We start from the raw sequence: 287,351 nt of genomic DNA, 5'->3' as shown, positions 1-287,351 counted from the left end.
CCAGACTAGAAGAGAGATGCCTCTTCCACTATGACAGGTGAGAGGGAGGATCCAGGACCACTGCTAGACGTAAGCTGTGCGTGTGCAGACGCCGATGTGGGGAGGGGAGGGGACACAACTTAGCAGATTTGAGGATGGGCAGGAAGGAGCCTGCTGCCCCTGCGGCCCCAGCTCCCCCAGGGTCACGCCCTCTCCTCACTCAGGCCTCTGTCCCAGAAGCCTTTGTGACCACCCCTTCTCAGATCACACCCTACCCTCACACAGCAGCCCTCCGACCTGCTGGGTTTTACTGCTCATGTCACCCTGACCTACAGGTTTGGCTGCTGCTGCGCTATCTGCCCACTAGATTGTAAGCCCCGAACGGACAGGGACTTGGTTCTGCTCAGTGGTGAGAGCTCAGGGTCTTGCACAGCACCTGTCACACGATAGCCTCCCCATTTGTTTTTGGAGACGCCAGTGGAAGATGCCGCAGGGCCTCATAGGCTGCAAGGCATGGTTGGGTTAATCCCACACTCCAGGCCTGAGCCGGTGCAGGGATCTGACAAGTCTCCCCGGACTGCTACTGGGGAGAGGGGGGTCGGAGGGGCAGGAGGGGCAATGGGGGGCCTGTGAGGAGGTCACTGCTGCAGCCCAGGTGAGAGAGAGGAACGGGCCGAGCTTAGACTGAATACACAGAGCCAGACTTGCCGTCCGGCCGGAGGGCACATTGGAGCTCCCAGGAAAACACTCTTTCCAGGGGCAGAGCAGGGAGCAGGCAAGGCTCTCTTCTCGCACACACACGTCAGCCCAGGCAGAGCCAGATGTGTCGTGAGAGGGGCTGAGGTGAAACCAAAGAAGCCGGGAGAGGTTCAGAGTGGGGACCCAGAGTCCTGCTCTGAAACACCCAGGTCTGGGGACAGAGGCGGGTGGAGGGAGGGAAGGGAAACTGAGTTCACCCACTCCCAGATGTTTTAAAAGTGACAGGTCTCAAAAAAAAAAAATGTGGCAGGTCTCTGCCTTTTGCTACCGAGCAATCCATGCTTGGTGCCAGGTCATGATTCTTCCCTGTGCCTCCCCATCCTTACATCTGCTTAATCGCATGAAAACTGTTGGATTGTTCCAACTCCTTAAGGCCAGAGGTGAATGATGGGCTATGAGATTTTCCCTTGCCCCCTGCAACTTCGTGGAGGGCTGAGCCTGAAGATGAGGCTCTGCTCCCCTGTCTACCTCTTTTCTAGGTGGGAGTGAACTCAGACAGACCTGGCCCAATCCTGTCTTCACCACCCTTGACCTTGGACAACCTCTTGGAGTCCCCATTCCCTCACCTGCAATGCCACCTGGGGTTCCTGCGAAGACAAACTGAAGCCCTGGGCCAGGCCCAGAGAAAGTGACCAGTAAATGTTAGTTTCTTCTTCCCTTTTCGGTCTGTTTTTAAAAGCTGGGACTGTCTTGTTTCAGGGGAATGCTGCCTGGTCCCTGGTCCTTGGCTCCTGAAATGGAGCTGAACAATGCTGGGTGAATCGAATTGACTCAGGGCATAAATCACCCAGAGGACACCATTTGAGAAATGAGTCCTATTTTGGACTCTTCTGCTTCCCTAATTGTAGGGAAACCAAGATATTGAACTTTGAGGACCCTCTTGTCTTCCCCCAGAGTTGTCAATCGTGCCAACAAGTTCTCAGATAATAAATGTTTTCCCTGTGAAGTTTCAGCTTCCTTTGAACAATAAAGGTGACCCTTTGGCCTCACTTATCGCGTTTCATGATAGAGCCAGGCCTGCTGATGGGCTGGTTTGGAGATCATAGAAACATCTGCTCAAAAGCAGAAGATAATGCACACTCACAACAAGAGCTTCAGACGGGAGCGTTCCGGGCGATGCAAAGCCCTGACTCCACTTGCACCACTGATAAAACTTCCCTAGAAACTCAATTCTGATTTAGGTCCCAAAGGAGAAAATTAAAACCAGAAACCAAGACATGAATACCGTATTCTGTTTTGTTTTGCTTGTTTGGTTTTTGTCTATGCATTTTAAAAGAAAGACATGCAAACAGCTTCCTGTTAGAATTCTTCATTCAACAAGGTTAAACGCATGAGTCATTATTCCCAATAGCAAAAATGTGAATTCTGAGGCTTGGAGCTATTTTACAGAGGTACCTAACGTTTCGATTTTATGAATAGGGAAAGAGAACAGAATTCCCAGCGCAGACACCACCTGTCTTGTCCATCACCGTATCCCCAGCCCTTAACACAGCAGACGCTCACCCAGTATTTGCCTAATAAGTGAATTAAGCCACAATCATAAGTATCATAATCAGTTTGGCAACGATTTTAGGGTCACAATGTACTTTGCTCCCAATGTCAATGGAAAGCCCTAAGCAATTCAAGCCCAGTATATCTGGGCGTCAGAACAGACATGCACTGGAAGGAAAGTACTTGGAGTTGCCCGTCTCCTATGAGAGCCCAAGTCAAATTCTGGCTCCTCCCACATTGAGGCTAAACTTGCCTCCCTATTGTGGGTTAGTTGTCTTCCCATTTCTCATTTGAGGAATGTCACACACACACAGAAGTAGCTGCCTTCAGTTTGTTCTTTGTTGGTTACATGAGGCCTCTCACCTTCAGAAATACTCTGTGAAATACCTAAGGAGATTTCAAAGTCAGGGCTCTATCCATTTCTAGCTGTATATTGGGAAAAGCACAGGACTGGGACCTGCACTGAGAAGAAACTGCTGGAAGGGGAATCAAAACTGAATAATCTTGGAACAACAAAGTGATGGAAAGAGAAAGACAGATAAATGTTGGGGGAGGGAAAGTCAGGAAATTCAGACAGCTGGACACCACATTTTTAAAATAGTATATGAAAACAGCAGAAGAAGGAACTACAGGAAGTTGGAAGAGTTATCTCAACCAAAGCTCCTTGAAAAAGTTCATGGAAACTAACAACATTAAAATGAGCAATCAAAAATTATCTAAGAAAATCTTATACCAAGTTAGCATAAGAAAAAAAAGAATATGGAGAATAATATACCTACAAACCATGAAGCACACAAGAAAGACATGTTCACAAAACAGGTCAAAACTGAAGCCTACTCTTATTTTTAACACCTTTATTGTGGTGGGATTCCTGTACAATGAACTGCACATATTTCAGGTGTACACTTTGATGAATTTTGATAGCTTTATACACCAATGAAACCACCACCACAACCAAGATAGCTAACACTTCCATCACTCCCTGAGAGGGGCAAATTTCACATTCCCAATTTATCCCTTCCCACCCCCTTTCCCCTGATAACCATAAGTTTGTTCTCTATGTCTGTGAACCTGTTTCTGTTTTCTAAAGCCTACTATTAATTTTTTAAAAGCTGAAAGTCCTTAATAATATGGCACAAGCCCAAAATATACAAATTGTATTTCAAATAACTAAAAAAGAAAATGAGGAGACAGAAGTCAAGAATTGGAAATGGCGGTGGGGAGGGTATAGCTCTAGTGGTAGAGCACATGCTTAGCATGTACGAGGTCTTGGGTTCAATCCCCAGTACCGCCTCTAAAAACAAACAAACAAACAAGCAAACAAACCTAATTGCCTTCCTCCGTCTCCCCCCTAAAAGGAAAAGAATTGGAAATAGAAAAAAAAATCATTTCAAAAATAAAGACAAAAATAGAAGGCACAATGACAAACAACAAAATAGAAAATGCGTTAAGACAAATAGAAGATAAAAAGCAGATACATTTTTAAAATAAGAAAAAGAAGAAAGAGACAAAGAAGACTTGATGGGTAGTGACAAATACCGAAAATAGGCAAAGAAAATACAATATATGGATAATGGGAGACCTTACAAAAGGAAACCAAAGCAAGAAAATAGAATACTAAAAAATATAATTCAAGACTACTTTCCTGAAAGAAAAAGATTTAAAGCTTCGTGCTGAAAGATCACACTGTACACCAAAGAACACTGACCAAGAACAACCAGCACCAAGACGCAGTCTATTAAAACCACAGACTTTAAGGAAAAAGTCATTTAAGTCCTGTGGAAGTTTAGACACAAAGAGTAAGTGATTTATAAGGTAAAGAAAATTGGATTACTGCCAAAAAATTTTAATATCAACAATGTATGCCAGAAAATGTAATAACTCAGTTAAGATGCAAGAGGATAAAATGTGAGCCAAAGATGTTATATTCAAGAAAACTGATTTTGACATAGAGAGGGTGTAAGAATGACACAAACTGTCACCAACAGGCAGGAATCAGGAAATACTGTGCCCATGATTCCTTCCTAAGAAATCTACTAGAGGGTGAACTTTAAATGACCAAAGTGGTAGAGAGACATCAGCAGATGGATTGCGGTAAACATTAAATATATACTTATTTGTAGACGTATGGGCCATGTGTTCCGACGATGGAGATACAGTACACCAATAACAACAAAACAATGGGGAGAGAAAAAAGAAGTGTATATAAAAACATTTTCAGCTGTTTTCAATAATCATAATTGGTGGTGATCGTATGAATGTTATTACCATGACTATTGAGTGTAAGAGATAAGGCAAATGAGTAATTATGGGATACTGTAAATCTAACATCCCCTGTGTCCTTGATAAGTAGGGTGTTCAGTGTGGAAGAAAGAAGATAGAGATGTGATAGAGAATGAAAGTCAAACAAAAATATCCAGCTCTGTCCACTGAGACGGCTGAGAAGCAATGCCCACCATCCTGTGCAAGCATTAACTCAGATACAGCCCAGCACAGCTAAACCCAGGAAACTCCTTAAAAAACATCGAAGAAAATCTTTCTGACTTTGAAGCAGGAAAAGATTTCTTAGACAGGATACAGTACAGAAAATGCTAACCATCAAAGAAAAACAGTTGATTAATTGGATTTTGAGAAGTTAAAACCTTCTGTTTTTAAAGACACTACTGGGGCAGGGAGTATAAGGGAAATTTCTGTACCACATGCTCAATTTTGTGGTGAACCTAAAACTGCTCCGAAAAATAAAGTCTGTTTAAAAAAATCTTTTTTGGCTAAAGATGAGGCCAAAGTCTTGCACAATTTTATATAAAAACCTTATTATTACAATTTTCTATTGAAACGATCGTGACATTTTAAGGACTGACACAGAGTGCAGAAATAGTTGTTTGGGAACCATCGGTTAATGAGCTGTTTCATGGCCCCTCTACCTGGCATCTCTTGCTGAAGAGATGGCCACGTTCAATCAAGGCAGGTTTTTGTGTTTTGGCTCACAAAAAGGATATATGGATATTATGTTTTTCCTAAGGTTGTCTAGCTAACATACTCTCTCCTACCACTCAGCTAGTTCTTTTACTATTTTACTATTATTTTACTGTTTGAATGTTCATATTTTTTTGTGCCTAAAATGAACAGCTTCCACATCCATAGTTATTGTAGCACATTTATACAATCACACATGCCTTTTTTTTCTTCAACTGATTGATAGAATTTTGACATAGAAAGCACAAAACAGATCCTCACACCAAGTTGTGTCAAGAAGGTTTGATTCTATTTCAAGATGGATGTTTGGCAATTAATGAGTTGGGCTGTCATGCCTTGTTCATATCACTGCTGTTGTTATGATGATGAGGTATGATTCAGTCTCATGATTGCTGATCACACACAAGTTCAAGGATGCCAGAAAGGATGTTGAAATTGGCATCAACTATCTGACCTTCCGAAAGGACAAGTCAAAGCTGAGACAAGTATCATACTTTGGCCACTGCCAAAATGCTGGAGTTGAACTTTGGTGCACCTCTAAGTTATTCCTGTCTACATTGTTTGAGTTTATTCAAGAATTATACATTTCTTTTATGGTTTTTGATGTTTAAACAAGTATTTCTAATAAAATTACATACTTTTTTAAAAACCTAGCAGCAATCTTCCACTCCCCCAGGAAAAAAAAAAAGTGTGCGTAAGAATATTGTATTTGACCTCTAAATAGTTTCTGGATACTGAAAGGAAAAAAAAAACCCACACCATTAAGTGAATATTTTGGTATGTAAATTATACCTCAATGAAATTGTTAAAAATTTTAAAACAAAAAGAAAATAAAAGAAGTTAGAAGAAAACAGAGTATAACAGAGTTTTCTCCTTAATTGTAAAAATAACCACCACAAAGACCCTATTAAGGGACTGAAAAGGTGATGCACAGACTGGGAGAAAATATTTGCATTCTCTCTACCTGACAAAGGGCTTGAATCCAGACCCCGTAGAGAATTCTTACAACTCAATATAAAGAAACAAACAACCTCACTTTAGAAATGGGCAAAAGACTTGAACAGACATTTCACAAAAGAAGATATGAATGTACAAGAGAGATGACATACCACTGTATGCCCACTAGAAAAGCTAGAGCTTTAAATTCTGAAAATACCACGTGCTGGAAATGGTAGGGAGGCACTGGAACCCGCATGGATGGCTGGGCGTGTACAATGGAGCTACTCTTTTGGAAAAGTGGGGATTTCTTGCAAAGTTAAACATGAACCTACCCTGTGCCTCAGCAATCATGCTCCTAAGTATTTACCCAAGAGCAATGAAAACTTACGACTTCATAAAGACTTCTACAATAGAATAGACTCCTTGGTAAAAAGGAAAGGACACTTGTGAAGGAAGAGGACAGTCCACATGTTTCCAGGCACATGAACTTGCAATACGGGCAAAACTGTTCTGCAGAGATTGAAACTCATTAGAAGCTGCCCCGCTCGGGTGGCTGTGGATGTGTGACTGACATAGGGCGCAGGGGCCCTTTCTGGGATGGTGCAAGTATTCCTTTATAGGGACATAATTTGTCAACATTCATCAGACTGTACACTTTATTGTATATGAAGTTGACTGAAAATAACAAAGTGAAAATACAGCCGTATTTGTATAAACACTGGGGCTTGGGTGAATGTGCTTCCTTTGTCTCTGTGTTCGGAAATAACTGAGAAGCAGATCCAGGAACCAGACAGATGGAGATTTTTTAAAAATCAGCTTTATTACTGAAATGGCCAGATTAAAGAAGGCAGCTCAGCCATGTGACCACAGCTGGGGTCCCTAATACCCTGCCTAAGCTGGCGAAGCAGATACACTCGGAATCATGCTGTACATCCGTCACACCCCAGCACTGGGCACAGAGAGGCGAGATCTGAATTTGGGTTCTCTGAAGGCAGAACCTGAGACGTGGACTTGGGTGGGGGCAGTTTACTCCGGAGGCGATCCAGGGAAGCAGGAGTGAAGTGGTGGTGGGGAGAGTGAGACGGAACAGGGGAGGAGCCAAAGCAAGGAAGCCCTGCCCAGGTTGCTGCGTTAGGTGTGGGGCCCAACTCCAGAGGACCCTCTGGGCGGCATCAGTAGGTAACACCCCACAGAACTCTGCCTGGAGGAAACAAAGCGGCAGCATTCACCCACCGGCTCCCTTCCCCCACACGTGAATCTAGCAGCTGCTGAATTAATCGCGCATCCCTAGACTTTCGGAAGGCGGAGTTGTTCTAGCTGGGATGGCCAATATTTGCAGAGCAAGGAGGGCAAAGCTGGCTCTCACCATCGGACTGGGAGCCCCTCAAGGGCAGAGACCTGGAGCTACTCTCTGTGTCCCCTGACATCTTGCTGGGCACAAAGCAGGCACTCGGCGTCCACTGTATTGTAAGTGTTCAGCAAGTACAGGGGGGAGGGAGGAAGGGGAAAGCTTTACCACTATGGGGGGCTGGTCCTGGGGCAACGTCACAGCCTCGGGGTAACACCAGGTGTCACACAGGACTGGTGAGTGATGGCAGGGGGAAGCCCAGAAGTGGAAGGGTCCTTAGTGTGAGAGAGGACTCCTGTCTGAGGGGGAGAGCACAGGAGGAGTGCGGAAGGAACAATGGGTCTACAGGTCCAGGGGCTCAGTGTGGAACCATAGAGGTCCAGGTGCTGAGGGAGCAGAAACAGGTCACGGCGAGAACCCAGGAGACTAGGAGCCCGGACTCTGTTCTGAGCAGCATGAACAAAGGTCCTGGGGTCAGTGAGATCACAGGAGACTGAGTAAGTGTGGTAGGTGAGCAGAGGCAGTTGGTGCCCCACTGACCCCTCAGCCCCCTGCCCTTCAACATACACATTTAAGGGACTGCAGTCCAGTCCATAATACTAACCTGGAATTTTTTATGAAAAGTAGGCCGGTTCTTCATTCAGTTTGGGGGTTCCCCAAATGGAGAAAGGGCCACGTGCCCCACAGGAGCCTCGGGACCAGCACCCTCTCCCACGGCACTGCCTTCCCTGCCTCAGACGCTAACGACACTCCTGCCATCAGCTGCTCCAAGCGGAGAGTGACCTGAACTGCCAGCGGGTTTTTTAACTTAAATCCCCTTGCAGAATATTAATCCTGCCTGCCTCTTTTTCCTATTCTGGGTCCCAAAGGGGTTGGCAGTAACTAAGGCCCAGCAATTCAATCTCCTCACAGGCGAGCGAGCGCTCCCAAGGTGTGGACAACTTGGAGTGGTTTTTATTTGCATTTTAATGTCTTCAGACTCCAGAGCATTACCCACCCCCAGCCCTGGAGGGGCCTGAGCTCCGTCTGTTCCACCTGCCGCCCTCAGACACAGAGCTCTGCCTGTGTCCCGGGGCCGTGGGGAGGCCGTTACCCCACACCACCTCACCCCCCGGCAGCCACGAAGGCCCAACACGAGGTGGGGATAAAACAGGCCAGGCCAGGCCCTGCCAAGCCAAACACAGAGGAAACCAGATTCCCCTGGAAACCGCTGCTCCTCCGCACGTCTGGAAGGCCGGCTCCAATAAAGCGGCTCCGGAAGGCCTGAAGGACCCCCGCGGCCCTCGTCTTGATGGAGATGCCAATAAAAATCTCAGAACATCCAGCCTGCAGGCCCCGAGCCACTACCCTGGGGCCGTAAACCGGGATATGAGCAGCTGGGGAGCCGGGAGGGAAGAGGCCTGTCCCAAGAAAGCCCACCAGCCAGCCGGCCTGCAGGCCAGAAAGTAATGCAGACGCCGTTAGGGAAGGAGGCCAAGGCCGGCGAGCAGAGGGGAAGCCACCTGCCCTGCCCAGGCCTCGGCTCCAAAACCAGGCCAGAGCCGTAAAATCCACGGGAACTTCAGGAAGGTGTAACGACCGTCCGGCAACTGCAGCTCTTCTCTGAGCAGCTTGGGAGGAACCGGCCTAGGAAGCAACGGCAGACCCGCTGGTTGTAAACTCAACTCTGGTGACACCCCGGGGACCCAACTGTGCTCAGCAACAGAGGGGGATGAAGTGTGTGTGCGCGCGCACGCACATGCACACACGTGCACGTGCATGGCCTGCACATCTGAATCTACGGGCACTGGACATACCTGTCCTACGTACGTGTGAGCACACATTTCTCTGCACGTAGCAAGTGTTGGTGTGTACGGAGTCACACGCACAAATGAGTGTAGTTGTGTGTATATAAGGTTGTCAGATTTAGTAAAGAAATATATAGGATGCCCAGTTACATCTGAAATTTAAATAAATGAATGCCTTTTTAGTATAAGTTTTCCCAAGTATTGCACAGGACAGGCTTAGACTGAAATTGTTCATTGTTTATCTGAAATTCAAATGTAAGTGGACGTCGTGTATTTTACCTGGCAACCCCACTATGCATCTGTTGAATGTCCAAACTTAGAGTAACACAAGACATTTGAGACGGCGGAAGGGGGTCTTTGGAAGTGAGGCAAAATATAATATAATATAATATAATATAATATAATATAATATAATATAATATAATATAATATAATATAATATTATATAGCATGATAGTCCTCAAAAGTTCCCCTAACAAGTGGTTGGTCACTCTTTGTAAGAGGAAGTTTGCTAGCCTTATACAGTGCAGCTGTAACCTAAATGCATTTAACTTGCAAATTCATCTACAGGACTTGCAGAGAAAGGAGTAACACATGTAAATGGTGCAAGTTTTGTGTTTCCTGCAGCTCCACCCAATGAGCGGAGGCCTGAGGCCTCACTTGAATGAGTTCCTGGTTGGGAGACAGAAATCCGTGCTCCCGCCACCATCTCAGCCCCTCCCGATGGGAGCACTGCTGGGGGCACCCTGGGATCCTCTCAGTTTAAATACATCCATGTGTTCTGCCCCCTGACGCTGGAGTACAAGCCAGCTCCTTCCCTGGTGGCTCACCATAGGCGCAGACCCTTGTGTGCCGGGAAATGGGAAAAACTGATTCACACCTTCTGGAGTTCAGAGGGACTGATCATCTAATACAAATTTTTTTCCCTTTGAAAATGGCCTCAGCTTGCCAACTCCCAATCACTGAGCATATCTCCAGATAATACATTCAGCGCCATTGCTACATCCCTGCCCAGTGTAGCAAACATTTCCTGGGCCCTTCCTTGGCCTGGTCCTGAGCGCGGAAATGAAGGCTGGGCGTGCAGGACAAGGGTGACGTTTCACCTGCTGGTGGCTGTCAACCCAGACTGGCCCTCCAAATACTCTGGTGGAAGGGGTCTCACACTGGCAGCCTGTGGGCCAAGTCTGGCTGGTCATCAGTTCACAGGATCTTTTTTCAACTTGAGTAGAGCTGATTTACAATGTTGTGTTAGTTTCAGGTACACAGCAAAGTGACTCAGACATATATTTACATATATATATATATATACACATATTCTTTTTCGGATTCTTTTACATTATAGATTATTACAAGATACTGAGCATAGTCCCTTGTGCTATACAGTACGTCTTTGTTGGTCATAGTATTTTTTAGATACTTGAATTTGAATGCTCGTAGGCAGGGGATGTACCCCCCATTTTTAGCCCATGCCCTCTGCCCTCTAAGATCAGCTGATTCTCACATATATGCTACCTGCCTGCTCCTGCTCCTGTTCAGGACTGACTCCCTGAGAGGACACTGAGTCCCAGAGAGAAGGGGGCCCCCAGCAAGGTCAGGGCTGGACCCCGGATCTCCCAACTCCCAGGCCAGAGCAGGACTCTGTTTCCTTTTCCACCCTGCAGCCCCTGGGCTATGGAGGAATGAGTCCCATGGGCTCAGGGGTGCGCAGATGGGACATGACCCACTGGCCACGCCACCTTGGGAAGCCTCCCCAGCAGGTAGAGACCTGGGACGACACCGCCCTAGACTGTGATCAGGTGGAAATCAAAGGATTATCCTGATCCAGCTGTTTACAGATCTTTATCCAGTTCCTTTACTTAAACTCACTGCTCAGAATTTTTGCTTTGCAACAACGACAAAAACCCTAAGCACCCCAACGTTCAAATCAGCACTATTTACAATAGCCAAGACATAGAAACAACCTAAATGTCCATCAGAGGTGATCAGATAAAGAAGTTGTGAGATATATGTATACACACCCCCACACACAATGGAATGCTACTCAGCCGTAAAAGAGAATGAAGTAAGGCCATTTACTTACTACAACATGGATGGACCTAGAGATGATCACACTAAGTGAAGTAAGTCAGACAAAGGCAAATACTGTATAGTATCACTCACATATATGGAATCTAAAGTATGACATGAATCAACTTATTTATAAAACAGAAAGACTCACAGACACAGAAAACAAATTTGTGTTTACCAAAGGGGAAAGGGGGAAGGAGGGACAAATTAGGAGTTTGGGATTAGCAGATACAAACTATTGTATATAAAATAGATAAACAACAAGGTCCTACTGTATAGCACAGGGAACTACATTCAATATCTTATGATAACCTGTACTGAAAAAGAATATATATATGTGTGTAACTGAATCACTGTGCTGTACACCAGGAACTAACACAACATTGTAAATCAAATGTACTCCAATTAGAAAAAGAACAGATTCCCAGGGAAAAACAAACAAAAAAACTCCTTTATTCCTGTGAGATGGTTTTTGGTATACAGAGATCTCATGAGAGCTCACATTAAATTTTAGGAACTTAGAGACTGTTGAATGCAATAAAAATTAAGTTTATAAGCTTACAGTAATATTAAAATATTGCTAACAAATACTCAAAACACCATTTTCTGCTTGTTTCGCTACACTTTACTGCACTCTTGGTGTTATTTAGTTTGCTGCGTCTGTCTGGTGGGGATATTATATAATGGTGTGCTGCTCCCATCTCTTCCAGCTTCAAGTTCAATAATGTCACTCACATTCTTAGCTTGAAATCATCACCGCAGGAGCATTTACACCATGGAAATCGGCCAGTGCTAAAAATGGAAGTTTGATTTATTGCTTTGTTGATGGTCTAGACTTCAAGAAAGTAATGGAGAGAATGTTAAAAATAGAGATTGTTACAAGATAATTTTCCCAAACAGATACAATCATGACTCTCATGCAGACATAAAAGAAAGAAAAGTCAAATATTTTACCTAACTCCCTAATTAGTGAAAAGCCAGTAAGAAGTTGCAATTACAGATTCAGATGAAGGTTTGCCTTACAGTGGTTTCTATTTCCTAGCTGACAAAATTTATTTCCACGGCCACGGACACAGAACATTCGCATTTCTACCCATTTTCTGCAAGTTAATGTATCTACTATCTGCCGAGTCGTAAAATATGAAGACAAGTGGGGAGGGGATAGCTCAAGTGGTGGAGCACATGCTTAGCATGCGCAGGGGCCTGGGTTCAATCCCCAGTGCCTCCTCTAAAAATAAATAAACCTAATTACCTCCCCGCCAAAATAAAATAATTAAATGATACAGTAATAAATAAATTAAAACATTTTTTAAAATATGAAGACAAGCAAAGGCACATACCTCTGTACAACAAGATAATCCCTGGAGGGTCCAGGGTTCCATTAACAGATGATCCAATCATCTCTTTTACCCATTTCAAAACCTTCCACAATTTTTCCTGACAAAGATTAAATTTGAAAAGGTGTTTCATCTGTAGCTGTCACATTGTGAACAGCACCGAAAACAAAAAAAAAGAGATAATGTTCTTCCAGAATTTGAAAATTATTATCAAAGAAGCAGCTTACATCACTGATGAAGGAGTGAAGTTCTGGCATGCCTTTGTTGGTTTACTTTTGTCTTACTGATTAAGGTGAATGGAAAGATTAACCAGCATTCATGTTGGAACTATACTAACTCATCAATGATGTGAATCACTTCTAGGCTGAATTGGTTGGCAACCCCGCATTTATTTGTGATCTATTTTGTCAAATCACGATTGAAATGCAACCCTTCAGTTGGGTCCAGATACAAAAGTTCAACCAACATTAAAACATTCTGTGGGAATCCATTGGTATATGGAATTTACAATAAAGAATATGAGGTATTTTCTTATTTGTAAATTATGTGCTACACATCCTTCATGTATGTAAAATGTATAATGAACATATATATATAAATGTGTGTTTGGAAGTCAACGGGAATTACAGGCACAGAGAGCGAGCTCTGGGTGATGTTCCAAGGAGCCGTCCTGGTCCGCGCTCTGGCTGGGGCCTCCGGCCCTGTGGGCTCACGGTGTTCCCAGGTGCTCAGGGGCCGGGCAGCCTGCCCTGTGGGTGGTGATAGGAGAAGCACGGGCTTGGGGCGCAGACAGAGCTGGTCTGAATCCTGACTTCATAACTCACCAGCGTTCAACTCAGGACTACCTCTCCCTGAACCTCAGAATCCTCATTATAAAGTGAAGGTAAATGAGCTACTCCCCAAAGACACCGTGAGATTAAATGAGATCATAGCTGGGGGCGGGGAGGCATGCAGGTGACGCTAGCTGCCTTCGGCGCTCCAGCCCCGATGAGGGGCTAAGCACCCCAGTGCAGCCCTCCTCCCCGCACAGAGGGTCATCACAGGTGTGCACAGGACAAGGGACCAGTGGCTTCACCTGCCCTGTGCTGCTGGATTGTGACCCCACCGCATCGTCCAGGAGAGAACAGGTTGTTACTCCCCTTTCCATGTTTGGAAGCTGGTCTCAAGCTGAGGGACAGAGCCGCGGGCCTTCCCCTCTCTGGCTCCAAACCCCAGGCATTCCCGGACACTTCCAGGTGCCGCCCAGGCTCCTATTTCCCAAATATTTTTCTTTAAGTCTACTTGAGGACTTAACTAAAGCTCATCTTCAGAGGAGCCTTTCTTGCCATTGTCACAACAAAGTATCTGATGACAGGAAGCCCAGGTTCTGCAACTCCGGCCTGTCCATGGCTCTGGCCCTGGGCCGGCCTGCTCTGGCCTTTAACCCAGAGGGAGATGAGTGAAGGTCAAATAAGCATTTGAGACAGAGCATCACCGAGCAGAGACTCTCTCCTTGACTCAACCGGAGGTTTGGAAGCAAACTCCAAAGGGAAATAACTTCACGGTGAGGTCTGGTTATTTAAAACAACAGTTCCTGTGCTGTCAGAATCACCTCCAGGCTTCCAGACTCATCCCCCTCCCTGGGACCCGCAGACCGACATGTGCACTTAGAACCCAGGCTGTGGGGCGGCCCTGCCCCGCTGAGCGGCACAGAGAAGCAGCGCCTGCAGTTGGCCTCTGACCACTCGGTCCAGCTAACCCGGCTGCCCACGGGGTCCAGATATGCTCGGGGCGGGAGGCAGGGGGCTTTGCTTGCCCAGGAATTCTGTTTCTGGATGTGGCAGATACAAATGCTCTCTCACAGATCATTCCAGAAGTGGGGCGATGCAGAAGGCTGGTGGTTTAGCAGCGGCCGTCTCCTGTAATGGAGACGCTTCAACCCTCGTGGCTACTAATTTAGACCAGGGTTTTCAACCTTGCATTGTTGGCAATTGAGGTCAGATAATTCCTTATTGCTGGGAGGCTGTCCTGTGCACTGCGGGATGTTTAGCAGCATCGCTGGCCTCTACCCACCGGGTACTAATAACATCCCTCCAACTGTGACAGTATTAAATGCCCCTGGGTGGCAAACACCCCCCCACCCCATTTGAGAATACTGGCTTTTGATTGAATGTATATGGATTTTGGTCCCTGGGGAAAATTCTAAAATTAGAGGTTTTTTAAAAACTTTTTTTGAGAAAGGATGAGAAATCTGCAAGCAATATTTATTACTCTCACCACCTGAAAATAATCTGCCTAAAGACTGATAAGCACTGGGTAGGGGGGAGTCATTTATTATTTATGTCACTTGAGGCAAAATAAAAGCTAACAGACCAGAGGGTAGAAGAGAGAGAAGGGGGGAAACAGGAGGGGAGGAAAGGCACGGATGTGTTTTTTGAGCATCCACTGTGTGCAGGAAGCTTGACACACCTGGCTCCCTTGAACTGTGGCGAGCATCCCACAGGGGAAGGATGAGGAAGGGAGACTGGAAATGTTGGAAGGCGAGGGGGCAGAGCTGGGATCCTCTGGTGCCGGGAAGCCCATGTCCCCTTTCCTGAGTGGAGAGAGGAGGACAACGTCATTCCCAGGACATGGAGGGACTTGGAGCCCAGCTAGCTCAACCTCCCCAAGCTCAGAGCAGTGACGCGGCGTCCTAGAAGCTGTCAGCCGATGTGGTGAGAGCCCAACCTGTCATCAGGAGAGCAGAAGGGACACTTAGTGACTGCTTTACGCCTCCTCGAAGCCTCACACAACCCCATGAGGTGGACCCTCACCCGGTTAAGGGAAGAGGAAGTCATTCTATACACTGAGCTGATCACAGCGCTAGGAGAGGGGCAAAGCAGGCGCCAACCCTGGCGTCCACCTCTTCGTCCTCTACTCTGGACTTGGGCTCACCAGAAAGCCCTTTGCTTTATCTATGCACAGATGGGAGTGATCTGGAACGAGGGCATTCGAAGCCACTGGCTCCTTCATCTTCGCTCCCCGTCTCCTTTCAGCTTAGCAGCCTCACACCTGGAAAACCAGAGATAACATGCAGGTCACTCTTCGGGTCAGCAGAGCCCATCTAAGGATGTTTAGGTGTGCTTGGGTGATAAAGTCCAGCTGCCACAGTGAGGACCACATTTGCTCATTTCATTAAACAGCGTGAGAGGCATCAAGGCTACTTCCCGACTGGCCATCCCGATGTCACAGTCAGTGGACAAGGAACTCCATTACTGCCCTTGCTTTCTGTGGAAATGCCAGGGGACTAGGGAGGGCCATCATTTCTAGTGAAATTCTATCCAGGCGGGCGCTCGCCTTTCTCAAATCTTCTCTGATGCCGGATGCCCAGACTCACATCTGCTCCAGGGCAAGCTTATTAAATATCAGCTGAAAGGGACCTGGAGAAAGATGAACACCACCCTTTTCTGTGATGGAAGAACTCAGCAGAGGAACCTGTTCAGACACCCTGCCGAGTGCCCTTGGAGGTCATGGCTCTGCTACATAGAGCCCGAGAGTCAGTGGGCGTGTTTCCGATGATAGCTCAGCTGATTTGTGCAGATTTCTCTCTACTTTTGTTCCCAGAAAAGAGAGATGCTGGCATGGAGTTAGAGAAACTGGAGAATGAATCCGGTTGAACCAAGAAAGGCAGTCCTTGGCAGGATGTGGCTCCTCCTGCCAACACAAAAGGATTCACCTGGGAAAGGGGCCAGCTCAGGAAGACCTTTGTGAGCGGCTCCTTAGCCGGAAAGATCTGCCAAGCTGGCCAGCGGAGGTACCAGCCAGGCCAGGGTCACTCCTGCCAGGACACCACCAGTGCCAGGGTGGCTGGGTGCCCCTTCCAACTCCGCAGACTGTCCTGTAGGTGGCAATATCCCCTCCACACTGGCAGAGCTCAAACACCGGCCATTCAGGGTACACCCTCCCCCAGGTACTCCCCAGGAGTGGGGGGCCAGTCTCTAGCCCACAGCAGGCTCAGGGAGCTGGTGCTTGCAGGCCACCCAGGCCAGGCCTACCCGGCAGCCATGTGACAACTCCTCTCTGCGTCCTTACGAATGCCAGCAGTAACCATATTACAGCCACAGTTTATTGAGCACCTACTCTGTGCCAGACACTTTAAATGTCTCCTCACCAAAATTTCACAGGAAGTCCCTAGGTTAGGTATAAATATGCCCATTTTACAGATATGAAAGGCAAGGCTAAGAGGCCACACAGTCAGTGAGCATCAGAGCTGGAGTTCTACATATCCCAGGCCCCGGCTCCTCCCACTGCCCCACACAGCCTCATGTCCGGTCATTCCAGCTGGGCTGCCTCCCCTCTGGGATCCAGGTTTCCTTGACTAGCTCATGCAGCTGATGTGCCTTCAACAGAATCCCTAAATGGAGTCATTTAGATTCTGGGCCCCCGTGGGAAGAGACCTGGTTCTAAGTGGCAGCAGAACTTGGGCAAGTCACACCCCATCTCTGACTGAGCTTCAGATTCCTCATCCGCAAAAATCACCTCCAAGGGCTGTTGGAAAGTCAGGGGAGACAGTGTCAGGAAGCACAGAGGGAGGGTTTTAACTTAGCCTGCAGAATCTGGACAGCTTCCTAGAGGGCGTGATCCCTCAACTTGGACTGCAGGACACACGAGGGTCTGGCACAGAGAAGCCACTCAGGTTTCTTGCATGAATACTTAATGAGCTTTTCCAGTCTGAAGATGCCATCCTTGTGACCATGTCACCTGCATGGGCACAGTGAGATGCTGCCCCTCGCTTGTCTGATAGGCAAAGGGTATAACATCGCCTTCTGCTCCAGGGAACTTTTGGCCATGTCAGGGCACATTTTTGCTGTCACCGATGGCAGGGGTAGGGGATGCTACTGGCATCCAGTGGGTGGAGGCCAGGGATGCTGCTCCACCTCCTACAATGCACAGGGCAGGCCCCCACCGCAAACAAGGAGCTGACCTCTGTACTTGGGCTAAAATGTCCATCGGGCTGAAGGTGAGAAGCCCACTCCAGCCCACCTCTTCTGCCTCTTACCATTTTACAGATGGGGGAGCTGAAGCTCAGAGGGGAAGACACCTGACCAGGCTACATTGAGGCCCACATGTGTCACGGTTCTCAGGGTCCCTGGGTGACCTGGGCAACAGCAATGACAAAACCGTAACTGGGCACCCACGTGCCTGGCTCTGTGTATGGGCTTGGCATGTGTTCTCTCATTTAGGCCTCACAACAAGCTTGTGAGGTAGGTACTATTATAAACCAAGCACAGAGAGTTTAGACAACCTGCCTAGAGTCACACAGCTGTAGCACAAACAGCTGGGATTTGAACCAGGGCTCCAAAGCCCATATTCTCTTCATTACCTGGCCCACCTCCACGGAGCTCCCATCAGAAACACAACAACCCTGTCTTCCAAAACAAACAGAAGAATCCTTCTGGAATCTACATCGCCATTGCTCTTAAGGTCATAATCGTTGCACTCCTGTTATCTGGGGACTTTCCAGTCCTTCTCAGGATTAGCTGCCCTCACGTGGCTGCGGCCAAGCGCTCTGGCCTCTCTGAGCCTCAGTTTCCCCACGGGAAAGCAGACTGCAAGACCCGCGCGCGGAGGACCAGGACCGCGCTGTAGAATGAGATGACGCGTGCGCGGTCCCACCCCCAGCAGAGGACGAGCCTCCATCTGCACTCGCTTCCCGGGCCTTCTTCTCTGCAGCTGCAGTTCTGGCCCTGGTTCTGGGGTGACCTGGTGGGGTTTTTTCCACGGCCAGGGTAAGGGAGTCTTTGCATATTTGTGTGGGCGGCTCAGTAGCCGCCCCCACGTTTGCTCCTGAACAAAGACTCCTCATAGCCCTTCCCTCCCCACCCGCCTCCCGGGTCCCCGGAGCCGGCTCAATGGGGCGCTTGTGGCAGCGCGAGCGTGCTTTGTGCTTTGTCTGAGGCCAGGCGCAGCCGCTGGGGACCCCGCGATCAAGGTCATGCCTGGGCAGGCGGTGTGCGCAGAGCTTCGGCAACCCCGTGGGCTTGTCCCAGGGCCTTTCACAAAGAGAGCCTTCCACCAAGAAAGCCTTTCCGGGACCCTCTCTGCCCCTACTAAAGGCACCCATCGCTGGCTGACTGCTCTCAGACCTCGGAGGGTCACCCTGGCCAGCTCAGGCCAAACCCCACATTCCTTAACGGAGCCCTGGACTGAAATGACCTGGAAGCCCAAAGCAGAATGAAACCCCAGCTGAAGCCAAATATTCATTTTGCACTGAACTGGAACACCAGTGGTGTGCTTTCCAAAGCCATTCACTCAGAACGTTTGTGCATTTGTTTACTCATCAAATAAACACTGGCCACTGTCCTGTGGGTCAGATACAGTTCAAGGCACCAGGGACACATATATGGGGAGTAAGACATAACGTCTGCCTCAAGTTGTCACAGTAGCCATGTCCACACTCTTAGTCCAGTGCCTGGTGCGTGGAGTGGCTCAGTGTATTCAGTGGAGAGAGGCAGATGGAGGCAGCTGGGAGGAAAGGAGAGAGGAAGGGAGGTGGGTACCCTAATAGAGTGTGAGCAGGTGCTTAAGGAATGGGAAGGGGAGGCCAGCTCATTCTTCTGGCAACCTCAATCTGAATCAAACCTGGATCTCACCAGCCTGAACTGCAGAAGACTACGTAATATGACAATAATAAGAGATGCAATTGAGTTTTCAAAGGTCCAGAAGGTGTCCTGAGCAGCATGCCAGGTTGTTCATTAATTCATCCAACATTCTTTCATTTGACCAGAATTTATGGAGCTCCTACCATAAACCAAAATCTGCTGAGTCTTAAGCCCAAGCCCTTCCAGTTTTCACAGCCGTGCAAAAGCATCTCCCACGGAGCACTGCGGTCTGCAGACCTGTGTTCAAATCTCACAGCCAGTGCCTGGAATAAGAAATTTAATTTATTTGAGGTTGTCTCCTCATCTGTAATGCCACCTGCCTTACAGCAATATCGGGAGAGGAAGGTATAGAAAGAGCATGGATCTGAAACTTTGAAGTTTGGCCTGACGCTGTTACAAAGCTTCATGGTGATGCCCAGAGACTCCGAGGACTGATATTACCAAAGTGTTGGTTCACATCTGCCATCTGAGACAAACTCAGGCTCAAACACCAAGCATCCGCCACCTACTGGGGGCATGGTAGTGGCCCAGGGATGTTCTAGGAGAACTGCCTGGTGAGACAGATCTTATCCAAAGATGGTCACAGCAGTATCTCCCATCCCATATGTTCTTCTGAAGTGTGACTTTTCCACTCTCCCTTCGGGACGTGGAGTCTAATCCCTGCTCTCTCTGAATCTGGCCTGGCCTGGCCTGACTGACTGACTTGCTCAATAGCGTATGGTCGGGATCGAGGGCCAGGTCATTAGAAGTCATGCAGCATCTGCTGCAGTCGCTAGGACTGAGCTGGGAATGATCTCTCTCAGGGCCCAGCCACCAAGCTGTAAGAAGTCCCTGCAGGGAGAGCCCATTTTGGGGAGCCCTGGCTGCTCTCCCAGCTGACAACCAGCACGTCACCATGCTGTGTAAGCCACCTTACACATCTGCAAGGTGAAGTCTTCAGATAATCACAACCCCAGCCAAATTCTGCTATGCAAACAGCAGGAAAGACCCTAAGCAAGACCCAATCAGCTGAGCCCAGTCAAATCACTGAAACACGAGAGCTAATGATGCGTACGTATTTTAAGCTGCAAAGCCGTGGATGCGTTGTTACTACAGCAGTGGGTAACTGGAACACTTGCGGGTGGCTGGCAAGGCTCTTGGGTTAAAGAGAACCTGGAATGAACTTATTTACAAAATGGAAACAGATTCACAGACATAGAAGACAAACTTACGGTTACTAAAGGAGGAAGGGATGAGGAGGGATAAATTAGGAGTTTAGGATTAGCAGATATAAAGTACTACATATAAAATAGATCAACAACAACGTCCTAATGTATGGTACAGGAAACTATATTCAATAGCTTATAATAACCTATAATGAAAAAGAATATACATGTATAACTGAATCGCTCTGCTGTACACCAGAAACTAACACAACATTGTAAATCAACTGTACTTCAATTAAAAAAAAAAACTGATATAATCTTCAGGGAAACATGCAAAAAACAATTAAGAGAACCGAGGATAAGAAATTAATCAGGGCCCCTCCTCTGGGCTCTTTGAGCCCCCAGTGTGATCACAATCAGAGTATCCTGAACCCACATCATTTGTTGACTTGTGTCTCTGACTAGACAGTGTGATCCTGGAGGGCAGGGAAGATGTTAGGATTATGGGGTTGCCAACAACAGACACGAACATCAGTTTACTGTTGCAGAAACAGAGTTGATCAGGAGAATTTGGGAGAGCGTGGAGAATCCCAATAAAAATCTAAGACAGGGTTCAGAAAGAGGTGAGGGAGCTCTAGGAGGCAGGGGCACATGGAGAGCTTTTTAGGTGCCGGGGCCATAAATGAACAGCAAACCTTTGTCATCTTCTTGTTACTCTGCTCAATATGCAAACTCCAGGGGAAAACTCTTGGGTCACAGAAGCCCCCCAACCCCAGATAACAGCCCCACCAAGGCTGTATCAATTGGATGGGTCTGTTCCCTGAACAAATGAATGGGGAGTGGGTACTGAGCAGGCAACGCTGGGTCAGCCCATTCACCCTAGCAACCCCAGGACCTGGATGGATGTAGGGCACAGAACAGGTGCTCAAGAAATAGTTGTTTACTGAGTGAACAAATAAGTGAATGAATAAATGTGAATAAATGAATGAATGAACAAATAAATGAATGAATGATTAGACAATGGACAGGCAATGTGCATCTTTGCAAACACCTGCCTGGTATTACAGCATTTGAACTCTTCCCCCGCCCAGCCAGGCTTTTCTCTTCTCCAGAGAGTTCCCAAGTCTGGATTCTAGAGTATATAGAATTTTAATCCTTTCATCCTATCAGCTTAAGGGCATTATAGACTTTGAACAGAGTCTGTGATAATTCCCCCAAAGCACTCCATAAGCAGCAACTCCCTAGCCCTGCTTGATTTTAAATTAAACTTTCAGGGGAAGGGCGGTGAAGGAGACAGATGAGAGGAAGAGTCGGCTCTGAGGCCAGAAGCTGGGACGTCTGATGCTTCCTTTGCCAAATCAACCAGCCATTTTGCAGAAGGTAGCTGGACAGCGCTTGGTCTGCTGGAGGCCACACTTCACCCAAGGCACGCATCTGCCCAAAAGTCGCCCATAAAGGACATCAGATGGTGCCTCATCCTTTACAAGATCTCCTAAGAGTAAACGGATGGACTTTGTCAATCCCTAAACAAGACCTTACTACTTCTATTGTTTGGTCCACATTCAGACACTCATCTTAAGCGTATAATACAAAGGAGACACAGGATGAATGTCTGTAATATTGAGTAGAACCTTTTGTGCTTTCACAATTGGTTAGAACACACACAGTGGGAAAAAAAAATTAAGAAGCAAGTTGGCTCAGTATATACTAATACCTAGAAACATCCTAATTTAATTACCTAGAGGTACCTTAAGTTGACAGCTGCTCTCCAGGCAGAAGGAAAAGAGTAAAGGGAGGGAAAGTCATTTGTGCTGAACACCTACTACGCACCAGGGCTGCACAGGGCACTTTCGCTATATTGTGTCCTTTCAACCCTACCGTAATCTGAAGGTTCATGTCAACCTCATTTTCCAGGTGAGGAAACTTGAGTCCAGAGAGGTAATGGATGTTGCCCAAGGTCATGAAACTGCTAAGCGGCAGAGTTAGGGTTTTTACCTAGGTCAGGTCAGAGTCTGTGGCCTGCCTCCATTTCATTACAGCACGCTGCCTCCAAGGAGTAAACAAAAGAGCCTCTTGAGCTGAAACTCAGGGACTTGATTCATAAGTGAGTCTGTCAGAGCCGTTGGTCTTGATTTTACACAGTTCTCACAAATGTGATCATCTGATCTCCTGGTTCACAGACTTTTAAAGACAACAAATAAGAAATAGAGAAGAAGCCTCCAGAAGGCGGCACATTAATGATGACAGCGAAACAGGGCTTCACTTACAGCAAGTGAATCAGCTGAATCTGACTAAACCTTCTGATTTTAACAACTAAAAACTCTGGACAACATTTTTTTAAAAAAAAATCTTTTGCAGGAACTGGAAAGCAGCCAGAAAACTGGAAAGGATACACCTCTTGAAAAAGAAGAAATATACAATTTTATTGATCTTCTCAAAGATTCTCTCTCTGGTTCTCAATTTCACTGATTCCTAATTTTACTTTATTATTTCCTTCCTTCTTCTCACTTTGGGCTTAATTTGCTCTCCTTTTTCTTGTTTCTTCGGATGAAAGCTTAAGTCACTGCTTTGAGAATCTCCCTCTTTCCTAATGGCGATTAGTGCTGTACATTTTCCTCTAAGCACCACTTGAGCTGCATCTTGCAAATGTTGATGCACGTGGCTTTGTTTTCATTCAGTTCAAATTACTTTCCAGTTTCCCTTGTGATTTCTTGTTTGGCCTATGTGTGAGAAGTGTGTTACTTAGTTTGTAATACCATGGGATTTTCCAGGTATGTTTTGGGTATCGGTTTCTAAAACCAGAAGCAACCCAAGTGTCCATCAGTTGGTGACTGGATAAACAAACTGTGCTGTACTCATATAGCAGAATACTACTCAGCAATGAAAAAGAATGCATGTGGACACTTGTGACAGTACAGACGAAGTGCAAAATAATTATGCTCTAAGAGAAGATCCAGAAAGGAAAAAAAAAAGAGAAGGCATGCTGTATAATTCTTAAAAATGCAAACTAATCTATAGTGACAAGAAAGCAGATCAGTATCTGCCTGGGGATGGAGAGTGAGAATGGGTAATAGATTTTAAAGAAGCACAAGGAAAGCTTTGAGGGTGATGGGTAAATCCATTTTCTTAATTGTGATTATTTTTTATGGTTGTTACATATGTCAAATTTCATCAAAGTTTGCACTTTGCAAATTACACTATGTATAATTTACTGTATGTCAGCTATACATCAATAAAGCTATAAAAATTCATTGGATGAGCTTAAAGAAGACTGGACACAGCAGAAGGAATAACCAGTGAACTTAAAGAAAACATATTGCTTCTACTGAAGAAACAATAGAAATTACCCAAAATGAGAAACCAATACTGAAAAACAGTGAAGAGAGTCTAAATGATCAATGGGACAGACTCAGCAGGTTAACATATGTTCAACCAAAGTCCTGTAAGAGGAGAGAGATAAGAGAACAGGAAAAAAAAATACAGGAAGAGATAATGTCCACTTTTTTTAAAAAAATCTTTTGAAGGAACTGGAAAGCAGCCAGAAACTGGAAAGGATACAACTCTTGAAAAAGAGGAAATATACAATTTTATTGATCTTCTCAAATATTTTCTCTCTCTGGTTCTCAATTTCACTGATTTCTAATTTTACTTTATTATTTCCTTCCTTCTTCTCACTTTGGGCTTAATTTACTCTCCTTTTTCAAATTTGCAACAAACTACAGATCCAAAAACGGTCCACAAACCTCAAGCAGGAAAAATATGAAGAAATCCACACTGCAGTTAAATGTCTGAAACTCAAAGATAAAGAGAAAATCTCAACATATATAGAATAAAACAGGATACATTAAGCACAAGGAAACCACAGAGGGAGTGAAAGCTTACACACCCAACCATATACTTACTTTACACAAAAAATAAACACTCCGATTAAAAAGCTGCAGTTGTTAGATTGGATTAAAGAGTAAATGATTAAAAAAAATTGAAGCAAGACTCGACTCTATGCTGTTGACAAGAAAGACCGTTCAATATAATGAAGAGAACAGATGTGAAAGTCAAGTGACAGAAAAAATACATAACATGAAAATATTAAGCATAAAAAAGCTAGTGTGAATATAATAATAGCAAAGTCAAGTACAAGACAAGAGTCAATTTCTCTTTTGCCAGAGAAAAAGAGGAATATCCCATAATATTAAAAGCATCAACTTATAAAAAAACTATAATCCTAACAACCCTAATGTATATGTGTGGATAATAGAGCTTCAAAACTGGTGAAGCAAACATTCAAAGAATTACAGAGAGAAGTAGGTGAATCCACACTCATAGTTGGAGATTTTAACAGTTACTCTACCAATGACTCACAGAACTAGGGCCAGGACTAGGGTAAGGCAAGTGAGGCATTCACCTTGGGTGCAAAATGGAAGGGGCACCGAGAAACTCTGTAATCAAGCTAAATAATATTTTAAGGCAATATTTTTAAAAATTAGAATTGATGCAAAAAATCCGTAAGGGAAAAACCATCAAAATTTTAAACAGTGACAGCGTTAGTATTCCTGATTTTCCCTTTTGCCTCGGGTTACAGTATGGATCAGAATAGCACCATTACTGATCTTCCTTATTTAACATTCTTGTATTTTCGTCTATCCATGAGTCATAGAAGAAGTCACAAAGGGAATTAGAAAATATTTCAAACTGGATGATAATGACAGATAACCTAGTAAGATATGAGGGATGGAGCTAACACACTTCTTATGGGAAAATGTACATCTTTAAATGCTAACAAAAAGAAAAAACTTTTAAAAACATCACTCTGTGCTTTCAGGCTAATAATCTAGGGGGGAAAGAGCAAATTAGACTTTAGCTAACAGCAATTTAATTATAAAAATGAGTCAAAACCAATGAATCAGACAGCAAACAAGCAACAGCAAAAATCAACAAGGTCAAAAGTTGTCTTTGAATTAATAAGACATACACATCCCCCGCTAGGCTGATAAAGAAAAGGGTGAGAGAAAAAATCCAACACAATTTATCAATATCAAGGATGAAAAAGGGAACATTGCTACAGATGGCACAATCATTAAACGGATAATAAAGAATAATTTTATGCCAATAAATTTGACAACATAGATAAAATGGACAATTACTCGAAAAAGCACAACTTACTAAAACTGATCAAGAAGAAATAGAAAATCTGAAATTATTTGGTCCTGCTCTCACACACAGCTCCCTTTCCTCGGACTCCAGGGTTTAGGTAACTTCTCCAGATCCTGCACATCTTATATCTTGGGGTTCCCTGGTACTTAACCCCTCTCCTGGGGGATAGTGTAAATAAATGTTGTTACTGTTGCTATATTTTATTTTATAGATCTATGCCATCTATATTTATTCCCTCATTAATTCAGCAAAAGTTTATTGAATATTCTATAGTCAGGCACGGTGCTGGGTATTAGAGATTAAATAACTAATTACATTAATTAGTGGTTAATTGAGTTTTATCATTTGTTCATTCTTATTAAAAAGTGGGCTTGGATCCTTGGTGAGGCACATAGCCCATCATTATGACATTGCTTCTATGGAGAAGTCAGATTCGGTAGACGTTATTTCAATGCAGTCATTTTGCATTGGAAATGAACTTTATTATAAACTTGAGGGTTGTCTGTATTCTATTGAGACAGTAGAAACACGTGTGATATGATTTAGAAAGCTTTTTAACCAGAAAGACTTAAAAGGTGGTCAAGGTTTTAAAGGCACCGGAAACTATCTGAGAAGTAAGTGTCTGTGGAGGCTGATTCTCACAGAAGATGCGTCTGGATTTTCAGCATCATGTCCCCACCCGCTGTGGTGTCGTCCTTGATACCACAGGTGTGTGGATGCCGTGGATGCTGGAAAAGTGGAGGGTAGAGGAAGGAGCCTGGACCCTACGGTGAGCAAGTCTGAAATCCCAGCTCTGCTACTTAGCAGCTGGTACGTGTCTGAGCAAGGCATTTCGCACGTGACAGCCACCCCTCAGGGTGCTGGAAGATTGGAGATCAGCAGGTCTCAGCGTCAGCACTAAGGTGCATCATTCAGATCTGCCCTGAGTGTGGCTTCTGCTGATCCAGCCACCTTTTCCCACCTGGCCCTGGGGATGAGAACCGCTAGCCAGGGGGTCCCAAGTGTACCTCCCTCCTGTGCTCTGGTCCCACACCGACACCTGGTACAGAATCTATTCATACTGACTTGAGAATGAGCGTAAACTAGTCAGCGAAGGGGGAACTTCAGAACAATATCCACACCTTTACCTGGACATGCACGCTACCACTTGTAAAGCTTCACCTCTTGTTTCGTTTGATCTTCACAACCACTTCCTAAGAACTCAGGGTGATAATCGCATGCCTGTTTCACAGACGGGAAAACTGTTTGTCAGAGAGAAGTAATGACTTGCCCAAGGACCCACAGCAATGGACAGAGCTGGGAGTCCAGACCTGCCCACATCTTTCTCCCCCACACCTTTGGAGGGTACAAGATTCCCCTGCTCACCTCCAGGTGGGAGAGGCTGATGTGCAAAATTGTAGATGCTGGAGCCCTAGCTGGGGCTATTTTTCCCCTGTAGAATGGACCCATGTAAATAACCCTGGAGCCAGGTGGGGCCAGTAAAATGTTAAGCAAATAAGAGCTATCTTTCAGAATCTATAGGACGTTTCCTGGAGTCCGGGCCAAGCAGGCATGCTGGGGGGGCCGGGGTTACCCCTCCTGCTGTAAAGGAACTTAAAGCCGCCTGTGGGGGTGGTGAGCTCCTATGGATGGGCCTTTGGTTTCTTCTCCAAACCTGGGTAAACATCTGAAGGGTGTCCTAAGGCTGGAGCAGTGTTTCTCAGGATGACACAGCTGGACAAAGAGGGTGCTGGAAGGCAACTTGTTCCCTGAGAAGGGGGTGCAGATGAGAAGGGGTGCTGATGAGAAGGGGCGCCGGGCAGCTGCTCTGGGCCGAGGTTTCGCCACCGTGTGCCGTCTCCCCAGCCCCTGTAGATGACAAAGGCCCCAGCCTCCGTTTCCCAGGGGCTCATGTTTCTAGATGTCTTGTCAGTTTCCCTCCTATTTCTCTAAGGCTGCCGGACACGTGGTCGTTGGTTTTTTCTCTGTGCCTGTAGGAAAGGTGGGAGTATTTCCAGAGGCAGAAATCTGGGTGTCTTCCTGCATTATCTCTTCTCTCCAACTCCACTCTGGGGTAAATTTCTGATCGTTTGCGTCTGCTGAATTCTTCCTGGCACCTCCATCCCAAGGGCAGGACCTGAGTACCCAGACCCATCCCAGGACTGTTGCACTGCTCTCGTTCTCACCCAGTGAGAGCCCCAAAGCTAGCTTTGTGGGAGGACTTAACCATCTCTACCCTCGATCCCCACCGGCCTCCTCCCTCCCAAGCCACTTCACATGGACATCAGTCCAGGAGGAAAACAGCCTGCTTGTCACAGGAACAGCTTCAATACAAGCCTCTCATCTCCACCTCCACTCTCAGGGAGACCCATTAGCCGGTCCTAAATGAAATTCTGGAGCTGCCACAAGCCCCCCCACCACTTCTCATCTATCCTCTCAGCACCCTTGTGCCTCAGTGTCCTCATCCGTAAAATAATGACAGGCCCTCCCTCGTTGGACCCCTGGAAGGCTGTAACTGTGCTGTCAAGTGGCAGGGCCTGAAGGCGTAATTTGGAAATGACTCCATCACGCCTTCTACAGCCTCTTTCAAACCTACTCTTGGAGGCTAATTCCTGCCACTAATTCCCTCTCGGGCAGTCCTCATGGCTTATCGGCTCACTCTTGGACAATACCGCAACTGATAACAATCCTATGGTCACAGTGGTCTCCTGGCCTCATTCTGGTAAATATTGTGTTCGTTCAATATAATAATCAAAACTTTTAACTTCATTCAGAGTTAAAGCTTCTCCCTCCCTTGACTAGGGCCCGATGCAGGGACTGAAGGGATGGGAGCGTTGCAGTCCCTGGGGGACACTTCTTCATCCTTTGTCCCATTATCCACACAAGTACCCTTGTGCTGTCCCTTCCTCTGCTGTCAAAGACACTTCAAGCGTCATCTTAAATGCCCTTGAGATTTCTTAAGGGCGAGTCACACACCAGCCCACTGTGTCTCCAAAGCCATAGAAGACACAGGCGCCACCCTCTGAGATCTCAAAGCCCCTCCCAACTAGCAGTAGGCGAGAGAAAAGCACCAGCCACTTCTCCCTGCTTGGAGGCGGGGTTAGGAGTGTGGCGGCGGGAGGGGCTCCACGCCCAGGGACCACTTCGCTGAAGAACTCCTCCAGTCTCCTGGCCTTCCTCCACGCTCTGGGGCGGATGCGCACGCGGAGGGCGCGATATCAGTGGTCGACCGGCCCCTTGGCCAGTTCCACCTGGGTGGTCTGGAATCCACTCTAGAAAGTCGGCGTCTATTCATTGGAGCCCTCATTTCAGGGCCTTGATAAAAACGGAGAATAAAATAGTTCCACTTAAACACTACGGGGTGTGAATTTTCTCTTCGTTTAAAAGGGCCTGGCACACAGCGACCACGCAGTAAGTGTTGCTATTCAACTAAGTGAATAAATGTTAGCTGGTGCTGTTGTTATGGCTAATAATTACTGTCATTACCTGGCCAGGCTCAGCTCTTGCAAGAATTCGCTCCATTTATGGTCTAAACTTTCCAAATGTCTTGTGGTTTCTTGCGTTGGCCTGGGCTGTTCCAGCTACCCTGGATGCCTTCCCGTCCCACTCTCCTTCAGGAGAATTAACCTCTTCCTTCAAGTCCTTGACATCTCACGGCCACATGGCAAACTGTTCACCCTCCCCAGATGAAGCTGACCCCCTCTTACTGGGATGCTCCCTGTGACATCTAATCTGCCTTCATCCTGGAGCTAACTCCACCCACTGAACGGCCTTCACCTGTTGTCATGCCCCCCACGTGTACACACACGCACGCACACACACACACATACACAGAATTTTGAACCATGGCTTATGCATTTGCACAGCTCTAGTGGGCTTATGCTTAGCAAGGGTTGTTGAATGAATGATGAGTGAAGGCAGAAGGAATACATCAAGTGATTAAAAAAATCAATCAGTGTGCTAGGAAAAGAAGTGAAATCCTCCTCAGTGAATCTTGTCCAAAGTTTCCACCCCCACAGAGCATTTTAATAAGGATTTGGTGGCTAAAATGAAGCTTGAGGATTCTCTATGCATAAAAATAAATTTAGATTTCACTACCCCATTCACCTAGAAATATACACCAATGAGTGGAGCAGGAGTGTGTGTGGTTCACTTCAGGTCTTCACAGCAAAGCATCCAAGTGCCCCGAGTCTGGCAAATCCCAAGGTCCTGAGGCCATTGTAGCAGGTGCTTTGAGTGACAATGGTAGTTCCTTCACTTTTCACTGGAGTCACCATCCCCCTGATCCAAGAGGTGCAAGGGACCTCGTCCTTGTGAGGTGCTGGTGACTGTGATTATGAGCTCTGCATCTGACACTGATCCCTGACAGTTTGACAAGGAAATTCGTTTACTCAGTCCTCCACCTTGAAACACTTCCTCCACTCACTTTCTGTGATATCATACTTTTCCTCCTGCACAGCTGGCTGCTTGCTCCAGATTCTGCCTTCCTCTTGTCTTTTCCCTTCCTTTTCTTTCCCTCCCCTCTCCTGCTCTCCCCTCTCTTTTCCCCTCCTCTTCTGTTCACCTCTTGCTAAAACCACTCCCTTAGTAACTTTGTCCATTCTCAAGGCATTAAACATCTTTTTACACTCATGACTCTGAAATATGTGTCTCCAGCCCTGTCCTATCTTCTGAGCTTCAGATTCACAAAGCCAACTGCTTATTTGACAGCTCCCCAACTTAGATGTCTCAAACTTTGGACTCTTGATTCCGACTGCTCACCTGATCCCATTAAGGCTCCCTGGCCTTGCTCATCTCAATAAACGACAGTATCATTCATCCAAATGTTCAAGTTGACCACCTCACATTGTCATTCTCACTTTTTTTCTCCCCCTGATACCCACATTGGCAAATTCTATTGGAAATGTCTTTAAAATATCTCCAGCATCTGACTACTTGTCTCCTCCTACCCTGGTCCAGGTCACTATCATCTCTTGCCTGGATTATTGGAAGAGTTTCCTAACTGGTCCCCTTGCTGCCACAACCTGTCCCATTTGCTCTCCACACAGCAGCCAGAGTGACATTTCAAAACAATAAATTATATCATGTCAGCCTTTGCTCAAAACTCTCAGGGGATGTCCTTGCCAATGCAATAAAGCAAGAAAAAAATATCAAGATTGTAAAAGAAGCTGCAAAACTGTCATGATAGAGTCTGGTTATGAGAAATATAAAGTTACATTTTTGTTGTCATTTCTTTCCAGGCTCCTCTGATTTGAAATGGGTTCTCATTCTTATCTTTCACACATGCAACCCTTCTGTGGGATGACCCTCAACCTGGGCACACCTAATGTGTTCATTGATAGGATATGTTGTATGTTCGGCTTTAGTAAAAACTGCCAAAAAGTTTTCCAGAGTGATTGCATTTAATATGCATTCCCACCAACAGTTGCTGCAAACCCTCTTAAACATTTGATATTTTCTGTCTTGTTTAATTTTAGTCATTCTGAGGGATGTGTGGTATAATATCAGATAATTTGAACTGGCATTTCTCTGGTGACAAATGATGTTGACCACTTTTTCATGTATTCATTGGCCATTTGGAAGTCCTCTTTTGTGAAGATCCTATTCCATAATTTTACTATTTCAAAAATTATGTTCATCTTTTCTTATTGATTTGCATGAGTTTGTTAAATGTTTTCAACTCAAGTCTTTTAATATTGAAAATACAATAGTTTCTAGAAGAAAACAGAATATTTTTATGATCTTTGTGTAGGCAAAATTTTCTTTAAATTAATGTAAAAAGCACTAACCATAAAGGAAAAGATTGATAAATTGAATTACATTAAAGTCAAGAACTTCTGCTCACCAAAAGATATTTTTAAGAGTCTAAAAGCAAGCCATAAAATGGTACAAGATATTTGAAATACATATATCCAGTAATAATATTTTTGGCCATATCTACTAAAGTTGACCACACATATATCCTATTAACTTATATTACACATTCCCAGGTACATATCTAACATAAATGCTTACATATGTGCAGCAAAAAACATGAACAACTATATATAAAATAGATAAACAACAAGGACCTACTGTCTTGCACAGGATACTATATTCAATATCTTATAATAACCTATGATGGAAAAGAATCTGAAAAAGAAAATTTATATATTATTGGAATACTTTGCTTTACACTTGAAACATTGTAAATCAACTATACTTCAATAAAAATTAAAAATTAGAATTACTGGAATCTAAAAAAAATGAACAAAAATACAATCAGCAGGATTATTCCCAAAACCTTCAAACTGTCGAAACTACCCAAATGTCTAGCAACAATAAAAAGGATAAATAAAAGAATTTATAGCTACATAATGAAATAACATATAGTGATGGGGCAAAGGACCTAATTGCTATATGTATGGAAATGGATAAATCTTATAGACAAGGTTGTTCAAAAGAAGATGGGCACAAAGAAATATGGAGTATTTCCGTTTATATAAGGTTTAAAAATAGGCAAAACTACTTTTTCACTTTGTAAAAACTTATCACTGATGTGTACTCTTAACATTTGTATACATCATAGTATGTGATATACTTTGATTAAAATGAAAAGAAAGACAAACAGCCCTCTAGTGGCTTCCCATCTTACTCAGAAGAAGTTCAAATTCTTATCAAGGTCATAGATGAGTGGCCCTGCCCAGGTCACTGACCTCAAGTTCTTCCCTTCTCAACCTCATTCCCTCCACTCCAGCCAGACTGACCCTGAGGCTGACACTCAGACACACAAAGCTGGTTCTCATGTGTGGTAAATAGCATCACTGTTCCCAATTCTTCTCTCTATCCATGCCCTTAGCCAAGTGAATTTGCAGTTGCTTCCACTAGAGACAAAGCATTTTTAGCACATTTCTCTGTCCTATTGATGGTAACCTTGACCATGTGATGCACTTTGGTCAATGGAATATGAGTAGAAGCCATGGTGCCAGTTCCGAACCTAGACTCTAAGAGAATGCATCTCTTGCTGCTTATCCTATTGCTCTCCTACCTCCAAGTTGAGAATGTGCCCTCCTTAGCCTGTTGATCCAAAGGGAAAGAGACACTCAAATGTGCAGCTTGGAGCCAAGTCCAGCTGAGGCCACCTGAGATCAGCCAACTACTAGTTGATCTGCCGAGGGATCATCAAGAGTAAATCATTGTTGTCTTAAGCCACTGAGTTTGGGGATGTTTGTCATGCAGCACCATCATGGCAATAGCTGACTAATCCACCACCTCAGGGTTATTACCTTCTGCTGGAAAAGCTTGCTCCCCAAATACTCATGTGGTTACATCTTTATTCTAGTCTTTGTTCAAATGCTACTTCTTCAAAGAGACTTTTCCTAATTACTCTATGTAAATTAGCCCCACACCATCCCCTCATTCCTCTCCAGCCTCTTGCTCTGCTTCATATTTCTTCACAGTGCTTATTGCTACCTAACATTTTATTACTCACTTATGTATGTGTTCATTCACCCTTCCATAAGAGAATGAATGCTCCATGAGGCCCGGGTCCTCATCCTGCTCATTATTGAATCCCCAGTGCCTGTAACAGTGTCTGGCACTTACTAGGAACTCTACAAAATGTAAAGTGACCAGCCACTAGGTTAGTGGAAGGAAAAAAAAAAAAACAGAAGCAAAAAATCTGCCAATCCACAAGCTGTCACACCAGCCCCTGGGAAAACAGTTCCGCCATGATGGTGATTGAGTGTGAGCTCGTGGGTGCCCACAGAGCACATTTTCTCCTTCCTTCCCCCAGAGCCCTTCCCAGGTCCTCAGTGACAGAGAACATGCCCCAGGCAGGAAACAGCAACCTATCAGCCCGGCACTGGGCATATGCCAAACACCACCCACATTCTCGACTTTTCCAGAGCCCGACCACAGGCCACAAAGGGGAAGGCGTGCCAGCTATGTGTCCGGCTCTGCGCTAGGTTCCTTGTGGGCTTTATGACCTCCGGAGACCTCACCAGGTGAACATCATCATGGTTACTATTTACCAAGGAAGCTGCAGCCAGAGTGGTTAAACAGCTTGTCTAGAGAAATTGGTAGAGCCGAGACTTGAACTCCAATCCGGCAGAGGCGGAAGCCTGTGCAGTTTTCACCACGTTATCCGGTCCCTCTGCACAGAGAGGGCGGGGGTGGATGCTCACACAGCTGACGAGCCTCAGTGCGGGGAATGGACCCCTCGCAGGCTTACTGTCAGCACTTTGATTCTCACCACATGTTCCTGGTCTGGCATTCGATTTTGTGGAAGCGCCACCTTGAACCCGACCTGCTCCCTGTGAATTATTTTTGAGGTCGTAGGTGGGTAAACAGATAATTCACACTTGTAGCTCCAGATCCCAGACTCCTCTTGAAATGCTTAAATAAAGGTGGGGGAATAGCAGCTACATACACCCATAAATGTAGGTGGAGACATAAAGTTGTATAATTGTGAAAAAGAAAGGAGGAAGTGGCTGCAGAATATTTAGAGAGAATTGACAAGAAGGAAGAGAATACAAATTACCTTGGCTCCTACAAGAAACTAGCACAGCAGTTTGCAGAGTTATGTCTGCAGAAGCCTGTGGCAAGAGCAAAAGAAAGATGCAAAAAGTTTCTCGTCAAATAAGTTCCTCAACTGCAGTGCAAAGTTCTCTTGGGTGTATGCCCAGGGCACCTCCACCCGGCAGGCAGCGGTGGGCGCTGCGGCGGGGGAGGGACAGGACAAACCCAGAGAGCAGGAGGTTCAGTGCTCACCTGCCGGGAAGATGAGACCCGGGGGGTCCTGAATCCTGAATCAGCCCTGGAAGAAGGAAATCTGCATGTGACCTCTTTGTGACTCTACAAGCCTCCCAGGTTGGTGGCCCAGTGTAGTGGCTACAAGCTGGTGAGGGTATTTATTGTTGCATATGAAATAATAATAATCCTTGTGCTGATCCCAAAGAGCCTTCTCATTTGTATGTCGTTAATTGTTTGTCTATCCCAGTGGAAGATAAGCTTCAGAATGGTGGGGAGTGAGGATGTTGGGTCCTGGGTGGCGTGCTGAGAACCTGCCAGTGCCAGCACACAGCAGCAGTACTGGGAAGGTTTGGGAGTGCGAGCATATGTACCCTCAGGAGCTGGGTCAGACCCTTTGATGGGATCAGACCTCAGTGGACACTCACCAGTGTGCAGCCTTGAGGGCTCTGCTATCTGTAAGTCACAAACCCCTGTCGGCCCCTTGGATAGATGCAGAGTTCAAAGCTTAGCGCCAATGACATCTCCTCCTGGATGCGTGCCCATCCCCTGATCAGAATGAATCCCCCCTGCCCTGGGTTTCCAAGGCTCGTGCTACAGGCCTTTATCATTCCACTGACGAAGGTTTTCCCCTCTCCCAGATGCCAGGCACTATGTCAGTGAGCTCAGTCTACCCTGGCAGAGTGAGGAGCCACAGGACTGTTGGAACAGACACACTGACATCTGAATTAAGTATTAACAGGATCCAACCAGTTGCTGATCTGAGCCTTGCATGTAGCCGGGGAGCAAGGACAGACACAGGGAGATTAGTCTGGAAGCAACAGCAATAATCTCAGTGCGAGATGATGGAGGCAGTGAAGGTGAGGAGAAAGGGTTGGATAATGGAGGTTTTTCATTTTTGTCTTTTGTTTTTGGTAAAACTGAAAAAATGTCCTAGGCAAGGGTAGGGACCCAAATACTGAGACCGGGAAGACAGCGAGGGGGAGCCAGTTTTGGAGGAAAAAGTCAGTTTGGGACGTGTTGAATTCGAGATGTCTGTTAAGACACCAGGTGGAAATATCAAGCAGGCAGTTGGATCTAGGAGACATAAACGTGGGGGTCATCAGGGAAGAACTGATCTATCACAGCCAGGAGCCTGCCCGAGATCACGAAGAAGTGAGTGTGGTGGAGAAATGGAAACCAAGGAATTGTCCCCCGGGCTTGACCGCACTCAGCTGAGCCCAGCTCTGCGCTAGGAGCTGTGGGAGGGCGTGGATTTGAATGAGACCCAATTTTTATCCTCAAGGAGCTCCACAGCCTGGTGAGGAAGACAGAGCTCGCATCTCACCCGCAGGTCTATGGAGCTGTGCAAGGTGGAAGGAACTCCGGCCCCGAGCCAGGCAGACCTGGGCTGGACCCTCTCCCCTGACCACACTCCCCCCCACCCCAACCCGCCAGCCATGCCCTTTCCCTGCTATACCTGAGCCGCATGCTCCTCCTCTCTAAGATGGGGATAATTCCATGTCCTGGCAGAGAAGATGCTGAGAGATGTAAAGAGGAGGGAGCTGCTTGGCATAAAGAGAGGCCCAGCAACTTGCGCTCTTTGTGACTTGCTAGTACCTCCTGCCCCCAACTGTGGGCTCTGGGGTTCTATCTTTGCACACGATATCAGTTGAGTTTCCAGAGGGCCCAGCCCCCAGGAATGGGCCCCGGGCCTCCCCTTGCCCACTGCCCAGACTTTCTCCATGGCTAAGGCTGCCTCATGCAGGCTGGGGACATCTGGTGGCAAGGTCAAGGCCACGCTGCCCCTTGGAGTAATCGAAGATGACAACAGTATTTTGGGTCTCACGGAGACTGGTAGAGATCAAAGGCTGCACGGAGGAGCTGCTGCGACAGGCAGGAATTCCCTGGCAAATGCCACCAATTACCCCAAATTGGCTGCAGTTACGACTATTACCGTTAAGGGCTGCGTGGCTTGCCCCAAACTGCGCAGAGGCGCGCTTCTGACAGTGTGTGTGAGAGCGGTCAGGCCGGCTTCGGGGGGGCCAAGAGACTCCCCAGGGTCTCCAGCTATCACAGCTCAGACTTCAACACAGATTACTGGCCCAGAGACAAGCAAAGGGGAGTCTGGGAACGTTCTCTGGGCAAACAGGAAGTGGGGGTCCTGGAAAAACATGTAGGGAGAGAACTGAGCCCTAGTGCCCAGCATGGAGAATAACCGTGCTGTCCATCGTGCCTGGGCCGAGAGGCGGGCATCAGCCCTCTGCCCTCCAGGTCCTGACCAGAGGGCGCAGCTATAAATGTCGTGCCAGAGGAAAGCCTCACTTTGGGAGTAAGAACAAAGCAAAGGGGACCTGGACAGGACTCAGGAGCCTGAGCCACGTTGTGGGGCCCTGCTATGTCAGACACCCACTCCCTGCCTTCTGGTCCTGGAAGTGGCTTTGGGGAGAAGGTCCTGAGGAAGATGGGCAGCCAGAGGGTAACCCCTAGAGCAATGTGGGGTGCATACCAGAATTCCCACAAGGACCAGGGACGAGGGAATGGGAAAGGAGGAGCCAATTATCGCTCCTTCAAGGCTGGATGTAGTGGCAAGACTGTCGTCTTTCTAGCCATGAAACATCACGGATCTAATCTCTGCCTCTAAAACTTATAAGCAAGTTACCTAACCTCTCTGAGCCTCGGATTCTACAACCGAAAAGTGAGCAAAATAATACTGGCATCAGAATCATACAAGATGGGACTGTAAAATGAGTCACAAAATTATTATTGGCATTGATGAGAGGTCCGAGGCTCAGTGCTACTTGATGATCTGGGAGGTGGTCTCGGTCTTCAGTGTCTAGACTGCAGTTTCTTGTGCGGTCAATCAGCTGTTCAATGGGGGTCGAACGCATCCTCCTGAGAGTAAAACATACAGCGGCTTTGTGTTAGGATGTTTTGGGCGGCAAGTAGCAAGATGCCTAATGGATAGTGGCTTAAACAGTAAAGATAATTATCTCTGCCAACAGCTAAGGGGGTTGGTTTAAGAGCGCAACAAATCAAGAATCCAGTTCCTGTCTATCCTTAGCCTCTGCCACCTCCAGCCTGCTGTCTCGGCCAGGGCCAGCTACATAGTTTGCGGGGCCCAGTGCAATGAAAATGCAGGGGCTGTTGTTTAAAAAGCAGGAAAAAAAAGTCCTGTAAAGGTACCAAAATATAAAACATGGTCCTCTCTTCTGTAGTCTCTTTTGAGACCTGTCATGGTGTTGTTATTTGCTAGTTAATGCTCTGCTGCCTCATGAGGGCCCACGGGTGCCTGGGGGTCTTGTTCTGTAACTGGGGACCTTGATGCTGGGCTCCCCTCAAGCTGTGGACCACATTCTGTGACCAGCTGGGACCTGGAGCAGCAGGAGGTGGGGAGCAGGCAGCTGAGACCCCTCCTGGGGAGCGGGGGAAGCCATGGGAGAGGGGACCACGTGTGAACCTGTAGCCTCCAGCGCATGCTCCGCTGCCCCATCAGACGTCACTTACAAAACCCAAACTCAAAGATAAAATTACTCAGAATTTTAAGACGGCAACCAGAGAGCATGAAACCCCAAGCAGGGGGCCCTTCAGAGTGACTGCCCTGACCACTGCCCTTGAGCCAGCCCTGACCTGGGCTCTGCTCCTAGCATCTTCACATGACAACGCCCACAGGGAGGAAAAAAGGGGGCTTTACCCAGAGCCTATCACCTTTTTCTGGGGAAATAAACATTTCCCTGAAGCCCCCCAGGGACCAATGAGATGAAAGAGACACTTCTGTCATCTCATTGGTCAAACTGGGTCATGTGGTCACTGATAGCTGCAAAGGAGTCTGGGAAAGAGAGGACCTAGAATTTCCAGCTTCTGGAGGAGGAGGTGGGCAAGAGACAGCTGGCGACAGCTGCTGTGCAGACAGTCAACTGTGGAGGCCACAGGCAGGTATGGGAGTTGTTCTTCAAAGCCAGCTCCTGCGACCTAGATCTGCTTTGGGCTGAAGGGTCATCAGCTGTAAAGAGTTCAGGTCCATTGGCTAAAGGGAGGGGCATGGGGGACTGAATGGTCGCTGAGCAAACGCCACGTGCCAGGTTCCTGGACACAGTGCATCATTCTCACCCCAATTATAGGGCGAGCTGTTAGTCTCACTTTCAGCAGATTAGAAAACTGAGACTCACAGCTTCAAGTAAATTGTCCTGTGTCACACGGGAAGTGAATTAAGTGGAAGGGTGACAATGTGAATGTGAATTTCTCTGACTCTGAAGCCTCTGTCCCAGCCCTCGGCTGGTCCAGTTCATGCCGAGGATGAGAAAGTTGGGGTGATGGGCCTGAGAGATTGGAGGCTGAGCAGGACTCCAAAGCTGGAGAGGGTGTGAGGAAATGCTCCTCAGAATGTCTCAGCTTAGTCCATTTTGCACCATTGTTAAGTAAAATGAGGAAACCTGTCTCAGAAAGGTTTCCACATTTGCTTTAAAAAACATGTGATGGACTGAGGACTTGAAGAGCAAAACAGTTTGCTGATGGGAGCAATAAAGATATCCCATAAAAAAGACAAAAGGGGGTGTGGGGATAGACCATGCGTGGTGACGGGAGCTTTGGGGCTTCCCAAGTCTGCCTCCACCGGATGCCTTCAAAGCCCTGCTCCAGCACGCTGGCCTCTGCTCCAGCCCTGTGCCAGCGAGGCCACGTGTGTGCCAACCTTTGCTGATGCTGTCCCCACCCGCTCAGGAGGCTCTCCCTAAGACCAGCCACGTGCCATGGTGGAAGAGCACCGGCCCGGCCGCCTGGTGAGATGGACCCTTGTCCTGACTCTGCCACTCGTCCTGCAGAGTCACTTCCTGTGTCTGCCAGAGTTTGGGGGAGGCAAGCAACAGAAACCCATCTGTCTGACTTACGCAGAAAAACGCAGGCCCAAGAGGATTTCAGCATAAAAGGAAACTGAAGGACCCGTTTCTAAAGACAGGATAAGGCTGCTCAGGGTGAGATGAAGCTGAGTAGGATTCTAAGGAGCAAGAACCAGCAAGAGGGTCTCCTCAGAACACTACCCCATCCCCCTCCCAGGGCCTATTAGCCTCAGCCATTCTTGGGGCTTTCCTCCCTGTGCCTGGGACAGAAACTCCAGGGACTGAGAGAGAGAGAGCCTCTGCTGGGCTGAGCTGGGCCCTAGACCCACACCTTGCCCAGAGGATGTGGGCGCCTTGATTGGTAATCCCACCAGCCGGCCCATCACAGGGATGAGGCAATTCCTCCCAAAGAAGTCAGGGTATGTCACCAGGAGGAGTGAGAATCGATGTTGGCCAAGAAAAAAAATCAGCACATGTCTATTATACGTCCCCCTGCTAGGGGCTCAGTTTCCTCATCTGTAGAATGGAGACAACGATGCCCATCCAACCGGAAGGTGGTGCTGACTCGGTGTAGCTGAGCCCCCAGCAGCTGTTTATACCACAGCCCACGGGGTGTCGTAAAGTGCCGAGACCATCCCTCCTGTCAGTGACAGCTGGATGGTCATGCACTTGGAGCTGGATAAGGATTAGGTGCTGGTGGCGGCTCGTTTGAACCCAGAAGATGTTTCTTTCCGTGAGGAAAGGGGTGCGTCATACAGATATTCATTCTCCCTTAATCCCGGGGACACCGCGTCCTTCCAGGAGGGCCTCGTATGAAGCTCCTCAGCGAGTTTGAGGCTCCCTGGACCCTACAGATGGTTCTGCTTATCCTCTGAGCGAGTATTACATGGGTTCGCTTGAAGTCATTTTTGGGGTGAACAAGGTGCCAGATGCTGGCACGAGCCCTCCCCCTCATCCTTCCTGAGAGGGATGAAGCTTTAATTTTTGCTTTTCTTAAAAAATAATGGTTCTGGGGGCAGGAGGACACGTAAAATCAAAAGGAAATTATAGGCAACGTGCAGACAATTCTTGGTTTCCAGATGCATGTCAGCTCACCTCAGGAAACGGGCACTCCTCACAGGTAGGAGCTGCCAGAAACCCTTTTCGGCTGCAGGACATCCTGGTGGAAAATTAGCAAGAACTCCTCCGCCTTTCAGCAGGGACCTTTCTCTGTATTTAGTGGCATTTAAGAAACAATCCTCCCTTCACTGCTGATTAAGAGGAACATCAATTTTAACAGAGAGGTGTTACCAAAGTTTGGCCACATGCCCTAGCTGAAAAAGGTCACTTTTTCTCTGAGCGTCTACATTCCTTTCCTTCCCAAATTAGGCCCGGGTGTGTGAGAGGAAGCCAGCCTTTCCTCTTGGGTGGCAACCTTCATCATTTCATGGGACCTGGGGTCCTCCAAGCAAAGATATTTGGTGGCAAGAAGGGTGTACTCATTTGTGCAGGGCTGTGGGTCGGGAGTAGGGTTACAGAGTTTTCTGTTCCTGAGGTCTCAGCTAGAAACTCTGGGAAATATGGTCACCCCACCCCCACGCACAGATGCCTCTGGTGCGCTGTTCTCTCGGGCGCTACTTCATGACTGTATGCATTTTCAGCCATCAAACAAATTTGGGTGCATACAAATTGCAACTTGTAAAACCAAAGAGAAGTTGGACATTTGAATACAGGCCAGCCCTCTTGGGCTGCAAGTTCTCTGCCAGTCTCTTTACCAAAGATTCGTTGAGGCCAAGGGAAGACGTGGATGGGTTCAGCAAGCAAGGAGTGAAGAAAGAGAATGGTCATACAGTGTCCATGAGTCCTGTTTAAGTTCCGCGGAAAGTTTCCTACCTGGGGACCTGATGCGTTGGTTATATTGTTATATTTTATAAATGCAAAAACATAGTATTGATAGGAGCTGTACCTCAGGGGTGCAGCACCAGGGACATAGAGGAGAGAGAAAACAAACCAAAATAAATAAATCACACCAGCTCATGAGAAGCACTAACAGAGAAAGTCCAAGTGTAGTGAGATGCTAAAGGGTTTCCTGCGTGTTAACGCACACGGATGTTGTACGGAGATACGTGTGTGTAGAGCCCAGTTCTCCTGGGGAACTGGGGCGGGAAAAGCTTTCTAAAGGTAAGTACCATTTTTGGAACATCTGTCACGTAGCAGAAGCTATGCCAGGCGTTTGACATGTGTTTTCTCTAACCCGTACAATGACCAGGAGGTGAGCATCATTGTCCTACTTTGTAGACGAGGAAAATTGAGGTTCAGAGAAGTTGGATCACTTGTCCAAGGTCACACAGCAAAATGAGACAAAGTGAGGGAGGACCCCAGGCCAGTCTGCACCAAAGGGCATGGGCTGTCCAGTCTCGCTCTTTCTGCAGAGGTAGTGAGGCCTGAGCCGAGTCTAGAAAAATAAGTAGGTGTTTAGGCAATGGCTGCAGGGGTGGGGAAGGCAGTGGAGGGCGAGTCAGGTGAGCAAAGACGCTGGGTGTGGAAGTGCCTGGTGTGGTCGAGGAACAAGCATGGAAGATGGGAGGTGAGGCGGGAGGCCTGGTAAGAGCAGGAGCCGGTCTTCAGTGCCAGAGCCCCGGAGGGTAAGAAGCCGAGGAGGGACGTTTGTAGGTCTCTTCCAGTCTCAGTCCCCTAAGCCCGCTTTTCCACAGGCCCCCAGTTCCCGGCTGCCAGAAGAGCTACAGGGTGTCACCGGCAGCAGGAAAGCAGACAGCACGGCCAGGGTTCAAATGCCAGCTCCCCGGGTCCCCACTGCGAGGCCTTGGGGAAGGGACCCACTCGCTCTGTGCCTCAACTTCTTCCTTTGTGACACGGGGGCCATAGGGTCACAGTGAGTTGTTGTTTTTAAACAGACTTTATTTTTTTTAGAGCAGTTTCCGATTCACAGCAAAACTGAGCAGAAAGTACAGAGATTTCCCATATAACCCCTGCCCCCCACCACGCACAGCCTCCCCCTTTATCAACGCCCCCCCAGAGTGGTACATGTGTTATAATCAGTGAACCCACATTGACATCTCATCATTATCCAAAGTCCATAATTCACATTAGGGTTGTCTCTCGGTGTTGTACATTCTATGGGTTTGGACAAATGTATGCCATGCATCCATCATTACAGTAACATACGGAGCAGTTTCACTGCCCTCAAAATCCTCTGAGCTCTGCCTATTCATCCCCCACTCTCCCTAACCCCTGGCAATCACAACCTTTTTACTGTCTTCTTAATTCTTTTCCAGAATGTCACGTAGTTGAGATCCTACAGAATATAGCCTTTTCAGATCAGCTTCTTTGACGTAGTAATATGCATTTAAGTTTCTCCATGGCTTTTCATGGAGTGACAGCTCACTTCTCTCTTAGCACTGAATAATCTTCCATTGTCTGGATGGACCACAGTTTATCCACTCACTATGATGAGTTTTCAACAAGGAAACACATGGAAAACTGTTCCTGGCACATCGTAAGCACAGAGCAAGGACCACTGGCTGTCCTTTGGGGGCATCTAATGAGCCCCCTACAGAGCAGAGCGTCCCTGAAACAAATCTGAGCCTCTTTTGAAGGCTGGATCCCAAGGGAAGGCAGAGTCTGAGGTTCCTAGTGGTCTTAGAGTCCCTGTCCAGCTGGTGACGTGGACCCAGTTGAAGCCGTGGCTTGAGCTCCTCTGAAGATATGAGGCCATTGGACTCATAGGATCCTTGAACTTGGTTCCTGCAGAGAGGAAGGGCCTGTGCCTTGTTGATCATCAAACAAATTTCTTGTAGACTGGTAATTTCACCAATGAGACAGTATCTGCAACATCCGTTCCGTTAATTAGCCAAACCCTCTGGCACCAATTCAGTAAACTGTATTTGAGGCTCACTGCTCCTTGGAGTGTGATCCCTGACTGTTATTTGCAAAAGCTTATTATGGAATCGATCCCAGGTGGTGTCCACCTGCCACTCCCATCCCTCCTGTCCCTCCTGCTCCCCTCTCAACGAGTCTCATTCCCCTGCACTGATCACAGCCCCAGCTGCGGGCCTGGGCTGCCCTAACTTGCTGTGAGGCCTTGGAAGTGCCTTCCCCTCTTGAGAATCAGGCTCACCTCTTCTCTAAACACGAGAGCCGTGGCTGCTCGCTGCCCACAGGGCACCGCCCGGGTATGCGCCAGGGCCAGGTCAGTCCAGGACAGCGCCCGGCTAGCCAGGAAAAGGCGACTTCCTCCTTCGTCCCGTTGGCTGCCCTCCACCTGCTGCCACCCAGAGGGCAGGACCCTGTTTCCTCCCACTCCAGCATCCATGACGCCAACCTGCTCACACCACGGTCCCCCAGCTCGGGGTCCCTTGCAGCTCCCACTACCCCCAGAGAATCCACTCCCATCCAGACAGAGGAGGGAGCCTCTTCCTCCGGGGGCATGTGGTCTCACTGTGCTCATCACAGTTTGGGGACTTTGGGCCAGACTGACCTCCACTGAGTCCCAATGCCACCACTTCCTGGCAGGTGACCATGGATGTAGAGCTTCCCTGAGCCCCATGTTCTCATCCATTTAGTGGCAATATTGACACATCCATCCTTGATTTCTCCTGGGGCTGCTGGGGTGTTCAGCTGAGATTGTGAAGGGCCATGTGTTCATGACAATTTTCACAGTGGATGCTGGGGACTTGAGCCATGCAGATATTCAGGAGGGAGGGATGGAGGGGAAGGTTGCTTGGGTTGGGTTGGCAACCTTGAGTTGCCTATTGAAGGAACCAAGGGTTGAGCAAGCAGGAAAGAAGTTGGGAGGGGGGCTGGTGGGAGGAATAGGGTGAGCCCAGATGCAGAGGCAGACCTGAGAAGAGTGAGCCGGATGAATACATAGGGCGCCCAGCCTCCCGGAGATGGTCCAGTCTGTCCTCTGTTAAAGGCTTCCATTTTCCCAAGACATCTTCCCTCCCCTCCTTCCTCCTCCTCCCTCCCTCCCTTTCTTTTCCCTTCTTTTCTTTTTAATTCTTTTTGTAAATATTTATTAGTGCTCATTATGTCCCAGCCACTGTGCTGGGCACGGTGATCACATACCAGCCCCTGCCTGTACAGAGTTACAGGAAGTGGGAGTGGAAGGCCATGAACAACTCACTGTACAAACAGTCAATTACAGGGGGTGAGCGCAACAGAGGGCAAGTTCAGGGAGTGGTGAGTGTAACAGGGAAGCTATTTCCCTGTGGGATGGGGGCAGGGCAGATTGTTTAGGAGACATGGTTATAATGATTCCTCCCATCCAGAGGAATCATCTCTCAAATTTGAACTTGGCCGTGTGACTTGCTTGGCCAATGGACATTAGCAAATGTGACACAAGCAGAGGTTTAGAGGCATTTGTGCATTGAGGCTTGCCCTTTTTTTCAGCCCTTAGCATCCTGAGATCATGATATGATGAGCCCAAGCTAGCCTGCTGACGAGACCACGTAGAGGAGGACTGAGGTGCCCCCACCAAAGTGTCCCAGCTGCCACACACAGGAAGCCATCCTAGGGCATCCAGCCCAGGCAAGGTGCCAGCTCACTGCAGATACGTAAGTGATCCTGAGTGAGACCAGCACAAGACCCACTCAAACTGGCAACTATAGAGTCATGGGCTCATTACTGATTGTTGATTCAAGTCACCACATTTTCAGGTGGTTTGTTACACAGCCAAGACTGACTGATACAGTAGGGAAGGGTTCCCTAATGATAGAAAGTCTGGGCTAGATCTGAAAGACTGATAGGAATTAGCCAGGGAAAGATTAAGAGAGAGTGGAGAATTCCAGCTAGAGCAAGAATGTGTGTAAAAGTGGTTTGGCAGGAGGCAGAGCAACACTTTTCTTTTTTTAACACTTTTTACTGAACATACACCCAGAAAAATGCACAAATTGGTGAAATATCACAGCGTGAATAAACACTTGTATAAACAGACCCACACAAGAAACAAAACATGACCAGCACCCTAATGCCTCCCATCCACTGCCTCCCTCCAAGGCTGTCCACCATCCCAAGAACTATTCTAGAGAGAAATGTTTTTGAACATCTTAGTTTTGAATTTCACAGGTTGTTTCTGAACTTTTTTCAAACTAAAGTATAGATGATTTATATTGTGTTAGTTTTAGGTGTACAGCATAGTGATCTTTTTTTTTGCAAATTATTTTCTATCATAGGTTATTATAAGATACTGGGTATAATTCCCTGTGCTGTACAGTAAATCCTTGTTGCTTATCTATTTTATGTATAGTAATCTATATCTGTTCATCTCATAATCCTAATTTATTGCTCCCCTCAACTTGGTAACCATGCGTTTTCTATGTCTGTGAGTCTGTTTCTGTTTTGTATATAGATTGAGCTGTATGATTTTTTAGATCTCACATATAAGTGATATCATATACTGTTTGTCTTTCTCTATTTCACGAAATGTAATAATCTCTAGGTCCATCCACGTTGCGGCAGCTTTTTACCAGTGGAGCCCTACAGTGTACACCCTCCTGTGCCTGGCTGCTTTCGCCTCTCATTTGAGACTCATCCATGTCGTTCTTTCATTCTCGTTGATGAATTCTATTATTCATCCAGTCTTCTTCTGATGAACATTTGGGTGGTTTTGGCTATGAAGAGTAACACTGCTATGAATACTCTTTAAATATATCTTTTGAGGAATATACATATACCTTTCAGTTCAGTGCAGACTAGCAATGCGGCTGCTGGGTCGTGGGGTTTGCATATAAAGCAACTTTTTTCAGGAACTGAAGGGGACAGGTGGCCTGAATGGGGCATGCGTTGGGGAGGGGTGACACCCTGTAGAGCACTGTGGACATGGGAAGGAGGCTGGTTTTCATGAAAAGTGCGACAGGAAGCCAGGGAGTGACATGCCCTGATGACACTGAAGGTTGCTCTGGGGCTGTGCTGAAAATAGGTTGGGATGTGAGGTTGGGGGCCATCATGGGGAGCAAGGAAACGGGCAGGCGAGGGTGGAGGGAGTCTAAGGGAGGGATGGTGGGGGCCTGGACTAGGACGCCCAGGGAGGAGGAGACGAGAGGATGGGGTTCTGGTTTCTAGTGGGCACAACACAACTTAGTGGCTTAAAATAGCAATGCCTTTTCTCTTCTCCCACGATTTTGGGGTTGACCGGGCCTGCTGGGTAGTTCTCACTTGGGGCCTCTCATTTGGTTACAGTCAGATGGTAGCCGGGGCTGGAGTCAGCCAAGAGCTTGGCTGGGCGAAAGGTGAGCCCCTATTCACGGTGGTTTTTTTCCCCTCCCATGCCTGGTGCCTGGGCTGGGCTGGGCTGGGCTGGGCTGGTTGGAGCAGCTGGAGGTCAGCGAGGCCTCTTTCCCTCTATGCCTCCCCCCTCCCCCCCTCCCCATGACCAGCTTGGCTTCCTCACAGCATGGCAGCTCCAGGTTAAATGGCAGCTGGCTCTCTCTAAGAGGTCAGGACAGAAGCTGAAAGCCTTCTTATGACCCAGCCTCAGAGGTCCCAGAACCTCGCTTCTACTGTATTCTCTTGATTAAGTGAGTCATTAAGTCCATCCTTGGCTTAAGGGAAGGGGAATTAGACTCCTTCCCGCTGAGAGGAGCAGCGCACACATGCAGGGAGGAAAGGGTGGATGGTGCCATCTTTGGACACTGGGTAACAAGAACAGACAAAACTGGCGGGACTTACTGGGGCTTCAAGGCTTTTGCCCTTACTCATTAGGAATCTGTTAAAATCCACTTCAACAGCACAAAGCATATGTACTTTTCTAGCAGAGCCACACTGAGGGGTCTTCACAACAAAAATGCTGCCATTTGAGACGCTCGGGGGGCCAGAAGTGGAAAGGCCTCCCAGCATTTCACACAAACACAAGAAGTCTCCCTGCAGAGGGCAACAGGCAGAGCTTTTCTGTTCCTGACCTAGGAGGGAAAACCTGCCCCGGCGGGGTCTGGTTTTCCGAAGGCCAACAACTGGCTGAACTTATTTCCCAGTGAATCACCGTGAACTGTTCCCCTCGGTTACTCATGCCTGTTAAAAAAAAAAAATGTCAAAAACTGCAGACCCAGAGCGGAAAGATTAGACTTCGTTTCTGCACAATATCTGGGGTCGAGTCTTTTGCTAACCTAAGACCTGTGTGACCTTGGGGACATTACTGAATTTCTTTTGGTCCTTGGTTTCCTCATCAATGAAACCAGGATGATAATGGTACCTCTTTCACAGGGTTGTTGAGAGGATTAAATGAGATAAAGCAAGGACAACAGTCCTCGGTCAATGTCAGCTGCACCGCAGACCCGAGATGCACAATTTGTTGAAATTGATTTGCCTGTGCAGGGACCATCAGCTCCAGAGGGATTTTATTTGCACCAAGTTTTGGCTTTTAAACCACCCTTACTGGGATCATCATCAATGAAGTTTGCTTTAATACCAGAATGTTAAGACAAATTCTACATATTTCTGCACTGCTGTTGCAAACACTGTGTTTATCTGGGTGTTTATTCTGCCCCCACAGTATCCCCGCCTCTTCGCATTGCCAACATCTCACACTTTTCAGGGGAAAAAAGTTTTTATCATTTGCTTTACTGGAAAACGTACACTCCTTAAATAGTGTTCTAATGCTGGCAAAAAAAAAAAAAATTAGCAGAGCTGTCTCCAGGGAAGCAGCCTTTGACTATTCAAACCTGGAAGAAATGAAGGGTTTTATTTGTGGAAATTAGGACATCCGGTGCTGTCTACTTAAGGAAGCAGGATTTTTTTTTAACCACCCATCAACACCTCCACACACCAAAAAGTAATAAAATCCCAGAGAATACATTAATATTTTATATTATGGGTAATATCCCAAACTCAGGGGCAGTTTTTCTTCTGAGTGTAGTTCATTTTATGCCAGAGACATGATCTGAATCTTTCTGAAGAATCTTACTGAAGCATCTCTTCTCGACATGCATACTTTGATCTCACAGCAATTCTGCCAGGTAGGGACTGTGGGCCCCGTTTTACAGATGAAACCTCCAAAGGTCCAGAGAGGTTAAGAACTTGCCCGACATCACACAGTATGAAACCTCACTGTCTGCCTGCTGTCCACTACATCACACGCCCTCCTTCCTTTGGCCTAAACTTGAATTCCTTCTGTTTCTCAGCATCGCTCTCTGCTACCGCCTTGGCATCATGTCCCACAGCATTCCTGGAGGCAGGTAGCAATCAATGGGAGAATTTAGCAGGAGAAAATGAGCAGACAGGCAGACACCTGGCATGCCTAAGACACGGAAGAGACCCTAGCTCTTCTGAGGAGTTCAGGGCTCAAAGTGTGCTTAGAGTTACCAATTGGTGAAATTAAATATAATTTGTTTATTCATACATGCAACTGAATTTTACTGAGAACCTACTATGTGCCCAGCGTGGTACTGAGCTCTGGTGATACAAAGATAAATTAGGCAGCCCTGCTTGGACAGCATTCTTGAGAAGTTTGCAATAAAGCGAGTGTAAGAGACATGCACAAGTCCAGAAGCAGAAACACGCGGACGGGCGCTGCAAACCCTAATCCCTCAGCCAGCCACCAGGCACCGTCAGCCCCACCGTCTGAACAGCTGGAGACTCCGTCTCTGCAGCAGCTGCTCTGATGTGGGCCACTCCCATCTCGCTCCTGTGTCACCAAGACCAACAGGGTCTCCCAAGCTCCTGCCTGCACTTCTGATCCCTTCCCACACGGCAGCTAAAGGGACAATCTGACCCGTTTTCATCCTGCAAAGGTTCCTCTCTGCCCTCATGACAGAGTCCAAACTCCTGAGCTGGGACCCCTTCTTGCAGGCAGATTCTTGGCCTTCTCCACTCTTGGGTGGCAGGCCCAGGTCACGGGTGGGCATTCAACCAATGTTTGCTAAATGAATAAACGAGGCCAGTGGCGGGGGGCAGGATGTCTATACCCCGCAGTGCAGCCTTATGACATCATAATACTGACCCCCTGCTTAGCTGTTCTTGGTCTAGTTGAAAGATAATGATTGGTTAGTCCAGCTAAGATCCACCACAACCTCTTAACTGGACTTAATCTGAAATTCCTAACAGTTTTTCTTCTTTTTTTTTAATTGAAGCATAGTCAATTTACAATGTTGTGTTAATTTCTGGTGTACAGCATAGCGATTCAGTTATATATATATGTATATTCCTTTTCATATTCTTTTCATTATAGGCCACTACAAGGTACTGAGTAGAGTTCTCTGTGCTGTACAGTAGGACTTTATTGTTTATCTATTTTATGTATAGTAGTTACAGTTTTTTTATGCTGATGAGTGCTGTGATTTTAAAGGAGCTAAGACTTTTTAAAATGTTATATAAACATGACAATCCCTAGGTATGTGGGATAGATGCAGGTGGGCGGTGAGGGACACAGGACAAAGTCTGGTTTTTGCCTTACTCTGTGATTTTGGACAGGTTACTAAGCAGTTTCAAGCCTCACCTAAAAAGGATCCCTGCCTAGTTGGCCTAACAAGGTCACGGTGAAGACCAGATTAGCTCTGGCTGAGAAAGGACTGTCCAAATCCTAAAGAGCTGTACACACAAATGGGGTCACGAGAGTAACATGAAATGGAGCCAGCCCCCATCACTCCTCTCCTGGAAGTGGTTGGGAGGGTCCATGGGGATTACCTTTGTTATTCGTATTCTTTCCCAAAGGGAGTCTGGGCTGTTAAGACGCAAGCCCTCTGTCCGGATTCTCTCTCTGAAGTCACCAGTCACCATTAGCAGAGGCAGGAAGATCACTGGGCCAAAGGTTTGAGAAGTCCTTCCGTGGGGAGGATGTTAGGTTTGATGATCTCTGAGGTTCAGACCAGGGATTCTCTGAAATTCTTTTCCTTTCCCTTGGCAGAAGGGAATTTTTAAGTCAGTTTTAAACAATGACAAGAATTTTAGCCAAGCCAGGCGATTTCTAGAAAATCAGTTTCTGGAAACTCCCGGGAAGCCAAGCCCTCCGGCAGAGTGCTTTTCCTTCCCCAAAATAAAAGTGCAAAAGAAAAATGGTACCATTCATTCATGCAAGAAAGTAGATAACCTCACCCTCCTTGGAAGCCATGTGCCCCTCTCTCCCAAACAGATCTCTGGACCTGGGAGGCTGGTCAGGCCGGAGGGAGGAAGGGCCATTTCACAGCGTGGTACCTGCCTGGTGCCCAGCAGCACAAGCTTTGTCCACTGCCAACATGCAAACTTTTTTGGATCTTCTCCCAAGATGTTGACTTGGGCCCAGGACATGGGGGTCAATTGTTTGTCACTGGGTCCCTGCTTTCTGAGTTCAGGCCTATAAGGAGAGTCACGTATTCATCTATCCACCTCTCTCTGGGCCAGGCACTGTGCTAAGTGCTCAGATGGTGAAATTTATGACACAGCCCTCATTCTCCAGCAGTTCTGTTAGTGGGGGGAAACTGTCAAGTAAATGTAATTATAATGCAACATGGAAACAGGATAGCAGGGTTCATGGGATATTATGAGATTGGGCTGAATATTATAGGAATTGCATAAGATGGGTGCTCAGCTCGGCCTAGGGATGTTGGAGAAGGTTCCCCCCAGGTGGACACGATGAAGCTGGAGTGAGCCAGGTAAAGCTGAAAGGCAGGAAGCAGGGGGGCATTTCAAAAGGGGACAGACTGAACAAAGGCCTAGATGTGACAGGGTGTGGCCACGACATGCAGCAGTTAAACATCTCTTGATCAAAAAGTGTAAAACCAGGACTGATGGAGGTGGCACAGGGGCCAATCAGGGAGGTCCAGAGACAGTGAAGGAAAGAGGGGTGATCTTGACACATCATGACAATATTCAAGTCCCTTTTAGAGGCCAGCCTCATGTTCAGTGCTGGCTCAGACTCCTCCTATTCCATTTTGAAAACCACCTACAATTCTCTTTCCACTTTGATGCCAAGAAAGTTCTTTGGGCTGGTGACCCAATACCTAACACATGGTTGGTGCTCCATCAGTGGTAGCCATGGCCCCTCCCTGCCAGGGAGTTGTTCCTGCCTATGCAATGCTCTCCCGAGATGCAGCGTTCCCGTCACAGGAAGAGATATCTTTGTATCGTGAAAAATGGCCCATCCCTACAGCTAACATCCACCCTACTTGTTTAAAGCCTTCTGCTCCCTGAGATTCGTCTCCTGATGGAAAGGAAGGCTGATTCTCTTGGCTCTTTGCTTTGGAAAGAAAATGACTTTTAGCCCAACTTCACCCCACAATTATGAAAAATAAACTTAAGTGTAAAAACAGGAGACGGCCAGAATTTGGGGCAAAATTAGGTGACGCCTGACTTCTAGCACCCTGTCCTGCAGGACACAGAAGCAGACTCCGCTCCCTGGAGGGTGAAATGACCATACATTCTCAGATCAAATCAGGGAGGAAGCAGCACCAGCCTCAGCCCACGAACCCCCAGTGGCACCACTGGGCCTCCACTGGGCTTCCAGACTCACAGATGAGGAGAGCTGGGGCCGGCTGGGAACTCCTGGAAAGGGCGTCGAGAGGTTAAAAAGGAACTTATTGGTTTTCTGTCTGATTGTAAAAACATGTGCTCATGGTGGGAAACTTGGCGAATGGAAGAGAAAGAAAAAACAGGCTTTTTCCACCCTCTGACAGCAGATTCCTTTTCATCCCCTTGATAAACGTCCCCGTTGGAGTGGGAGGGCCCGTGGGCAGCCTGTTCCTGGCTGTGTCAGGGGGCCTGTCTCCACTGAGCCCAGCAGTGGTTCCTCATCCTTCAGGCTCAGCTCCAAGGTCAGTCCTCAGAGACATTCCCTGATCCCTGTTCCCCCCCATCACTTATTCTAAGTCGATTTCCTCCTTGAACTCACTTCCATTTGTAATTGTCTTGTTTCCTTGTTTGTTGGCTGTCCACTGTCTCAAGGGATCTACATGAGGGTAGAGTCACTCACCTTAGGGCCCTGCCTCAAGGGCACAGGGTCTTTCCGGTGTTTCAGTACCACGAACACGGCAATGATGAGCACTGCTCATATGTGAAAATGCTCACTGAGCCCTGGCAATTTTTCTCTCAAGGAATATCTCATATATAAGGCATTCTCCTCTCTCTCTCTCTCTCTCCCTCCCAGTGTGTGATGTGTGTGTGTGTGTGTGTGTGTGTTCTGGAAAGGGTTAGAGTACTGAGCTGGGGGCTGGGACCTCATGTCCTTAATTCATTCCTTAGCCTTCGGCAAATTCCAGGACTCCAAAGCTTCCTTTTCTCCGAGTTTGAAAAACCAATAAAGAACTCTGCCCAAGGTATGAGTTGTGAGCCCCAAACAAGATAAGTCCTGGAACTCTCAAGAGTCAAAGCAGATGGTGAACACACACAGACACACCCATCGCAAAGGCCCATACCCATTTTTTATTTTCAGTAAAGGGTCACTTGGAAATTCAGGGACCCAGGACCCCACCGGGTATATCAGCTGCCGGGTGATTGGCTGCTTCTCCCTCCTCCCCAGAACCTGGGGTCATCTCTGGACCGGATCTCGAGCAAAGGCTCCCAAGATCCAAATCCAGGAAAAAAGTCCTTCTTGCCACAGGTCCCCAATCTGGAAACAGACTAGAGAATTCCCCTAACTCCAACTCCACGCTCTCTGGCCCCCTGCGCAGGCCCTCGCTGCTCCCCATAGGTGTTCCCTGGGCGGCTGGGCCCGACTTGGGCGCCTTCACACGGCAAGGGGCGGCCGAACTGTGTGTGTGTAGGTGGGGAGGACCCTAGGTGGAAGGGTGTGGGTGTCTCTGGGACCGTGGTGGGGGGGTGGGGGAGGTGCTGGGGTGGAGTCAGGGTGGGAGGGGGCGGGTCCTCCGGGACCAGGTACGGGGACCCGCGAGCTCACCCCGGGTTGCGTCACCCGGCCCACCGCCCCCTGAGACATCATAATCCGGGGGCTGGGACCCCGCCCCTCATCACCAACCCGTTTGCAACCAAACAATCCAACCAACAAACACCCCGGAAAAAAACAAAACCGCCGGAGCCCAGCCTCCCTTCCCGCCCCGCCCCTCGCCCCCCGGGGCCCCCGCCCCCGGATGGGGGAGTGAGCGCGAACCCGGCGCCCCGCACCCGCAGCCCGCCCGCGGCGGGGGCGGCCCGACCGCGCGCCCGCCCCGCCCGCGCCCCGCCCGCGCCCGCGCTCCTCGGGCTCCGCGGCGCCCTCGCCGGGTGCGTGCCTCTCGCACGCCCGCCAGCCCGCCTGGCTCCCCGCGCCCGCCCGCCCGCCGCCCGCGCCGGGCCCCGGCGCCCGGGCCCTCCCGCCCGCGCTTCATGGCTGCGCACGAATGGGACTGGTTCCAGCGCGAGGAGCTCATCGGACAGATCAGCGACATCCGAGTCCAGAACCTGCAAGGTAACGCGCCCCGGCCTCCCCGGAGAGGAGCGCAGGTCGGGGGAGCCCCGGAGCCCCGGGAGCCGCTCCCCACCGCCGGGCAACTCCGACCCGCGCCGCCCCCTGCCGGGTCCTGACCCGCTTCCTGTCACTTACTCGGGCTGGGGGTAGGGTCGAGATACCCGCCCCCAAACCCCAGCATTGCCGCCCGGGCCAGATTAACAGTGGCCTCGGGGGTGGGGCGGCACACGTGTGTGTGGGCTCGGGGTTGGGGGGGTACATCCCGCTTGCTTTGGGGGGATGTCTCGACTTCCCTTCCAGCCGCATCTGCGAGTTTGGAGAAGTTTGTACTTGGGCTCTTGGGGACGGTGGCCCAGGTCAGGGAGGGGAGGAGAAAGTGCGATTGCGTGTGTGCGTGTGCGTGTGTGTGTATGTATGTGTGTGTGTGTGTTTGTGTATGTGAGTTCGCACACTTCTAAGTACCTCCGAGGCTCAGGGAATTGAATGGGGGACGGCGCCTCGGGGTGGATGGGGGAGGAGAAGGCCGGAGGCGCAGATCCGTGGGATCAGGCGGCCACTTTGCGCCGGGAGCTGCCCCTGCCCTCGTCCGGGGCTCAGTACCGGGGAGGGCGAGAGGCCCCGCCTGCCCGGCGCCGGACGCCGGACGCTGGGACCTGTATCTACCTTGAGACAAGGTGAAAGGGAAGCTTAAGAGCCAGCAAGTCTGACAAGGGCTAAGAAGGTGGGGGGTGGGGGGAGGGGTTCCCGCCACAGATGAAGTGTATTTATCTTTCAGAGGAGTTTATTCATTGTGGAAACTTAGAAAGCACAAACATATTTAAAGGAAAAATTTCCCCCACAGTTACCCCGCCATCCATGCACCTACCCACCCAAAGAAAGCTGCTTTTCGTGGAGGTGGACGTCCAGCCTCTCTCTCTTCATACGTGGGCTCGCAGAACTGGACAGAGTTCCACTTCTGGCCTCTCTTCACATGTACACCTGGCCAGGGAAGTTTGGTAGCTTCCCCTGCAGGCGTGGGTTTCTAGAGATTCCAAGGTTGGTGGTGGCTCAGGGAGAGCGGGGAGGCCTGGACAGAGAGGTCATGGGGCTCTGGGTCCCCCCTCTCATCCCAAGCAGGTGGCATGCTTTTACTGCTGGGGAGCAGAGAGCCCCAGGGGGCAGGGGGTAGTCTTGGGGGGGTGACCAGATCAGGCAATCAAGTTTAAACATTACACCTGATAGAATGTTTCCCCGGAGCCCACATGGTCTGCTCCACCCCTAGGTTAGGCAAGGACAGTGCAGGCAGAGGTGACCTGAAGTGGGGAGGAGGGGAGCCCAGTGCATGGGACACTGGCAACTGAGTTTGCTCTGGGCTCCCTTGATCTTTTCTGCTGTGATTTGTGTAAAAGGAGGAGGATTGAGCTGGCAATGTTGAAGATGATCTTTTTTGATAAGCCTTGTGTCTGGGTCCTGTTGCCCTAGAACTGACATCTTATCTGAGGGTGGGCATTAGTATCTTTTGCTGAGATGGCATCTGGTTTGGGCTGTCAGGGTGTGTGTGTGTGTGTGTGTGTGTGTGTGTGTGTGTATGTATGTGTGTGTCTTAGGCAATCAGTGGGTGTTTAATAAGCACATACTCACCAATTCTTGGTGCAATAATTTCCTGCACTCCTCAGCTCCCAGTGTAAAAGCAATCAACTTTTGTGACGGAATCTTCAACAATAGGAGCAGTTAGTTACACCTCGAACACTGAAAGAAGGCTTTACTAAAATGGGATAATTTGAAATGGGTCCTGAGGGTTGGGTAGGAGTTCACTGAGTGGGCTTCTCTCTCTCTCAGCTCCCAATGAACTGTCCTCACTTTTAAGCAATTGTCAATTACAATTTGAGCATTGATGGGCTTTGCTGTTTAAAAAATAACTTTATGTATATTATTTATGATTATGTATAATGTATACAAATATGCATTATTCTCAAATGTAAATCCAACAAATTTTTATGTGTGGATACACCTGTGTAACTACCCTCAAGATGTAGAAGTTTTCTAGTACCCTAGGTGGATACTTTGTTTTCCTTCCCACTCACTCCCTCCCAACAAAGCTACTATTTTTACCTTTTTTGCCTCTAGAACTTCATATAAAACTGAATAATACAGTATATCCTCTTTTGAACTGGCCTTTTTTGCTCCACATCATGTTGCTGTGATTCATCTATGCTCTTGCTTTTATCAGTAGTTCCTTTATTTTAAAGACTTTGCATAAAACTATTGAGGTATACTTACATATCGTAAAACTCACGTTTTTTAAGTTTACCATCCAGTAATTTTTAGTAAATCTACTGAGCTGTGCAAACATCACAACAGTGCAGTTTGGGAACACTTTCATCACCTGATAAAGATCCCTAGCGCCCAGGGTCTGTGTCAGTCTCTGCTCTCAGCCCTAAAACCAGGCAGTCCGTAGCTCCTTGTTTTTGCCAAGGACTCTTCCATTGTATGGATATACCGTAACCCTTATGGTGCTCTTCTTTGGTGAGGAACATTCGGGCTGTTTGCAGTTTGGGGCTATTGGGAAGGGTTGGAGCTGTTAGTCCTGGGGGGCACTGGGGAGGTGCTGGCTCGCGCCTCTGCTGCCCTGCCCAGCATTGATAAGAGGCTGTGAGAAGAGATGGGGGCAGGAGTCTGTTTTGTCTCTTTCCCTTCGCATCCTTGTCTCTTGAGGATGCTAAACAGACATTTTCTCTCCTTGTCTCTGTGGTACTCAGGAAGTCCAACTGAAGGACCAGGTCCAGAAGGCAGCCTCACTGTGCTTAAAGCATCTGCTCGAACCAGCTGGTGGGTGTCCGCTGGCCCTGGACATGTTTGGATGACATGCAGGCTGCAAGCGGGGGGCCTTTTCAACTGAGCAGGGGTGGTAGTCAAGGGAGGCAGGAGGAGTCCAGACAGAAGGCACGTTTTTCAGGCCGTGTGCTTCCTTTGAGCACAGGTAGTCGCAGTTGTCGTGGTGATGGGACGCTGGGTACAGTGGGATTTCAAATCCGCAATCATAGGGACAGAGGAGGAGTCCCAGCCTCCATCAAGCTTTTGTCTATGGCCCTGAACTGTGGAATTCTGGAATCCATGCAAATGTAATTGTGATGTCATCAGACCATACCCCACGGAATGTTGGAATGAAGCCTTCCTGACCTGTCTTTGGAGGTGGGGTGAGCTGGGCAGAAAGCACGGCCTCTCCCAGGAGGGCTGGGACAGCTTACTGCATGTGGCACCCTGGAGAATGAAGTCCTCTTGATTCGCTCATGAAAGTGTCTGTTAGTAACAGACTCTCTGGCAGACAGCAGGGATGTCCATCTGGGCACAGCTGCCTGTGCCACCCTCCCAGGGTCCCTCGTGAGGAAATGGGGGCGGCCCAAGTTGTTGACCTTTGCAGAGAAGAGAAAACAGAATTACAGGAGGTTGGCAGCCTCCAGCTGGTGGCCCCCGCTTCCGTGGAGCCATGCTGGGTAGAACTGAGGTTAGAGGCGGCCAGTTAAGGTCTGTGCCTTGGTTCTCTGCCTGGCTGTGGGCAGAGCGCCCTTCCGATGACAGAGCTGCTTTGGCCGCCCCCTTCTCCCTCTTTGGTGCTGCCTCAGGGTCCAGCTGAAGTTCTGGAGTCCTTGACTGCTGGTCGATGTCGGGTGTCGGGCCAGGATTTGGAAGATGCTCCCATTTATGTAGGGAGCTTCCTCCCCCACCCTAAGATTCACAGCCTTTTTCTGTTCAGTTTAGCAAACATGTGCCAAGCATGCAGCATCGTGCAGACATCAGGGAATGCAAAGTCGATCCTTGTCCCTGCCTTTAAGGCACAGGAAGCCATCACGGCACCCAGCCAGACTGGGGCTTGAATTTTTGATTCTGGCAGCACGGACGTCCCTGCTGTTCAGGGCTGTCTCCCGTAGCTCTGACGCCTAATACTGTGAACCCTGACCTTGTTTTTCCGGGGCGACTTGGCTAAGACCTGCACCCAGAGTTGGAGGTGGCTGGAGTTAGGTGGAGCTGAGCAGACAGAAGGCTTTCTCACTGCATCTCTAGGGGAGCAGGCCAGGGGTGCCCAGCGCTGGGTCTCCCTGAGCGGCACCCGCCTCCGCCTCCTTCTCCTTGTCTCCCTCAGCCCGAATTTGTCGGGAAGCAGTACCACCAAGGGTTAGCAAACAAGCAGTGATGCAGGGCGTTTGGAATAGACTGCCAACCAAAGGTAGAAACAGTTAACCCGACTTAGAGCAGCCTGCGTGCCAGGCACAGCAAACGGCTTCCTTTAATGCTTTCCATGAGCCTGTGAGGCTGTTTCAGAAGTGGAGAGAGGGAATGACTTGCCCAAAGTCATGGACTTGTAAGCAGAGCTGGAATTTGAACCCAGGTCAGGCTAAACCACACGTCCCATCTCTGGCTCTGTAAATCTTGTGCAGTGGCCGCACTGGTGAAGGAGCTGGGAGCTTCAGGGCTGGGACCTGGGAGGGCCTCTCAGAGCTGGGGCACTGGAACCAGACCTTGAGAGCAGAGGAGAAATTTGACAGCATGAATTCTGTGATTGCACAACTTGGAAGGCAGGAAAGATGTTGGGATCGCCTGAAGGCAGGCTCAGGGGCAGGACTGTGCCTGCCTGGTCGTCTTTGTCTGGTTATCCGCGTCCTCCTTTCCTTCCATTGGCTCGTGCCCAGGCCTAGACCTTCCTCATGCTTGCCTGGACTCCACAGTGACCTCTTTATGGCTCTGGACCTTGCATCACATCCTCTAAGCCACCCCATCACCTGGTCATCCATCACACATCTCTGCTAATGCCTTCAGCGGGTCTCCACGGCCAAACTGTGGGCTCAAGGCAGCTCCCATCTACCCTAGGACTAATGGCATCATTGTCCACAGACCGTGGGATGTGGAAAAGGTTGGGCTGCCCTGGCTTTACAGGGTTAAGTCCAAGCCCTTCCACCTGGCAGGCGAGGCCCTCTGCGGTCTGCCTTGGGATGCAGCACCAGCCTCCTCTGCCACTCCCTGCTCCCAGCACCCTCCCTTCCCAATTCCTAGGCTCTTACCTCCATATCTTTAGACCTCGTTTGCAGACTGAGGTGGGATCAGGGCTGTTATCCAGCACCCAGAGGAAAGATGGAGCCGGGGTGGGGGGCTGTCTTTCTAGCTTCTGCCTCCCTCGGCTCTTGGCGGGCACAGCAGGTTTGTTGCAGGTTTCTGTATAAAAGCCAAAGAAAACCAAACTCAGAGGTTCCACCTCCTCCAGGAACTTGCTGCCCGTCAGGGCCCTGCCTGGGGCTGTGTGCTTGGCTCTGGAGGATGAGTCATCATGGAGAACATTTCTTTCAGCCCCCCAGCTGGAGTCAAGCCGCTGGCTTTGAGTTGCCTCTGGATTTTGCCCACAAAAGACTGTGTTCCGGCCCCAGCACCATCCCTGCCTCAGGGTGTGGATTCTTCTGGAATGGCCTCTCAAGGTGGAGCATATTGTGCAGCTGGGGAAGCCACAGCCAGGACGGGGTGGCTGAGGGCCTGGGTCTGGCGCCTGGCTTTTGCAGCTAGCTTGCTGGGGGTCTTGGGAGATCTCTTCCCTTGCCTGTGCTTCACTTGGCTCATTTGCAAAAGGAGAAGGTTGGACTCTCAGGGGCTCCAATTGGTACCCACTAAGAGGTCAGGTAAGGAGAGGCAGGGCCTGTGCAGAGCATCCCCAGGTGAGGCCTTCCGCGTTCCAGTCCCTGGCACACGTGGGTGGGCGGCGGGTGTGTGGCTCTGGGCCACGCTGAGCACAGCTGGCTGCATTCCTGAATCCTCCTTACTGGCAGGTGCTGGAGACTCACTCCCACACAGGGTCCTGTGTAGAAAAGGCCGTAGTTCATGAGCTCTGTTATGAAAGTACTTAGGGGTAAATGATGTGCATTCTGGGGTTATTCTTGGCTGATTCTTTATGGTTTCTATGAAGAGCCCAGGGAAGGTCTGGGACACCCTATCTGAACTAGTGGGGCAGAGTTGAAGGTGCCCCCAGGGAGCTCGAGTGACTCAGATATGGTCGTGGCAGACTGAGGGAGAGGGCTGCTGCTTTCGTCCATGCACACTTGTCCCCGGGAACAAGTGTTCAAGGCCAGGTAAAACAGAAGCCCATCACCAGAAGTTTGTCAGCAGTGAGAGGGAAGCCCTCCATCCAGTTGGAGGCTGACCCACGCACAGAATCCCTTGTTAGCGGCCGTGGTCGTGGTTGGCCTTGACTCCATCAGAGCAGGAGGAGGTGGGGCTTCTGACCAGATCCAGCGCTCTGGGAAGCAGCCCTTTGCCCAAAAGGCCCAGCTTACAGGAATTGCCCTCCTGGACCCGGGGAACACTCTGGCATTTAATTTTTGACTGGAACAGCAGAGGCACTGGGCAGAGTCCTGCCCGACAAGCCGTAGGTCACGCCTGCCTGGCTTCAGAGGAGAAGAGAGAAAAATAAAGTAATTGTCTCTTTAGTGGTTGAACCATTAAAAGTAAACTCCCTGTTGCCATGGAAACCATTTCTTATTTCCCCCGCCCCCTCCCCGCACCTCTTATTTTTTTAAACAGTGGAGGATTGTGTTGGTTACAGAAGAACTTAGAGGCAGCATCGAAAATCTCAAGTGTGGCTTTAAAGAATCTTTCACAGTTCCCCCCCCCCCACTGATCTGTCTGCTTTTCTTTTATTATTTTTTTCCCCTATCAGAGCAGGGATTGGGGAACTATGGTCTGCAGGCCAAATCCTGCAAGCTGCCTGTTTTTGAGAATAAAGTTTTATTGGAACACAGCCGTGCTCATTCCTTTGCATAGTGGCCAAGGCTGCTTTTGGACCACAATGGCAACTGAGTAGTTGTGACAGAGCAGTACCTACAAAACCAAAAATATTTACTCTTTGGCCCTATCGGAATGTGGGAATTCAGAGAGCTTCCTACAGGATGGCAGGGACCTTACTTGATTTTCTAAATCCTCACTCAGGGAACATGACAAGGAGGAGATGTTGGTCAATGGCTGTGGCATGCGTAGCGGCCTAGCCTTATTTGCAGCCTGCTTTAGAATGGACTTCCCCACCGGAAGCCTGGCTCTTCAGGCACATAGTCCTTATGGAGTCCTCCTGAAGTGCTGGGAGGATGAATGGGACACTCGGGGAGTCCCCAGCACACAGAGGACATTAGCATCATGAGGCTGAGTAAGCATTTTAGGACCAGGGATGCTAAGGTGGGTGCTGCCAGCAGTATGGGGGGAGGGTGGGGAGGCCCAATCCAGCCTTTAGGGCGGGGCCCAGGGAAAGTCTATAATCTCAAAGGCAGGCAGTGGGAAACCAGGAGGTAGGGGAGTGTGGTCAGGGTTTGGGGTGGGCTCTCTGGTGGGATTGCGGCCAGGGTTGGGGGCGGCCAGTGTAGGGAGGTGGGTCCCCGAGGTAGCCCACGCAGCTGCTGCGTTCTCTTTGCCCTTTCTGAGTCCGTGATCCACTGCTTCTTAGAGATTATAGTCCGAAACCCCAAGGAGGAGGAAGAGCCAGGGAGGACTTGGGGAATTTGCAGAGGCCCTGAAATCTTCCTGGTGTCAACCAGCGGGACCTTCAGCCCCTGCAGAACTGGGGGTCTGGTTGGAAGGCTTTAGGGCACTGATGCCATCATGACCCACCCCCGCTTCCCCCTCCTGGGGGGCTCTCCATGGAGGCAGGAGCCTGTGCGATATTTATATCCCTTTTTATATTTGTTTTAAACTATTTTTAATCTTCTATGGTATGACATACTTAAAAAGCAGCGTTGTAAGGCCTTCTAGCTGGGAACTGGGGCGGGGTGCGGGACGGGGAGGGGGCACGGAGCTGACCCGACAATTTGGTGCTGAAATAACTTAACCTTCAGATGGGCTCCTCCCCGCCCCGGCCCCTCCGGCGCCTCCCGCCTCTGGCAGTCCTGGCCCTCAAGCATCTTTCTCATCTTCACCTTGCCTTTCGTGCTTGTTTTTGTGAACACCTTCCTGTCAGGTACCAGGGCCACTGTTTCCTGCCTCCTGCTCCTCCAGTCCCACTTGCGCCCTGCAGTCCAGAGAGCTTTGTCTCGCCAAGTCCACCCTCTACCTAGACTCCTCTTTGCCCTCAGAAAGAAACCCTGCTGTGTGCTCTGGGCCCCCTCACTTCTGTCCTTTCTGGAATGAACCAGCTGCACCAGGAAATCTTCCTGTTTCTCCCACAAGCCACTCCTTTCCCTGTACCTTTGTCTGCACGGCTCCTTCTGCAGAGAAGGACCGTGGCCGCGCCTAGAGCAGCCTCCCCGCGCCCCGCCTGCTCCCGCCTCGGGGCAGTTCCCAGCCTCCGCCTCTGGACTCCCTGCCGCCCAGCCCAGCGTCGGTCCCCAGAGGAGCACGTTTGTTTTCTCTGTCCCACCAGCCCCTGACACGGAGTAGGTCTGCAGAACTGTTTGCCCAACTGTTGTCAGCTGAATGATGGCCCCCAAACATGTCCACATCCTAATCCCCAGAACCTGGGAACCTGTTACCTTAGTTGGTAAAAGAGACTTTGCAGATGCGATTAAGTGCAGGATCTTGAGATGATCCTGGATTATCCAGGTGGGTGCAGTTAATCACAAGCATCCTTATAAGAGGGAGGTAGGAGGGCTGGGGAGGAGATGTGATGGTGGAAGCAGAGGTCATAGTGATGCTGTTGCTGGAAGGGCCGTGAGCTGCGGGGTGCAGGCAGCTTCTGGGAGCAGAAGAGAAGAAAATGGGCTCTCCCCAGAAGGCGCACAGTCCCGCCGACAACTTTGATTTTAGGCTGTCAGCCCCATTGTGAACCCCTGTCCTCCAGAACTGTAAGGTAATAAGTTTGTGTTGTGTTAAACCTCTACATGTGTAGGAATTTGTCACAGCAGCAACAGGAAACTGATACACAACTGCATTACAAGTGGCTGTCAAACCTTCTCCTCTCTCCTAGAGGAGACACATCTGGGGGACATATGCACACCGGGAATACCCTTTAGGTCCTGTCGGAGTTTGATGGACACCTGGGTGGCCCGAGCCAGGAGTGCAGGGACCTGGGCTCTGGTCACAGGGCTGCCACCGCTTGGCTGTGGAGCCTGAGGAGGCTGCCTGACAAAGGACAGCAGGGCAGGACTTGAGGGGACAGCAGAGGGGGCCTGCCCGGGCCCACAGAGACTCTGCCCAGGAGTCCAAACGCCGTGGTGGTGTGATCTGAGATACACGCAGGGCTGTGAATAACCGGGAAACGATGCCATGGGCCGGCCTGCTCTGCCCTGTGGCCCTGGCGGTGTGGACGGTGCAGCCCAAAGAGGGAGGGTGACGTCCCCGCACACCCTGCTGTGTGGATTCCAGGGTTCCACGAGCCTGGCAGCGGTAATGTCTCTGTTCTAATCCGTCGGTCTGTTCTTGCAAAGTTGAGATACACAAGCCCTGGACATGCTGATAGCCCCGAGTGAGTCAAGTGTCGGATACTGAATAAACAGTCTTCTATTTCGTGTGAAAGATCAAAATTTATTTAGAAAACAAGGGAACATCATCAGAGTATTGGCTTCCATGCAGTTCCTGGTTTGGGGCTACATCACATCAAGAGTTAAACGTCCAAGCCTAGATATACAATTATGAGGAACTTAAATTCCCAGAGAATGAAAGAAAACTCCTAATGTCGCCTCACTGTTTAAACATGGTTGAGTGACATCATACTGTACTTCTATCATTTCATCTATTTTCCCGAACTTCCCCCCCCTGCTTAGTTGAAGGTCAGCCCATAACCCCCATGGCATCATCATCACGGTGTTAAGTTCATGAAACCAACAGTGATCATTAGTAAGGACACTTTCATTTTCTCTGTTTCTATTTCTTTTTATAAAAGAAGGATGAGTTGCAGTTAGATGTTCCAGTAGTTTCTCAAACGTGCGATACACTGAAGACGGCAGCATGGTGAAAAGCCCTCCCTGGGCTGGGGCTTGTCCTCCTCATTGTCAGGCTGGCTGAGCCAAGGCCCAGCTTGAGTGACAGAAGGTCATTCAGGGTGTCGTTGTAGGATGTGTAATATAGAGTACAGATTGGATACAAACCAGACGAGTCAGGGCTTGTCTTCGTTGGTTGGAGGGCAAGGATCTTGTGATTATGGGGAGTGTGAGGGTTGGGGTGTTGACTGCTTGCCTGGCTCTGAACCACATCTTCCAAATAACCCCTGTGGTGGGCGTCATTATCTGTCCCTGCAAAACTAAGGCTGAGCAAGGGTGTCACAAACGCCACGTGCTGAGCTAGTAAGTGGTGGGACCAGGAATCAGAACCAGGTCTGGGAAGACTGAGTGAGTTGTGGGGAGGGGGTGTTGAGGGGAGACTGATGGGACTGGGACTTGGGGAGGGGGAGAGACTTGGTGAGCCCCGGCTCAGAGCACCCTGGCAGTGGAGAGGACAATTGATTTGGAACCCAGGTAGAAAGCGAGACTGGCTAAAGGCTGTTTGGCACAGTCACCCAGCCTTGGGGTATTGCTTCTTCTCAGAGTGGACTCAATGACTCAGCTGTTCATAGCCACGCACCTGCCAGGCTCCTCGTGCTGTGACAAAATAAAGTCTAAATTCCTAACTGATGATTCCTACGAAGAGTGGGGACAAGGATCCCCTTTTCAGAGACTGACAAGATGAAATGCCTGCAATCTTGAATTCAGCAGAAGGGACCAGAGGCAGCTGAGGGGTCATCCTGTCATCCTCATCCTGGGGTGTCTCGTGGCCCCAGCAGCTTATAAAGCACGGGCACCTCCATTACCTCATTTAAGTCTGCCGGAGCCCTCTCAGGTTGGTGATGTAGTCCCAGTCTACAGATGCAGACACTGAGGCTCAGGAGAGTTCAGCAGCTTTGCCCCATCCCACCCACAGTGAGCAGCAGTCTGAGATTTCCTTCCAGAACAGTCAGAAATTTCCTTCTACTCTCCAGTGTCTGAGACTTGTCCTGGCCCTCTGGCACTTGCTGAGGCCAGTCTGTGCAAGGTATTCACTTTCCCTTCATGTATGCAAGGAACTGTGTGTGTGTGTCTGTGTGTGTGTGTAGCTCTCCCCTGGGGAGCTGGTCTGGCCTTTGAGCTTGACTCTGATCTAAAACAAAACAAAATGTGATACCTTTCAAATCAAAGCCGAGGGCCTTGGACCTGGGTGGCAGGGTGCTGGCAGGCCTGGGTGATGGCCTGTCGAGTTCCCAGAAGTGTTGTGGGCAAGTGCCAGGTAGTGGCATGTGATGACTCACCTGTTGGGGGTTGGGGGGAACAAGGCACCACTATTCCCTGGAATTGATGATGGGCTGGCAGAGGGGGAGGCCAGGAGTCAGACAAGTGTTACCCTGGCTAGATTGTGATTGCACAGGGTGGGCACTGCTGCACTTGGTTTTGTTAGTGGTGGTGACTTGCTGACTGTCAGTTTGCCCTGGTAGACCAGAAAGCTCATTTGGGTTGGCCCTGTCATGTCCATCAGTGTGTCCCAGGACCTAGCCTCTTGTCCCAGGCTTGATATGTGTCCAGTTCACATTTGTTGAATACATGAATGGAGACTCAAAAAGAAAGTGTAGCTTCTGGGGTCGGGCAGAACTAGGTTTTACATCTTGGTCTCTTTTTAGTACTGACTAGCTGTGGATAGCTGAGCCTGACAGTGTCTTTTTGGTGAAAAGGGGATCATCCCAACTTCTCTGAGTTATTAGGACATTCAGTGATGTCACATGTCTTCATCAATGTCTGCTTCTCTTTCTCTTGCCTTTTCCAAGTCATAGGAAACCATAGTTCTCCAAGGTTTATATGAAAAACAGTGGTTTCCCCCTCGTTGCCCCCTTTCCCGGAGACAATCGCTTGCAAGTTCTTCCAGCCGATGATTTTGGCATTTTTCCTGTATGCCTGTATATAACACGCACATACTCCTTTGTCTTGATTTTTTGATTCTAGGCTCAGATTTCCTATTCTGGGAAGTAAGGATGTAGGTCTCCTCTTTACCACTTTTAACCTCGAAACTTTCCTATCCTCCCAACTTAGCAGTATATTTTCATCAGACTTTTGGTAAGATGGGTCACTGTGGGTCATTATGGTCCTCTTTCCTTGCCTGCTCTGCTTTCTGATTTCCTCGGAGTTAAGGGTTGGCTGTTGTTGTTGGTGTGTGTGCTTGCTAATTCTTCCTGCAAGTCTCTGTCAGTGTTTAGATAGCCCCTCTTGTTTGGGGGCATCGGGTAAGTTCTCTCTCGGGTTCCTCTTCTTGAGCACTTCAGGGTCCTCTGACTTGTCTCCAGTCTGGACTCATCACCTTCCACACCTGGGACCTGGCTGTCCCCTTGGGCTCTCTGTCACCATCACCTGTGGTTCCCCTCACCTCTGTCCTGAGTCAGATCTGCCATTTCTTGTGTTCTTATGGCTTCTTCCCCTGAATACAGGAGCACACCCTTCCTGAGAAAGAGTGCCTGTGTGGGGGGTTTTCTGAGAACTTGCACGTGGGAAAATGAGTTTATTCTCCTCTAATTCTTTTTTTTTTAATTTAAAAAATTGACCAATAGTCAGTTTACAATGTTGTGTCAATTTCTGGTGTACAGCATAATGTTTCAGTCATACATATACATACATGTATTCATTTTCACGTTCTTTTTTCATTGTAGGTTACTGCAAGATATTGTATATAGTTCCCTGTGCTGTACAGTAGAAACTCGTTGTAGATCTATTTTATGTATAAGTAGTTAGTATCTGTAAATCTTGAACTCCTAATTTATCCCTTCCCACCCCCTATCCTCCCGGAAGCCATAAGTTTGTTTTCTGTGTCTGTGAGTCTGTTTCTGTTTTGTAAATAAGTTCATTTGTGTCTTTTTTTTCCCCAAGATTTCACATATAAGTTATATCATATGGTATTTTTCTTTCTCTTTCTGGCTTACTTCACTTCAATTGACGATCTCCAGGTCCATCCATAGTGCTGCAAATGGCATTATTCTTTTTTATGGCCGAATAGTATTCCATTGTAGTAATATACCACATCTTCTTTATCCAGTCACCTGTTGGTGGACATTTAGATTGCTTCCATGTCTTGGCTATTGTGAACAGTGCTTCCATGAACATTGGGGTGCATGTATCTTCTCGAATTAGAGTTCCCTCTGGATATATGCTCAGGAATGGGATTGCTAGATCATATGGTAAGTCTAGTTTTAGTTTTTTGAGGAATCTGCATACTGTCCTCCATAATGACTGCACCAAACTACATTCCCACCAACAGTGTAGGAGGGTTCCCTTTTCTCCACACCCTCTCTGGTGTTTATCATTTGTGGACTTTTTAGTGATGGCCATTCTGACTGGTATGAAGTGATATTTCATTGTAGTTTTGATTTGCATTTCTCTGATAATTAGTAACTGAGCATTTTTTTTCACATGCTTTCCCCTACTTCTTGATCTGGGCATCAAACTCAAGGATGGAAATCATTTTTCTTCTGAGTATTGAAAGCCTTGCCCCGCTGCCTTCTAGCCTCCCTTCTAACCCCTCCAGGGTTGCCGTTGAGAAGCGTAAAGTCACTCTCAGTTCTTTGCATGACCTGTTTTTTTCTCTCTAGAAGCTTGAAGAGTCCTTTTTGTCCCCAGTGCCTCAGACATCAGGGTGACCCATCTTGGGGTTGGCCTCTTTTTCATCTGTCACTCTGAGCTCTTAGTGAGACCCTTCCATCTGGAACTATGTGTTTCAGTTCTGGGAAGCTTTCTTGGGTCATTCATCGTGATTTCTGCCCCTTGGTTTTCTCTAATCCAGAACTCCTTTTATTTGGCTGTTGGTCCTCCTGGACTAATCCTCCAGTTTTCTTATCTTTTTCTATTTTCCATCCCTTTTGCTTTTTGCTCAACGTTCTGGGGGATTTCACCAATTTTATGCTCCATATTTTAATCTACCACATTTTTAATTTTCAAGTGCTCTTAAGAGAAGCCTAAATTCGTTTCAGGGCTGCGGTATCTTCTCTTGCACACTGAGAATAGCAGTGATGGATGGTAGTGGCCGGGGTGGTGCTTTGAAAGGCACTGGTTGAGAGCATGGAGCCACACGGCCTGGTATGAATTTCACCTCTGCCACTTCCTGGCTTTGTGACTTATTTAATCTCATTACTCTTCAAATGCCTCATCTTTAGAATGAGAATAATAATGTTGAGGTCTGCCTCAAGAGCTCCGATGATTACATGATTGACTAGCGGTGGAGGGTACACTTTGGATGTGCTGAATATGCGTGTTCCTTCTGCCCCTCCCTTTGCTTACTGTGTTTGTTTATTTGGAGCTTTCATGTTAGAAAGTTCTTTCTTTAGCTGGCCCATTCATAGTCCTTGATTGGTTTCTTATATTTAAGAATTGGAGACTATAAAGTGTCCTGCAGGCTTTGAGCACGGGGGGTAGGGCTTCTTGATCAGAGCTTCTCTGATGGGTGCCCTGTGGGTTGTGTCACGGGGAACCGCAAGGTCACTACTTTTAGGTCTTTCCTGCTGGCTGGGCAGCCTCCCTATGGAAGAATCTTAGTCTCCAGTCTGGAGGGTCAAGGCCAGGCTGCGGGGGGAGAGGGGTGGGGGGTCTGGGAACTGGAAGAAGGAAGAAGGCTTGGGGCAGGGAGGTCCTCTGCATCCAATGTGCGGAAAATCACCAAATCTGCCTGTTTTGAGTACAGTTCGCACTGAGATCTTCTGTTTTACCCTCCTGAGAATAAACTTCTAGTCTTGCGCCCGCCCGAGGAGGGACAATCACCCAGCTAGGAGACGTGCGGGGAGGGATGCCTGACCCATCTGGTTCCTTCCTATAATCCTCTTACTGCATCCCCGCCCCAAGCCAGCTTCCAGAGATCCCTGTCCCGACTCATTCCTGAACCTCTGGGACTTCCTGATGTTACATTGGACTGGTCTTCGTCCTTTCTTGCTGCCACTTGGACATAAATTTCTTGAGTTCGGTAGATCAGTTACCAAAGGTGGGATTCCTCTCCACCCTGCAGAATTCATTGCTGTGCTCCCTTCTCCCGTCCTTTCCCTCCTGGAGGGTCTCTGTTCTGTACACACAATGCATACAGTGAACGAGACCCCTTTACTCCAGGTTTTAGTAGCATTTCCAGGTGGACTGGAATTAGAAGCCCACGTTTGGTCTGCCCTCTTCTCCAAAAAGTCACTCCCTCGCCTTTCCAAGTGTCTCGGGACAGCCCCGGAGGAAGCTGGCAGGCGGGTCCTGCGTTCGCCTGTGCCTGGAAGATTCTAAGTTTGAAGATTCTTGCTTGGCCGTGTGCCCTTCCCTTTTGACTGCCTTCCCAAGACTGCTGCTGAATATCCTTTACCAGGAGACACTGGGGACATCGCAGAGGGGTTTCAGTCACCTGGCGCCTGTTTTCCCAGCCACACGCTGCAGCTGTCTGGGGCTGGCCTGAGGCCTGGGGGTCAGGGGGTCTGGGTGTGGGGTCAACGCAACTGTAGAGGCGGAAGGACTTCCTCCGACAAACTTGCCACCAAGATCCTCCTGAGCCTCAAAACCCCGATCAGTGGACTACACGCACCTCTGAGCTTGGCTGCTGGGGTTTTAATTGGATGCCCGGTGCTAACCTTTCTACACTTGTTTTGCTGTCCTTGTTTCAAAGCTGCAGCCTCTGCTGCCCATGGATCGCACTGGCTCCTCGGGAGAGAAAAACCAAACTGCTGAAGGAATGAGTTGTTTTGGTTTCTCCGTTGATGTTGGACCCCTGCCTGCTTTTAGAAACCCTTCCGAAGCCCAGAGCCACAGACTACCTGGGGGCAGGGGGGACTGGCTGGTGCCTAGATTTGAAAGCTAAGCTATTCTTCGTGGCAGGATTTAAAGGTGATCCTGGCTGAGCCTCCAGGGGACAGTGCCAGGCTGACTTGACTTGATCGTCTCGATTTTTGAGTGGATAGGATGACCCGGGAGGAAACGCCCTTTGGAGAGTCTGCTAAAGACCGAACCAAGACGTGGCCCTCCAGGACCCGTGGAAGGGTGCCTTTTTATCCCGTGGCCCTTCCAAGTGCCCATAGTTGATCGATCAGAGCAAAACCAAAGAAAGAAGAGCCTCCCTGGTCTGCCACTTAATGAGGGGTGTTTGAAGCCAGGTGCGAACTTGAATTTTAGCTCCTTCACTCTGTAGCTGTGGAACGGGAGCCAGATTACGGGTCCCTGTGGAATTCGGATCCCTTCTACCTGGAATGGGACTTTAATCATTGTAACACCCTCCCGCAGTGGTTTGGAGGATGTAGTGAAGTTGTGAGTGCTGAGTGCCCAGTATCAATCAGGACCTCCTGAATTCATGTTTCTTTGTTTAAAGTAAAAGAGGAATGGTTTTGGTATGGCGGTTGATGTTTTGGTAGGGGTTCGGCTGAGTGGCGTGAGTGAATCGATCCCTTAGTCATCATCTTGAGGTCAGATGTGGTGTCTGTGGTCAGGGATCATGCCATGGAGACCACAGGGCAGTAGCTGGCAAGCACTAACTGAGCGGTCTAGCTGGAGGCCTGGAATCCTGTGGAGATGGGCGACATGATGGGGGCTGAGCATCCAGCAAGGTGCCATGTAGCAGGACCTTGTGTTGGGTGGCGATTGAGGGTGCTTAAGTGGAGGTTGACAGAAGCGGCCCCCCAGGTGAGTGAGGAGGTAGGTATGAGCCAAGGTGCAGAGGCAGGAACGGTCTGGAGTGTTCAGAGGTGACTGGTCCAGCCTGGGTGAGAAAAGGGCACAAAGGGGGCTGTGTTAGTGGGTCTTCATTAATAATGAAGTGCTACTGGTTTTTGAGCAGGATGGTCCTCTGGCGGTGAGATGTTCCAGGCGCCGCAGGAGGTTTAGCATCCTTGACTGAGCTGACAAAATGCTAATCACGGGAAGATCAGAATCTGCCCCCACATTTCTGCTTGGCGGGGAGTGGCACCACCCAGCTGAAAACTCAGGGCAGCACGTGTGCAAATGAAAGGGGAAGCTGTGCTTTTCCAAAGAGCCATCTCCACTCTCGTACGCAGAGGAGCTGTGGTAGCTACGTGTGCCCCTCGCTCAAAAGACTCTTTGATACGAAGCTCCAGCTTTGAGGCTCTTGGAAAATCAGTAGGTGATGTCATAGTTGTTCTGTGAATTATGTCCGTTCTAACAGAGAACTCTCCAGTTGTTGGAAGAATCCAGCAAAGTGACGCAATAATTTGTGACCCTTTGGACTGTTTCACGGAAAATTACTTAATGCATCAGGTGCAGATGCTGCAGCTTTTATCTGTTTTCCAAAATATTGCTTCTTTTCTCTCCACATCAGACCAACCAGAGCCCTTCTGGTTCCTGAGTTACTTCATGCAACAGCTCCTGGCAGTGGGTATTTAATGAGTGTCTGCTTGGCACCAGGTGCTCTCGCAGGCACCAGGGAGATGCAGCTCTCGTCTCTGGTCCATGGCAGGGAGTCAGTCCCCACAGTCTGCCAGGATATAATGATGCCTGTGATGGAGGAGCATTGTTAGCATGTCTAGCAAGGGGACCCTGCATCAGGTGCCATGCAGGACCTTCAGACAAGGTGACATTTGAAGTTGAAATGAGAAGAATAAATGTGAATTAGCCACATGGAAGGGGGAGAGGAAACTTCCATGCAGAGGGGACAGCTCACCCAGAGGCTGAGGTGGGCAAGAGCATGCCTCACGGACACGGCTTTACTAGCTGGAGGGGACAAAGGTTGCACGGGGGGCTGTATTAGATCTGGAGCATCTGGTGTGCAGAGCCCTTGAGCCCCGCCCTGGGTGAAGAAGAGCATGTCTTTGGAGTTGGAGGTAGAGCTTCTGGATTTTTTTCCATTCATTGAAGCAATAGATTGGCCATTATCAGAGGGATCAAAGGTCCGAGATTCTCTTCCTTTCAAATGGGCTCAGCTCTGAAGAGGCACGTCCCAGTGCTGACAGGACGCGGGCTGGCTCTGACGCTGGCCCCCGGAGCTGGGGGCTTTTATGTTACTCCTCTGCGTGCTTTGGCTGCAGCTGGTGCTGTGGTTCTGGTGCCCTGTGGGTGTGTCCTCTCCTCTCCCCACCTCCGTCTCACTTTTTCTGCCCTTTCCCAGTCCAGGCAGATCTGCCCCCAAGACAGGAGAGGCTGCCCCCTTGACACATCATTTTTCTGGCTTGGGGATGATTAAAACGTGGACGATGAAGCAGATGATGATGGCAGTGTATTCTTCGCCCTATCACCGCCATGTCCCCATATTGAGTTCCTCTTCTGTGCCAAGAACTCTGTTGGGTATTTTATATTTAATTCTCACCACAACTGTGTAAGTAGGAGAATTATCTCATTTTTCATGTGGAGGATTGAGGATCAGAGAGGTTGAGTACAAGGTTCATGGTCACACAGCTGGTTAGTGACCGGAGAATTTGGCTTTGGATATTTCTTGCTCAAAAACTTGTTCTCTTTCCACTGAAGTCACACTCAGCCCCCACCAGAAAGAACTGAGTTGGGTATTGTGATTAACAAGCACGTGGCTCTGGCCTCACTCAGTTGCCTCTTCGGACCTCAGTATCCAGTGCAGACTGCGGGGTGAGATTTGTGCTGTCCGGGATGGGAGCCACCAGTCACCTGTGCCTGATGAGGACCTGTGTCCAGTCCAGACTGAGATGTGCTGTTTGTATAAAATGGACACAAAATTTGTAGACTGACTATGGAAAAAAAGAATATAAAACACCTCATCAGTAGTTTTAAAATATTTTGCTTATGTGTTGACATGAAAATACTTTGGAGAGAGCAGGTTAAATAAGATGTATTATTAAAATGAATCCCCCCTATCTCGTTCGACTTTCTACAGTATGGCTGCCAAAAAATGTAACATCACATGTGTGGCTCGAAACATATTTTGACTCAGCGGGAGTAGGGTAGACTGTGATTCCTGGGGACCTTTTAATGCTAAAATCTGCAGACTCCATGCTTGCGTCTCTCTTCCTGTGCACTGTCTTCGAGCCCCAAGTCCCCTTTGACTTACTTGCCCCAGGTTTGCCCCTGAGGCTCTCCAGGGGGGGGCTCCTGCCCTTGACTTCCGCCTGGCTTCTGACTCCAGAGGAGGAAAGAAAACTCGCCTGTTCCAGCGTCGCCTGCCACCCTGGACGAGTTCCTCTGCCTTTCTGAGTTTCAGATGCCTCATCTCTCAAAGGCAGGTGAATCTGGCCCCCTCAAGGGGTTGCTCGGATGAAAGGATGTCCATAGAGCCCCACAGCTGGCAGCAGCTCTGCAGGCATCCAGCCCCTACGCAGCGTTCTGTAGTTTGCTCTTGTCATCCTCGCAGCAGACAGCAGTTGTGGTCGGCGTGGCCCCTGCCGTCGGGGATGCGCATTTCTGTGGCGGGCTTGTTGGTGGTGGGATGCTGCCGAGGCCAGTGAGCCGCCCCTGCTGGTCTGCTGGCCCTGAGTCAGAGAGGGTGGTACCGCCCTGCCCTGCGCCCTGGGGGCGGAGATGTGGGCTGGAGTCCAGATTTGACTCTGCACCTGGTGCAGGGAACTCAGCGGCCTCTGAGCAAATGGGTCGAGGACGCACCTGGAATCCTCTCTCCGGTGGCTGTAGGTCCCACACTGGTCCATCTGGGCTTCGGGGACCCAGATCTGGAAGCCCTGGGGTTACAGAGTTGTAATGGTATCTAGGGTGTGGGTGGGGCTGTTCTGGCAGGTGGTGACGATGAGGGGGCTGGGGCAGGACGGTGGGCAGGAGAGAGGGGAGGGTCAGCCCTGCTCTTGGGGAGCATGCTGTCTGACACAGAGCCCCCAGGCACCCCAAAAGCCATGGGCTCGGGGGCAAGCACCACCCTCCCTGCCCCACCTCCCTGGCCCTATTTCCCAATGTTCTTAGAGGAAACCATTCTGGCCTCATTAATAATGTAGGCGAGCACTTGGCGCAGGTTGCGGTGTGTATCCGCTGGGTTAATCGTCTGTGGCAATCACTGTTTTTGTTTTCATGTGGTTATAAAAGTCAAGAAGCACGTTTTGGGGCCACCACCTGAACACAACGGCCGCTGTTACTCTGGTGTTGTCCCTTCTGGTCTGTTTTGTGTGAGTTCGTGTGTTCCACACTTGTCCTCATTCCCCGCCTGGGGTCCTGCTTTCTCCTTTCCGATCTAGCAGCTGATTCAGCGCCTTCTTCCGTGCTGCTGGGTAGCCTCCCTGGCGCCCCGTGCTGGGTGAGGTCCCCTCTGTTCTTGGCAAAGAGTCTCGGCTCTTGTCCCTTCATTGTCACTCTGCTGTGACTTGTCCCCTCCTCCATCAGATGTAAGCCCATTGCCGGGGGGTCCGGTCTGAGCTGCCTCCGTCGGGTGGTCCAGCAGTGCCCATGGGTTGGGTGCACCGTGTCCCACCGAGCATCCAGACTGGAATGTTCTTAACCAGCTCTCTCCTGGGCGGTGTGAGGTTACTTGCCAAGTGGAGTCTCCTTCTTGAGCCTCTTGACTCTGCACAACTCTGTGCAGCCATCTCCCCTTTGGGATGACATCGTCTCAGGATAGGGCCACTGAACAACACCGGCGGGGTCGGTCAAACATTGTCTGGCTCTTAATCAACATTCCTGGTGAGCTTCAAGCTTGAGGGCCGCCCCAGCCCTTCTTTTCAAGAGTGGGGTTTCGGGTCCCCCAGACTCCCTTCACTTGGCACTTACACAGAAAAAAGTGAACCGTTAAGCCGGCTCTCTCGGGAGAGGGTCAAGTGAAGAAGGTAAATGAGGCAGAGCCGTCCAACCAAAGCTTGGGTTTCTCTCCCCTCCCCTGCTGGCCCGGGCCCTGGGGAGCTGGTTGACGGCTGCCCCCGGGGAGCCAGGCAGGAAAGCAGAGGCGGCCCCCAGGGCTAAGTGGACGCAGCCATGTGGGTCAGCTCCCTGCGGAAGGGGCCCAGATGGGCAAGGGTCGCGTGGTGAGGAGAGAGAAGGAAGGGACAGGGGCAGGAGTGGCCGGGGGTGGGATGGGATGGAGATCATGCAGCTCAGAACCGTACCTTGAGGCCTTGGAACCTGTTTCCTCATCGATTAAAGGTGCTGATGTAAGGAGTGAGGTCTGGCACCCAGCTGGTTACTCCACCAGTGGGGGAGGGTACTGTTCCTCAAGACACTTCCCCTGGGAGCATCTTGAGGGAGGGAGTCAGCCTTGTGCCCTGTGGAACAGAGGTTCTCAAACTTTCGGTCAGTGGTTCTCAACCCAGGGCAATTTGGCCCCCAGGGAACGTTGAGTGACGTCTGGAGACATTTCTGGTCGCAGCTTCAAGGATGCCCTTGGCTTCTGCTGGGTGGAGTTCGGGGATGCTGCTTGACATCCCACAACACACAGGACAGCCCTCACCACAGAGAATGACGCAGCCAGAGCGTCCCCGCTGCTGAGGCCGCGGAGCCCTGTCTTAGAGCATCACCGTCCTCTGCCCGACTTGTTGAACCACAGCTGTTGGGCTCCATCCCCAGATGAAGAAACTGAGGCTCAAAGAATAGGATTGAAACTAAGTGCCTAGATGACTAACACCCGAGATGGGGCTGAGCTCTCCCTTGGAAAGGGCCTGCCCTTAGCCCTCCGCCGTCTGCCCAGCTGCGCCCTCCTGGCCCGGCAGCTGCCAGGAGATGAGATCACACGCTCCTCCTCTGTCTCTTCCCAGTTCTGCTTATCAGCCTCGCAGAGGGCTGGTGGGAAGGGATCCCTGCGCTTTGGTCCCAGGCCCTGGAGGAGAACGGACGAGGGGGCCAGGAGGGCACGGGAGGAGGCTGCCAGAGCGCCAGCTCTGGGGGCCTTTGTTCTCTTGTCCACATGGCTGGGCAGGACCTCTCGACCCGGTCCTGCCCGGGTGCTTCCAGGGGCCCCTCATTCCCTTTTATGTCCTCAGGGTTTGGTGCTGGGAGCTGAGGTCAGAGGGGACACTGGGGTTTGGATGGCAGTGTCGGTTTTGGGCAGTAACACCCAAAAGCTGGGGCTTGGATCTTGGTGTCTCCTGTGACTTTGCATAAGTAACTTTGTCACGGGAAATGGGGAGAAATTCTCCTACCTCCCTCAGAACTGGAGTGGAATTAACTGATGCCCACCATCTGTGTAACTCAGACCCAGTGCAGAGCAGCCCCTCCAGAATCAGCAGCCAGTGGTCCTAAGCTGCCGAGAAGCCCTGTGACCAGACCAGCCTCCCTGGCCCAGGCTCCCCACCTGGGAAGGAGGTCTGCAGTGGCTGGCCCGGCTTCCTCACGGAGTGGTAGAGAGCAGCCAGTACAGTCTGGGTGAGAAATGCCCCTCTCTCCATTTGCCACCTGTCTTCCTTTGCCACTCACCACTTACAGGCAGCCTTCCTTGATTCCCCCTACCCTTCTTCCGGTGCCCCAGCATTTAGCTCTCTGTCCCCTCGCGGGCATTGACAGCTCTTCCCTCCGTGGTGTGAGTCCTCCTGGGCAGGGGCCCCACTGTGGGCCTCCTGTGGCCCCAGTGCCTGGCACAGGATGGGTGCTCAGCAAACACTGGAATGCATGCGTGGAATGGGAAGATGAGGGACCTGGTGCCCAGGGAGCACTCTTGCTCCTACTTTCAGAGCATCTCCCCTTTTGATGTGGGTCCCAGTGGAGGCTAGGCACTGAGGAGCCCAGAATGTTCTCTGTGGGCTCTGAATTTCCACAGGTGCTCCCTCCTGACTTGCACAAGCCTCCTTCGGTTAGGAGAGGGACTGAGGGAGCCATAGGAGGACACTGGGCAGCCCAGCTCCCCGCCCCCACCTGTTGGCGCATTAGACGAAAGTGCCACAAGGGCAGGACCTTTGTCTGATTTCCTCGCTGACGTGTCCCTAGTGTCTGGAACAGTGTCCGGTATGTGGGGACACTTGGTAAACATCTGCATGAATGAATGAATGCTCGACAGCGCTGAAAGTGGCTTTCTATTGGGCACCAAAATACGTGGAACCTGATGGTAGTGCAGGAGCTTTTAAAGTAAGTTTTCTTCCGAAGATACCTCGGAGTCAGGAAAACCCGATGGAATGGCATCCCAGCCACGCTGGCTGTGTGACTCCGGCAGGTCACGGCACATCTCTGAGCTCACGTTCCTCTTCTGTAAAGTGAGGATGAAATGCCCACACCCCCGGGGGGTTAGGGCAGACGTGCGCGTTGACGTGCAGCCGTCTCCGTCTTCCGCTTGCCGCCAGCTCTGCGCCCCTCCTTCGCAGGCGTACATGTGCCCTTTGAGCAGAGGTGCAGGCTCAGCTGTTGTGGGCCCTGCTGGTTTACACTTGGGCCGGCGTTTAAGCCCAAGGTTTCCCTAGTCGGGGCCGAAAGCGTCTTCCTTCTTCATGCAGATTGTTGGCGGGGGGGGGGGGGTCGGCGCTGAGAAGTGTAGAGTCCCATCCCTGTCCCCAAGGTTTCCATCTTTGCAGGACTGATCCCCTCCTCTCCAGGGCCCCATGGGCTGGCGACCGTGTGGCCCCTTGAACGATCTCTGTTTTGCTTGCCCCACTTTGTCTCCAGGGGTGGCAGATGGGACTGGAGAGGGCTGCGGTGGCTGAAGGGGGCGCCCTTCTGAGGCAGCAGTGGGCGACCTGCAACAGGCTGACCGGCATCAGTCAGCTCACCCTCAGGAGGCCTTTCCAGCCCGAATGACAAGAGAGAACACAGGCTCCTCTTTGTGCTTTGTGGTTAACTGGGGCACAAGACTCATTGTGGGGAAAGTGGGAGAGGAGCGCGCGCCGCGGGCAGGAACCAGCGGGGAATCAGGTGCGACGGTGGTGGCCTGGCGGGCTGGGTCGGGGCGGTCCTTGGCATGAGAGCGAGGATTGTCTGGAAGGCCGTGCCTTGCCTGCCGTCCTCTGCAAGGGCCGGGCAAGGCCTCGGAGCGGCTGGAACCCTGCAGGCGGGAATGCAGGATGGCCCAGCCGCCTCGGCCCAGCTTGGGCATTTCTTATAAAGGAAAGTGTACACTACCTTTCGACCCGGCAGCTCCACTCCTGGTATTTACTAAGAGAAATGGAAACACGTCCACACGCACAGCTGTATGGGAATATGTGTAGCAGCTTTATGCACAAGATCCAAAAACTGGAAGCGATGCAGATGCCCCTCAGCTGGTGAATGGATGTGGTGATGGTCCCTGCAGATAGCGGAACGTTGCTCAGCAAAGAGGACGAGCTGGTACACGCAACACGCCTGAATCTCCAAAACCTGCTCAGTGAAAGAAAACAGATTCCAATGGCTCTACGTGTGATTCCATTTATATGACATTTTGGAAAAGGCAAAAATTATCAGAATTTTAAAATGGACCTTTAAAATGGGGTCAAGAACTGGGGAAGAGGATTGACTACAGTGGGGCAGAGTGGAACTTCTGGGGGTGATAGCATATTCTGTGTCTTGAATGTGGTGGTTACATGATTTTATTCGTCAAAACTCACAGTGGGGGTGAATTCTACTACATCTAAATTTTACGTCAATAAATCTAACTTTAAAAAGAGATAGAGGGAGTGAGAGACCACTGACAAGCTGAAAATCTCCTTATCACAGTTTTTTTCACGATGCTAACATGTCCATTTAAACAGGACGACACAAAAGTGACCTGTTTTGGTTCTGTGACCACTGATGTAAGCAAGCACTTTTGAGACTGATCTTTGAAAATCTCTTCCTCATAACAACCACAGGAACCCCACTGAGTGCCGGGCATAGATTTACTTTGTAAATGAGACTTTACAGACTTCTTTCAAGCCTAGTAAAGTGAGACCTTCAGAAAGGGCCACAGGTAGGAATCTGACAGCCACCCTCCCGCTCTGGGCCCCACAGGCACCAAGCCTAGAACCCTCCCAGGGAACTGCCTACCTTTGCTTTCTGTGCCTCAGAAAGAGACAGACCTGGGGGTGACTCTGGATCAGGCTTGATTATGTTTGACTGTGATTTCAGAAAAGCCCAAATAACAATGTTGTAAACAGATATGCATTTCTGTGTGAGCAGTCCAAAGGTGGTATAGCAACTGTGGGCAACAAAGCCTCAGGGACCCAGGCTCCCTCTAGCTCGTGGCCCTGCCATCCTCCAGTGTAGCTCTCGACCTCATAGTCCAAGATGGCTGCTAAAGCTCCAGCCATTACATTAGTGTTTCAGGCTGCAAGATGTAGGGAGGGACAATAAAGAAGGATCAAGGGGTGAATTCTAGCTCTCTGTTAATGGAAGTTTCAACAAACTGCCTCTTGGCATTTCTGCTTACATCCCATTGCCCAGCATTTGGTCACATAGTTGTAATTAACTGCCAGAGAGGCTGGAAAATAGAGTCTGTGGTGCCCACCTAAGAACAGGGGGTCTATATTTGTGGAAGAAAGAGAGAAGGGATATTTGGGGTTGGGGGCAGTGAGTTATTCTCTCCACAACTCCCAGTCTTGCTATGTCTTTGCTGTGGGATCTTGGACCAATCTCTAACCGCTTTCGGTCTTAGTTTTCCCATCTGTAGAATGAGCACAATAACTCCTTCCTCACTTGCTTGTTTGGGAAATTTTAAAAGATAATGTATATGTAATCCCTGGGGCACCACTTCCCCATGGTGACCATTTTTATTACTCCCACTGTGTTTTCTGTAAATGGTTTCTGGTTGTTAACATCTGGGCTGAGCAGACACTGTGGAGAGCGTCATTAAGAGAGGACGCTTTGCAGACACCCAGTATCCAGCCATCCAGCCATGTTTACTCAACAGTTAACTCTGATAGGCTCACAGGACCGGGCTACTAGTATCCTGGTATCACCACCAGCTGTGCTCTGTGCAGGCGCTGTCTATGCGTGCGGTCATGCTCCTGCCGTCCCTGTTTGGCAGAGAGGGAGCCTGAAGCACTGAGAGACTTAGGGACTTGTCTAAAGTACCTGGCCAGTGGCAGGCGGAGGGAGTTGAGCGCAGGCGTGTGGGACGCAGTCTGGGTTCCCTCGGTGTGCTGCAGGTGCCCACGGCTTTGTGCAGGGATGGGCTGTGCACAGCAGGGAGGGACAGCAGGGCACGGTGGGCAGGCGCGTTACATGGGGCCAAGGGAGCCCCAAGGTCGATGTCACCTTGAAAGAAAGGCAGCCGGGTGGAGAGGCGGGGTGGGTGGAGGGATGGGGCGGGTGGAGGACGGAGGGCGCACCAGGCTGACGGAGAAGACGGCGATGATGCTGCGCCCCATGGTGGGGGGGTGCGGTGCTAGGTGAAGTCCTGGCTGTTCACCCCTTTTCCCATTGGCCTGCTGGTCTCCAGAATAACTGTTGCACGTAGGGAGTGTCATTGCCCATGCATTTACCAGGGGATGGGACTCCCAGCCCGGCGCCTTGCCCGCTGTGTGACCTCTCTGAGCTTCTGTTCTGTTTCTTCCCCATGTGGTGGGTCTAACACCAGGCCTGGTTGAGAGGCCTGGGCACATCCACTCAGGAGGCACCTGGTACCTCCTGGCTGCATCCTGTCCTCCCCTGGACCCATCCTGGCCGTGGCCCTCACAGGCACCCAGGCTGGGGGTCTGCTCTGCAGACCAGCCCCCTTATATGTCAGGATCCTCAGCGCCCTTTCCCTTGGGTCCAGAGCAAGACCCTCATCCTGCCTCTGGTCAGCCAGGTCCTCGGGCTGGGAGGCCTTAGGCCGAGCCCCCTCACTGCCCCATCGGTGACAGTCACATTGCCATTAGTGCCTTTTCTCTGCAGTTGCTCGCTCATGAAGGGGGGCAGGAGCAGTTTGCTGCATTTAAAAGCCCCAAAATGGACCCCAGGCTGTTGACAGCGGCCCCTGCATGTGGTAGACGTGTGGGTGTCCACTAGTTTCCTCTTTTCACTTCAGCATGTTTCCTAATTTTTCTACCAACAATGTGTTGAGTTCTTACTAATAAGTAAAACAATGTTTTGGAAAAAGGAGCCTCCAGCATTCTGCTTGGTGCGTGGGAGACACTACGTTCTTCCGAGCCCTGCCTTCCCACAGACACAGCCACCCAACGAGTGTTTCTGTCTCCATTTTAACTCACTAGGTGGAAATGGAACGTATTATAACTCATGAATAATTCACATTCTAAAGGGAGTGTTGGCTTTACAGCAGTCTGCTTTCAGAGTGCATTGTTTGACAAAGGCTGCCTGGAAAACCTAGAAAGTTTGCCACCGGGAGGGTGGAGCTACCCACTCCGTGCATTTGTCTGCAGGTCATTCTCTCCTGGGCCTGTTTCTTCACCCAAAAAATGAAGAGTTGGATTCTGCTGCCTATTCTGGTCGATTGGCTGTGCCTGCCTAGGTGAGGCATGGGGCCAAGTCTGGGCTGGGTGGAATGGTGTGCTGGGTTTGATTAGCAATGTCTGCCGTGATGCTAGAGTGGGAGTATTTAACTGTCCCAGGACTAGATTATCTCAGAAATCTCTTTGACAGTCTGTGTATCTGTGAACTGTACCCAGGGCCTGCCACCTCATTGGTGGAGTCCAGTGCAAAACAAAAATTGGGCTCTAGCTGTAAGTGGGGATATCAGGAGCTCGCTGCCCCAGGCCCGCAGACAGGGGTTCCCTCAAGCCCCGGAGGGGCCCAGGTCCTGCTCTGTGCTGGCCTGGGGCTACTCCTTCTGTGTCTACAGGCGCCCAGGCTCCCAGCATCCCAGCCCCAGACTTGGGATGCCTCTCCCCCAATTCTCCTTCTGCTGCTGGGCCGGGTACCATCCTGTCTTTGGCTCCTGCCCTCTGTACCCACCTGGGTCCAGTCCAGGCTCACTCGTCCCTCCTTAGACCCTGGCTCTGAACCTGGGCTGCTGGCTTCTCCCTCTGCCCATGACCTCTGACTGTGAACCCTCCTCTGGTCACCCAGCCACTGTTCCAGTACCGTGAACTTGGCAGCTCCATAAGGAGGCTGGACTCAGTGCCTGTGACCTGCCCGAGGCAAGAGTCAGGCAGGATTCAGTCTTTTGGAAACTTACCTTCCAGGGGCGGGGAACAGGGTGGGAGGCCTGCCATCCTCCCGCCCCCGGTGCATATTTATTGAGCATCTGCAGTGTGCCAGACCCTGCTCAAGGTCTTGGGAACCCAAGGTGGGCATGACAGACAAGAGCCCTCTCCCCTGGAGCTGCACATCCTGGTGGGGCAGATAAGCTGTGAACAAGTGCACAGGTAATCAAAATCTGGATGGTAGAAGTGTCGGAGGAAGATAAGGAAGGAGGTGTAAAAGGAAGGAGGGTGATGGTTGAGGAAGAAGGGAGTGTGGAAGCCAACATACTGGCCCCCAGAGAGGTCCACATTCTACTCCCTGGAACCTGCAAATATGTACATGACAGAAGGGCCTTTGCAGATGTGATTAAGCGAAGATTCTTGAGATGGGAGCTTTTCCGGGATTATCTGGGCAGGTCCAGTGAAATCACAGGGGCCCTTCTAAGTCAAAGAGGGAGGCGAGAGGTCACAGTCAGAATGATGTGGCTTGAGAAGGATTTGACCAGCTGTTGCTGGCTTTGTAGACTGAAGGAGACCATAAGCCAAGGGATGTGGGTGGCCTGTAAGAGCTGGAAAAAGAAAATGAATTTTTCCCTAGAACCTCTGGAAAAATAGAGCCTTGACTTTGGCCTAGTGAGACTTATACATTTGTGTTAGTAGTGATTTGTTACAGCAGCCAGGGGAGGTTCATACAGGAAGCTATTTAGGGTCAGGGAAGCTTCTGGGGAGATGAGCAATGAGAAGAAGCCACTTTGCAAAGATCTGAGTGAAAGGTACTTTTGGCAGAGGAAGCAGCAAGTGCGAAGGTCCTGGGGTAGGCTTTGTTTGTGGGTCGTTCTTCTGTCATGGCCCGCTATTACTTTAGGTGACCAGGTCCTTTGGTCAACATGAGAAACCTTGCCGCACCAGGCTTCTCCTGTCTCCTTGTCTTTGCTTATGTTTTCCCTCTGCCCTGAGTGCTCTTTCGGACAACAAACTCCAACACATCCAAAGAGGCCCAACCCTATGTCTTCTGAGAAGCCGCTCCTGACACCACCTCTGTGCAGACTAACAGTTTCCCCCTTGCGGTCCTCAGCTCCTGTCATACTTACTCCTTGTGCACAGTTACTTGTCTCTACATCTGTCCCTCTGCTGGGCTGTCCCCTGGGAGGAAAGGCTGTCTCTTATTCACCTATCTTTAGCACCTAGTACAAGCCTGGTATGCAGGAGGTGAAATGTTTGAGTGCATGATTGCTCTGACCTCTGAACTGATTTTTCTGAAGCCTCCGGCTCACCCTTTCCAGCTCTGAGCCTCTGGGATTAGCCTGAACCAGCCTGCTTGTGGGCATTGCAGCCTGAACACATTTTCCCCGGGGACCATGTCCTCCACCCTGTAATCAGGACCAGAATACCTTCAGCTTATCACGGGGCCTTATCAGCCAGGAGCCCAGCAGAAAACTCGCAGGGGAGAGTCTGCAGGGTTTGGTGAAGGGCCGTTTACAGAGATGGCAGGAGAAAGGCCCCAGCAAGGGAGGGGCAGCACCTAAGGACTCACAGCAGCAGGGAGCTGTTAGAGGCAAAAAGGGTGGTGTCGTGGGAACCCCCAGAAGCCACAGCCTGGCGAGGGGTTCCCAGCAGGAGATATGGATGGAAGTGGATGAAGGCGCCTTGGCTGAAACCATAGCTGGGGAGACGAGGGTGAGAGCAGGGGATGCATCCTTGGACCCCTCTCCACCCCCTGCCTTGTCCTGCCAGCATCTCCCGGGGCTCAGGTCCAACAGATGGCCAGAGGACAGGGGTTCCCAGTGCTGCAGCCTGTGGAGGGGTCAGCCTCCCAGATGGGGCATGAATTGGCAGGAGGGGGCTGGGCAGATGGAGACTAAACAGCCCAGGGACTTACATCCTCATCCTCAACCCAGCACTTTAAAATAAGTGTCCTTTTCTGCGTGTTGTTATAGACTCAGATTAACTTGCCCAAGATCACACTGCTAGGAAGGGGCAGGCGAGGGAGGGAGCTGGACTGTGGATGCAGGTCTGTCTCCTGGGTCTTTCTGCCCTGCCTGATCCTTCTACCCAGATGCCAGTGGGCCTGAGTACCTGGGCACCGACTGTGTGCAAGGTGTGTGCCGGACGAGCACCCCAGCCCCTCTCCTCCCAGAGGCGTCCTGGGTCTCCTAGAGCCTAGCTTTCTGCGTCACTGCAACAGAGTTTGTGAGTCTACGGTTGGTTTTGTTTTCCTGATGAGCGCCTGCTTCCCCATGGCAAGCAGGGCCATCTTGCTCATCACCGTCGCCTTGTCCAGTGCCTGGCACATAGTAGATGCTTAGCAAATGCTTCTGCAGATAAGGACGAATCCAGCCCATTCATTGTAGGTTCTTGGCAGGCCGACCCTGCTGTCCTGCCTGCTTGGGGTTGGGGCGGGTGCGTTGCCTGGGGAGGTGGGGCAGCTCTTCCTGGCCAGACTTCTTGCCTCCTCGCCCTCCTCCTCCTCAGCCTCTCATTGGTCTCCTCTCAGAGAGGGTGTGGCCAACACCTGCATCCTCGTTACACACCCCCAACCAGACGTGGGACTGGTGCCCAAGCTTTGGCTGGAGTGCTAGGTGAGAGGCTAGGTGGGAGTGACGGGAGATTTCCTTTTCCCTCTTCCTTTTTTTCTGCTGCCTCCTTCCTTACCATTTGGAAATCCAGGCTTGGTTTCTAGAGACCACAGGTTGTCTGCTGGCCCTGAGGAGGGAGGGAAGGATCCTGGATCCCCTTCTCAACCTGTCAGACACCATTCAACCCAGGGATGTGTCACTGCTGTGGGTTTCTTTTTCCATTTCACAAACCAGGGAGGGCTGCGTGGGGGCAGCGCACCAGCCTGGCTCTGCCCTTCTGGTCTGGCAGGAGGGTTTGTGAGGCTCCCTGCTGCCCGCCTGCAGGGCCAGACACGCAGAGCCAGTTGGAAACCGCTCCTGGCCGTGGCCCAGAGGGAACGGTGGAAACCAGAGCCTGGCAGACTTCCCAGGAGGGCTTCAAAAATATGTGTGTTTAGTTTATTCAATTAAAAAAAATAAGAGAAAGCTTAGAAAGTAGAGGGGAAAGAAAAGTAGCTTCAAGCCCATTCACTCTGATACAATTATTATCATTTTGATGTTTTTTCATTTCTAATCATCTCCCAAATCCACTTTTTATTTTTTCTCATGGCCATGGAAGGCTCTGTGCAAAACTGCATTCTGCTCTGTCACTACTTTTTCCTGTTACCTGACTGCCTCCTTCCGATCGCGTCTGATGGCTGGTCACGTGTGCTGGGATTGCACAGACTCGGCGCCTCCTGTCCCCACATCCCCCGGGCGTCCAGCGCTCTCATAGACCTGACCTCTCTGAGCCTTATCTTGCCCTCCCGAGCTTGGCTCTGTTAATCCCTGATGATTTTTCTCCAGCTCCCAGCAAATCCTGGCTCCTGGGAAAGCAGGTGTTTTTAGCGGGGTGGGGATGGGGGCATGAGTGCGGACACCCCCACCCACCCTGCCCCCGGCCTGGGAACCTGCTCTGCCCGCTGAGTGTGCAGAAGGGGAGAGCTGTTCTCAGGCTTTTGACCTGAAGCTATTTCAAGTCAAGGGCATCACCTCCTGGGAAGGCAAATCAATGTGTAAGGCAGGAAGGCTTTTGCCCGCACCGAGCCGGGGGCAGGGGGCATCCTGGGAGGGCAGAGCTCTCATGACTGGCCTTCGTTTGTGGCGTTGTTATTTAAACCATTCCACAGGAGGTTATGAAATCTCTGGAGGTTCTTTAAAATAGCACCGTTCCCGGTTTTAAAGGTAGCACATGTCCACTGTATAAAATTTGGAAAATACCCGAAATAGAAAGAAGAAAATAAAAACCATTTCAAATAGCACCAGCCAGAAATGACTACCATGGACGTTTTTTGTTTCTCAGACTTTTTTCCTATAAAGGCATCAGTGGTTTTGACATAAATGGCATAACACACAGTCACTTGGACCTGCATCCTGGTCTCAGTGTCGCCGCTCGCAGGCCGAGTAATAATTGGACTAAAGACTGATTCTCTCCCTGCCTCGATCCCTTCATCTAGGAAATGGGCCTAAATTGGGATATCCCTCCCTGGGTGGCAGCAAGTCTTAAGGACATCACGGGAGTACGTGTGAAGACCCCGCACAGCGCCAGGCACACAGCAAGCGCTCACTACTTGTCATCGTTCTTAGCGATTTCAGTCAATTGTATTTGCAATTTTGGACGCTGCTCTTTTTCATTTTGTATTACAATCTCAGAATTTCCCCATGTCTTAGGAGTTGGATAAACATCGTTTCTGCGGCTGCGTGAGAGTTCTCCCCATGACTTATTTAGCCACTGTTTACCATTCAGGGCCTCTCCAGCTTCCCCCTGTTTCTGGTGCATCCTGCTGCGAGGAAGTTCCTTGTGCGTACATTCTCCGAGTTTGTGATGACTCTAGGACAAATACCAGCAGACACACACTGGGTCGCAGGCTGTGGGAGTTTATTTCTGGGGCTCTGGATGACACAAGACCAGGTTACTTCTCAGGAGGGTGATACCGCTCCCCTAGTCTCACCCTCCCCTCCCCAGCATCCTGGTGGGGTTGATGTTTGCAAAAGCGACGATCCCCAGCCAAGCCTGTAACCGGGAGCCTCCGGCAATGAGAGGCGGCTGCTCCGGCCACTGACCTTTCCAGGGAGGATGCGGATTTCTGGGGGTTTTTGTTTTGGGCATCAGCAGTAGGCTGTCTCAGTTATTAGCTCCAAGAAGGACAGAGCTGTGAGAGAGCTTAGACTGGCGTGGGCGGGAGGAGGAATCTGTTTACAGAGCCATCACTAGGCAGCTTGGCTCCCATTTCACACGGGGCCTGCCACAGGTAGTTTCCTGGATGGCCAGCCAAGTCCCAGACAGTCAGGAAGCACCACGCCTCCCGCTCAGTCAGCGAATGTTGTCATCAGTAACCAGGGACACACAGTCACAGCCCCAGTTCCGCTCCAGCCAGCTAAAGCCTTTGCCAAGGTGGTTTCTTTTTCAGTTGTTCCTGTCCTTTTGGAAATTAAGAATTTGACCCAAGAGCTCGGTCAGGTCGGAGCCTAGTGGAGAGCTAGGAGGAGATTAATCGCAGTGACAGCTGCAGCTCGTACTTCGGAGCTGCACTGCTGTTTGCAAGCAGGCTTTGCCGTGCGCTCTCCTGCAGCTGTGCGGGCTGCACGCCCTGGCAGTTGCAGTTTCTGTGCATTGTTGTTCCTGGGCTGCGAAGCCTTATTGGCCCGGTGCTGCACACACCCTGCTCCGCCGTGGGCTCTTGGGATCTGAGCGATACAGACAAAACAAAACAAATACAGACTAAAAACAGTGCCCGTGTTGCAGATCAGAACAGCGATGCTCGGGGAGGTCAGCTGGTTTGAGCTTGCCCCGTGGAGGAATGGAATGGAATCAGGCAGCGTGCATTCTTTGTGTACCTGTGTCTTGGCTTCTTTTGCCAGATATTATGTCTGTGGGAATCGTTCAGGTTGTGGGGAGGGGGCATTCATTCTTTCTCATTGCTGTATTTCTTTCTGTGAAAGTACCCCAATTTTTCTGCTTTTCTGTGACGTACAATTAGGTTGTTTCCAGTGCAGGGCTCTTAGAAAGAGTGCTTTTGAAAACATTCTTGGGCAAGTCTTTTGATGGATGTAAGAACTTGTTTCTTTTGGGTCGTACTCAGAGATGGACTTGCTAACTCAAAGGATTGGCCTGTTTCATTTTTGTAGATGTGTCCAAATAGCTTTCCAAAGCAGTCCCAAGTTACCCTCCTGCCAACAATGGGAAAGATCAGCTCAGACTCCATCGCCTCATAAGACCCTTGAGTGCAGAATCTGCCTCTCTCCTCGGCCTCATCCTTTGCCGCCTGGCAGACCCGAGGCTCCAGCTGCTCTAGTTTCAGTTGTTCACGAATGCCTACTCTCTCTTGCCTCTTAGCCTTTGCAGCTGCTGTTCCCTCTGCCTAGAACACTGTTCCCTCTCTAGCCCCACCATCTCACCCTGGCTAACTCCTCCTCTTCCAAATTTCCGTTAGTTTCATCTCTTTCAAGAAGCCTCCTCTGATCCCAGAACTTCATTTGGTACCCTCCATGGGCTCCTCTGCCCCCTGGACTAGTTGGGTCGTAGCTGTGGCTGCTCTGGGTTGCAGCTACCCACGTAAGCCGTCTCAGAGTGGGGACCTTGTGTGAATGAGGCCCCTGCCTTAGGATACAGGGCTTCTGCTGGGGATGTGCTATGGTGGCGTTGAAATCCTATGGGGCTTAGAGGCAGAAGCCTGGATCCTCTTCCAGGCCCTGCGGTTCTTGAGCTGTGAGATCTTCGACAAGTCACTGCCTTCCAGAGGCTGCTTTCTCTTCTACAGAATTGACACCAAACCTACCCTGAGTCACAGTAATTGAAAGGACCTGTGACCTAGCGGACAGGGAACGCTTTGAATGGCAGGCAGTATTTAAGTGTGCCCTGGGAGTCCTCGTGCTCACTGACTGTGGGTAGATTGAGAAGGGGAAGTGCCGAGAGCTGGCTAGGAGCCCCTCTGTCCTCCCAAAACTCAAGAGGATGTGGAGAGAGGAAAGAGTGGGAGATTTGGGTCACGGACTGCGAGTTACAGGACCCTGTGAAAGACCCAGAATCCCAGGATTTCTCGGGCGCTCGAGTGTTGTTGGAGCTTTATGCAAATCTCATGATGCTAAGCGATTGAAGCCGTGGTTCTCAGAAGTGTGGTTCCAGGGCAACAGCTTCAGCATCACCTAACTCGTTGGAAATGCAGGTCGTCAGACCCCACCCCAGACTGCCGCATCAGGAGCTCTGCTGCGGGGCCTGGCAACCCGTGTGACTAGCCTCCCGCCAATTCCGACGCACACTCAAGGTGGGCACCCCTGCACTGCCGGACTCTCCTCTCTCCTTCTCTGAGTCATTGAAAAACATGGATCCGGCTGCTGGCAGTGGATGCCTGGCACCCAAGAGATACCGGGGCTGCAGGCCTGCACCGAGGAGGGCAAGCAGGCGGAGGCAGGCCCGGCGCACCTGGCCCTCTGGTTTGTGTGATGCCCCGGGCTTTGGTGGAGGCTGCCCGCGGGGCTGGGCTGGGAGGTTGCTGATACACTGCCTATCAGACGGAGGGTTTGTGGGCACGGAGGGCCAGCGTGGACAGACGGGTTTTTATATATTTATATAGATGCAGACATGATGCTCAAACCACAGGGGTTTCCTGCTTTGCAAAGTCAGCCCATCAGAATCGCCACTCATCGCTTCTGCAGATTCACAGGACAGGAGTGTCAGAGGGGAGGGGCGAGGAGCTGGGTTAGGCTGGACTGGGATTCCTCCGGGAAGGGTGATGGAAGCCACATGCTGTCGCCCTGGGGGACGTGACCCGGGAGGCGGCTGAAGCATGGCCACTAGTCTTTTTTTGCTGGTGGCTCAGTCTTCCTCCTAAATTACAGATGCGCCTTTTATGTTGCATGTCTGTCTGCAAAGTTCTTGTGCAAACTTTCTGTGGGGTGACAGGGCCAGCGGAGGCTGGTACCTGATGGGCGACAAGTGAGATCCCAGTGGTCCCCAGTGATCTGCCATGAGATCTGGGCTTTTGAACTTGCTGTTCCCTCTGCCCGGAGGAAAGGAGGCCCCCCTCAGACTCTGTCTGCACATGTTTAACTTCTGGGCATTTTATTTTATTATTATTTTTTATTTGGAGATGCAGCATTTTATTTTGGAGAATAACATTTTTTATTATACCAAAGGGCATAAAATTAACCATTCTAAAGTGTACAATTTGGTGGCATTTAGTACGTTCTCAATGCTGTCCAATATCACCTCTATCTGGTTTCAGAACATCTTCATTACCCTAAAAAGAGACCCCACATCCGTTAGTGATGACCCCCGATTCCTCTCTTCTCAGCTCCTGGCACCCACGAATCTACTTTCTGTCTGTCTGGATGTGTCTGTTTTGGACGTTTCATATGAACGGAATCATGCTGTGTGTGGACTTTTGTGTCTGGCTTCCTTCACTTTGACCAACGCTGTCTAGGTTTTCCCCGGCTGGCGTGTGTACCGGTCCTCTGGTCGTTACGCTGCGTGAGTGATATTCTGTGGTGTGGATGTTACTACCTCTGCCCTCCCCACTCCCCCACCGCCCTCCCTGGGATTTACTATTTTAAAGTAAATTTCAGCCATGGTGCCATTTTATCCATAAGTATTTTAGTATGTTTGTTTAAAAGATAAACACTCTTTAAAAAGTATGGCCACCATATCATGGTCACACCTAAAACAATTCGTGCTAGCTTCATATCATCAGGTGACCAGAGGGACATTTTTCAGCCTGGCATTTGGCACCCAAACCTGCTTCATCTTCCCTCCTCCTTCCTCCACATCTCACATAGACTTTATCATGTGCCCCACTTGTAAAAGTTGTCAGTGGCTGCCTGACTGCTCAAGGCAGAAGGATTTTGAGGTCAAGTCTGGGATCGGTGGGTACAGGGACCCTATACCTTAGCCCCATATCCCAGAGAGTCACTCTGCCTTTATTCCAGGAAATCAGTCACCTGTACTGTCTCCCTGACATTCCACCCACCCTCCCACCCACCCAAGATCTTGCCCTGTGTCATACCCAGCTCAGAGCCTACTCTTCTGAAAGACCTTCCCAGGTCCTCCAGTCAGAATTAATCTGTAACTCTGTTGGACTTCGTGGGTCCTGTCGTCTGTCTCCAGAGGACCGAGGAGGAAGGCGTCTTGCACAAGTTGCTCCGTCTTTACCAAGCACAGTGTCAGCAGCACAGAGGGAGCTATGCGGCTGCCCAGAAGCCCCAGCGTGCAGATGTGGTCCCTGCCTCCCTGGGCTCAGATTCATTCTCATTCTCTCTCTTTCACACACATGCACACACGCACACACACACAGTCACACACTTGAATTTCAAACTCTTGCGTGGTTTAGGTTTAATTTTTTATCCTGTTCAAAATCAAACTCTGAAAGCCATGGCATCATACAGCAGAAAACAGCTCTGGATCTGAAGCTCCAAGAATTGCTCCCGCCCCAGCTCTGCTCTGTGACCATGGGTGGGTCGCCCCCCGTCCCCTGGTCCTGTGCACAGAAAGGGCACAGGCTTCACGATCCATGACCCCTCCACCAGTCCCACACCTGCCGTCTCTCCACTTCTGCTCTGATGAAGAAGGGTCTAGTCTTGCTGAAGTGAGGGCTCTAAGCCAAGAGGAAGCAGAGAGACTGTTAGAAATTGCCTGTTTTCCCCATCAGCATCTTGTTCTGACCTTCTGTTCGGCTGGCTGCCCCTGATCAGAAGGAATGTAAAACTTCCCAGGGTCGAGGCAGGAAATGCCTTGGAAATCAGGTCTCTTGCCTCTGCCCCGGACCCCTCAGGGGCCACTTCAGTGCCCTCCTGGCCCCTGCACACTGGATTCTACTGCCCTGCCCCCACTCACTGCCTCATGGTCACCTCCGAACAAACCATTGGGTCTTTCCTCAGATCTGACCCTTCCCACCCCTCCTCCAGCTCTGCTCTTGTTCAAGCCCTCATCACGTGTATCTGGACTGTTATGGCTTTCTAACTGGCTCCTTGACCTGTACTTGCTTCCCACCCCAGTTTCCTCTCCATATGCTGCCAGAGTGATGTTCTTACAAATTAAGTCTATTAGTGCAAGAAAACCCATTCAAATCTGGCATTTGCCTTCTGGCCATCCTCTGGTCCCACAAAACCGAACTGCTCATGCTTATTGCACATGCTGTTCCCTGGACGTTCTCTTCTCCAGCAACTGTGCCTGGTGAACTATTCATCCTTCAGAACCCAATTCACATATTCTCACCTCCTCATGCAGCTGATGCTCTGAAGATTACTAACCATGACCAGGGGACACATCACCACATCCAGAAGGTGTGGCTCACAATAGTCAATAGTCAAGAATGGAGCAGTTCTCTGGCAGATCAGGGGATGATAGAGCAAATGCCCACCCACTTCTCCCTCTCTCTCCCTTTATCTGCCAGTGTTGGAGTAGCCCATCTCTGCAAGAACACAGCGTGTGTCACAAAGGGTCAGTAAGGGTGGGAAGTCAGAATTTCTAAAACTTACTCCAAATGTCCATATGTGGATAGAAAGATTTCAGCTAAGAATGGAATTGAGTGGGACCATCTTTATTTCAAGTCAAGATATGCTGTCATAGCAGATTATGAGAAATCTCAGAAATGGTTCCCAGGGATAGACTTGATTCTGGTTCTGTGTAGTAGATTACTTGTGTGTGAGAATGAAATAGCTGCCACCTATTTCCCCGGGTCCTAACGGAGCATCTCTGAGCAGAGAGCCTGCTTGGCATTTGCAAGGCTAGAGATTCCTGCATCCGAAGGTCTCCTGATGCTGCCAGTTTCAGGCTGACCCAGAGCACTGCCCAGAAAAGCACCTATGTATCTTTTAAATCTTAGCTCCACCAGGCGTCACCTCCTCAGGGAACCTTCCTTGATTTCCCCCAATCAAGGGGGTGAGGAGCTTACTGCTGGAGATGATTGCCTTGGCTTATTTGCTCTTAGACCATGAGCCCCTGGAGGTGTAGGGTTGATGTGTTCTCATCCTGTGATTTCCTGTGTCTAACACAGTGCTGGGCACAGAGTTAGTGCTTGGGGATTGTTGAATGAATGAATAATCAATCATTGTTTGATTGACTATTCTGAATTTTGAGGAGACCTGCGCAACTGTTCCATGACCTGATTCTCTGTGCTCCGCCCTCATTTCCCATTTCATTTTTTCACTTCCTCTTTCTCTTCTGCCCTTGATTAGCCTAAGCTTCCCTAAGCACAGGCCTGAACTGCATACTGAAGTCATGATGATCAAAAACGTGTCTCTGTATAGTCAAATGTCCCCTGGGGGCAAATCGAGCCAGACTGAGTACGACTGATGCAAATTCAAATTGGGGGGAATAAAATACCACCTCTTTTCACCCCATTCCCCCCACCAATCTCCATCCCTCTTCCCTTTTTACGTTTTATTTTTCTCCTTGGCCCTTATGTCCAGCTAACAGGCTAGACATTTTACATATTTTTCCCGTTGACTGTTGGCCTCTCAGTATCAGACTGCAAGGGTCACGCGTTTGGGACTTTTCCCAGGATACTCACCTATGCTGTTTCCCCAGGTCCTAGACCACTGTCTGGCCCATAGGAGGGGTCAGTAATTATTGAGTGAACAAGTGACTGTCTTATAACAACCCTGTGAGGCACACCCAGGAGGAAGAAGGCAGTCAGGCTGTCTCCCTGCCAAGTTGCCGCACAAGGTTTGGAGACATCCCTCCAAGGCAGCGTCTTGGGATCAGCTCCCTGGGGCTCCCTCCCAGCCAGTGGGCAGGGCCATGTACCCAGGTGTCCAGGAACCTGACAGGAAGTGACGTCTGGCAGCCGCTGCCAGGCAGAGGCGCAGGCAGCTCCCTAGGCGGGTGCTTGCTGACCACATGATGGCGTGGTGACAGCTAATCACGGGTCCGTGCCTGCCAAGCTTTGGTAGGGGTAGCAATTAAAATCCCAGCTGATGTCATGGTCCCGGATGCCACGTAGCCTTGGGAAGTTTATAAGGTGCAGTTAGGGCAGTGTAAGCCTGATGGGGGACAAAGAAAGAAACTGGGCATTTCCAAGCAGAGCAATGAGGAGAAAAAAAAAAAAAAAAAGGACCAGCGATGGGGAGAGACAGCTCTGGGTGTGCAGAGATCTGATAGCTAAGCATTCCCAGGAAGAAGCAAGTTGGAGCCAAAAAACAGGGGTAGGGTTTGTGCTGCAAATCTGGGGTCGAAAATGATCACAGTCAGGAAATATTAGGCTCACAATAAAGGATTGTGTGAAACCGATCGGTCAGCCAGAGCCCAAATCACAAAATCAAGAAGACAACAGGGTAAGACTTGTCTCCAACAAACATGCACAAAGACAAGGAAGTAAAACCAGTCCTGAACCACGCGGGTAGAAAGAAGCTGTTCTCTACCAACCGAAAGCGGGTGAAGGGTTCAAAACTGGACAGCTGAGCTGAGTTCATAGTGGGGTTTTTTAAATATAATTTTATTCTTTTATTGACAGTGGTTGATTTACAATGTTGTATTAGTTTCAGGTGTACAGCACAGTGATCCAGTGGTCCACATGTGTTTTTCCTATTCTTTTCCATTAGAGGTTATCACAAGCTATGGAAACCCTGAGCTAGACAGTCGGTCCTTATCATTGCAGAGTGAGATTCGGAGTGCAGGCTTGCCTGGGTGGAGGATGGTTCTGTGGGAGGCCCTCGGAAGGGGCCCAGAGGTTGGCGTGCAATCACTTTATGGTGGGACCGGCTCTGGCAAACAGGTTTGTAGCTGTTACTGTCACTAGCATTGACCTAAGGTGTGTCGTCAGAGCGGAGACCGGGTAGGTGAGGGCGGAGAACCACGGGTCAGAGGTCGGCTCGCACTCACCCGCCCTGCCCCGGTGGCAGGCTCAGATCGCCAGCGTTCTTAAATTCCCCGGATGGAGCCGTCAGCATCTAGACAGCAGAGAAGTATGTGATTGTCACAGATCCGTCACAAACTCCACTGAGCCCTTCGGGGCCTTTCCTGAACACACTCATCATATCAAGAGTATGATTTATTTAGGGGTGAGCCAACCGCAGTTTGGGGTGTCAGGCCCTATCAGATGACAGAGCTGGCCAATGTGCAGCCCCCGGTTCTCAGGGAGTTATACTCATGAACAGCACCTCCTCCTCCTCACAGACAAGCACGAGGCAGACACCAGGGTGAGGAGCCCTCCTGGGGTGAGGGTGGGGGAGTAAGGGGTGAATTCTCCCCAATGTGCGGCCTCTGCTGGGAGGGGGGCACCCCAGGAATCCCTCAGGGCAGCCCCCTGGTCCTCCCTGCACCTCTGAGCCTTCCGAATGTCCTTGGGCCTTTCCCACCCTTGGTCCCCCTTTCTGGAATCTTTTCCCATTGCACTCCACAGGCTCTGCAGGGCCCAGTCCCTTAGAGCACGCAGACCGGAGGGTGGGGAGGGTGGGGCGTGGTAAGTGCATTTGTTTATAAAGGGCTAGAGTATGTCTGGAAAAAATCACACAAACCACAACTAAATCGCTTGCTTTGGGGGAGCAAAGTTGGCTGGACAGAAGGATGGGAGACTTCCTTTTTATTATTTTATAATTCACTTTGAGTATACTTTTTGAGTTTTGAAACTGATGAGTGTTTATTTGAACTTGTATTGAAATAAGTGAGGCATTTTCACTACCTCGGCCCCAGGACTTTCCCTTTGGAGTACTTAGGAACAACTTTCAATTATTTTATTGATTAGTTTGAATTGGCCTTTCTTCCCTCCCTCTAGAATGTGAACTCCACATGGCCAGGGCCCAGGTCAGCCTGGTGGTTAGTGTCCAGCACAAGGCTGGGTGCACAGCCTGGCTTGACTGTTGGGTAAACTAAGAAAGAGTGAACTAGCTCAGGATGTGCGGCTGGTGTATGTCGTCCTGAACTTGAGTCTCTAGCCACCAGACTCCACACTTTAAATGCTGCCTCCAACGTCATGGAGCTCACGAGTGTCCAATGAGTTGACTGCTAAAATGCCCTAGATGCCTGCACCCCCCACACACATAGTAGGTCCTGGCACATAATAGGTAGGCAGGAGAGATCTGTTACCTGTGTGGATGGGTGACTGACTTTATCTCCAGGCGTTCTGGAGTCTCTCCCCAGCCCATTCTGTTCCTAGGCCCCACTGAGGTTTGGGGGGTGCCTGTTGCAGCAGCAAGCATTACTCTTATACCCTCTTCATGCTTGTCTTCCAAGTGCTCTCCCCACCCTCCCCCTTCCCACCTCCCCACCAGCAGCCTCCTGACAAACAACTCCTCCATCTCAGCCTCCTCCTCACAGCCTGCCCCTGCCTCCTGACTTTCCCTTCTCTCTTCCTGTTGCTACTAGTGGACTGAGAAATAAGTTATGCAATAGTCCCGCTGTGGAATAATACACAGCAATAAAAAAGACCAGTGTATTGATACACACATTAACATGGATGAATCTTGAAAACATTAACAGAGCGAAAGAAGACAGACACAAAAGACTGCGTCCTGTGTAATGCCATGTAGATGAAGTCCAAAAAGAGGCAAATTTAATCTCTGGTGATGAACGTAAAAATAGTGCCTGCTGTAAACAGGGGCGGGGTCGATTTGGACTGGGAAGGGGCATGAGAGAACTTTCTGGGGTGATAGAAATGTTCTATATTCTTGATCTGGGTGGTGGTTATACAGACATAAACCTGGGTTAAAATTTATTGAGCTGTACACTTAACTTGTGTGTGCTTTTTTTGTACTAAAATGTGCCTCAACTGGGGAAAATAAAAGAGAGGCCAGCACTCTACATACTGCTCTGTTCCTTGACACGTTCACCTCATTTGTTTAAGCATATTGACAATGTGCAGGTCTGCACTGTAATTTTAGTGGCTGTGTACTATTCCATCGTGTGGGTATCACTGGTATCTTCAGACCAACTTTGTTCCCAGGTAGAAAATCCTTCTGAAATGGTGGAAGAGGAGAAGGAAAACCCAGTATCTTTGGCATCATCTTTGTGCTTCCTGGAGATGTGGTCTCTGCAGACAGGCCAGGAGAGCATGGCTGCCGTCCTGGGCTCAAATTGTTCAGAATATTTTGGTTCATCCAGAATAACTTATAAACAAGAGTCAGGTTCATCAACATAAAAAAGTTATATGCTTCAAAGGACACTATCAAGAAAGTAGAAAAAACTACCTGCAGAATGGGAATAAATATTTGCAAATCATCTATCTGATAGGGACTTGCATCCAGAATGTATAAAGAATTCTTATACCACACTAGTAAAATGACAATCCAATTAAAAATGGGCAAAGGATTTGAAAAGACTTTTCTCCAAAGAGTATATATGTGTGGCCAAAAAGCACATGAAAAGAAGCTCAGCATCATTGGCATTGGGAAAATGAACTAGAAACCACAGTGACATACCACTTCATACCCATTAGATGGCTTAAGTCAAAAAGACAGAGAATAGCAAGTGTTGACAAGAATGTGGAGAAAGTAGAACCCTCAGACACTGCTGGGGGGAATGTAAAATGGTACAGCTGCTTTGGGAAACAGCCTGGCAGGCCCTCAGAATTTCTTAACAGTTACCACAGAATAGGTATATACCCAAGAGAATGAAAACACATACACACAAAAACTTCCACAGGGCTGTTCATAGCAGTCTAGCAAAATTATTCAAAAAATGGAAACAACTCAAATGTCCATCAACTGATAAATGGATAAACAAAATGTTGTAGATCTGTCCTGTGGAATATTAGTCAGCAATAAAAAGGAATTAAACACTGATTGATGCTACAATATGGGTGAACCTTGAAAACATTATACTCGGTGAGAGAAGCAAGTCACTAAAGGCCATATATTATATAACTCCATTGATATGAAATGTGCCATATCAAGGGAGGCAGAAAGTATGTTAGTGTTTGCCTGGGGCCGGGGAGGAATGAGGAATGAGGAATGACTGCTAATGGGTTTCTTTTTATGCAAATGTTCTGAAATTAGATTGAGGTGACTTTCGCAATTCTGCACATGTACTGAAATCACTGACCGGTGCTTTAAATAGGTAGATGGTGTGTAAGTTGTACCTCAAAAGAAATGAGATATTTGGCAAACGTAAAGGGGAAGGAATTATTTTTCATTGAATTACCGTAAAAGCCCTGAATTAGGTGATACTGGTAGGGAGGTGCTCAGCAAAGACAGTGTGAACTGGACTGTGGTTTGGCAGAGCGGTGTGGCGTGTCACGAAGGGAGGGTCCCCACTGATGGCCTGAGGCCTGGGAGTGGTCCTCCTTGCTGGCTGATTGATCCCGGCCAGGTCACCCTACTCCTTGGGTTTTGTTTGTTTTCTTCTTCATAAAATGGAAACCTGTGTTAGGGGAAACCCAGCTGCTGTAACAGATAAACCCGCACATCAGAGTGGTTTAACATATCAGAAGTTACTTATTCATGCAAAGCCACAGTGCCCTCCAGCGGGTGGGCGGGATGGGACAGAGAGGGTGGGAGCCTGTGGGAGGGCCAGTGGCCAGGCCAGAAAGGACCCACATCCTTTTACCCCATTCCATTGGCCAGAATTCTGTCACGTGACCCCAGCCCAGTGCAGGGGCCGGAAGTGCAGTTGCCTCCCAGGCATGTCTCCACACTTAGGAGGGGGAGCCTGAACCTTGGTGGGCAGGCAGCTGGGCCTGGAGATGCAGGAGGGAGCCTAGGAGGGCCTCAGGTTGACAGAGCCTGTGAACCCCAGTCAAGAGGCCACATTATGGTCCAGGGGGACTGTGAGTTCAAGCCCTGTGGCAAGTTGAAAGGCGCCATATGAACACAAAGTGCTATAACCTTTATCTTGAGTCATAAGCCCATTCAGTAGATCTGCTAATGGGCGAGGGAGTCTGTATTTTCACACAAACACCCGTGAACTCCTGAATCAAAAGGCTGTAGCATCGCTTACTTCCTCCACTTCGTCCAGGTCTAAAGCCGAGGACTGGACGTAGCCGCCCGTGCAAGGCTCTGTCTCAGGCATCCGTGGCCACTTCTCCCCCAGCCTGCGTGTGAGATGAATTTCACCAGGAGATGGCTTGCAGCTGCCAAGAGGACTGTGCTGTGGGGCTGTTGCTATAGAGAAAATCTGATTATACGCAAACTTGAGTTCATTCAATCAGAATGTTCTTTTTCATCAAGGCTGGAGAATGTCACAGGGAGGCCCTGCGTCCTGCTTACTTCAGGCTCCTGGAAGGCAGATGGGCATCAGTGCCATGTCTGAGCATGAGAAGAATGCCTTGTTCCCTCTGGTCCCAGCCAGCTGCCCGAAAGATGATTCACTGGAAGCGAAAATGAGAAATTGATAAGGTTGGAGCAATTGGGAATGGCTGCAGTCAGGCGGCCTGATTCCTGGGACATGCCTCTCTCTCCTCCCACACTCACACCTGGGTGACTGCAGCTCCCCCCGAGTGTCTTGGCCAGGGTTCTCCAGAGAAACAGAATCAACAGGATGCATATACATATATATCGGGAGATTTATTTTAAGGAATTAGCTTGCATGATTATGGAGACTGGCGAGTCCAAAATCTGCAGGGTGGGCTGTCAGGCTGGAGACCCATGGAGGGGTTGCAGTTCAAGTCCAAGGCCATCTGTTGGCAGAATCCCTTCTGCCTCGGGGGAGCTCAGTTTTTGTTCTATTCAGGCCTTCAACTGATCGGATGAAGCCCACCACATGATGGAGGGCAATCTGCTTCACTCAGCATCTGCTGATTTATATTACTCTCATCCAAAATATACCTTCACAGAAACATCCCAAATAGTTTTTTACTAAAGATCTGAGTGAGTGGCCTGGTCAAGTCAACACAAGAAATTAATGCTCACACTGGGTTTATTACAAACATGCTCACAGAGGTGGTGGGCTGACCTGCGAAGTGCCTGGACACCGGGAAGCCTGGGTGTGCATCTTTCGTCTTGAATTTTCTGGGGATGTGAGTTTAACCTCTCCAAGCCCCTGTGACCTTGTAATTGTACCAGCCATTTATTGAGCCCTTTTGACTGAGGATGATGGATTCATGATTCTCCCCAAGTTTAAAGACAAGGTGTTCAGGGGACCGACCCAGGGTTGTACAGCTGCTTGGTGAGGAGTAGAGCTCCAGCTCACAGTCTTCCCACCACTATGTGCCAGGTGGAGGAAGCGTTAGATGCATGTGCATCAAAAACCAAGCACAAAGCTGGCACCAGCCTGGCGGGTGCTCGGTCAGTACCAGTAACCAGTCCCAGTCAAACCAGTGACAGGTTTCTTCTTCAAAAGGCACCTTTGGGGATGGTGGTGTTCACTCTGGGTTCGGAGAGTCTAAGGCCATCCTGCTGACAGTGACAGCCACCTTACTGGGTGTTTGCTGTGCCAGTCATTTGTCTACGCTTTTCGCAACACGGACTCATCCAGTCCTCATGGCAACCCCGTGGGGGGCGTGGCCACGTCCTTGTGCTCCCGGAAATCGAGGCTCGGCTCACGTGCCTTGCCCACGCCCACGTCTGTTTTCTTTCCCCGGCCCCACCTCACCGCGTGCGGCTTCTCCAGGCTCTGCAGAGCCTGTCTGTCTCGGTCTGTTTGGGCTGCTGTGACACAGTTCCACAGACCAGGTGGCTCAAAAACAGCAGAAATGTGTTTCTCACGGTGCTGGAGGCGGGAAGTCTGGGATCAGGGTGTCAGCCTGGCGGGTTCTGGTGGGACCCCTATTCTAGGTGGCAGACTGCCATCTTCTCGTTGTGTCCTCACATGCTGGGAAGAGGGGGAGAGAGCTCTCTGGGTCCCTTTTATAAGGGGACTGACCCCACTCGTGAGGGCCCCACCCTCAGCCTAATCGCCTCCCAAAGGCCCCGCCTCCTAATGCCGTGACATTGGGGGTTAGGGTCTTAACATGTGAATGTGGGTGTGGGGACATGAACATCCCATCCATAACGCTGTTCCCCTCCCTCCGACTCAAATATCCAATTGTTTTAAATGTGTATTTACGTTCCAAGTAAGTCTCATAGCTTCATTGCTAAAATTCTGCATTTGGGGTGAAGTGAGCAGACCGTTCCGTGTCGTGGGCTCCTCCAGGGCCCTTTCTCTGGCTGCCCTGTCCTCTCATCTGTTTCCAGGTCATTCCAGCCTGCTAGGTGCCCAGTCCCAGTGAGCCCCACGTCCACTGGCCTGTCGGTTCGGCCACCGTAGGCTGAGCCCAGGTGGCACTTGCTACACGGTGGTTAGGAGCTGGACCCTGAGACCCAGCCCCACCTCCCAGAGGGACAGGCCGAGTGGCCTGGGGCATGTTCCCTGAGTCCCCCAGCCTGACTTCCTCATCCGGAAAATGACAAGAAAATCTGGAAAACAACCCCTACCTTGAACTTAGCAAGACTGGAGAAAACAGCATCTCGACAGCGCATAGCACCGTGCCCGCCTGGCACGCAGCAGGCGCTCCGGAAACGGTGTTCTGTTTTTATGAGGCATTTAGTAAATGCCAAGTGGATGCCTCTTGGCTGATTCTCTGCTTGTTCGAGATTATGTTTTCAGGTCGTAGCTTGCTGAGCTGTCCTCTCGTCACCGGCACGGGTTTGTCCTTTGTGGAGCGCGGTGGGATTGCTCCGCTGGTGGGCGGAACAGCTGGGGAGAAGCCAGGTGCTGGGTAGCCAGGCTGAAAACGGGGTTAAACACAGGGCTGACCAGGGCCCCGAGAAAATGTGGACTTCAGGAGCAGCCCCGGAGCCTGGCTCTGAGATGGGCTTTAATGCTTTTGGACAGGCGATGACACTTGGTTGCTGACACCTTGCACGAGGTGGGGAGACACGTGGAGACTGATTTCCCGGGATGTTTGGGGATGTAGGCGCGGACGCTGGCCCAGCCCCAGCCTGCCAGCTGGGCTTTTGATGCCGGCTCTGCTGGGCCCTGAGCCGAGCTGCCGCTCAGAGGAGAGAGCATCTGGGAGAGGGAGCTGCTTGCAGGTTGTCAGGATTCATTCCTTATCAGCAGAAAGTTGGTAGATGCTTTTGGAGGCCCTGTCAGTGAGACGACAGTGATGGCTTCTGGGTTCTTGCTGTGGGTGGAAGCTGCGCTATGGGGATCCCTGTGTCCCCTGGGGCATGCGTGCCTTCATGGGGGGTTGTGGGCGTCAGCACACCTGCAGGCAGCCTAGGGTGGCCAGGGGTGGGGAGCCACCCTGCCCAACAGCAGTTATGTGCCTGGTGGGTCCCACTGCAAAGGCATGGGTCTCTAAGGCCTTGGTGACTCCCAGACTTTAGAGAGGGAAGGGGGATACTGTTAAACATTCCACGCTCATTATTCACGGATTTTGTATTTGCGTTCACTTACTCACGAACGTTATCTGTAACCTCAAAATCAGCAGATGGTGCTTCCACAGCCATTTGCAGACATGCACAGAGTGAGAAAAAGTGTATCAACGCACACCTTCCGGCCGAGATGGAACAAAGCAGTCTGTTTGTTTCTGTTCTCGTGCTGTAAACAAGTGTCCTTTCCAGGTCTAGGTATGCCATGTTTTTAGCATTTTTGTGCTTTCTGTTGGTGACCTTGCTGTTTAAAATGGCCCCTAGCACATTGTGCTGAAGTTCAAGAAGGCTGCGAGGCACCCTACAGAGAACACACACACACGTTAGATAAGCTTCATTCAGGTGTGAGTTACAGCGCTGCTGGCCCTGGGTCTGACGTTAATGCGTCCACTGTATATGTATATTTATATATGTATATATCACTAAGTTATCTTTAGACAGAATCGCACATAAAACAAGGTGTATATACTCAATAGCTGACAAAAATGTGACCACAGATTCACAGGAACCCAAACCCATATTTTCCCTAGGAGCAGTAATTCAATATTTGCTAATTCAGGGTTCGTGGTGACTTTCTAGAACATCACTATTGTGAATAACAGGAATCAACTGTGTCACTTTTGGTCAATGGGAATAAACCAGGTCACATAGTCAACTGCTTGAGACCTAACTCAAAGCCACCTCTTCCAGGAAGCCTCCCATGGTCTCTCCAGCCTCCAAAGATCTTTCTCCTACCACACCTCGCCCCACAATATGCATTACGTTTACCATTGATTTGACATGTGACATCGACTACAAGATATTAGTCATTTTTCCCATATGTTTATCATGATGGCACCAACTCCTTGAAAGCTGAGGATGCCTGTGGATCATTCTTTGGGCCCTACTCATGGGAGCAAGTGTTTGATTCTTTCTGCAAATATCTGACTCATTGATTTGATGTGCAGGTTAAATTCATTCTTTTCAAGAACAAATAAATGCAAGATGGACTGAATGAGGGAAGGAACGATGTGCTCACTGAGTGCCGGGCACCCCTGGGAGGCAGCGAGGTGGTGATGATGTGACACCACTGACAGACACCTGGGGAGTGGAGAGGAGGCGCCTCCCCATCTTAGAACGGGCAGGGCGAGCATCGGGGGAAATTGGACAAGTAGGTGGGAAAGTGCAGGAAGGGTGTTCCCGGCAGTGGGGAGAGCATGTGCAAAGGCCCGGAGGCCCGGCGAGCAGGCACGGTAGAAGCTACAGAGCCACGCAGCAGCAAGGGGAGAGCAGGAGGGGGAAGAGGAAAGGATGGGCGAGTGGGCCTAGCAGCCACATGTTGGCACACTGAGGAGTGAGTCCTGAGTTACAAAGGGGGTTAAGCGTCCAGTGGGTTGTGGTTCGACGTGGTGCTTCCGTCCTTAATTACTCAGCAGCATGTACACAGCATTCAGAACAGGCATCCATCCAGTGCTGGCCAGTGGGGGCTCAGAGGAACAAGGCGTCCCGTGGGCCCCAGGAGGGACAAGACACAGACCTGTCAACTCCCTTCCCAGGCCCACCAGCTGGGCGTAAACACAGGATCCCCAGGCCAGTTGAGAGCGTGTTTTTCTGGCCTGTTCCCAGCAGCCTTGTGGGAACTGCAGCCCTCTTGTTTCCTCCCCAGTGTTTCTTGAAACCCCAGGAGTCCCCGGGTGACATGGGGGTGGGTGTCCTCCCACATCCCGTGGAGGACAAGTTCTGGCCCCTGCCGGGCTCGTCCACTGCCTTGCCTCCCTGCTCCTAGGCCCGGCCTGGGTCCAGGTGGCGTCCCAGCCTCCACTTTCATCCTGTGTCACACCCAGCACGTGGTCCCCTCGCTCCATCTGTCCTTAGGAGGTGACATCTGGCTGTCCCTCTCCTTTCCCAGCACTGGTGGGCTGGCCACTCATTCCCCAGATCCAGCAGCAACCCCTGAACACACACACATACACACACACACACCCCACACACACAAATGTACACACACATACACACGTGCGCACGTGAGATGCTCTGTTACCGGGGCTGCGGTGCCAGCAGCCACACACGCTGTGTTTGCCCAGAGACACTTCCTGGCAGCCCTGTCTTCTTCTCATGCCATCTTCATTACAGCCCCTGGCCCGAGGCTCCGGGCAGCACTTGTCAACGTCAGCTGCACGTGCTTGAGATCACCGCTTCCCTCCGTCTGGGCTCCTTGGGGGCGTCCGGGGACGTGCACACTTGTCTTGGGATGAGAAGCCTCTCCATCCCACAGGCATAGAGACTGGTTGGCTTTGCCCACCAGCCCTTCAGTCTGTTCAAGAGAGACAGAAACGTGTCACCTCCTATTCCAACACTGTTGTCAAGGAAACAGCCATTTCCTTGAAGGACTAGCAAAGGATGGAGAAACTTCTGCGGCTCTCGGGCAGCCTGACTGTCACGGCAGAGAGAGCAGCTTTGTGGTGGCCCTGTTGCCACGATGCTGGCTTTGCCATCTTTACCACAACACGCTGGGGCCACAGGCATCACTTTCGTGATCGCACAGGGAGCAAGAATGAATCTCGGAGTCTTTTAGTTTGTTAGTGCTGCGTGACAAAGGACCACAGACCGGTGCTCTAACAACAGAAATGTGTTTTCTCACAGTTCTGGGGGCCAGAGGTCCAAGATCAAGGGACCAGCAGGGTTGGTTCCTTCTAAGGGCCCTGAGGGGGCATTAGTTCCAAGCCTCGGTCCTTGGATGGCCGTCTCCCTGTGCCTTCACGTGGTCGTCCCTCTGTGTATGTATAAGGACACCAGTCACATTGGATTATGACCCACCCTAATGACCTCATTTTAACTTCATTATCTGTGTGAAAACCCTATTTCCAAATATAGTCAGCTCTGATGTCCTGAGGGGTTAGGACTTCCACATCCGAATTTTTGAGGTAACATGATTCAGCCCATCATAGAGAAGTTAAGCAGATTACCCTTGACCACACAGTGGGGTGGTGGGCCTGAGAGAGAAACCAACGTCTCCCAGATGCAGAGGCCACGCAGGGCCAGAGCAGCAGCGACGGCAGCCTGCTTGGCGAGGGCTGTCTCCTCGGCTCTGCGGGGTGGTTGGGGGTGGTGGGGGCCTTGCCGGGAGAGGATGGAGTGGAGCCGAACGCTCCCATCCCTGCTGATGCCTTTTGTCCCTAACGCCGGGGATGCCCTGCGTTTCGACCAGAAGGACCATGGGTTCAGGCACGGAGACAGCTCTTTCTACTGCACGTACCCAAAGGCACGTTGAAAATGGAAAGAGATTTGGGGTCAGATTCTAGTTCCAAAACGCGAGCAAGCTCCCAAGCCTCGTTTCTTCGCTGGTGAGATGGTGATAATAATGCCTGCCTGTTAGGACTCTGGGTGGCAAGTGACAGAAACCTACCTGGGACTCACTTGAGCACACAAGGGAATGAAGTTGCTCGTGGACTTTGAGAAAGAGGAACCAAACAAGCCCCTGGCGGGGTGGGGATGAGGCTGAGCCCCGGGAGTAGAGGAATCCAGGGCTCGAACCTCTCCAACTGTTTTGTTCCTCTCTGCATTTTGAGTAATTCTCTCCTATGTTCTAGACCAGCTTTCTCCACCCAGCAGGGAATGTGGTCACTATGAGCCCCAACGCTCAAACCTCACAGCTCTGATCATGGGAGAGAAATCTCTGAGGTCCTCTGTCATCGCAGGTCCCAAGCTCCCAGGGGAGTAGCTCACTGGCTCAGCTGGGCTCCCGTTTCCTCTCATCTGTGACCGGGAGGGGCAGGTTCTGAGAGGTGGCAGGGTCAGAACGCAGTAGCTCCGCACCCCTCACAGCCACATGGCCAGGGCAGGGGAGCAAGGGGCAGTCTCCGAAAGCTGGAGTTTGAACACACATCATTGAGAAAATGAAACAGAGTGGAGTACATGAGCACTCTTAGCCGACCGCCTGGCTCCCAAAATGTTACCTCCCTCTTCCCCACGGTCCCCATGACGTCATGCCAGTTAATTGGAAGAGATACATTTGAATTAATAAGGTGCAGTTCAAAGATATTAAACGCTCAAGCACACAGTTATTCTGTTAGCAAAACATTCTCAGTGGCTCCTGCTGGCTCTTTGTCAAGGAAGAGACACCTTCTTGAACAGTTGGCATCCTTCACATCCCAGAGAAGCACCTAAAATCTATCACTTGTAGACAATAAAGAGGGAAAATGAATAAAAACAGGAACAAATAGTTCCTCGTCTAGACAGTCTAGAGGCGGCAGTTCCTCGACAGTTACTTAATTGGCTGAACAAAGTGTAAATCATCTATTTCACTCTTGCCTTTGCCACAGTTGACTTCTCAAATTCTAACTGGTATAAACTGCAACCCAGGACGAAAGATCACACGTCCTAATTCAAGGCATCCATCTGAATAATGGCCTCGGCTGTTTGGTCCAAAGGAACCCCTTGGATGGCATTCAAGGCTCTCTCCCTGAGCACCTTCTCCCTGTCAAGGAGCTGGGACCTGACAAGTCTCAGAACCTGCCACTCATTATTGGTCACGCTCCAGCCTTCACCGTTCCCCTGCTGGGAATGCTCCCCACCTTCCCCTTCCCTGTCTGCTGACATTGAACCTTCAAGTCCTACTCCAAGTCCACCCCGACCCGGGAAGTGTCTGAGCCAGTGGTTCCCTCCACCAAGAGAGCCCTTCTTCGGGCACTCAGTTTTCCTGGGCCCATGTGCCTGGCAGGGTGCCTTCAACAGTTGTTCCTCCTACGAGCCCAGACACACACGTGATGCTTGCATCGTTCAAGTGCATTATTCAAGTTCATTTTTAAACGAATAAATGAAGGAACGTCTAGCCAGAAGCCACCTGGTCACTGAAGTATCTTGAGTGAATATTTAAGACATAGTTGGGAAGAGAGGTGTGGGGGCCTCACTCGGTACTCAGCAAGCACATGGAAGGTGTCCTCCCGTGGGCACAGCAGGTGAGGGGTGTGCTGGGAGGCCAGCCTTTCCCAGGGAACAACTGAGTTTGCAAAGAAAGCATTTTTCTTTGCGGAAGTGTTAAGCCAGGCAACTATCTGCTGAATCACAAAGCCACTGGTTGCAATTTTCTCAGGCAAGATTCATGAGCCTGATCAGATTGTGCTCTTTTCTCAACAGAAGTGGATTTCAAATGATGTGGGGAATTCTGTGAAGTCCTTCCTGACCCGGCGGCGCAGAGGAGTGGGTGGCGGGGACTCAGTGGTGGGGACTCAGTGAAAGGTGCCCGCTGGGAGGAAGGTGTGGGGGCAGCGTTCCTCGGTGTCCATCCAGGTAATCACGGTACATCCTGTGGTCCAAAACCAGCTCTCTGGAGCCTGACTACTCAGGCCCAAATTACAGTTCTGTCCCCTTCCAGCTGTGTGACCAAAAGCAAGTTACTTAACCTCTCTGTACTTCAGGTTCCTCACTTGTAAAAACAGAGGTAATCATGGTCCCTGCCTCCTAGGGTTAAAAGAATTACAATTAAAATAATTCATTTAGATGAAGTGCTCAGAGTGGTGTCGGTTCTGCTGGAACATGACGTATGTGCTCCTAAAAATCATCCCACTATAAAAAAAAAAAAATGGGGAGGAGGGAAAAGAAGGCTGAGGGGGGCATGTCTCAGTAAGTCCGAGCTGATGGAAGACAACGTCACAGACTGGGTGACTTGCAAACAATGGAGATTTATTTCTCACTGTTCCGGAGGCTGGAAGCCTGAGATCTAGGTGCTGGCAGATTCCGTGTCTGGTGAGGCCTCTTTCTACTTCTCAGACAGCCGCCTTCTCCCTGTGTCCTCACTGGGTCTTCCCCTCTGTGCGCCCCACTGGCCTCTGTCTGTGTGTCCAAATCTCCTCTTATAAGGACACCAGTCAGATTGGAGCAGGGCCCACCCTGCAGGCCTCACTTTAACTGAATCACCTCCCTAAGGACCCTGTCTCCAAATCAGTCCCATTCTGAGGTGCTGGGGGTTAGGACTTCAATATATAAATTTGGGGTCGGGGGACACAAGTCAGCCCATAGCAGGTCGTAACGTTAGATGTGGGTGGTGTGGCTTAGAACACGCGCAGTTGTCCAAGGGAGCTGGTAGGTGCTTGTGCGCACACACGAGTGGGTGTGTGTGTTTTGTGTGTTCCTGTGTGGCTCGGTAGCTCCGATCAGCTGGGTGCAGCTTTCTGTGTCCACCTGTGTGTGAAAATGAAATTGCGCGTCAGCAAATGTAAAATTCACGTCCTGCTCAAAGTGTTCCCTAACGCACCCGTGGCGTTGGCATGTGTGTTTTCTAACCAGCCTTGTAGCAGAACCGGCTGTCCTGCTGTAAGCTGCTCCTCCTCAGGGTGGGCTCTGGCTCCTGGGTCCCTGGGTCGGGCCTGTCTCAAGCATGGCATCATCACAGCGGTACCGTGAGTGAGAAAGGACACCTGTGATCATCATCCCCATTGCAGAGATGGAAAAACTGAGGCCCAGAACCCGAGGCTGGTCCAGCAGCGGTGCTGCCAGAGGCAAAAACCCAGGCCCTTTCATTCTCAACAGCAGCTCTCAAATCCGCCCCTGTGAGAGCGTCAGCCCACAGCAGGGTGTAAACAGGCAGATTTCCGGGCTCCTCTGTCAGCATCTGGGTCCTGTGCGTCAGGGCCTGGGCCTCGGAAGCCGTGTTAATAAGAATCCCAGGTGACTGGGACATGACCAGGCCAGTTAGGTGACACTGTCCTACTTCTCCCAGCAGGTAGGCGAGACTTGATCCCTATTTGTAAGTGTGATGAAAAATGTATGAAATGGCATTTTCCACATGAGTGGGCGCTCCTTCTGAGGATGGGCCTGGCTCTTCCCCACGCCGACCCCGTTCCCGGGGCGTAGCGGGGCTGAGTGCACAGTGCTTCGGCTTTGCGAATCCTTTGAGACCCCGGGCAGCACACAACCTGGAGAGGTAGGCACTGTGGGTCCCATTTTACAGCCGTGTAAGCCGAGGTGCCCATGAGATTGCCTCTGAAACACACGCTACTTAGGTTTTCCCAGTTTGGGTGACTGGGGGCCACAGCAGATATGACACTTAGGAGAGTTTGTGTCAGGGAAGTTGCCTGGAGTTCACCCTCCTTTCTGACACTAATTGCAAGTTTGAGGGGCTCCCCCAGCCCCTCTCAGGTTTCATAATTCATTAGAAAGGCCCAGAGCTCACTGAAAGCAGTTACACTCACGTTACCCTCCTGGCACTGATCTGTGACAGGACACACATACATCACCCGCTAGGGAAGCTCACGCAAGCCTCGGTGCCCACAGTTGGGCATGATCGATTGATCGATGGATTGCTCGTGTGGTTGCAGTCGGTCTCCAGACCCACTGGTACGGTGGGCCCCCAGCCCCCACCCCGGGTCCTTTGGTTGGTCTCCCCGGCATAGTCAGGCCCTGCCCTAAACAGAGACACTCCTACTGGGTGGCATAGGTCACCTCCCAGAAGCCAAGGGCCAAAAAGTCCAGGCCTCTTTTTGGCCAAGGCCGGATTCTGTGCTATTCAGAAGTGATGGCAGGAACCAACATTGACTGGCCTGGCAACTGTAAAAGTGCTCCTTGGGTCACAGGACTGGGGCTGTCCCATCTGCCCTCACTGCCACGTGTCAAGTTCTAAGCCCTCTGTAAACACCTTCTCTCACTGCATCCTCATGCCAACCCCACGGTGCCGTGGATGTCCCCCCACTTTACAGATGGGGACCGAGACGGGGAGGACCACACCCAGCAGCGCAGAGCTGGTCCACGGCGGAACCAGAATGCTTTGGGCCCTTCCTGTTGGCTGCATTTTTAATGCATTTTTAAACTTTTGAAAAACATTAATAAGTTGCTGCCCGACTCAGCACCCCTCCGGAGCTCCTTTGGTAATTTCCGGCGCCTTAGAGAAGGAAGGACCACCCTGAGTCCCCCGGTCTTGGGGCCAGACTCCACCAGAGCTGGAAGGAAGAGACACAGAGCCATAAAGCGGCCTGGAGGGAAGTTATTTTTCAATCAAGTTGGGCTTTGCCTGCTAATCCTTCCCCGCTGCAGGGGCCGAGGGCAGAAAACGCTTCCCTGCGTGAAGAGCCCCGAGGTCTGGCTCCGGCCCTTGGGCCTGAGTTTAGAACCTGGCCTGCAGCTTAGAGAATAAGCAAAAGTAAAGGAATGTTGTCTCCGAAAACCACCAGGCCCGGAAGGGTTCCAGCTGCTCCTTATGAAAGAAGCTATCGAACAGAGGGAGGAGGGGGCCGCTCACCAGCAAAGACCTAACCATTCTTTCTGGGACGCCGCTCGCTCCATGAACTAGAGCACATTTGCTTAAGACATTCAGAATTCCTTTTTTTTTTCCCTGTGTGATCCTGAACACAAAATTCCCTCACCTCTCTGAGCCTCAGTTTCCTCATCTGTAAAATAGAGACACTGACACCCACTTCACAAGTGCCCAGCCCGGAGCCCAGACCTTCATACAGGTTCCCGGTTTTCACAACCGAGGGTGAGAGGACCTTTGTGATTTTAATGCCAAGATGCCAAGTCCTTGTTCTATAATAAATGAGTTCTATTTATAAAATTGAAGACATTCTGGATTGGACACTTAGGGAACAAATGCATTTAAAAGAGTGCAAAGACAGCTTGACTAGGAGATGAGTCTCTGACTACATCTCTGATTTTATAGGGTCGGTCAGTGAGGATACAGGATTCACTTCACAGCCGGGATGATCGGACCCCATCCGCAAAACTAACATCAGGGGCAGAGGCACCAAACTGTTCCAGGATGCGAGATGGAGGGGGTGGTTTTATCATCACCACCGTCATCTACTAAGAAGATAGACCTTGTCTTTGGCCCTTCAGTGCCCCTCCCCCCTCCCCCAGGTGGTATGCTGTGTGCAGACGCCAGTTGCATAGACCACATGGGAAATAAAAAGTGCCTTAGGAAACCTCAAGGTTAGAGGGGGTGAGGTTTGGTTCCAGGTGGTCCCTGGAGCAGATTTCCTGTACAGTCATTAAGAATCAGCCCTCTCCTGATGCCTTTTCAAGATCTCGCAGTCTTTGCCACCTTGTCTGATACTCGCCCTTCCCAGTCTCCCTGCTGCTCCACCACCAGCCCACTCCAACACTCACAAGCATTGGCTGTCATCCCTGAGGCTTTGGTCCGATCCCCCCGTGCTGTGCAGAGGCCCCCAGCAATATACAGTATGCGCGAGCCCTGGCTTATGCCTTAATCTCTTGCAGTCATTTGTTCTTTGCGCCCTGTGGTTAGAGACAGGCTTCCTGGCTTCACGGTGACCTCCAGTAGGGTTCATCTGCAGGGTTTTAGCCTGGACGACACGTCCCTAGCCCTTCACAATTTGTCATTGTTTTTTATTTCTCGCTTGGACTCAGCAGCCAGTATGTACTGAAGCTGGATGGCTTTATGAACTGAACTTAGATGTGGGGGGTAAACGTAAAGGAGAGAAAGGACATCTTGGAAAGCTCATTGCCTAGATTTTGGCCGCTGAGCCACCCTATCCTGAATCATTTCCCCCGGCTTTAGGAAAGAATGGAGGTGAAAGAGTTTTGCAGATTGTGAACTGCTGTAGAAATGTCAAGGCCCACAGGTGCTCATGCATAAATGTTCTTATTATGAAAGTATTTATAGCAGGCAAAACAATTTGGAACTGGTCTAACTATCCAACAATAGGGATATGGTTGAGGAAGCTTTGAAGACTTTGTGATGGTTTGTCCTATTATACAAGAGGACGAGTATTTTATTAGTTAAGATTGTGTTGAGCTGCAAGTAACAAAAACCCAACTTAGAGTGACTTCATCAAATAGGATTTATCTCATTCAGTGAAGCCTCCAGATAAGCAGCTTGGGGCCAGTTCTGGGGCAGTGGCGCCATCAAGGAACCAGCCACTTCTCTTCACTGTTCATTCATTCCTAGCAGCGGCTGTGATGTTTTCTAGCTGCACTGCTTCATGACTGGGAGTCAGATGATTAAGGGAGAAGTTAACCCCAGCTGTCTCTGCTCCCTTTTACAGAGCACTCCTGGAAACCACACCCCCTAACTTCCACTCCCACTTCATTGGCCAGGCTTTGTCACGTGACTGCAAGGAAAGCTGGGAAATGATTGTTTTTAAACGGGGAGTGGGGAGGGATGTATAGCGCAGCCATAGAGTGCATGCTTTGCATGCATGAGGTCCTGGGTTCAATCTCCAGTACCTCCATTAAAATAAATAAATAAATGAAAACCTAATTAGCCCCCTCCCCCCAAAAAGAGGTGGTCAATAACAAGTCACTTCTCCTTAAAAAAATAGACTAGAGAGATTGCTGACTGAAACTTAGGATTTTGTAAGCTGAGAAGAAGGGAAGGATGGATATTGGGGATGGGGGGCAACCAGCAGCATCTGCTACAGTTCACCCCATTAGTTACCCACCACACACATACCTTCTTTCTGTATCAGAACTCATATGAATGTTCCTGTATGGAAAAGTCAGTTTCACTGATTGAGCCAGAGCTCAAAATCCAGGATCTTGAGAAGCTGTGCCAATTACCTGTTAGGTTTGAATGTGTCTGGCTGGTTCCTTGTACCTATAAACTCACAAACAAGTTATTTGCCCCCTCTGCCAACACAGCCAATATATAGTGATGGAAAAGGAGCAAGACTGATGACAATAATACTTATTCTAATATGTATGTATATGCATGACTGGAACGTTGTGCTGTACACCAGAAATTGACACATTGTAATTGACTGTACTTCAATAAAACTTTTTTTTGAATTATTCTAATAATAATGACTACTACTACCACCATTCAGGAAAGGTGAGAAAAGATCTTAGGCAGGCAACCAGCAGTGCCCACCATACAGAATACCGCATTGCATATATAATATGGTTAAACTTACGTTAAGACAAGCAAGCAAGAATAAAAAACATGTAGAAGGAAGAAGAATGGAAGGAAATAAGCTTGTCTTAGAATAATTTAATCCACATGACTTTTCTTTCTATTGTATTTTCAGTTTTTTTACTGTTATAAGTATCTATTAATTTTACAAACAAAATTATTTTGTCAGTTATTCCATTTGTAAACATTTCCCCCAGGGGTATTGAGGACAAAAGATAAAAAAAAAAAGATTTCACTATGCACAGGGTTGAGTACATAGCAATTTTTTTAAGTAAAACTTAAAATTGCTATCAAACATAAGTACATCAATAAAAATTCAATATATAGACAAGCTTATAATAAAGTTTGTAGCCTCCTGTCCCAGCTCTTTCCACTCTCAGGTCTGTGTCCATGAGGAAGCCCTTTTATAGATTTTAGACTTTGAAGATAGGTTTCTTCCCTGGCAGAAGTTGTGATTTGGTCTGGGAGAAGTGACTAAAATACGTGAAATCACAAATAACACAAGCTCGGAAAATCCACATCCCCCTGCAGGGAGACCCCCCAAGGTGGCACCCGGTGTTGCCGGAGGTAGTGACCTAAATTGGAAGGACTCAGAATAGTTCTGCTAATGAGTTCCGTCCTGGTTTCCTGGGAAGTCTGTGAGTGGCTGCGGTGTCTGGCGTCCAGGTTAGGGTTGGGGTTGGGAGACAGTACTGTTGTGCTGGGTGGGACACAGGCACTGGGGCCAGACCTGGGTGTAAAACCCGGCTCTGTTACTTACCACATGGGTGACCAAACTCATCCCTGCCTTGGTTAGTGCATCTGTGAAATGGGAATCAGGAACGTTCGAGTGAAGGACTGTTGGCTGTTTGGGCTTTTTTTTTTTTTTTTAACACTTATTGGTTTATTTAAATTTCCTATTTCTTCTTGCCCTAATTTTGGTATTTTATAAGTTTCTAAGAATTTATTTTAGTTTTGTCTTTGAACTCTCAGAATACAGTTGTTTTATTTTTAAAACGATTTACTTGACGCTGGCTCCGACTAAGGGCCATCGACTGCCATTGGTTGGTGTCTGTTAGGCCTTTCTTAGTCTATAGGTTTCCATTCATCTCTCCCTTTGAATTTGCGGTTTGCTTGTTGAAGAAGTTAATGAGGCTGCTTTTAACTGTAACCAGCAGAAACCCAGGAGAGCATGATGAAGCTAAACATTTCTTTGCTATAAGGAAAGGCCAGGGTGAGGGTAGCACGGCCTCGGGAATAGACTGGAACAGAGCTCTCTGCACCTCTCCCCCTCCCATCTTCCCCACCCCATCTCTCATCTCCGTGTCTCTGTCTCTCTTCCTGATTGATCTTCCTGCTCTCCAGTCTGCGTGGCAGCCAATGGCCCCTGTGCCACCCACTCCATTCAAGGGACCAGTCAGATGGAGGCTGGAATCAGATGCATCCTCAATTCCCAAGAAGGTGCTCAAGTCCGACGTGGGTCCAGTGGCCGTTTCATTGGCTTCCAGGGTCCCACTGCCTTTACCTCCTGGATCAATGGCCCAGGGTCGGGGCGGGCATCCTCATACAAGGGGGTGCCCAGCAGAGCACTCCGGAGTGCACACCACAGTCACAGCACCTGTCCCCCAGGGTTGTGGGTCAGAGAAAAGAGATGAGGCATGCACAGCCCGGGGCATGTAGTGAGCCAAAAAAACATGGACGCTTTAGCAACAAAAAACAGACACCAAAAGCTCTTAGGAGTCGTAACACTTAGGTCACACATGGCAGTGTCACATGGCACGGCACCCCTTTTCCGCCCAAAGGGCAGTTGGAACCATCATCTTTTTTATTTTTTTGAATATAAAAAATTTTTAAATTTGTGACAGTGGTGTGGTTTTACACACACTAGGGTTTGTTTTTTTAATGAAAATACAGTTGATTTACAGTGTTTCAGGTGCACAGCAAAGTGATCCAGGTACACACATATATATTCTTTTTCAGATTCTTTTCCATTACAGGCTATTACACAATATTGAATTAGTTCCCTGTGCCCTACAGCAGGTCCTTGTTGTTTATCTATTTTGTATATAGTCGTGTGTACCTGTTAGTCCCAAATCCCCAGTTTATCCCTCCCCCTCTTCCCCTTTGGTAACCGTAAGTTTGTGTTCTATACACGCAGCATCTCAACTGGCTGTTCATTTAAGCCAAGTGCCAAGATGCCAAATCCGGGCCCAACGTGGCCCCTGGGAACCGTGTGCAGGTGATGGTCCTCATGCAGTCAGGCTTGTTCCTTGGGACCTGAACCTGGGCGGAGAAGATGCTGGCCTGGAAAGACTCCAGATCCAGCTCCCACTGACAGAGCCATGGTGGTCTGTCCCTCCAGAGACGGGCGGTCTCAAGCCCCTCGGACCAGCGCACCGCAGAGCTGGTCCCGTACTGATTCCTGGGTTATCTTCATCCGGGCTCTCTCGGTTCAGTCCCGTGGGTTCTACCTGAGGCTGTGGCTCACATCAACAGCCTGAGCAAAACCATAAGCAAAAAAGGGAACAAAAAGGAGAGAAGACCTCTGTTCCTAGAGCCACCAACAAATGGTGAGGTTAGATGGACAGATTAGAGATGAGCGTCACAGCTGGGAAGTGAGTGATCCAGGCCGCATCAGGATGGGTGTGGTGGTCTGGGAGGCCAGATGCAATGGGCAGACTGGTACGGGGGCTTTCCGTTCATTCATGCATTCATTCAGTAAGCATCTATACTTATGCACCAGGCATGGGCAGGGGGCGGGTAGCAACCATGTACAGAACACTCTGTTTACTTACAGATTTACTCATTTATGTGTCTGTTCATTCATTTATTATACCTTCCTTTCTTGAACAAAAACATTTAGTATAGTTTACGTGATCCACAAAATAAAGTTGAGAAGTTTATAAGCAAAAGAATCTGTATCAAAATCAGGTGACCCTTTGTATCTGGGTTCTGCATCCATGGATTCAACTAACCACAGGTAACACATATTCCAAGAAAAAAGAAAAATTTCCAAAAAGTTTCAAAAAGCAAAACTTGAATTTGCCATGGGGGCAACTATTTAAGTTGTGTTTTTTGAAACTTTATGGAAAAAAATTTTTGAACATGTGTTATCTGTGGTTACATTGCATGTACAATGCATTTACATTAATTAGGTCTTATAAGTAATTTAGAGATGATTTAAAGTATATAGGAAGATGTGTCTAAGTTAGATGCAAATATGACACTGTTTTATATATGGGCCTTGAGCATCCCCAGATTTTGTTATCCATGGAGGTCCTGGAATCAATCCCCCACAGATACTGAGGGACAACTGTAATATTTTTGTAAAAATTGAAGTCCAGTGGAAAATTTGTATCTAGACATGCAGGCCACAGTTCCACTCATTCGTTAAACTTGGGCTTCAAGTTTAATGGTGAATTTCCTGACAGCAAAGTGAAAAAGGAAACTGAACTGGTTACGAGATTCCTTGTTGCTCCCGAAGAGGAAAATCTGAGCATTTGCAGTGGCCTCTGCCCCTTTGTACTAAGAACCTGATCAAGAATCCATTAGTGATAGGATGTCCTTTCTGTTAGTGGATTAGTGTGTTTTCATCTAAATAAATGTACAGGTTTATTTTCAAGTAAAAATTCACCCTTGACCAACCTGTGACAAGGACTCATTTTCATAGCATTTCTGGTTGGAGGAATTACTGTAGTTTTTAAAGAGACAGCAAAACCTTCTTCCAACAGATTTTCTGGCAGCCTGAAAAAGACATTCACTAGGGCGTTCTAGCCAGAATCTCAGAGTATCTGTGTGTTTTTAGTTTTTCTCTAAAATGTTAAGGTTTGAAGAACAGGCAATATCTGATCTCTCCAGGTATCCCATTCTCCATTGGTCAGCTCTGAATGGCCTCACTTTCTGATGTCAGACCAAAACCTGTCATCCTCTAACTAACTGTGGTACCCATGGAACTTTTCTCTTTTCCTCAAGGCAAGCTTGGAGATCATGGAAGCCTGATTTCAGAGAGGTAGTGAGCACCTCGTCCTGGGAGGCATTCAAGTGGACTGTATGAATACCTTGACGGCAGTGTTGGATGAGAAGCTACTTTGGGTATTTAAGGGCCTCTCCAACCAGAACAGTGGACGGCTGAGTGCCCTGGTGGACAGGATAATTCTGGGTTCCTTGTGGTGCCAAGAAAATGGGGGAGAAGATAACTCTCCTTGAACAAAATGTAATCTACTGAGAAATTTTACCTACAAGTAGCTGTGTGTAGTTTTTTCTTACCTGTTTCCATTTAAACTTTACAAAAGAAGAAGGAAAGGGTTGATGGCTTGGGGTGGTTTTTCTTCTCCGAGCTCCCTTGGAGTCTTTAGACAAAGTGGACATTTAGCAGGGGGTGAGGAGGGAGAGGCTCGGTGATAAGACCTGGTTTGCAAAAGGCCAGTTGCTGAAGACAGAAAACAAAGGCAAGATTTCCTTAAAAGTCTGGTTGCCCAACTGATTTTTCTAACTGGTTTCAGGGATGGGAGGAGAAAATCCAAGTGGATTTCTCTGACTTGCAGGGACCAGACACTCAGTTTTTCTGCTGCTTTTATTCCCCACACACCTTCTGCCACCACTACTCTTTGCTTTCCTTAAGCAGTAAACAGAATGCAAACAGCCTCTTGCTCCAGAAGCCCCAAACCGACTTTTAAAAGTTGGGCCGTGATGCGAATGGCCACCAGCAAGATGGAGAATGGCTGCTGGAATCAGACAGTGGGGCTCGTGAAGTCTAGAGCAGGGCTTGGCAAACGGGCGCCACCACCTGTTCCTATAAAGAGAGTTTTTAGTGGAGCCCAGCCGTGCCCATTTCTGGACAGCCAAGGCTGCTTTCCGCCACGGCCACTGAGTGGACTCGTTCCCGGAGACCATATGGCCCGCGAAGTCCAAAACATTCACTGTCTGGCCCTTGACAAGAAATATTTGCCAACTCCTGGCCTGGAGCAGTGGTTCTCAGCCCTGGCGCAGTGTCAGAATCACCTAGGGAGCTTTAAAAATGCAGATGCCTGGGCCCCACCCCCCAGGATTCAGCTTCAGTTAACCTGGAGTGGAGCCCAGGCATCGCTTTTTTTTCGAGTTTCCCCAGGTGGCTGTCCTGTGCAGCTAGGGTTGAGAATCACGGGTCTAGTCTCCACGGATTTTTCAAGATTATTTAACTGGACTTTGCCATCCTACAGGGTCTCTCCCCAGTGGCAATGACCTGACCTTGACCTCTGTGTCAGAGTGAGGCCCTTGAGGTCTGAATCCTTGTGGCTGGTGGCATATAAGAGACTTGCAATGACAGAATCCCTCCAGTGACCTTGAGAGCTTAAAGTCCCTGAAGAAGGTTGAAGGCACCTGTCCACATGACCTTGAGGTTGTGTGTGTGTGTGCGCTCGTGTGTGTGTGGATACAGACTCAGGCATGCACGCACACGGACGTGCACGAGTGTGTACATTTGGATGGTCTGTGTATGTAGATAACTTTTGTCTGTTTTCAAACAAATGCATTTCAGAAAGGAACCATGGTGTGTGCAGCATTCAGATTTGTCCCACTGGCAGCCTCTCAGTTCTCAGGCTAATAATTAACATGAAATGTTGGCTCCAGGAGAATGTGACACCTCTTGCCTTTCCCCGTCATAGCTTCCAGTGTTACCTCTCCTGCTCAGGGTAGGAATTTAAATTCACGCTGGTGTCCCTTTGCATTGGCAGGTAAAATTTGTAAATGGGAATTTCAGGGTTTGTTCTGTCCCTGGCATTTAAAGTAGGTATTAACCGCCTTGCCTTACACTGTCTTTTCCTCTCATGTGGCCGTTGGGGCCTTCTGCCCCTCCCAGTGCTGTCCCCTCCCAGCGTCTGCTGCCTAGAATGACCAGCTCATCCTGGTTTGCCTGGGACTGTTCCAGCTTTAGCCCTGAAAGTCCTGTGTCTGCTGAGATCCCCCGCTCAGTCCAGGGCACTCGGGGACAGTTGGTCACCGTAATTCTAGAGAATCTCGCGACTGATTGGCCTTTGCATGTACATAAAAGCATTAGTATTTGAAGGGTGAGTGTGGGGCTTTGTTAAAGACAGATGTGCTCAAAAATGCAAATCGAGGGCATTTGTATGCAGTTGAGTGTTTTAATCTCCTTTTTTAAAAATAGAAGAACCCGGAAAGTCAAGCTAACTCTTATTAGGTCTGTTAAACTCTGGGGACAAAACACCAGGTCAGCTTTTATTCTGCAGTTGAGCTCACCTGGCCAGGGAGCAGATTCTTCATGAAGGTTCTTGAAGAAGATGTTGGTTTCGAAGGGTCCAAGCAGCCCAGCGTGGTGCTGTGGAGAGGGTCCTGGCTCACTGTCACCAGACTCGACTCTTCCTTCGGCTGTGCCGACCGGGGCAGGTCGCTGTCCCTCTCTGAGACTTTCCTCGTCGGCACGGGAAGCACCGTCGCTCGCCGGTCGAGGTTGTGAGAATTCAGGGGCAGGTGCAGGGTCTCCTCACTGTGCCTGCAAAAATGTTGCCCTCTTCCCTTGACCCCTCCCTCCCTTGCACAGGGTTAGGGGCTGCTTCTCACTTAAGACAGGCGTAAGCCAGGGCGGGCAGCTGCTGTAACAGCATCCCGCAAATGACTGTGGCTTTGCTCAAGAGGGTGTGTTTCTCACCACTCAACAGTTCAGCAGTGGTGTCCCTCATCAGGCGGTACTTGTCCCCAGGGGCACTTGGGAGTCCAGACTCCTTCCCTCCTGCGACTCCATCCTCCTCTACATCTTTGGCATCGCCCCCGTGTAGTGGTCACAAGGCATGGAGGATTGTCCAGGCCTTGTCTGAAAGTGGCCTGCTACCCACATTCTGTCAGCCGGAACGCAGCCGTGAGGCCCCCACCACCTGCAAAGGAAGCTGGGAAATGTAACAGGTTTTGGCAAACACACATGGTGATTGATCTCTGCCCCAGGCAGTGTGGCTGCCTAATTTACTGGCTGTGAGGCTCTACAAGGATCTTGTAGACTCTGATATCTGTGATCAGTTTTATGCAGAGGAGGGATCTGGCTTCAAATGAGCTTGATTTAGACCAAGTTAAACAAATGTCTTCATTGCAGGACTTATCAGAGCCTTGAAAATACTAATCATAGTCATGAATGGAAAGAGAGGATGAGCTACTTCCCAGATTTATCAGGCTCCTCTTGTGAGAGGCCTCTTAGGACTAGTACTCTGCGGAATGTGACTTGGAAAATACTGCTTTAGAAGTTACTCACATCAGTATTCAGACACCAGGATAACTTTTGCAAAAACTCTGGTATTAAAAAAAAAAAATCACCAAAATTTGTGGTCCCCCAGGAATCACAGGATGAGGGGTCCATGAAGTGAGTCTCTATGGATGTGAAGAGAATATGTTTCTATCTTGTTTCCCTTCCTTCCTACTTTCCTCCCCTCCATCTCCCTCTCTCCCTCTCTCCATCCTTCCTTGTGGGACCTAGCAAAGGAAGCCCCGAAGGACGGGGTCCACATCTTATTTTCCATGGTTTAGTTTAGGCACCAACGCCTCTGCTTCCTAGATGGGTGTGTGAATGATCTGTCCAGCACGACCCAAGACCCCGTCTCTTTTTCAGCTGGACACGTCTGGCCAGTCGGCCTGGCTTGGTCGTGTCACCTGGTCTGCCCATCTGGATGGATGTTAAAATTCCTTTTCCTAAGCTTGGTTTTTATGGCTGGCTGGCGTCATCTGTCATAAATCAAGGTGGACTGAGGTTGAGCACTGAGATTAGACAGAATCATTCGCAGAAAAAACTAGAGCGGGTTTATTTTTCTATTTTACTTACAGACACCGACCCTGTATGTGCATATATACATCTATAGCTTAAAACTTAATTTGGTGTGTAATTGGGACTAGCTCTTTGGAGCCCTGGGTTATGTGTTTTGGAGCAGCTGAGAAGCAGGGGCATGGCGGGGCAGGACGTGGTATGTTAATTGGTGGCCTCTGGGACCTGTGAGAGAATTGGATTTAAGTCTCCCATTCGAATGAGCTTGGCAGTTTTATTTGAGTCTCTACCGGTGCATACTGGGAAGACCACTGGTTTGCACCGGCTGGAGCAGGTACTCACTCTTGGTCCAGGTGCCCATTGGGGCATCCCCGGCTGCACAAGGGACAGAGGCGAAGGCAGCGGAGGAGCCAGAGAGAGAGAGTGAGAGGGCCCCGCCAGCTCTCTTCCACTTTGCTGCACACTTACTTGTAGTAGTTGCATGCGGCTCGGCCTGTGGTCCCAAGGAGGGTTTTGCATTTTATTACCGAAATCTCGATAAAAGAGACTTGGGTCAGAGCAAACATTGGGGGAGGAAAAACAAAGGAAATTAAATGCAAAATCACCACTGGTGCAAACCACATGGAGGCCTTGGCTTTAATACTGCCAGAGCCGATGGGGGGACGTGGTCCCCAGGAGTCGGAACCAAAGGCCGTTGGCCTGGTATTCCTGAAGCCTGGCTCCTCTCCTATTTAAAAAGAAATTGCCATTTAATTTGTTTCTGAGTTTTATTTCTCAAGTGAACCAGCATGGGGCCATGTAATGAGGTTGTGTTTCTGGGAGGTGTTGAAAGACGGGCAAAGGAGTAAAACCACGGAGCGGGGGCCCGGCCTCTTCTCGGGGCGGCTGCGGGCTCCTGGGGGTCCTGCAGGCTTGAGGGGAGGCAGGGGCAGGCGGGGGCCACCCGAGGGCTGGCTTCTCTGTGCACTGTCCGCGGGGCAGCAGGGGCCCCTGTGTGGTCTGGTGGCTGTGTGGCCAGGAGAGAGAGGCGTCTACATCCCGGCTTGAAGATCCCCAGCTGATGGGGTGAGGTGGCATGGCTGAAGGGAGCCAGGGAGGCACTAAGAATGAGAGAGGGTCTGAGCCATGGAGGAAAAAAAAAGAGTATTTGGCAAGGGAGGGGAGTGGAGGAGGTCAGCTCAGACCAAGTGTGGGAAAATGTAGGTAAACTTCTCAGGAGGTCACTGAGTACAAGATTGGGCAAGAGATGTGTGGACCAGGTTGCTATGAGAGGAACCCCTCGAGGTTGTCCCCAGCAGGGGCTGTGGCTTTCCTAGAGCTGAGATGGCCCTCTGTTCAGGACCGTGCTTCGCAGCAAACAAGGCCTGGGGCATGGGAGTCGATGGGTGCTAGGGTCTTGCCCCCTGCACAAAACAGGAGTAGACCTTAAGTGTGGCACCTCCTGCCACCCTGCCTGCCCTACCTTCCTGGACGGGGATCGGGGGAGCCTTTGCCCTCGGTGACCCCGCCACTGGAGATGGGGAGACACCACCAGCTGTTGCCAGGGTAGCCACACCCCATCCCTACAGAAAGGGGGCCCACGTGCATGTCCCTGAGGCGCCACGAATTATAAGAAGGGATGAGTCTGTTTACTGGGCTCCTCTGTGTCCCTGCCTCCCCCCCACAGAACCATCATCATCTCTTCTGGTTGAGGGAGGCACTGTCTGTATTGTACAGAAAAGAAACTCAACCTCAGAAAAGTTCCGCATCTCACCAGAGCTTAGCAAGGACAACAGCTGCGTTTGTTCAGCCCTGACGCTGTGCCCGCCCTGGGATCGGCTCTTCCAGCTCCTCGGGATGAGGCCCCGGCTGCCTCCCTCCTCCCGCCTGGGCCGCCCCCCTGCAGCTGGAAACGCGTGCTCCTTGCTGACCCCTCGGGATGGCCATCAAAGAATGAACCTCCCCAGTGGGAATTCTGCTCCGCGGTCCTGCTGGGTGAGCTCGGATTCGGAGCAACTGTGTGAATTTAGCGACTCAAGTATCACCAGGCAGAGCCATTCGGACAAAGAAGGAAAGAACAGGACTTACTTGTCGTCGGTGCCAGTAGGCAGTGTTGCACTTAACGGTCACGGCAAGCCCCGGGGTGATATCTGTGCCCCCATCTTAGGGTCCGGGGGAGCCCAAGGGCCTGGTTCCAGAACACTGGATCTTTCCTCCTATACCCGCTGACGCCCCATCACCGTCTCTCTTCTGCCCAAGGTGACCAAGGAGTCTGTCACTTGTCTCTCTTCCCAGTAAGACCCGGGTTCTCCAGCCCTGTACTGTCGTCAGCCCCAGGCTGGTTCAATTCAGATTCCCAGGCCCCGGCCCCAGAGAGTGGGAGTCAGGAGGCAGTCAGGAATGAGCTTTTTAACTGGCACTCCAGAAGTTTTTGGCATTAGGGACCCATGGGCCACACTTTGAGAAATGCCATGTTGTTAGCTGATCATGTTGGAGTTGTGCACATGAGCACCTACAGGTGTGAACTCTGAGCCTGTGTGTGTGTGTGTGTGTGTGTGTGTGGTTCTAGGTGGATGGTTGTTAAAATGTCAATAGTGATGATTTCTGGGTGCAGTGAGATTTCAAGAGATTTTAGATCTATTTCTCTATGCTTTCCTATATCGTTTTAATTTTTTATAATGAGCATATATTTCCATCAACAGATAGAGCCATCAAGCCTTTCCCATAGGCGGGAAGGGCAGAAGTATCGCAGGAAATACTGTCTAGGAAGTAGGTCTGAGGGAAATGTGGACTTAGGGCCAGAAGGCCACAAGTGTAAACGAATCGATTTTTAACTTCCCGAGCCAGTATCCCTCCCTCTGTGGCCTCCAGGTCCTGAGCCTGCCAGTGAGGAGGAAGGAATGTCACACCTCCCATTTTCAAATTGTCTGTTCTTGGCAAAGCCGGGGCCCAAGTCATGCCTGGGAATGTGGGACAGTGGCGTTGAGCCAGGAGGCTGGGCCTCCCTTTGGGTCCCCGGAGTCCCAGGCCTGCCAAGCCCCTCCTGCTCCTCCACGCTGCCCGGCGCTCGGGCACCCTGGCCGGCCGGGCCGGGCCAGGCCGAGCCAGGATGGTGATTTTACAGCACTGTTACTACTCTGATGTTGCCCAGTAAACCCACATCGGGCCCCTCAAACCCTCCGTGAGAAGGCCAGACCCTTCCCGAGCAATGGTTTCCTACGCCTTTACAACGTGATAGGTGCCGTGGAAAAAAGGGGCCGTTGGATTTATGGAAACTATATAAAGTTTATAGTCTTGGCAGACCAGAAGTAGAAACGGCCCGTGGGGTGGGGGGGAGTATTTGGAAATGGAGAAGCCGTGAAAGGGGTCAGACCTGCATATCGAGACACCAGACGCAAAATACCCAAGGGCACGCGGTGTGCCGACGGGCCGGGGGAGGTGGCCCTTCTGGGACAGCCACTGAGGATGCCTTTCAGGCGGATCCCAGGATTCCGGCAAGGGAGGCACAGCTATCCTCATTCTGCAGAGGGGAGACTGAGGCAGAGGTGTTTTGAAAGTTCTGAACTTGCCCAAGGTCGCACAGCTAACGGTTTAAGGGCGTGTGGCTCTCAGGTGGGTGTTCTGGGGCAGGCGAAGTTCTCGCACTGTTTCTCTCCAGTGTATTGAGCGACGTGTCCCAGTTTCAGATCCAGAAAACAGGGTCTCCATACTCTATTTCAGTTTGGAACTCATCTGCTATTTGTGGTCTAGTCTCACGGGGTCCCCTGATATCTTCAGACCTCGCCTTGCCCTCCCATGGTTCTGCTCTGCTCTCGAAGTTGATTTGTGCCCAGATTCACCCACTGGCCTTGGCTGGAATGGAAATGAAGCCACCCAGAGGTTGGTTGTGGACCAGGTTGGGGCTGTAATGCTGTCTTCGCCTTTCGGGGTCCCCCGCGGGGTCCCCCGTGTATCACACTTCTAACAGGGGATCCTCTGAGGGGCTCCGGAGGAGTTGCCCATGGACTCCGAGATCACCTTTCCCATCCCATCAGCCAGCCCTGGAAATTTCTAATTGATTTCTCCTTGCTTATGTGCCTGAGGCATCCATGTTTTCTCTCTCCTACTTGGCTGTGAATTCTTAGAGTACAGATTCCATGAATGCTTAATTCTTCATTTTGATTTTGCCGACAGGGTCGGGCGTAGTTCCCAGCAAGTGGTAATCGCTGAATAAGTATCAGCTGGGTGGATGGATGGCTGGACGGATGGATGGGTGGATGGATGGATGGACAGATGGATGGATGGAATGATGGGTGGGTGGAAGGGTTGAGTGGATGGACGGATAGATGAGGCGTATATAGACAGACTCCCACTTCCTCATTCACACCCCTCCACACAGTTCCACTAACAGCCTAAGCCGGGTTCTCACAGGCTTTCGCTGAATGCACTTCTGTTGCAGGAGACAGACTTTGCTCTCTCTGAAGCCATATGGAGAAACCAGCCTGAGTGTTTGAATGTGTGTGTAAATACTTTACAGTCCCCATAAACTTGTTTAAAGACAGGTGGGGGTGAAGGTATAAACTGGGACAGTCTTTGGGGAGGGCAGTTTGGAAGTAGCTATTAAACTTTTAAATGTGCCTGCTACTAAGCCCCAGCAGTTCCACTGTTAGTCGTCAAGCGTAAGAAATACGTTCACACGTTTGTGCAGAGAACCACATGCCAGGGCGCTTGTGCGAGGATGCTAGTTGCTGCGCTGCTCAACATGGTGAAAAACCGGAAATAGCCCATGTTCCATCAACAGTGGGACAGACCCTAAACGGGGAAGACCCCTCGTATGGAAAAAGCGGCAGAGGCGGAAAGGTCTCTCCGTCTTCTGGAAAGTTCTGAGACTCTGTGACTCATGGCCCCCAGCCAGTGCCCCCTCCCTGCCTCGTTTGTATCAGCTTCTTTTCCTTTCCTCGCCTCTCTCCACCCACAAAACACATTTTACTGGAATTATATATCTAATCCTTATGCCTACTAGCCAGGGACCTTCCCTTACAGAAAAAGAGGAAAATGAGAAAAAAAAAAAAGGACCTATGTGCATAATTATTGTCTGCTGGCTCTTCAATTAAAAAGACTGAAAGGCACATTATTAAAATTTGATTTATGGGCATCACTATCTACCTAATAACGAGGCTGAGAGGAAAAAAGAACCACAGTCGTTACAGAAAACCATAGCCTTTTTTTTCCTCTGCCAGGAGATAAATGGCCTCTCATTTTCTTATTGCTAAAGAAAAGTGAAATGGTTTTAAGCAGATGTGATATGTTCTTCCAATATGTTGAAATCCAGAACTTAGTCATTTAAGAGTCATCTGGCTCTGACATTTCCAGGAAGCTTCCTGAGAGGCACAGCGGCTTGAGCTGCGGGGGCTGCGGTCCACAGAGCACCCAGACCCAGGCACGGGCATCACCGCCCATTGCGGGAACTCCCTCCAGGTCCCAGGGCGCCAAGCCAGCTGATGCCTAACAGCCCTCGAGAGGAAGCAGGAAAAGCATAGAATCTAGTTCCAAGTCCCACTTTTGTGGCTTACTAGCTCTTTGATCCTCAGTTTATTCACCTGTAAAATGGGAACAATCCCCTTACTAACTGTGATGCTGGGCAAGTGCCCCAGTTTTCCCATCTGAAGGTGTAAGAGCCCCTCCCTCTGAGGATTGTAGGAAGAATTAAAAGTGAATGCATGTAAAGTGCAGAGTTTGGTACCTGCAGCATGGCAAGTACTCAATGAATATTTTTTTTAAATCATTATCACTACTGCAGATGCCTTTTTGTCAGAATTATCTGAAGAGCTGGAATTCAAACCCAAGCCTTTCCATTCCCAGGATGCTGGCTGATGAGGGGCTGGCAGACCTGGGGGTGATGCCCACCTCTGTCTCCCTCCAGCTGATGCCTGGGTCAAATGTGGTACCTCTCTGAGCCGCATTTTGTTCATCTGCAATATAATAGTTTCTCCTTCGCAGGCAGTGTCAGGTTTAAAGATTAATGGAAACAAAGTGTCCAGGAGATAATTAGTGCTGGGTAGAGAGATGGTAATAACTCTTGACAAGGAAAACTCTTGCCTAAGAAACTTGTTTGGGAAATGCTGTCCCCTGAGAGACAGGATCTGTGTCTGGTTGGCATCCTCCCTGCTCCCTGGGGCTCTGCAGAACTCTTCCCTCCTGGAGGGTGCAAAGTATTCCCTGGCTCTAAAGATAATAGCTACAAAGAAAAAAAATGAGCAGCCATTGTAACAGAACTGTGTTGGGCTTGACCTACAGGATGGCAGGGATCTTACTGCCACCTGAAGTGAGCCGCTCCTTATTCTTCATGGGGCAGATCAGGCAAGGGGACTGATGATTGTCCCAAGGACACAAAGCTGGGAGGTGACAGAGCTAAGAGTCCAAGCCAGAACTAGCAAATCCCCACACACTCCAAAATCCTTTCCCAATACCTAGTCACTGACCTCCCCTCCACCTTACCCAGTCTCTCCTCCATCCCAGCAACTCTGACCCATCACTACTGCCAGGCAGGTGTGCAGCACCATCACCTTGTGCTTTGAACTTGCATCTTCCCACTGGCACTCCTCGAGCTGGAGCAGCCACTGCCCAAACTCTCCCATTAGCTTGTGTAGAACATTTCGTTCTGTGTTTCTGAATTTGTGGGGATTTAATCTATTTAAGATACTCAGGCTTGGGCTGGAGAAAATAGAATCTAGGTGGAACCTTGCCACCCCTCTTCCCCTTGCCAACTCCCTTCCGGGGAGGGCTCCCTCCATACATGGGACCTTCGGGGCTCTCCGTCCTGTGCAAGTTCCTTAGACTCTCCCCTTGGGAAGAGGAGGGTGGGATTTTGCAGGCAGTTCTTTTCACCCAGCTAATGGCATTTCTTTGTTTCCAGTTGAGAGGGAGACTGTGCAGAAGAGGACTTTTACTCGATGGATAAATCTACATCTGGAGAAGGTAAGCAGGGCATTGGGTTCATGTTAAGGGGTAGATTCCTCCGTGACTGAGTGCGCAGTTGAGCAGGGCGGTGAGGAGAAGTGGGGGCTCTGTGTTGCTGTGTTGTTGTTTTTCATTCATTCATTTGAATGTCTGCTGAGTACATTCTCGTTGCCTAGATGAAGCTCAGTGCTGGGACACGAAGGTGAGTAAGACACGGTTCTGTCCCCATGGGGTCATCCCTCTAGCTGGGGAAGGAGTCAATAGCAAAAGCTGGAAGACATTCATTGCTGAGCAGCCCAAACACGAGGTCGGGGGTGGGTATCTTGACTTCCAGTCTGGGGGTCAGGGAGGCTCTCAATAAGAGCCATTTATAGATATTTGGGTTGATTTAAGCAAGACCTTCTGACATTTTTTACCAAAGCCAGACTCCCTGGCTAATCACCCAGTGCTGCTAGTGATCAACAGTGTTACCTGCCCCTTTGGGTGCATCGGGCACCCTGCTGAGGGCATCACAGCTCTCCTCTCATCCTCAAGGCAAGCCCCATCATTTGCCCCCACCCCATCCTGTTACAGATGAGGAAGCAGAAGCTTTGAGACACGTTACATGGCTTCCCCTGCATATCCAACTTAGGGGACCCTCTTCTCCCTGCCCCCCCCCTTTTTTTTCCCTGACGTTCTCTGGGCAGGCAGTTTTGAACCGCATTTTGTCTGCAGGCTTCTCTTAAAACGAAAGCAGCTGAACCAGCTGCTCCTAAGAAGCAGACACAAGGAAGAGCAGCAGAGGAGGGACAGGACGGGAAGTGGATAAATAAACAGAAATCCGAACCCTCCTCACCCCTAGGTTCACCCCCCAACCGAGAACATTCTTAATTGCCTGGGGCTGGGGGAGGAGAGATTATTTTTCTCTTCATAAGAAAGCTGGCTTACCAGGATTCATTTTACTCACTTCACATCTTCTTAAATGTCACTATCTGGTTCTCTGAGACCGAGCCAGGAGTCTCATTTCTTTTTAAAGCTGGTAGTGTTCAAGTACCCCACTTCAGTGAGTTGAAGTGTGTGTATTTTCATTTCTCCTCTCCTCTTAAGAGGTGCAAGAGTAACTATTGACCGCCCTTAGAGTTAACCCCAAAGAAAGGTTCTTAGAGGAAATCACTGAAATGATTAGAAAGCAGAGAAAATAAATGTGGTTTTTAGGAAGTGGAGCTCTTGACCGAAATTCGGATTCGCGTAGTATAAACTTGAGGCCTGAAATATTTCCCAAGCAGACACCTGACCACCCACACCTCCACTCCCCACCTGTAGAATGGGTCACACTCGACCCAGGAGGTGCCTGAACTCTTCGGGGAAAGACTGTATACATCACGGATGAAGCATTGTAAATCATTTGCCAGTTGTTTTGACTCGTGGTGCATTTTCGGCAGTGCTCATAAAGCGAAGTGTTATTTTTGGAAAAAAAGGAAAACCGTTCCCGAAACCCGAGTTCACTGAACTCCTAAATTAATGCCTGATGTGTGTCAGGGTGGCTGCAAATTCCTCCTGGTGGACAGAGTTTAGCCATGGTGTATTTCTTTCTCTTTTTTTTTTTTAATTAAAAAATAAATACAGAAAAGTACAGAGAGCAATAGAGCAGACACCTGTGCTCACCCCCCCAGACGAACTTCTGTTAGCATTTATCGCATCCAGAATTTTCTCCTTGGCCATGCTTCTGTCTCGTTTTCGGGACAGGTGGGCAGCACCCACTCTCAGGATAAATCAGATAGCACCTGAAACTGATGGCCAATAAACAGGGCAAAATTAACAGCCGTGTTTCCAACCTTGAGACTTCCAAGAGCAACCTTTCATGTAAAGGAAACCCAGGAACTCCTTGGGGAAGTGGGCTTAACTGCAATTTGAAGGCTGTCAGAAATATTTACTGAGTCTCTGGCTTCTGGGAAAATTCCTTAATTTACCGAAGGAGTTAGATCATGAAGAAACCCCTGGGGGTGCTGTTTACTCGGCCATACCAAGCCCATGAAGCCCACGGAACGTCTGGGGCCCCGAGGAGTGTTTGCACTGGAGCGGGTTCAATTCCTCCTCCTGCCACCTCGCAGGATGGACGCCGGCCAAGGGCCCGTTCGCTGCTGCCGCCGCCGCCGTGCTGAGGCGCTTACAGACACTGTCAATGGAAATTATTCTCCAGCTTCAACCCCCAAGCAAGTCTTGGCCACGGTCGGGGCTGGTGACTGCAAATTCTGCGAGTCCATCCATCAGGGGCTGTTTTGTTCAGGCCTCGCGTTTCTGCCTCGCGTTAACAGGAATAACATTTCCGTAAGCGTCTCGGTAACCTGATGCCGGCCTGCTCGGCCTGGAATGTTCCCCCGGAGCAGCGGGGAGTTTGCAAAGAAAATAATTTGCCTTTTGGTTCAAAGTCGCTGTTGCCCTTGAAGCAGAGCCCTTTTCTGTGCACCTGTGGGTGGAATCGCCCTGTATTTTGACTAACTGGGGGTGAGGGGGCTCGTATAAGACGTAAGGAAATGCCACCTTCCTTAATAAAGAAAGAAAACCCAGACCCTCCAAGGCTTTCACGGGGAAGAGGCCTTCCCAGAGGAAATGGGTGGCTGGGCCACAGCTCCAAGATTTCCAAGCTTTTCCTGACCCCTGGCCCTCTGGCTGGTGACAGCTGCCCCACCCCCATTAATCCCGTCTCCTGTGTGAACACCCCCTTCATTGTACCCAAGAGCAGAGGGAGTCCCCAGCCTAACTGTTCTAATGATTCCGAAGGCCCCAGTACTGAAGAATAAGTAGAATTCATGCTGAGGAGGAGGGCTGACGAAAGATGCAGGTTCCTGGACCCTGTTCCCCGAGTCTTAAGTAAGTCCCGACCATACTGCAGTCAAGGAGTGCTTATCGAGCTTGTTGCTGCCTTCAACAGCAACCTTTTTTGAAGCAAAGTCTTACCTGGAACCCTAAAGAAAGGTCAGTAAGAGCGGAGCACCTCTGACTGAGGGGAGAGCCGTAAGTCAGCCTCTTTCTTCAACCCCCTCTGCCCCCAGAGGGCTCCCTGAAGCCCAGGCTTCCAGGGAAGCATGGTTTGCAAACCCCTGTGCTGGAACACCTGACCCACAAGTTCCAGCCGGCCCCGCGGACTCCAGGCCACGTCCAGCCGAGCTCTTGATGGACACAGTACAGTGTAGGTCCACCTAGACCTCGGGCCTCCCCAGGTCAGAGGGGAAAGCAGTGGGCACCCATTTCTGCACCAAAGCCCCCTCCACACTCCAAAGCCTGTGCGGAGAGTGGCCTTTTCTCCCAGAAAAGGGAGAGGGAAGAGCCTAGGTGAACTGGGAGCCAGGCTGCCATTTGCTGACCCGAGCAACCCAGAAAGAGAAGCACGTGGGGGTGATTGAAGAGCCGTTCCCCATTTGCAATTAATTTGAAACTAGGGAAAGCTAACTTTGGCTAAATTAAGCTAAGTGTATCCATCTACCAAAAAAAAAAAGTACTATTCTTACTAGAACTTCATTACCAAAAAAAAGAAAAAAGAGTACTCAATTATTATATTTTGTATTTCCTCAATAAAAATTTCATGAAAATTAAAAAAAAAAAAAAGAGAGAGAACTATTTCCTGCGGAGGAGTACCAGCTAAGGACATCTGCCTTTCATAACTTACCACCAGTAGGCATACGCCCCCTGGATGAAATGCCTCACTGATGAGGGTACCCCAAGACTGTGCGGGGACAGACCAGTCACCAGTAAGCTGCTTTCCAGATGCTCTCAGTAGCGGAAGACAGATGGGGGAGGGACTTCACCTGCGTGAGCTTATTCCATTTTAGCCCCTGTCCTCCGAGACCTTCCAGATAAGGACACCCAGGCCCAGGGAAGGTGAGGAGGATGCCCAAGCCAAGTCCCTAGAAAGAGCAGAGCCCAGATTTGAGCTCAGGGGTGTGTAGCCCCCTTGCTTCTTAGTGGAACAGGTAAAAGGCGCATTGAGGTAACTTGTTTATCTCAGGAAGCCTGGATTTTGCGGAGGAATGCAAGGAGCAGCGTTCACCTTTGTGTGTGTGTGACTTTTGTGTATAATTTTGATTAGTTTGATCTGTTATAATGAGCAGGTATCACTTTTGTAGCTGGACAGATAAATATCCACGAACATATACATATAAATCAACTGTTGAGTTCCTAACAGACCTACAAACTTGGCAGTGGAAGAAAAGGTTCCCTCCCTCTCCCCCAACAGTCAGCCACTGTGCAGGGCCACCCTCCGCTCCCTCCCAACAAGTCACGCACGGCATCCACCCTCCTGGCCTCCTCTGCCAAGGGTCCCACCACCTCCAGGCTTGGACCCACTATTGATGAAGTGACAGAGGGCACCTCAGGCCGGTGCACAAACAGGGACGGAGAAGTACTGGAGGTGAGGAGGCCCTGCTGACATCTGGACTGAGGCCCAGAGGGTCACCGACCCAGGGTCGTGCCATCACGGTGTGGACCCAAGTTGCACGTGTGTTCAGCCAGCATGTGCTGATGAGGAAACAAGACTGCAGCAAAGAGCTGACTTGACCAAACCCTGGCCACGTTACCCAGCCTGTTTCCCTAAATCTGAGGTGAAAGGCTTATACTAACTTCATGTGAGCTCTACTTCTAGAATTATTTTTACATATATATAATTTTTTTTAATGGCAGTACTGGGGATTGAACCCAGGACCTGGTGCATGCTAAGCACACATTCTACCACTGAGCCATACCCTCCCCCCAGAATTATTTTATTCTCTGAAAGGTTGTAATGAAAACATACATGTCTTTCTCCCCTTAAGCAGAAATATGGGTATAATCTAATATGGGGGCCTGAGATCGCAGGTAGAAGGGTCCCCAAGGCACTGCTGTCCGGGCCCCGCCTGCAGGGGGCGGGCTCACCACCTCCTTGGGTGGGCTCTGCTGTCGGGAGGCAGATCCGGAAGCCTGGCAGTTTCTTCTCCAGTGAAACGTACAGTTCTGAAACAGTTTTGTGGATTACTCAGACCACTAATTGGCTGCTTTCTTTCCCCTTCTTCCGTAGTGCGACCCACCTCTAGAAGTTAAAGATTTATTCGTCGATATCCAAGATGGCAAGATCCTAATGGCTTTGTTAGAAGTCCTGTCTGGGCGAAATCTGGTACGTATGTCCCAGAAGGGTCAGGAAGAAGTAAAAATGCGAAGGGAAACAGTGCTGGCGGGTTTTTTCCATACAGATCTTTGTGTATGTACACATGCCTGACCGTCCATAAATCCTGCGACAAGAAACTTGGGAGGGTGACATTCCTTCCTCAGTGACTAAGACTGATAGAATCCTGTGTAACTAAGCACACATACTTTAGCAAGTAAATGAATAAACGCCCCATGTTTTCTGAAACTGAGGCTGAAGATCGGAAGTAGATCATGAGAGTTTGGCCAGCCAGCCCTTACAATAACTAGAATGATGGCTAAGAGTCGGGAAGATGGAGGAGAAAGGCATCTTATCAACCAAATTCTATAATCCACCCCAAGGCAAAAACTAGATTCATGGGCTTCTGGAATCTTCTTGTGAGTATGACCGAAATTGCTCTCCATGGCGCCTGCGTCTGCTGTGTGCAGGGTAGTCCTCTTTTGCCCCTTCACAGAGCAGGATTTTTCAGCCTCGGCACTGTTGATATTTCGGGTCGGATGGCTCTTTGTCATGGGGGGGTGCTGTCCCGGGCAGTGCAGGATATGTAACAGCATCCTTGGTCTCTACCCACTGGGTGCCAGTAGCACCCACCCCCAGGCATGACAACCAACAATGTCCCCAGACACTGCCACGTGTTCCTCGAGGGGGTACAGTGATCTGGCCAAAATGCCAGTAGTGTCGATTCCGAGCATCCTGCCCCAGAGTCAGGTGTTTGATTTGACCCAAGTGGCCCATCACTGCTGATACAGAAGTGCGGTGATGGAGTCACAGCTTTGCCAAACCGTGGCTCAGCCCCAGGGGACCCGTCTGGGTCTGCTCTTAACTGTAGGTTTAAAGGCAAGAGCCCCTACCTCTGTTCTGAGATCTCAAGTTGCTGGAGTCTTGCTCACCACACCCCTTAACCCTCCCTCGCCTTCCCATTCCCAGCAGCAAAAGGGGAGGTGCCCGTGAGCCGCGCCGGGGGCTGTGCAGAGTTACATGATGAGTTCTAACGAAGGGCGGACCCATCGCAGCAAAAATAGTGTTTGGTTTCTTTGCAGGTCTCACGAGGGGCCAGCAGCCAAGTCCCCGAAAGGCAGCCTTTAAAAGTGTATTCTGCTCCCCTGTTCTGTGTTTCCAGCAGCACAGGCTCCTGCCTTGTTGCCAGAGCACTGGTCAGGAGCTACCCTGTCTTTGGGGGGCCTCTGTAGGGAGTCTTTGATCTTGGAGCCCAGCCAAGAACAGCCAGGACCTTAGCCATTAGCTTGGGTTGGCAGTTTGCACCGTGTGGAAGTGACGTCCACTGGTTTGCCTTGTGGTGTCAGCCACCCACCTGGAGGACCGTGGGTGAGCTTCAGTTCAGGACTGGTTTACTCTGATGATGCTCCAGAGTGTACAGTGAGCGCTGTCAGAGTTTTTGCTTCTGCAAGCACCTTCTCTCTCTCTGTTTCTCTCTCTCTCCCTCTCTCTCTCTCTCTGACCCAGGATAAATGTCCACAAAGCTCTTGGCCACAAAACAGAAACATCTGCTGCCGCCAGGGAGGGGTTGCTGGATGATTTAGCAGCTGTGGGTGACGCTCCGAGCTGGTGCTCTCCGCCCTGACAAAAACCATCAGTGCAGCGAGGAGCGCATGTCACTGACGGTCTCCGGAGGCGGGGGGAGTATCAAAAGCCAGGAGCTGGGTCAGAGAGAAAGATTCGACAAATCTGTCCCTTGTTTCACCCCTGGATTCCCCCCACTCACCAACTCGAGTGAGTTTAGTCCCAGGAACCATAAATACAGCGATCTGCAGGGACCCTGATGCTAAGGTTGTGTGTCCCGGGCCCCATGCACGGGTTTGGATGCTGTCCATGCGGACTGTGCTCTAAGCCCCTAACCTTCTCTTGAGAGTGATATGAAAAAGGTAAAGAAAAAGACAGGCACCCCCATGGCGCCACTCGGGGCGGAGGGCCTATCTTGGCTTAACCGCTGGTTTTGTTCTGTTTCGTGTTACAGCTGCATGAATACAAATCCTCGTCCCACCGTATTTTTCGGTTGAACAACATAGCGAAAGCACTTAAGTTTTTGGAAGATAGCAATGTAAGTATTTGAAACACATCTTGTTGACATAGCCTTTCCTGTGACAAAATTTGTAGTTGTGTGCTGGTCACAAGAGACACGGGCAGAGGGGACCCTGCCGAGGTGGTTGAATGAAGCGCAGTTGAAACGTGAGGGGGCTCGCATGTCTGAGCCGTCGGTGGGAGGTACAGCCCCGAGTCCCCGCGCAGCCCTCCAGCTCCATCAGGATGGAGATGCCCGGGGACATCCAGGAGTAGGGAGGGCGGGAATACGGCTGGCTCTCAGTCGGAATTCTCCTTTCCTTTCCTTTTCTTTCTTTCTGTTCTTTTTTCTTTTTTTTTTTTAAGATAAGAGTAGAGTGAACATATCAGAGTGTAAAACTTTCTCTTAGGACTCAGAATATGGGAGAAGCAAGGAGGAAAGGGGGGCTAAGTGAGCCGGGGGGAGATTACATAATTCTTTTTCTTTTCTGGGTTTTGAACTCAGCTTCGTGTCCTTCGAAAATGGGAAGGAGTGACCCTAGAGGGATGACATTTCCAAAATTCCCCTTTCATTAAGTTTCACCAGTTAATCTGGGGAAAACCCCCTCAGCGTGCCTGACTCATCGCATGTCCGGGAAGACTTCATCATAAAGTGTGATTCCTTTGGGGTTCCTGGTGGTGAGCGGGAGCTGACTGGGCTGATTTAAGCAGAAAAGGCATTCGTTGAAAGGATGCCAGGTTGTCACAGAAGGATTTGAAAGACTGGGGAGTCAGGGATGGAATGCCAGGTTGCTAAGTGCCAACACGCCCACAGAACACCCCCCCCCATGCAAGGACCCTTGTGGGCTCTGCACTATCCCTCTGCCTCTGGGCGGACATCGCTGCCCCCACCACACCTCCTGGAGTGAACTCTCAGTGTCACACATTCAGATTCAAAGGCCTAAGTGTCAAACAGGCACATTTTAACCAATCGGGGTTAAATCCATCCATCCATCCATCCATGCATCCATCAGAAAGCCTTATCCCCGCATGCTATTTCTAATTAGCAGTGGGTAACTGTCTTAGCCATCATGGTCCATGATCACCGATGTCAGTGCTCTGTGTTTGTCAAAGATGCATTAAATCTGGAGGTTTGGTGGTGTTCATGTAGGATGCAGACACACCTCGGGCACTTAGCATCTGTTCTTGGAAAAGAAAGACAGGCCTTACTAGCTGTGTGTCCTGGCCACGGTACATTGACCTGTCTGGAATTTCCTCACCGAATTTATGCTGTGGGGTTGTCGTGAGGACGAACTCAGCTAATACTTGTCAGGAGCTTAAGGTAGTGTCCATACGTGGTGGGTACCGTGTACGTGTTAAACACGCTTTTGCATGCTGGGGTCCCTGAAAGGTGGCCTGGGGCAGCGCCGAACAGCACAAGCGAGAATGAGAAACAGGCCAGGAGGGCATCAGGAAATAACATGTTTCAGCCTCCTTGGACACCCTCGTTCAGCTCAGACGTTGCTTCTCTCCAGGTGAAACTGGTTAGCATCGACGCGGCAGAAATAGCGGATGGCAACCCCTCTTTGGTTCTTGGGCTGATTTGGAACATAATCCTCTTCTTCCAGGTAAAATCATTTCCTTTCCGTATCACATGGTAACTGTCTCCTTGAGTCTGCGTTGCCCCGACACAGGAGCGGGGCCGGATCGAGGGAGACAGTGAGATTTCGTTTCTGACAGATTCTGACTTTTCTGTTTCCTGTAGAAGAACCAGAAAAATCTGATCGCTAAAGATTCAGAGTCCCTGTGATTTTAAAAGTGGTGTGAGCTCTGTTCTCTTGGGACTTGAAGAGTTAAGTATTTACTTCGAAAAATAATTTTTTTCTAAAATGTCACAGGAACTGGGGAAATACTTCCAACCAGAACTGGAACTTGGAGGAGTTACTTTCCTAAAATGACTCGTGTTCATCAGAGACAGTTAAAGAGCCTGAAGCAGAGAGAGCTCTAGGAAGAGGCATGTGTGACGGGGAGACCTTGTTCTTCCATCCTTAGCACCTTCCGCCTCTTTCTGGAAAGACAGATTTTACAGAGGAAGGGCAGGCTCTGTGGCTCGGGTATGAAGGTGGCATTTAAAATTGTGCTCAAGTTTTTTTTCCCTGAATAGTAGGGAGTGAGCTGACACTTCATCTTCTAAATGCCCCTCTTTTGGAATAGAAAATTATGGCTCATTATTTACTGGCCGTCCCGAGAGTAAAGAGGACGTGACAGAGACTCAGTGCTTACCTTTCAGAGCAGAATGAGCTCCAACAAGGCTTGGAGACAAGAGATCCAATTCTATGTGAGCCCTGAACTTAAAAAAAGGGGGGGTGGGGCTTTCCCTCTGAGCCTCGGTTTCCACATCTGTGAAATAATAGCAGTGGTCAGAAAATGTGGTGAGCACCAAGAGATGCTACTTGGGAAAGCGCTTGGTCAATTGTGCAGTGTAATACACAGGCTTCGGTTACTGATGTTCTTAAACTCCCTGATAAATGCTGGATACATCCTGTAATGTGTAAAAAGTCCTTGACTCCACCCAGATTGTCATTTATTTATTCAGTAAATGTCTGTTGAGTTTCTCCTATGTGCCAGGCTCTGTACATACAAAGTCGTGCTCTCAAGACTTTCTGGGATCACAGACAAGTCAGTCCCATGTTACAGAATTCTGCGGTGCAGGCCATCATCAGAGTATGAGCAGAGTGTTATAAAAGCACCAAGCCAGGGCCACTGTTTCAGAGCGGGAAGGAGAGTGAGAAAAACTCCCTGGAAGAAGTGACACCAGAGTGGGGTTTTGGAGGATGAGTGGCAGTGCACTAGAGTGCTTCTCAGACTTTACTGTGCATACTAGTCACCTGGGTGTGGGGTGTTGAAATGAAGAATCTGATTCTCTAGGTCTGGAACAGGGCCTGGGGTTCTGCATTTCTCATGCACCCCATGGTCGGAGCACATTCTGAGTAACCAGAAATTCAGCGTTGAAGGGAAGGGACATCCAGGCTGCCGGACCTGGGTGAGCATAGGCAGTGGGTCTGGAAGCAGCATGATGTACTCGGGAAGTGACAGGTCATGAGAGGTCAGGGGTAAGCGGAGTCAGGTCAGCAAGACCTCATTTGCAGCTCCTGGCCAGAATTACAGAAACTTCAGGAAGAGGTGATTTTCCCTGCAAAGCGTCACTGCACACACCGCAAGCCACAAGAAACGGTCAGGCCGCCGTGAGCACTGCCCGGTCCCCTGACACACGACCGTAGAATGAGGTTTCTCCCTATCTGGAGAACCAGTTCTGCCTGAGCTGGTCCCTCCAGCCGGGGCCCAGGAGGGTCCTTGCGGGGTCTGCCTCTGGGGTCTGAAATGCTGGTTTCCTTCCAGATTAAAGAGCTCACGGGCAACCTCAGCAGAAGCTCTCCATCTTCCAGCCTGTCACCCGGCTCGGGGGGCACAGACTCAGACTCTTCCTTCCCACCCACGCCCACCGCAGAGAGGAGTGTGGCGATATCGGTGAAAGACCAGAGGAAGGCCATCAGGACGCTGCTGGCCTGGGTGCAGAGGAAAACGAGGAAGTAAGGCCCCCGCCCTGGCCCCCATCCCCCCGCGCGGCTGCCGGGCCGAGGGAGGGGCCCCTCCCCTGGGAGGGGAGGCAAGAGGGGCACCGCCATTTACTCAGTCACGTGCCCGAGTGTGCCTGGCGTTTCACGGGGACTCTCAGAGGAAGGAACACTGTCCGTCTCTCTGTTTCTGCGCTGAAAACTGTTTGGCTTGCAGAATTTGCATGTAAATCGAAGGAGCCTTCACCATGTTCAGTCCCAAAGTAGGCGCATCTCTCGGATCCTAACATGTCCGTATGTGTTATTAAGCTTCTGGGCGTCTTTCAGAGTCTGCAGCGACTTAAAAACTAAGAACAGTAAAGGCTGCAACATATCAGAATTAGGGCTGGCCCTTCCAAAACCAAAGCAGGTGAACTGGAGCCTAGCCTCCTGTTTTGACCCCTGCGTGACTGGGGAGACCCTGAGACCCTACCTCTCTAAGCTGCACCCATAAGATGGTGACTTGCCGTTCACTGCCTTGCAGGGTAGTGAGGATGCCAGGAAATAAACTCCATGAAAGCGCCTTGCAGAGCATCGGCACTTAATAAACACTTAACATCAGATCCCGTCTCCCCAGTGTCCGGAAGTAAAAGATGGCGGGGAAAAAAAGATGGGAGAGAGGTTGGACCTTTGGAGTTTGATTAAGGGGTCAAGCATCATAAGAGTCGATGAATGTTGCTTAAAAGAAAGAGAAAGAAAAATACCATATGAGATCGCTCATATGTGGAATCTAAAAAACAAAAACAAACAAACAAACAAAAACAAAGCATAAATACAGGACAGAAATAGACTCATGGACAGAGAATACAGACTTGTGGTTACCGGGGTGGGGGGTAGAGGGTGGGAAGGGATAGACTGGGATTTCAAAATTGTAGAATAGATAAACAAGATTACACTGTATAGCACAGGGAAATATACATAAAATGTTATGATAAATCACAGAGAAAAAAAAATAAGCCAACTAAAAGAGAGCTCGTTGCAGGAGTTAGGGTGACTGTAACGGAGAAGAAGTGTCTTTGTGGGGTGGGGCAGCGTACCTCCTTTGTGGTGCCATTTACAGGCGGGGGTACTTGTGAGAAAATGGCCCCCGTGGCCGTGGGGCCGATGGAATCCTAACACGGGCTGTGGCTTAACAGTCTTGTACCAACGTCAGGGTCCCGCCTCCAGTAACACACGCTGGTAGCCTAAGATGCTACCGCTGAAGGAGGCTGGGTGGAGGGTCTGCAAGGGCTCTTTGTACTGCTTTTGCAACTTCTTAGGACCCTCAAATGATTTCTAAATAAAAAGATGTTTGTTTTTTGGGTTTTTTTAGACAGTTCAGTGACCATAGTTGGGAGATTGGCAAGGGGTCTTAAAGGATGGATTCTAAAGAACATTAGTGCCTGGCAGGATTATCTATCTTTGTCACTTTTTTTTTAATTTATTTTTTATTTTTGTTTTGGGAGAAGTAATTGAGGTTTTTTTTTTTTTTGATAGAGGTACTGGGGATTGAACCCAGGACCTTGTGCATGCTAGGCATGCACTCTACCACTGAGCTATACCCTCCCCTATCTTTGTCACTTTTAAAGTTACATTTTATTTATATTAATAATGTCATTAAGGTTGGGGGAGGGTGTAGCTCAGTGGTAGAGCGTGTGCTTAGCATGCATGAGGTCCTGGGTTCAATCCCCAGTACCTCTGTAAAAAAAACTAAATAAATGAAGCTAATTACCCCCAAAAAAACAAAACAAAACAAAACAAAACCAAAAACAATGACATTAGCTGTCACTTAGGAGTGGCTTCCGTGTGCTACCCCCTTAGATTGTTCACATGACGTGGCCCTTCTTGTGGCTTCAACCTGACACTTCCCCACGACAGCCACCCTGTTTTATAAATGAGGAGTTCGCGGCTTAGAGGGTACATGACCGGCCCAGGGCCGTGGCACTGGGAGACCAGAGGGGCAGCCGGGGTGTGAACTTGCGTCTTTCGGGCTCCTTTTTTATTGCACAGCGAATCTGTGTTTGCTGCATTTTGAATCTCACTGATAAAAGGAACAGCGCATAAAATGGCTCCTTTAGATGGATAGGTAGATAGGTAGAAAGAAAGGAAGGAAGGGAGGGAGGGAGGGATGGAGGGAGGGAAAGAATTGGCGAACATGAGGTCCTGTGCTGTCTCTTTGTGTGATATATACCTTCCTATTCTGTTTGTCTGGGAATGGAAACCTGGATGGTTCAGTGCAGCTGTCCCCGTGCTCAGGGCTGGGGGCGTCTGGGCCTCACTGGGTCAGCAGCTCCTGGCCCCACTTGGGGGCCAGCGAGGCACCGCCGAGTCTGCTTCCTGACCTGTGCTGGGGCGGCGGCTCTTCCTCAGGTACGGCGTGGCGGTGCAGGACTTCGCCGGCAGCTGGAGAAGCGGGCTGGCTTTCCTGGCCGTGATCAAGGCCATCGACCCCAGCCTGGTCGACATGAAGCAGGCGCTGGAAAACTCCATGCGGGAAAATCTAGAGAAGGCTTTCAGCATTGCCCACGATGCCCTCCACATCCCCAGGCTCCTGGAGCCGGAAGGTAGCGGTGGTTCTCTCTTTTTCTTCCTTGGTAACAATTTTTTCTATTACATATGTAACACCTGCTGTCCATGTAGAAAATCTGGAACAGCCAGAAAAATCTAATGAATTTTTATCTCTTCTATATCCCTACCACTGAGATCATTTTCCCACCATTTTTCTATGCATCTAATTACATTTTTTACATAATTGGGGTCATTCAGTGTATGTAGATTTATTGTATCTTACTTTTTAAAAATCTAACACTGTAATTGTGACATAACTATTTTGCATGCTGTTGTGATGTCTTCATTATGCATCTTTTTGGCTGCATAATATTCCATCGGGTAGATGTACCACAATTTACTTAGCTCTTCTACCACTGGTGGATGTTGAAATTTTTTGGGAGTAGTCATGTTTTTCTGTAACACTACAGTGAACATCTTATTGAATAAAGCTCAGCATGCATCTCAGATTATTTCCTTCAGGACCAGGTCCCATCGTTGGAATGAGAAAGTATACACCTTTTTTTTTTTAACTTTCACATATTTATTTTTATTTTTTAATTTAAAAAAAATTTTTTATTGAAGTGTAGTCTATTTATAGTGTTAGTTTCAGGTGTACAGGAAAGCAATTCAGTTGAAAGTACACACCCTTTTAAGGTGCTTGGTTATCTCTGTCAAATTGCTTTCCACGTGGGTTAGGACTGCCGAACTTAGGGCTCCCTCCAGCAGCGTGTAAGGGTCCTGGTTCACCAGACTCACTGATGGGGCCGGCCGTGAGCTGGCTGCTAGCAGTGGGGAACTTAGATCGCAGGGAGTAACAGAATCCTGGGAACAAGAAGCCCTGAACTCTGCATCCCAGCCTCTCCGCTCATTAGCCAGATGAGGCTTCACTCAAATCATTCTAGTTAAAAATCGCATGTTCGTGTGTCTAACTCCTGTCTCTCTCTTAACAGACATCATGGTTGACACACCGGACGAGCAGTCCATCGTGACTTACGTGGCACAGTTTCTAGAACATTTCCCAGAGTTGGAAGCCGTATGTCTGTTTTCCTTACCTCTAATTTAGAAACGGTACTCTCCCATCAGCTGGCCATCAGACGGAGCTGGGGCTCGGGCTGTGTTACTCCGTGTGATGGGCTGTAATTGTCAAAGCTTGGGCTCAAGTCCCTTGAGCCTTGTCTTGTCACATTTTCATTTCAAAATCGTATGTAACACGTATGACATTTAAAAGCAGTATGGGAAGTGAGCCACACCTCCCCCAAACCTCCTCTATCCCCAAACTCTGTGAAGATCATAAAAGATGCCCACTTGTGATATGGGTCAGCTGCTCAATTTTTCAGCTGTCAGATGGAACGTTTTAGCAGCCTTACCAGATTTAATCAGAACTTAAAAGATGATAAAAGACAATGACCATTCAAAAGCATGCCTTTTTAGTTTCGGAATCTGAGTATACTTGGGGACAGGTTGTTTTGGAGCAGAATCAGACCTTTTAGAAGTTATCATGGTTCCGTTGACCCTCCACCCAACCCAAGCACAAGCCTGAGACAGTAATAGGAATGACCAGAACAAGAACAGCGGTCCTATATTGAGTTTATTGGAAAGTTACTGAACACCGAATGCTGGCTCAGGGGAACTTGGCAATAAACTAGATGGATGAAGTCCCCGACCTTGTGTAGCTTTGTTCTAATAGAGAAAACAGTTGACAAGTCAGCAAAGCATTATAACTTCAGGTGGTTAGAAGTACTAGACCAGAAGAAGACAAGCATGAAGAACTAATGCTCGCAGGGGGAACAGGCTGCTCTTTTAGCTGGAGGCTCGTCAGGTGGCTGTCCTGTGTGTCTCTGGGCTGACCGCCACTCCTGCAACCCGGCATGGCCCAGTACCATTATCTTCATTTTACAGGTGAGAAAACAGACGCTTAAACCAGACAGAGGTCTCTCCAGGGTCACACAGCTACCAAGCGCACAGCTAGAGTTTGATCCCAGCTCTCTGTGGTTCCAAAGTTCAGGCTGTTACATCCCTTACAACGTATGGCTGATACAGAGACCCGCTTTGGTGCAGCTCAGAAGAGGCAAACTGGGTCCTCCCCAGGCTGTGGCTTTCACTCCGGTCCCTGCCTGTGCATGTGTTTCACATCTGTTTCCGGACCATGGATTTTCCCAGGGTGCTTTAGAAGCAGGCATTCTGTGGGCTGGAATGTCAGTTCTGCCACTCGAAGCTGTGTGACCTCGAGCTGCTTACTTAACCTCTCTGACGCATATTGGAATGAGATGGCTCTGTCAAATGGAAATATGACCCACATTTCAGTTATGTGAAGTCTGAGTAGATACGGAAAGTACCTACTCCTGTGCTTGGCACAACAGTTGGTGCTTAGAAAATGGTGGTGATTGTTATTATTTTATAATTTAATCTTCATAGTCCATTACTGAACTCTGAAATACTAGGCAGTAGATCTTTATTAGCCCTGAGGTCTCAAGCTGTAGGGAGAGTTCGAAATCAGCTAAAACTTAAGATACTTGTGTGAGTCAAGGTCACGGCCAGGATTCAACAAATCTGACCCTTGGATATTCCCAGGGCTGGAGTCAGAGACTGGGCCTGGGGAAAGAGAGGTTGAACAAAATATGTTACCTGGACAAACTCATCCTGACCCAAAAATCACAGTGCATCACCATGGAACAGTCCACTCACATCCCTAGGGGACTGATTACACATGAGCCATTCCAGCTAATCTAGACGCCCACTGAATTACTGCCTAATAGTTCAGCTGCGTTTAGTTTGTTTCAATAAACATTCGTTAAGACCTGGCCACGTACCAGACCTTGTGCCCGGTTTTATGGCCTGACGTATGGTTTATTTGCATAAATGCACCTTGAAAAGAAGGTGTCTTGTGCCGTGAAAGCATTGACAGTCTTTAAATATCAATTAAGTTGAGTTGGTTAATATGCTGCTCTAATATTCTATAGACATATTGATTTCTTTTTCTGCTTTTCCTATCAGTGGGTTTGAGGAAAAAATGTCAAAAATCTCCAACTCATGATTGTGGGTTTATGTCTCTTCTAAGTTCTGTCATTTTTTACTTTGTGTCTGTTGAAGGCATGCCACACACGCTCACACGGCTAGGACTGTTGACTTTTCCTGATGATGTCATCTCTTTTTAATGCCATTTCTCCCTTTGTCTTGAAGTGCACTTTGTTGGATGGGAATATAGCTTTATTGGCTTTCTTATGATTAGCATTTGTATGAGCTATCTTTTTCCATCTTTCTCCTTTATGTGTACGTGTGCTTAGATTTAAAGCATGTCTCTTGTAAATAGTATACAGTTGGGTCTTATTTTGTATCCATTCCGACAAGAATTAGTGTGTCATTTTATGAATGTATTTTTTTGACCATCTACATAGATGTAATCTACCATTGATTATTGTTTGCCATTGGTCCTTTTGGTTCTATGCACCTGTGTCCTTCCTTTCTAACTTTTTTTTTTTGGATTTCTCAATTATTTTTTTGTTTCCACTTTATCTCTGTTAGCTTTTTAGCCACATCTTCTCATTTTATCTTTTTAGTAGTTTTCCTCTGGATTGTAACAGTCATCTTGAACATGTCTCAACCTACCTTGAATTACTATTATACAACTTTTACGTAAAACATGTTTATTTATTTTTATATATGCAACTATTTAATTACACTCACCATGTCTCCATTCTTTTGGGCTGATATTGTCATTTTCTTTGCTGCTTTATATGTTTTAATCCCCAATGCTTTGTTATTATTTTTACTTTGAACAGGAGACTTTTTGAGAAAACTTTTTAAACAGTCTTCTATATTGACCACACGTTTACCGTTTCCAGTACTTTTCATTCCCTGCTTCAGACCCAGGCTTCTGTCTGTAATCATTTTCTTTCAGCCTGAAGAACGACCTTTGTATTTCTTGCAGTGTTGGTTAAATAGTTACTTTAGAGTCTTTATTTGCTAGTCAGAACCCTGGATCATATTTGGATCTACTTCTGATGACTATTATTTCTCTCGATCCTGAGTCTGTTCTCTTCTTCGTGTCTTAACATTTTTTATTTTATGCCAGATCTGATGTATAAAAGTAACAGGAGAGTGGAGGTAGATGACATTTTCCCCCAGAGAATGTAGCCCTTTCCCAAACAAGGACCTGCGATGAGGAGCTGATCATTTTGCCCTTCTCGGGGGGTTGATACGGAATCCATTGCAGTTTTATTTAATTTCAGCCCTCTGGCTTCAAATAATGTTAGAATGAGGTCAACCACTCTCCCCAGCAGTGCACTGGGAGCCACTCACTGCAGTACCACCAGGATGATTCTCTGCTTTCAACCTGGCTCTCAGCGGTGTGTTACTGAGCAAAAGTCCCTTATGGGAGAATTAGCACATGAGGGGAGTTGGTTTTGCATTTGGGGTCCTTCCAGATTCAGTCTCTCACACCAGCCCACACAACAAATAAAGATTTAGCTGATCTTTCTTGATCTCAGGCGGGTTCGTCTCCTGTCCACACTCAGACTAGGCAGTGACCCACCGGTATGACGTCACTGACGATCTCTGCTCACTTAGGAAGGGCTCATCCTTCTCCAGAGTTCAGTTCATTGAGATGTCTTTGCATCCGTAGCTCTAGAAAACATATTCTTTTTAACTTATCTGGTGTTTTCACATTTCAGCAGAAACAAGGGTCATTTGCCCATTGACACCTTAATCAGAGCCCTTCCATTAGTTCTAAGGCGCTTTCTCTGCTTTGGTTTTTGTTTTTTGAGTGGAGACAATACGTTGCACTGAGATGCTCTGCTGATTCCACGTTGCCCTGTGCTTCCTTGCAGGAGGATTTTGTGGATTCAGAACAAGAAGCCCCCATTGAATCCACCTTTGTTCGCATCAAAGAAACCCCTTCCGAACAGGAGAGCACCATCTTCCTTCTGACTGAGAATGGGGAACGTGCCTACACCGTGAACCATGAGACCAGCCACCCACCACCCTCCAAAGTCTTCGTCTGCGACAAGCCTGACAGTGTGAAGGAACACTGCCTGGGCGGTGTTTCCAGCCAGGAGCTGTCAGACAGCTCCACCGAGATCATGCACCAGATCATCGACCAGGTTCTCCAGGGGGTGCCGGGGAAGACCAACGACACCAGTGAGCCGCCTCCAGAAACTTCCATCTTATCGTCCAGAAGGGACAACCGGAGGTCCAACTCTCTGCCAATCAAGAAAACTGTGCACTTCGAGGCTGACGTCTACCCGGATGCCTCCTGCAGTGACGACCCTTCCTACAGGCAAAACTTTCGCTTCGAAGGGAGCCCAAGAGCAACAAAGGAGTTGTCCAAGCAGGATGGACATGTCTCGGCAGTGGAGGTTGCTGAAGAAACACCAAAACAGGAAGCCCCAAAGGTCCTGGAAGCCGCCTCCGACAAGGCTCCCGGCGACGTGTCTTTGGTGGATGCGAAGGTCGATCATTCTGAGGCATTCCAGACCTCTCCCTCCTGGGATGGGGCGTCAGAGAGGGCAGGCAGCCGCGAGGAAGAAAGTCGGCCCCTCTCACCCCTTGGAGACAATACCGTCATGGCTGAATCCTTGGAGATCAAGGTTAAACTGCTGACTGTAGAAGCTATGGATAAAGAGGACTATTTCGAGGGCATCCCATTAAAAGCCTCTAAGTTTAACAGCAACCTCACGGATTTTGCCTCCACCAGCCAGGCCTTCAGCGAGGTTCCTTTGCCTCATGAGAACAAACCTGCTGAAGATGGGGTATTGGAGGATCATTTGGAGAAACTGGGTAAGAGTGGGGATAAATCTGCCCACAAAAAGATGGATTCGGAAGAGCCTCCGGTGATGCCCGAGCAGCACACACCTCCCAAGGACCCTGGAGCAGAGGACCAAGGCTGTTCTTCGGCCCCCGAGGAGGCAGCTGTGGATAAAAAGCCAGAAGTGTATGAAAAGGCCAAGCGAAAGTCTCCACATCGCCATAAAGGGGAGGAGGAAGGGGACCCCGACAACACACAGGGGCTGGGGGGAGAATTACCTTCCAGCCCGCCCAGCAACAACGTCAGCTTGGAGACCCTCCAGAGCCCCAGTGAAGAAGGCCTGGATTTCAGGCCGTCGCCGCCGCTCTCCAAGATCTCCGTCATCCCCCACGACCTCTTCTATTACCCACATTACGAGATCCCCCTGGCGGCGGTTTTGGAGGCTTATGCCGAAGGTTCAGAGGATTTGAAAAATGAAGACATGGACCTCGAAGAATCAGAGGGCTACCTGCCGGACCTGGGGTCCAGGGAGGAGGAGGCCGACGAGGCTGAGGGCTCCCAGAGCAGCTGCAGCTTCCTGGGGCTGCGTGAGGACCTCTCCTGGGCCAGCATCACGGAGGATGCCAGACCAGCCTCTGAACCTGCTCCCCCAGCCCCGCAAGGGGACCACCAGCAGAGGGAGGCTGAAGAGAGTGCCCCTGGGGAGAGCCATCAGGTACTGGATTGTGGGTTCGGGAACCCTGGGCCTACATGGGGAGTTCTGTATGTCTCTGATTGACGAAATAGAGAAAGGAAGCCTCCCCCACAGACCTTCTGGGTCCAGAATATCAGGTGACACTCGCTCAGGCTCAGGCAAGGGCAGGGTTAGCAACCTGGACCCCTCACTGGCCTCCCCTTAGTCCCAGCCACGCCCACAGGCTTCAGGAGGCTCAGATGAGGTCATGTCTCAGGGTCCAGCAGAGCAGCAGCAGGAATCACTCTAAATCATACTCATGGCTCCACATTGCGTGCACTCAGTGAGCCGTAGTGCCCCTTCCTCGCCTGGGAAGACCAAGCCAGGCCTCACCTTGGACTCCGGCCTTGATTTTTAAATGCACTATTGTTTGGCTCCCATGTGTAGAAGTGGGTGGTGTAAACAGCACAAGGGATACTCGCATTCTGAGCTGGAGCAGTGAGGCACACAGTCCTCTGCCACCTCGTGTCACCGTTTCATCCAGCCCAGCAGCTCAAGAGGGGCCACCAGAGGGAGCAGCGAGAGCGTGCGGGGCTCCCTGACCCGATGCCCCTTTGGGTCCCCCTTCCTGCGCCCCCTCTAGCCAAGCCCGCCTCCTCTCTGCCTCCCAGATGCTCCTCCGCAGCTCCTCTGCCTCTAGGCTTTTCTCTTGCTGTTCCCTGCTCTGGACACCCTTCCCTGAACTTCACTTGGCAAACACTTATTTCCCTTCAAAGCCTGATACCAACGGCGCCCCCTCCCAGGAGGCTGCCCAGCCCCTCTCCGCCGGCAGAGAGGTCGCTCTCATCTAGAACAGTAGCATTTTGGACGTTAACACCCTGGTTTCGTGGGCTGTGATTTACTCTCCCAGGAAAGAGTATTTGTGTATGAATCTCTGGGCTCCAGAGGTCAGCCTGACGGGGCCTCCAAAGGGGGAGACAAGGGGTGCTGCTTGAGGGCTTGGGGTCCAAGGTGAGGTCAGGTGGATGAATCCCCCGGGGTGAAAGGCCACGCTCGGGCTCAGGGCAGTGGAGAGTCAGGGCCCAAGGGTGCTCAGAGGAGTGAGAAAGCCTGGCCCTGGGGAGGCTGCAGGAGAAGGGGAACCTGAGTGGCCTTAAGAGACTTTTAGGATTTAGATGGGCCAGAAATGGTAGCCCCATGTACAGGTTTGCCAACTCCAGACAGCGGGGAGTAGCCCCTGGGGCACTGGGAGGAGCAGGGTCCTCCGGCACTAAGAGCCTTGGAGATGTGGCGGGATGGGTGGTTTGGGGCTGAGCACCTGCTCTTTGTCCATCTTTGGAGGGAGAAGAGGGCTGGTTGGTGCCCATGACCCGCCTGCCACCTTCCCCCCTGCCCTGGGGAGAGGAACCCAGCCCTCCCTCCCCCCCCCACCTGCTCTCTGCTGACTTGTCAGAGCAGGCTCGTCCTGTAGGAGACCCCAAGATCCAGTGGTGTGAGAAGTGTCCCTCAGTGACATCGCATCTCGGGGTCCCCAGGTTGGGGGATGTCAACAGCACCTGGGGCGATTCTCCAGATTGTTACAGGCCAAAAACACTCTTTTAGGACTAAAGAAAGGGGACTGGGTGGGTGGTGGGAAGAAAGCCTGTGTCGCCTTACCTCTCTGCATTACTCAAAATGGCCAATGAGTGGCTAAGTTCGCCTCCCGCAGTGATGGATGGTGACCTGTGGGATGCAGATGAGACATTACATTCTCTGCTTTCCTTCCAGAGGCAGGCTGTGCACCTGTGTGTGCCGGCATGTGGACAGGTGACGGGGGTGGAAAGAGCCCGGGGTTGGGGATGGCATCAGCAGACCCAGGTTTGAATCCATCTTACATGGAGCCAGGGGTGGGGAGAGCTTGCATTTCTTGGTACCTTTGCCCACGTCTCTCAGCTCTGATCTGCTTCCTCCGTCTCTCTCCTGTCCAACGAGCAAGTGCCCAGGGCTGCCAGGCACACTTTGCAGTTGGCCCCCGAGTGCAGCCCTGGCCCTGAGCCCTGTGAGCCAGCAGGACGGGGGGTCACAGCCGGGATGGCAGGTGAGGTCTGTGAGTCTTGCCGCCTGACGGACAAAGTGACGTGGGACAGAGCATTTCTCTGATGCCTGGCCCTCCTTCGAAAAGAAACGAAAAAACTGTCTTCTAAAGGGACTAGAAAATGGCAAGTTCTTCTTCTAGTCTTCAAAAAAATTAGTTCTCTCCTCTTCTCACCTTTTAGAAAAGGTAGCAGTTGCCTGTTGATGCTGGAGGAGGAACTGGCTTTTCGGATTGCTGGGGGCGGTTTTAATTTCTGCAGGGAGCTTTGTTCTCCCAGGCTGCATGGGCCTGGCCACTGAAGTCGTCGTCTTTGAACACCTATTGAGCAGGTTTTTCCAGCCCCTGTAGGAATTCTTGAGAAGGTGCCCCAGCAATCCCCACGCTGCTGCTGCTTTTTTTTTTTGAGTGCCGCCCGCCGCCTTCTTCTTCTTTTTTTAACTGATTTCACGCCGGCACATTGCTGGTAGGTTTTAGAGTGCCTGGTGGGGCCGGTGGCCTAAGAATCTTCCTTATCAAATAAATGCTACAGATGTTGCACTAGGATCCACCTTCAGCCAAATGCAGTGAAGGTGTCATCTCTCCAAACGCAGGGACCTCCAAGATTCATTCCTCTGTTTAAGGGGGTGATGGTTGTGTGAAGGGGCCAACCATTGCCCACTGCAAGGCACATCCTTTATAGGAAACACTGTGGTATAGTGGGAAGAGGTTGATCATTATTATACCCATTTGACAGACAAGGAAACTGAGGATCAGAGAGATGAAGTCAGTTGCTCAAGGTAAGATAGATGACTTAGCCGGGATTTGAAACCAGGTCTTACGAACTGTAAAACCCGTGCTGTTTTCACTCCCTCCGTCTGGAGTGAAACTCTGCATTTGAAACTCTGCAGAGGGAGCAGCGGTTCAGACGGGCTTGTCTTCCCTGTGGGCTGTACTGGAAAGAACCCATGGGAGAGGCAGGATTGGAAGCGGCACCCTAGCTGGGCCTGGGGGTCAAGGTGGAGCGGAGCACAACTGGAAGGTGTCACTCAGCATCAGCATAAAATGCTGACTTGTATTTGGTTGTCTTGTCCTTAAGTCCCAGGAATTCCCCAAGTCGGAAAACTTAGCAAACCCTTTAGAAGCGAAGGTAATGGAAGAATCGATCAGCAGTAAAAAAAAGGAGAAAAGGAAACATGTGGACCACGTAGAAAGTTCGATATTTATAGTGCCCGGAACTGTTCAATCCTCAGATGACCTCGAAGAAGACACTGGCGACCGCAAAGTCCCCTCCAGGTATTTTATTAACGTCTTCTCATCCCCTGAGCCTAAGCTGGGGTCCTACTCTTATGAGCTCATTCCCCTTTCAGGTTCTGACATCATGGGGGGAGGGACACAGGGGCGGGGCTGGACGGCAGAGGAAGCACAGATTCAGACAAAGTCCTCATCCTCCACTCCTGGGCTCCCCCATCAAAGTTACCGCTATCAGACCTGCTCATAGGAAGGACCGGAACTCTGCCTCCTCCCCTCACTCCGCATAGCTTTGGGTAGAAACTAGCAGTGACAGAGAGATGGCTGAACCGTAGGTAGGGGTTGGGTATGAGGAATAAGAGACTTGGAGACTCTGCCAGCCGCCCTCGGCGCCGCCCTGATAGCCGCCAGTCGGGCTGGGTAGAGACTGAACTTAGCCGTTTATAAGCACCTTAGAGAACTGGAAGGGATGCGCTGCCTGTGGGCTGAAGGGACTGCTTATCCTCGTCACGTGAAAGCTGGACGTTAATATGACAGCTCCACCCACGAGTTTGGGTGCAGGGAAGTAAGGATGGTTGATTTGCTCCAGGGGAGGAGGAAGCAGAGATGTAATGAGCTTTAACTGGTAGGAAGCTTGTAGCTCACATCTGCTCTGTCACTGCAAGGCCACCGGATGATCCGGATTTGTTCCAGGGAGAATATTTAACTGCTAAATGTCAGAAGACCCCGGTAGCTCTCCATTACCACTCACCATCACGACAGTCACCATTTACCAGCCCTTATGTGTCAGGCGTTTCTCATACATCTCTTCTCCCCTCACCACCAACAGAGGCACTGGGAATTGAACCCAGGACCTCGTGCACACAAAGCACGTGCTCTGCCACTGAGCTATACCTGTCACCCACCCATACATTTCTTCATTAATCTTCGTGGGCACATGTGAGCAGGGAGGTGGAATCGTGCATCGCTACAGCAGACAAGGAAGCAGAGACGGCGCCTCCCAGCTTAGGAGATGGCAGTTCTGGGGTCTTGGACTCTGACCTGTGAGATTCCACGGTCCATGTTCTTCCTGTGACCCCACATTGCCTGTGCTGGGTGAGCCACGCTGGCTGCGAAGGGAGGTTATTGAGATGAGCACTGGGGGAGCGACTAGGGAGATGCACCTACAGGGAGAGCCAGAGGAGGGGCTGGCCGATGCCCTCCTCCCCACCTCCTTCCTGCTCCTCACCTCCCCTCTGCTTGGTTCCCAGGCCGGGATGTGGGGGAAGAAGGGAGAGCAGATGGAAGCCTGGGGGAGGAAGTGTGAGACACAGCTGAAAGCTGCCGCCAACTTAGCCGTGACTCCCAGAGTCCCTCTCGCTGCCCCTGGCCTGACTGTCCAGCAGACATCTGCCTTACTTGCAGCTGGACTCCGCTCTAAGCGCCATCACCTACTCCACCAAACTTAGGAGGGGCCATTGGTCAGTTGCCAGACCGCCCCACTTCTCCCTCAGCAGCTCAATTCTCAGCAGTCTTTGAGGGGCCACTGTGTGATGGGGGCCACTAGACTTGGAGCTTTCGGAGGAGGGCAGCCCAGCTCCATCCTCCAGGGGCTCACGGCCAGAGGGAGAGGAGACGCGCCCCATCTGTTCTGCGAGGATGGAGTGGACACCATAGGTGTGTTAGGAGGCAAGGAGGGACTTTACGTTGAGACCTCAGATGCAGGTGGAGATAGTCTGGGCAGCCTCGGGGGCTGAGACATCGTTTGGATTCAGCATTGAGGGAGGAGTAGGCTTTGGATTTGGGAAAGGGAGAGACAAGACTTTCTAAGTGGAAGAATCAGCCTGAGGAACAGTTGGCACGTAGCAGGCACCTTGGTAGATATTTGTCGAATGTTGGGGGTGGAGGGGAGAAGGAACGAGGGGGCATTGGAAGAAAGCAAGCATCTTGGATTCGCACCATCAGAAGGACCCAGTGAACATGAGTGCGTGGGGGATGGATATTGAAAAGTAAACCGTTATTTCAGTGTCTGTGTCAACGCAGAGGTTTTACTCTCATCTCTCCAAGGAGAGTCCGCACAGAGCAGGCAGCAGTCATGACCCCCCCCAGCTCCCCATCCCTGTCTCACTCCAGACAAAACTGGAACTATTATGAAGCATCTTAGCTGCCGTGGAAGCCTCCCACCAAACGTCAGCAGCTAGTGGGGGGCGGGGCACTCATGCACGTGGACGAACGCAGAGCCCGGAGCCCCTTCTGTGTGCAGGGCATCTCGCCTGCTCCCCTCTTTTACGCTCGAAACTGAGTTCAGAGAGACTGATACCTGGCCGAGGCCGTGGAATGGGACAGAGCCTGGAGGAAACTGTCATGACTGTCCCTGTACCAGGCACATCCACATCCAACACCTCGTTCTTCTGCTGAGCAGCAGGGCAGGGCCAGTGACCTATACTGCGCTGTTATCCCCACCAGCTCCATAAAGTAGGAGGGCTGGGAATGATGTCCCATTTCACAGAGGAGGCAAACTGATCCAAAATGTAAATATTTGGCTGAGGTTGCCAGTTAATCAGTCAGGAGCCAAGATAACAGCCAGGCCTCTGGCTGGGTATCTTTTTGCCACAGCCCTGAGCGAGCCAGGTTTCTCAGAAGATCAGAGATCCATTCCACGTCAGCCTCAAAGATATAGTCAAAAAATTAGCCTCCTCATGTGTGAAAGGAAAAGAGCTGGTTCCCGCAAGAGCTGGACTGTCAGCAGCACTGTGCAGAGCAGGGAGCACTGCAGAGGGAGTCCACACCCTGGGTCTCGGCCGGGGTCTGGCTTTAGCTTGCAGAGGACATCTGGTGAGTCCCAAGGCTTCAGGATGCTTGGAAAAAGAGATTCTTTCCTGTCCCCGAATCCTGTGATTGTTAAAAATATGTGGTCTGCATGCTATTTAAAATTCTTTCTCACTGTTCTTGTTTTTTTCTTGTGGTCCGGGGCTCAGCGTGTCTCATTAATATCATCCTATTTGTAAGCACATCCAACTTGAGTGGGCGTATTGGATAGAATGTCTCATTTCCATCACTAGGTCTGAAATCATAGCTTGCCTTCTTCCACAGGTGGCAGCTTCAGGATGGGGACAGTGAGGAGCTCTTGGTGGCACCAATTCAAAACATGTGTTTATTTTTCAGGACGAGTCACAGTGACTCCAGCATTTACATTCGACGACATACTGATAGGTCTTTGGAATCGGTTAGTATGTGCATTTCTTCTTCTTTCTGCCCCTGCTAATGAATTCCTTTCCATCCTTCCTCCTCCCCAGCCCAGAGCTTTGAAATTACTGACGTGCAACAGCTATGCTTTTGGATAGAAGACAAGCAAATTGAAACCTTGTCACTAAGCACAGTCCACTCGGATGTCCAGTCTGGGCAGTAGGGGTTGTAAATAAAGTGATGATTTTAAAGCCCGGAGGCCTCTTTGTCATAGCAAACGCATCCAAGACCCCCCTACCCCCGCACACACACCCAGAAAGATCACGTTCAAAAATGGACGTGCAGTATCAGCAGAGGGTTCGCTTTGTCTTCACAACCACTTAGCTCTGGGTGTGTTGGGACCCAGAGCCCCGGAGCCCCAGACTCCACCTTGCCCCGTTCGGGTTGTGGGGGGGGGGGGCGGGGCCTCTTCCGTTCACCAGTGGGGATAATGTAGACTCTTTGTTTCATAGTTTTATTTTGTAACTAGATGTTCGCAGTACTGAGAAAAGCATGGCATGCTCGGCTTTGTATGTTTAAAATCGTTCTATTTTCTGTTTCAGAGATTTCATCTTTACTAATTGGGTTGCGGGGGTTTTGTTTATAAATTTCACTGTAGGATCATTTTAGCTATGTTCAGTTGAGGAACGCAGCAGATCTGGACGACAGAAGAAACCGAATGTTAACCAGGTTGGTGGCTGTCCTCTGTGCTTTGTGGGGTTCAGATTTTTTTTGGCTTTTTAATTATGCAGCCTACCTTTTGGGGGTGGCTACTCTCCAACTCCGTTTTGTTGATAACAATACTCATGGTCTGGGGTCAGGCAAGAAAAACACCTGTTCCAGAAAAAATGAATATAACTTGAATATGAGTGGGAGGGAAAAGTAGATACTAACTAACATCCATGAGCCCTGAGCACAGTTCAGAAAATGACTCAGTTTTACTTGAAAAACAAGGTAACCACAAATCAAAAGCATACGAGAGAGTCACAAAAACCAAAAAGAAACCAAGCTAATACAAAAGGAAATTATCAAACCAGAAAAATACCATATCATTTATATATGGAATCTTTAAAAAAAATAATCAAACAAACTTATTTTTACAAAACAGAAACAGACTCTTACAGAAAACAAACTTACGGTCCCCGGAGGTGGGGGAGGGGGTGGTGGGAAGGGATAAATTGGGAGTTTGAGATTTGCAGATACTAATATGTATAAAATAAATAAACAAGTTCATACTGTATAGCACAGGGAACTATATGCAGTATCTTGTAGTAACCTATGGTTAAAAAGAATATGAAAATGAATATATGCATGTTCGTGTATGACTGAAGCATTGCGCTGTACACCAGAAATTGATACAACATTGTAAACTGGCTATACTTCAATAGAAATATATATTTAAGAGTTAAAAAAGGAAAAAGAAAATGACTAAGTTTAAAAGCAGGTCTGGGTCATGAGCCTCTGGCTGCATTTAGATAACACAGAGGCATGCTGGCTGGTTATCTGAGGTAGAACCAGGAGGAGGAAGCAGTGATGGGGTATTGTGTGTTCTCAGTGCTGTAGTCCCTGACAACTGTGTTCATTCTGTGTCGCCACTGCAGGTACAATACTCAGAAGCTCACTGAGCTGATTTTACAGTTTTATGGCATCAGAGCAGACATGAAGAGGGAATGCAAACATGCCAGGATGTCTATGAAAGTATTCCTTACTGTCAGAAAACTAGATGGCATAGACTAATAGTGCTGCATTGCCGTAATACTGCCCATTTAGAACCTAGGCAGGCAGAGAAATCTAAAACTTGGACAATTGTGAGATGCCCCTGTCCCTGTTAACGTTATTGAATTACTTGGTATTAATTGATTTTTAAAAAAATATTTGCCACAGATTTGAACTGACTTGGAAGGACTTAGATTATTGGAAGGGAAAGACTCTCTGAAAATTGCCTAACCCCTTGGAGTGTAATCCTTAGAAGTCCACTGCTCTGGCTCCTAAAAACAGAGGCAAGACTCGTTTCCCTCCTCTGCCATAAAATGGAAATATTAATTCACGGTTTCCACTGGGCTTGAAGTGCTCATAGGAAAATAGTACGTTCAGCTTTTATGAGACAGTCTTTGAAAACTGAACCTGCAAGGTTGAGAAATACAGTCGTGTTTTCCATGTTTGGGGGCACTTCTAACCTTGGCAATAAAAAATGTAGTTTAAATTTTCTCCAAAACCAGTTTTGAGAAAGAGAAAGAAATTCTGTCCTTTGTCTGTCATCTGCATGGCGATCACGCAGTTTCTAGACCAAGGCAAATGTTTAATCCCCTCTTGGCCTGGCCTCTCACTGTGTCAGGAGATGCTTCCGGGATGTGGTGGTTTTTGCTTCTCATAATCTCCATCTGGGATGGGAATCTCCATCCCGGGCCCTAAATGACCCTGAGAAGCTTACACTCTAGGCTTCTATAAATGCAGCTGCCAGCAGAGGCCCCCAACCCTGATTCCAGTCAGATTATGGCCCCTGGCCCTTTCCTGTCGCCACCATGCACCACCCTTCTGGGCTTTCTCCACCAGGCAAAAGTAAAATGTCACTTTAGCACTACCTTCTGTAAAATAGAAGAAGAAAGATGCATCTGATCAAAATCAAATCTGGTAATCATTTTTAAGGTTATATTCCAAAACCAAAAACAAAACCTTGGTGGTGTAGAGAAATGTGTCTTTCATCTGTTTCCGATGGCTATTTTTAAGTGATCTGGAATCAGGGAAACCATTTCTCTCTTTAGATCACTTAGGAAGTCCCCTGTGTTCCTAGCAAATAACAGAGAGCTGTCCATCTCTAACTCGAAGTTAAGGGCACTGGGGTGTAAACAAAGGCACCCTGGACTGGGTATTAGACCTGGCCCAGGTCCCCACTCTATGAGAAAGTAATTGTGTGGCCTTGAGCAAGCCACCCCGCCGTGAGGCTCCTCAGCATGCCTGTCTGCGGAATGGGGCAACAGCTCCTCCCTCTGGGTTGTTGTGGAGATGAACTGAGTGGGTGCAAAAGCTCAAAGCACCCCCAGACCCAGCCCTCCGCCTGGGTCTGCACACCCAGTGCCGGGTGCCTTGACCACCTCGTTGGGAAGCCCTCCGCTCTCCAGTTGGGCAGGGAGGTTGAAGGACAGGGAGGAAGTGGGGTCCCCAGGGCCGGGGACCTGCTTGTAACAACCTTGCCTGTGTCTCCCTTCCTGCAGGAAGGCCAACAGCTCTGGCGAAGCCAGGCTGCAGGAGAGCCGCAGTCCACGGAGCGACTCGCTGACGCAGTTCATCCAGCAGCCCGACACAATGTACTTTGCTCTCTTCCTCTGGCTCCTGGTTTACTGCCTGCTGCTCTTCCCCCAGCTGGACGTCAGCAGACTCTGATGCGTGCGTCTGCGAAATAAAAGAGACAGGACCCTGAGCCGGGGTGGGACTTTTAACTTCTTTTGATTTCCCATTCCTGATGGGGCACTTCTGCAAACAGTTGAGAACCTCCGAAGAGAGTTAGCCTCCCTCTCCCCACGTGTTGTTTTCAGGCCTTCTTCTCCTCCTGTAAGTCCCGAGCATGCTTTTCTCTTTGGCTGCGTACTCGACTCTCAGGCGTGTGGCTGGACCCTTGGGTGGGGTTTGTTCGCGTGCCTTGCTTTGTCAGGTGTTAAGCTGTGTTACTAATACTTAGCCATAACTGGGTCTCTGCTCGCCCCACGTGCATGTTTTTCAGGCCTGGGATGGACTTGGAGTTTCTCACCTCCTGATGAGAAAGACGATGGATGCCCCAGGCAGGGCCTCCACTGGGTAGAAAACCGCCATGTTTTCCTCCGAGAGGGGAGTTTGAGCCAAGGTTCAGGGGGTAGAGGGGAGGTCCATGCACCTGTTGTGGTTTTGTCCTGTTCTTTGGGGGCTCCCCCAAAGCTGCCGTCTTCAGGGAAGCACGTCCGGGAATGGCAAAATCCGAGCAAAGTGAAGGCTGGGTCGTGAGTCACAGTGCACACTTGTTCACCCTTGGTTTTCCTTGGGGGTTGGGGGACATGCCTTTTAAATTGACGTTTGCATTAACTGAATTGAGGTAAAGCTGTGATTTGCAAACCTTCTCCATCCATGGAACCCTCTTTTCAAGTGAATTCTTAGGGAGCCGGTCTAGTTGATACATTAAAAGCAGAGCTGTGGCTGGGGTTCCTCTCGCTCTGCCTTGGCAGCCTCCTGGCTTCCATTCGTGGCTCCTGAGGCATTTATGTGGGTACCCAAGGCCCCCAGGGCACTGTAAATGGAAGCCCCCAAAGCCCCGAGGAGATGGGCCTGGCTGAGAATGAGCTCCCCTGACTTGTCAGAGCAGGAGTGATCCAGCCGATCTTGTTCCGAGAGAGCCTTTGTGCACACCTGCCTCAGGATGCAAGTCTCAGCATGGGCATCCGTTGTGGTCAGTCATAACACGTTTCTTGAAAAGGAAAAGGGTTGGTAGAAAGCACCCCGAGAAGTAAGCCGAGCAGGCACTTAGTGAGAGGACAGAGGCAGCCAGCGGCCCCTCCGTCTTCCTTCTCCTGGGCTCCCTCTGCTCCCCGTCTCCTGCTGAGATGCAGGTCATAGAGACCCTGTGTGTTACTTCCTTCTCCCAGTGCCCTCCTCCTCAGAAAGCATGTGTGAGCTGAGACTTACAGAACCCCTGGCAGTGAGGTCAGGAGAGGACAGCATCTCCTCTGCTGAACTCAGAGAGGCAGAGCCGGTTGACCAAGATCACACAGCCAACCAGGAACAGACTTGCAGGAATTCTCAGGCCACTAGATGCCCAGTCCAGAGCTGTCCCCTCTTTCAGGAAACATCCATTGGGCCCATGAATGTCCTGAAAAAAAAATAAAAAATGAATAGATGAGAATGTCCTCATTTAAACAAACCCAAAATTCTTAGGCCAACAGTCAACCTTTATTTTTTCTTGTATTTTTTCCCCAGAGGAAATGTTGTTCACTCTCAGGCTTGTCCCTCATTCCTTCTGGAAGGCCCTTGACATCTCTGACAGCTTGTCAGCTGACATACCAGCATTGTTCTTACTCCAGGAGTCACAGTCCTCTCTCGGCAAGCCAAAGACTTGCTTGTTTCAAGCAGTGGGGTTCAAATTTTCAGAATTCTAGCATGGCCAAAAGAATTTACATAGCACATTTCAGTTGATGACAGCCGAAATCTGGCCTCTAACCCACTCCTGTTATAGCCTGCTTTCTCTCCATGAACGAACCTAAGCCTTCCAAGCTGGAAGCTGTTGGGAGCTTGGAGTGATTCCATCTTGAAGGCCAAGTGTCCTGTGGAAAATGAGCTAATTAATGAGCTCCCTGGCATCAATGAAAACTCAAAGGTACGGATAATAAAGATGATGTGTGCGATATTTTATGACCCTGGACACCATGCCGTCCTCACCTAAATTAAACGCTTGAAGAGCCAGGGAAGAGCCGACCCAAACGTTAATCATTTCATTTTACGGGTCTAGACCTTGTTCAGAAAAGTCTCTGCAGGCTTCTTCTCTCCCCATTACAAAGTGTAATATTGTTTAAAACCATCTACTGGCAAGATGCCTGAAAGTCATTTGGTTCAGGTTGGCAGCAAACTGATTTTTTTTTTTTAAGAAAAAAAAAATCCTCACTTGAGTCTAGGCTTGTGTGGGAGAAGCCAGATATAGAAGAAGGTGGATAAGAAGCCTGCAGGACAGATCACCCCGTGGCTTGTATTTTTTTTAAGAATTTATTTTCAATTCTTATCCAAGCAATACATGTTCATGGTTTTAAAAGAAACAAATACTATGAGGCTTTTAATGAAAACTGGCAGTCTCTCTGTCTTGCTCCCCAGAAGTAACTCTTCCAGCTCCTTCAGCTGTTTCTTCTAGTATTTACCTTTGCATTTCTACATAACGTGCTTACGTTTCTTTTATTTTTTTTAATTAATTTAGAAACATCTAGTGGCTTGCTATTTGGTAGGTAAGGATCTTGCTCTTGCCCAAACTGCGTTTTGTTTTTCCAGTATTGTTCAATTATGTTATTTGGAGCATCTCTGTTCAGTGTGAGCATATGAGGGCTGTTGATGTCTGAGCCAAGTAGTGTACTATAGTTGCATGTCCTTTCTCAGCAAAATTCTTCTCCCTTGATGATGACGGTGATAATGAAGACTTTGGTGTGGCACATTTCTTAGTGACTTCCTGAGAAAGGGAACATGGGAAGTAAATATTATAAATATTTTGAGATTTTGCTTAACTTAAAACGTCTTCATTCTGCCCTTTCCCAGGTATAGCTGCATATAGAATTGTGAGTGGAAAATAATACCCTCCCACAGCCCGCCCAACATGGTTTTTGAAATTCCTGATGCCATTCTGATTCATTTAAACATGACTTGGGTTTCTCTCAGGACATGTTTAACATCCCTTCATTCTTAGTGATCTGAGTTGCCCTGATGGCACTGAACCCTTGATGCTGGGCTCTCATGGGAACTTTCTTAAATTTTCTTGTAATTGTTCACATTCTTTATTTCTGGACAACCTGTTATTCCAATGTTGGACCTCCCAGACTAACCCTTTAATTTTTTTTTACCATTTCTATTTCTCATTTCTTAATTTTTTTGATCTGATTATGAGGAAAATTACTCAGCTTTATCTTCTCAGTATACCTGTTGAATGTTTTATTAATTTTTAATTTCCAAAACATTTGGTGGCTGTTTTCTTGTTTCTGTTTTATAGTGTCCTGTTCTTGTTTCGTAGGTGCAGGTCTTACCTCTCTGTGGATGTTCATGATAGTGGGGTTTGGGGGAAGTTCTTTTCTGCTATTTTGCCTTTATTTCCTCTTAAGTCCCCTTTCTCTTGGCCAGTCTCAGTCTCTTTCATGTTACAAGTTTCCTTCAGATATCTAGAGATCCCGTGAATCTGTTCATGTGTAAGAATGATACATCAAAAAAATGGATAGGAAGCTTTGTGTGTGAACTGATGGGTTTTTCTGTAGGGTCACCAGGTGGGCACCTGGACTTTTCATGGGAGGACCACACATAACGCTATTTGCAGGTCTTTTCTCTGGGACTCAAATTGTGTTTCTTTAGAGATATTTCCACTTCTCTCCTGCCTGAGAAAAAGGGACATACACACGGCTGCTACAAGCCTGTGCAACACTCTCGTGCAGTTTCAAAAAAGGTATTCCCTCTAGGTATATGGCTTGGAAAGAGGTGCCCCTCTGGGCACAAGCCACCCGTGGGCACTTGGCCAAACTGGCAGAAGGCACCTTTCGTCTCTTTCTCCAGGGCAAGGCTTGAGGAGCAGAGTGAGGGCTAGGTTTTAACTCCCAGTTGTCTCCTTAGCCAAGTGCCTTTGTGCAGTGCACAGACTGTAGGGCTGTACCCAGGGGTCCTGGCGCACACCCGAGTGCCTGCATCCTGACCTCTGAGCAGGCATCTCATCACAGTTAGTATGCAGACTCACAGAATTGCTCCTGCCTCACTGTGCCTGGTTTTCCAGGTTTGGAGCTCCTCTGCTTCCCCTGTAGAGTAGGCGGCTGCCAACTGCCCGTCCTCTGCAGGTGCGAGGTGCTGGGATCCCGCATCCCTGATCACGTCTCCCTTTGCTCTGCCCCTGCTGTGCATGGGTTGGCACCTCTTACCTGCTGTCAACTCCTCCCCGTCCCTTTGTTTTCCTGGTTGCACCACTTCCATTCCTTTGGCCTTTTTCCCGTGGGGTTTCGAGAAATGCGCCCATGTGCTCAAGACCCCATCTTGAACTGCAGGTCCCATCTGTGCCTTCTCCCTGCTCGTCAGGTGGCTCACTGCTCAGCGGATGCATTTGTGAACTTGCCCTGAGTCCTGCTGAGCCGGGGTCTGCCAGCGCCGACACGCAGCGCAGTGCCAAGTGAGGAGAGAAGAGCTGGAATGCCGCAGTGAGGACCGGGGCTCTCCTTCCTCCCCACTTTTCACCTCCTGCCCCCACGGAGCTACCTTAGAGCTCCCGCCTCCCCCTATGCTCCATGGAGTCACCTACTTTCTAGGCTTCCTTTGCCGCCCTCACTTCTTTTGGAAACCAGTGGTCCATCCACACTGGTGTTGGCCAGCGAACAAACCGGTTGCTCCCTCTGTCCGGTGGCTGTTTGGAACTCAGAGCAATTCCCCCGGTCAAATCTGGTCTCTGTGTGGAGCTGGGCTCCCACCAGGACAGGGAACCAGAGGCGGTCCCCCCTCCCCATCCCCTAGACAGCCCCCCGGACACAGGCTGAGGCTCCCTTTCTGGGGTTCAGCACATTTCTTCCAACTCTCCTCGCTCATCCTCGTGCAGTGCTCGTTGTAAGGGCCGAGCTCACAGAAGGCAGAAGGTTTGGAGGCCTGTGTAGTCAGTCTTCATAAATTAAAGATTGTTTGACAGCCTTGGGGAATCCCATAAGGGTCTAGCACCTCATTTAAGAAATGAGAAATGGGGTAGCGATGGTTATAGCTCAGTGGTGGAGCACATGCTTAGAATGAGCAAGGTCCTGGGTTCAATCCCCAGTACCTCTTAAAAAAGGAAGGAGGGAAGGAAGGAGAAGCTAAAGATCAGGCAGGAGAAAGGACGAGTCACACTGCTGGTCAGTGCCCTCAGGAGGGACATCTTAATTCCCAGTGAAGTTCTCTGCACAACTCCAGCCTGCAGCCACCTCCCTCCTCACCCAGGATTCAGAGCATCACAGAGCTAATCGCTCAAACACAAGCCAGAGCAAACAAGCCAAGAGGTATCTCACGGAGGATCAGCATTCACTGTGGCGCCTCTGTTAAGGACTGTTCTCTTACCCCAGTTGTGTCATTGGAGGGCAGTCTCGTGATGCGGACTCTTTTGCACAAGCGCGGTTTTTCCTAGCTCTCCACAAGGGCTCCAGATGGCCCCCTGCAGTTTGGAGCCCTGGCCTGCCCCTCCTTTCTGTTTGGAGACCTTCCTCGGCGATCTCTGCCCAGTTCCCCGCCTGTGCTCAGCCTCATGTGCTGAAGTCCCCGAGGTGGGCCGCGTGGGTGTTTCAGGCCAACGTGGCTCCTCAGAACCTTCCCAGCGATGCTCTTGCCAGGACGCAAGAGCACGTGATGCTCTTCTGGTCCAGATGTGTTACTTCTCTTGCCCCAACGTTGCATAATCGCTGCTGAAACCTCCTTCGGGGGGAGTCTCGGGCTGCAGCTGCCCAGGGCTGGGCCCCCCCACTGAACAGCAAGCTATGCAGCTGCTGAGCGGGGCTGCTCTCAGACGAGGGCCAGGACCTGGGCCAAGCGGTTGGAGGCTGAGCGCTGGCGTGAGTGGTAGCACGCTTATTTGTCTCCGCAGCCAGCCTGTGTCAGGAAACCAAGAAATGAGACGTGGCTTCTTTGCTGGACGTTGAGTCCCACAGATCTTTCAGCTCTGCCTCTTGTCAGCCTTTCCCTGAGGATGGACAGTCAGCAGCACAGGGAGGTGAGCCTGATGCACGCAAAGCGGACATGGCCCTGAATCCAAGTTCCCATCGCGTGCAGATACCGTGCCTTCAGGCTCCTGGCGAGCTCTGGCCCTCCTGGCCCTGGTGTGTATGGCACCACCGTGCCCGCAGGCCTTGAAAAAGCTCCTCCACTTTTGCGGGTGCGACCAGGCTTGGGGTGGGCTGGGTCAAGTAAAGGGGCAAAGGCCCGGAGGTTCTGAGTCCCTGCTTCCCCGAGAGTCAGCAGAGGTCATCCGAGTTCCGGGGCTCCTCTGACTGTTTTGGAATTGCCAGACCCCACAGTGCCGGGAAGACTGACTTAGGTGTTTTTAATCAGTTCTGAGAACCTCGATGAAAACCCATCCGGCTAACGGTGATTCCCAGCCCAGGGGCGTAGCACCAATGAGCCAGAATGCAACCTCATTCATGGGAAGAAGACAGCCAGTGTTGTGTGCTGTTTGACCACAGGGTTTTTAAATACACACACAGCTCAGGAATCTATGGCCCTGATCCCCCTGCTAACTTTTTAAAATCCCTGACCCTCAAATATCAAGTCTAGCTTTCATCCTGCAGGAGTCTCTTTAACTGAGCCCTCCTTTGAAAAAAAAATCACTCCCTTCCCCCTTCCCCGGAATGTCTAATGGGCTGGAGGAAGAGGGCAGCCAGATCCAGGTTCGAGTCCCAGCTCTGGATGGGCATCTGTATGACCTTGGGTAAATGACCTCTCTGCGCATCTTCTGTGCAGAGTAGACGCAGTACATGTTTGTTGAATGAATAAAAGCTTCCTTGCGAGTGTGCTGTGATGTTGTAAAATGCTCAGTAGCTCCTTGTTCGCAGGACCCCACTCTCCGAGCTCTGACTACACCGTCTTCCATGACATTCAGTTTACCATAGCTTCTCCCCACCTCTCTCCAGGCCACCTCTGCTTTGTCTCTGATCTAACGCATGCCTTTTACAAGAGGAAGCTGAAGCCAGCATCTACCCATTAACTCACTGGACCCTTTAAACAATCACAAGAGGTGGTTCTTTTCAGAGAGGAAACTACAGCACGAGGAGGAAGGGTAACAAGGTCATCGAGCTGGCAGATGGCGGAACTGCGAACACAGGACTCCTACTTTGAAACGCTGATTTTCCCTCTAGACTTCACTGCTTAGGAAAGAAAGTTATGTCTAATGAGATGCAGACTCTCGGTGACTTTGGCCTAGTTGGCAGGGTGGGTGGAAATCTCAGATTTGAGAAGGTGGTGAACTTTATGAGTCACATTGCACCCCCCCCGACCCTTCACTCTCCTTCCCAAAATTCTGAAGACTTCGACTGCCCCCCCCATATCAATACTGCTTAAATATCATAAAAATGACTGAGTAATACGGTACATCAACAATTCCTCAATTAAAAAATAAAATATTTAAAGGATTAGGGTGCTCCAAGTTCAGGTTTTAGCCCAGGGTTGCAAATTTGCAACCCAACTGACTGCATCTAAGGGCCTTTAGCAAAATAATCTGTGTCTAACGTTGAAGACTTGGGTGACTTTAAATCAAGCCCCGCCCACCCCGCCCCCGCTCTTCGCTCTCCACTTGCAACACATGCTTTCCAGAGTAGGACGTTAGGCCCCCTCCTTCGAAAGTAAACTTCGTTGTGCTCCACGGAGTACAACGGAAATAGGGATGGAGAATGTGGATTACTTGGAAGAAGCCATAATTTAGGAATCATTATTTTTCCTTTGTTTTAGATTTAAAAGCTGAGACTTTTTGCTCTGTTGCAAAAACAAATAGAAAAATATCTTTGGAGGGGTTTTGTTTGTTTGTTTGTTGTTATTTCGCATTTACTTGTTTAAGCCCCAGCAGAAGTCAGTAAGAGCATGTTCTCTGTTAGATGATGCTGTGATGACAGCCGCAAAGTGCCTGTATCCCTAAATGTCATGTAAGGATTGAAACACTTTTTTAAAGGAAACTCAGAGAGTGTCTGTAACCTAGAGAGTTGACATTGTTCCAGAGTAGGACAGTGCTGGCCTCAGTATCAGAAACCCACATCCTAGTTCTGGCTCACCTGTGGTGACGCCTCGAATAATTCACTTACCTTCCTGGGTTGCGAGTTGGAAGACCTCTATTTCAAAATGCTTCCTAGGTTTAAAAACCCAAAGATTAGCAAGGTAGCTTTGTTTTTTGTTGTTGTTTTGGTTTTGGTTTTTTAATCTCAGTAAGTGGCCTATTTGCTTAGAATAAATGCACCTCTGTATTTGTCAGTGAAACCCAAAGCTTAGAGCATTGCTTCCAGCTTTACTATCTGAGAAAGGTGCCTTCGGAAATGGTTTGGTAAAATAAAAGGTAGTCCATTGAAGGATGTGTGGATGAAAGTTTGGGGTAGAATGTAGGAGATCTGCCTCCTAGGGCTCCCCGCACCAAACTGGTCTCCTTAAATTAATCTGCATCCAAGGCAGTTTCCTGGGGGAATTCACAAGTTCAGCTGCAGGGATATATGGCCGGAAACAGCTGGGCCTTTCTGTTCTTCCCGCTTTTTTTCCCTTCCCCTCGCAGACTCAAAATACAGAGACACAGAAATTCCACTTGGAGTCAGAAGCTGCTTGCATTCGAGCACTGGGTCCCTTAAGCCAAAGACTGGTACGATTGTGTAGAATGTCCCGGGCTGGGGGTGGGGCAGCGTGGTACTGGGGGGAGAAAGGGGCATGACGCAGACACCCTTTGCCCTCAAAATTGCACAGTAGGTTAGCTGCCTGCATCACCTGCATCACCTGCATTGGTGCTGGTAACATCAGCCAAAGATGAGCAGTAAAAGTGGAAGAATGGTTGTTCCCCATCCTGCCTTGTCCGGATAAATGATTAAACCTGGAAACAGGAGTTTGTTCGGAGCATATTGTATTGAAAGATGACAGGTGTTTATTTTTGCAAGGTCTGTAATGTGTTTAACAGATTTCATGCTATAGTTTCTTTTAATGTCATGGCAGGACTGAACTGACAATGTCTGAACATTTTTACTGAGCGCTCTAAGAGAACTATTGAAAAACAGCGAAATGTTATTTTGTAGTACGAGAATTATTTTCTCTATTTAGTATATACATAGCTGTAGCTTTGTAAAAAGGTATCTTTGTAAAAAAAATGGTATGGACGTGCCCTCTTATTTATTGATTATTGTAAATGAAGATATAAATGACTATTTGCATAATTTATACCCGTGGGAAATTACCTGGAGTATTTGTTACGTGACTGTTTTCTATTAAGGATTATTAGGCTTGGTGCTATGATGAATGGTCTTGTAAAATTCCATGTATTCTTAAGAAAAATTTTGAGTATAAATTCCACGAATAGACCACCTCGTTGATAATTCTCATTTTCCTGTGTGTCTGTGCCTTTGCCAACCAGAAATTACACTATCTTCCCTTTGCCTCAAAGAGAGTGCTGTTGTCAGGGTCAAAGTGAAGTCAAGTGGCGGCAGCATGGTAGAGATTGTAGGGGACCCACCTGTCTTCACCGCTGACCTGCCTTGAGCCTCTGCAGGTGAAGCTCCACGAAGAAACAATGACGATGGTGATGGCTGTTGTTGTACTGGCAGCGGCGGGTAGATGGCCCTGGAGGCAGACTGCCTGTCTGCGTTTGAACCCTGGGTCTGCCTCTTACCAACTGTGTGATCAGTAACAAGTTACTGTTGTAGCCTGGGTCCCCCAGAAAACAGCACCTGAGTCAAACCTTATGTGTTTGTACATCGTTGGGGGTGGTGCAGTCCCCAGGCAGCAAGAGTGAGGCAAGGAAGGGGGGAAAGCAAACGAAACGTGGTGCCAGAAATGTTGACTGTGCACCTAAGAGGCATCAGGCACTGTTCCGATCGCTGACAACAGAGCAATAAACGAAACCAAAGTCCTTGTGCTCATAAAGCTTGTGTTCCAGTGGGGGAGATGGACACAAAATAGGTAAAATACATAGCATGTCAGATACCTACGAACAAGTGCTGTAAGAAAGGGCAGGGCAGGAGCATCACTGGGGGTGGACGGGGAGGGGATGTAATGTTGCTAGAGCGGTTGGGAGAGGCCTCTCTGAGAGGGCGCCATTTGACTGCAGACTTGGAGATGCGAGGACAAGTCGCTCGAGTATCTGAGGAAGAGCTTTCCAAGCAAGGGAGAAGCCAGTGCAAGGTCACTGTGGTGGGCTCCTGGCTGGTGTTCAGGGGACACCGAGGGGCCTAAGCACAGGGGGTGACGGGGGAGACCAGCAGGAGAGGGGTTCCTGGGGCTGTCAGGTGGGGCCGCATCAGTTACAAGGGCTGTGGGCTTCACCCTGCGTGAGCTGGATCCCCTGGGAGGTTTTGAGCCCGTGTTGACTTCCATTTTAGCAGGTTAACCACGGCTGGCATGATGGGAATAGACTCAGGAACAAGGGCAGAGCCCAGAGGCTGGCTAGGAGGCCATTGCAACAGTGCAGGAAAGAGATGACCATGGCACAGACCAGGGTGCGGGCAGCTTTGGTGACACTTGCCTAAGTCCTGGCTGTGGGGTTGGGTCAGATCTGGGCCGCTTCTTCAGTAAACACTCTTGTACGGAAGGCCTCCTGGGTACAGGAGGCTAGGTGTTGGTGATAAGGACAGGAGTGAGATAAAGTCCATGCCTTGAAGGGGCTCGCTGAGTGGCCGGAGAGGAAAGCCATGTACTTGGAGCACAGGTACCATTTCTTGAGCTCTCTCCCAGGTGCTGGACTGGAGCTCAGGGCATGATCATAAAACTCTCCAGAGGGGAGGGTATAGCTTAGTGGTAGAGCACGTGCTTAGTATGCACGAGGTCCTGGGTTCGATCCCCAGTCCCTCCATTCATATAAATAAATAAATCGAATTACCTCCCCACCAAAAATTTAAAAAAACCCAAACACAAACAAAAAAATTAAAATAAAAAAATCTCTCCAAACATGAGATGGGTGGCCATGTCCTGCCCACGAGATGCTGAGGTTGGGAAAAATGAATTCAATCGCATGCTGCCCAGCAGAATTAGAATAAGAACCTGGGACCACTGGACTTTTCCCATTACATCAGCCTGTCTCCTGTTCCCTGGAAGTGGCCCCCAAGAGCATGTGAACTGAGGCACCAGGTCCATGGCTGCTCCCAGCTGCCAGAGGCCCAGAGGGAGAGCACGACCACCAAGTTGCAGCCTGAGGCCCACATCCTGCCGTGGGGAGGAAAACTCAGCGGGGGGGGGGGTTCCCCTGCCATCTTGTATCAGGGTCAGCTCTCCTAGGAGCTCAATAAGTCTCGTAAAATAACAGCCCCGATGTGAGGACTGAAACGAGCATCTATCTGTGGAAATACCCAAGAAATAGCCCAAAGACAAATGTTCATGATATTAGAAAAGCATCCTTATGTCTCTCTCAGACCACAATCCTAAAGGTCCAATTCTTTTTCTCTAGAACTCAGTCGTCCTCCCCAATATGCATCGTTAACAGACTATTTGGGGCCACGGCCACAAACTGTACAATAGGCCTTCCCAACCTATCCGGGCAAGGGGCATTTCTTTTAAATGTATTTATTTCCTGTCTATCATAGACCAGTTTTTGTAAAATGCAGTACAAATTAAGTATGCAAAAATGATACTAAAAATGGCATAAGGAATACAAGCCCAGATTTTTTACTAGATTCAGTAGACATAAAATTACCTGTCATATCCCCAGAAGGTGTCTGAAAACTCAGTTTCTGAACTTATCTCATAGAAGCCCCGGGACCTGCCGCTGCAGCATTTTCCTGAAATCACCTGTACCTCCCACCTTCTAAAGGGAAATTATCGTCTTTCTTTTTATCTTAATGCAACCACAAGAATTTTTCATTAATAGGCACTGCTTATCTAAACTTTCAGGTCGCAGGTGGCTGGTTTTTTTCCTAATAATTTCAGTTCGCTTGCAAAGGGTACAAGGCATTTGCAGCCATGTGGTCTCTTTTGATGGCACCCCTCTAACTTTCATAAAGGCATATGGTATTTCTTACCCAACTGATGCTAGAGCTGGACTGAGAAAGGTCACTTGATGTTGTTGAGGGGGTAGGGGGAGGCGCGGCCCCACTGCAGCACACACCTGAGGTGTCTGACACCAGAACAAGGCCATCCCCACCCATGTGTCCTGGGAAGTGGCTGATGAAAGAATCACGGGAGTTTTACCCCAACACGCCTTGGCCGGCTCAGCTGTGAGCCTCTCTCTTTGAACACTGCTCTGGCAAGTAGGCCAGTCCGCCACTAGAAGAATTACTCCCGTCAGGGCAAGACAAAGACACTGTCTAGGGCCTGTGGCTACCAGAGATGCAGGAGATCTTGTCCAACTCTTACCCTGCGGACGGAAGTGAATGCCTGGCTTCAGTAAGCCCGCGTCCTTCAACATCATCAGGGCACCAGACAGGACTGAACCAAGTCAGACTTCTTGCCTTTCAAACGCTCAGGGAGCACTGGCCACAAACTCAGAAGGGGTCAAATCCCAAAACATTCTTCTATGTACAGGATTTGAAACAGTGGCCTGCATGGTACTCCTTGGACCAGTGAGACCTGTAACCGGAGATGGAAGTCCCATTACATAGATGCTATGAGAAAATGTTTGTTTTTTTTAAATCTAGCGAAAAATAGGAGCTTTCAGTTTCACTGTCTATGTGATAAGTGGGATAAAAGTCTAGGCTGCCCCCCGCTCTCCCTAGCACACGCTATGACTCGTGTTTCAAAGTCATTAAGAGCCCACTCATCCCTGGATCTGTGGGCCTGGTAGATGTGGTCTCCACATCAGGTAGGGATTACGTTCAGCTGCATGTTATGGGAATCTGGCTCTGATGCTTTCACCACCCAGGACACTGTGGACACTCACACAGGACACTGAAGCAGGTGGTCCTGACATGCAGTGGCTCCATGATGTCACCAAGGTCTCTGGTTTCTTCCACCTTCTATTCTGCCATTGTAGCATGTGGGTTTCCCCATCACAGTCTCTTCTGGTCACAAGATGGCCCCTGCAGCCCCGGCCTCACCTTTCTGTGCCGGGAAAGTGGAAGGAAGCTAGAAGAAGAAAATAAAATCATCCCCACGAACTTTCATGTGAGACCCATTGGTATTAAGAAAATGAAAAGACAAGCCACAGACAGGGAGAAAATATTTGAAGAACATGTCTGATAAAGGATGTGTATCCAAAATACACAAAGAACCCTTAAAACTCAATAAGAAAACAAACAACCCAATTAAAACTGAGAAAAAGATCTGAATAGACACTCCATCAGTAAAGATACAGAGATGGCAAAGAAGCCTATGAAAAGATGCTCAGTGTCATATGTCATTAGGGAATTGCAAATTAAAACAACATGAGATAGCACTACACACCTGTTAGAATGGTCAAGACCCAGAACACCGGTATGTTCAGATCCTGGTGAGGATGTGGAACAAAAAGGATCCCTCATTTTTTGCTGGTGGGAATGCAAAATGGTGGAGCCACTTTGGAAGACAGTTTGGTAGTTTCTTATCAAACTAAACATAGTCTTACCATAAGATCCAAAAATCGTGCTCCTTGGTACTTACCCAAATGAGTTGAAAACATCTCCACACAATAACCTGTACATGAATGTTTATAGCACCTTTATTCATAATTGCAAAAACTTGGAAGCAACCAAGATGTCCTTCAAGAGGTGAGTAGATAAATAAACTGTGGTACATCCAGACAATGAAATATCACTCAGCAATATAAAGAACTACCAAGTAATGAAAATATATAGGAGGATCTTAAATGCATATTGCTAAGTGAAAGAAGCAAGAATAAAGCCACGCACCGTGTGATTCCAACTTCGTGACGTTATGAAAAAGGCAAAACTACGGAGACCGTAAAAAGATCAGCAGTTGCCAGGGTTCACGGGGGAGGGTAGGAAGGATGACTAGGGGGTCACAGGGGATTTTTCGGACAGTGAGACTGTTTTTGTGCAGCAGTGTGATGGGGAATACTTAACGTCATACATTTGTCAAGACCCACTGAACTATACAACACAGAGTGAACCTGAATGTAAACTATGGTTCATTGATTGTAAGAAATGGATACAAGATGGGAGAAACTGTGGAAGTGGGGAGAAGGGTGTATGGGAACTTTCTGTACTTCCTGCTCAGTTTTTCCTTAACCCCAAAACTGCTCTACAAAAATAAAGTTTACTAATTTTTTTAAAGTTTAATTTAAAAAAAGATGAAGTACAGCCAGGATTGTAACGGGGTTACTACAGAATTGCCTAGAGGGGTTAAAGGGGTTCACCGTTTGCCTAGTGAGAGGATCTGATCAAGTCACATAAGAGAAGGCAAGTTGAAGTGGCAACCAAAGAAATGTCAAGTTACAAGTACTACTTGAAGCAGGTTAAGTTTACAAAATGTAAACAAAGATATTATTTTCCGCTTACAAAATTAGCATACAATTTCAAACACCCCTGGTGTTCACCAAGCTGGGGGGAATGGGTTAGGACAGTACCTAACTGACAGCCACATACTGGAAACACACTCCCACTTGTCAGTATGATCAGCAAGAGCCACACAGATGCTCATGCCCTTGGGCTAGACTATTCTAGAAATTTATTCTAAAGAATGTCTCCTGAGGACCTAATTCAACAGAAGTTATCAACCTATTGTAAAATATTACTGCTCAGGAAAAATAGCCTTGTCTCTCTGATAAACTGATGACATTTTAAACAGCAGATGTCGGGGAGATGTTACAGGATAAAGGAGACATTTTTAAAGTAAAACAACCAAGTGCTGTGTATGAACTTTGTCTGGACCCTGATTTGCATGAACAACTATAAAAAACCTGAGGATTTTTTTTTAATATCTGGGAAAATTTTAATATGAACTGGAATTAGATGATATTAATAAATTATTAACATTGTTATGTATAAAAATGGCAGATGATTATGTTTTAATATATTATAATTTTATTTGTGAATTATTTTTAACACCTTTATTGTGGTATGGTTCCTGCACAGTAAACTACACGTTTCAGATGTACATTTAGATGAATTTTGATAGATGTATACACTGATGAATCCACTACCACAAGATAGCTAGCATTTCCATCAATCCTCAAGAGGTGCAATTTCAGACGATTATGTTTTAAAGATTCATTATCAGAGAGGCGCTGTGAAGTGTTTATGAGTAAGATGTCCTGCTAAAAATAATCCAACTTTCATGTCGTGTACACGGTTGGCCCTCTCTATCTGTGGATTCAACCAACAACAGGTCAAATTCCATCTGCGTTTGGTTGTATCCACAGATGCAGAACCCACGGATACCAAGGGCCACTGAACTATGCCATTTTACACAAGGGACTCAAGCCATCTGTGAAGTTTTATATCCCTGGGGGTCTTGGAACCAGTCCTTGGTGGATACCACGAGGCTGTATTTTACCACAATTTGGGAAGAGGAAACAAGTTTAATTTCTTTATTTTTATTTTTTTTTATTCAAGTAAAGTCGATTTACAATGTTTCAGGTGTACAGCAAAGTGATTCAGTTATACATATATGTGTTCTTTTTTCAGATTCTTTTCCATTATAGGTGATTACAAGATATTGAATGTAGTTCCCTGTAGGTGTACCGTAGGTCCTTGTTGTTTGTCTATTTTATACATAGTAGTGTATATCTGTTAATCTACCACAATTTTTTTTAATCCAGAAAAAATATATAGGGCATGGGCAGGATGAAACATTGTTGGCAAATGTTGATAATGACTGAAGATTTATGATGAGTATGCTGAAATTCATTACACATTTTTTAAATGCTTGAAATTTTCCATAATAAAAGGCTTAAAATATCCTATTGTGGCCGATTACTAGCTGTACCTTACTATCTGTTGTAGATACTTCGTTTGGCACTTGGGCATCTAGAGAAGACAACTTCCCAGCCTTCCTTGCAGGGAGGCACAGCCATGTGACTAAGTTCTGACCACTGAGACCATCCCATTGACAATGAGACGTAAATGAACATGCCGCGTGCTGCTCCTCGGTCCTGCCCTTAAAGTAACTGTTTGTGTTTTCCTGGTCTTTGCCATTTCCCACAGCTATCCTGTTAGGGTCAGAAATACTGGAGCAGGATCCAAGGACTCCTGACTCCTTTGTTGCCCCTTAACCTCAGTCTATCCTTCACACATAAAGATGAGACTGCAAGATACTTCTTCTCTTTGGACCTATTTTGGAACCCATTTCTATGACTACCTCAAGTGGGAGAGTCACTCAAAAGTCACTCATCGAACACCGCATCCACCTAGACCCCCATCAGCTTCGTTTTGGGCTAGTAAATCAGGAGGGAATCCGAGAACTTCACAGACACAAGCTGGGAACTTTCAGCACCAGCTTTGTAGGAGTTTTCTGAGCCACTTGGCCATTTAATATAAATTAAGAAAAACTGATACTCAGCATCTGCTATGTGCCAAGCACTATGCCGGGTCTGAAGAAAACAGACGAATAATTATCTTCCCCTCTTTTACTACCTTTTAAAGGTCTTGTAGCCTGGTGATTTAATTTATGTAGACGGAGGACAAAAATATGTCCACTATTGTGGACAACAGACGATCTTTCCAAGACCAATCGCAATGTTACTATTTCTGAGTAGATGTAACATTGTGTATCAACAAATTTCTACCTCCTCCAATCTAGCAGTAGGAGGATGGAATTCAGAATTTTTTAACTGCAGAACATTATAACAAAAACATTTTAAAGGAGAAAATTCCACTGCCAATCCCTTAACCCATACACTATTTTAATTTTTCCATTTACTTCAGTCCTTGTTTATATTTATGTAGAATTTTTATAAAACTTAACTAGAGCATAAATATAAGACTATACTCTGAAATGTTTGGTCCAACCCCTCTCTCACTCACTTTTCATCTCTCTATAGAGACTTTTTACATATTTTAATGGCTGCGGAGTGTACCATCATTCTAATATCATATTTTGCTTAGTCTCTTAATATTTGTCATTCAGTTTTTTAAAAATATTTTACTAGGATAAACATGCTGTAATAAACACCTTCATAAATTTAACATTTCCTGGGGGGGAGGATATAGCTCAGTGGTAGAGTGCACATTTAGCATGCACAAAGTCCTCGGTTCGATTCCCAGTACCTCCGTCAAATAAGTAAACAAACCAACCAACCTAATTACCCCTCCTCCACCCCATAAAAAAATTTAACTTTTTCCTTTTGGATCATTTGTTAGCAAAAGTATCCAGGAACTAGTTCAAAAGAGTGATTATTTTTATGTTTCCTGCCAACTTGATTTCCAAGAGTTGTACCAATTATTATTACTGTAGATGTAATAATTTTAACAGAACTTTACCAGATTTGGACATTTTCACTTACATTTTCAGTTAATTTAGAAAAGATATTTTAGAAATATATTTCTTTCTTCTACGTTTTGTTTTGTTTTTTAAGATGACAAGTGGGGTTGACCTCATTGTAAGTTGACTGCCCTTCTCTGAGATGTAAATGTCCTTTGCACATGTTGTTGGTTGGAGTTTTGAAGATTTCATTGTATCTCTTTTTTTCTTAGAGCAATTTTTTTTAAGAGAAATTTTGGTTCACAGCAAAATTGAGAGGAAAGTACTGAGATTTTTCATATACCTCCTGCCCCCACACACCCACAGCCTCCCCCATTATCAACATCCTACACCAGAGTGGTCCATTCATTACAGCTGATGAACCTCTGACAGGTCATAATCACCCAAAGTCCACGGTTTACTCTCTGGCTCTTAATGATGTCTATTACCTGTACCAATTGCTTTTAATTAGAGTCTAGTTTTTAGGGAAACTCTTTAATAACATTTTCTAACAAGGATAAGCAGGGCAAGTTAGTCCCATGGCTTTTAATTTATTTAAGCAAAAATATGAACTGATTTGTTAACTGCCAGAATGTTGATAATGTCACATGATATATGAAATGCAGAGTGATCACAGTGGAAATATGTGGCTCCATCTGCTGTGAATACTCTGAATTGGATATCTCCGGGTTTTATACTTTAAGGGTGTTAGTTTACTTTCCTAGGGAATTTAATTTAGGAGTTTTGTAAGTGATGTCACACTCAGAGCATTTTGCAAGACCCCGAGGGATAGAAACGTAATTAACACGGGGATGCTGCCCTCAGGAACGCTGAACAGTTGAACAGTTTTAAGGCAACCTCTAGTCCAGGCTGACATCTGCTGATCCTGTGCTGTCTCAGAAGGGCTGAGGTTTCAGGATACAAAACGGATTACTCTGCTTTGCCTAAAGCCACAGTCTTTGGGGTGGGATGAAATTAAATGACAAGAGGAGAAGGGCCTCTGGGAAAGTGTTGGAGAGGTGGTAGGGAAATGGAAGTCGAGGGGTGAGGGTAAGGAGAGGCCATGTGTTCTCACTTAACCCCAGCTGACCAGCATTCCAAGGCAATGGGAAGACATGGTCAAAGGTGATGATGTTTCCATGTTGGGACCAGGTCACTCATTTACAGTAGTTATGCCCAGCACGGACCAGACAGCATGTTCCCAAAGTGGGAGAATGTTCAAGCAACTACTGCCTAGTAGTAAAAAAGACACTCATCAAACCCTATAACAAGTGCTAGAATAAAAGCATACGTAATGTGCCTCGAAAGTAGGGGGAGGGAAGACCGGCATTCTGCTGCAGGGAGTGGGGGCTGGAGCAGGGAGGTGTCAGGTCTCAGACTGGGGTGACCTCACAAAGGAGGGGACAGTTGAGATGAATACTGAAGACCAGTAGGATTTCTGAGGGCACAGAAGGAGAGGAAGGGCATTTCAGGCGAGAGGAACAGCATGAACTACTGCACAGAGGTGTGGAATTTCATCCTGTGTTAGGAAACAGGGTAGGCTGCTGTGGCGAACACTTAGGAAGATGGTGGGGCATCTTAAGACATTACATAAGCAGGGACCAGTTTCTACAGGACCCTGGACTCCAGGGTGCAAAGTTTGCAAACACTGGGGAGCACTGAAAGCTTTAGAGCAGGGCAGAGACAAGAGAACAATCATCTGGAAGCAAAACGGAAGGTAGATTGTGGCAGGTTAAGACCAGGGGTCAGAGAGACTGGTTAGGAAGCTAGTTCAGAAGAGAAATAGGGAATCAGAACCAGGGCAGCAACAGTATAAAGAGGATGAAGCAGCCTCACAGAGGGAGTTCAAATTCACCTTTGGAATGGACAGCACTGGGCATAACTGGACTTGAGTGACATCTTAAACAGGACAGGACTTTCAGAGAAGGAGTGATCAGGCATTTGATAATGACCCACATGTTGGCACAGTAAATGGTACATAAAATTGTTTTGTCTGTGTAATCTATTATTATTACTATTCTTATTTATCTCAAAAACTGAGTCATCTCGTTGATTTTTTTCAGATAGTCATTTTCATAAATCACTTGTAGGAAAGTTATATAATTGGACTTCTTCATATTAAGCAAAATACGATCACTAGAATCACAGAGTTCACTAGAAAACCTGTTTTATTGCGGATAAGATCATTAAACCTTAAGTTAGAAACTTAGTAACAATCTACTCAGTGTTGCCCCATAAAGCTGCTGCAAAGCACTAGGGTATGACTACAACTGCCTTCACACTGGACTGAGGGCATTCCAAAGTCAGACACTAGGATCTATTTGCCATTCTGTCCCCAGTCTTTAGGGAAATCTTAGAATGTGGTCAATGCTCCAAAGACCTTTGTTGAAGAATGAATGAATAAATGAATGGATGAATGGATAGAACAATAAAAAAATTAAATCCTTGAACAAAATTCCTTCTTTTGGATTAAATATAATGTGTATCATATTTGGAAATTGGTCAAATGATCCAGCCAAGGGATGAATAGAAATGAACCCTTGACAGACCCTTAGACACACTGGAGTCCACAGTGAACAAGGGCCAATCAGCGGTCCACACAGAGGCAGCTGAAGAGAAGCCACCCAGGTTCCCATCTCCAGAGCAGTTTTCTCAGGTAGCTGGATTCATCAAAGAGGGCAGGTTTCAGCCCAAATAATTTGGATTCAGTTTCTTTTTTTTTAATTGAAGTATAGTCAGTTTACAATGTTGTGTCAATTTCTGGTGTACAGCATAATAGTTCAGTCACACATATACACACATATGTTCATTTTCATAGTCTGGATTCAGTTTCTAATATTGTTCAGATTTTCTGCAGTCTTGACTTTTTGTACTAGGATGTTGATTCAGCTACCAAAACCAAACCCCAAATACCAGTGAACAAGGTACAGTCATGTTTCTCTTTCTTTCTACCTTGTAACTCTGTCATTTTTCAATATGTAGTTTCTATCACCTCATCTAAAATGACAGATCTGGTTCTCCACCCCTGAATTCCCCACCCTGGCCTCGTCCCAAAAGAAGGAGAAGAGAGAAGGTCGTAAGGTCTGACCCAGAAGTTGCACACATTATTTCTGTTCACATCTCGTTAACCAAAGCCTGTTCATTTGACCACATGTTACAAAAGATGCTAGGAAATTAAGCATTTAACTGGTTCTCCATGTGCCTCCCTAAAACTTTGATCCTTACAGAGCAGGGATCCTTAACCTTTCTTATGCCATGGACCCCTTTGTCAGTCTGATGAAACTGCTTCACAGAATTCTCAAATTTTTTAATTGAAAAACTTTAAAAATATTTGCACTAAAATAATTGTGAAATAGTTGCAACTGTGTTTTTCGTTATTAGTAACAAATACGGCAGCAGGTCTAATAAGTACTCTGACTTCGAAGTCGTGTTGAGCATAAACAAAATTTCAAGGTATGTGCAATTGTCATGTCATGTAAAAATACCTGTGATTCCTTGTGGTGGCAAAGTGACAGCCACTATTAATCCTACAGTGGCCATCACCTACACTTACAATTGAAGGAAATGCTAAATTTCGATTAAAGGCTAGTCAAAACAAAGATGTAAATTTTCCTCAGCCTGGTTCATGGATAACCTGAATTCTATTCAAAGACCTTTTGGGGTCTGTGAACCTAGCTCAAGGACCCCCACTAACAGAATACGATCACGAGACCAAGTGGCACTACCAATGCTGGTCCCAGGTCCCCATTTCAGTTCATGACTGGGCTCTGTGGTCAGCACTCTCTGTGTTAATCAGGGTCCAATGAGCAGACAGAAACCACAGACATATTTGAAAGGGGAAACTTTAATATGAAGAATTATTAACTAAAGCAGGGACTGGTGTCATTAGGGATTGACTCGTAAGAAGTAAAGAAAACCCTGAAAGGTATAGAAATTGCAGATATAAAAATGGCCAAGAGCTGATATCTAGAAATTGTCAGAGGGCAGGGCAGGGCTTACTGGATGGCAGAGCAGTGCTGTGGTGTCACGCTGGTGGAACTTGCTGGAAATCCACCCTCTAGGTGCTTGGGAAAGCCATTCACGGAGAGGTACTCACTGGAGGTGCTATGAAACCACCAGTGGAAGACGCTGGGTGCTAGGTGCTCGGTGCTGCTGAGCACTGTGTCCTGCAGACGCCAGCTCTGCACCCGCACTGTGAAGGAAACCAGAGTATGTCACCCCCAAAAACGTCACTTTGGCATATGGATTATTTTGAATTGTAGGCATTTAAGAAACAGCAGGTACAAGAAGGACCCTGACCCTCCTTTTTCTTCCTAAAAGCAGGAGATAAAACTCCTATGTGAAAAGTACCCTCCTTGGATGAGGAGGAAAGAAGACATTCTCATCAGCCCAGAGACAGCACCAGAGGGATCTGCAAACAAACCTCTGTCCACCGGCTTCCTCCCGTGTATCTACCCTCCCACTTTCCAAGTTGGCCCTCCTTGGGACCCTGAACCTGCTTTCCTGTATCCTGTCATTGCTCTACAAATCTATTATTTTTTATTGACGATGCTGTATAGTTGGAGTTCTAAGTCACCGTTTTGAGTTACTTTGGGTTTAGGTTCCTCCCATCTGATACACGCTGCAAGTTTGAACAAACCATTTGTTTTTCCCTTACTGCTCTGTCTTTTATTACAGGGGTCTCAGCCAAGAACCCAGAAGGTAGAAAATTATTTTTCCTTCCCTACAACTTCAAGGCTGGGCACTGGGGAAGGTGGGAGCTGGGTGCTGAGAGAGGGACCTACCTGTGCTGCTGTAACTGGTGATGCGCTAAGCTTGATGGCTTGGCAACAGTCCTTGTTTGATCACCGATTTGAAAATTTCCTCCATATTCCAGCCTTGTTTGCCCCCAATCTCTGGTTCTGGGCTTCAGCCCAAGTTCTTGGTTTGCCTCCTAGGTCTCTAAGCAAAGGTTCAAGGACAGCCCTGAATCCTGCTGATTGGACTAAAACTTGGATACTTTGCTCAGTCTTTTCATTCTCATTGCTTGAAGCCCCAAACTATTATCTGAATAGCCTCACTTTCCAGTCGGAATCTAATCACAAACTAGAAAATTACGCAAAGTCCGGATGCTTTGTGAGACCCTCATCTGCTACTGGGCCCTGTTCAACAGACTGAGGCTTCTTGGACCAAGCCCAGGCCTGTCAACATCCTTTGGATCCTGGGAAACTTGTTTCCTCCAGCTTATAGGTGCCCTGCTCTCACAAACACCGACCCCTATCCAGTTCCTACTCTCTGCTCTTGCCCCCTAGTCCACTGCTGAGATCCATGCAGACCGCAGGTAAGGGCATCAGACAGTCAGCAGCAAAAGTGAGAAGGTCTAAGACCAGCTTAGGGAACACAGAGGCGGTTTCTACTGATGAGGAGTGCTTTATGGGATGTACAGTCAAATCTCCACCTAAACTATTCTTTCTTCTGCCCCTGTGCCGTCAGTCCCCCATCCCAAACACACACCTTGCCCCCAGGCTCTCTCAATACTGGAAGTACTACTATTTGTGATTTTTTCCTTTTGGAGTTAAGTCATTGTGATTCCAGAAATCTCTTTCAGAGTACTGAAATATTCAATATGTACTCCTGAGAAAGATAATAAGCCATTATTTTCTTTTAACATTTTACGGTGTCTTATTTCCTCCTTGTTTTCAATAAGCTTTCTGCAAACGGGCCCCAAGGAGATAAATCACAGAACACGTAAGTGCGGGCTGACTGTACATCTGGCTATCGTGTGTCCTTCTGATGTTATTTTTAATGATGTCCCATTTCATTATTGGCCAGATTTTGACAATAAAGAGTCACCTTAACTATGTGGGATGGGTCTGGAGCATGTGTTTTTATTTGGGGAGGGGAAATCTGGAGGAAGGATTGCATTCACCAAAGAGCAGCGTGAAGTATTGAGGAAAAGCTGTCAGAGAGGAGAAAATGCCTTCAAGTGTGTTGAAGACAAGCTTTGCCAACTTTAGAATTTGCCTCAGCAGATCTCCCAGTGTCTATTGAGTCTCCATATGTCAATGAACCTGGATTCATTGTGAGCTGGCTTTTGGGAGAGCATAGCCTGGGGATAAAAGGTCTCAGGGCTTGATGTCAGTCAGTCTTGGGTTTAAATCCCACGTCTACTAAATAATTGATGTGTGACTGTCTTTAACCACTGAGTCTTCAATTGATAATCTGTGTCCTGGTCTACTGAGTCAGTTTCTTTATTCGCGAAAACGGAGATAACAATAACATCCAATCTTAAAGCAGAGCTGAAGGTTAGATGAATTACTGCATATAGATATTTAGCATAAGACTTGGGGCATTGCAATCACTTACCTTTATCAGTGGGCATCACAGTGGTGTGTGTCTTTGGGTGTCTCTGGCTGGGATTGTCTGTCCACCTATCCTTCACTGAAAACTTCTTATCCCGTGGTGGTAGACTGAATAATGGCCTCTGAAGATACACATGTTTGAATCCCTGGAATCTATGAATGCTACCATATGTAGTAAAAGGGACTTTGCAGGTAAGATTAAGTTAAGGATCCTGAGGTGGAGAGATTACCCTGAATTATTCGATCAAACACTAAAGGTAATTACAAGTGTCCTTAGAAGAGGGAGGCAAAAAGAAATGTGACTTCAGAAGAGGAGAAGGCTATGTAATGTTGGGAGCAGAATGATGCCCTTAGAAGGTGAATGAAGGGGGCCCCGTGCCAAAGCATACAGGCAGCCACTGGAAGTGGAAAAGGGCAAAGAAATAGATTCTCCCCTCAGAGCTTCCAGAAGGAACCAGCACTGCCAACGCATTGGCTTTGGTCTAATGAAACTGCTTTCAGACTTCCGACCTCCAGAACTGTAAAAGAGTTGTTTTTTGTTTGAAGCCACTGGATTTGTGGTAACCTATTACAGCAGCAATAGGAAACTAAGACACCACCCATAGTGGGAGACTCAACAGCCGCATTTCTTCCACTTGGTCCAAGGGTGGACACGTGACCTGAGCTGGGCCAATCAGATTCTTCCTCCCAGGCATGTGGCATTTTAAACTACGACTTGTGGGTGTGGAATCACAGAAATGGCCAGAGAGGTGGTACCCAGATCCCTGACGCTGAGGTTCTCACACCTGCCCTGCTTCCTGCCCTCCCCCAGATTGTTCAGCAATCCTTCACCTATAGCAGGGATATATTGTGGGATTTCACAGTATCCTTCCAGCAAAATCCCTGTGTCAATGAAGGGAGCTAGCTTCGGTTTTTATTAGTTGCCACCTCCCAAAATTGATTGATATAGAAAAGCTGTAGTGAACAAACTACTAAGAGAAAACAGTGTGTCTGCAACAAGGGGCTGGGCTGCAGCCTTTCTGGCAGCACCAACTGAGGCTTCTGTGGCTTTAAAGCAGACAGCAGTGGTCCCCGAGCAGATGCTTTGTAGCACAACTGAGCAGTGAGCCAGCCTTTCCCAAAGCAAAACTCTTAACAATGCCGGACTGCTGAGAAAACCCGGCCTGGCACAGTCAAAGGGGGAGCAGCTCATTCTGGGGGGAGGCCTCAAGGAAATGGCGATTTGAGTAGAGATACACATTCTTGAAGCATTAGTGGATTTTTGCTGAGAGACCGTGGGTGGGAAATTGGAGAAACACTCCCACTGCTTAGTCTTCAAATCTCGTAGTTTGACCTTCAACACTCCTGGTTACACAGAGCACGTGCTGGAGCACTTTAGGGGAGAAGAAGGCTGTAGATGAAACCTGGGGGCTCGTATACCGTCTGAGTCCCAGGCCCTCTCTACCCCAGATCTCCTTAACCAGAATCTCTAGGAGCTGTCCTGAGGAGCTGCACCTTTAACATTCTAGAATCAGAACAGAGACTCAAACTTGAAACCCCACGTTCTCACTTACTGGTTGTCTAAACTTGTGCAAACTGAAAAGGGCTCCCTTGATTTCAAATATCTCATCCACGAAATAGGATAGGAACGCAGTTGTCCTTCCGTATCCGCGGGGGATTGGTTCCCGGATGCAGTCTGATACCCAAGTCTGCAGATGCTCAAATCCCTTACATACAATGGTGCAGTATTTGCATATGTCCTATACATACTCTCCCATATACTTTTTTTTTCTCATTTTCATATTCTTTTTCATTAAAGGTAATTGCAAGATATTGAATATAGTTCCGTGTGCTATACAGAAGAAACTTGTTTTTTATCTATTTTAACATATAGTGGTTAACATTCACAAATCTCAAAACTCCCAAATTTATCCCTTCCAGCCCCTTTTCCCCAGTAAATATAAGATTATTTACTATGTCTGCGAGTCTGTTTCTGTTTTGTAGCTGAGTTCATTAGTGTCCTCTTTTTTCTTTCTTTCTTTTTTTTTTTTTTCAGATTTCCTCCCATATCCTTTAAAAGATCTCTAGGTTACTTATAAGACCTAATACAATGTAAATGATGTGTAAAGAGTTGCCGGCCTGTGGCAAATTCAAGTTTTGCTTTAGGGAACTTTCTGGAATTTTTTTTCCTGAGTATTTTCGATCTGTAGTTATTACTCCCCGAGGGTTTGTGCCCATGTAGTGAAACTAGGAGCTGAAGCACAGAGCACAGAACCCCTTAGCAGCTCGGATGATGGTGAGGCGGGAGAGGAGGGGCAGCCCAGGCTTCCAGACCAGCTTCCTGAATTTCCAGTTAGTTTTGTCCACACCCAGGTCTCAGCCTCGCCTCCTCCTCCTCGCCACACTGGGGCTCCTATGCAGGAACCACTAGGCTGGCTGTTTCTGATGCATATTCAGTCTACCCACCAGGATTTCCAGCTGAAAAAGCGCGCCTTCTCCCACAACCACTGGACATCACTGTTGCAGTTACAATTTCTTCTGTAGGTGATTTTCCTCAGGCTCCCAAGTCTCGCTCATGGCACAAGTCTTGGGGTTCACCCTTCATGAACACTCTGCTAAGACCATGTGGGTCTACTCGTCTCTCCACAGACCCCTGGTGCTTTTCAGCTCCTTAATTGTTTTTTAATTGTGGTAAAACAGACATAATTCTTTTTAAGTGTAGCCATTTGTTAAGTGTACAATCCACTTCTAGAACTTTCTCATCATCCCAAATAAAAATGCTGTACCCATTACACAGTAACTCCCCCTTCCCCTCTCTTGGCCCCTGGTAACGTCTCTTCTGCTTTCTTTCTATAAACTTGTCTATTCCACACACCTCAAGTAACTGAAATCGTACAGTATTCATCTTTTTGTGTCTGGCGTATCTCACTAGCATAACATTTTAAAGATTTATCCACGTTGTAGTATGTACTGGTATTTCCTTCCTTTTAAAAGCTGAATAATATTCCATTGCAAGTATATACCACATTTTTTTTATCCAGTCATCTGTCTGTGGGTATTTGGGTTGTTTCCACCCTTTGACTACTGGGCATAATTTTGCCATGAACATTGGTGTGTAAAGTATCTTTTGAATCTTGGCTTTCATTTCTTTAGGTATATACTGAAGAGGGGAACTGCTGGATCATACGGTCATTCACGCTCAATTCTCTGATGAACCACCAAACTGATTTCAGCAGTGGCTGCACCATTTTACATTCCCACCGGCAAAGCACAAGAGTTCTAATTTTTCCACATCCTTGCCAACAATCATTATTTTCCATTTTTTTTTTCTTTTTGATAAGTTATCCTAGTAAGTGTGAAGTGGTATCTCAATGTGTTTCTTACTTAAGAATTTTTGGGGGTTTTTTTTGGGGGGGGAGGTAATTTTATTTACTTGTTTGTTTGTTTGTACTGGGCATTGAACCCAGGACGTTGTGCATGCTAAGCACACACTCCACCGCTGAGCTGAACCTTCTCCCCTCAGTATGGTTTCGATTTGCATTTTCCTAATATCTAACTCCTTAATTTTGTGATACCCTTTTCCCATTGCTGGAAATTCAAGTCCATGCTCTTCACCTCTGCAAAACTGGTGCTTTAAAATCTGCCAACCTATCTCACTGAAGCAAACTTTTCTTCTTTTAAATTCCTATGTATAATTCTCCTTTGGCAAATAATCTTGGTCTACCTTGTGATATCTTATACATGTTGAAAATACTTTCAATGGGGCCGTCAGCATCTTGAGGGCACAGACAATGTGCAATTCCCCAGGGTGCCTGGCACAGGGTATAGGGTAGGGAATCCCTACGCTTAAGAGATGCTCAGTTATTTGTTACTCATCTTGTTTGATTTCAATTATTGCTGCTACATATCCCTAATATTAATAATAACTGTAATTTATGGAATGCTTATTATGGGCTAACCATTTTACACACATTATTTCATTAAATTCTCTCAACCCTATGCCATGGGTACTGTATGATTCCCTCTTTACCAAGGTGGGAACTGAAGCCTAGTAAGGTAATCTAGCAAGGGATGGAGCTGGATTCCAATCTAGATGATCTGACTACAAAGCCTGATCTCTTTCCTGTTATCCCATGACCACAGTTTATGGAAAAGTTGCCAAGAATCAGCGGAAATTCAAGCTTACTGTTATTCATGAAGATTTTACTTGCAAGGTCAGACGTGCACTTCAAATTGCTTAAAAACTGATCACTGGGTACAGGAAGGGGTGAAGCTGGCTTTAAGGATACCTTGAATCAAGGACTTAAACAAGATGAGTTGGTTAGTCTCAGTCTCTCTCTCTCTCCTTCCTCCTCCTTTCCCTGCCTCCATATTTCATTTCTGCTTTTCTGTTTCTTGGCTTCATTTCCTCCTACGGAATGGGCTCTCTCCACACTTGGGGAACATACTTCCAAGATGTTCCACTTACAGCTTAACTAGTGAGGCAAAGGGATTCATTTTCACTAATTCTGGGTAGAAAATCTCAGGGCAGATTTTGATTGGCCAGGCTGGTGTCATGTGGCCAGGAGAAGGTGAACACTTTCTAAATGCCATCACCTTGGGGATTAGGATTTCAACATATAAATCTGGGGGCAGGGGACACAAACATTCAGATCATAGCAGGGAGCGAGCTACCCTGGGCGTTACCTTGTTCTGATTTGCTTGGCTCATATCCCATGGGGAAGATGTCAGAGACCTGCATGGAAGGAAATCTGTGACTGTGAGAACTGAGAGGAAGAACCATAATAAATTTAATTTGTCTAAAAAAGTGGGTTGGTGAGTGGTAGCGAAGAGAGAAGGAATGAATGATAAAGTACTTAAAATCAGTTTTCAAATCTGTAGTTCTGTTTAGTTGCATTAAGAAAAACCTGAGCAAACTTGATTTTGTAATTCTAAGCTCCTTGAAAACTTGGTTTATCAGAAGTACTTGTGCTAGGTGAATGTTGTTTACTAACTAACAGTTCAATAGAAATTAAGATTAGATTTTTTTTCCAAGTGAAAAAGAGCTGAGGCTAAGATATGGGAAAATTGTTTCATTCCTGTTTTGGGGGAAAGTCAATCACATACGGTGACACAGATATGAGCACCACATGGCTGTAATCTTTCTCGTGATTTATTTTCCCCTCTGTGAGTGAAAAGATAGTGCAACTCTGTAGGAGAGCTATTTAGGGTACTGGGAAAAGCAGAAAGTAGTTGTACATAACTTCTTCATAGAATACTGCATATTCTGAAGACCAAGGTTCTTTAGTTCCAAATTAAACAAGCCTCAGTGATTCAGTCCCGATATAAGGGCAAAAGACATCATTGAAGTAAAAGTCCTCCTGAAAAAGGAGATGCCAAGAAATATAGAGTTAATTTCACTTAAATCTAAAGAGAGGCAGGATATGATTATGCTCTGGGACAACAAAAAAGGTATTGAATGTGACCAGTTGGTATACATTTTTCCCTGTATTTTATTCTATCTGAAAATTCTATTTGAATAGATTAAGATCATGTTTAGCTGTTTTAATGATTTTGTTAAAAACAAAGCAAAATAACAACAAAAGTTTACCCCTGTTGGCAAAGAATGCTAATCTCCATCTCAGTTAACAAGCTCGTTTGGTCAGATTGAAAAACTCAAAAGTCTGGCATGTTCTATGCTCACTACACCTTCAACTTTCTAGAAAATAGAGCCTTGGTGGTCTTGAAACCATAACCATAAAGAGGAGAGTAAAACACCCACATTTTAAACTCCCAATTATCCCCAATTCAGCTCAATCTCTCTCCCATTAAGGCTAACCTCATCAAGACCACCGCGTCTTTTACACTATTGCAAGTAACACTTCAGTTTTGTTCCTCTCCATTTTCTACGCTGGTGGAAGTTAACTTTTAAAAAAAGGTGTATCTGATCACATCACGTTTGCCTTAAAGCTTTGTATGGTTTCTCTGTCTATGAGACAGTAAATCCTTAACACAATACACACGTTCCTTTGTGTTCTGGGGCCTTTTTCCTTTCTCTCATCTCGAGCTCTGTTTGGGTCAATACTGGACTTCTCTCAGTTCCTTGATCGAACCACATGGTTTTGCCTCTAGGTTTTGGGCGTCCTGTTCCTTCTACCTGGAACGCTCCCTAGCCCCCACCTGGCTGCCAGTCCTTCGGTTCCCTGGTGCCCTTTTGTGGCCCCTCCCCTCCCCTTTAGCCCCTGACAACCGCAGATTTCTTTCCCTGCAATTTTGCCTTTTCCCGAATGTCATATAAATGGAACCCTACAGGATGTAACCTTTTGTGTCTGGCTTCTTTCACTTGGCATACTTTTGAGATTCAACAGCGTTTTTGCATAGAACAGTAGTTCATTTCTTTTTTATTGCTGCGTAAGATTTCATTCTCTGGATGAGCCACGGTTTGTTTCCCTGTTCACCAACTGACAGACATTTGGGTCGTTTCCAGTGTTTGGCTAAATGAATAAAGTTGCTATAAAGTCACATACAGGTCTTTACACAGACATTTGTTTTCATTTCTTTAAGGTAAATATCTAGGAATGAGACTGCTAGGTTATATGGAAAGTATATATTTAACTTTATAAAAAAATTGCCAAACTGTTTTCCAAAGTGGCTATTTGCATTCTTGTCAGCAATGTATGAGAATTCTCATTGTGCTATAGTCTAGTCAGTCTTTTTAGCCATAAGGTCGGTTTTTCAGCCATTCTACTAGGTAGGCAATGTAGTATTAATTTTCTAGTGACTAAGGATGTTGAGGAACTTTTTATATGTTTTTGCTATCTGTATACTTTCACAGGTAATGCTTCTGTTCAAATCTTTTGCCCATTTTTTTAGTTGGGTTCTGTTTTTTAGTACTGAGTTGTAAGAGTTCTTTCTATATTCTGGATACAAGTAATTTATCTTATGTGTATTTCAGAAATACCTTTCTCAGTGTGTGCTTGTCATTCACTTTCTCAGCAGTGTCTTCCAAAGAGCAGAAGTTTAAAATTTTGAGAAGTCCAATTTATCAATTTAAAACATTTCCTGGTTCATAGGTTTTTTTTTTTTTCCCTATCAGAGAAAGCTTTGTCTAACCCAAGGTTACAGAGAGTTTTCTCCCATGGTTTCTTCTAGAAGTCTCGTACTTCCAGGTTTTACATCTAAGACAATGATCCGTTTGAGTTCCCCCTCCCCCCTCCTCCTCTCCCCTCCCCTCTCCGCCTCCTTTTTCTTCACCTTTCAATGTCTAATTGTCCAGCATTATTTGCTAAAAAGACTGTTCTTCTTCCATTGACCTGCCTTGCTATCTTTGGCAAAAATCAATTGACCATATATGCATGGATTTTTTTCGTTGTTCTGTTATTTTCCATTGATCTGGATGCTTGTCCTTACCTCAGCACCATACTGTCTTGATTCCTTGATTCATAGTAAGCCCTGAAGTTGGGTAGAAGCATCCTCCAACTTGTCAACTTGTAAATGTCTACCAAAAAAAAAAAAAAGAAAAAAAAAGCCTTATCAGATTATAATTGAAATCTATAGATCAGTTTGGGTGGAACTGACATTTTTATAATCCTGAGTCTTTGTTCCATGAACGTGGTATCTCTATTTATTTAGGTCTTCATTAGTTTCTCTCATTAATGTTTTATACTCCTCAATGTAAAACTCTTGTGCATATTTTGTTAGATTTATCCCCAAATACCTTATGTGTTTGATGCCGTCATGCTATTTTAAAATATGAATTTCCAATTATTTATTGTTGTCATATAGAAATACAAATGATTTTTGCTTATTAACCTGGTATCTAGTGATGTTGGTGGACTCATGTATTAGTTCTAGAAGATCTTCTGCAAATTCGTACAGTTTTACTTTTTTTTCTTGCTTTTATTTTTCATTTTTTATTTTAAATAATGCTAAACTTAAAAGATAAAATAAAATTGGGATGGTTAATTTTGTGTGTTAAGTAGACTAGCCCAGGGATGCCCAGATAGCTGGTAAAACATTATTTCTGGGTGTGTCTGTGAGGTTGTTTGTGGAAGAGTTTAGCATTTAATTCAGTAGACTGAGTAAGGAGATACACTGCCCTCACCAATGTGGACAGACATTATCCAAACTGTTGGGAGCCCAAATGGAAACAAAAAAGGCAAAGGGCAAATTCTCTCCCATTTTTTGAGGTGGAACATCCATCTTCTCCTGCCCTTGGACATTGGGCCTTCAGACTCTGTGACAAACAGCCCCTTGGTTCTCAGGTCTTTGGACTCAGACTGAATCATACCCCTAGCTTTCCTGGTTCTCCAGCTTCAGGCAGCAGACTGTGGGAGTTTTCCACCTCCATAACTGCATTATGGAGCCAGTTCCTATAACAAATCTCCTTTTTTGTCTGGCTGGCTATCTATCTATTTATCTATCTATCCATCCATCCATCCATCTTTCTAAGTCCTACTGGTTCTGTTTCTCTGAACCCTGACTAATATGTAAGTACAAAGAGCCCTCACATGCCCTTCATAGAGACTTCATTCTCTTTTCACCAGCTGTGCCAATATCTTTCAGGGCAAAAGGAGCCAAACCAGGATTACAAGTACTTACTTGTCATGCATCTTCAGTTTCCTTCATTCTAAAACTGTTTTTCAGTCCTTCTTCGACCTTCATAATCTAAAATTTTTGAAGATTATAGGCCAGTCATTTTGTAAACTCTCTCTCAATTTGGGTTTGTCTGATGTTTCCTATTAAGATTCAAGATAAGCATTTTTGGCAGAAATATTAGAGAAGTGATGCTAAAGCACCAGGTGTCGCTTTGTCCCATCCCTTGTGACATTAATGATCAGAGGCAAATCTGGGTGGCCTTGGAAGCTCACTTCCTTCCCTTTTTTCATAGCAGAGGTGAGAGCTGGCTGAGCTTCACTGAGCGGGCCTGTGGAGAGACAGGACCTTAGGTGAAGCTGTTCCCAGGACCCTCCGAGCAGGCCTTTGCCCTTGGTATGCTTACTTCCTAGCACTGCACATGGCGCTTCCCTTGATGTATTTCTTACTATCCAGAGAAACTAGGAACTCCCTCACCCCGGTTAACATATGCATAAATAGTAATGCAGTGTCGAGGTGGGGCACACGTTCTGTCTGGGGCTCTGGTTCTGTTTGTGTATTGGATGCTGGCTCAAGCCTGCTTCATCTTGCTGGAACTGCGGCCTGGAAACTTGACTATGGTGCACACACAATAGCTACGCCTGGCCCATGCTCTGTAATAAGGAAAAGTTCAGGAGACGGTGTGCACTCTGCCACTTGTCTGCGTGTAAGTTTCCTCCAACAAACCCCATGTTATATCTGTACCATGTGGCACTAGTGGTGTGTGTCTGTGACCCTTTGCACAGTTAACTTTGAATACTTGAGTAAGGTGGTGTCTGCTAGATTCTCTTTCATAAAGTTCTCATTTATTTATTTAAAAAATTTATTATTTTTTTATTGAAGTACCATCAGTTACAATGTGTCAATTTCTGGTGTCCAGCACAATGTCCCAGTCATGCATATACATACATATATTTGTTTTCACATTTTTTTCATTAAAGGTAATGACAAGACATTGAACATAGTTCCTTGTACTATACAGCAGAAACTTAAAAAAAATCTATTTTCATATATAGTGGCTAACATCCGTAAATCTCAAACTCCCATATTTATCCCTTCCCACCCCCTCTCCCCAGTAACCACTTATAAGATTGTTTACTATGTCTGTAAGTCTGTTTCTGTTTTATAGATGAGTTCATAGTGTCCTCTTTTTTCCTTTACTTTTTTTGGAGGGGGTAGTTTATTTATCTTGTTTATTTTTAGAGGAGGTGCCCAGGATTGAACCCAGGGCTTTGTGCATGCGGAGCATGTGCAATACCCTCCCCCTCCCCCACCACCAACTTTCTTTTTTAAAACATTCATAAGTAGCCTTGCCGAAACAAGGCCTCAAAAAATTGGTTTAAGACTCAGAGTTGTTTCTCTCAATGGAAATCTTCAGTAAAAGGCAAAAGATTTATATGATCTGAAGAGAAATCAGAGTATCAAGTTCTCATTTTTTAAATAAGAATTTTGTGGGGAGATGCTTTGAACATATGTAAACATCTCATTCTTTGTCCCACTTTTACCCACTAGATTTAGCAAACACTGATATTTCTTATCTGATGATTGCCAAATGGTGATTTTCCTTTTAAAATTTTTTATTTTTTTGTTTTTTGGGGGGGAGGTAATGAGGTTTATTTATTTACTTATCTTAATAGAGTTACCAGGGATTGAACCCAGGACCTCATGCATACTAAGCAGGTACTCTGCCACTGGGCAATGCCCTCCTCTGCAAATGGTGATTTTTCTAAGTCCATTATTTCTTCTAAGTTTATTAGTTGCATTCTACTCTAAGCAGGAGTTGTCTTTTCCTCCATTTACTTATTCATCTAAAAAATATCAGTGTGGACTCATGGATTCTATTTCATTCCATGGGATAGAATCTCTCACTATCCTAATTTATTTTGATGCTCAAATTGTCCCATGTTTGACGCATGGGAAATTCAAGCTGATTGCTTTGTTCTTTTCAAATGTCTCCATCATTCCTCGAACATTTTCATACTTTGTAGCACAGTACGGTGTTCCAGGCTTATCTATATGATACTTTCCCATTTACATTTATTTTTATACCTATATATATTGAAAAACTTGGAATTCACATCAATACTTCCAGTTCCAATCCAATCACTCAAGCTTTCTTGCTGTTCCCCTTTCTGTATTTTAACCCCCTTTTCCAATCGTGAGAAATCTGGTGCCCATCATCCTTAACACAGTTTTTCTTTGTGTAGTTCCATGTACGTGATTAGTCACCTGACTTTGCAGGACTGCCTCTCCACCTTCCTTGTTTGGGCTCTGACCTTCACACTGAGCTGACTTCCTAGCTGAATATGGGGGTGGCTATAGTCCCTTGCGTAGATGGAAAAGCAGAGAGAACCAGTAAGCAGAGGAAGATGCACAGCCGGAGCAGACACACAGAAAATAATCACAGAAGGACAGAGAGAGTAACTTTTGGGCTCCTGGAAGTTTTCCAACATCTGGTTCTAGTCTTTTGCTGAGATGTAGTCTTTCCTAAGATTTTCTAAGATACAGTGTTTTTCTAGTCTTTTGCTAAGATGCTCTGGGCTTTTGTGAGACATTCCTACATTGTTATGAAGAATTCATCCCTTTTGGTTAAGCTACTTCTGGTTGGTTTCTGTTACTTGCAAACAGAGAGTCTTAAACAAAGGTATATTTATATCCTGGCTTCTTCTACAAAAAAATAAAACAAATTGTGGAAATAATCAGGGCAAAGGGAAAATAAAAATTAGCCCATAGAAAATGCATACCACATGGTTACTGCTGCTTAACATGGGCTGAAATATTAGCTCTAAGATTTCTAGTGATCCAGACAAAGTGTGAAACACTATCCCTTACAAGATTTTACATCTCCAGATTTAAAACAAACCAGCAACTGGAGCATGAATAGATAGACCACCGGAACAAAATACAGAGTCTAGAAGTGAACTCTCCAACAAATGACCAACAAATGGCAAACTGTGTAGCTATGTGGAGAAAAAAAATTTGGATTCATATCTCACCCCATATACTGAATCAATTCCAATTGGATCAATGTTTAACTGTAAAAGATTGGAAATCTACATTTCCATCAATAGAGAACTGATTAAATAAATTGTGGGCACATCCCTGTAATAAAATATTATAAGGATTGAAAAAAAGTGAAGAGCTCTGTATATATTGATATTGACATATATTCTTGATATGTTAATTTAAAAAAACAAGGTATAGTAAATGTGTAAGCACACTACCATTTTTTTCAAATGAGGAATGTCTTGGCGTGTATTGCATTAAAAAATTCTCTAAAAGAATGAGCAAGAAACAGTGGTTCCCAATTTGGAACATGGAGACAGAGGTGGGGGAGAGATTCTTTTTACTCTATACCTTTTTATGCTTTCTGAGGAATGAACCATATGCATGTACTATTTATTCTAAAAATTCCAAAAAATTGATAAAAATCAGACAAACCTGCTGATGGCGAAGCTCAGCTAGTCTTGAGCAGATTGAGAGGACAGCAGGACGGGATGAAAATTTTACCTGCTCACAAATTTCCACTGCTAATGAACCCCAGGGCCCATTCCCACCCTGAGAGGCCATCCTGCTCATAAAGGATTATCTCCAAAAAGCCTCCGCCTATATTACTGAGGAGGTCTGTTGCCCGCAGTGCAGTGTAAGTGTTCGATATATAAGAAATGTTCTTTTTGTAGAGGTCTGCTAAGAGCATTCTTACTACTTCCTAATTTTGTCCATGATCATTCTACGTTTATGTGAAACTTCTAGCCAATTCACAGTAAATACATGATCAAAATTTGACCACTGTAGTGACTGAATACACTAGCCCCGGAGCCAGAACGCCTGGGTTCAAATCTCAGTTATTCACTTATTAGCAGCTTACTTACTGGAGGTTACGAATTTTCTTCATCGGTTCAAGTGGGGGGCAGTTACAGCATGTGCCTCACAGGGTAAGCATAAAAATCACAGCTCACAACAGCCTGGTCCAATAGCAACAGAACGCTAGCCACGTAAGACATTAAACACTTTCTAGTACTTACATTAAAAAAATAAAAACAAATGAAACCACTGTTTATCCCGATACGTCAAAAATATTATCACTTCAACACATAATCAACATAATAAACATGAGAGAGCCGCTTTACATTCTTTTTTGGTAAAAAAAAAACACACACATCTGAGCTCCAGCCATCACAGCTCAATTAGGACTAGCCATATATTAAGTGCGCAGTAGCCACATGGGGCTGGCGGCTGCTGGATGGAACAGCGTGGCCCTAGACAAAAGTCTAGCACCTAGTAGGTGCTAAGTGCTAACTCTTCGGGGTAGAAGCGTGGTTGCTGTTACCCTACCTCGTCTGGAGTAAATCAGTCTATCAGGTAGTCTGGAAAATATGCCTAAATTGTAGGACAAATTAATAGGATTCTCTTTCAGCCAGCCACTTACTCGACCCCCGTATTTTAATTCACAGCTACTAGACACACAGTTCCAACCTTATGCAAATGAACAATTCACATAAATAGGGCCGGTACCCCCATCTTTATTTTCTGATTATTCCAATTTCCGGGGTGGGGGGGGGGGAGGAGAGGGGTTGTCTCCCCAAATGCCGAGGGCCTTGCACCACTAATGCAGGGGGGAAAGCAGACGAGTGGGAAGATCCTTCAAAAACGGCAGGGGGTTGGTAAAAGCAGCGTCGAGCCCTCCGGAAAACAATTACGGCCCTGCGGAAGGGCCACGTTTAGAGGCCGATATGCCAGAAAGGGCAACAATGGAGGCGGGCGAATCCCGAGAGCCAGCAGATTTGGCCAAGCCGAGCGAGCGTCCGCAACACCGGCGAACGGGCCCCGGAGGGCGGCGAAGGAGCCTGGCCGCAGGCGGAGGAACGTCCGGGTCCCGTCCGGGTCCCGTCCGGGCTCTGGGCCGCAAACGCCGCCAGGGCCTCCGACGCCCGCGTCCACTGTCTCCCGGCTCCTGAGTGGCTGGGGGGCCGGGATTAACCTTTCACCGCCGCGCTCTGTCCAATCACAGGCTCGCTCTCATGCCGGCGCGGGGCGAGCCGAGCGTGGGGGCGCGGAGGGGCGGCGCGGGCACCGGTGGGATTCTCCAAGCGGCTGTGCGCTGTTGCCGCGGGCCGTGCGCGGGCTGCGGGCGAGCCGGGCGCTGCGCAGTCTCCGCAGGCGCCGGCGGGAGGGGTCGAGGCGGAGGCGCGGCGCGGCGCGGCGCAGGCTGCTCCAGGCCCAGGTGAATGGAGTAACCTGACAGCGGGGACGAGGCGACGGCAGGCGGGAGGAAATGGCGGCGGCGGCGCCGGGCGGCACCGAGAGGCCTGGGCTGTGACGCGCGCGCCGGAGCGGGGTCCGATGGTTCTCGAAGGCCCGCGGCGCCCCGTGCTGCAGGTGAGGCGGGCTCCCGCGGAGTCGCTTTGTGTCCGGGGTGGGGAGCGGCCCCGCCCGGCCCCGCGCCCGCCTCTGCGCGGAGGCCCGCGTGGGCGCCCGGGCCCAGAGCCCGCGGTGGGGAGACCCGCGCGGGCCGATGGCGCGGCCTCGCCGGGTCCTGAGTGGCGCGGCCTGCGGGGCCGGCGTCCGCCTCGCCGGGCTCTGCGCCTCCCCGACCCTGGCGCGCGTCCCAAGTCGGCGCTTCGGAGGGACTTTGTGCGGTCGCCCTGGCACCGGATGGGGACGCGGGCGCCTCCGCACCCGGAGTGGAGCGGGTCCTCGCTGCTCGCTCCGGCCCCTGAAGAGCAGGGATTTGACAGATCCGGTTACGCACACGACGGTGGTGCAGGATCAGCGGCGGCGTCTCGGGAGCATCCTCGGGACCCCGCGTGGTGGCGGTGGCTGCGCTGGGCCTCGTCTGTGGACACTTTTGAGAGGGGCGGGAGGGGAGGAAGCCGGGCCGTCCGTGTTGGCAGGAAAGCGAGAGCCTTCGGGGCGCGCCCGGCGAGGATTGTTCGTGTTTATTGGCAGGTGACCAGATCTGGGTCCCCAGGGATGGGTGGCCGAGGCCATCTTTTCGCCCCTCCTCTCCAATGTTTTTGTGCCAGAACGCCTGGAGCCTGCAAAGGAGGCTTTCTTAAGGGGTTTTAATCTTTGGAAAATCAGTGTACATTTCAGGTTAGCACAGGAGATTTTTTTTTTGTAGCTTTTCCAGAAAAGCTGAGCTGCCCCAGGGCTATGCCTGCAGCACAGAGCAAACAGATCACTTAATGTATCTTTAATAGCCCGAAGATCTGCAAAAACAGAGACGAGTCCTTGCTATGCAGTATTCAGTTAGTGCTTTTGTGAAGAAAGTGGTACTTAAAGGGACACGGTACCGACCCATATGATCAGTCTAAGTATTGTGATGGTCACAGTTTAAAAACATTCATCTAATTTAAAAGTATTGCTTTGAAGTCTCCGCTTCTTGAGGTGCTTCGGTCTTTGACTTTTCTGAGTCTTCACAGTTCTGATTTCCAGTTGTCTTCGGGTTGCTTGTTTTTCAAGTGCAGCACACTCTGAGTGGAAAAGGGCACAAATTAGGAGTTAAGGAAATTGGAAAAAAAATTTTTAAATGTGCTTTAATACAAGATTAATTGAAAATGTATTGGCATAAACATTAAATTTACTAAATAAAAATACCCATCTTCCAAGAACTCCAATAATTTATTAGGGGATGAAGGATGATATGGATTCTGAATGAGGTTGTGAGTGAATAGTAATTTTAGTATTAATATCTTTGGGAAATAGGTTCTGGAGTAATCAGTTTATTTTTCAAAGTGTCTTTAAAGCTGGCTAGCACCTACCTGTGGCATATATTGTGTATAATATATGCTACATATACATAGACACATATATAATTATTTCAAAACTTAATTTAGGACATATTTTATAAAATGTTACAGATTAGAAACACTACAGAGATTGCTTTTAATATGGTCACTATGAACATTTAAATGACACTGTTGGTTAATGGATTTATTCAAGGCATCAAAATTCTGTTTTAAGGAAAGATGTACACTTAATTTGGGGAGAAAAGACCTTCTTTTCCTGAATTTACTTCTTATGCTGAAAGGTTAAGTTTTGTTTCCTGGATTATCTCTGTGGCTCTGTGTCTGAGTTATACAGTGAGGTGGTTCTCCCATTGCTGAATTTGATTGTCTTGGTTTTAGACGACATTTTATTTTGATGTGGCTCATGAGTCTTATCTAATAGTAATTTTGTGGTGTTACATAGTGGGTAGTGCTTTTACTGTAGTTCTGCCTTCTAGAAAGGATGACTTTTATGGCACTGAGATATTTGTTGCCTGCCACTGTCTGACATATGAGATGCTTGTTTTGTTTGAGAAAGTAATTATTTCATAGACATTCTCTCACTTGTGACCTTAACATCCTGTGGTCATAACTTGTGGGAAAGGAGCAAAGGGAAACATTTACTAGGAAGAAGTGCCCAGAGACAGACTTAGTATTGTCTTACTTTACATGCAAGGAAGCTAAGACTCAGAGAGTGATGGATGAATCTAGAAGTGGCAGAGCCAGGCTTGAATCTTGGTTTGATTTCAAAGTCTTCACATGTGTGCTCTTTTCGTTGCGCTGCATTGCTGTTCCAGATGGATTTTAGGGGAGACACCTGCATGCCTTGCAGGTAATTCCTTAGTTAATACTTGTTGAATGAATGAAACTCTGTCTGACCTTAAATGTTCAGGTGACTTTTGATTATCTGAATAATTATGATTCCCCCCCCCCCCTTTTTGTGGTAAAATGTAACAAAATGTACCAGTGTAGTCTTCTTTTAAGTGTACAATTTTATGGCATCAAATATATTCACATTGTTTTGCTACCATCACCACCATCCATCTCCAGAACTTTTTCATCTTCCTCAACTGAAACTCTTTACCCATTAAAGACTAACTCCCCTTCCACCCTCCTCCCAGACCCAGACAACCAGCATTCTATTTTCTGTCTCTGAATCTGCTACTCTTGGACCCTTACTCAAGTAGAATCATACAACGTTTGTCCTCTTATGACTGGCTTATTTCATTGAGCATAGCATCTTCCAGATTTATTCATACTGTGGCATGTATCAGAATTTCTTTCCTTTTTAAGGCTGAATGATATTTCACTGTATATGGATGCACCACATTTTGCTTATCCATTGATCCCTCGTTGGACCCTTGGGTTTCTCGTACCTTTTGTGAATAATGTTGCTATGAACATGGGTATACAAATATCTGTTTGAGTCCCAGCTGTCACTTACTTTGGGTATATACTCAGAAGTGATCAGATTGTTCCTTGATCGTGAGAGGACTAGACTCAGAATTTATTGCAATATGGGTTTTCTTAGGGTTGCTCCAATTATACTTTCCTACCAATAGGAACTATTTGTTAATAGAAGACTTTAATCTTCTTGAGGCCCAAGATTTACTTGTTTTTATGATCTCGGTTCCTACCAGTGTTTGGCAGGTGACCGAATTCATTCATTTGATCCATCATGGGGCCATGTTGTGCTCTGTTGGATGCCAGAGGATGGTACTGGCCAGGTCCATGTTTAGTTTGGAGCCAAGCGATTCCTCCTAGTGCTCTGTATTTTGGACATTCAAGAATTCAGCTCATTCTCAAAGCCCAGTAGATGTTCATGTTTTACCATTTGTCTACTTTGAGAAAAGATTTGAGATGGTCTTATAGTAATAGGCAGGTGTTTGAGAGGACTGTGAAAATAACAGTGGAGGCTGAAGGGTAGAATGTGGTGGAGCTGGAGGGAATTCGATCAGATGCTTAGGGCAAGGATAATTAGCATCTTCAGGAAACTAAAGTGCTTTTTTTTTAATACTAGAGGAAAAGAGGAAGCAGGACGAATTATAGTTGGCATTGATTAATGAAAGGAAGTATACCAATTAATCAGGAGAAGCAGACTTCTCTCCTGTATGAAAAATAAGCGTTTGAAATCTTATGTAAAATGACATTAACAATGTATGGAGAAAACGTTTTACATCTTAACAAATGTTAGAGAAGTATTTTTCACCTGCCATTTTAAAGAAGCTGGAGAAGGCCTCAGGCATAATGGAAAAGCTTTAGCAGTGTCGGCGTACATCGTTCAGGTGCTGTGATTCATTAGAGCTTAGTTGATTTATCTTTCAGATGATGTCCCTCGTATATCAGTTGTCTCATTCAGGCCTTTGGCAGATGCTGAATAACAGTCCATTCACAGATGTACTCTTTTCAGCGTAGGATAGGCAGTCAGGAGTTTCCAAGTGTTCTCTGCCAGTCTTCAGGATTGTGTGCTGGTCTAAAAAGCGGGGCTGCTCCTATGGCGGTATGTGCACGGTGAGTGAATACAGAGAGAAAAGCACTGGTTCTGAGGTCTAGCCAATGAAATGGAAATTTTCAGTTGTGTAGGAAGGCCTTTGTTAAAAGAAATTTTGAGTACAAAATGACTTTCCTGTTTATCTAAAATAGTCGATGAATTGATGGTTCTCTTGTAAAATGCAAAGTTGCTGTCCATTTCAAATAGGTAACCAAGCAGATGCCACAGGAAAACATTGTCTAAGGATGTCACTAAGACTTACTAGAAATAAGACATGAAAGACTTAAATTTTGGCCTTAGTGTTCTAATTTTTTGAAGCTCATAGTGACATTAAATGTCCTGCTGTGTTAAGGTTTATAGAATGATAAGGATAGTAAGGATGAATAGAACATATAGAGGGTGCTCAGATTTGTTGAGTGAATAAATTAATTTATATTACTTATTGAAGGACTTAGAAGCTAACACAATTTTATGGAAAACAATGTTGCTTGTATATTAAGGCTTTTAAAAAGATCATTACCGTTCTGATTTTGGACAAATCATGCTGCCTGGTTCATTAGTGAGATACATATGATTAGGGGCATAGAAATATTGTGGACAGAGAGAAGTGTTAGAATTTCATAGAAGAAAATTGCTATAAAAGGGGGAGTTTTACTGGTATCGCAGGCTTTCTCATTGCTAAGACTGGCTAACCCTGATAGTTGTTGTGGTGGTTCTTTTTTAGGTGACAGCTCAATGTATGCAATAAAGTAGGAATTTAGAAAACACACTTGGAAATTCTTTTGGGGATTAGATCATGTCAGCAGACTAGTTCAGAATTTTAAAAATAATAGACTTAAAGCACTCAGATAACGAGAGAAGGAGCTCAGTTTTTAAGAACTGAGCTTTGAAATGTTGCAGAAAGGTTCTTCAATTAAAGAGTTAGATCAGTAACCCTATTTGAAGGGAAAAGAGAAAGACAGGAGACTTATCTAATACTTTGAGCTATTTTGAAATTCCGGAATTTCTGTTTCCTTCTATCAGTGACAGCCTTGGAGGCAGATTTAACGTGATGAATCCAAAGCCTTGAATGGCCTCTCTTACACATCCTGCTGCACCACCATCACTCATGGGGATTTCTGATTAGTGGTGCTTTAAGCTTTTTCCATTTTGCAAAATTAATTATTAATATTTTATCAAAGTGTTGTAGGGATGTTTAAGAGCAAGTCTTTGGTGTCAGAGAGATCAGGGTTCAAATTCTGATTCCTCCAGCTTATAACTGAGGAACACAGGGTGTCTGGTAACCTTTCTGAGTCAGCTTCCTCCTCTGAAAACTGGTCTTAGGTTCTACTTCTTGAGATTATGAAGAAAAATATGAGTTTCTTAAACTCTGTCCAGTTCTGGCACGTAACTACCATTTGATAAAAGTTAGGTGATGTTATTTTGCTTCTAATATGTATGTTAGAGGAAATTTGGTGTATTCTTAATGTGATTTGATTGTATTGTGATTCCCCCTGAAATTATGAATTTTGAGATGCTTGTTCAGCTTTATAATGGAAGATGAAAAAGAAGAGGGCTGAAAGCAAGCAGTGTTTTACAGACAAGTATCCTGTATTGAGGGTCGTCTGTACCAGATCACGTGGTTCAGCTGTCTTAGGTGGATTTCCATAATAGCGATACCAAGCATAATAGTTCCTTAAATATTGCTAACTTTCCCTAAGTAACCATCACTCTTCTGTATGGATGAATAAATGCATCATCCTTGAATCTGTATTTTGAACCGGCATAAAGTTCATATATATGTGTCATACGTACCGATGTAGCCCAGTGGTTCTTATTCTTTGGAGACTCCTGATTTGATGAAAGATATGAATCTTATCCCCAGAAAAATGTGCATGTACATACTCATAATTTTATATACAACTGTGGGAGGTACAGGGACCCTTGCTGAATGCCATCGATAGATGCTGACTTAGGCTATATCGACATAAAGGCAAGTAATAGGTTAAGGAACAGCAAAATATCAGATAGTCGAAGCAGACATGATTGGGGGAACCGAATGAATGGTGTACAATAATGAGTGGTTAAGACACCTGTGTTCTAGTTGGCATTACTTCTGAATAACTAGCTGGGTGTTAAGAGCAGGTCATTCTCGCCTTTCTAGACTTAGTTTTATTTTTCTCACTTTTAAAATGAGAACATTTATAATTTCCAAGATTCCTTAGAGTCCATAATCTTTGAAACACCCAAATTATTCCAGGATTTCCCCATTTTAAGCTGAGGATCTAAACTAATGAGACCTGGAAAAGAGAGAGTGCATTTGTTGAGCGTTAAGATCTGTATGTAGTGATTATAAGGACGTAAGTGATGGATTCGGGAGCTGTTCTGAGCAGGAAACGTAAGATGAAAACCATGGGAAGTAAAGCTCGGAAAGTGGGTGAAGTCAGATTGTGCCCTGAAGGGATGGCGACATCTTTCAGAGACAGTTGAGTCTTTTCATCATCTATCTCTGCAACTAGTACAACTTGTAAGTGATTGTTAATGAATGAGAGAATCTGACAGGAACTGTTTAAAGTTTTTGGTTTGATCAATGTGATGAAGAGCAAGTAACCCATCAAGAGGCGTCTGGGACTATTAATGAGGAGAAAGGTGTCTAATAGGAACCCTCGTATTTTAATTTTTAAAACTTGTTATATTTTGCATATAATACTGTACTAGGATTATCTGTCTTTTTTCAGGGTCTTGTATATTGTATAGCTGAACATTAGAAAGAAAAAAAACCCCTGATTTTTAAATCTTTATATGTACTTGTTACATATAATAAACTCAGGGAATTTATTTACCTAAGAGCAAACAATTTTGGTGTTTTGAGAAAAATGCAGAATTTTGTTGATTAGAAATATATGAACAAATAATAGAACAACCTAAATTAGGCATTTAAATGCAATATGTAAATTCCACTGGAGTTAAGGCAAGCTATGATTTCCAAACACTGTTAGTACTTAAAAAGAGTAACTCTTTATTGCTTATGTAATATGTGGATTTTAGTTTCCATCCCTTCTTCAATAAAACATGTGAAATGAAACATTGTCAAAGGTCCTTTTTTGGGGGATAATTTATAAAAAAAATTAAAAAACCTTATAAAAAAAGGTTTTCATTGACATATGATAGAACTCTGAAGGAGAATATTATTATTATTTTATAATCAGTCTTTGTAAACCTCTAGCTTTTTTGTTGCTGAACATTAGGAGAATTTTGGGAAGTTTTTATTGACATATGAGTTGGGTCCATATTTTGGCCAAGAGTTGGGAACTAAATACTTTTCTTGAGGCCTCTTTAGCATGCCCATGCTAACACATGTGCGCGTGGGTGCACATGCATACATACGCACATGTGCAGTGCGTACACTTATATGTACATATATACATGTGTGAAATCTGTGTCTTGTCTCAGCAGATCTCTGGCAGGATGCTTACCTGTGCTATCTACCAAGTGAAGAAGAGGTTACATGGTACATTGTGGTTTCTATAATATTAATTTATCTAGTTTATTTCACTATGTCTGAACCCTCTTTATAATAATAATCTCTCTTAAGGTAGCACTTATTCATTTCACTAGAGAAATAAGTTATTATGTAGTGTTTGTGTCAAGCAGTAAAATGCTCCTAATCTTCAGCTAAATGTAATAAAGATATGGGAAAAAATGGTGAATATATAGTCTGTTATTGTGTATTTGAGCACCTATGTTCCTAGACTAGAAAGGCCCAGAGAACTATCCATGGACAGGGCTGATTTCAGTTGCTAAGACTTTACAGCTAAAGCAATTGTTAAGTGTTTATGCAGATTCAGTTAAGAATAAAATATTCATTGTGCATCTGTTAATCTTAAAAAGGGTCCATTCTTTTTCAACATAAATCAGTGGAAGTAGACACCATCTTTGAGACCATAGTGTATGGTGTATTGTGGAAATAAAAGTTTGGATTCAGACAAAATTTTAAGTAGAATTTCACCTCTCCCATTTATTAGTCGAATGGCCTTGGGCAAGATATTTCAAATCCATGTAGAATGGAGATGATACTTGTCTTAGTGTTGTTTTGAGGATTAAGCCAGATGATAGACTAAAAGTACTCACTAAAGGTACATTTTTTCCCTTTCCTTCTTTCTCTGGGAGCTTTTGATATTTTGTACTTACCATGGTAAATGAAGAATTTTTACACATTGTATTAAGGATTGTTTACTTCTCTTTAAAATAAAATAAACTTTAACTGAAATCAGTTTCCACTGATATGCAGGAAAGTGCATAAATTACAAGGGTTCGCAAAGTGAACATGCCTGCGACCAGTGCCCAGGTCAAGGAACACGTATAACCAGTATTTTATAACCTTTTCTCAATGTCCTCTCCTGGGCGCGCCAACCCTCACAACCAGCACCCCCCAACCAAAAGAGTAAATGCCATACTTAATTACTTTTCCTGATTTTTAATTTTATATAATGGAAATCGTAAGTATGGTTTTGTGTTCTTTCACTTAACATTGTAAGTTTGTAAGATTCATTCTGTGTTGCATCATCTAGTTATGGTGTTTTATTATGTGAATATGTCGGTATTTGCTGGTCTGTTACATCGTGGATGGACGTTCGGCTTGTTTGCAGTTTTGGCTGTTAGGCGAAGTGCAGTTCTGAGCATTCTTGTGCATGTCTGTTGGAGAACGTATGTCCGTATTTCAGGTGTGCGTACACTGAGGGATGAAGTTACTTGGGTTATTGAGTATGTGTGTATTCAGCTGTAGCAGATACTTCAGTGTGTGAAAGTTCACTAAGCTCCGCCTTTCCCCCCCTCACTTGACGTTGTCTTTCTTCTTCGTTTTAACTCTTCTGTTGTGTGTGATAGTAGCTCCTGGTGGTTTAGTTTGCGCTAGGCTAACTGCTGATGAAGTTCATCGACCATTTTGGTATCTGCTTCTGTGAAGGCCTTTGCCTGCTCTCTGTTTGCTTGTCTGCCTTTTTCTTACAGCTTTGTAGGGGATGATTATATGTCTCCTGGTTTGCCTTCATTCTCTTAATCAGTTCATTTAATAATAAGTTCTTAATTTTAATGTAATCCAGCGTATTAATTTTTTTCCTTTATGATTAGTGCTTTTTACATCTTGTCTAAGAAATGTTTGCTCACCCCAAGGACATGAAACTATTCTGTTTTTTCCTAATAACTTTATTGTTTTACTTTGTACAGTTAGATCTATATCCAGCAGGCATTAATTTTTGTATATGATGTGAGTCAGAATTCAAGATTCATTTTCCTACCTGGGTATATAATTAACCTAGCTTTTATTTGAAAAGACCATCATTTTTCCCTGTTGTGCTACAGTATAATTTTTGACATTAATTAAGTAACTTTATACGTGGTTCTGTTTTTATATTCTGTTCTGTTGCAGTCTAGTCTTGTGCCAGTACCCACACTGTCTTAATTATTGTAGCTTAAGTCTATCTTAATAAAGTGATTGATTTTTAAATATTAAGCCATCCTTGCATTCCCATGATAAACCACAACTGGTCATGATGCATTATCCTTTTTATGTATTTCTGGATTCAGTTTGCTAATACTGTATTTTTACTTTTTTTTTTTCCTGAGAGATAGTTCTATAATTTTGCTTTCCTATGATGTCCTTCTCAGGTTTTGATGTCCTGGAAAGAGTTAGGAAGTGTTTCCTCTTATTTCTGTACTGAAGAGTTTGTTTTTAAGATTGGGATTATTTAAATGTTTAGAAGAATTTTCTGGTGGAGACATCTGGGCTTGGAGTAAATAAATAATCAGTTTTTAATAACCCAGTTTCTCTAAAAGCTATAGGCTTTCTCACATTTTCTGTTTCTTTATATGTTAATTTTGGTAAGTTGTGTTTTTCAAGGAATTTGTCCATTTCATCTGAAATATTATTAGAGTGGCCCTAAGAAATAATTGATATTAGAAGTAAAAATAACCAGGTAACTGTGCTCTACTTGGAAAAATTATAACTTTTTAAAAGAGTCATTAAATAATTTAATATAAAAATACTCTTTGTTATGGTGTATGGAAGATGTAGACAGTTTTTAATGTACCACCTAAATTAGGTTTTTTATACCATTAGAATTTAGGCACAAGTATGATTTATATGGGCAAAGTTCACTGAAAACTAATGATACTCAAAAGTTGTTGGTTGGTATGTGAAATCTGTAATTAGATTGGAAGCTAAATGTTTCATCTTTGACCAAAATTCACTCTGGATAAATTTGACTAATGAATTATAATTGGACATATTCTTTGTTCTTTGAAAGTTTTTTTTCTTTTAATTGAAGTACAGTCAGTTACATGTGTCAGTTTCTGGTGTGCAGCACAATGTCCCAGTCCCGAATATACACACATATACACATTTTCACATTTTTTTCCGTTAAAGTTTATTATAAGATATTGAGCATAGGAAAGATTGATTCTAAGTGATAGTAAAAATAAAAATAGGTAGTTAAGGTATGAAACAGTAGTGTCTTAAAAACATTCTGGAAAAAAAAAAAACCATTCAGGGAGGGGGACAGTCAGTATTCACATGGCCTCTCCCTGAGGGCTGCCTATTAGTGGTGAGAATTGTCAGCCTTTCTTCATTTACCGGAATAGATCCTGTGCGTGCCGGGTACCTGGATTGGCTCTGGATATACGGATTTACTGTCTTTTAATGGAAACTATTGACTTTATGAAAAAGTGATTCTGGAGCTGAGACCTGAAGATTGAGGAGCAGATGGGCAGAGGATGGTGTGTGCAAAGGCTCTGAGGTTGGAAAGAGCCAGGTGGAGGTACTCAGGTCCTTGTGACTAGCGGGAGGTGGTGGAGTTACACAGCCCCAGTTAGGGAGAGGGACTAACAAGGGTCATACACAGTGAGTGTTTTAGAATTTATCCTAAGTGCAAAGGGAATCCATTGGAGGTTTTGAGCTCTCTTGCTGTATTTTTTGATTCGTCACATTTTTCATACCCTGAGTCACCTGGAGCTTTGCGCTTCATTAGTACTCTTCTTTTGTTTTTAATCACTTTGTTTTTTTTTTCTGGGACTGATGCTTGTTGGTCGTCCTTGGCAAGAGATTGAGTTTGGCAAATGACAGATACTTCTTATGTTCTTACTGTTGTATGCTGTGTGTCAGTCACACTGTCCATTTGCCATGCAATCAATAGGACCCTTAGAGATGTCAGACTTTATTTCTACAATAATGTGTAAGCAGATGTTGAGAATTCTGAAATACGTATTCCGTGTCCTGGTGGCTTTATTCACGTTCAGACAGTACAGGATTAAAAACACACTAACTTGCAGGATAACAGTAGCTGCCAATTTTGTCCTTTGGTCCAGTATGGGTACCTCCCTGCTTTTTAAGGAGGGCTATAAATATTCTGAAAGATGAGAGCAGTTGTAGTTTGCTGTAGTTGTACTTGCTCCTCTTCCCCTTCTTTGTAGTCCCAAGATCTGTTAACCAGGGAGCATAGTCTAACTGACCTTCTAGGAGAAGCTCTCCGAGAGTCTTTAGCGTGACTCCTGCGGTCTCTCACCTCCTGTCTCCAATACGTGCATGCTTTTTTCCACACTGAACATCTTAGCTATTTGTTAGTGATTTGCATATCTGACTTAGCTAATGAGTTAAATTTACACGTTGTGGATTATGTAGGGGAGAAAGAGAAGCCAAGGGACTGGCCTCCGTGTAGGTCTCAGTATAGAAATGAGGCTGAGGCTGAGGGGTGAGGTAGTTTGCCCAAGGTCTTGAGCTAACAAAGGGGGGTGAGTTTGGAGCCTGTTTTCTCTCCTCTCTTACCTGGATTCTTTCTATAATATATGTAGTTCGAGTTTAATTGTAACATAATTGAGCAAAATAAAAGTTGTTACCTGTGGAGACTGCCTTTGTTCTGATGATGTTTCCCTTTCTTGGAATATTTCCCGAATTCCTGTAATGGAGGTTGTGTGTGGGGTGTTGGGTTTTTTGGGTTTTTTTTCCAGTTGTGTTTTAGCAGTAGCAGATCTTCATTTTTCTTTTTAAATTAATTGAATTTTGGGAAAGCCGAAGGTTCCCTTGATAGCAAAGTGTGAATCTCCAAGTGGAAACGTGCTGCAGGCAGCAAGGATGGCAAACTGGAGCCAGAGATAGGGTGACCTTGACTCTCGTGCTTCCATGGTTGGAGCAGGTGGTGGGTGGTTCCTGGGAAAAGGGACTGCAGTGCACCGACAGGCACAGTCCCAGGCAGAGCAGCATGGGTAGAGGCAATGATTGTAACCAGGAAAAGGAGTGCGCCCTCTCAAGGAAAGAATGAAGTTCAGGAGTCTCTTTGTTGCATTTAGAAGTTCCTGTCTAGGGGCCTTGGATAGAGAGTTGTTCTTCCGCTGAGATTAAAATAGGTGAGAACCCTTGGTGTATGCTGAGAATGAAAAGGCCCACAGGACCAGACTGCAATCCCTTTAAAGCTGTATGTAAGGTCCTTTATGATCTCGCTCCTGCTTATCTTACCAGTTTCATTGTCTGGGGTTCTCCTGTGGGACAGGCGCTGCCGCACACTGCTTGTAATTCCCTCAACTTGACTTGCCAGGTTTCCGTTTAAAATGCTCCTTCGCATGCTGTCTCCTCACCCCATGGTGTCCTGTGGTATCTACTCCCTAATTAGTGCTGTTACTACACGTTCTTCAGAACTGAACTCAAGTTATCATGCTCTCCAGAATCCAGGTTTGCATTAGAGATGTCATGCTTACTATTTGTTGAATGAATGAACAAATAATTTAAGGAGCAAGAGGTAAAACAAGAGTTTTTTTAAGTGGGGAAAATCACTTTAAATATTACTTCTTATACTACTCTGAAATAAACTTGGGTGTGTTCCATTTTTCTGTGTTCTGCTGGTAGCCAAACATATATCAGTATTTGGCAGAGCTTTGGTTTTAACTTTTATGTTTTAAAATACTTTTCAAACTAATGAGTTGTAGGAGTAGTACAAAGAATTCCCTTATTGTTAACTACATTTACCAGTAGTTATTTTGCCACATTTGCATTCTCTGTCTTTCTGCATTTTTTTTTCTGAACCTTTTGAGAATAAGTTACAGGCATTATGCCCTTTACCACTAAGTATTCGAGGCATATTTTCTAAGAACAAGAACATTCTCTTACATAAATACAGCATAGTTATCAAATTCAGGGGATTTAATATTGATAATGATGTTTAAGTTTCACTGCTGTCCCTCAGGGGAGGGGAAAAAACCCTCAACCTTTCCATCTGTGCTCTTCGGTTCAGTTGATGGGGCCTGTAAATTAAAGGACAGATTAACTGGAGAAAAGGTTTATTTTTCAGGTACACAGGTGATGCACAGGAAGAAGTGGAAACTCAAAGTGGTTAGATTTGAGAGCTTATAAATTGTGGAGGAGTGACAAGACAAAGGAAAAGGAGCTTGGGCTTCTAGGGGTGATGCATTGTAGGAAGGTTCATACATGAGGGCAGCTAATGGAAGATAAGTGTTATCTTAGTAAGGTTTGTTTATGCATATACCGATGGGGTCTCCAGGGATAGGAATCTTCTCTTTGTGGTCCTGGAGTGGGGCGGGGAACACCTTCACAAAGGGGAATTCGTGCCCTGCTTTTATGCAGACCTGGGGGGCAGAGAATTCCTCTTGTGTCTACTGTTTCTCTGTTGCCTTCAGTTCAAAAACAATCTTTATGCCAAAATGGCATGTTTTGAGGTGGCATGTTCTGATCCTCCTTCATCCCAATAATGTCTGTTAATAGCAGTTTTCCTTCATCAACCAGGAATGTGTGTTGCATTTAGCTGTCATGTCTCTTTGCTCTTTCAGTCTGGAATAGTTTCTCAGCTTTTTGTGATAATGCCACTTTTGAAGAGCACAAGCCAGATATGTAAAATGCATCTCAGATTTGGTTTTCCTCATGATTATCTTCAGGTTTTGCACTTCTGACATGAATGATAACTTCCTTGTCAGTTCATCAGATTAGGAGGTGCATGTTGTCAGTTTGTCCCAATATTGGTAATGTTAACTTTGTCTCTTGAGTTAAGGTGGTATTTGTCAGATTTTTCCAGTGTAAGAATACCAGTTTTCATTTGAGTTAGTAGGTAATCTGTGCCAGAATGACTGAGACCTTCACCCAACAGTTTCAGCATCCATTAATGATTCTTGTCTTCATTACTGATGTGATGGTTAAAAATGGTGATTTTTCTGTCATTTTTTTCTACATTTGTAGGTTGACATTGAATAGTTTTATCTAGATTTTAAAACTAATAAAGTACAATTTCCAAAATGAAAAATTAATGAGAAGTATTATTTGAATCTTTGGGGTTTCCCAGTTAAACTTGTAACTTTAGAACTTTAAATTGTTGCTGAAACATTTTCTGGGTTAGTATCAGATCAGACTGCATTAAAGTGGAAGAGAATTTTGTAGGTTGGGAGTTACCCAAAAAGGACTAGGGTGGGAGGATGGGTATATTTGGATGATGTCAGAATCATTGTCTGACTTGATGCCTCTCCAGCTTTATTAATAGTTTCAGGTCAGCCCTGAGGGGACTAGGATAGAGGTTTTAAACTTGTTAAAATAATTTGGATTGTTTAAAGTCTTTTAAAAGTAGGAAGTATCTAAATCGAATTTATGTGCCCTACAAAAAGATACATGTTCATTTAAAGTTAGATCAATAAGGTTTATTCTCAGTGTAGAATTAATTAATGAAAATGTATTATGGATGTTTCCAGCTTTCCTTGAATTCTCTAAGTCAGATATGAGGCTATCTTTCTTTTCAAAGATCTTAAAATTTTGTTGGGGAGAGGGGGGAGGTGGGAATAGCAATAGGAATAGCAATACCATGTCACATGGAGCAGAAGATGTGATTAAGCCCTGATTGGAGTGGTATGGAGAGCACCCCTGTGCTGGACGAGAGGAGAGTCACGTGGTAGAGGTTCTGTAGGGAAGCTTGGGGGCGGGGAGAGTGCCGGGGGCTCCAGGAGCAGAAGCTCACCTGGGGAGGCTGTGAGTTACAGGGAGAGCAGAGAGCAGGGGTGGTCACAGAGCTGTGATGGGGGCTTTGCCTCTTGCCTGGAACTTTTAATTTGTTTGCTTCCTGACCCAACACTGATTAAGCATCCCTCATACTCAGCAGTTTCTGAGGCTCATTTTGTCTCAGCACTGACCTTTCTTTACTATTACATTGTTCACGTTATAGTGTCTTAAAGCAGCTTGACATAGAAAATTGTGGCCTCTTTCTCCTGATGGATGTTCTTAGGTGGTGTAAGAGTTGAATAAAATTCTAGCACTTGTTGAACAATATGTCTGTTGAGTAAACTACAGAAACTTGGAATCAAACATAAACCTGAAAATCTCACCTTGAAAGCTAGTGATGTATTAAATACTTACCTCTCTTAAAACTGCAAAGTAAAGGTCATAATAGGTAACTTGAAGGGAAGGGGTGAGTATCTTTGCCATCTTGATGTGTTGGAATGTTGTCTTTTTAAGAAATACACCAAGTAAGTGGGCCACTGGCTGGCAGCCTAGAGATACTTCCCGTATGGAGATTTTGGTGGATGGAATTTGTTAAAATGGTATTTGACCTGTATTCAACTTCAATTTAGGACAAATCTAATTTCAGGCATAATTATGTTGAAATGTAAACAATATGTTTATGTTACAGATCTTAGAGAAACCCAGAAATTTGCTTCATAGAATAGTGCAAGAATAGGCAGCTAGTAAATTTGTGGTTTAAGTTATAGAAACGGAGGTGAATATCACCACATTTAATGGCTTAAGAAGGGAATTTTTTCCCCAATACTTAACAGAATCGTATATCTTTATTGCCTTCATCCTCAGCTTGAGGGTTTAATTCTAAAAGTAATAATGTGTTCAAATTGTGGGGAATTTTAACATGCAGAAAAATTTTAAGGAAAGAGAAATGACTAATGGTGGTAATGTCATCCTCAGTTTTGAGGTGAGTTATCTTTCCCTCCATTCCTCCTTTTCTCCCTTCTTTTTTTCCTTTAACCTGAGGACACAGTCCAGTCTTCTGTAAATAAAAATGTTCTCTTTTTTTCATTGAATCCCGTAACACAAGCATTTTTTTTAGTTAGAAGCTGTCTTCATTTTTAATGGCTCAGTTGAAGGGCATCATGTGATCTGAACCATCCATGGGTCACCAAACCATTCCCTCATTCATTGTTAGACATTTAGAGGTTTTCTGGGAGCCGGGAGGGGCATTTTTTGCTATTATAAATGGTAATGCTGAAGGGAACATTTCTGAATGTAGTTTGTGTTAATGTTGTAGGCTAGATTAATATGCAAGGATTTCTAATTAATAATGACAGGTATGACAATTAAAAGTAAAAATGGAAAATTTTCTCTTCTGTTGTGTATTTAACTTTCTAAAGACTAAAAATTCCAGTGTTTAAATTCTTGAAATTATTATCCCTTTTCTCTTTGGTCTGTCAGTCTTTGGTTTGACCTTAGTCTTTTGTAATCTGTAGTTATCAAATAATAGTTGATAAATCCTTGAAATATTTATTTTATGTACCATGGGTGTTTTGGATATTTCCTATCTTTTTGCTTTCTCTTGAATTTTATATTTTCAACATTTGTCTATTTGTTGATGACAGTGATTACTTGCCCAGCTGTGTACCATTTCATTGCCTAAGAAACACTTAAGTGATGTTTTCAGTAATGTCTAGGAAGCCAAATAGAAGTAGCATGTAGTATTTTTTGGTTTTGCTTTTAAAGAGAACTAGTAGACAAAAAGCTATTTTATTTTATTTTATATTATGTACCATGTTTTGTGATTTAAATTTGTTTGCTTTTCATTCCACTGTAAATTCATAATGACTAGGTAGTTTGGAATTTGTGGTTTTTTTAGGTTCATCTAATTAAAAATACTGTATAAAATCTTGAATAATACTTTAACTTTGTATGAGAATACGTTTTTCATACTGAATTTGGAGATTAATAAAACATTTTAGGTTCTTTAAGAAGTTCCTTAAAGTCTTTAAGGATTACTCAAGAATAGTGGTTCTAGATAGAGATGGTAGTGTGGTTTCTTAAAAATTACCATTTATTGAACATTTTCTGTGCAAGCACTTTTTCTCTACCAAGGTTAATGTGCATAATCTTATTTAATCCCCATAATAGTCAGGTGTTCTATTTTACAGGCAAAGAAACAACCTTAGAGAGAGGTAGTGGAGTCTGATAAACCTTGGTCTTCCTGACACTGGACTCTGCTGGCATTCAGATGATTTTAAATGAAAGATAAAAGAAAGAAAGAAAGAAAAGACTGCTTTCTGCATCCCCAGTGGCCTTACCCAGTGTCCCTCCCACACCAGAGGGCCTCCGTGAGGAGGGAGTGACTGTGTATGCCAGAGTGCTCAGAGGTGAGAACGCGGACTTGACTGTGAATTAGCTTAAAAGAGCTGACACTTTCTTCTCTAACTTTCATTTAGAAAAATGAGGTTGGTGGGAGTTACTTGTAGACAACTTGGATCCTTCCTGTGTGCAGGTTCCTTTTTATATATGGAGGTGTTTCCCACGTAGGCTCTATCTTTATTTTAAAAACTGCTCTCTTGAGCATAGTTGGGCAGCATATTTTAGAATTTCTCTAGTATTTAAGTTTCAAGAAATGGAATCTTGTTATTTGGCATGAAAACTACTTGAGAATTGGACTTTTTTTTTAAGTTAATGTTGGGGAAATATAATTAAAAACAAAATTTCCTGCTAACCCAGAAAAACTCTCCAAAAAAGTGGAAGGGGAGGAAGCAGTTTCATTGAGGAAACATTAATCCAGAATGTGATGTGCATCTCAGGCTATCCCACTAAAGAGATTGCAAAGACAGACAGAAATCTTATTATTTTGTATAGCTGAGTGGTTGCAAGATTTGACATCAGTGTTTTCAAGATAAAATTGCTAATTTTCTCATGTCTTTATGACTAGGGGTAGGTTTTGCAATTTGGAGCCAGCTGACAAATTAGACCATCCTAGGAAACTGGGAGATTCGGTGATTCTTGGTGATTACATATCTTAAGGAACCATTCCTGAGAAGTGAGACTGGCTAGAGGCTTCTTTAGCTTTTAAAAAGATTCAACTACATTTGACAAGGAGTGAAAAAGAAGTTCTGAAAAAAGGGAGGGGGAAGGAGTCTCCTCCCTTTATTTTCAAATGGGAGAATTAAGCCACTTATTTTTAATTTGCCTTTACATCAACAACCACTTGTAAGCCTGTAACAGTGTATCCTTGGCCAAGGATGCTCTTAGCATTTAGGCTTGGTCGGAGTTTAAGTTAATGTCTTGGATCTCAATAGCATTTTTGTTAGGGACTAAAAGCTCTTCAAACATTTTTTAGTGTTTATCTGTTAGCTTACAGAAGTACTTTTGACAGTGTTTTAATGTCACAATGTGGATACTGTGTGTGTGTGTTTCTTTTGTTTACTATGGGACTTCATGGTGGTTATGCATTTGGGGCTCCATAAGAGTAGAAATGAAATCTAGACAGTAATGTTTGTAAAGTTAATAATGTCAGAATTTGTGACACATAATGAGTTGAGTTGGAAGTTTTCTGTTACTGGTTTTGAAAGTATGCACCACGAAGCTCTAGATGCCTTCAGATCTCAGCCTAGAGGAGTTAGCTGTCAGTTGTTACAAGCCTTTGTCTGAAAGGGTTCAACCATATACTGGGTTTAGATGCTAATTAGGTTAAGTTTGCTGGTTTATACTAAAACTTGACTGAGCGTCTGGTATGTGGCATGTCTTTTTCAGAGTTATCTTAAAGGGGCCTATCAAACATAAGTTTGCATGTCTGTTATTTAAATCGTGGTCATCAGTTAAAATTAGAAAACTTGACCCATTGGCTCTAGTGTGAACATAAAATAAGTTGGCATTGTACTTGGCATGTTAACTTTCTAATTCATCTTTATACAGAATTGTCTAGGGAATTAATTTGGATAACTCAGCCATAAGTTTGTAATAATGGAGTTGCATTGAATTTTAAAGGATTATCAGTTTATTATTTTGGCTCCTGTGTTTCTCGAAAAGAGGTGAATGTGAACTGGAAAGATGCGTGACACTCGGGCCATGTTGCTGTATTGAATTTGCATTATGCTAGGGGGCTGAATAGAATGGAATTAAAAGTCAAAGCATGAGATAGTTTTAGAAAACACAAACTGACTCATTAGGAGAGGGGGTTATTTGTTCATGTAAAGCATGATACTGACCTTCTGTAGTCTTCTAAGTATTTTTATAGCCAGATTTTACTAGGGGAAAATAATTTTCCAAGAATATTCCAAGAATTCTCCCTTATGTCTAATTGGATTGTACTAACAACTTTGAAAATCTTTCAGTGGTATAGCACATAATTAATACTTAGTTTAATCGGCAGCCCTTTCATACATACACTGTTTTCTTGACTCCCGATAGATAAATATACATTGTTTTATCAGAGATCTTATTCTGATGAGTTAAATATGAAAATTTTGTCAAGTAGGAAATTTCTTTAAGTTGTTTTTTAAAAATGAGTTGTATGTTCTAAAATATTCTCTCTGATTGCTTTTAGGTTACCTAGGGTATGAATTAATACAGACTTGGAAACTGAAAGAACTTAGAATCAGCATTTTTGAGGTAAATATGTACATACTGAAGAAGTGTTAAGGTTTCCCCATTCTGCTTTGTTAACTTATTAGCAAAATCAATTTGTGTGTGAAATGAGGAAGTTTAACCTCCACACGAATGTGCTTTAAAAAACCACTGCAGACTAGGCTAGACTAGACTGGGCAGAAACAAGCGAAAAGAGAAGGCTGCCAGTTTGGTTTTCCTGCACTTGTGGTAAAAGAGGCGTTGCAGTTCATCTGCATGAATGAGATCTGATGTCTAAGAAAATCAACCTTTATTGATTAAACTGAACTTTTCATCTTAATATTTTTCATCTCAGTACTTAATGATTCATTAGTTTTTTTTTTTAAGTAATGGTAGATTTATTTAGAGAGAGACATTCTTAGACAGAGAACAGGCCGTTTTAGAAGGCAAGAGAAAGGCCACGAGGCGTGGGGGTTGGGTGCTTAGTGTAAAGTAAAAGTAGTTACGTACTCCTTAGAGTGCGGGCCGTCTCACTCAGAAGGGAGAGCAACCTTCCTTAGTTTTTTTTTAAATTGAGGTATAGTCAGTGTACAATGTTGTGTCAGTTTCCCTTCCTTAGTTTTTGATTTATAATCTCTCTTAGGATTATTTAAGACCAACCCTAAAAATAAATTTCTCCCAAACATTAACATTGTTGAACTGTGTTCCTGAATTCTTTTATTCACAAATGAATTTTATAAAAGTTTATAGTTAGATTTCATTGTTCTTTGCATTTGTGTTTTTAATTTCATTTGAGAAATTGAAGTTGCTAATAGATTTCATACGTGTAGTGAAGACTTACTGCCATGTGATTTGGATTTCTCAGCCACGTACCTCTTCTGCTGTCCTCCTCTAGTTCTTTTGCATATGTGAATTTAGGAAATAACACATATCTATCCTTGTACTTATTTATATCATTTCCTAGTCATTGTCTTTAGAATTTATGTGCTTCGTTTGATTTCCTTGTATTCCTTTTGAAATCTTTCCTTGAACTTATCTCTAACATTTTCTTCCCCCCAGACTTCTGAGAATTAGGCATGCTATTGTTACAGCTCATTCTCTTGTTCTTTGTTTTAGAATAAGACTTAGTATCCTAAAATAACCCAAATGTCTTTTGTTTAAATTTTAATACAAAATAATGGCCTTTTATTCAACTTTTCATATCAATAGGGCTTTCTTGTAGTTGTGTTTACATTCAGTTTAAGTACAGGAATCTTAAACTTGGCTGTTTTTGCATTTATTTTTAGAGCAGAAGCTTGAGTATGCTGTGATTTTCCAATAAACTGCTATCACAATGTCAAAATGCAGTTCAGACAACAGCAACACAGAGATCTCAAACATTAAGACGGTAAATCTGTGGTTTGTCCTGTGTGGAAAGAGGAAGAGAGTTTATTCATGTGTTTCACTGAGTTACTTCTAAATGACTCATATGTAGAAGCTCTGAAGCAACCTCACTGACTTCATGAGTGTAAATTACTTGACCAGAAATTTAAAATCTGTGATTGAAGAATAGTCACGTGTATTACTCTCTCGGCTCTGAGCCGTTAACCATAGTCAGTTAATCTGTGAAACTAGAAACTTACTTACCAGCAGGGATTCAGAACTTTCCATTAAGGCTAAGTTAAGGGGACAAGATCTATTTAACATGCCAAAGAAGCTAAAAATTGGCGTAATTAGAGATTTTTCTGTTTTCACACTATTGGATTGCCTGTTGAGTTTTTTAGCGTTGGGTTTGCTTTCCCTAAATATAGAAAGTATATTACTGAGGCCAGCAACTGTGTACTAAATGAGTGGAAATTAATTTTAAATATTGTGACCTCGTGGAAATATAATGGGGAGGGTTCGGTTGCCATCCTCCGTTTCCTTGCAGATTCTCTCTCCTGCATCCGCCCTCTAGGGTGAGTAGGAGTGGGTGGGTGTGGACTTCCAAACCAAATAGAATTATCTTTTGAACTGTCTGTGATTCTCTTCTGTGTGTTACTGGGTAGACATTCATGAATCTGATTCAGTTCATCAGATGTTCATTTAAATGTATATGTGGTACATCGTACCTGGAAATTTAGGTGCCCCAGAGGCTGAGACACACAGCCTGTTCTCAGGGAGCATGTGTGCCAGGAAAGGAGTAAGTTGTGTGTACGTGTCTCTGTGAATATATGCAGTGTGATATAAATTATGAAAGGCAAATAGAAGCTGTTTGAAGGTTTTCATGTCACTCACATGGACACTTTTCATCCTACAAACCTACATTGTTTGTTTGCCACATCCGGGGTGTGAATGGCTCAGCAAAAGAAACCACGTAGATACGCAGAGAGCGCGGGTGCAGCTGATAAAGCAGGTGGGGCGAAAGAGGGATGCACATATTCTTTGACCTCCTCTTACTCTTGCATCTTTTCTGTAAGTTTGAAATTATTTCCAAATAAAGAATTTTAAAAAGTAAATGAATACGTATAACCAGATAGACTAGGATTTCCTTGAGCATAGGAGCTGTATGTCTCACACGTGTTTCTGTCACCTATGAGATAAGTGACTGCATTGAGTTGTCACGTCTTTATAGTCTTTAATCTGGAACATTTTCGTTGGTGTTCTTTGTGCTTTATAATTCTGCTATTTTTGAAGAATGTAGCCCCCCCTTAAAAAAGTAGAACATTCTTTTATTTTTTAGACTATTCTAAAAACAGACTTTATTTTTTAAACTGTTTTTATATAAATAGCTTAATTATAATGAATTTAAAATATTTAAATATTTATAAATAAATAGACTATTTTTTAGACTATTCTAAAAAAAGAACTTTTTTTAAGGCTATATTACTAATGTTATCTATATGAGAAGAAATGGTGACAATGGGGACAGTGCTCAGGAGGAAGGTTCCTGGCTGTACGTGGTTTCTGGAGTTGGAGGAAGTGTTTGCAGATTTACATTGCTGCTCACCTTTTTTCCTTAAAATCTCCATCCACCACCAGAATTTAGGCTTATTTCTTGATCTCTTCCACCATGTCTTTGTTTGGTCTTGGATTAGCATTTGGATTGGGTAAATAAAAAGTGAGGGGGTCAGGTTTGAGGATAATAATCCTTCCAGTGAGCATCCTGTAGTTGTGAAGAAGTACAGTTGTCTCTTAGCACCTGCCAGGATTGGTTCCAGGACCTTTGCGGATACCAAAATCAAGGATGCTCAAGTCCCTTGTATAAAACCACATAGTGCTGTTGACCCTCCATATCTGTGGATTTGTCCAACCGAGGACAGATTCGATCTGCCGATGTGGAACCTGTGGATACGGAGGGACTGTGGTGAGGCATCCCAGGAATGGTAGCCAGGTGGAAAGTGCCTGTAGAGCTCTGCCTGGGGCCTTCAACATGCCCTCCTGGGTTCTCAGGAAAGTAGGTGAAATAAACTTCCCACGTTGAGTTCTCTGCAGCTGTGTTGAGTAAAAAGCTTGAGCGATCAACCTGAGGGGTGTTTTTCCTGTGGGTGTGCGAAATTGAGAGAAGTGAACGCTAAGTGTAAAAAGGGTAAAAGGAATGGCTGTTGGGACTTTGGTTCAGTAGAGAACGAGCGCATTATTTCTCATGAAAAACATAGTTCTGTTTGATGCAGGGAGAAGAATGACTTGGAAGATTTTCATAATGTACTCTGCACTGCTTTGTGTGCCATCTTCCTTCAAGAAGGGTAATGAGAGTGGTTGTGCTGTCTGGTCCACGGACACGCCTGCCTTGCTCAGCTCCTCGGCCCTGTACCACTTACTCGAGATTCTACTTGTTGAATTAGCTGGATATTGAATTCTTGTCAACTAAATTAATCTCTGAAATCAGAATTTGGTATTATACCTGTACATAAAGGAGACTCTGTTCTTGCAACTTCTTGTTGGATTAGATGCAACAATTGAAGTCACTGTTATACCATGGTTATAAATGTAACATGTCAGGAGATTCAGAGTTTTTGTTGCCAAGGAGCAAAGAGCGAGGAGTCTTTCTTTCCAGTTTCAGAGAGTAATAACAATGAACACTCCAAAGCTGTACAAGGGAGAAGATTCCCTTCTACAGCGCAGGTCAGTTCTGCTGACAGTCAGGAAAGCTGGTGGTGAACTTCTACATAGAGATTCGAAACCCTAACCCTCTACCTGCAGGTCAGGAATTTTAAGAAGATTGAATTTTTATTTTCTGATTCTACAGAATCAGATTTTGGGGGAAGGAGTATGTGAAACATAGAAGAGTGCTTGGATACCATGAAATAACTTTTATTTCACAGAATGGTGTTGCTTTGTTTTACTTTATCCTAAACTATGCATAATTTTAAAGATACATATTTCAGTAGTTGATCAGCTGTGCAGTTGTGTTGTCAATTGAGAAATGACCATCTGTGTTTACTGTCCTTTGATAAAATGACCAAATGTTGGCAGACATTTGACTCTTTCTTGTATGCAGGCACAGTGTGAAGTGCCTTCCATACAGTGTTCTCACTTTTTTGTAAATAAAAGCATCATAGAATTTACAATGTTTGAAATGCATTTATGTGTGTCCATATATACGTATATGTTTTCAGAGGCGTCATGCATATCTTCTTTTAAAGATACATTATGGACGTAGTTCTATGTCAGTTAATACAGATATGTATTTTCTTAATGGATTCAAAGGATTCCATTTTAAGGCTCGATCATAATTTACTTAGCTAATTGTTTTATTGATACACTTTAAGGTTATTTCTTGTTCTTAAGTAATAATGCAGCAGTAAATACTCATGCATTTATATCTTTGTGTAGCTGCCTAACTCTTTTAGACAAGTTTCTAGGTGTAGTATTGCTGGGTTGGAGAGCATAGAATGCTTGACTTTTAAAACGATCCTCTTAGATCAAGAAAAAGCTAGAACAATTATAGGAAGAGTTTGAAAAGGCCCAAAGGAATGATATTCTGATGTTTCTCTTGTTTCTGTGCTTTCTTTTGTTTTTAACCCTGCATGGTTGTGTAATGGTATTCTTTTTCCCTTTTGTAGTAAGCTGTGCTAGGACAAAAATGCAATGAAAGAAACACTGGATGAATGAAAAGCCCTGCTTTGCAACCCCTCAGCATGGCAGGCCTGCAGCTCATGACCCCTGCTTCCTCACCAATGGGTCCTTTCTTTGGACTGCCATGGCAACAAGAAGCAATTCATGATAACATTTATACGCCAAGAAAATATCAGGTACTAATGAGAACACTAATACTGGAGCATTTTCACTAAAATGGAATAAATTAGCATATAGTTGACACAACTTATATAAAATTCCTTTACCTTTTTAAGCTTTCCTCTTCTGATTAATTTTCTCATTCCAGATACTTTTGTTCTTAATAGTCCTTTTCTAACATCTGCCGGGTAATTGATTTGACAGTTGTATTAGTGAAGTTTCTTACTTTTTTCCCTGTGGAAACCTCACTTGTCCTTAGTATCTATTTGGGTGTGTCTGTCCTCGTGATCTGGGTAGGAACTGAGATTGGTTTGAACAGCCGTGGGCTGGCAGAACCACAGCTGCAGTCATTTTAGTTGGTCATATTGTTCTAGAGAAGTGTTCAGTCCTTGTGAAAATCATTCTTAAAGACATTGTAAGTGCCATTTCAGCATGTTTACACAGCCCAGCTGTGTGTAACTGTCATTTTAACATCTCTGATTATTATTATATAAAGATCGAGAAAGTATATTTTTGAAAGGGCAAATTTATTGGAGGAAGATTTTAGAAAACAGTGAAACTTCCTAAGTTGAAACAAAATCCAGTTTTCTAAATTTTGTGCATAGGTAAGAAGTGCGTAATCTCTTTTTCCCACTGTATCTCTAGGTTGAACTGCTTGAAGCAGCTCTGGACCATAATACCATAGTCTGCTTAAACACTGGCTCAGGGAAGACGTTCATCGCAGTGCTGCTCACTAAAGAGCTGTCCTATCAGATCAGGGGAGACTTCAACAGAAATGGCAAAAGGACGGTGTTCTTGGTCAACTCTGGTAATAAAAAATTATTTTATCAAATTGTGTGGAGGAAATTGGATGAGATTTATGGTTAAGCAGATTTTCTCCATGGGTATTAAGTTAAATTCTTGGAAGTGTAGAGAGTTGGGCGAATAATGTGCTTGATGAAGCTCTGATAGCAGAAATATCATTATGTCTTATTTCTTTATAGTTTATCTCTTAAATGTTAGTTATTTTATTTCACAGGTGTTAAACATCAGCTTTTTCCTTAAATGTGATTGCATTTAATTCTGATTCTGCATTTCTTTTGAATGGATTACTTTTGAGATATAATCTAAGTTATTAGTTATTTTTGTCTTTGATGTTTTAGCTTCACAAAGTGTATCAAAAGGTGCTTGATTATGAAATAGTTGACTGATTTATAGTTTTGCTGTGCCAGTTGTAGAAAGAAAGATGCTTCTTAAAAGTTAGATATTCAATGAGAGTTTAAAATACTGGTTTTTATGTGTTTGGGATTATATATTAAAATAAAAAGTATAAAATGTCAACGAACTACTAGGGGACTATTATAATCATGTCGCTCCTTTTTTTTTCAGATTGTCTCAGCATGTGATGTTCTCATGTGCTTTGAATACATGTTGTCTAACTTGTTTCTTGATGATATAATCTGATTTTATTGAAGAAAACAGGAGGGTGGATCTGGAGTAGTTGCCATTACAGCCTAGAAATTATATTCTTAGGTTGGGGAAAGTTAATTTTAAAGAAGGAAGGTGGTGTCAGGCTCTGAGTGAATAGCAGAAGGCAGAGGAATGAGTCTAATATAGATGCTTTGGAGGATAAATATGATTTTAAATTGGCTATCTAAAAAGTTGGTGGTTAGGTGTAATATCTAACAATAAGAATTTCCTTAACTGTTTAATCATTAATAGTCCAGAGAGCCATTTAGGGAAGATTTCTCATATTTACATGGAGTATTATATTTGTGACCAGCAAACCAGGTTGCTCAACAAGTGTCAGCTGTCAGAACTCACTCAGATCTCAAGGTTGGGGAATACTCAAACCTAGAAGTATATGCATCTTGGACAAAAGAGAAATGGAACCAAGAGTTTACTAAGCACCAGGTAAGACTTGGAGAGAAATCTCGCTTAATAAACCCCTACAAGTCCGTGGCTTCTAAGATAACCTGTAGGCTTAGTTGTCTCAATTAGGTTTGAAAACTCTGCTTTCCTGTACTTTGTCAGCCTGGAAACCAGCCCTGACGCATTTTCTCACTATAAGTCTCATCCTTAAGGCAAATAAATGACTAACTTGCATTGCTCTTACTCCGTAGAAAAGAAACAACCTTGCAATATGATTTATTTGCTTAAAAAACACAAATTCTAATACCTATTTCCATCGTAGAAATACTTTGCTTTCAGAAAACTTGCTGAGTTAAATGTCTTGAAACTGGAGACATTTGTTGGTTGAGATCTTAGCATCTTTGATGGATACTTCTAACTTAGACATTTCCATGTAGCCAGCTTGTGTGGAGGGCCTTATGTGTGTTGGTGTTGGTAGATTTGAAGTGGTTAAGAGATGCGTGCTAACCAACCTTAAGTAGTCCACAGTCTGCTAGTGTGTCTTACATACTGTGTTAAGTCCTCATGAGCAAAGTACTTAAAATCCACAGAATGATAAGCTGTAAAAAGAACTAAGTAGTCTGTGTCTTCTTCCAGAAAACCTTGTCCGTTCGATGGGGAAAAAAAAGGAAAAAACAGTGTGAATTATTTTGTGATCTGATAAAGCTGACAGGTCTCTTCAAATTATGACTGTAGGAACCTGAAAACCTGAAGTAGATTTAATAGATTTATCATGAAAACATGGTCTCCATTATCAAGTTTTTTTTTTTTTATTGTCTCTTTCCATGTTTTCCTAATTTTACGTTTTGGTTCCCAAGTATGAGCTTCCATACATTGAGAAGTTTTGTTTTAACTTTTACTGATGAATTTCTTAATCTTCACGAAAAATACAGTGGTTCCATAATCTGATTTCATAGAAGTTTGTCTAGGCAGGTGGATGCCATGTTTTGTTTACTGATAGTAATCTTATTTTAGGTTCTTGTTATGACTTGCTTTGTCGCCTTGAATGTTTTGAAAAATGGTTACTTATCACTGTCAGACATTAACCTTTTGGTATTTGATGAGTGTCATCTTGCAATCCTCGACCACCCCTACCGAGAAATTATGAAGGTAAGTTTTTAGATTTCTTATCAGTCTTAATAATTCAGGTCAAATTACCGAGTATAAACAGTGTTTTTAATATATCAGAAGCAATATCAGTTACCAGTTTTGGGAACTTGGTTCCAGTGTATGAATGAATGAATATTAAATCAATGTTCAGTCAAGTCTATAATCCATAATATCAAACTAATTAATTTATAACAAATCTAAATCTATAATAAAAATTTAACATAATATAAATCAATATATGATCTATCATAAATGAACTGTGTAATCTGTCATAGCATATTTCAGTGTTCCTTTTTGATAAGTAGATCATTTAAACAAGCTACAGTAATTCTATAAATAATCTTTTTAGTATTCATTAGGTTTTTTGGACACATCTCATTATGATGCTGTCTCTTTTGTTGGAGCCTTGCAAAATGAATTTACTGTCAGTATCTTTTGTTAACATTAGCTCTGTGAAAATTGTCCATCATGTCCACGTATTTTGGGACTAACTGCTTCCATTTTAAATGGGAAATGTGATCCAGAGGAATTGGAAGAAAAGATTCAGAAACTGGAGAAAATTCTTAAGAGTAATGCTGAAACTGCAACTGACTTGGTGGTCTTAGACAGGTATGCATTTAGGATTGACTTGGCTTCCGTGGACTAGCTGTAACAGTTTTAAGCCTTCAGTATCATAGTGCCTTGCAGATAGTATCTGTTTAAGTGAACAATGGCTGTTAGAAGGAAACGAGGAAGAATAAGCATTCTTTGTCAGGACAGTCGCTTTCGAATGCAAGAATCTAACCTTATTTCCACAGAGAGTAGCAGGCGGAGGTGTTTCTGCCCTAAGAGGGAATATTGTGTGAGTGAGGGTCCATCCTGTTTGCTTGATCTTGCCAGAGACTGGGAACTCAGACAGGAAATCAGTGTCCTCTTCTGTCAGTGCAAGTTGTTGCTCTCACCTAAATGTCCTACCTGATGCTTTGAAAAACCAATAATTTATTTACCGAATTCTGTGTTTTATAGTATGCTTTAAAATAATGGGAAGCATCCTCTGGTTTTGCAAATTGGTGTGAATTTCTGAGAAGATGTTTATGATTTCTAGGTTTGTCTCTTTTTGAGGAGACAGCAGTTCTGAGTTTCATTAAAATGTGCATACACAATCTTTTTGATCTAAGTTGGTGGAAGGGAGTCTATGTAAATTAGATTTTTAAATAAATATTAATTCAATTAATATTAAAATATCCTTATATCCTTATGAGATACAGGCTTTAACAAGGTTAAAGATTACCAAGTAGTGGTTCTTGGAACAGTTACAATAGAGAAGACTTGTTTTTCAGATTGTGAAGTTAAATCACACATGGGTTTTGAATACTGGCTTTACTCACTGTAAGGTATGTAACTTCAAGTGAGTCATTTATGGTCCCCAAACCTGAGAAATGGCATTAGCAGTGGTTTCAGGGGATTCTTTGATCACTTACATTGACACATGTAAATGCACCTGTCATTTAGTGGAATTTGGAGAGTTCTCTTTGTAGAATGAGAAGAAAAGGTAACTTAAATTCATGGAACTTAGGAATCCAAATGTGATACAAATAGAAATCTTATGGCCTTTAAGACAGGTTGTTTGTAATTTCCCTGAGCTAGAACGATCTATGATGTAGAATTAAAAGGCTATACTTTTACTTTTATCTGACCTGACTTAGATTGATAGCCCTGTCGTACTTAAAGTCTTCAGAAGTAGGGGTATTAGAACATGTAGGTAAAACTGATAAGTGATCCATTGAGTTTGGCATTACCTAGTTCTGTAATGTGACTCTTATAAATTCTGGTTGAAAATAATGAAAACTATGGTACTTAAATATCTTTATTGTATTTCTTCTCATTAACTATTATATGTGCTTTTAGAATTTTATGTGTTGTTCTGGTTGTCATTTTATGAAAGGCATGAAAAAGCCAAGGAACGATATTGAAATTGAGATTTGGGGAGCTTTCCTTATGAGGACATGTTAAAAATACATTAAAAATAAAATTGACATTTGTAAATGATAAAAGTTTCAAATAATAAGGAAATGGATAAATTTAATAATACTTTGTACTTTCTCCCTATGATTCCCACCCCACCCCCCATCCCCTCGTTTCTGCTTTTGAGATGTAATTATTGTTGAATTTCTTAAGTATTGTGACTAACATTGTTTCTCATTCTGGCTGATGCCTAAGGGGACAAAAGATGAAAGGCTAAACTAAACTTAAAAACAAAACAAAAAACCTGGAATAATAATGATATCACAAGATTCTTTGATGACTAGCCTTAACATATTTATTCCTCAAAACCTAACAGGCAAACATAGTACAGGTAACAGTGAGCAAGTACCACATTAGGAAGGCTTGTTGTGAGCCTGCCTGTTATTCCAAGTAGTTATACAACTGATAATAGAAAGTTTCTTTTTTTTGGTTCAGTTATATAGATGGATTGTAATACTATGGTGAATTTATTGTGGTATTGACAACTTTTACTTCTGGTGTTAAAGATATACTTCTCAGCCATGTGAGATTGTGGTGGACTGTGGACCATTTACTGACAGAAGTGGGCTTTACGAAAGACTGCTAATGGAATTAGAAGAAGCACTTAATTTTATCAATGATTGTAACATATCTGTACATTCAAAAGAAAGAGATTCTACTTTAATTTCTAAGCAGGTAAGTATATGCAAAGTAATGATAAGGAACATGATAAAAGGTTTCTATTTTTAATATTGAAATGAAAATGTACTTCTGTTGAGGCTGTTTTCTGTACATTTAAAGTTTAAGGCCTTACATTCTTATCTCTAAACATTTTTCATTGAATATATCATATTGGGTTGAGGTTACTTTTACCTGACAAACATTTATATTAAGTAGAGCCCTCCCTGGTTTAAGTAGGTGTCATCATTATTTAAGTATAAGAAGTTGAGTCCAGTTTTTTTTTTCTTAGATGAATTAGTTCCTGCTTAAACCCTTGGGCTAAATGAATCTCTTGCTGTTTCTTTGTATGCAACTGGATATGAGCCCAGCATCCCTGAGTAGTGCAGCTTTGAGAAGTGATTCCTCAGGACAGTGGTCCTCAAAGTGTGGAGCCCAGACGAGCAGTATCGGCATCCCTCTAGAACTTCTTAGGCAGGCAGATGACGGGCCCCACCCTTGACCTGCTGAATCCAAAGCTCTGGGGGTGGGAGCGCAGTGTTTGAGATTTGACAAGCTCTCCGTTATCCTGATGCCATTAATACTTGAGAATCATCATCCAAATACTTTGCAACCAGTTGTGAATGTTAACACTGTCTTGAATCTAAGTCTTAATTTCTTTTCTGCTGATTTTTTCTGGAACAGCAGTGCCCAGACTCTTCATAGCCCTTGAATTCTCATTAAGTTCATGTTCAACCTAGTATGTTTTTTACTTGCCTGTGAAACTTGACAGTTCCTCAGTTGTAGCCTCACTATGGATTTACATTCTGCTCTGAGCTGGGCTTCTAAGATGTGTGGCACTCTGGGTATAGATACAGTTCAAGGAAAATTGTCTTGCTCTTCTTTGATACCTAAAATAAAATTCTATACTCTGCTACGTACGCGCGCGCGCACACACACACACACACGTACTATGCTACATAATTCCTTGCGTATTTAGCTGGAAGTAAATGACTCAGTTGTACTTCTAACTACTTAGAGATCTAAAATTAAGTTTTATTAGCCTTATACAGTTTCATCTTTTAATTTCTATTATTTGACTATTTTTGCTGGAGAAAACAAAAGGATGGTGCTGGGCATGTATATGAAAAAGTAGAGTTTGAAACAATTACTGGCCCCTCCCTCCAACCTTGGGAAATTAGTCTCAGTGTTTATATTAGTGAGATAGATTTATTTTCAAGGGGCAGATCGAAGACAGCTTGAGTCCCAGTTAAACTTCATATGAAAATGCTACATGATTATTGTTTAATGTTTGGGTCTTCACATTTTTTTTGTAGATTCTATCAGACTGTCGAGCGGTATTGGTAGTTCTGGGACCCTGGTGTGCAGATAAAGTGGCTGGGATGATGGTGAGAGAACTACAGAAGTATATCAAACACGAGCAAGAGGAGCTGCACAGGAAATTCCTATTGTTTACAGACACTTTCCTAAGGAAAATACATGCACTGTGTGAAGAGCACTTCTCACCTGCCTCACTTGACCTGAAATTTGTAACTCCTAAAGTCATAAAACTGCTTGAAATCTTACGCAAATATAAACCATATGAGCGACAGCAGTTTGAAAGCGTTGAGTGGTACAATAACAGGAACCAGGATAATTACGTGTCTTGGAGTGATTCTGAGGATGATGAGGAGGATGAAGAAATTGAAGAAAAAGAGAAACCAGAGACAAATTTTCCCTCTCCATTTACCAATATTTTATGTGGGATTATTTTTGTGGAAAGAAGATACACGGCAGTCGTCTTAAACAGGTAAATCTCTAAGATTACTTTTTTTCCGTAGCTGAACAGGCAGCTTTTTGTTTTGTGAAGTGGTACATCGTAACAGCTTTGAGAGCTCGTGGAAGGCTTGTGTAAGTCCTCACTTGGCTCCATCGTACCTCGTGTTAAGGCTGCACTGGGATTGACACGGCGGTGCTTACATATACAATGGCGTTCCCAAAAGGCGAGGTTTGATATGACTGCGATTTTTCTCTTAAAGGATGCTCATCTGCTCTAATCCATCTAAAACGGAGACCTCAAGTATAGAAAAATTGTTACATCAAAGTAAAGCCTTCCTTGTTTTGTATTCAGTTGTTAGACTCAATTCAGATATTTATTAATCTGTGACTCCAACACGTTAGGCATTGTGTTAAGCATTTCACACCAAGCTCTCTCCATCAGGTAAGCTTGGGAGAAATTTTATCTGGGTATTGCTGTGGCTCATTTTTCTATGTAGCTTTTTTTCCTTAACAAGTATTGATTCAAGATTACACGTTTGCAGTGAAGAAGTTTATAACAACTGAATTTGAAATTTGGATTGGTTCATAGACTACCTATTAAAATTTTCTGAATCAAAAGAGAACAAAAATGTTAGGGAGGAATTTGGAGAGTGTTGGCAAAGGTGACAGCGGATGCCAGTTGAGTTGTGGATTCCCGCCCTACACTCTTCAGCACAAGTGTATTTTTCCTGAATATATACCCAGCCAGGGAGCTTCACTTCAAATTTGTGTCAAGTGGTCACTTAACATTTGGTTCTTTTGATTTGTGGATAGATGCTCTGTTACTTAGAAGGGCCAAAAAGAGTGTCCTTATTTTGTACTTGAATCTACTTTTCTACAAGATCCATTAATTGGCCAGAGTTGATCCCTGAGAGCTTTTTCTGCAAGTATTGATCTCTGAGGAGAAATTAAGCTTTGTTTCCTGAGGTAATTTGGGATTTTTTTTTTTTAACTGCTTCTGACTGTTTTGGGGCTTGGAGAACATACTTGAGTAACAAGAAATTGGACTCTGGGGTAGTCATCTGGCGGTGTTCAGCCTAGTGATTTTCGTAGTCATTGGGCTTGATCCTTATGGTGACTACGAAGTAAAATAACTTTAGGTGGTGAATTACCCTGGAATCAAAAGTTTAAAGTTGGAAAGGGACTCCACTGACTATCTAATCCAACCCACTTATTTATATAAAAAAAAAAAAAGAGAGAGAGAAAGGGCCTCAAGAGGAAAGTGATTTGCTGTGAGTTAAATTGCCAGTCGGTGGCAGAGACAATTCTAGAATCGTGATATTCTGCCTCTTGGTTTCCAGTTCTTTGTGTAATCACAATGCCCTCGGGTATCACAGAACACTGAAAACCAGCGCTTTACGGTGGGAGGACTGCCAGGAGACAGACCCGGGGAGCAGGGCTGGTGGGGTTACTTCTGGCATGGGGGAAGGGCATTTCAGGGGTCGGAAGAGTTTCATACTGGCACAGCTCTAAGCCTAGTTATAGACGTGCTCCCTGTCCCCGTACAGGATGGTTTAAGAATTAAACGAATTTTCTGGGGCTTGGGGAGAAGAAGTGGGGGTTTATTTTCTCCTTTCCCCCTCTGTGTTTTTAAATGGAGAGAGATGCCAGTTTTCACTGCAGGAATATTAGCCTGGAAGGGTTCATCAGAAGTCAATGTTACTTCCTATTGACTTGGAGGATCAGGTTAATTGTGATCAACTTTCATAAAATGTGGCTGGAATTTAATGTTGGATGATGAATCAAGAGTGGTTTGAGGGTTGACTTTATGGGCAGCTAATTAAATATACAATAGAGGTCTTGTTCCAGTAAGCTTTTTAATAAGCTTAGAAAAACTTCCTGAAATCCAGATTCTTTCCTCCCATCAGTTTAAGGGGAGGAGAAACCCTTCTTCAGTGAACAGTTTCATGAGAGCACAAGCTATTGTAATACATGAGCAGTTTTCTCCTCTCCTGATTAAAAAATTAATCGCAGCTCCTTCTGTATATTAATGTAGTGCATGTAGACTTAGGTTTCTGGTTTTTCTTTTGCCTTTATAAGGCTTTATCATTTATAATTTGCCTTTATACTTTTAAAAAAATTTCACAACACTCCATGAGGGAGGAAGGTAGATGTTTTTGCTAGATTATATATAGATGAGGGAGAGAACACTTGGTTTGGGACCCCCCAAAACAGCACAGATAGCAAGTTGGCGGGAAGTGACTTCCTCTCTCCGAGTCTCAAGCCCTTTTCTCTGTGTAATGTACTAGTCATGTGTGACTTTTGGCACTGGACAAACCTGGATTCACAGCCTCCCTCTACCCCCACCCCTTTGTTTTCCCACTTTTTGTTTACAGAAAAGTTGCAAAAACAGCACTGAGTTTCCCTGTGCCCCTCCGCAAGTTTCCCCCACCTCTTATATGAGCGATACCTTACCTCATCAGAGTATGTTTGTTGCAACCAAGAAACTAACATTGGTGTATTACTGTTAATTAAACTTTATTAATTAAACTCTACTTACTTGCATTTTACTACTTTTCCCATTATTGGCCTCTTTTTAAGCCAAGGTGTGCTAGCGTTCTTTTGGTTGCTATGTCTCCCTAATTGCCTTTGGTCTGTTATAGCTTCTTTTTTTTTTTTTTTAACTTTTTTTTTAATTGAGTTATAGCCATTTTACAATGTTGTGTCAAATTCCAGTGTATAGTATAATTTTTCAGTTATACATGAATATACATATATTCATTGTCACATTTTTTTTTTTTGCTGTAGCTACCACAAGATCTTGTATATATTTCCCTGTGCTATACTGTTACAGCTTAGAAAAACACCACAGAGATGAAGGGCCCCTCTTCCCACTTCATCTCAGGGGGACTCTTGGTCAACGGGAACCATCACTGGTGATGGTAAACTTCATCACACGATTATGATAGTGTTTGCCAGTTTTCTCCACGGTGAAGTGCTGCTTTTTCTCTTTTCTTTATTCTTTGGAAGCAAGTCACCAAGTCTAGTTTATCTTGGGGAAGGAGGGCATAGGCTTCATTCCTGGAGAGGGGCTTGTCTCCGTATGTTACTGGAATTCCTCTGTAAGGAAGATTTGTCTCTCTCATCTTATTGATCTGTTTCTGTTTGCTGAATCATGTTCTTTTATCACTATGAACTCATGCTTGCTTATTTTACACTTTGGTGGTGATCTGATCCTAGGTTATTTTCTTTGAACGAGTTGTCCGACCTTGGGCCGTTGGGGGCTCTTTGAGGTCGGCCCCTGTCCTTTGACAAGCCCTCAGCCATTCGCTTTCTGAGCCCTCCCTTCCTTCCTGGTACTACGAGGTGTTCCGGGCTCTTCCTGTGTTTTCCTTGCTCAGCCTTAGAAGCCATTTCTCCAAGGAGCCCTGGTTCCTTTTGTTTTTACTCACCTTTTAGATGTGTATCTTGTGAGAGTTATTTAACTTTTTAAAGCCTTAGCATCTTCACCTGTGAAATAGTAATAATACCCCCATCTTCTGGGTTGCTTGTGGAAATGGCGGTCCTCTCGCCCGACACTCAGCAGGCGCCGATTCCTTAGGGTCTGTGCACACACTTGGGGGATAGTGTCAGTACGTCGCAACTAGCAGAGGTGGTTTTTTTGGTAGGGTCATAGAGGGATTACACTTGATTGTCTCACATGGGCAAGAAAATACACGGAGTAAGGGTACTAGTGAAGATACTGCTGGTAACATATTTCAGTACCTGGCAGCCATTTCAAATGATCTGTTTATATTTTGGGTTTTTTTTTTTCCCCTTAAGGTCTGTAAATTAGCCCATTTAGTCAAATCATACTTTTCAGTAGTTCATCTGCTAGTTTTCTGAATCTAGCATTCACATTTCCTGTTTTGGGTCATGCTGTTTCCGTTGTAATTGGGGAGGCTGTGTGCACACACACAATGCGACCTGTGGGCCCGTGCCAGCTGCAGTGAGTAAGGTGCAGAGGTTGAGGGTGAACGTCTAGAAACTCCTGGTTTTAACAGTAAGTGTTGTCTGCTGAGTGTAATACAGTTGGCGTTTGAATTTTAATGCTTTTTAAGTTTCATTTTCTTAGTAGTTAGTTTTCATGGAACTTTACAAAAATACTGGTTTCTGGTGAATTTGAAATTAGGAAAAATAACTAACCAGTTTTTTTGCTATGGATTGTTTTAGAAGCTCTGAGCACTAGAGGACAGCATACTTTATTGACAGCTTGCTTGTGGAACAACTCACATAAACTCAGCTTAAATTTAAAAGAAACAAACAAGACTTTAGTCATACCAGTTCTGTGAAGTCTCTAGGCGGTGTGTGTGACTCAGTTACAGGCTCCCTGACGACAGTAGGCCTTGTTTTGTTTCTCTGGAAGCCTGTAGCTTGTCTTTGGGGATTCCTTAAATTTGTCCAGTAGAGAAATTTTTTTTCTTTAAACATTATCAGCATAGGTATGTAGAATTTAATTATTTGCTTACAAGAGGTTTTGTTTATTAATGTCTTCTGCCTGCAGTATTGATGACCATTTCAATAAGGAGAAAAATTTATTACCATTAGTGCTTCCGTTTCTCAGCTAATTGAAATCTACCAGATTTATCATTTTGGGCAAATTGAAATACATTCTTTGCCTAATTGGGAGTGACTTGAAATTAATTTTTTTTACCCCATTACATTTGAATTGATATTTATTTGCATAAACTAAAATTTGGAAGTACGTATTACTTCTAAGATAATTTCATATTTTAGATTTTGGGTCATGCTGTTTGTTTGCATGCAATACTGCTTTTTGTTACTGACGCCTTAAGTTTATAATAACTAAACAAAGTTTGGAACGTATTAAGGAAGTTTCTGATTCTGAACACCTTATGTGCTTGAACTCTCAGAACACATTCTCAAACTAACCTAGACATGCAAGTGTTTTACTGACTTGGAGGCAGAGAGATATTCTAGATGGCCACTCAAGGTTTCTTCCAGGGCTTTGATATTAGTCTGTTTCACGTATTTATAAAAAAGAAAGACAGAAAAGAGTGGTTTGACTTAAAAACGCAGTTTTCTGTTAGGAATTTATGCTATGTTGTGTGACTTCTGAAGAACCACATGGAACCACTTACGTCAGGTGTGGAACCGTTTATCCTGTGTGCTGAGTTTCTGCGTGTGGGTATTTCCAAAATAGCTGTAATGGCAACACTAACTGTTAACCTCCTGTGCCCGTGTAACGTGATCTCGACCTGAGCTCTTTGCCACGGCTTAGCTAGAGGGCCCGCTCGAGGTGACTAGTGTTCTGGGTTAATGCAGAGACACAGGCAGGAAGGGGACAAGCTCGGGAGGCTGTTCTCTTTCTTGACGGGACAGGATGGAATGGGAAGTCTTGTGCAAAAGATTCTGAAGTCTTTTGTGCAGAACTGTGGTCAGTGGCCCGGGGCTGTGGAGGTGTTGGAGTGGAGATGCCTGTCAGTGGATGGAGGCACTCCTTTTCCTAGAGCTCTGCTTCCAGCGTACAGGGTGTTGGGGTAAGACTAAAAGAAAGAATTGAGCTTCTTTTCATGCATCACTGGAACTTCTTACTACCTGTAGAGGAGAATGAAATTTCCTTTACTGTAAAAATTCTCCCTTTGATGTGCGGGTGTTGGTGCTCACTCTGTGTAAGCTTGGCTGTAGAGACAAGGGCATGACCGCTGCCGCAAGCTGTGTGTGCACTTAGGGGAGCGCACCGAGCCTTCACAGAGTGTGTGTGGCTTTTTCATTATAAGTCCTGGCCTAAAGCCAAGATATATGAGGAACCTATGTTTCTCTCTGCCTAGCACTGTCCCCTCCTGGGCTACATTTCAATGAAGGTCATCACTGCCAAATTAGAAAGTTTGAGGTACTGTGACCATTTCATTCATTAGTGTAAATCAGCTCCGTATTTGGTGTTATAAGTATTTGATCCGCAGATGTACGCAGTGAAGAGTGGCAGTGATTTCTTTTTAAGCTAGTTGAGAAAAAATACCAGATCTATTTTGTTAGGTATATTGGCAAAAAATACATGTATTTCCATTTTAAGGGAGACCTTACGAACAAAAGTTTGAATTTTTTCCCTCAGCAATGCTTAACTTCCAAATGTGTATAATTTTCTTAGATTGATAAAGGAAGCTGGCAAACAAGATCCAGAGCTGGCTTACATCAGCAGCAACTTTATAACTGGACATGGCATTGGGAAGAATCAGCCTCGTAACAAACAGATGGAAGCAGAATTCAGAAAACAGGAAGAGGTAACTTAAGTTAAAACAGTTGTACAGAAACAATTTTCAGAACATATACAGACTTTGCCCATAGGAACTCCCCCTTTTTTTTAGCTCCTCCGGACTTCTTTATAACACAGGATACTTGTTCATACAGAGACTAGCGTCTCCTGTGAGGTAGCTGTAGAGTGATCTATATGTTCAGAATTAGAATAGCTGTCTGGGAAATCAATTTTGTGTCTTAATTGCCATCAACCGTTTCATGTTCCTTTATCAGGCTGATGGCACACAACTACGTTCCATAGAAAAAGAAAGCTTGTGTGAGCATAACTGTTGACTCTGGATGACTCAGAAGCAACAAACTGAAATATTTTCCTGGAAAGTGTTTTGTTTTCCATTTAAAGTCCTGCCTTGGTTGAATACTTTAAAGATAACAATACATTTGAAAGGTTTTGGTTCACTTTTTTTTCAGGCTTTTTAAGGTTTTGATGTAGGAAATGGCATTATAAAGATGCAGAAGCTTAATACAGTGTTCTGGCTTGTAAATAAAAGCTTTTTGCTTCAAACTTGTTTTTTAACTTAAAAGTAGCAGAATAACTCATGTTGATGTCATTTTCTACATGATAGCTTCTTGATAATATTCTAAGTTAGGGGAGTCCGATAGCCAGACTGACAGATCTGTCTAAAACCCAACTGACTTTCTTATTTAACTTATTCTGGACTGGGAAATGATGTTACCTTAAATCTAGTGAAGAAAGTTTTCACTTTATTTTTCAATCAGTTCTGATCTCTTAAATTGAAAGTATCCCAAGATGCCAGAAAATAAGTAATGCTTTGCTTGTAATTTTTAATTTTAGGGATTTTAGTGAAAGAGTTTTGACATCTTTGGAGGGATGTTGGCACAGTCTCACAGACATGAGTTACCATTATGGCAGAATGTCAGCAGGATTCCAGAAGTGGGTTCCTTTAGTCATTTTTTTGGTTATTAGAGAAGCCAGCCCCTTCAACCTGAAGGCTGTGATTTGTCCATGGGTGCTTCTGTAAAGTAGAAAGGCACTTTGATTTTTCAAGCCATAGTCAGTTGAAAATGTCATTAAATCAGAGTTTCTTTGCCCATTTGTTCATATGTCTCGAGTTTTATGCGATGTTGTCATCTGCTTTAGCTTGGCCTTAGTTTAAGCATGCTCAGAGTATTGTCAGAAATGACAGTTGTCACTTAATTTTACTACATTGTTTTCTCTGGATAATCTCTTATAATTGCTTTGCTTGGTGGATTTTTTTCAGGTACTTAGGAAATTTCGAGCACATGAAACCAACCTGCTTATTGCAACAAGTATTGTGGAAGAGGGTGTCGATATACCAAAATGCAACTTGGTAGTTCGTTTTGATTTGCCCACAGAGTATCGATCCTATGTTCAATCTAAGGGAAGAGCAAGGGCACCGATCTCTAATTATGTCATGTTAGCAGATACAGACAAAATAAAAAGTTTTGAAGAAGACCTTAAAACATACAAAGCTATTGAAAAGGTAAGATCTGAAGATTCATATGGAATCTTTATTTTTATATGTATAGAGATAGATAAGAACAGTTTTATCTATAGAGAATAGTCTCAACAGGGGTGGGTAGGGTGTACAACATAAGCAAATTGGGAATAATTACAAAGAGCGATATTTTACAGTAAAATAGTGGTGAAAATGGTCCTATGGATTATTGAGGAAGAATGCCTGGCAAGTCTGCTGTCAGTGTGGTGTAACAGTCGATTGAGTTGTGGAGTGATTGGATTTGACGACAGAGCGTCTATACTCAACGAAGGACACGCGCGTGCGTGTGTGTAGGTAGATAGGACAGTACGTTACACTGTAAACCTTGTTACCTGTGTGATGAATGTCTCCATGTGACTGGAGCTGGGGATGACGTGTTGGTGAAGTTGTCGGCAGTGGGTAACTACGGAGTGTTGAAGTGTGTTTTGAGAGTGATGTTTCATGTCAAGTGAACTTTTTCTGTAGGCACAGAGGCAGACAACTAATGACAAGGCGTTTGTTTTCATCATCAGTTCTGTTTTTAAATTGTTCAGATCTTGAGAAACAAATGTTCCAAGTCAGTTGACACTGGTGAGACTGACATCGAGCCTGTGGTGGACGACGACGACGTTTTCCCGCCGTACGTGCTGAGGCCCGATGACGGGGGTCCACGGGTCACAATCAACACGGCCATTGGACACATCAATAGGTATGGTGTCGAATCACTTGCATGAAAAACCCATGAGTACTGCAAGATTTAAGTCTACACCTGTAAGTTTTGTGTTGTTTACCTTTTGCAAGCAATCACCAGTCTTTCCACTTATGGCTTGTGATACCTTGATGAGAGAAAGAAAAGAAGTTAGTTTTTTCCATTTGTTGTTCTTTTTTGTCAGAAGGCAAAAACAGTATTGTGCAGTAAGGAATACTTGGTTCCCCTCGGCAAGGCTGGCATAGTGAAGGCAAGCTTATTTTAGTTAGACTGAAACTACTTTTGCTGTGCCCACTTTTTTTTTTTTTGAAATCTTGAAACTTGTTTTGTACCATGAATGTTGGGGAGTGTTGACTTTTCTATTAGCAGTGTTGGAAGATTATGATAAAATAGCTTTTTTTTTAGTATGTTCTATTATACTTCGTTGTCTTGGGTTGGTGATGACATTTATTGCCAAGAACTAAGAAAAGCAGATATGTAGCTAGATTGTGCATCAGGATAAACTTCATGTAGAGGCAAAATAAAGGAGCAGCAAACGTAAGATTTTCTTTTTAATGTTTAATTATGAAATAATTTTAAACTTTAAAATACTGCAAGAATACTACAAAGAACCCCCATTGTCCTCCACCCAGAGAGACCTGTTTCACGAGAATATTCTCTGGAGGGAAAGGGTTCAATCCAGGATCATGGGCTGCACCCATTTTTCTCATCTCTCTAGTCTCCTTCAACCTGGAACCATCCTTCAGGCTTCCTTGACTTTAATTACTTTGACACTTTGGAAGATGACAGGCCAGGCATTTTGTAATCTGTCTCTCAGTTTGGGTTTCTTTGATATTTTCTCCCCATTAGACAGGTATGTGTTTTTGGTCAACATATCAGGGAAGCGATGAGTTCCCCTCATTCCGTCTAACTGGGTGACTCAAGTGTGGATTTGTTCTCTTACGATGGTGGTGACTTTGATCACTTACATAAGGTCTGCCAGCTTTCTCTGCTGTAAAGTTACCTTTTCCTCCTTTATAGTTAGTGAATATTTCATGGGGAGATACTTTGAGATTATGTAAAAATGTATTCCTTTTCCCAGTTTCACCCATTAGTACTCATGGATATTTCTTGCATGAATTGACTGTTTCTATGATGTTTGCAAAATGGTGAATTTTCTAATTCCATTATTTTTTCTGCATTTATTGCCATTTTACTGTAAGGAAGAGTTTTCTCTTTTCTTCATTTATTTGTTCCTTTTGTTTTTTTTATCCAGTGTGAACTAATGGACTCCTGTTTTACTCAGTGGGTTATGATCTTTTACTATCATTTATTATTTATTTTGATGTTAAAATTGTCTAAAAATTGGCCAGTAGGGACCCCTTCAGTTTAGCTTCTATGTCTTTCTGACATGTCATTATTCTTTGAATATTTCCTTATTTTAGGGCACACCAAGAGGTTCTAGACTCACATTTTCCTTGCCCCAGCCTAGATGCTGCCTGTTTCTCCAAAAGGTCCTGGTTCCTTTTAGTAGAGAATGAGTTGTGTTTAGAAACCAAGCTCTGCACGCTAAGTGTGTTCGCTGCCCCTGGAATATTACTGCTACCAATATTATTGTCTTGAGCAGACGGAGCTAGAAAATAAATTCATGTGTAATCACATACACACATTTATTTATATATATTTCTGTATCTGACTACCTGTCTGTTACCTCCAATTTTAATATGACATTAGAGGGTTTATTCTTGCTTTTCTCTTTCCCATCTTTGTTCCTGGCTGTTTTAATAGTGAGACGTCTGATTCCCATTGCCCTCAGAATAATGACTTTAATGTTCAGTCTCCCTGTGTGTAGCCAGTCTCCCTGTTGCAGGGTCGCCATGTTTAGCTGCCCTGTTGCAGAGGACCTGACCTCGCAGGGCCGCTGCCCGTTCCATTGCCCTCCTTACGTGCATCCTGGCCCCGATGGAATTGCCTTCTGTCCCAGCACCCTTCCTGCTCCGGCCCCAGCTCCCTCTAGGCTGGCTTCTTGCCCTCCTTGCTGCACTCTCCTTGTGCTGCTGCTGGGTGGGACTCTCGTTCTGCTGCCCGCCTTTGTACGAATACTGGGCCCCCGCATCTGGTGCCTTCCTTGCACGGGCCCCAGTAGTTGTTGGCAAAGGTAAGATCATTAAGGAACAAACTTAACACATTCAGAACAATACTTTCTGCGCTGTCCAGTTGTAGCACTAGACATGCATGGCTATCTCTATTCACATTTCAATTTGAATGAAAATAAGTGAAATAAAGAATTTAGTTCCCTAGCTGTCCTCGCCACATTTCAGGTGCTCAGTGGCTGCCCTACTGGACAACGCAGACACAGAACATCATTGCAGAGAGAGCTGTTAGAGCACGCTGTTCATCTTACTGAGAGTTTGAAGCAGTGAAGCTCAAACTGCACATACAAATAGCAGTCCAGTAGAGGGGAAGAGGGACGTAAAAATCAAACTTTGGAATATAAATGTCAGGACAGATTTTTTCTATTTCTCAGTTGTAGATTCAGCATCAGAATTTCTTTTTCTTCACAGATACTGTGCTAGATTACCAAGTGATCCATTTACTCATCTGGCTCCTAAATGTAGAACCCGAGAATTGCCTGATGGTACATTTTATTCAACTCTTTATCTGCCAATTAACTCACCTCTTCGAGCCTCCATTGTTGTAAGTTTAGAAAAAGAAATGATTGTGCCTTTGAAGTATATCATTAATGGATTTTTTTCAGCTTCTCTAAGGCTATAAGCCAAATTATAGGTAAATTTGGCTTTAAAAAGTAGATTTATAAATATCTGTTGTGGTCAACTACATGTTCAGGTCTTCAGTGGACTGTGTAACTTAGAGACTTCAGATGGCCTCTGAAGTCTCGCTGCGGTACGCGTCTCTGGTAGAGTCACTCAGCTGTGGCTTAGATGCTCACAGTGACGCACAATTCAGTAAATAGAGTTGGGCTGCTCTAGTTATTTTGTCGTTGACTTAAAAATTTGCCGTTGTGTAACTGCTATGCTCGGTCTCAGTACTGATATATTAAATTCTTACTGAAATTTAACTTCATCAAAATTGTAAAATCTTAATTATAACTTATTGAAGTTTTACTGGGCAGGATTTTTAAGGACGGCTATTCAGATATAGAGATGAGGATTTTCTTTTTAAACTTGCTGACATTTTTCAAAAGGAAGAACTTTGTTCTGGTAAAATTCAACTTTAAGGATGTTGGGATAGAGGTTTAATGATAACATAGCTCCCTGCATACACAATGGAAACTTTTCTTTTGTTGTTACTTTCAGGGTCCCCCAATGAGCTGTATACGATTGGCTGAAAGAGTTGTAGCTCTCATTTGCTGTGAAAAACTGCACAAAATTGGTAAGAGTATTTGAAGAGCACATGCAAATGAAAATAAAATTAAAAACACTGTGAAACAAAAGCACATCAAGGACTTCACGGGTCTCTAAGGCTTTTCAGGCTGTGGACTTGTTGCTCTTGGTGTGCTTGGGTGAAGGTAGATGTAAGTGTGATATAACTTGAAGATAAGAACTGATTAAAAAGTAAAGATATGGGGGCTCTTTGTTTTCCACAGGTTAACTGCTAACAGCTGAGTGTACTTGCTCCCTGTCCTGACCCCCTTTAAATATATAAACATGTACAGATCTTCTAGTGACTACAGTCATGAACATTTGTGTTTTAATGTCTTGGCCTCTCAAATTAATCTATATTGGTGTACAAACTAAAACTTTTTTTAAATGGGAAGACTCACTTTCCAGTGGGATTTGTAAAGTGATGATATGTGTTATTTTCCCGTGTGGGTGTTCTTATTTTTGAGTTTTAGAACAGACTTTGTAATCCTGATTGATACATGAATGCCAGAATGGACTTCACCTGAAGTATCATGTCTGATGACTTCTGTATTATCAAAAGCGCAGATGTTTTTAGTTTTCATTGCTTTTCCAGTTGCTTCCTAACATAGTGTTGTTTTGAATTATTCACTAATTAGACAAAATCCAGATTGTTAATTCACGTTCTCTTTAAATTTCCTAGGTGAACTGGATGACCATTTGATGCCAGTTGGGAAAGAGACTGTTAAATACGAAGAAGAGCTTGATTTACATGATGAAGAAGAAACCAGTGTTCCAGGAAGACCAGGTTCCACAAAACGAAGACAGTGCTACCCAAAAGCAGTTAGTATTGGTTAGAACCGAATAAAAATCTAGCCTTTCTGACTTTTTATTTCTTGTTATATCAAGTCCACATTTCTTTGCTTGGCTTCCCAAGCCCTGTATTTCTGCCCACCCCGTGGTCCTCAGCTCATTTCCGCCATCCACAGCTTCTCTCAGATCAGCCCCTTCGTTTTCACACGTACACTGTGTACTCTTCACTTCGGACGTTGCTTTGGTTTTTTCCTCAGGGTTTTTGGACTCATCTATCACGTTCTATCCAGAATGAGTTTATTTCATTTAAAGAGACTTTCTTTGTTTCATTCACTTTAGCGGTAAGATTCCTGCTTTATGTTTCATCCAGGGCTAAGAGCACTTGTGTGATCAAATAGGCAAGTGCCTGTTCAAGGTGAGGGCCACTCCAGCACGTGCGGGCACAAGTACTGTCAGCAGTCACAATCAGTCATTTCATCATATTGGGTCTAGTGGGGTCTGCGACTCCTAGGGGGACTCATGCACTAAAAACGGCTCTGAGTGTGACTTCTAGCTGTAGTCGTATCGGGCTGGAGCACTTATTTTTAAAATGTTTAATTTAAGTAATATTTTCAACCTATAAAAACCAGAAGCAAAAGCAGAATTTTGCTGTGTACTCATCTTAGCCTAAATGTATAATTCTTTTGTTTATTTTTGTAGTTTTATTGAGTTTTGACTTTAAAAAAGTTTACACCCAGCTGAACATTTTCAAGATTCAAACTCCTGTTGGTTTTTCAGAACTCGTGAATTAAGTTACCCAGTGTTCTGAGATGCTTGTGTCCTTCACATCCAATTTCCCTGCTCTAACATTTACCCTGGAGATGACTGGGCTGGTTTACATCTGACAGAAGTTGTCACTAATAAGTGTTTAGAGAAGCATAGTACTGCCTTGCATCCTGCTTAATTACCAGGTGCATTTCTGTGTTGCCTGATATTTTGTTAACTAGAACTATCCCTTAGCCAGCATTTCTGTGCCTCGTAAGTGGAGACATAGTTGTTTATGTTATTGAGCCTCAGAAGCGGCAAGACTGTTGGGTGCGGTTTTATGAATACCCGAAGCTTAGAAACAATCTTAGATTGATTAAATCATAGTTTGCTCATTTAAGGAGATAGTCATTAAAAATGATACTGATTTGTATTGACCCTGAGAGATACTCTCATTGTAGTAACTGGAGATAAAAATCTCCAGTTATCACACAATCTTTGCTTTGTGATTCCGTTTGTAATGAAAAATATGTATGCATATATGTTTATATACATGAATTCTGGAATGTATACATTTATTCCAGAAAAAGTCTGGAACATGATACAGTATATCACAATGTTAATGAAGGTTATATCTTTGAGTTTCAGGATTATATGAGACTTTTAAAAATTTGGCTACCTTTATTTTCTGATGTTCTACAGTGAGTAAAGACTAGGAAACCCAAGGAAGAAAACTGTGTTCCCTAGTCAAAAGGAAGATTGCATAAATAGAATTTTTTTTAATAGACCCTCCAGTGTTGGATTGTTTTATGTAATTTTATATAGTCAGCCTCACAGGGGCCATCTTGCAGCCCAGACGCTGGAAGTGCCAACTCTGTTGAGGTTAAGTAATTAGGAGGGCTCCTGCCTTAGGTATTTTCTTATTTTTTTCTCACCCGCTTTCAGTAAAGCCTGGAATAAGTTTATTTTCTTGCCAACACCTGGAAAAAACGTTAATACATTTGAGCTTGATGCTTAATTTTTCTTTTTGCTCCTAGATTCCAGAATGTTTGAGGGATAGCTACCCCAAACCTGATCAGCCCTGTTACCTGTATGTGATAGGAATGGTTCTAACGACCCCTTTACCTGATGAACTCAACTTCAGAAGGCGGAAGCTCTATCCCCCTGAGGATACCACAAGATGCTTTGGAATCCTGACAGCCAAACCCATACCTCAGGTAGACGTTTCATAGTGACTGTTCAGTTTAAGCCATCTTTTTTTTTTTCTTTAAAATAAAAGCTACTTAAAAGTAACTATCCTCAGAATATTTAATATTTTAAGGGGAGTAAGAGATACAAACTATTAGGTATAAAATAAGCTACAAGGATATATTGTACAACTTGGGGAATATAGCCAATATTTTACAATAACTATAAATGGAGCATAACTTTTAAAACATTGTGAATCATACTGTACGCCTGTAAACTATAAAATATTGTACAGCAACTGTACTTCAATAAAAAAGAACTCCCCCCCCAAATTTTAAAATTGAGGTGACTCTTCTGTTTCCCTGAAAGGAACCATCACCCCTCCTCTGAATTGTAATGTTTATGATGGACCGAAACATCTGCTAATCTTGCGCTGCCTGTTTTTTATCTTGCTAAGATTCCACACTTTCCTGTGTACACACGCTCTGGAGAGGTTACCATATCTATTGAGCTGAAGAAGTCTGGTTTCACGTTATCCCTGCAAATGCTCGAGTTGATTACAAGACTTCACCAGTACATATTCTCACATATTCTTCGGCTTGAAAAACCTGCACTAGAATTTAAACCCACAGACGCTGATTCAGCATACTGTGTTCTACCTCTTAATGTTGGTAAGAAGGACTCAGATTCTAAAGTGTTTATGTATACTAGCTAAAAAAATGAAAGTTTTACTTCACAATGTGCTTATTGTAGACACTACAGAAATCTCTTTGATAATTCTAAATTAGGCACGTAAAATGAATATGTAGCTTAAGTAAGGATTTTATCTGTATCACTATATTTTAACAAGCTAAAGAGTCTTTTTCTTCCCTAAGTTAATGACTCCAGCACTTTGGACATTGACTTTAAATTCATGGAAGATATTGAGAAATCTGAAGCTCGCATAGGCATTCCCAGTACAAAGTATTCAAAAGAAACACCCTTTGTTTTCAAATTAGAAGATTACCAAGATGCAGTTATCATTCCAAGGTAAGGTTTTAAGTGGAAAGCAAAGGGGCAGTGATACTTTTGTTTCAGAAGATTCACTTGTTCACACGGGGGATGTTCCTAATAGAAAAATTGAGATGTCTTCATGGTGGGCCTGTTCTTCCCAGTTTACTTACTTAAAAAAATCCGAAAACACTGTTGGTGAAGGGATTTTACTTTGTGAATGTCAGACCATCTAAATGGTGTTGCTGCATTAGCACAGATGATAATACGATTCCTTCACCACAAGACAGCAGGATTGCAAAGAAGAGAAGTATTCTGAGAAGCCCTGTGGTTTCCTTTCCTCTGGTTTGTCCAGTGTGTGCCGGCGTGCAGGGACCGCTACGGTGAGGATCTAGAATACTTTCCTCACCAAAAATAAACAGTAGTGTTGACGAGCTTTCTCTTTACACCTCCATCCTTTTAATCCACAAAGTCTTACAGAATTTGATCATAAGTAATAGTTTATTAAACTGTTGTAAGGAGTAATGTTATTAAGTGTAATGAAAACAGTAAATTATAATGCTTTGTTTCTTTTTTGTAAAAATTTAGGGGATGGAGTTTTTGAGCGATAAATTAATCACAAATTACATATTGCACTTTTCAAAGAATTAGAGTACTGGTTGTAATTCAGTCTTTGTTTTTTTTTTTTTTTTCTTTTTCTTTTTGTACCTCAAAGCCATATTTTAAATGTTAGATAACAGCAAACTATCAACATTATCAGTGGTGCAGTAACACATTTTATGTAGCACGTGTCTTACATGCTTGGGATTGGTAATATACAAATATTTACTTGGTTGTTTGCATGTTGAAACTTGTCTCTACTATTTATATTGATGAAATTAAGAGATATTTAAAGGTGCCATTGAGCTTTCATGTGTTATCAAAGTTAAGATATTGAGAACAAGAACAGTAGCAAAGTAGGGGAAAATGGTGGCGAGTCAGTTTTTACCTGTTTTAAGTCCACTTGGAATGTATGGTTTTAAAATTGAAGTTTCATTACTGTTATTTGTTTTTAATCTTTTGAACTCTTACTTTAAAATCATGATTTTCGTTGCCATGTTAGAAACAGTTGTGTTTAGAGAATAGTTGATTTCAACCAAAAAGTCGCTGATTGTTTTTCTTTTCTTAGATACCGCAATTTTGATCAGCCTCATCGATTTTATGTAGCTGATGTGTACACAGATCTTACTCCACTGAGTAAATTTCCTTCCCCTGAGTATGAAACTTTTGCAGAATATTATAAAACAAAGTATAACCTTGACCTGACCAATCTCAACCAGCCGCTGCTGGATGTGGACCACACATCTTCAAGGTGAGGAGCTTTAGAAATGATGTTTTGATTTTTCTTGAGGCATTATTTCCAGAGGTCAGTAGGCAGATGTGGAGGTTCATGGTCCCCACTGCCCACCTGGAGACTCTGAACTCAGGAGGTCCTTTGCACACAGAATTGCCCAGAGTGTGGCCCAGGGGTCTGCAGTTTAAATGAGCTCTTCAGGTGGTTTGTAGGCACACAAGTTGTAGAAGCACTATGAGAATGCACTTGTTTTTGTCTGTTTGATAAAATTATTTTGAAATTTTTACAGACTTAACCTTTTGACACCTCGCCATTTGAATCAGAAGGGGAAAGCTCTTCCTCTAAGCAGTGCCGAGAAGAGGAAAGCCAAGTGGGAAAGCCTGCAGAATAAGCAGGTAGTGAGCCCACAGTCACTGGAATAACTTAATGTTTTGAAGGATAAATTTGAATTTTATATTGTCAGGTGAATTGAGTGACTTTTGAGATTTTTGGAATTTGCCCAACCCTTAGGTTTGGTTTGGTTTGGTTTTGTTTTGTTTTAATTAATATGACTATTGACTTTCGCTTGAATGCCTTTTTGGCAAATATGAGAGATTTGGCTTTTATACTTTGGTATACTTTTGGTCCTCTGGTAGTAGCTATATCATGAAATCATGCTTATAAATCCTAGGATAAGTCCCACTGTCCTTAAAGAATATTTAAAAAAATATTTTAACAAATAAGAATTTGCTAGTGTTTATGATTTTTGTCTTTATTTGTTAGTGAAATTGGTCTTAAGTTTTGTTTCTTTGTTCTCTTGTGTGTTTGCTTTCTATTTGTCTGTCCACAATTTATATTTATCCACATTTTGCCTTACTCAAAGATACTGGTTCCAGAGCTCTGTGCTATACATCCAATCCCAGCATCACTGTGGAGAAAAGCAGTTTGTCTCCCCAGCATACTTTATCGCCTTCACTGCCTTTTGACCGCAGAGGAGCTAAGAGCCCAGACGGCCAGCGATGCTGGCGTGGGAGTCAGATCACTTCCCGTGGATTTTAGGTATGCCAGTGCTGTGGGCCAGAAGGAACACAGCTCATGGAATCCTATTTGCAGAAGAACTGAGTTTACATTTTAATTTTATGTAAAATAATTTTTTAAAGATTAGAAAGAAAACGTGGGTAATTAATACATGAAATAAATGCATCACTTGACTCCTAAGTGAAAATCGGTATGTTGTTGGGTCATTGAGGCTTATGGTCTTGGCAAATTACCGAGGGAGAGGAGAGCCTAAATTCAAAAATAATCATTCCTCCTTCAGGGATGGCAGTTAAAGTGAAAATGAAAACAGTTACTTGTTATTGTACTGACATTTTAAGACTCTTCCTCTTTTATAAAATCAAGTGTATGTTAAAGAGCAGTTGCCTCAGTGTGTCCTTTGTCTTCATTATTTCCTTAATACTAGTAAAGTGTCTGCATTCTAAGGAAAATTACTGGTTTAATCACTCATTTTGGTTATCCAGTTGGCAAGACCAGGATGGTTCAGGAATTGAGGAACTTGAAAATATAATAGTAGTAATCACAACTATGTTTATTGAGTACTTACCACAGTGTCAAACACTGGTTTAAGTGCTATAGCCTGTGTTAGATCATTTAATCACTAGGACAGCCCTGTGAGGTAGGAATTATGGTCAGTTCCTCTTGCTGGCCTGAAGGCTAAGTGCAGAGAGGTGAAGTAAATTGCCCCAAGTTACCCAGCTAGTTAACTGGCTGGCCTGGGTTCCAGGTCCCTTGGGCCGCCTCTGGACTTTGTGATCTAACCGCTGTACTGTGTGCACTGGGGTGGGGATTACAGAGGGGCAGTGGCCCATGTCTGCTTTATAATTTACATTGTGCAGAATTCCAAGAGTGTTGATTTCTGCCTTGGAAACTTAACTTGTCTTCTAAAGTAAAAATACATTTATAGGAATCTGATTTTTACTCAAATTGCTCTTGCTCCAAGCCTAGCCCCTTTGAAGGATCTGATGAAAAGTTATAAAATGTCTTTGCAGATACCCTAACTTAGACTTCGGGTGGAAAAAATCTATCGACAGCAAATCTTTCATCTCAATTGCTAACTCCTCTTCAGCTGAAAATGATAATTACTGTAAGCATAGCACAATTGTAGTCCCTGAAAATGCTGCACATCAAGGTGCTAATAGAGCCTCCTCTCTAGAAAATCATGACCAAATGTCTGTGAACTGCAGAGCGATATTCAGTGAGTCACCTGGTAAGCTCCATATTGAAGTTTCAACAGATCTTACAGCAATTAATGGTCTTTCTTACAATAAAAATCTTGCCAATGGCAGTTATGATTTAGCTAACAGAGACTTTTGCCAAGGAAATCATCTGAATTACTACAAGCAGGAAATACCTGTACAACCAGCTACCTCATATCCCATTCAGAATTTATACAATTATGAGAACCAGCCCGAGCCCAGCGATGAATGTGCTCTACTGAGTAATAGATACCTTGATGGAAACGCTAACAAATCTACCTCAGATGGAAGTCCCGCGAAGGCCGCGATGCCCGGTACTGCAGAGGCTGGTAAGGCGCTCCCGGACAGGACGGATTCTGAGCAGAGCCCTTCTCCTGGGTACTCCTTGAGGACTCTGGGCCCAAACCCTGGACTTATCCTTCAGGCTTTGACCCTTTCAAACGCTAGTGATGGATTTAACCTGGAGCGGCTTGAAATGCTTGGTGACTCCTTTTTAAAGCATGCCATCACCACGTATCTGTTTTGCACTTACCCTGATGCTCACGAGGGCCGCCTGTCATATATGAGAAGCAAAAAGGTAAGAAAGCATTTTTTTATTTTGAGCAGTTAGAGGAATTACTCAGTGTGCCTAGAAGCGGTTTGCAGTGCTGGATAACTTCAGAGGAGAGGGAAGTGTTGCCCACAGGGATTGCCTGTGGCGTGACCCGTGCAGCTCGAGCTCCTGGCACGGCCGCGGGAGCCCTGTGAGTCTGTGTGTCGCTGTTGCCGTGCTGGGGTCTGGGCGGTGGCAGGGCTGCGTGTGCCCTGCTGAGTGATGGAGATCCAGCCCAGTACAGTGAGTTGTGAGTGCGTGCCAACCCGATCCTGAGGGGCTGTGAAGAGAGAGGCAGCTCGCGCTGTAGCTTAGTTTAGCAGGACGCTGACGAGGAGGGCGCTGGCGCTGTGCGCCAGCCGTGCCAGAGCAGGTGAGGCGCAGGGCTGTCACGGAGGAGCTTGTCTTGGGGGTTTCAGGAAGTCGTCCCTCCCCCAGCCCAGTGACCTCTGTGTGAGGAGAGCGATGCTGGAGCCCTGGGGGAGCGGCGCTCCCCACCCCCGAAGGAAGGCGGTGCGCTGAAATTCGGTGTGGAGTTCAGACTCAGGGAGGGAAAGTAATGGAGATACAATGTTTGAACAACGATAAAAGCAGTGTCACAAGGCGCCACCTTGTACGTGCTTGACAGGTGACACACGGCGTCGCTGCCCTCAGGAAGCACTAGCACTGTGACTGGGGAGGGGGCGTTAATGCAAGAGGTGCGTTTACAGTGTGTAAACAGCGACCAGATGGCCGTGTGTCAGCGCTCAGTGAGGAGCTGGCAGCCGTCACAAGTGTTGAAACACCCGAGAAAAGACTTAGAAAGGCAGTTGGGCTGAAGCTGTGCTGTGGAGGATCCTCAGCGCTCAGCTGAAGAGTTTGCACGTATTTTGATGTCGTGGGCACTTGAGTGTTGAGGGCACTTTCTGTGTGCGGGACTGTAAGTATTAATCAAGTGGTGGTTTTAAATGACCCTTCTGGTAGCAGAGTGCAGCGTGAGTTGACAAGCAAAACCAAACCCAGCTGAGTGATCGCTTGGGCCTTTGAAGAAGGCTAAGCTTAAGCAGAAAATGAGATCGCGCTGAGTCCTGGCAGTGAGGAGAGCCCTGAGGTGCGTGATGTTTCAGGGGAGATGATAATTATAGCCGACACTGAGTGTTTACTCCAGCCAGACTCTACCTTCATCACCTTACATATACGTTAGTTACCGAATTTAATTCTGGAGACTTTTATTATTTCTTTTATTATTTTATTTATAATTATTTTGTTCTCCCCATGTTGTAACTGGGGATACTGAGGCAGGAGAGGCTAACTTGTCCAAGTACGCGACAGAGCCTGGGCAGCCTGGCTTTGGAGACCTTGCTCTTGACTGTTCCGCTGACCTCCTCCGATGGTCTCTGTACACTAGGCACCACACTGAGCGTTCCACAGACCCTCTCTCATCTGATCTTTTCGCCGAGCCCCTGAGGGGTAGACGACACGTCCCCATTGTGCACACAAGAAGACACCTGCCTGGAGAGTTTAACTGCCTTGCGCGGTCGTCTGCCAGTCGGGGATAGGCCAGGAGTGTGGCTGCGGCTGCTCCGTGCCCCTCCCACTCGCCCTGTTGCCATAGAAACTAGGGCCGAGATGGGCAGATACGCAGGACTCGGAGTTAGGGTGAGGGTTTTTAGACCGCATGGAATAGGAAGTGGAATGTTCAGGGATGTGTTCAGATAATTAAGAATTTAGGACTTAGACGCAGTTTGGGGGAATAGTCTTCCTAAGAGTGGAAATTGAAGCTCTGAGAACAAGTGAGATTTCCCAGGGGTGGTTCGGCGGAAGCAAGTATCAGAGGTTAAGAATGAGTATAAAGTAATAGCATACTCTTAGATAAGAAGGAAGTTATTTTCTTTTCCGAAAGTTCGTCCGTGCATCTGCTCAGAAAGCGTGGAGTCCTTACTTGCTGCGGAAACCATCAGCACCCCGTCCGCCCGGTGCTGAAGGCCCTTGCAGCGCTCCCACCTCCTCGGCCTGTCCTCCCGGGCTGCGCCCGCTGGGGACCCATGCGCACCCGCCCTTGCTCCTTCTCCTGCCCCTTTTCTAGGTACCGAGTCCTGCCTGTCCCACGTTGTGCCTCACAAGTCCTTAGCTCTTTCTCCCTTTTCCCTCCTGCTGACCATTTCTGTTGACTCTGAATGTGGTTGCCATCCCTGTCAAGTTCCCGTTGCACTTTATCTAAACTCTTGTTGGCATGTGTGGTGGTATGTTCTCATGGTGTGGAAGAGGAAACAAGCAGTTTTGTAAGCTATGTAGGCGGCGTGGGAAAGCACCTGGGCGCATGTTGAGCAGCGTGGGTGCACCCCCCCCCCCCAGCATGCGGTCTCCAGGGACTGCTCCTCTGGCTTGCCACCTGACTGCCGCCTCTCCATGTGGGTGCTTGCTCGGTGGTGATGGGCTACATGGAAGAAGGGCTCATGAAGTGCTTGAATAAAAAGGAACTCATAGAAGATGAAAATGAGATTGACAGTTCTAGACCTTGGTTTCCAAGTAAGAACTAGATAGAAATACAGTGATTTGAGTAAATGGAGGCGATGGAGGCCTTAGGAAAAACAGACCAGAGGGCAGACAGTAAAGCTGTTTTATTGATGTAAATAAACGTGGGATTGTTCTTTATTACTTTTTGCCCTATTTTTAAATCGTTGAACAAAATACCTTGAGATGCCATCCAAAACAAAGGAATAACATCTGAGAAAGCATTGCGGTTGAAATCGTATTTATGGCTTAGGCTCTAGAAATATAAAGTTATTTTAGCTCTGTTCAGTGCCAGTTCTCGATTTGTAGCTGGAGTGTGTGGTATTTTCTCCTCTTATGTTTTTGAGGATGTTGTTAATGTTGGGCTGATGGGGCTTCTTTTCTGTTTTGATAGTCCCAATTAGCAGTTTGCATTTTATATGTCAGATTACATGAGAATTCAATATTTCCTATCATGAATAGGTAGAAAAACTATATGATCTGTAGAATTGATGACCAGATACAGAATATGAAAACTATTTAGCTCAAATATGTTAATGCCTTACAAATTTCAGCAGTGGTCACTTACGGATGTGTCTTACACGTTTTTTCTGCCGAAGGTCAGCAACTGTAATCTGTATCGGCTTGGAAAAAAGAAGGGGTTGCCCAGCCGCATGGTGGTGTCAATATTTGATCCCCCTGTGAATTGGCTTCCTCCTGGCTATGTCGTAAATCAAGACAAAAGTAACACAGATAAATGGGAAAAAGATGAAATGGTAAGTTTTTGGTAACTGGAAAGATTGTCTTTTGGTGAGGGGCGGGATTCTGTTCTGTTAATTTTTTGTTTCTTTTCCCGATGTGTTTATAATAGAGTAGAAATTCGATGTACTGAATTAATAAACACTGTCTTTTCATTGAATTTAGAGCAGTATTGTCATTTTGATAAAGAGCAATTTCTATTATCTTTTCCATAGGCAAAGGAGTATCTGATACTATAACTCAAAAAAAAAAAAAGCAAAACCCCATAATATTTCGCTTGACTGTTACGTATGACAATTTATCATAGATCCTTAGCTGTGTTCAGTGGAATGACTTTTCAGTGACTTAAGAGCTCCAGTCTGTCTGTGAAATAATTAACTTCAGTGAAATCTTGCTTTTGCAGCTCAGGGTTTTCTCAGAACTATTTCTCCTCTTGTGACCTTAACAAAAAAATACAAAAAGGTTGTAGTTTTCTGGAAATAGTTTAAATCTTGCCAGTGACTTAAAGGAAGTCTCCAAATGTTAGCAACCACTCCGTCATTTTGTCTTGTCCCGAAGACCACCAGAGGGCACCTTGGAGGGCTTCGGAGCCCTAGATCTGGGAGAGCGGTCTGTCCGCGTGGTTAGCCAGGAGGCCATCTCTCAGGCAGTTTCACTTTTCAGACGCTCATTTTGCATTAATAATAAACTGGCTCATTGTTACTTCATTCTTACTTAAAGCCAACAGTGAGAATACCGTTTCTCTCACAGGCTGTGTTTTTAAATATGGGTTTTTTTTTTTCATCTTTCTGATGTGTATAATCTTAGATGATCTGTTTTAAGTATTTCCAGGTAGCATGCAACTGTGACTGTTTTGATTCTGACCTATTCATTGAGTATATTTTTAACTCATGCAGTATTTGGCTTTTTATAGAAATTGAACTTATCTGGAAAAGCATTAAGAGACTATTTCAATGCAAATTGGGTTAGTAAAATTACATTGCTTATTAATTTAGAAATAGAGGAAAATGTACAGATTTTGAGAAGTTTAGAGAAAACATTACATTTCTACAAAAAACATTTTGGTAACAATTATCTTGCCTTGTAAATAAATACTGTTTCATATTGTCATTGATGCTTTTAAAAATTTAGCATAAAGGTGACGTTGGCATGTCCTTTTAATTAAAAAAATTTTTTAAGATACAGCGCAAAGTTCTTATTTTATTTTCCTTAACATTTCAAAAGACTTGGCACTTTGGTTCTTAGAATACATTAAAATACTATTCATATTTTCATTTAATAATTTATACTTCTTGACATAGACCATTACAAGATATTGGAACACATGTGCTTGACCCATTCCTCTTCTAAAATTGCCTTACTCCTCAGCAAGTAGGTTTAAGGTAGTGGTAACTCAGGTAGAAAGTTAACTTGAACTGTAAGAGAAAAGGGTTTTATCCTGACATGTTTTTTTAAGAGTTTGAAGTGCTCTTGGAAACCATTTAGTGAGGTAGAATCCCACTGTTTTGCAGATAAAGAAACCGAAACCCAAAGGCATTAAAAGAACTTTGCCCAAGATCACACAGCTTCTTGGTTGATAAAACCCAGTCCTTTTTTTGCATTTTGCCTATGGTAGCATTACTTAAAAAAATTTTTTTTAATTAAAAATATTCAGTCTTTTTTTTTTTTTCTCATTGAAATTTGGTCTTTTTTTCTTAAGGACCAAATAATAGCCAAAAACATCTCCTTTCATCTTAGGAAAGTAAAGTGTTTTTATTAGGACATAGTTCCTAGAGGTCTACCGTTGTAGTTTCTTTTGATGTTCTTCCTTATTCTTGAAAATGTTTTATAAGCTTTTTTTAATTAAAAGCAACGTAAAGATAACTAGTGGTATATAAATGGTTTGGTTCACTGCACTTCTTTTCAAGCAAATACACTGTTTGTATCTCTCTTGAGTCTGGCTTAGAGCGAGAATATTTGCAGTATCTAAAAAATGCTTGACAAAGAATTTGGAAACCTTTTTGTCAGAATACTCTGCAGAATTGTCACTATTGAAATTAAAGCACACCTTCCCACCTTTCCCCCTAAGTAAAGTCTTGTTTACTTTTTTTTAATAGCACAACAGAAACTTGGCATTTTTCTAGCATTGCAAAAAAGTTCTATCATTACTGAGTCCTGGCCCATTATTAAGGTTGTCATTCACAAATAAGCTTTTGCCAAAGAAATTGGAATTAGCGAAGATCTTCTGACAGAAATTGGATTGTTGTGTTTCATGTTAGTCTAAATTTTCTTCTATTTTTGTCAGTTATACTATAATCCGTTACCATGATTACTATAGCTCAGTGGAAGGGAAAAGCATAATTTCTCAAATTCATAGCTTAGTTCAGTGATCACTTTTAGTTTCCAAGCAAAGCAATTTCGTTTTACATTGTAGCAAATGTGCTTTGATTTGAAGTGGAAATAGGGACAAAAACTTTATGGTAAAAACCCTTTTGTACATTTTGAATGTTACAAAGAAAATAACTTTATCTGTTTGATATTATACTCTTACTTGATTGCAGTAATAATGCTTTTTCTACATCTGGAATTTAGTTTTACTAATTTGAAAATCTTTTAAAAACATTTCAAAACTTCGTCAGTACAATTGAAGATCTCTGTGATCGGCACATGAGTGCTTTCATTGTGTATCCTGCCAGAGTTAGAACTCTTAGCTGAAGTTTTGCCTTGTGGACATTAATTTTAAACTTTATATCCATGTATAAAATCCTTAACTTAAAGCTTCATACTGGATAAAGGTCATTTTATAACTTAGAAAATGAACATTCAAAGAACATGTTTTACTTTGTTTATATGATTAAATAACTTATTTTATGTTAATTGAAAACAAATGGCCATGATTTTAAAGTTGCCTTTTAGTATTTGTGGTTGTCATTTGAAATTATCCATAACCCTGGCTTTTATTGAGTCTCAAACCCTTTTAAAAACAGCAGCTATGTCTCCCCTCCTTCCCCATTCCCCCTTTTCCAGACAAAAGACTGCATGTTGGCTAATGGCAAACTGGACGATGACTTTGAGGAGGAGGAAGAAGAGGAGGAGGACCTGATGTGGAGGGCTCCCAAGGAGGACGCCGACTATGAGGACGATTTCCTGGAGTATGATCAGGAGCATATCAAGTTCATAGACAACATGTTAATGGGATCAGGAGCTTTTGTAAAGAAAATTTCTCTTTCTCCTTTTTCAACCACTGATTCTGCATATGAATGGAAAATGCCCAAAAAATCCTCCTTAGGTAGTATGCCATTTTCATCGGATTTTGAGGACTTTGACTATAGCTCTTGGGATGCAATGTGCTATCTGGATCCTAGCAAAGCTGTTGAAGAGGATGACTTTGTGGTGGGGTTCTGGAATCCATCAGAAGAGAACTGTGGCGTCGACACAGGGAAGCAGTCCATTTCTTATGACCTGCACACTGAGCAGTGCATCGCCGACAAGAGCATCGCCGACTGCGTGGAGGCCCTGCTGGGCTGCTACTTGACCAGCTGCGGCGAGCGGGCGGCGCAGCTCTTCCTCTGCTCGCTGGGGCTGCGGGTGCTCCCGGCGATTGAGAGGGCTGGTCGGGAGAAGGCCGTGTGCCCGAGCGGGGAGCATCTCACCAGCCAACAAAGGAGCCTTTCAGGGAGCAGGGCTGCCGCCCCTGGAGCCAGCTCCCGCTCTGCTGCGTGGAAGGACCTGGAGTACGGGTGTTTGAAGATCCCCCCGAGGTGCATGTTTGATCACCCAGATGCCGACAGAACACTGAACCACCTCATATCGGGTTTTGAAAATTTTGAAAAGAAAATCAACTACAGATTCAAGAATAAGGCTTACCTTCTGCAGGCTTTTACACATGCCTCCTACCACTACAACACCATCACTGGTAAGGAGCCCCAGACCAAGCTTCACTGCTCTGAAACGAGACCTGGTGTTAGCAGAAAGCTTTGGGCCTTGTACGGAGACCGGTCTGTGCATGTACAGACTGCGTGCGTAACATGCTTGGGTGGGGGCAGGAGGAGGTGAAAGAAACCTTTATTTTCCTCGTCTTTCTGGGAGCTGAGCTGTCTCACCTGCTCATGTATCTGTCTCTTTATATGCAGCACAGTTAGGCTGGAGCCGTAGTGTGTTGGTGTGTTGTTGGCGTTTTATCCCACTGCAGTGTCTTTCTGATGCCTGGTCACTGCTGCTTTAGATTCTTGATAATTTATTCATACATTGTGGGTGTATTTTCACGTCTTTTTATTGTTCTTCCTGAACAAAAGGGCCCTGCTCTCAGGCCTTTTTAAATCTAAAGGTGAATAGATTAAAAGAAACCATTTCACAGGAAGGCCTGGTCGCCCTTGCTCTGACTCTGCTGCATCTGCTTTGCTCCATGCTTTTTCCCTCCTTTACTTAAACAGCCTCCCAGTCCATTAGATTAGAAGGGAGAATAGGGACCTAAAACCAAAATCAGCTTCACGTGGTGAAACACAGCTAAAGTCTGCATTTCTTTTTCTGTGTCAGAGCAGTAAGTGCTTGAATCCAGAATGCCAAGGCCAAGTATAAGGTTCGTGTAAGGAAAACAATGTACGAAAAGATGATCAGACAAATGTAAAACCAAAAGTGAAAAATTATCTGACTCTGGGCTAGAAAGACTCTGGTGAAACTAAAACCTGTTTTTCTTTGTGGGGAAGCACGGAGGCCTGGTTTTCTACCACACTCGACTGGAAGGAGGCCTGGGTTCTAGTCTGTCTCAGTCCTGCCTTTGAACTCATCGGGTGCCCTGAGCCCGGTCACTTTATCTGTTCCTGCCAAAGGTTCCTCAGTTGAATGGCTTCTTTTCAGTCTCTCTGGGGAAATGGAGGTGCTGATCAGCACTGATAACTTTTCACAGTTTGGCATGGACCATTTTTGCCTAAGATCTTTGCTCACCTCCACAACTCTCCTTTCTCAGTCTTCTGGTTTGTGTCAGACTCAGCATCTTTAATTCAAGTTGAGAAGAGGGTCTACTTGTACTAACTGCATCTTGTGTAACACGTACAGCCCAGGAGTGGTGAGGCCTGCTGTCACCCACACACATCCAGAGCATGAGCAGGCCGTGCGCAGCGGTGGCAGCAGAGCGTGGGGCGCCTGGCAGCTGTGTGTGCAGGGCCTGCCTCTGCCCAGGGCTGACGTGTGATGGAGGATCTGGAGCGATGCCCCAGCACCTGCCGGGGCAGCACAGGGCCAGAGGGAGAGTCTTCAGTGATAATGGTATCACTTGAGCAGTGCTTTTCCCTTAACAAGCATTCGTCTCTTGGCCACTTAAAGATTTTATGACCCCAATTTTTGTATAAGAAAATGTGCTTAATTTGCCATTAGAATTTAATTTCCAGAGGCTTCAGTATGATGTATCAGATACTTTTGTCGCTGAAGTGTACGTGTGAAAGTGCGCCGCGGGAGAAGTCTTTTAAATGGACCCGAGGATCAGTCCTTTGTACAAGTTGTTATTTGGAGATCGTGTCAGGTGTTTTTGCCAGAGCTTACGGCTCCGCTTTGGGTCTTCCCTCAGATTGTTACCAGCGCTTGGAATTCCTGGGAGATGCAATTTTGGACTACCTCATAACCAAGCACCTTTATGAAGACCCACGGCAGCACTCCCCAGGGGTCCTGACTGACCTGCGCTCTGCGCTGGTCAACAACACCATCTTCGCGTCGCTGGCTGTGAAGTATGACTACCACAAGTACTTCAAGGCAGTTTCTCCTGAGCTCTTCCACGTCATCGATGATTTTGTGCAGTTTCAGCTTGAGAAGAATGAGATGCAGGGAATGGATTCGGAGGTTAGTGCCATTTTAAAATATGTTGCATTTGGTGTTTAAAATAAGCCTTCCGACCAGGGTTCTCAACATAGCTGTCTGAGGAGCCAGCCGAAGGCCAGGCCTGTGGTCCCCAGCTTGCTCTGCCTTCTCTGGGAGGTTGACTGGATCGCAGTCTTCAGGCAGGCCTTTTACACTTGACTGCTCGCACTGTGGTCATCCCGGTGATGAGGAGGAGCCACGGGCTTCCAGCCATCTTACCGTTCCCAGTCCTCGATTTGGACTTCCCGGATGTGGGCACGCCAGAGAGGTGCACCCCCCCCCCCCCAGGAAAGCCCTGCATGGCTGAGGGTTGATTCTGTCTTTCTTTGTGTTTAAAACAGATCAGAAATATTTGCCCATGTCTCAGGTAAGCATCACAAATGTATTTTCTGCTTCTACTTGAAATGGAAAAATCTCAGTTAAAAACCAGACTTCTAAATTTTTAAGCGCTGAAACTTTGAGGCTTCTACTGTAAGTTCAGCCAAAGGTTCTTTGGTGATGGAGCTAATTCTGATGTGTTTGTGAACTATTTTGAAGTTTTGTAGGAAAGGATTTTGTTGAGATCTTTCCAATCTCCTCTAATCCTTTGCTAACATCCCTCCACATACCTGGGTACCCGGGAGAGCACTCTCATTTCTTACTCTTCTCATTCTCATTCCTTTGTTTATCTTCGTTTTGTGGATTTCTTACGCAAAGTCAGGGAATTCATTCATAACTCTGGTAGCCATTTTAATTATTCTTGCTTTAATTTGTACCTTCAAAGTTTTTAATTGCACAAACTGTTGTTAGGGAGAAGAGCCTTTTCTTGGCTTTCCGTGAGAGAAATGAAGAGTCAGGCTTTTGAGGTGTGGCCCCAGGGCAGGGTGGAGGATGTGTTGAAGGAAAATCAGCGGGCAGCGCTGTGACTCTCCCCTTCACCCTTGCACGCTCTTCCACGATTCGTGGTCTGCTTTGGAGCATGGCTTGCAGTGAGACCAGGAATTAGAGCCATCTTGTATGTATTCAGTATTATTTCTAGTCTCATTCTGTAGGAATATTTAAGCTAGAATTTGAGGAATTAGCCAAAACTAAAGTTCTCTTTTGATGACAGTTGGACACGCTGGTTTTGCTAGTTTTTGTTCATTGTTTTCCTTCCCATTGTTTATATAAATATACATATAGAAGTTATAAAAACTGATTTCGAATGCTATGGTCTGGCTTCTCTGACTTACTGTTTGATCTTAAGAAAGTCTCTCCACCTCTCTGGGCCTCAGTTTCCTCATTTGTAAAAGGAGAGAATTAAACTTGGTAAGTTTTAAAATTCCCATTTTCAACAGTAAGTGCCTTGTTTTTCCAGGAGTTGGCATTATAAGTCTATTATATAGAACTTTGGCTGAACAACCTATTTAGAAATTACTCCCCCTCTTCTTTTTCTCTTTTACAGGTAATTTGTGTGTATATTAGAATATACAAATAAGCAAAAGGAGGATTAAAGTTATACAAATATACTTCAGAAATAACCAAAATTAATATTTGCGCTGTTTTATTGCTAATGTATATAGGCATAAACATAAAGTGGAATTATATTATGCATAATGTACCATACTCTGTTCTTTTCACTTACTATATTACGGATGACTTTCCATAGTAATTATTAATTGGGATTATGCCTTTCAGTAGCTGCTTGCTAGTGAATATATGTGTGTATAAATCTATACGTTTATATATATACGTGTAATGTAATGTATATAAACAGTCCTGTGATGAATGTATTTAAACAGTCCTTTGTGGCTGGATAGCCAAGGTATTTTTAGTTAAAGTTTTTAATAAACATGGGTGTGGTAAATATACTTGAATATCCAGTTACCTCCTTAAGATAAATTCCTAGGGATGGAATTGCCACATCAAAGAGTTACGAACATTTAAAAGGCATTTGATACATATGTAAGTTTTTATTCTGTTAATTTGAGTACCTACCAGTGTGTCAGGTGCTCTATTATCAGGAACATTTATTAAGTGATTTAATACAAGGGGAGCTTGGAGGAAAGTTTCTTCCAAACAGAATTTCCCTGCTGCAGGGGCGGCAGTTCATGCTCCTCAAGGCAGTGTCCACGCTTGCCCACGCTGCACTCGTTAGCATTCCGCATACTGCCTGCCAAGCCGCTAGGGGGTGGAATGGTTTTAATGTGCAGTTCTTGGATCATGAGTGAATTTGAAAAGTTTTTTCATAAATTTATTGACTATTTCCAGTGTGAGTTACAGTTGTGTTTGTTTTTCTTTGCAAGTGATCTTTTTCCCTTTGATGACTATAGAATACTAAATTGGGAGGGGGCCTCTTTTCTTTCTGTTTTTCCTTAAGTGTGAAAAACTTTTTAAGATAAGATGAGATTCGTGAAGAACCGATTACAGTGTGGTAGGCATGCCATAAATGTTTGATGTTGTTACTCTTGTTAAATTTGTGGTCACAGTCATGTACAAGAGAAGAAGCCCATCTCTCTGGGCTGCCTTTAAAAATGGCCTTGTTGCTGACCAGTCACTTTTCTCTCCTTAATAGCTTAGGAGATCTGAGGAGGATGAAGAGAAAGAAGAGGATATCGAAGTCCCGAAAGCCATGGGGGACATCTTTGAGTCGCTGGCTGGCGCCATTTACATGGATAGTGGGATGTCACTGGAGATGGTTTGGCAGGTGTACTATCCTATGATGCGGCCGCTAATAGGTACTGCAGGCCCCCCTTCGAGAGAAGCAACATCAAAACGAAAAACAACTTTAAGGATATTATTCCCATTATTCTTTCATTTTGATTACAGAAAAATTTTCTGCAAATGTGCCCCGTTCCCCTGTGCGAGAATTGCTTGAAATGGAACCAGAAACCGCCAAATTTAGGTGAGCAAAAACTGCATGGAAAAAAATGAATGTACTGAAAAACAAGGAGGAAAGTTCTCGAAGGTGCCATAAATTAATGATTTTGAAGTTTTTATCCTGGGACATGCTTCTGTGCCATTTCCATCTGTAGTCTGATTGACGTCTCTTTGTTTTTGTAAAGCAGTGCCACATTAGGGGAGGAGCGGCAGCCCCATCTGTCGGTGGTGTGCAGCCAGCCGCGGTACACGCTTCCTCCGTGCGCTCAGCCTGTGCGCGGGCCTCTCGGGCCGCGGGTGCCTGCTCCGTGCTGATTGACAGTCATAATAAATACTTCTGACTTCTAATTCAAGCTGTTTGGCCTTTTTACAGCCCGGCTGAGAGAACTTACGATGGCAAGGTCAGAGTCACCGTGGAAGTAGTAGGAAAGGGGAAATTCAAAGGCGTTGGCCGAAGTTACAGGATTGCCAAATCTGCAGCAGCACGAAGAGCCCTAAGAAGCCTCAAAGCTAATCAACCTCAGGTTCCCAACAGCTGAAACCCCTTTTTAACATTTGAAAAAAAAAAAGCAGAATTAAGGTGGAAAATATTTAAGTTGAAAAGGATGATTAAAAACTGGTAGTGAGTGGAATGAATTGAAGGCAGAATTTAAAGTTTGTTTGATAACAAGATAGATTACAGAATAAAACATTTAACGTATGTATAAAAATCTTGGAACTAATTGTAGTTTTAGTTTTTTGCGCAAACACAATCTTGTCTTCTTTCCTCACTTCTGCTTTGTTTAAATCACAAGAGTGCTTTAATGACGACATTTAGCAAGTGTTCAAAATAATTATTGACAGCTTTTGTTTTGTTTTGTTGTTTTAGTTTAATTTCTGTCGGCTTTGCTTAGTGTTAGGAGGCCAAGGAGCTTAAACGTCAGACAGCCCCTGGAGTTCTGTAGCGTCCTCTCAGCATCTGTCAGGTGGCGCGCCAGCGCGGGGCCTGCGTCGTTGACGAGCCGGCAGAGTGATGCGGTTTGTGAGAGGAGAAGTGTGCCAGTTTTGTCTGTCTTTCCACACTGTGTCGTGTAAGGTGATGCTCCCCGGTCGCGCCTGCACACGATGGTAAGGGACAGGTTTTGAATCAACATTGGCTGGCATGTTGGCAGATCACATTTTAGTTTTCTCATGCCTTACAGTCTTGCATAAAAAAAGGTTCTTGCCTTAAAACCCTCATGGATATTCTTTCACTTCTGATCTCTTTGGAACAAACTATTTTACATTCCCTTCATTTTGTTGTTACACATTAGACCTTGAGACAGCGTGATACTTCAAACTCACTGGTAAAGTTGTAACTTAACGTATTACAGGATTAAATTAGAATTTCTGTCATATGTGTACTGAAGACATTTTAAAAACCAATATCTGTAGTCTATGGATTTTTTAAAATAACCATAGTAAAAATAATCTTTGGCCTGAATACCCAGTTTTACTAAAAACCTCCTGCTAGGTAGTTCCTCTGAGGGAAATTGTGGCAAATAATTTTGCCCTGTAGGCTGTTGCTCTAACAAAATAAACTTTAGACATATCATACCTAAAATATGCTGCAGATTTTATAATGGATTGGTTACTTATTTAAAAAAGCAAAACAGAGCACCTTACTCTTACTTCTCACATACATTTCTTACTGAACTTTTCACAATGTTGCATGCGTGTTTCACCTACCAAAGCTGTGCTGTTAATGCCATGAAAGTTAAACGTTTGCGATAAACTGCCGTAATTTTGATACGTCTGTGATTTAGGCCATTAATTTAGATAAACTAGCTCATTGTTTCCATCTTTGGAAAAGGAAGAAAAAAAGACATTTTTAGGCATTTGCCTAAGTTTCTTTGATTAGACTTGTAGGCACTCTTCACTTAAATACCTCAGTTCTTCTTTTCTTTTGCATGCATTTTTTTCCCCTGTTTGGTGCTATGTTTATGTATTATGCTTGAAATTTTAATTTTTTTTTTTTGCACTGTAACTATAATACCTCTTAATTTACCTTTTTAAAAGCTGTGGGTCAGTCCTGCACTCCCACCAACATACCAGTAGAGGTTTGCTGCAATTTGCCCCGTTAATTATGCTTGAAATTTAAGAAAGCTGAGCAGAGGTGTCTAATATTTTCCAGCACATCATTCTGAACGTGATGTTTCATGTAATGCTGCACTTATGTTTTAAATTGCGGTCGAATACTGTACTTGTAGCTTCGTCTGCACTGCCCACCCCAGAGAAGCACCTCTGCGTGTGTGCACACACAAACTGTCAGCTCCACTTTCTAAGCAGACCGGAGCATAGGGGATGCTAAGCTTCTCCAACGTGATTGATTGTCCCCAGTCTTAAACTTAAATGGGGATCTAAATTATTAAATGACTTTTAGAGCAAATTAATTTGGGAGGACTTGTTTTTAAAATATTTCATTCTGATTTGGAACCTTAGATTTCTATTTGATTTTTTTTAAGAAACCTCAATAGAAGATCTCCTGGCAATTTAAAACCAAGCAATTCTTGAATTATATAACTGTAAATGTGTACAGTTAACAAGTAAGGCTGGATATGAATTTTGCTTGTGAGGGTGATTTGTGATAAAGTCATATCACAAGTCTCTTGATGATTATAAACTACCTGATGCCAGGAGCTTGGGGCCCTTGCGTTGCGGCTGATGCACTAGTCCCGGTGTTAAGGGGTTCTCTGGCCTCCTGGCACCAAAATCAGATTGTTTCACAGTTACAATTCCCGTTGGGAGAAAAATGCCTCAATATATTTTGTAACCTTAAGAAGAGTATTTTTTGTTAATACTAAAAAGTTCGGACTTGGATATGATTAGGTCATACAGTCTCAGGGGTTCAAATTTCCTGCTACCATTCAAGACGTTTTATCCACAGCAAACTTCAGCTATTTTATTTTACTTTAGTTTTCCGTTGGAGGACAAGAGCTGATTTTCATTTGTGATTCACACTTTGAAGCAATTAGGATCCCCTGGTTACTGAGTTGAAAAACTATGAGTTAGACGTACGAAACGGTTATGAACGCTTTTGTGCTGCTGATTTTTAATGCTGTAAACTTTTCCCCGGTTTAGCTTACCGAAATGTTTCGCATCCATTAATTGAGGGGAAAAAAAATCACTCTACGTTGCCCCACTTTACCACCCTGTCTGTCACCTTTCTGTTCCTGTGACTGCAATGTGAGACCGAGTGAGATCGGGAGCGCCGTGGTGGGAGGTGGGACCGCGCTGCGGGGAGCGCTGGCCAGGCGCGTCTTGAGGAAGCAGCTGCAGAAATTCCTCACGGTGACTGTGTGGAGGTTAGTTGGCATGAACCTTCATTGTAAATGTGTTGAATTCCTTTTATAATATCCTTTCAGCAGTCCTGACTATGCTGCGTTTTGTAATAGCTCCCCCCCCTTCTGTTCATGTAGCACAGATAAGCATTGCACTTGGTACCATGCTTTACCTCATTTCAAGGAAAATATGCTTAATTGAGAGGAAAAAATGTGGTTTGGCCTCGCTGCTGTTTTGATTTACCGAATTTGAAAAAGATAATTATAATGCCTGCAACGTGTCATATACTTGCACAACTTCAATAGGTCATTTTTGTCTGTGGCATTTTTACTGTTTGTGAAAGTATGACAAAGATTTGTTAACTGAACTCTTAATTATGTTTCAAAGATGTTTGTTACATTTTTTCTCTTTTCTTTTACGTTCTGTGAAGTGATTAAATTTAGACTGACCTCTAACACTCCTGTAGTAATTATCTCTTAAAATACTAGTATTTTTACTTTCTTAAAAGTAGCTTGCCCTCAGAAAGATTCAGATTACCCTGCCTAAATAGCAAGAGACTTGAGGCTCCTTCGGTTCTGTTGGTTCAGTTCGTAAATACAGTTATTCACCCTGCAGTCGGCTCTTTTAGTGATTACCTGACATCAGGCGGTGACTGCAGAGTGTGGCGACTGACCGAAGTCCAGACCTACCGCAGTTCAGCCTTAAAGGCTCAGTTGATTTAAAACTCTCTATCTTGCTCTTTTAGGGTATCTAATCCTTTTACACAAAGTTTAAGCCACCAAACTGAGACCTTGATATCTTCATTTAAACTGCATCTGAGATTCTGTTAGAGCCCTGAACCAGTTTGTGTTAGCTGCGGAAGAGAAACTCATGTCTTGTTTATTACCTATATGGTTATTTTAATTACATTTAAATAGGTATATTTTTTCAACCACTGATTATGTTTCAGGAACTTAATTATTTCCAAATAAATTTCTTTATTTTATATTGTACATGAAAAGTTTCTAAGATATGTTTAAGACCAAGAATATTGAAATGATTTTAAAAGTCGTTGGAGACGCCGGCAGCAATATCTAGGGAATTTGCATTGCGACTATTGTATTTTCCACTAGCAGTGAAAATGATCTTTTGAAACTAACTTGTAAATATATTTTAATCATTGTTTTTTTTCTCTAGTCCATTTTTATTTGGACATCAACCACAATTTAAATTTTATAGATGCACTCAGAATTCACTGCAGCAGCAGGTTATATAGCAAAAATGCAAAGGTGAACAGGAAGTAAAATTCCTGGCTTTTCTGCTGTAAATAGAGTGAAGGAAAAATGACTAAAATCAAGTAAAACTAACACTCATAATTTGATTGACAGTAAAAGATTTACCATCACATGCTGCAGCTGTTTCTAAGGAACATGATGTAATTCATTCATCCAGTAATCATGCTGCAGAAATTTGCAGTCTGCACCTTATGGGTCACAATTACCTTTAGTCGTTTTTTTTGTAATAATTGTAGCCAAGTAAATCTCCAATAAAGTATGGTCTGTTCACTCTGTGTCCTTTCGTCTTTTTCTTTTCTTTCCTTGTTTTGGCTCAAGTGGATAATTACACTGAAATAGTTGCAGCAGACATTATCTTTAAAAGGTTTTAATTTCCACGATCACCTGGAAGTGCGTACTTGAATATGATAAAACGTTGTTTACCAAGTTCTGCTTCCCATCTACTGGTAGAGTTATCTACTAATAATTGCCTTTTTCTTTTCAAGATTCGAAAAATACCAGTGTGTTTTTCTGAAATTCTGCCACCTTGACTGATGGGTTCCAGGTCCTGGATTATTTATGATACATTTGGCACATTCCTTAAGTGAGTTTGGTTATCCTGGAGTCAAGTGAACAGAATGTTCAGCTTCTAGCTTTTTAGGACACTTCCAATGTTGTTGGGAAAGAATTCCATTATTTCAAGCCTTGACATAACCTTTTTGTAACTCGGCAAATTAAGCACTAAAAACAAAAGGGAATGACTGGGCTGTAGGAACAAGATGGTAAGTACAAGTTCCTCAGAATGAGAACAAAATTTTGTTATCCTTTGTGAGAATTTGATCTCTTCCGTTTCCCTCCTTCTGACTTCTGCAAATTAAAGGAGAAAAGTAGACATGTTTTAATCCTGAGGAATTCGGTGAAGCGCTCCGTGCCTGCCGGCCTTGGTGCTACTGCCCAGGATTCACTGGGTAGCTGAGGCCTGAGGTGCACAGCTCCTCCTGCCCCACAACCCTCCCCTCCCAAGGCCGCAACTGCGAACGCAGGCCGGCCAAGCAGACCCGCGTGCGGATCGGGAGGTGTGGAAGGAGAATCCAGATGGCAGCGAACTGCTTCCTTCCTGCAGGTGCACAAGCGTACGAGGTGTGTGTCGACGGAATGGCACGTGCTGTTCGCAGCCCTCTCAGTTGTAGCTGAGTTGTGATCCCTGCAGGGTGGAGCTGCACCCACGGGGGACGAGCAGGCCCAGGCGGGCTCCTGACCCGTCTGTGAGGCAGCGTCAGCAACTCCTAGATCTGTTTTTCCCTCTCTTCTCTTTTTGTGATAAATTATACGTAGAACTCCCCATTAGCCATTTTTCAGTGTGGCATTTACTGGCATGGGGACATCCACGTTGCTGTGCAGCTGCCACCACCGTCTAGTTCCAGAGCTCCACTCCATCCCAGATGGAACCTGTCCCGTTGGACACTGCCCCCTGTCTCCTCCGTCCCCCAGGCCTGCCCCGCCATGTCTGCTCTCCGCCTCTGAATGTGACTCTTCTGGGTACTTCATAGAAATATGTGTATATTTGGCATCTGGCTTGCTCATTCAGCTCCAGCCATGTTGTAGCATGTGTCAGAATTTCCCTTTTTTAAGGCCAAGTAATGTTTCATTGTAGGTAAATTGGCCACGTTTTGTTTCTCCACTCTTCTGCGGCTGGACGTTTGTGTTGCTTCCACTTTTTGGCTACTGTGAATATTGCTGCTGTGAACATTGGTGCACATACACCTGAGTCTCTGCTTTCAGTTCTTCAGCCTGTGTACCCAAAAGTGGGGTTGCCGGGTGATATGGTGATTCCACGCTTGGGTTTCGAGGAGCTGACGTACTGTCCTCCACCACCCGTGCTGCACAGGGATTCCCAGTCTCCACACCCTCACCCAGAGTGGTTTCCATTTGTTTTGATGATAGCTGTCTCAATGGGTGTGAGGTGGTATCTTAACTGAGTTTGTGCTTAGTGGCTGCTTGTTCTGTTTGGAGACGTGTGTGTTCGAGGCCTTTGCCCACCTAGGTTTTTAGTCGTGGACTTTTAGGAGTCCGTTTTGTATCCTGGATATTAAACCTTTACCACATTTGTGATTTACAAATTTATCTTCCCATTCTCTGGTCGCCTTTTCACTTCCTGAAATTCTCTCTTGAAAAAAAATCTGAATTGCAAAACCCCTCAGCCTCAAGGATTTCAGATGAGGGCTCTTGGACCTGTAATGGCTATGGTTCATTGAACACGTACTAGGCGCCTGATCTGAACTAAACGTTTCAGATATTTCACGCCATTGACTCCTCACCAGAGTTACAGAGATGGCTGCTTTGGAGGGAGGCAGAGAAGAGCAATTCATGTTGAGAGCTGGAGTTGGAATGCCCAGTTTCCGGCACTATGTGACTCCGGGCAAGTTACTAAACCTCTCTGAGCATCACGGCCTTGCCTCTGCCATGAGGAAAGAGTCATTCGGGTTCAGTGAGAGTTCGTGTGAGATGCTGGGCACAGTGCCCCACATGTCGTATGCCTATAGTAAATGCTTGTAGTTCCTGCAGCCCCTTTTGACAGGTGGGAAAAGCGAGGCCTAGGGAAGGGAAGTAACTTGCCTGAGGTCACAGTAAGAGTCAGGGCTGGGCCTTGAACCCACATCGACCTAAATCAAAAGGAGTGTTTAACCCTCATTCAGTCGTTTATGTGGGTCTTTTGAGATAAAGGTGGAATTAAAATACGTGACCATATGTATATGTGCGTCAGGTTTCTTATGTTGAGAAGAAAGCTGGATGGTGACTCTTACCCAGTGTGCGTGGCAGTGGCAGGCTTTGTGTCTTTGTCGAGCGTGTAACCCCAGTAGCTCCTGAGGAGAAGATTTCGTGGTCTTGGGTGGAGAGCTAGAGTCAGAACCCACCATGACTCTGTTACCCGGCTCGCGTTGGTCTGAAAACCTGGGATGTCCCCAGCTGAGCGTGAGGCCACTGGCCTTGGTAAGAGAGGCCGCTGGTTCCCTGTTTCGAGTAACACTCTTCCTGGTCCAACAAGAATCAAGCATTTATCGTAACCTCTTTGCTTTTCTCCCTCCTGCTTTTGCATTCGCTATATTTTGAAAAGAAAGGAAAGCCCTTTTGCCACAGCAAAGCCACTCCTGTTGTGCGGTAAGGTGTCATCAGATCAGGACCAAACTAGAGGTGAGTGAAGCTGGCCTTCCGGCCCTGGCGGCGGAAGCGTCTGTGGCCTGCAGAGGGAAGGCGACGTGTCCTGCTATGGGGACATCCTCCCGCTGTGTCTTGCTCGGGCACAGGGTGTGGTGGTTGGTGTGTGCATGACCATGAATCTAGGTAGGGAGTTAGTAGGTGGTGAAGTAGTGCTGTTTGTATCTTGAGAATTTTTTCTGACATTTTTAGGGAGTAATTTTTGACGAGCTGCTTACTAATGTTGAGTCTTCCTGTTACGGAGGATTTTTTTGTTCTGATCATTGTCTTTCATTGGTAAGACTCCCCTACTCGGCTGTCAGTGCCTGAACTTGCCTTTGAGATGGAGGCTTGAGTAGAGTCCAGGAATGTTCATAGGTGTCATGTGGCAAAAAAAAAGTTCCCTGGGTAACTGAGTTTGGGCAGCTACAGGTTAAACACAATTAAACAGCGTTCTTTGCAGAACTTCTCAGGTCCTTTATTATGCCCTCTGCGATGGGTCTGCATTTCCCAAACTTCCTTGACCACAGACGCCTTCACAGTAGATCTTAGGTGCCAGCACCCTGAGCAATGCACTTTAAGACGTGCCCTGCGAAGGGCACACGGGCATTTGGTGAACTGTGTCTCTCAGGGCACCCCAGAACCAGCCTGGAGTCTCTCAGCCAGCGGGCCCAAGATCATGCTTGAAGGTGACAAGCAGCCCCTGCGGCTGGTGAACTAGAAGGGACCCTAAGGAGTCTAATCACTGGGTCACTTTGGCTCCCAGTCATAGGCGAGTCCGGGTCCTGTGGTTCTGGCTACACTTGACTTGCAAATTGCAGTCGTGAAATAAAACTCCCATTGAGTGTGTTTTCTGTTGGTACGAAGTTTGCATGTCCAGCCCTTGGAATAAAGTGCTGAATCAGTCCTCTTAAGCCAAAATTCCCCAGGTATTGGTCCCTGACTGTCCCCAAGCAGGACCCGTTTCAGGCCGTTCGCCTCCCCCCGAGGGCTGCGTCTCAGCCATCTCTGGCTGATGGACATCGTCTCCTGATAACCCCAGGTCTGCAGCTTTTAGGGAGGCCTTTCTGTGTGCTGTTGACTCTGCCTGAAACTATCCTGGCCCTCTCCCCGCCTCCACTTTTGCTCATCCAATGCTACCCTTCCCTGCACCCTGCCCCCCAGGACATCTCCCCATCCCTGGCCCCTCCCTCAGCCCAGGACCCCCCCGCAGGCTTCTGCCCTTCTCAGCACACCTCGGCCCGTTGCCCCGTCTCTCCACACGTCTGTGAGCTACTGGAACAAGAGGACTGTGTCCTAACCGCCACCAGCATTCTTGGTCCCAGATGCTGCTGGACCACAGGAGAGCCTCAGTCTATGCTGCTGTCACCTCAGTGCTGTCCGCCCTCTGTCTGCAGGTGGTAATATTCTTCTGGAGACAGAGTGCAGGGTTGGGAGGGAGGGTGGTGAGGGTGCAGCAGAGTAGAATGAGGAAAATCCTTGCTTTGTACAGTGTCTCCATCGCAAGGAACGGGACCTGGGTCCTCCTGAATAAAGTGCGTGATCTTGGGTGAAGGGTGAGTCCCTGGCCGGTGTGACACAGTTGGTTCATGTGATGATAACCCAGAAAGGAAATGCCTCGAAGAGCCTGTGCTTTTCCTGAAGATTCACTGTGAATGGACACAATGAATCTCGTAGCTGATCCTTTTCCCCTTTTTGCTTTGACTACTAGGCAACTCAGACCCAGACTTCCACCAGGCTCATCTGTTCACGTCAGTATTTGGGGCTCTGTGGGTGTGCAGCACTTCCGGGCACTGAGGGCACAGGGGTGAGGAGCAGACCATCCTCGCCCTCGTCACAGGCAGTCATAGCCCCGTGAAGTCCCGGGGGGAGACAGACCACAGCCAAACCACAGGTGGTTACTTTCTGGGAATAAAACCCTGTGTTTGTAGTAGTCGTTTCTCATTTCCCTTTGCCCTCATTCCCCTGACTCTCCATCCTATCCTGTTACAGCATCTCTCCAGTCATGGCCACAGATCGTGGGGATGAGACGGGCTGTAACCAGCATGTCGATGCTCCCTGGTCCAGAGTCTGTGCATCAAGCAGATACTACGTATTTGACGTGAAGCTGATCTCACTGAGTTAGGTGGTTCTTGAGAAGGCAGGTAGCACAATATAGTCACAGCTTTGACCTTAGCACTGGTTTTGCTGCGAGGTCTCAGTGGGCTGGCCTGTTAAATGGGTACAGCCGCAGTCCACCCACTGCTTTGTGATGACAAGCAAGGCGACAGCCAGCGTGCTCTCCATGACGGGGCGTTGTGCCCTCAGGGTTCTCCCATCCGGAGCCCAGGCTCACATGTGGGCGGACACAGTGGGGCACAAGTTGCTTTTATGGGAAAGTGTGTTTGAGCTTTAAGGTCTTTTAAGAGCCGTAAGGCCATTTGGGTTTTGTTTAGTGGTTAGTTATTTTTACTTATATTTACCTATTTTGGAATAAAGGGCTGAATCAGTTCTCTTAACAAGCCAGAATTCCATCTTGAGGTTATGTTTATAAATAGGAAATCTAGGCTTTCCAGAACTAAAGCTCACTAAAACCAATTTTGTTGACAAAGGGGAGGTACCCTAACTAGTGGTCTGAGCATTTCTAGGCATCTGGAATTCCTGAGTCCCAGACACGCCCCCAGGGCAATCCAGCTTTAACCCTCCTGTACCAAGGATGCTGGAAGGAGCCTGCATTACAGCCTCTGTCTCCTCTGTACAGCAAAGGAGCTGGCCCACCGGATCTAACAGTCAATAACACAAAGTCACAAAACTTTAACTTGTGAATGCAGAAGTAAGAGATTTAAATCACGACTGGTCAAGACCGTAAATTTCTAGAAGCCGAGGTCGTGTTCTTGTTCTTTTCCTCGACTCATCAGCTACACGTTCACCCATGAAATTTTTTTTAATTGAAGTAGGGTTGATTTACAGTGTTGTGTTAGTTTCTGGCATATAGCACAGTGATTCAGTCATACTTCCCCTCCACGAATATTGATTCTCCATCCACTGTGTTCAACCCTCATCCAGGCTCCACGGAGTCAATGGGATTTGGTCAGACAGACAGATCTGTCACATTCATGGACGCTAGATTCCAGTGGGATGGGAGTGGGAGCAGAGACCGATCTTTAAGAAATCTGATAGTTTTGGAGAAGACTTGCTAGGAAGACAGTAAAAACAAGGTAATATAATGGAGCGGTAGGCGGAGTGGTGTGGCTAAAGTTACACAGTAGCGAAAGGTAACGTTTATTGAGTGCTAACTCTTCTAAGCACTTTCCCTGTATTTCGTATAAGAATAGACGCCACTGCCAGTCCCACTTTGCAGATGAGTAAAGATCTGCAGGGGTGCTGCAGACATCCCTGAAAACGAGTAAAAACACAGACCCTGCATTCAGGGCTTAGACTATGGTGGGGACAAGTGTGTGCAACCAGCTAATTTCAGTCCAGTGTCCCCTCTGACAAAGGGCTGACCAGGGCACCGTGGAAGACAGCTGGAGGAGCAACGGAACATTTACAGAGTGGGTGATACTTGAGAGAGGTTTTGAGGGATGAACAGAAGCTCACACAGAATGTCTCTCTATCGTGCCTACGGTCCATCTTCAGTCTCTAATAGACCACATAGTTCTTTGGGATGATGGGTCCAGGGAGGCTTCTGAGATGTGGGTCGTGTTATTTGGCCATATCATAAAGCTCTGAATGTTTTTGAGGAATTATTTAAGCTAAGTAATCACTATAAATCTTCAAAATTAACTCACACATTTTAACCCAGATTTACAATTTCAGTGTGGATAATGACATCCCTGCAAACATTCTGAGAGCAGGCTGTATTTTTCTGGGACGTGGTTTTAAACATGTGCTTCCTTAAGCAAATCTCTTCTCCTCACAGTGTCTCGGGTTCCTCAAACATGAGATGGGGGTTCAGCCAAACCAGTGAACCTCATTCTGAAATCAAAATGTTTAGCATGAGGCCCAGGCATGTGCATTTAAAAAAAAAATTTGCCCAGATGACCCTAAGGGGTAGCCAAGGTGAGGGAGCACGGGAGTGGAAGCAGGGTCTCCCACTGTGTGCGGCAGAAGGCTGGTGAGGCTCCTGCTCCCTGCCTGGGCCAGAGCCACTCCAATTTTATCAGTTCCATTTACTGAGCTTTCTTATAACACTATGTGGGAAGAAAGGGTTCTACTGCCAAAAACTCATGCTTGAAAACCACTGGGCCAGAGGCCTTCTAGGACCCTCTGACTCTGCATCCGTGGTTCTCTGTGGGGTTTCCCCCCGAGGGCTGGATCTTGGTACCATTTCTGCACTCTGTAAAGCAGCTGCCTTCTTTCTCAGGTCTGGCTACCTTTCCTTGATAGGTGAGTTAATCCCCAAGTGTGGCAGCAGCAGCATTACAATGAGCGTTTTGATTACCTCGTTATGAATTACGGTGGCCTGCCCTGGTGAAGGGTCGAAGGTATTTGAGATCCTTTGGGATCAAATGCGAGATATTACTAAAACAAGACTCCATTTAATAGGTGATAAATCTTGATATTGTAAGTTTAATATAGTTTGATGGTTGTAAATCCAGTGAATCTACTGTAGGAATTTGGTGTGTGTTGCATTTATGAAATATTTAGTCAGGTGCTTTCAGAGGTATGATTTTCTCATAAGGTACTAATTTGGGGGGGAGCTTAACAAGAAAATTTCATATTGGTGTCAAGTCTGCTGCTGTTGGCGGGCCTTTGAAATGAAAAAGAGAAGGTATTGCAGCCTTTTTATTTTCTTGTATTATAAGAAACCTCTTAGATAATATTCATTGGGTTTTTGTATATTTCAGAATATATTTAGGATAAGAAAATGGCTGAATAAGAGCAACTTAAAAGTAAGCTTATATTTGATGTTTAGATTGTAAATAGGAGGAAGCAATACACATATGGGGTTGAAATATGGCCACAACGTGGATGTTGGGGCAGGTCTACCAGGAGGCCCTGGGTTCATTACTAGCCATGCATATTTGTTTTTTATTGCTGCATAATGTAACCACGCATTTCATGGGTCAAAACAACATGCAATTCTCATCAGTTTCTGTGGGTCAGAAGTCTGGGCACAGCTTAACTGGGTTCTCTGCTCAGGTCTCATGAGGCTGAGGCCTCATCTGGTCTCAGGATGCTTCCAGACTCACGTGGTTGTTGGCAAAACTCATTTCCTGGTGGATGCAGAGCCCCAGGAAGAAGCAGCTTGCTTCTTCAAGGCCAGCTGGAGAACTCTGCCACTTCAGTCTCTCTTTTCAGGGAAGACTCAGACCCTCTTTTAAAGGGTCTCATCCACTTAGGTCAGGACCACCAATGATGTCAGCTGACTCAAAGTCAACTGATTAGGGACCTTAATTACATCTGCAAATCCTTTCATCCTTGCTGTGTAATAATACCTAACCATGACACTGACTTCCCATCATAGTCCCAGGTCTCGCCCACTCTCAAGACGAGGGTGTTACACAAGGCGCATACACCAAAGTGTGGGAATCCTGGGGGCATCTTCGAATTCTGCCTGCCACACCACAGATGTGACCTTAGACAAGTCTCTTAACCTCTTTAGCTTTCCTTTTGATGTACTGTCCGGGGTGGGGGGGAATCACAATTCCTACCTGTCTTGGAGGGACGTAGTCAGCTTCAATGAGATGGTGTATAGGAATCTGGAGGTAAGCTGGGCAGCCCCTGGTGTGGTGTGCTGCGTGCCATGGCAGGCAGAGTGCTTAAGCGGAAGAATACGATGTGGGAGTATGACCTGTTTCGGGCTGCAGGGAACACTGAATACGCTGAGTGGTTGTAAGCATGAAGACACCGTGGACAAATCTTCAGTTCCCTATCATTTGATCAGTGACCTGAATGGGCACTGAAATTGCTTACAGTTCACTTTTCAAAGCAGTTACCTTTCCAAATCCCCATACTCTTAATAATGGCCACTGACATCTTTTTTGGATTAAGAATGGCTGCGGTGTCCAATTGTTTACTTTGACTCCCTAATCTCCTCCCAATCATTCATCAGGCTCAGAGAGATACTGTGATCAGCAACTCTGCCATTTGCCATATGAGTGCCATTCAGTGGGACACGTTTCCCCCTCCCTCCCACCTACCTACCCTCTGACTCCCAGTGCCCCTCCCCCAAATAGTCCCCGTGGATCACTTTCCATTTCCCAACTAATGCAGAACCCAATGGAAGACAGACAGGGACAGACACATTTTTACACAGTTGCTGCGGGTCGCTGGTAAGTTATTGGTCAAATAATATTTGGAGCACAGATAACTGCTTTTGCCATTGGAACCCAAGGCGCACTCTGTACAGCCGTAATTACAAACACAGGGAAATAGAGGGAAAATCCATCTTATTTAAAAGTGTTTTAGTGTCAGCAAACACATTGCGATGCCATTAAGAAAGTTTTTGTTAAGGACACGCTCGACTTGAGGTTTTTAATTTGTTTGAAGTATTTTGCTAGAACAGAATTATGTTGGAGTTTACATAAAAGTAGAGAATGACATGAAAAGTTTTAACTTAAGCAGCAAAATATAAAGGCTAATCTTATTTAAAAGTAATATGTATGTCTTGATTGAGTGCCCAGATACGCTCAACTGGGACTTTTTAGTGGAGTCGGGTCTAAGCAGTTACACTGAGTTATACCAGGAAGGTTTTCCTGGGCTTATATTGCCAGACCTGAAATACTCTTGTGGCTGCATTTAATAAAGAAACGAAAGTCTTGAGTAAGGGGATATGATTTTTTATGACAGAAGGAATGCAAATAACTTTTAGTCTCATTGCCTTGACCGGGTTTGGTTTGATTTGATGGAGTTTAATAATGACTTATAACCTGTGCTGACAATATGCAGGCCCGCACAACGTCATTTAACTCATTTATTCTGCTTGCTGTAAAAACAAAGAGATGGCAAATAAATATATGGAACGTTCATTGTTTGTCAGAGGGCCCAAGCCAGGAGTTTTCAGTGACCTTTTAAAATATGGTCCCAGGCTAGTACTAAAATGTCTGTCACTCAACACACACACTTGCGTGCTTTGGCCTTTTAACCCATGCATCTTGTGTTTTTCTCTTTCAAATGGGTGTATGAATTTCCAATCAGCTGCAGCGACGTAGGCTTTTGCATTGGAGGATTACTGTAAATTGCAGCCTGACAATTACAATACGCAGGGCACCGGCGAGTTATTAATGGGCTCGCCTACTGATGGCCTTTCAGCGCAGCCTCGGACCTGCTGAGCCTCAGCCTAATTAGATCCAGGGCTAGAGGGCCCCTGCGGATGAGGTGAGTGGGGACGGAGCTCCCCGAGACCCCGCCTCCAGCAGAGGAAGATATCAATTGATTATGGATGGCTCCTGTCCGCCATGTAAGGTCTCTAATTCACCTCCTCCTTAATGACTTGTATTGGCTTAAGGAGCTGGGCCTGATTTGACAGCGTCAAGCTCAGCTGACAAAGACCAGCAGGTGACTTTAATTGAGGGCTTCTCTTGCAAGAGATTTTATGCAAGACAGAGCAACAGTTCAACAGACACAAAAGAGGCCTGTGAAAAAAAAAAAGAAAAAAAAAGTCTGCAGCAGCCGTGGAGGGAGACCAGGACCAGACCTGGAGGTAGCTACTTGACTTGCGTTTAGTTTACACTTTTTTCACCCCTCCAGTGGTGGGATGAGGAAAGGAGACCCCCTTGCCTACCCCCCTGCCCCTGGAAACTCTGCAGCCGTCTCTCCTCTCTTGGGTTTCAATATTTATCTTTAGGGATGAATTATGTCCAGGCATAAATTATGTTTGACACATCTTGATGCTGGGGGAAAAAATTAAATTTTTCACTGCTCTGAAAAACATTCCCCAGAACACATCACGCTCAGAGTGCGTCCTGAAAGAACTCAGCGTGCTGTTTAGTTTTACAAAATTAAATGGACGGCCTGTCTGAAGCGTCGGAAGGGTGGAGGATAATGATCAGTGAGTGAATGAAAGGAAAAAAAAAAAAAAAGAGTTGATAGGATCGCAGACTTGGAGCCCCGGGAAAGGTGGAGAGGAGGAGGGCTATGCTGGCTCCAGCCAGAAAAAGCTCCTCATGGTAGAAGGCTCTTTTGGAGACACGGTGGTTTTTTGGAGAGTTGAGCCAGCTATCAGCGTCCAGCTGGTTGCACAGCCAGTGTCTGCTGGGGCTCTCTGATGTGGCTGCCTTCTTGGACACTATACGGGCAGTCCGTCTGTTTCAGTCCCCTAGGAAATCCCAGTCAGCCAAGCATCCTGTCCTTCGCCTCACCCAGCTTCTTACGAGCATCCGCATGTGCTGAGTATTCTCATGCCTCCGCCCTTTGCCTGTGCTCCTTTCTCTGCCTGAATTTCCTTTCCTCCTCCCTCCTTCTTCATTTTGCCAACTCCTATTCACCCTTCAAGACATAGTGGTCACCTGCTCCAGGAAGCTTTCCAGCTCCTCCCTTGCCCTCCTGTCGGAGCATCCTGACCCCCGGGCCTGTGCTCTCCTCCACTGGGCTGTGTTGCCTCCTGCAAAGGGGGAAGGAGAAATCTGTACATCCGTCTGACCAGCCAGAACACAATTTGCACCCCAAGGGTTCCTAAGGGAGGTACCAAAGGAGTCCCAAAATTAGAGAGAGGGGAGTTATGGATTCTGGGGAAGGTGGTAGAGGCAGAACTTGGAAGGGAGGCGGATGCTGAGGCTGGGCAGGACTCTGGGGCAGGGGTGGGAGCGAGTGTTCCAGGTAGAGCTCAGACTGGGGAAGTCAGCTGGGCACCAGTGCCAGATGATTTAAGGGCTGGGAATGTTGCCCAGGAGGACTCCTAATTTGGAATGACGATGTGATAAAGAAAACTCCAGAATCCAATGAGCCTAATAGCCTAGCTTGGTCCATATGTTAAAAACAGGTTGGCAAATGACCCCAAACAAGCAAACCCATACACTCCAGCCTCCCAACACACAGCCACGGTCGTGGCCTCAACCTCCCGGCCTCTGCTCTGCAGAATAGCCTCCTTTCTCCACCTGGCTGGCTCCATCCAGCCCTCATGGATGCCCTCACTTGCCCCCAGCTAGGATGCCTTCCTGGCTTCCTCCTCTTGGTAGAACAATTTCTTGGGTACGCCTGCAATTCACATCTATCACATGTTATTGGTCTTACTCTTCGCATTCCCGGCTTCCCTGTGAGCCGGTCGAGGGCAGATTCATCTCTGTATCACCCAGCACAGCCGCAGTCTGCTGTTGAATGAATGTGAAAGCAAAATGGAGGGGCTGATCCCAAAGAGTTCCCTTCAGCCACAAATTTGGGAAGTTAAGTTGCTTGATTAAAAAAAATTAAAACTTGGAACAATTTAATGATTATTGGCAGTGGGGATCTTTATTAGGTACCAAATAAGCATAGTAATCAAGGTTATCTTATTTGGTTGATGAGCATCTACTGTGCAATGGACCCTATGGGGGTGGTGGCTCCTGTCACAGAGGTGACACCAGTCCAGTTGGGGAGGTGATGCAGTGAAAAGAAACCCACACCTGGACCAGGGAGATGGAGGTGATGAAGATGGAAGTAGATGGAGATCGAGGAGAAATAGAGATGGTGGTGATGGAGATAGAGAAGGAATGGACATGGAGAATGGATGGAGACAGGTGATAGGGGCAGATAGAGATGGGGGTGGATAGAGATGGTGGATGGATGGAGAAGGGAGTGATGGAGATGGAGGAGAGCAGAGATAGGGTGGGTGATGGCTGTGGGGTGATGGAGATGGGGATGGATTGAGGTGCAGGGGATTAAGATGAGAACATCCTAGATCTCGTCTCAGAGGAAGGAGAAAGTGAGGATTCTGAGCCATCGTCATCCCTGATGCCGGGGATGGGGTAGTCTGAGCTCCTGTAGTGCAAGGACCATTACAAAGTTATCTTTGTCTCCCTTAGTATCTAGTCCAGAGCTCAAAACTGGAAGTTTTCAGTACCTATTTACTGAATGTAGGAACAAATGTTGAATGAGCCGAGTGGATCTCAAATCCAAATGCCAGCCCTGACTTTAAGCCCCGGCCTGATCTTCCTAACACCTACCCGGCTTCCCCTAAACCCAGCCTGTGCCCAGATAGCCCGTTGTTCCCTCTGCTTTTCTTTGCCAAGTTGGTGGACCTGCTTCTCTCCATCTCCAGAAACATCAGGCCGCCTTCTGCTCCTGTCCTCACCTCTCCTTGGAAGTGCCTCTCCTCCCACTTCCTCTGTGACCATTGCTAGGCTCTGCCCTTCCCCCAGGCCCCCCTGCACCTTCCCTACAGTCCCTAAGTGGCAGCACCGTCTTCAGCCTTCCTCGCCTGCCATCCCGGTCCCATGCAGCTGGCAGGATTTTCGGACAAACCAAGCTCCGATCATGCTCAGCCCTTCTCTCTTCTCCACGCCCCATCCCTGTCCCCCTGCCCTCCTGGCTCACTCCTTAGCTGACCCACTGCTGCTGTCCTCTGGCTCCAGCCTTCCTCCTTCACCTCATCTCTGTCCACCCACCTTCATGTGGGCCACTCTGGACTGGACCCCTCTGCTGGATGATCTGGGGAAGCCGCTTCCCCGCCGACCCTTGGTTCTTGTGTCTCTGTGATGAGTGGGTTGCTTAGAGTGAATGGTCAGAGATGCAGTGATGTGACATGATGGAGAGACACAGGCAGGGCTGGGTTTGAACCCAGACTGTGCCACTCAGCCGCTGTCTGACCTCCCCACACAAGCGTGACCCGGACTGCACCTTAGCCCAGGGCCCGGTGCCACACGTATGAGATCAACGTGCCTGTTCCTACTGGAGTCACATCTGTGTCTGGAAGACGACTGCATCCCTTTCCATCATCCCCAAGTGAGGAAGGGCGCTGCTCTTGGCTGCACCTCCACTTACTTTGGGGCCACCTTGCATTCCTTTTTCTGAAAGGGTGCCGCCCTTGGGAGCCGTGAACACCAGAGCCGTCCAGAGGTGCCAGGAGAGGCTGAGGATGGATTGCTGGACCGAGACACAGCGAGGTCAGTTGTTCCAGGACTGAGTTGGTCCCCTGATGTCATCATCACTTTGGCCTCCCCTCCTTGCATCTGCCCGCTGGAAGCCTCATTAGGCTGCCTCCGGGAAGGCAGCCTGGCCGGCCTGTCGGACCCGCGCTGCCCAGCATAACTCAGGCCCTGGCTGGGCCCCTTACCCTGGACTCACGGGAGTCCCCTGGGCAGCTTGAAGTCATCTGTCCTTTCGCTCATCACTCTGGGGAGGGGAGCGGAGCCGCCTTCCTCCCTGCTGAGAGGCTCCTGGGGGAGGGTTTATGAATTTCCTTCTCCTTCCAAAGACACAGCTCTGATGGATGTGTATTTTTCTGGCCAAATCCAGCTGAAGTTGGACCCCACGTTTCAAAGTGTCAGGCTGCACAGAGCAAGGCTGGGAGGATGGAGGGTGGGGAGGAGGACGTGGCGAGGGCAGTGGGTGGGAAGAGGAGGGGCTGGAGGTTTCTGCACTCGAGAGCTGGCCCAGGAGGGCACAGCCTGGAGGGTGGGCACAGCCTGGAGGGTGGCCCCACCGGTGCGGCTGTCCCTGCAGAGATCAGGGCACTGATGCCTCCGTGTGTGAACCCGTTGGACCTCATGTAGGGAGGCTCCAGTGAGAGGCGTCCAGAAAAAGGAAAGGCGTGTAGGAGAGCTGGCAGCTGAAACCCTAATCCTGTGGGGTGTGGAGATGCGGCCCAGATTTTAGGAGCTGGGGGCTGTGATGACTGTCTCCTCTGCCCTCTTCTGGGAATGCCCAGCCTAGAGGCACCCCCCCCCCCGCATGTTCTTGGAATCCTGCAACATGAGAACTGTATGGGGTTTCAGATCTTCCAGCGTAATCCTTCCTCCCTTCCCTTTGGACCACTTCTAAACGAGGAGACTGAGGTGCAGAGAGGGGAGTGGCTGGTCCCGTGGCCCTGCCCACCTGGCTGCAGAGCTGAGGCAGCTGGTTGCCTGGGACCCTTCACTCTATCCCACCCGCTACTTTCTTCATTTCCATCCCCAGCCCCCATCCTCCATGTTTCATATATTTCTTCCCCAGGATCCTTCTGTTTCAGTATCCCCTAAGCAAAGGGAAGAAGTAGAGACAGAGGGGATTTGAAAAGAAGTATGTACATGAGAAATAACTGGGCAGAGGGTAGGAGAACTGGAGGGAAGCTCTTAGATGTGAGTCAGAGGCCACCTCCTGGTGCAGGGAAGGGACGATGGGGAGGAAGAGGTGGTGTGAGACCTGCAGAAAGAGAGAGGGGCTAAAATGGGGGAAAGAGGATCCCCATGGAGGGAGTCTGTAGACCCAAGATCATGGTGGCTAAGGTGCCCTAAATCCTTTTGGGAATAATGTTGGTATAAATAAACAAATAAATGATGGTGATGATGGTGGTAATGGTGGTGGTGGTGGTGGCTGTGGTGATGAAGATGGTTATGACGATAATGATGATGAAGACTGAGATTATGGTGATGACGTGGTGGTGATGGAGGTGATGATGGTAATGATGCTGATGGTGGTGGTGGTGATGCTAATGGTGGTGATGGTGGTGGTGGTGATGCTAATGCGGTATTAACTCCCTGTATAAACTTGGGTAAGTCCTTTATCTTCACGGGGCCTCAGTTTCTCCATTTATCAAACAAACAGGTTAAACTTCAGCCTCTTTTTTCCTCTGAGATTCTGGGATCCAAAGAAAAATGTAGGAAAATATTTTCAGAAAGAAAGAAAAGGGGTTGGGGGGAAAACAAGCAAGTTGGAGCCAGGCAAACAGAAACAGAGAAGAAACATTTGTGCTGCAGTCATGACACAAAAGAGCCACCTCTCCTGAAAGGCTCTCTCCTCCCTGGACTGGGAAGGCCGTCCCTGCGCTCCTGGGAGATGAAGAGTTGCTCCTGCTGGAATGGAAGTGGGTTAACAGCACAGCCCCGGCGTGCAGACAGCGCCTGATTCCCCAGCCCCGCGCGTCCTCACCTGCTAATTACATCTACCAGGCCCGCCTCCACCGGGAGTTTGGCTTGACACAGTCATCGCCCCACCCCCCCAGGGGTCTGGAGCAAATCATTAAAATATCAGGTTTCCTGCCCCTGGGGGATGAGTAGGTGCTAAAAAGAGGCCAAGCTGGATTTGTCAAAAACCAATCAGCTCTCACACACCAAATATCCCCACTTGGTGCGAGCAACCAGTCTGGGGTTCAGGGGCATGAGGGCCAGCGGGAGGCGGGGCAGAGGGGGCTCTGGGAAAGCACTTAACCTCAAGGCAGGCACCAGTCCGTTGTCCTCCGGGCAAGACAAAGCCACGTGGAGCCAGGGAAGGGCTCAACTGTCTCGCAGGATGAAGGCGCACCTACAAGTTCAGTTCTCCACCAACTGTGGAAGTTTTTGAAGCCTCAGGGTCAGCTTTGCCTCCTACAAGGTCAAATGGGCCGTGGCTCTGGTGGAACGTTTCAAGCTACAAAGCGCTAAAAAAAATGCGATCCATTTACGCACCTCTCCAATCAAGAAGGTCGTCTTACAGAGAAAGACAAATGCTGTATGATATCACTTGTATGGGGAATGTAAAAAAAGAAACACAACAAACTAGTGAATATAACATAAAAGCAGCAGACTCACAGATGTGGGGAGCAAACTGGTGGGGGGGCAGGGGCAACACAGGGGTGGGGGAAAAGGTTATTATGGGATTATACAAAATCATGTGTGTGAAACTTCTGAAAATTGTAAAGCACTACAGAATTTAAAGAATCTTTTATTCAATTTAAAGCAAAAGTCATCTTAGACAAGCAGTCCCAGGGAGTGCTTGTCAGCCCCAGGGAGCCTCTGGGAGCCCGACACTCCCCCTCAGCCACCTTGTACTTTTTTATCCAAATTTTCCCTCGACCGCTGTGACCACACTCAGTCGTCTATACTGGTCCTGCCCTGCCCGACCCTGAACATAGGGGCTCCTCAGGCTCTGCCCGGGGCTCTGCTCTCCCCGCCCCTGCTCTCCCCTCGTTCTCTCTGGGTGACCCTTTCTACTCTCATGTCATGATTACTCTCAGTGCCAAGGGCTCCCCAGGTCTGAGTCTCCAGTCCAACCAGTCTTCTCGCTTCCACACCTGTTGATCCATCCATCTCCTGGACTCTCCCCTCGGATGGTGATCTTCCCAGTCCCTCCAAAGCCACTCCTCCTGTGCTTCCTGCCTTACTAAATGGCCCCACTGCCCATCTAACTGCCCCAATCAGACACCTGGGCGTCATGTCCCTTCCTCCTCCTCCCCCACCCAGTGAGCCCCAGTCCTGCCAGTTCTTCTGCTAGAGCTCTTGGCTGCGGTTGTCTTCCTGAGCCCAGCCAGGGCACGTGTCTTGGCGGCCTCCCCGCTGCTCTCCCGCCCCCAGTTCAGCCTGTGATCCCTTCTCTGCTCAGTCACCACGATGATCTTTCCAATTTCACCACCCTCCCCTCCCAGGAGACCTCTGGTCCTTGGAGGCTGTTTCCTGCACAAGATACGTAGGGGAGCCCCTATGTAGCCTGCACGCCAAATGGCCTGGCTACCGAAGGGCCAGCTCCCAGGGCTTTTCGCCTACTCACCAACCCAGGTCTGAGCAGGTCCGTCGCCTCAGGCCCTAGGTCTCCTTTCCCTCGTCTGCGGACTGGGGGTCATGCGTGCCTAACGCTCAGGTGGGTGTGAGGTTCACAGGAGATGAGGCAGGTCCAGTTTTCACAAACATCTTGTCACAGGTATCTTGGAGTGTGTGTGTGTGTGTGTGCATGTGTGTGTGTGTGTGTGTTTAGCAGTGTGCAAGAGAGTCCAAAGAGATGCAGAATAAAATGATGCACTTTTTAATGACACCTCTTTGGCTCGATTCTTGGGGCCCTATATATGTATTTTTCCAAATATCTTTATGTTAAATAAAATAATGGGTTTATTGTGAAATCAAATACCAAGCGTGCATCCCTGTAAAGAGTAACGTGGGTTCTAGCAGATGCCGCTGGTGCCCTGCCCAGAGCTCCTCTCCTTTAGCACTTCAGGTCTGACCACTCCTTTCCTAAATGTGGGCAACGGCATTTCCCTGGTGCAGAAGCCCATTCCGCCTGCCCCCATGCAGGCCAGAGGACTGGGAGATGAGCAGTCCCTGGAGGCAGCCTCAGCTGATGAGCGATAGGCACGGGAGTGTCAATACCGCAGCTCCCAGGCTCAGGGCGGTGGTGGGGAGGGAGCTGGGTGGCTTGGAGGCTTGCGGGCTACACTGGTCTCAGAGCCGCCAGCAAGACTAGGGGGCAGTTGCCCACAGTGGTAAAGGGGCTTAGCTACACACCGCTTCTCGGCTGCCTTGGCTTCCCTGTCTCCTCTCCCCACCCGCTCCTGGCGTGTCTTGGAATCCTTCCTTCCCACCAACCCTCTGCGCTGCCTCCTGATCTGAGTCTGCTCCTGGGAGAATGAAACTAAGACCTGGGACACTTACCAACAGCAGCAGCAAGAAAACCAGAGGAACAACAGTAAGAGTAGCTGCCCGTTAGCCTGCTCGCTGCTTTTCACTCGTCGTCTTCCCTTCATCTCTCGTTTCCCTGCTGTACGTACTGTTTACAGACAAGGATGCTGAGATGGAGGTCACATGCTTGCCCGAGGCCTCACTGCCAGTGAGAACAGAGCTGGGATCCCAGATCCTGGAGAATCAGAGCCCATGCTCCAACCTCCAGGCAAGCAGTCCCTTTGGCCGATGCCCTTGGTGGAACCATCCCGAAGCATGGTGCCAGGGAAAGCGCTGGTGGACTGTAATCCAGGAGGTCTCCATGTGAGTGCGCGGCATGCCCGCAGCTTGCCAGGAGTCCTACAAGCCCAGAAAATCTCTAGGCCCTTCGTTCCGTCCCACCACTCTTTTTGAAACCCTGCCTTTCTAACTGATCTCTCTCTTCCCCACGTGATACAGGTCCGGGGCACAAGAACCACCCCACCATCTTCTCAACTTGTTAGAAGGAAACCCCAGAACAAGGGCGGATGCCGTGGCCCTCCAGGAAGTGAGGCCAGCTCCACTGGGCTGGATGGAATTTTTTTAATGGAAAGCTCGAAATTCAGATTTCCATATGAAATGTGCTTACTTTAAAATATTTTGGGGGTGGGTATAGCTCAGTGGTAGAGCGCATGCTTAGTATGCACAAGGTCCTTGGTTCAATCCTCAGTACCTCCATTAAAATGAAATGAAATGAAATGAGGTAAAATAAAAAGCACAAAATAAAACATTGGCCACTATCTAAAAACACTTAAAATCCACCCTTAGAAGCCCAATTAACCCCACCTGGGGGCTGAATTTTGCCCAGGGGCCATCATCTGGTGACCCTGGCTGAAAAGCGCCACCAGCCCCCAAGCTACAAGGGGAAACGGGCATCCACCTTTCCGATGGGAAACCGAGGCTCCCCCCACCTCCATCACGGAGAAGGGAGGGAGCTGCCCCGAGGCCAGTCACCACGGGGGAGGGAGCCTTTTCGCTGGTGCACCCGACGTGGGCTGGACGGGACCTCCCCATGCAGCCTGGGACACCAAGGCCTGCAGCGCGAGGAGGGCCCCGAGTTCCCACCGTGTAGGCAACGTCTGAACCAGAGGGGAACCCACTGCTCCCGGCCTCCTTGGTGGCGTCTCCACTGCTGGTTTGGCCCCGGCAGGGCCGTGGGAGGTGCCCTGGTTTGGGCGGCCTCTGCGGGCACGCCCTCACTGGCCTCTGTGGGTGGCTCTGGCCCTTGGTGAGTGTTCAGGGGCTGGGGCTGTGCATTTGGCTGACAGCTTGCCAAAACCCCGGTGAGGGCTGAGCCACCAGGCTTGAGAAAGACTATGGCTGTTTATTTAAGATCTTACAAATAGTTTACAGCCAATGGAGCAGAGTTTACAGGCCAGGACTTCACCGCCCGGCAGTCTGAGAGGCTGCGGGGAGGGCAGACACCTAGCAGGTCCCCACACTTCAGGTAAGTGCTTGCTTGTGGGGCCTCCTCCTGACTGGAAGGCGCTGGGGGCCCTGGCTCCCGCCTGGCTTGACACACTCTCTGGGCTTCCCCCACTGTGGTGGGTTGAACTGTGTCCCCTCAAAGAGACATGCTGAAGTCCTAACATCAGATTCCAGATGATGGGGCCTTATTTGGAAGCAGGGTTTTGCAGATGTAATTGAGTTAGGACAAGGTCACGCTGGAGCAGAATGGACCCTAAGTCCGATGACTGGGGTTCTTACGAGAAGGCCACGCCAAGGCGCGGAGACACACAGGGAGGAGAAGGCAGGCGAAGATGGAGAGATTGGAGTTGCACTGTCGCAAACCCAGGACTGGCACGGGTGGCCTGGAGCACCAGAAGATGGAGAGAACAAGGAAGAACTCTTCCCTCGGCCCTTCAGAGACGGCCCGGCACAGCTGACACCTTGACTTTGAACTTCTGGCCTCCGGAACTGTGAGAGAAGACATGTCTGCTGTTTGGCCAAGAGGACGTGGTCCTGAGCCTATAAGTGACGATCTCCTGGGACTCTCAGGGGGATAGCTGAGGTTCTCCCGGGGCAGGGAGAAGACGAGGTCTGCGGATGGGATGGAGACAGGTGAGAGGAGAGCTGTATCTGCGCTCCTGCGCCTGCGCTCCTGGTCCTCCCAGGTGTGGGGCCGGCAAGTGGGCAACTCAGCCAGGCAGGGTTTGCACAACCCTCGCTACTTGGTGTGGTCACTGTCCGACAGCAGTGGCCTGTTGGACTGTGGGTTCTCAGGCTTGGCCCAGACCTCCCTCATGAGAAGCTGCGTTTTGCCACTATACCTGGTGACTCACAGGCATGTGGGGCTGGAGAAGCTCCAGGCTACGGACGGCGGCGGGTAGCAGGATGTCTGGACGTGCTTCTCCAGTGCCTCTGGGCTCTCCTGGGTTTTCCACAGGAGCTGCAGTGACTGAGCCAAACCAGGGTCTGCAAAGGCTGGTGTTGAGAAGAGAAGAGAAGATTCTGTACTTTGGGGGCCCCAAACTTGTCTTCCTTCCCTGCTTCCACCCCAGTGCTCCAGCCAGAAACCTGGGCGTCACCCAGAATCCTCCCTTCTCTTGACCCTCTGCCTGGCCTGGCCACCAAACCCCAGGGATTACACCTCCTAAGTAAAGGGAGGAGGTCTGTCCTCTCTCCATCCCCATCGTCAGCCTCTCCTTCTTGCCTGTGCGACTCTTATGGACCCTAAATTTCTCCGGTCCCCTGCAGACCTGCCTCCTTGAAGCCACTCTCCCCCTTATGGACAGAATGATGGTAAAATCTCCAGTTCTCACCAGGTCAGGCTCCTGCTTAACCCTCAGAGCCCCATCCCTTTGCCTCATCTTCACAGAAGGACCTAAATCCTTGCTGGGGCCTGGAGGCCTGGACTGAGTTGTCCCTGCCTTGTCTCGTGCTGCTCTGCCCCAACCCCCTGCTCAGAGGCCACCAGCCTCCTCTTACCCGTCAGGGCACTGTGTGTGCCCCTTCCCCGTGCAGGGGGTTTACCCATGCAGGTTCTTCCTCCTGGGCAGCCCCCATCTTCCCCTTGTTCAATTGCTACCTCATCCTTGAGACGCCACCTCTTCAGGAGGCCTCCCTGACGTTTGCGTCCTGCGCCCTTTGCTTCTCCCCATCGGCACTTGTCGCAGTGCTGATTCGCGGGTAGCACTGTGTGCACCAGCTGGAGGCTCACTTGGGCCAGGAAAGCAGAGGCCGGGTGTGCCTTCCTCTCCGCATCCCCGGGCCGGGCACGGTCACCGGGGCAGCCTCCCCTCTGGCCCCCGCCAGCCATCCCTCTCCAGGGGCGCCAGAATGGTTTTGCTGTAGGACCAGCCTGATCGCACTGTGCCTGCACCCAGTTCCCTCGTGGAGCCCAAGGGGTGCTGAGAGGATAAATGAATGACTGAGTTACAAAGGAATCTATGCAGTTACTCAGTCCTTAAGTGAAGGGAGCAAAACGTGCAATTTCAAAATATCGATTGAAACAATAAATAAGAGGAGCTGTGTTAGCTTCTCCCTCATCTTGTGTCAGCAGCACAGCTCACCTCTGTGAAACAGTCATCGTCGTTGTATTTTAATTGTTAATTGTCTGTGTCGGGGCCTGGTTTAAATGTATGAAAGTGCAGGAACCTTCAGGATGGAGCTGGATGCGTTGGCAGCTGGGTAACCACCACCCAGACCCAGGTGTGGGATGTCTCCAGCCCCTTCTAGGCCCCCTCGTGCTGCTCCCAGCCCCTACCCCACGCCAGAGGCAACTACTGCTCTAGCTTCTGTCACCCTGGGAGTTTCGTCTGCTCTTGAACTTCTCATAAATGAACTCACCTGGAGCGGGCCTCTCTGCTGGCCTCTCACACACCATGGATGTTTGAGATTCAGCATGTTGGGTGTGTGGGGGGCAGTTCATTATGTTTCATTGCTGTGTAATATTCCATCATCTGAATCCATCACTTCTTGTGTGTCTGTCCCTGACATCTTACAGAGGGTGGGACATAGAGGCATTTATGGCATGTCTGTGGTTGCACATTTAATAAAATGGTGATGCTGGGAAATCTGTTTTCTGTTGAGACTTGTGCTTAACCTTCACCTTCCTGCCACATTTCTGGACAAAGTAGGTTGATTGGGAAACAGTCATTTAGGGTAGGGCAGAGGTGCCCCAAGTGCAGAGAGAGGGAAGGAAGCTTGAACCCTGGACATGATGACCTTGGGAACAGCAGACCACCTCCCCAAACTGCATTTTCTCCTGTACAAACAGTGATGGGACTGGCCTCCTTCAAGAATCAGTGTGTGGAAAACTGTAATGCAAAAAAAATGCATTCCAATATTCAAAGAAGCACTATTTGCAAAAGCCAAGACATGGAAGCAACCTAAGTGTCCATTGACAGATGATGGGATTAAAGCAAATGTCTAGATTCAATGGAAATACTACTCAGCCATAAAAAAGAACGAAAAATAATGCCATTTGCAGCAACGTGGATGGACCTAGAGATGGTCATATGAAGTCAGACAGAAAAAGACAAGTATCATGTGATATCACTTATATGTGGAATTTTAAAAATAATACAAATAAACTGATTTACAAAACAGAAACAGACTCCCAGACATAGAAAACCAACTTACAGTTACCAAAGGAAAGGGGAATGGGTAGGGAGGGATAAATTAGGAGTTTGGGATTAACATTTATAAAGTAGATAAACAGCAAGGACCTACTGTATAGCACAGGGACAATATTCAATATCTTGTAATAACCTATAATGGGAAAGAGTCTGAAAAAGAATATATGTGTATAACTGCATCACTTTGCTGTATCCCTGAAACACTGTAAGTCAACCACACTTCAATTTGAAAAAAAAGAATAAAAAGGAATCAGTGTGTGTTCAGTAAGTTCTATCAAATCTCTGAAGAAACGAAGGTGCAGATGCAGTCTTGCTGTGTGATCTTGGGCAGGTCCCCTTCCTGCTCTGGGCTTTGTCACCATCTCTGAGAAACCAGGGGTGGGCTCTGCCCCAGGGTCCCGGCCGCCCTCAGGCTATGAAGCTCCTTGCCTGGTGGCCTCTCGGGAGACCTGGTCGGTGACCTGGTCTGAGATTCCACTGCTCAGTCGGGAGGGGTGGGGGGCACACTGGGGACCGGCGAGTGCCATGTTTGTTTGACTTGAGTCCATCCCCTGGTGTCCGCAAATTCACTTTTGTTTATTTTCCTGAGAAGCTAAACAGGCCAGTGAGACTGAGCAGTCCACTCCAGACCTGCGTTTTCGCTGTAAAAATATTTTTGCGGGTCAGAAAATTGCACCAAAATGTTTTCACAGGCAAAACGCTGCTGTGTGCTGCTTGGCCCTGTGGCTGGGTGCCCGCGGGGGCTGGGGCTTTGCATGTGCCTCGTGGGGGACACATTTCAATAATAATAATAACAACAAACATGAATGTAGCCCTTACTCTCTGTCTGGGGGTTTGCCCAGGGAGTTCTGGGGTGATGTTTCCACCCTCACCCCTCCCTCTGTGATCAGTGTGATTGTCGTCAGTCCCATTTTGCAGATTAAGGAAATGAGGCCCAGAGAGGTTGAGCGACTTCCCTAAGGTCACACAGCCTCCAAGGAGCAGAGCCAGGGTTAGAAACCATGTCTGTTGACCTCAGAGGCTACGTTCTTACCCAATGTGGTCCACCTCTGAGGCCTTAATTCACACCTGGGACAAACCCTGGGTTCTTCTAGCAACATTTTTTTTGTGTCATTATGGTTTCCAGCAGTTTTCTAGGATGAAGTTACCTGTAAAAGTTTCATAAACTTCAACCTTGTTGCCAATCTAGTGAAAGCCAGAACATTCTATGTGTAGAAGATGATTAGAGCCAGAGAGGCCTTGAAGATCACCTCCTATAATCTGAACCTGGAGCTGGGGCTCCCAGCGACAGTGGGGGCAGGACAGCCGGAGTGGCCTGTCCGAGGGGCAGCTCACAGCTGGGTCAGTGACATCTTCAGGTGGCAGCTTTCAGAGGAGTCATTCAAGCCCCTGGGACATGTGTGGGGGCTCAGCCACTTTGGGATGAAGGGGAGTGCCTTGGCCATCAGCCCTTTTTCTGTGTCCAGTGTCCATCTGCCCCTCAGCCATGTAATCCCTACAAGTAATGTCGTGATGCCAAGAAGCTTACATCACTGCTCTCACCATTGTCCCTGTGCCCAGCACGCAGCCCTGGGCCGGGCACGGAGGTCTCTGTAAACAATTTTTAAACAAAACTGTATCACATTTAGAACCATTTAGTCCAGGATGACAGTCCTCTAAATGGGCTGGATGTGACTGGCCCTCACGTCAGCCTGGACATAAAGGTGGATTTTATACATGAAACATTTTCTTTTAGAAATCAGGAGAGCTGCCCAATCCTCATGTCCTGGGCTTTGTGCTGGACCTTGAGAGCCCATGGTGTCGTGGGGGAAATGCACTCGACAGGCCACAGCCCAGGGGGTGGCGCTCAACCAGAGGAGGGGTAACAAACCTTGTCACTCTTTCCTTCTGCCTACAAATCTATAGCGAATGAAAAGAAGATGGCTCCTGGAAAAATAGCGGTGTGGCGCACAGGGAAAAGGACTCCAGTGCAGCTCAGGAAGGGCTTTGTGCTGGTCAGTTCTCTCCAGTGGACTTGGTAGTAAGCTCTAGTCACTGATTTTCATCCATTCATCCATCCATGCCTTTTATCCTCTTGACTGCAGTCCATCCAACCATCCAACCATCCAACCATCCATGCATCCATCTAAGCATCCATCTGTTCACCCACTCACCCACCCATTCACC

The 287,351-nt window shown here is 46.5% G+C and overlaps 2 protein-coding genes and 3 non-coding genes across 12 annotated transcripts; 3 read left to right on the top strand and 2 right to left on the bottom strand.

The window, feature by feature from the left end:
• Positions 1 to 53,281: 53,281 nt before the first annotated feature.
• Positions 53,282 to 156,135, top strand: CLMN (calmin). Of its 4 annotated transcripts, none has more exons than XM_072963659.1 (13): positions 53,282 to 53,430; positions 126,457 to 126,518; positions 131,530 to 131,625; positions 133,631 to 133,714; positions 135,189 to 135,281; positions 137,053 to 137,243; positions 139,617 to 139,810; positions 140,747 to 140,829; positions 144,623 to 146,254; positions 149,362 to 149,558; positions 152,658 to 152,718; positions 153,337 to 153,407; positions 155,930 to 156,135. In XM_072963659.1, exons 1-13 carry the CDS (start codon positions 53,349 to 53,351, stop codon positions 156,096 to 156,098), a joined length of 3,015 nt encoding a protein of 1,004 aa, XP_072819760.1. In that variant the 5' UTR covers positions 53,282 to 53,348; the 3' UTR covers positions 156,099 to 156,135. The 4 variants fall into 4 exon arrangements, with proteins under 4 accessions (XP_072819760.1, XP_072819761.1, XP_072819762.1 ...); XM_072963660.1 differs by lacking the exon at positions 155,930 to 156,135 and adding an exon at positions 154,319 to 154,469; XM_072963661.1 differs by lacking the exon at positions 155,930 to 156,135 and having other exon boundaries at positions 153,281 to 153,368.
• TRNAT-UGU (transfer RNA threonine (anticodon UGU)) lies at positions 150,340 to 150,411 on the bottom strand. The gene has a single exon. It is a non-coding gene; the product is annotated as a tRNA-Thr (tRNA).
• Positions 156,136 to 166,868: 10,733 nt separating the features above from the next.
• On the top strand, positions 166,869 to 166,941 carry TRNAT-AGU (transfer RNA threonine (anticodon AGU)). The gene has a single exon. It is a non-coding gene; the product is annotated as a tRNA-Thr (tRNA).
• A 22,715-nt stretch (positions 166,942 to 189,656) lies between these two features.
• Positions 189,657 to 189,772, bottom strand: LOC116281120 (U5 spliceosomal RNA). Its single transcript, XR_004190571.1, has one exon. It is a non-coding gene; the product is annotated as a U5 spliceosomal RNA (small nuclear RNA).
• A 3,564-nt stretch (positions 189,773 to 193,336) lies between these two features.
• On the top strand, positions 193,337 to 262,222 carry DICER1 (dicer 1, ribonuclease III). Of its 5 annotated transcripts, XM_006213909.4 has the most exons (28): positions 213,149 to 213,215; positions 214,457 to 214,557; positions 218,195 to 218,383; positions 219,012 to 219,174; positions 220,129 to 220,259; positions 221,232 to 221,366; positions 221,815 to 221,975; positions 223,877 to 224,045; positions 225,344 to 225,816; positions 231,913 to 232,045; positions 233,300 to 233,542; positions 234,091 to 234,245; positions 236,789 to 236,921; positions 237,542 to 237,617; positions 238,290 to 238,429; positions 240,181 to 240,360; positions 240,789 to 241,002; positions 241,207 to 241,360; positions 242,490 to 242,672; positions 242,944 to 243,049; positions 243,517 to 243,692; positions 244,682 to 245,465; positions 248,573 to 248,728; positions 251,718 to 252,606; positions 254,254 to 254,522; positions 257,074 to 257,236; positions 257,328 to 257,403; positions 257,752 to 262,222. In XM_006213909.4, the coding sequence occupies exons 3-28, from the start codon at positions 218,240 to 218,242 to the stop codon at positions 257,915 to 257,917; spliced, it is 5,772 nt and encodes a 1,923-aa protein (XP_006213971.3). In that variant the 5' UTR covers positions 213,149 to 213,215; positions 214,457 to 214,557; positions 218,195 to 218,239; the 3' UTR covers positions 257,918 to 262,222. The 5 variants fall into 5 exon arrangements, with proteins under 5 accessions (XP_072819758.1, XP_072819759.1, XP_072819757.1 ...); XM_072963656.1 differs by lacking the exons at positions 213,149 to 213,215; positions 214,457 to 214,557 and adding an exon at positions 193,343 to 193,574; XM_072963654.1 differs by lacking the exons at positions 213,149 to 213,215; positions 214,457 to 214,557 and adding an exon at positions 193,343 to 193,729.
• The last annotated feature ends 25,129 nt before the right edge of the window (positions 262,223 to 287,351 follow it).

Source organism: Vicugna pacos, chromosome 6 (genome assembly GCF_048564905.1).
Source record: "Vicugna pacos chromosome 6, VicPac4, whole genome shotgun sequence".
NCBI classification, from domain to species: Eukaryota; Metazoa; Chordata; class Mammalia; order Artiodactyla; family Camelidae; genus Vicugna; species Vicugna pacos.
Note: the sequence above shows the minus strand (reverse complement) of the source record. Positions and strands in the feature narration are given on the sequence as shown.

What these genes read in the sequence shown, in the direction of transcription:
- CLMN (XM_072963659.1), top strand. Translation starts at nt 53,349, where the DNA reads ATGGCTGCGCACGAATGGGACTGGTTCCAGCGCGAGGAGCTCATCGGA. An exon ending in CCCCTGGGGAGAGCCATCAG is followed by an intron (nt 146,255 to 149,361) that starts GTACTGGATTGT and finishes CTTGTCCTTAAG; the next exon opens with TCCCAGGAATTCCCCAAGTC. An exon ending in CTGATAGGTCTTTGGAATCG is followed by an intron (nt 152,719 to 153,336) that starts GTTAGTATGTGC and finishes ATTTCACTGTAG; the next exon opens with GATCATTTTAGCTATGTTCA.
- DICER1 (XM_072963656.1), top strand. Translation starts at nt 218,240, where the DNA reads ATGAAAAGCCCTGCTTTGCAACCCCTCAGCATGGCAGGCCTGCAGCTC. An exon ending in GGTGTTCTTGGTCAACTCTG is followed by an intron (nt 219,175 to 220,128) that starts GTAATAAAAAAT and finishes ATTTGTGACCAG; the next exon opens with CAAACCAGGTTGCTCAACAA. An exon ending in GACAGTGCTACCCAAAAGCA is followed by an intron (nt 238,430 to 240,180) that starts GTTAGTATTGGT and finishes TTTTGCTCCTAG; the next exon opens with ATTCCAGAATGTTTGAGGGA.